Below are 278,057 nucleotides of genomic sequence, written 5' to 3'. Positions count from 1 at the left end.
ACCAGTTCTCTAGGCTGAGTGACCCTGGGGAGGATGCAGGGGAAGAAGCGTTGCCTGGGCAGGGTGGAGGGAGAGGGAGTTGTCCCAAACCACCATTGGTAGTGCATGGAGGCGGCATGGGAGGTGTGGGTAGATGGTCATGTGGCTTATGCCCTGGCAGAGCCTTTCAAAACCACTGGCTCCTGACCACGAGGCGTAGTGCATGCGTAAGACAGGTGCCTGGGTGCCTTCGTCATGTCCACGAGACATGGTGCAGACAGAACACAAGGGTCAGTCCCTGTCTCAAGTGCTCAGGACCTGAACCCAAGCTGGTTTTAAAGGCAAGCCGAGATGGTCTCCACTTCAGAGTCTGCCTGTCACGCGGATTGGGGCTGTGATGCACCACCATTAAGGCGTTTTGGCCTGCAGGATAAGTCGCTCTGGCTGAAGGTGAAGCAGCTGCCAGTCACCCCAAAGCGCCAGAGGCCAGACCAATATCCCCTCTCCGTCAGGCAAAGCAGCCTTCCACGTGTCCCCCGAGTGCTGCTGCGCAGACACTGAGCCGGCGCTCCTGAGCCGCACCTTTGGACGTGCCCTCTACAATGGCTTAGTATGGACAGCTCAGCTCCGGCTTGTAACAAAATTTCGTTTTATTAAAGATCATTCAAAAAAATGCCACAATAAATAGAGCTGACCAACCCTTGCGTTCCCATGGATAATATGGGCTATGCCTCCTGGCCGAAGGCATCCAGTAAAAACAGAACGGGAGGAACTCGGGGCTTAGGGAGCGTGGGAATTACAGTGCAATCTACTAACCCACCGTCGTCTTGGCTGGAAGTGGTTACACCAAAGGAGAAAGAGCAGCTCTCCAGTCCCCTGACTTGTGCAGGGAACACTGGTTTGCACCCGTCTGGAAAGACAGACTGCGTAGAGTAGCACCACCAGCAGAGCACCCCCTGGCGTTCGCTCAGGGCGACAGTCCCATGCAGAGAGGAAATCTCGTGCGAGACACGTGGTTCCTGCAGAACATTGTGGCCCTGTCTGGGACTCTGTCTCTAGCCACGCTGGGTAGCGAGGGGTTACGCAGGCCACCTTGACGGCTAATTCCGGCGAAACAAGAGATCTCGGGTGGCCATGTCCACCTTTTGTTGGTAGTCCTCCAGTTTGTCTTGCACCTTCTGGTACAGCTAGGAGAGACGAGAGCGAGCAGAAGAGATGCATCAGCTCTGAGGACAGACAGACACAGGCACTTCCCCCTACAAATCCTCATGGAGCCCAGCAGTGTCAAACGGGCCCTTCACAGGACCCAGCCCCACAGTTCCCTATAATTATTTATTTATTTATTTATTACTTCTACAGGCGGAATACATTTTGCGATGTGCACCAAGGCATGTGCGGATGTGCAGCATCACTAGAAACGCAGGCTCCCACTGTGGGTGCTCTGCTCATCAGCTGGGTGTCAAGTGAATCTCTCCAGGGCAGCTCCCCAAGTGCTCGGCTTACAGGAAACACTCCAGGCCTGCTCCCGGCTCTGCTTGAGCCACATCCACATATTTTTCCTCTGCTTCCCCTCCCTCGGCTGCCCAGGACACAGGTGACACGAGAGACACCACACAGGCTGGAATGACGGCACCTGCGGGCTGGCCAGCGCCCTGGGGAGCGAATGGGGCAGTTGTGAACTCCCCTTAGCCCTAGAGCAGGGGTCAGCGACCCCTGGCGGGGGTGCCAAGAGTAGCACGTGAGCCAATTTTCATTGGCACACGAGGCAGGCGCTCAGCCCCGCCCCTCCTCCCCCACACAGCCGGGAGCTTGCTCAAAGCCAGGTCACCTGTGGGTTAACAGGAAACCAGCGAATGCTCCCAGCCACCCCCTAACCGGTGAAGCTCTGCAGCTTCATCTATTTCTCAACAAAGCTGTTGTGAGGAGGACTCTGAGTGAATGTAAAAGTACCACCGGCGCTCGGGCCATATGTCGAGGGCAAAAGGTCATGTTTCGGCTCTCCTCCTTGGAAAGGTTGCTGACTCCCAGCCTAGAGGGTGTAAAGAGCCTGGTGCTGGGTATATCATGCCACACTGCGTCCACTCTGCCTGGGCATGGCCGCCTTGCTCCGGCAGCCCACCTCCTGGGGCGCCCTGACAGGCAATGAGATGTCCAGATGCCGCATGCAGGACCTTGACCGCCCTGCTCTGCACGCTGACTCTGCACACGCAGGATGGAACGGTGGGTCCTTTGGCAGCCACACTGCGCCCCGACGAGTCGCTGCTCTGCCGGCTGCCGTCGCCTGCTTTCACCGCACTGCTGGTTGCAATGGTCCTCCCCGCGCTGGGCGAGCCAGGCTTTGCTAAGTTACCTCTTGCATGTCCTGCCCAGCTCACCCTGCCTTTGCTGAGGAAAGCTACTCACCCATGACCCCTGTCCCCCACGTACTGCCCAGCTCTGCCAAGGAGAACTTTACCTAGGCGTGACCCCGGCCCCCTCCCCTGTACTGGTTAGCCCGATTTTTAAACTCGGGACAATTTCTGGTCACTCCATTCCCTGCACTAGCCCTCCAGCAACTGCTCTCAGCCTCGCCATTCATCATCCCTCTCCACAGCCCTCCCAGCCCAGGGGGTCTACAGACTAGACATTCACAAACGAAAGACGCTACAGCTCTGTACTGTCAAGCTGGGACTTTGCTCCACCCGCCGAGCTCACAGAAACAAGCCCCTTTCCTCCCCAGGCGCACCCTTGGCCAAGTCCCACTCTTCTGAGCTGCTCCTTGCACGGTTCCCCCTCCAGACCACAGGCACCTCCACGGAAGCACCCCCAAGCGAGGGATCGTTTCCCTGTCACAGTTCCGCTGGCTGCGGGGGCCGGAAGGGAGCTCATGGCACAGTGCAGCCCCTGGCTGGTGCAGACTGGCATTTTGCATACAGCTCAAGCGTCGCGGAAGAAAGGGCGGGTGGGGGTCCCCTGCTGCCAGTCTCAGTGGCTGGGGAGTGTCTGACTCCGTGCTCACAGGCACAGCTTACGCACCGAAACATTTCCAGCTGTTCATCCCCGGCTCTGCCAACGTTTTTCAGTGTCTTCTCATCCTCCTCCCGGCAGACCAGATGGAGCTTTGCAGCTGCCGGTCTCCGACCCTCCATTTCTAGGGGGCTCCTGCCTGCTCCCTTTCTCCCCGCTGCAGCTGTGACCACCCTTGGCACTGCTCCTGTCCCTGGGGCAGAGCCACCCGGCGGGCAGCACAGTGGAGACGTACTCACCGCAGCACTGTGACGGTTCGTGGTGTTCTCTCCCAAAGCCTGGAGCAGCCAGTCAATAGCCGAGTAGGGCAGCCACACCATGGGTGCTACTGCAGACAGCGGACGCTAAGGGGAAGAGCAGCTGTTAGTAAGGACAGCGCTCAGCACGTCTCTAGCACTTTTAAACCATGGACTTCAACCGGCCCCACTGTACAGCCAGGGAACCGGGCACAGCTGAGACGTGGCTCGCCTACAGTCGCCCCGCAGGGCAGCGGCGGAGCTGGGAGCAGACCCACGCCAGCAGAGCCAAGTCCAGTGCTCTGGCCGGCGGGGGACACGGCTGCTCCTTCACGCTGGTTTTGGGTCACCGCAGAGAGGCTCAGCGCTGTTACAGGCCAGGTGGGAGTCACGGAGGCCAGGCCTCGGGAACCTGCTTACATTCCCCAGCAGGCGCATTGCGTTACATTAAGCCAGCCAGGGAGGTGCCACGTGTTACTCTTTGTTGAGCCCCTCATCCTGCTGGGAGCATTGCACACCCGGAAGCAGTAACAGCTCTGGCCACAATCTGCCCTTACGCACCGCAGCAGCACCGTACGGTGGCCTGAGCAGGGCCCTGCCACGTGGGCCTCTGAAACACTTCAGCTGGCAGCTCTCCCTCCACCACGGGCACCTGCCTGGGGAGGCGTGAGGGTACCTGGGGCCACTGCTTGCCCTTCCTCCTCTCATCTGAGTGGGGTAGGGCAGGCGCTGCCCTAGAGCTGCTGCCTGAGGGGCTCTGCAGTGGGTAGATGGGTAGGCGGGGAGCTCTGGGGGAGCTGTGCTGAAGCTTGGTTCTGAGCTGACAGCCGCGAGCAGCTAAGGCAACTGGGAATGACTTCGGGAGCAGGGGAGGAGGGTGGCGGGTGTTTCAGCCCTCACCTACCTCAATCCCAAAGTGCTCATGGCCCTTCCCTAGTAAGGCGTCCACGTACTCCAACACCAGGTCCACAGCTTCCTCCAGGAGGGCGTAATTCAAGTAGAGGCGAAGGAGCTCAGCAGCATCCACCTTCTGCAAGTGAACAGGGTTAGCAACAGCCTGGGACTAGCTCTGCTCGGCTGGGAGCAGGGTGGGGTCACTCACAGCCCTAGCAGCTGCTGCCCAGAGCCTCCGGACCAGCCCCACAAACAGATCAAGTCCCTTTTGACTTGGATCTTAAGGGGCCCTTACCCCAGCACGGCTGCTCCAAGCTGGCAGTCCCTGGGGAGAGGCCAATGGCCGGGGTACCCAGCCTGGCCACACACCTGCCACCAGGGATCTGCTGCCTGAGCCACTGCCACACAGGCTGTGGATCTGCCCAGGTTTTGCCTAAACCAGAGAACCCCACTCAGGGTTCCACTCCCATGGCACCAGCCCCTCAAAGGTACGCACCCACCAGCCCCGGTCAGTGGCAGGCTGGGACTTGCTCTGGCCAGAGAACACAATAACCCTCCTTGCTGCTGTGGGTTCCTGCCCCTGCATTCTTTGCTCACGCTTGCCCCAAAGCCCGAGTCCCCTTTTAACAGGCGTTGGGACCCTGCACAAGCCTCTGCTGGTTCTCACCTCTCCTGGCTTCTGAATCGTCCTGCAACCACACCCCTCAACACCCTTCCTTCCAGCTCACTCAGCCCCTAGTATAACCTTCCTCTTCCGCTCACCCCATAAGCACCCTACCCTACTACAACCCTGCCCACTGCTGCCCCCTAGCCCTCAGAATATACCCACTTCACAAGCACGGAGGGGGGCCCATTTTGAGTTACACAGCTCGCCTTGCAATCTCCCTGGATGAGCCAGTCTAGAAAGGAGCGCCGTCTTTCTCCGTTATACTGGACAGCGCCAGGAACAACCACAAGCCCAGAACAGATCTCTTGATCTGCACATGGCACACTTGGGAACAAAGTTACAGCTGCCGTAGAAGCTTCCTTAGTTCCCAAGTGACATTTCAGTGGTGGGGTAGGCTCGTAGCATTTCCTTTTCAACAGGCCAAAGCTGTAGCTGAAGCTACCGTGGCTTCAGTGGAGGACCTATTGTAAGATTTCTGCAGTGAATACGGCTGCTGGTTTCAAATGGGGTTAGCCGCACTTCAGAGTAGAGCTGGAGAGATCCAGGTTTCAGACTGCCCCCTTTCAGATCGTGGCACTGGATCCGCTACAGAAGTTTAGCCAGTGAGTCCCTTTCTCTCTTTCCAATATCTTCCTCTTACATGGAAACTCAACACAAAGAAGCAAGCGCCTAAGTAGATGCTTCGAACGAAGAGTGTTTCCCCAGCAGCTGGACCAGTTTTGGGAGATCCATTCATCGAATCAGAATTAGAAGGGACCTCAAGAGGTGCAGCTCCAGTTCCCTGCCCTCGTGGCAGGACCAAGCACCATCTAGACCATCCCCGAAGGATGTCTGCCTAACCTGCTCTTAAGTATCTCCAACAATGGAGATTCCACAACCCCCGAGGAAATTTACTCCATTGCTTAACCACCCTCACAGTTAGGAAGTTCTCCCTCATATCCAACCTAAACCTCCCTTGCTGCAGTTTCACCCCATTGCTCCCATCATTAGAGGTTAAGGAGAATATTTTTTCCCTCTCTCCTCCTTGTAACAACTGTTCGGTACTTGAAAGCTGTTATATTCTCCCCCATCCACATCTCTGTTCCAGACTAAACAGTCCAAGTTTTCAGTCTTCCATCATAGGTCATGTTTTCTAGACCTTTCATCGATTTTGATGGATTTCCACTCCATACAGCTCAATGCAGTGCCTTTCATGGTGACAAGTGTCAGAGCGGGTCTTTGTCCACGAAAGCTGATGCTCCAAAATATCTGTTAGCCTATAAGGTGCCACAGGACTTCTTGTTGTTTTTGAAGGTACAGACTAACTCGGCTCCCTCTCCGATAGTCACCGATTTTGTTCTCTTCTTTGGATCCTCTCCGATTTGTCCGCATCATTCCCAAAATGTGGTGCCCAGAACTGGGCTCAATACTCCAGCTGAGGAGTAATCAGCGTGGAGTAGAGCAGAATTACTGCTCATGTCTTGCTTAAAAACACCCTGGAATGACGCTTGCTTTTTTGCAGTAGTGTCTCACTGTTGCCTCATATTTAGCTTGTGGTCCCTTGGGGCCCCTAGATCCCTTGCGGTACTCCTTCCTAGGCAGCCATTTCCCATTTTGTACGCACGCAGCTGATTATTCCTTCCTAAGTGGAGTACTTTGCAGCATTCGTCCTTGTTGAATTTCAACCTATTTGTCCAGACCGTTCTGAATTACAGTCCTACCCTCCAGAGCACTTGCCACCCCCCACGGCTTGGTATCATCCCCAAACTTTTTAAGTGGACAGTCTATACCGTTGTCTAAATCATCTTGGACACTGAACAGAACTAATCCTTATGGAACCCCACTTGTTATGCCCTTCCAGCACGAGTGTGAACCATTGATAACTACTTTCTGAGTATGGTTATCCAACCAGTTATGCACCCACCTTATAGTGGCCCCATCTAGGTTACATTTCCCTTGTTTGTTTATGAGAAGGTCATGTGAGACCGTATCAAATGCCTTACTAAAGTCCAGATAAGCCCCTTGTACTGCTTCCCCCTTTTCCACAAGTCTTGTTATCCTATCAAAGATAAATGGTTGGTTTGACATGATTTGTTCTTTACAAATCCAGGCTATTACATGTCACCTTATTATCTAACCAGGATGGGAATTTTCTGAGTCACTATAGGAGCTCGTTTGCATACTTGGCTTCATCTAATTCTTGACCCCCTCATCCCCCCACCTTCTACCTCTCTATTCTCTGATTTGCTCACCTGGATCATTTTTTTTTCTGATTTGTCCACCTTGCTTACTGTTTTTGGTTCTCTGTGCCTTAAATATTGAGTCTGTTCTGGTCTGGCTATGGGCTGAAGAGGTGGGTCTGTCCCACAAAAACTCACCTAATAAATTATATTGTTAGTCTTTAAAGTGCTACTTGACTGCTTTTTTGTTTTGATATTATCTTCTAGGGGTTTGCAAGTGGATTTCTCAATTGTTTGCTCCATTACCTTTCCTGGCACAGAAGTTAAACTGACTGATCAGTAGTCTCCTGGGCTGCCCTTACTAATTTCAATTGATCCAAACACATTTTGCCACCCATAGGGAAAGTTGCCCGACACTTCTCACTCCAAAGCTTCGCTTTCAGTTGCTCAGAATGACGGCAAACCATTTGTGCTGGAGCTTCCCCATGCCGAATGTTCCTGGTAAGTTTAATTTTCTGGAACAAGAGTAGAACTAACGCACTTTTTTGCCCATAAAAAATCCCTCCAGCTCTTTCACTGGGAAATCCTAGCACCTCTGTGCTTTGGAGCAGGGATTTGAAATCTGCCTGAGTAAGAGACCACCATGATGCCACGGATGTGCCTTTCACACTCGCACAAAAATCTGCCCAAATCCTCAAGATCTTCGTTTGCACATGGTTATGGGAGGGGGGTTGGAAGTTGGACAGCTAAGCTAGCCAAAGATTCCATTTGCATTGAGCCTGGGCTGTAGGCAGCCTGTGAATTTCTCTGCCATCGCTGGTCCAGGCAGCCAGGGGCAGTGGCACTGTCTGCCCTGTGCGGTCACTAGACTCCTGCTTCTCTGGTGGTGCAGCCCTCAGTGAAGGAGAAGAGAACTCATCCCTCTTTAGTACCTGGCCCACACAGAGGACAACCAACTACTTGCTGCCTGGTCCCTAAGAGGCCACATGATAGAACATCCCAACTTTCAGTTTGCTTTTACAAACTTTGAAAACGCCTTAAAAATACATCCACTTCCACCCCATGAGTCCTGACAGCCACACATCCTCCACCCCCTGCAACCACCTCTGGTCCTTTTCCAGCAGCCCCTTTGTCCCCCAGTCTCCTGACTTTCCCCAGCCCCCGTAACAAAGGAAGTTACTCCTCCCAGATCCTCCTTATCCCAACATCCCCCTACAGCTGCCTCCCCCAACCCTGTGCAGCCTGGCCCAACGCTGCCTCATTGGCCTGGCTTTGCAACAGCTACAAAAACTGCCTGTTTGCAGAGGAGGGAAAGGGGCCGTCTAGCTTGGAGCTCACACTGTCTGGCCCCGGGCACTGTTTTAGCTTTGGTGTGGCTTCCAGCAACAACAGGTGTGTGAAAAACAGCAGGAGCACAAAATTCTGGCCCAGCAGGCGTATCGGCAGCAACGACACAGCCACACAATCGGGGCCCCTTCGCCTTCATTTACCTTGTAACTGTTGATGAGCCAGTTGGGCAGTGGCACGCCATGGGAGAGGAGCTTACTGATCACACAGTGATGGTACAGGTGGTTCTGGGATTTGTATCTGTCCAGGTAGGAAGACAACAGCCGCCAGGCTTCGTCTGTTGCACTAGAAGACAGGAAAGAGTACGTTGTTTGATACTCCTGCGCTTGGATGGCAATGGGATAGCTTGTAGTGCACAAGCTGTGCTTTGGGAGGGCGCGGGGGGGAGCCACAGGGAAAAGGGTAATCACCAAGACCTGGTGCTGAGAGGGAGCAGCCAATGGGAGAGGAACTTGCAGCAAGATGCAGAAGTAGAGGAATGCAGAGCAGGTTGGACTCTAGTCCAGCACACTCATCCGGCAACATCCATAATCTGGCATGATTTTAATTAGCCGGACAACCACTGAACATGGGTGTGGCCAAGTTTTCCGTGGCCCCATAAAGCTTGTTTAGAGCCCCCAGTCTTGGCTCTGTGTTCTGGGCTGTTATTTAGCTCTAAATGTCTTCTGAGAGCCCAGTAAGCAGTGGAAACGTTGGTAAAGTGCTAGACAATAATGACCTCCTGTGGTTCAGAAAATAGGCTCGTCCGGCACCGCTCAGGTCCTGAAGGTGCCGGACTAGAGAGGTTCAACCTGTATTCACTTGAGGGGTGCCTGCCTTCAGACAGTGCATTGACAAGCACGTCTAAGCAAGGCAGAGATGAACACTCGTTGCTGTTGCTGTGTGGCTGGAACCCTGGGGGAAAACAGGGAGGCTGTGTTTGAGTTACATTGCCAGAGCACCATCCTCTTTCCCCAAAGCTCCGAGGCTCCAGGGTCACCCCCAAAGCACCTGGAATCCTGGGATTTTTAGGAACTCGAGAAACACGGTGAAAACCTCGTACAAAAACCCACCAGAAGCTGCAGCACTGCTTGCCTGAGCTGTCTTGTCCAGCAGGAAGCAAAGCCCCTACCTGGATTCTTTGGTGGTAATGACAGAGGAGAGCTGGTTTGCAGCCAGCCAATCCCAGGCCTCCGTCTGAGCTGCTTCGCCTCCCAACTGCAGATTGATGCATCTGAAAGAGACAACACCCAACACTGTACAGACCTCACTGTGCTGCCTCACTTCTCACAGCTCCATCACAGAACTGGTCAGTCAGGTGGGACCTCCCCAAAGCGGATGCACTCCCAGCAGCTCCTGGTTTAGCTGGTTTAACAGGGACACAGTGGTAACTATTTGGTTGAAGTCAAACTCTTTGTTTTTAAATTGACCGATCACTCCCATAACAGTTCTTCAGCGACAACAGCCCCTCAGCCATCTACCAGCCCAAAAGAACGTGACCAGCTCGGTGTGCGTTAGTGTCAGAAATGAATGCCTGTAAAGGGTTACACCTTTGGAGGGTTCTCTGTTGGGGGGGGAGCCAATGGGGAGAAAGGTGGAAATTTGAATGGAAGAGTGGCCTGCTGAGAGAGAGGGTCTTTTATTTTTGTTCTGGGCTGGAGCTGAGAGACACGGACAAGATGCTTAAACCTCAAGGATAAATGAATCCAGTAAATATCCCGGCTATCTTGTAATCAGTACATAGACGTGTAAGTAAAAGAAAAACTTTTGTTAGATGCAATTGGTTTATTTTTATTTTGGATTTGGTGTGGGACCTCTCAGGCTGGTTGATGATTCCTCCCGCCTCCCCCACGCAACTTCTAAGCTGTATCCCAGGGAAGTCACTCTCTGTGCTCTAATATTGATAATCTTTAGTTGCTTTAATTACTTCTATCAACCAAGTACAGTAATCCCTTGAGGTTCGTGAGGGTTGTGTTTCATGTACCTTGAATTTTGTGAAAGTTGGGGGAGGATTTGGGGGATGGGTTGGGGCCCTCGAAGGTGGTCGGAGCACCCGCGGCCACCATTTCCCTGGTGCTCCGGGCAGAGGGAAGGGGGTTTTAGCCCACCTGGCTGCCCACAGGGGCAGGCAACTAGGCGAGCTAAAAGCCTTCCCCCTACCTTCCCAGAGTGACACCTAGCGCCGCTCCGGGAAGGCAGGGGAAAGGGCTCTTAGCCTGGCTGGCTGTGAGAAGCTAGAAAGGCTGACAGCCCAGAAGCTTCACACTGTGCAAAACTCACGTTAATGCAAGTTTTGCGCAAGGTGTAGCCGTATAAAATGAGGGTTTACCTTATGCTTAGTTACTTCCTTGGTATTTTTTCGTCTTTGGTGTATAAAATTATTTTAAGGCCATGATTTGATTTCTGTGTCCTAGAGGAGTGTCTGAGTATATGCCCAGGCCAAAAGGGGCAGCTATCAGCTTGGAAACAAAGAGCTGTAATCTATCTCCCAAGGAAAGGGTGAAGCTTGGGGTTACCTCACAGGGCAATATCCAAGGGTGTCTGCCTGGGTTTTCAGGGGGGCTCTTCCAGTTGGCGGTGGTGGCGGCACTATCCCTCTCCCCCAGAGTCAGGGAACATTATGACCTCAGGGAGCTTTTTTAAGCAGTGCTTAGAGAGGCGAGGGATTTTTAAGGTTTTGCAGGCCCCCACTTTCTGCATTCGCAGTGTCAGAGTGGGGAACAGCCTTGACAACTAGGCAAAGCCAGGACACGCAACAGGGGAATCTGGTCTGCACATGCCAACAGGCAGGAAGGGCCTCTGAAGCACTCCCAGCATGGCCCCCTTGCGTTAGCAATACACTTCCGCGAAGCACAGCATTTGCTGGTGTGAAAAACACTGCAACAGGACTCCAGGTGTTCCTGCTGCCTCCGGAGAAGAGAAGCCAGCCCCACAAGTGCTCTAGCAGCCACAGTGCGAGGCCAGCAGAGCCCCACGCTGAGGAAGTCCTGTGTGTGCAGTTCAGAGAGCAAAGCGCTGCCAGGCCACGTCAAAGCCAACACGCCAGAAGGCTTTAAAAGCTCTGCTATTACAGTCAAGCTGGTTTACTGACTTCTAGATCTTAGGGAGAAGCCCCTCATGCCCTTGATGTGTCCCTGAAATCATTCTAGCGTGCAAACTGAAGCTCAGATGCACACACATCCCCACAGCAGCTTGAGAATGTGCTCTTTGCACTCCCCACCCCAGGACGGTGACCGGGTCTCACTAACCATCTCTGCCTCCTTTCCTGACCCCCGCCCTCCTCAGTAAAATCCAGCTGTTCCCAAGACTTTAACACCTTCACTTTGCAGGCCTGTGAGACAGTTGGGCATTGAGGGGCCAGGAATATTCCTAATGCCACAGAGCTCCAGAAATACAAGCTCTTCAGTCCTGTAGCACCTTAAGGACTTTAAATATATTTACTAGGGAATGCGCTTTCATGGGTAAGACCCACTTCTACTGATTCCTGAAGTCTTTTTCCTGGATCTTACCCACAAAAGCTCATTACCTAATAAATGCGTTAGTCTTTAAGATGCTAGAGGACTGCTTGTTTTTGGTGAAGCTACAGACTAACATGGCTACTCCTCTAGGTTCTTCAGAGCGTGTGTGTAAGAGACAGAGCAGCGTTTCTCGACCTTTTCTTCCCCCGCCGAAGTACCCCTTTTTCAAAAAAAGTATAAGTACCCCCAGACTTCTTTCATGTACCCCAATGGTACACGACCACCAGTTGAGAAACACAGTTCTAAAGTAATCTGAGGTCCTGAAACAAATGCCATTCAACCTTTCCAGATGACTGTACCCTTTGCAGAAGTCAGATTTGTTTTGCGTACTTGCAAGTTACACCTTGCTTAAAAACTGCTTACAAAAAAAGACTACTGCTGAAAACGTGTTGCCTTTCTACCATCTCATTAGCAAATATGTGAACTGGAATAGAAACGTTGTACTGGCATTTCAGCGTAGGGCATATGAAGCAATAGAAACAAGTCATTCTCTGAATGATGTGACTTGTGATTTTTATGTAGCCCGTTGTAAAACTAGGCAAAGATCTAGATGAGTTGATGCACCCCTGGACGACCTCGGTGTATGCCAAAGGGGACATGTATCCCTGGTTGAGAAACACTGTTATAGAAGGTGTCACATACTTGAAAGCCAGTCCCTCAAAGACAGGCGTCAGGGGGAGCCTGAAGGTCTGGCAGAGCGAGATGGCTGTGTCAAAGAGGCCAGCCTGAACCAAGAGAGCGACTATTTCCTCTGGAGAAGAGCTCCCTGCGCAAGGAAAACACAGTCAGTGCAAGCCACTGGCACAACATTCCCATACACATCCTCAAACGCAACACTACAGCCTGGAGTAACTCCTTACTGACCGTCACCACAAAAGCTATGCCAGGGCAAGGCGCTGAAAGTCAGGAAATTCTCCACAAGGCAATGCAAGACTCTGCCGAGCGGCCGAGTTATAAAGGGTTTAAAAAACAAAAAGTGTGTTGGGAGAACTACAGAAATCCACGCCTGACTTTTCAGAGCCAGGAAACCTGGCTGAAATAGCAGCTCCAGGACTAGAGAAATGTGATGACTCTAGCCTCATTCTCCAAAACTTCTGGACTTCAAAAAATTTAAAAAAATAATATAATACAAGTCTGACACAGAGTGCAGGATTGGAAAGCCTCAGCCCGCATGGTTCAAATTGAGAAAATTAAAACTCACCCAAACAGATTATAACCAGAAAGCATTGGGCTAACTTAGCCATAGGCACTGTTGATCTATAAATCAAACCCTGCTTGCCTCTTGGTAGCAGGGAAGGAGCTTGATGGGGAGATTTTCACTCATAGCAAAGTTTGTACTATGCTCCCAGCCACCAATGATAAAGGCGAAAGAGGGATTCTGCCTCTGGGATGGAACACAGTAGGGCTGAACAACACAGAGTGCATTGGTACTTTAGTCAATGAAAACTTCAGGGGACGTTAAAAAGGAAGAGGGGTAATTAGATGCTCATGAGCATATTCTAGACGAGACCCCCTATTCCTTCAAGATTTACATCTCTCATTCCACATTTGCCTAAACTTCTGAACAGCAGCAAAGAAAAAGCAGTCAAGTAGCACTTTAAAGACTAGCAAAATAGTTTATTAGGTGAGGTTTCATGGGACAGACCCACTTCTTCAGACCATAGCCAGGTCTGGCTATGGTCTGAAGAAGTGGGTCTGTCCTATGAAAGCTCACCTAATAAACTATTTTGCTAGTCTTTAAAGTGCTACTTGACTGCTTTTTGTTTTGATAGTGTATAGACTAGCACGGCTTCCTCTCTGTTACTACAGCAGCAAAGAAAGTGATTCTCAGCTGCCATGCCCCAGATATTTTGCTGGGGCGTTGGTTAAAGAATAGACTTAAGAAACCCTCATCATCCACACTCCTTGCAGCAGCTCAGGTTTCAAGACCAGAGGGATCCCCTAGTCCGACCTTCTGTGTAACACAGGCTAGAGAACTGCCCCCAAAGAACCCCCAGAGCAGAGCTAGAGAGAAACATCTAGTCTGAACTTAAAAATGGTCAGTGATGGAGAATCCGCCATGACCCTTGAAAATCCAGCTACCCACTGCAGTACTTAGACTGTCATCAAGTCACCCCCTTAACTCTCCCTTTGTTTAGCTAAATTGATGGAGCGCTTTGGCAACGTTTACCCTGTAATTAGACACCCGCCCATGTCAGCTGACTCAGGGCTGTTTAATTATGGTGTAGATGTTTGGGCATGTGCTGCAGGCCAGGTGCACACACCCTGCAAGGCGGGAGGGTCCCAGAACTGCAGTCTGAGCCTTAATAAAAACACTGCAATTCACCAGCCCAGTAAGTCGGCTCTAGGCTCTTCACTGCAGTACAGACATACCCTTTGAGTCTCTCGCTATAAAGCACATTTTCTAACACATTCTGATTCTTCTCTGAACCCTCTACAATTTCTAAGCCTCCCTGGTAAGGTTCCCATGCCAGTGTGGCCTGGTCCATCCCGGCTTGGCTTGTAAGGTCCGATGAGCTCGCAAGACAATCCAAACCACCACTCGGAGCATACGAACTAATCCCCGCTTCCCCGAAAGCAGCTCTGAGCTGTGGGCCGGTATCCCAATTCCCACCTGCCACAGCAGCTGTTGATGGGTCGTGCTGCGCCAGCGTTAGTCGGATGCGAGCCAACATGCACTCCTTCTCCAAATCCTTCAGCTCCAGGATGTCAATCTGGCGAGCTGCTGTACAGAATAGGGGCATGTGTTTAGGGTGTGCCCAGGGCAGGTCGGATGGTTCACAGACACAGGGGATGGGAAAGCCCCAGCTTTACAGAGCTTACGGTCTAAGAAGTCAAACAGAAGATGACGGAGACGCAACCTACGAGTGACTGAAGACAGCAAACGTGTCGTTATGTAGGATATACATCTACACCGTAATCAGGCAGTGTGACGACAGCACACGCAGGCAGCTTCAACCCAACACGAGACTTGATTATCTAGTTAGATTACAACTAGTGCAGGTGTATTTTTATGTGCTGCAATCACACCTCAGACTGCAGCACAGGGATTCGCTTAGCTGGACAATTCCGCAAGCGGATCATCGGGGGAATCCCACTTTTTAAGGAAGGTCCTGCAGGGGAGAGCGTGGGGAGGTCGCACACGAGGCCAGAAAGGGAGCTCTAAACACCAAGCCTCTCAGAGAAGCTGCAGAACCTGCATTTATGTATGAAACAAACCAAGGGTAGAACATGCTCGGCTGTGGTGAGTAAAGCAACTCTCCATCTCATCCGGAGGGGTACGTTAGGTACTTGTGTAGCCGCCCGACCTTTGACTGTTACCCCCTCTGCCTGCCTACCGTGTTCAGATCACAGCTGATGCAGACTGCAGGACAGGCAGGGCTGGGGGCAATTCTGTGTCAGGATGGCACCTTGCCCAGGCTGCAACACTCAATGAACGTGTAAGTTATAAACATCCTCCATCAGTGAAGCCAAACGTGGACAAGCCACGAGGACCACAAAGATCTTCTAGAGACGCAGTGGGCTGTGCTCTCCACTTAGGGATCTGGACTCGCCTGTGACTCTAGAATTTTGCTGGCAACAACCAGGATTTGCTCTTGATATTTTAAATAAGCGAAGGACTGTTAGAGGATCGGTTTTCAAAATGGCTCCTCTGGGCATCGTACAAATGAACTGCCATGTCCGGGTGTCCCTCTATCAATTTATGGAGTCCTAGGACAGCAGACAATTGAAGAACAGAATTCAATTTGACTGATGGCTCCTTGCTAGTTTTTTAACTTGTACGCAGCATTCAGACAGATGCAGCTAAGATCGTGCACTTCCGTGTGCTTGCTCTGCAGACGCAGTAATGCAACATGGAAAGACGTTGTTATCCTAACTGCTATTTCTGTATTTTTTAAAAATCACTTTGAGGGAATGTCAGGAATGTGAACAGCAAGACCCCAAGGGGGGGTGGAAAAAGGCAACGTACGTTTCTACTGCTACTTCATGCGGTTTGGAGGCTGTGAAAGGAGGGCGCCCTGTCCCAGGCTACCAGCACGCAGCACAACTTTCGAGTCAAAGGCAATGATCGCTGAAATTCAAGAAATATGGAATACATTAGTCACTTACCTGGGACAGCTGCGCACTCCCCATCATGGCTCCTCTTTGGAGATGCTCCTGGGCGCTCATACTGCCAGGAAGAGAAAGGTTTAGTTGAAGCTTGATTTCGAAGGGTAGGCCACTTCCCCTTTCGCACCAGAGCCCCGTTGGTCTGGAAGAGCTGTAGGGCTATTTAGTAACTGCAAAGCTACATCGGGATGGTTCTGGTTACAACAGTGCAGTGCGAGTCTCACGTACTCTCTTGCCACATGGAACCCAGCAGCTGCAGCGACAGCTCAGACACCAGGTGCAAAATGAAGCCTTTGCAGTTAAGAGAACGATCAAAGTTAAGGAGAACGAAGGAAACGAGGTTTAGAATGTATAGTTTTGGCCTTGATGTTAAGCTATCATTCCCCTGTGTGTGCAGGAGACATTCCATCAGTGTTAGAAATCAAAGAGCAAGCCAGCCCCCTTCCTTTGTGAAACGCTTTGGAGGACAATGCCCAGAAAGAACAGCGTGCAGCTAAAACCAGCACAGCACACCCTGAATGGGACTGGACGTGAGTTTCAAGGGAGTTCTTATGACTGCAAGGGTCTGAGGGAGTAACTGCAAGTTACCTGATGGCTTCCATTCTAAACCAGACTTCACATACTAAACTTGCTCCAAAAATTCTCCTTTGGGGGCTACAATGTTCCCTCTTTGCTGTCAAGCAGAAATCCTTTTCTTCCCCGACTCTGAGTGCAAAGAAAATCCATCTCCATGCATGTGTGATAAGGCTGGCAGGGAGGGAGGGAGGGCCCATAAATATTGTTTGCAATGCTTGATTCCTGGCCAGCTGACCAAACCCCACTAACCAGGATGTGTCTTGGTCTCAGCCAAGGTGCAGAAAACTGGGCAAGCTGAGGATTTTCAAGTTTTCTGCTGAACATGGTCAGCGAGCTTCTGACCCTTTCAATCACCGGGAAGTAGCTCTCCTTGCATCACATGGGCCTTGTCTAGGAAAACAAGGGTTTGCTGGTGTAGCTGTTTGCCAGAGCAGCACCAGCCCAAGAGCTTTCTGGGCAGCATAGCTTAGCCCAGCTCTCCCCCATGGTTCCCTCAAGACTGCTGTCTGGACACTCAGCCGCATAACCGTTCCCACTCTAAGGCATTGGCAGCTGTGCTGGCCAGGTTGCAGTTCTCTCTCACTCCACCCAGATGTAGCTGTGCCAATCAAACTGGCAGCACAGACCCCACTCTGCTGATGTTATGAAGCCCAGAAGTTGCCAAGTGGACCCCTGCTGAGTACGAGCAAGGGCTGAGCACGGCAGGCTCGACTCCCCTCAGGCGGAGCCCTGGCCCACTGGTAGGTGCAGCCTCCCTTCTCCAGGCTCCCAACACACAGAGTCAGTCCTGTGTGGGGAGAGCAGCAATAGGGGCGTTTGAGGAGGGCAGCCACCAGTCCCTAGAGTCAACTGCCACCACGTTCGCTGTCCATTTGATCTGTTTCACAGCCACAGGGTTTTTAAATTGGCCGGCCTCATGTTTCCATCCGAAACTCCATGGCATGTGGATTCCAACCCAAGGGAGGGCTGATCCCACCCCAAAGCAGCCAGGCAGGTGAAGAGGAAGTCAAGCCCACCTCCGCCGGCGGAAGGAACTTCTAGTGCTGCAGTCCCGCCCCAGGGCTTGCTGCAGCAGGGGGAGGCACTCAGACGTGCGTCTGAGCTCCCCCTTCTCCCTTGAGAGTGGCCGTGCAGGGGAAGAACAAGTCCTGTCCCCTTCCCAGCCTGGCTGAGAAATGGAGCTAAAACTGCCCCCGTCCACCCACTGGAGTGCTCCCAGCAGAACGAGGGAGATCAGATTGCATAGAGAAGGACTTATTTTACATCCGGGACACATTTTTTTACGGCTGTGAAATCGGCAGGGCCCTTCCTATACGGCCTCATATACTCTATGGTCGCCAGAGCAGCCGGTGAACGCCACCAGGGGCACGACTGCAAGCAGCTTTACAACAAGGAGGTCTGCTACGAAACCGCCAGGTCATAGTTTACACTCAGTTTTAAAACAAGCCAAAGGTTCCCGCTTTCCTACCACCGCTCCAGAAGCCGGCTGCACGATCCAGGCGTATTCCGGGCGGATCAGCCGCAAGCAGTTGATGGCGGCGAGATAGCAGTTCCCTTGTTTCTGAAGCCCCCGGAGCGTGCGTACCTCCCTGCCCAGGCGCATGCCGTACTCAAACATCACCGTCCCAGCTGGGGAAGAAGACATCAATGTTCCAGCCCTGTGGAATTCTCTTCTCATTGGACTCTTCCCCCCCAGGCCCAGGGATTTGCTAGGAGGCACTGGCTAAGCCAAAGAGAGCGGGGACGAGATCCCACAGCATCTGGGCAGATAAACAGCGCATGTGGAGACCACCACACAACTGACTGCGCGAGGTTACAAGATCTACTAGCAGAGCTGTACCAGGCAAAGAGAGCCATGAGGGCAGATACAAGGGACTAGGGACCAGCATTCCCTGTAAGCTGAGTGCTCAGGCGGCCACCCAGGAGATATTCAGGTGCACCCTCCGCCAGCAGCAGCATGTGTTTCTATTGGTGGTGCACCTCCGCGCATGGCTCAGTGCACATAAAATTTATTCTGCACATGGAAGTTAAAACGAGAGGGAACAGCGCGAGGGACATCCACTAGCCTCACCCTTGCGATAGTTGTGCCGGTAGATGTGGAAAGCATACAGCAGCTCGTAGTAATTGTGAGTCATCAGGTCCACGGCGCGAGCTCGGGACTCAATGATTCCCACCACCTAAGAGGAGAGACAGGAGCTTTTCAGCTGGCTTCCCCCTCCCCCAGTTCCTCCCACCCCACCCCACCCCGCAGCCCACGACTGACCTCGTTGTGAAGGTTCACGTAGGGGAACTCCACCAGGTCCTGCAGCTGGGAGCGCTCGCACAGAACCACCACCAGCTGGCGCAAACAGTCCAGCTGCCTAGGAAGAGACAAAGGCACCACTGCTCATGAACTGGGACCGGCAGGAGCTCACAGCTGCACAAGCCTCAGGAGGTTCAGACTGGCGATGAGGAGCGTGGACTTCCCATCCCTTTCGGGCTCCGGCAGAAGGCCCTGTGTTTGACCTCCAGCCAGGCCTTCTGTGGGCGGAAGGGGGTAGGAGTGGAGAAATTTGCAGGAGGCGCGGCTGCAAGCCAGGACCCTGGATGGGGAGTTAGATGCATCCTAGAGAACAGCACTCCCCCTTCCTTCCTTCCTTCCTGGCCAGAAGGTGAGGGATTCAGGCAGAATTCATGCTAGTGAGGCTTCCACGCAATCCTCCGTCCCCACAGGCTTAAGAGAGAACTTCCTAACTGTCAGGGTGGTTAAGCACGGGAATAAATTGCCTAGGAAGTTTTTGGAATCTCCATCACCAGAGAGATCTGAGAGCAGGTTAGACAGACATCAATCAGGGATGGCCTCGAAACTCCAGAGGGTGTTTGGTCCTGCTATGAGGGCAGGGGACTGCCCTTGATGACCTCTTGAGGTTCCTTCCAGCTCTGGTTTTCTATGATCGCGTGGGAAAGCCTCTCAGTGACAGACCGGGAAAGGCAAAGCGATCCCTACCCCTCTTGGGCCTGTGCTCGTCTCCTGCCAGGAACTGGCTTCCTGGACAACAGACAGTCTGCTCAGGCCTGTTGAGCACGGGTTGACAAGAGGGGATCGCAAACTATTTTTGCTGGGAACTCCTGTGAAAATATTGCAGACTGATGGTCATGAATGAGGGCAGGGAAGTGGTTAACCTCTCCTGAGATAACGTGAGTCAATGGAGCGAAATAACTTTGTTTAAACTGAGAACAATTGCAGCTTTTGGGGACTTTTGTCTGCGGACCAGCAGAGACAGTCTGGGGGAGAATGTGTCTCCCAGGCAAGTGAAATGAAAAAATCAGAAATACCTTAACTGTCGCAAAACCAGCCATCAAGGTGCAAGGAGAAGGGAAATAGGTTATGGTAATTTTGAATTTGGTTGGACTGGCTGCTCTGGTTCTCTCTTTTGTGGTGGTGTTTGACTTGAGATTTTTCCCCCGTAATTTTTAAGCTGAATCCCAGGGAATATACTCATCTGTGTGCAACCCATGATTTACTTTTCTCTTGTTTCAGGAATAAATCTGTTTGCAAGCAATGGATCTGATCCGGTGTATTAAGAACAGGCTGGAGTTTCCCCACAGGGAGCATTCCCCAGTGCGCCTGCCTGTGTTAAAGGGGTCCCCAAGGACTGGGGTGGTGGCAGCGATACCCTCCAGGGTGCAGGCGATCTCTGACTCTGGGAAGTTTTAAAGTAAAGCCTTTGTCTAGGCAAAGTGTTTTAAAGATTCTGCAGGAGCCCACTGTCCGCACTCAGAGTGCCAGAGTTGGGAAGGATACCTGGAACTGATGGACCCCACGCCCCCACGTGGCCTTCCACACAGCATGGCCAGCACCAGCAGCGCAGGGGGGGTGGCACGGTATGATATTACAGCTCTTACTTCTTTGCTGCTGCTGCTGCTGGTAATGTTGCCTTCAGAGAGGGGTGCTCAGCTAGCAGCTGCTGCTCTCCAGCCACCGCAAAAGTAAGGGCAGCAATACCACAACCTCCTTTCAATAGCCTTGTGACGTGACAAAACACTGGCTTACAGCAGACCCAGGAATAAACCGGGTTCTAGCTTTCAGGGTGAGGAGGTACGGCAGCCAGGCAGACCCTCAGTCAACCACAGCCAGGCGACACAGCCGTAAACACAGCCCTCTGTCTACACAGATAGGTTCAGTGTAACCCGTTCGGCCACACGTTCACAGGATTTAACCAACACCTTGCTCACCCAGGGCGGACAATGCCTTTGCTGGGCGACGAACCCCCAGCAGTGGCTCCCTTCCCACTGCAGGGCTGATAAGGGTTCTCCAGCTGCTAGCTGCTGAAAGCTAGTCACAGGGACAGCGCTTGCTCCACGACGCTGCTGCCAGCCTGGCAGTCGGCCTCCTGGGTACAAGCAGCACCTCAAAGCAGCAGGAAGGATGAGCTGGAGCCCTGGTTCACGTGCTGGTACAGAGTCCAGCCACCCAAAGCCTGTAGCTGAAACTCAGTCTTGTTCCCATCTCGCACAGTGCTGCGGCGAAAGGCCCCGCGTTGGAATCTGACCAGCCAGCAGCACCCCGAGCAGCTTCTGATGCTGCCCCAAGCTAAGCACCAACATCCCACCAGAGGGCTGTTGACGTCCTGCCCGGACAGACTTCTGAGCGAGCGAGACAGGTGTAAAGCACCGTTCAAACCACAGAGCTGTGGGATGCATGGCTGTTACCTGCCAGAATCTGGATTCTGGGTTAAGGCCTCATACGCTTGGCTATTGTGCCCTAAATCCAAGTGATGTTTGAAAATGCATGTCCTCAAGGTAGCCTAAAACATGAGAGAGCATAACTCAGGTCAGTCAACATTACCTATGCCAATTAAGATACATTCTTGTGCCAGCAATAGTGGCTGCGCGGAAAAATACCCAGTGCCTGAGCAGAAAAACTTTTAATGCCTACCTGGCTCCTCCAATCATCAGCTGCTTCTGTTATTGCTAGGGTAGCTAACTGGATGACCAGTTCAGGTAACCCAATAATATCCAGCAATCGCAGGACCTAGAGAGAAGATGGACACTGATATACCCCAAACCAGAATCTAAGAACAGGGAGAAGTTTGTTTTACCATGAAAAAATTATTTCCACAGTCACTGAACTCAGGAAGAGACACAAAAGAATTGGCCGACAGTTACAAAATAAATCATCTCATCTTTGTTTTCTGGCAGATGGCAAAAGAGGAAGATTTCAGCCCCAGAGAGGGCTAGGGTAAGTGATGGACTAGGATCAAATCACAGTTCTGTGAAACACACCAGTGCTGTGACCCACAGTCTAAACTTCTCTCTCCCATTTTGGTTATACGCCCTTGTGAGTGCAAAATTCCCAAAGAACAAACCGTTAAAGAAAGTGCGGGGAGACTTTTTTGGGTTGGAGGCCACGCAAGTGAGAAAAGAGAAACACTATCCTCACTGACATAGTCCCTGACTGAAAAACAAAAATAAAGGAGACACTCCCCTTCATACACCAGCCCCAGAGCCTAGGGGATCCGAGGCTGGTACATTCTGTGGGCACCATAGAGTATGGGGTAGGGCCAAAAATGGGAGGCTCAGTGTGGGAAGGGGCTGCCAGAAGAGGGGTTCGAGTTTGAGTGGGAGCTTGCCTGAGTGACACCCATGCGGGGCCCACGAGGTTCTGCACCCTTCCCCCACACTGCCCCCAGGCACCACCCTCCACTGCTCTGAGGGGCTGGAATTCCTGCCCATCAGAGCAGCAGCATAAAGCATCCAACCCTGCTTCTCCTCCCCTTTCTCCAGCTTCATACCCCACTCCACACCCTCCCAAACCCAGGCTTACATGGCTCCAGCACACGAGGCTCAGGGCTCCCCACCCGGCTGTGGGCCAGATACTGGGAAGGGGCACCCTAAGCCTCAGGCAAGCTGCAGACCAGATCCAGACTGCAGGCCAGCAGTTCCCCACCCCTGCCTTCGAGCAAGGGCAAGCCTCTCACTGCGGGTGTGCAGACTGGAACGGCAGCAGTGGAAGATGCAGACTGCTCCATTCACCTCAATGGGCATAGGACAAGGCACATGCCAGGGCACTTACTCGCCACTCCTGGGCTCCCTCTTACACTTCTCCAGGTGCCCTAAAGCACCCGCCGGCCCCTACTCAGCTGCCACAACCTCCACCCTCCCCACCACCTGGATAACTGGTTTGTACTGCGGTAAGTGCCCAGGAGCCCGAGTCATGGAAGAGTCCCCAAGGCGCTGTACAGGGGGAACAAAGACACAGCCCCTGAATCACAACCGCCATTGAAGTAGCTACCCCACTGCAGTTATGCAGACAGCAGAATTCACAGACTCAGGCCAGAGACTCTCACCTAGTGATTCCTGCCTGGAGCCCACAACGGTTCCTCTCTCAGGACGGTGCACGGAGTCTTGGTGAAAAGCATCAAGCGACACATTCCCCATCACATCCCCAGGTCAGTTACGCCAAAAGATAATCACCCTCACTGTGACACACTGAACCCAGGCAGTCCTGACTAGGGATAAGGGCCAGTTTCCAACCAGTGGCACTCGCTCTGCTTGTGTGTGACTGATGAAAACCCTCTGCCATCGCTTCTTCGTGCGGATTAGCCTCCAAGAACCAAGTCACCACTAAACCTTTTCCTGGATCATTTAAATAGACTGAGCTTCTGTAAGTCTCCATCTAAGGCCGTTTCTCCCAATCACTCTTGGAGTTTACTGAAAGCTACAGAGCAGATGACTCACGTGCATTTAATATCAGATGCACATTACAAAGGCGACTGCGCTGACCTGCTTCATTCCAGAACAATGCCGACGCTTAGAGGGGTAGCCGTGACAGTCTCTAAAGCACCACAGGTCTCCTTGTCAGAGTAGCAGAGGTATTGGGACATAGGCTTCTAGGGCCGGAGCCTGCTTTGTTGGATGCATCAGAGGAAGTTGCTCCCCCCACCAGATTACGCCCCAATAAATCTGTGAGTGTTTAAGGTGCCACAGGGAATTATTACCCCATTCGCAGCAGCAGTCAGAGATTTCCACTCTGCGAAAACTGGAGTCCTTGCTGCAGAACAGATCTCTTCCCTGTCGAGGGGCTAAACACGGCTCCTGTTCCAACGCAGATCATTTTGTGCCCCCCACCGCAGAAGCTGGATTTAAGTCTTTAACACAGCTAGAGAAAGGCCTGAAGCATGAAGACCGTCTGCATGGGACACAGAAAGTGCCACCTTGTGGCACTGTCACACCAGCCATACCTTGTCATAATACTGCAGGCGCGGGGTGGAAACCATCTCGCCATCCTCGGCTCGGATCAGCCTGTCCAAGAACTCTTCTTTGCCAACTTCTGATGCAGCCTGACAGAAACAGTCCAGAGCCTGGAAGAAAAATAAAGCTGCCAGGCACTCCCTGCCTCTGGCGACTGATTCAGTCCAGAACGAAACTTGGTTCTGTGCCAGGCTGAGCAGGGTCACCACAGGCCAGTCCCTTAACCCTGAGCACGTCCTTAGGCTTCCCAGGGGTTTAAAAACAACCTTCCCCTGCCCCTTCCCCGCCTGAAGGAGGAATAGTTTAACCCGGTTTATATATTTGCTTGCTCCTTTACACGCGCGTCGAGGAGCGAGCGGGTGTTAGAATCCAAGGCAAAGCTATGCTAAAGAAATGAGCTCTGCGTTTTTCTGAGCAATGCATCTCTGAGCCTGCGGAGCAGACAGTAGTCAGCGGCCCAGTAGGTATGACAGCATGGTTCTGCATAGCCACCACCGAACCCCGCAGACAGAGCACGCTCTACGCTCAGCAACGGTGAAGCTATTTTGTACCTTGTGTCCCTCGCCCATAACCAGGTAACACCTTCCCATCAAGAAGCGGCAGGAGCCCACGTTCACGTGACACCAGGGCTGCAGCAGGCGAATGTATTCCTAAGAGGCAAAGGCATCCTCAGATCAGACACACAAAAGCTTTGGCATTCCCTCAACACCAGGGTCATGAACCCACGTGCGCCTGTATTCCTCCAAGACAGTCCCTGCTGTCCCTGAGAAACAAACTGGGGATTTCAGCTTTGGATTCCCACAGTGCTACTTCGGTGGCAGGTGGTAACTACAGCGCCACAGATGGACGCAGAGCTACAGCGTGACTGTGTTCTGAACCCATTTCCAGACCTTAATGGAAAGTACAAAGGGTATTATCAATGGAGGGCCCAGCAATAACCCTAGCAAACTGCACCTATGTGCTTCCGTTCTGGAGGCCGTTGTGTTTGGAGAATGGGATGAAAAGCCATTTTGATCTGGCTGAGTGAAAAGGGGCCAACAGCAATATTCTCTAAGTTTTCCATCCATAGGTGGGATAAAATTTATGTGCCCTGAGGCATACGGGGATGTGCACCACCCATAGAAACACAGGCTGCTGGCTGTAGGCGCTCTGCTAATCAGCTGGGCAGCATTTGAATCTCTTCTGAGTGGCTGCCCCAGCGCTCAGCTCACAGGGAATGCTGGTCAACACACATTTGATCAAGCTCACACCTAATAAGGGGATAAATCTCCCCCTCTTCCCCAGCTGCAAGCACTGGACACAGGCATAGCCCGGCTCCCATCACATTCACTGTGGCAGGACGGCCCACAATGAGGATCTGGCAGACAGCATACAGGTGGGTCAGGAGTACTTCAGTGCATACAGACACACACCCAAGCAGCCTAGCACAGTGCTCCCAACGCTGTTCAGGGTGGCAAGCCGTTCACTCACCAACTCTCACGTCACATTTTTTTCTTTTATAATAAATGTGTCTGCGACAGCAGCAGGTCTGTGTATTGCTGCGCATGTTTCAAGAGCTTGGCAGTGGACGCGTGATCTTAGGAGGTCAGAGCATGCTGCGATGGAACAAGATCCTCTGCTTTAGATGGGTATACAAGGTCTCACAGCCCTCTCCCCACAACTTGCTTTGAGGAACCCCTGGTGTTAACAATCTATGTTCCCTGTAAGCTAAGCACTTGGGCGGCTGCCCAGGAGAAATTTCAGTTCCACCCCTCTGACAGAGCGCCGAGCCCTGGCAGCGTGTGTTTCTATGGGTGGTGTATGTGCGCACATAATATTTATTCCGCAAATGGATGGAAATGTTTCTCACAACCCCATGGACAAGAAATACTCGCTCAGCTGAGGTCCAGCTGCTCTCTGATCCTGCAACATCCATTGTCCTGCCAGATGAGGGACGGTGCCAGACGAGAGCTTGCAGGATAAGGGCGTTTCAACCTGTACATCCACTGAGGTTGCTCCAAATTTACATTCGTATAAACCAAGACTACAGGTAACATGTAAGACTTCAGGTAGAGGAGGTCAGGGACAGGGCTATTTTCGAACAGATATCAAACACATGTTGAATCTCTTCCTGCTGCCCTTCCTGAGACATGAATAAGGTAGCAGCCCTGCAGAAAAAGAATGTGTGATGGTGCAATTCAAGACCACAGCATCATACAAGCACAAGGAGGCAGAAATCAGCTGGCACAAACAACCCGGCCACTTCGCGAATGCTTTGCACCTCTGACTATCTTTTAGACCGTTTGGCTACCGGGCTTTTTACACACAAACTGCAGCAGACTGATGGCTGCCCCCAGGGGCAGTCCAGTTTATACACACACAGGTGCTGATCCATTCCCCAGACGTAAGCAGCATCAGGGACAAAGAGCCTATTGCAGCTATACTGAAATGTACACAAGAATAGGTGTGGCATGAATAATTCAGCAGCAACTGGCCTCCGCACTCACTACACATTCACCTTCCGCATCAGCGTGCAGTACAAGACAGCTGCCGTGTTTTAGTGTAGAAGAGTCAAAGAATTCAGAGTTGTGACACCAAGAGCAATGGCTATGGGGGAAAAAAAAACCTTTCGGCGCAAGAGCCTGACGTTACAGAGCCGAAGAAAATTCTGAGAACCGAGTACTGCACAGAAGAGCACCTGAAAATAGTAGCTCATGCTGAAGACAGTCTCTCATTTGCACTACTACAGGGTGAACCTCCCTCATCCGGCACCCTGGGGACTTGATTAGTGCAGGACAAAAGGAGGTCAATATTGTCTAGCAACATTACCAACCCTTCCACTGCTTACTGGGCTCTTAGATGACATTTAAGGGTAAGTTAGTGCTAAATAACAGCACAGAACACAGAGCCGGGCCTGGTGGCTGGAAACAAATTTGATGGGACTACAAGAAACTTGGCCACACCCAAGATAAGCGGTCACCTGGCTAACTAAAATCATGCCAGATGATGGAGTGTGCCGGACGAGAGTGTTCCGGATTAGAGAGGTTCCACGTGCACCAGCATGCTGAAAGCAGCAGGTGGTGAAAAGATTTGCTTATCTGACATATCCTGGGCACTGAGTTTGGCCCAGGGGTGTTTTCAGCATACTGCTCACTATCCAAAGTTACAGCTCTCGATTGGGCTCACAGAAGAAGGCAAAGATCGAATCTTGAATCATAGAGCACTAGGACTGGAAGGGACCTCGAGAGGCCATCAAGTCCAGCCCCCTGCCCCAATGGCAGGACCAAGTACTGTCTAAACCATCCCTGATAAACATCTGTCTAACCTGTTCTTAAATATCTCCAGCGATGGAGATTCTACCACCTCCCTTGGCAATTTATTCCACTGTTGGACCACCTTGACAGTTAGGAACTTTTTCCTAATGTCCAACCTAAACCTCCCTTGCTGCAGTTTAAGCCCATTGCCTCTTGTTCTATCCTCAGAGGCCAAGAAGAACAAGTTCGCTCCTTCCTCCTTATGACACCCTTTTAGACACCTGAAAACCGCGATCATGTCTCCCCTCAATCTTCTCTTTTCCAAACTAAACAAGCCCAATTCTTTCACCTTCTGTCATAGGTCATGTTCTCTAGACCTTTGATCATTCTTGTTGCTCTTTTCTGGACCCTTTCCAATTTCTCCACATCTTGAAATGCGGTGCCCAGAACTGGACACAATACTCCAGCTGAGGCCTAACCAGCACAGAGTAGAGTGGAAGAATGACTTCTTGTGTCTTGCTCACAACACACCTGTTAATGCATCCCAGAATCATGTTTGCTTTTTTTTGCAACAGCATCACACTGTTGACTCATATTTAGCTTGTGGTTCACTATAATCCCTAGATCTCTTTCTGCTGTAGTCGTTCCTAAACAGTCTCTCCCCATTCTGTATGTGTGAAACTGATTGTTCCCTCCCAAGTGGAGCACTTTGCATTTGTCCTTATTAAACTTCATCCTGTTTACCTCAGACCATTTCTCCAATTTATCCAGATCATTTTGAATTATGACCCTATCCTCCAAAGCAGTTGCAACCCCTCCCAACTTGGTCCCATCTGCAAACTTAATAAGCATACTTTCTGTGCCAATATCTAAATCGTTGATGAAGACATTGAACAGAACCCGTCCTAATACAGACCCCTGTGGAACCCCACTTGTTATACTTTTCCAGCAGGATTGAGAACCATTAAAACTACTCTCTGGGTATGGTTATCCAGCCATTTATGCACGCACCTTACAGCAGCCTCATCTAAATTGTATTTGCCTAGTTGTTTGATAAGAATACCTGGAGAGACCGTATCAAATGCTTTACTAAAGTCCAGGTATACCACATCTACCGCTTCTCCCCTATCCACAAGGCTCGTTATGCTATCAAAGAAAGCTATCAGATTAGTTTGACAAGATTTATTCTTTACAAACCCATGCTGGCTGTTTCCTATCACCTTACCACCCTCCAAGTGCTTGCAGATGATTTCTTCAATTACCTGCTCCATTATCTTTCCTGGCACTGACGTTAAGCTGACTGGCCTGTAGTTTCCTGGGTTATTTTTATTCCCCTTTTCACAGATGGGCACTATATTTGCCCTTTTCCAGTCTTCTGGAATCTCTCCTGTCTCCCATGATTTTCCAAAGATGATAGATGAAGGCTCAGATACCTCCTCTATCAGCTCCTTGAGCATTCTAGGATACATTTCATCAGGCCCTGGTGACTTGCAGACGTCTAATTTTCCTAAGTGATTTTTAACTTGTTCTTTTTTTTATTTCAACTTCTAACCCTACCCCTTTCTCACTAGCATTCACTATGTTGGGCATTCCTTCATCAGACTTCTCAGTGAAGACCGAAAGAAAGAAGTCACTGAGCATCTCTGCCATTTCCAAGTTCCCTGTTACTGTTTCTCCCTCCTCACCGGGCAATGGCCCTACCCTGTCCCTGGTCTTCCTCTTGTTTCTAATATATCTAGAAAAAGCCTTCCTCTTTCCCTTTATGCCTGTAGCTAGTTTGAGCTCATTTTGTGCCTTAGCCTTTCTAATCTTTCTCCTGCATTCTTGTGTTGTTTGCCTATATTCATCCTTTGTAATTTTTCCTTGTTTCCATTTTTTATGCAATTCCTTTTTTATTTTGAGATCATGCAAGATCTCCTGGTTAAGCCAAGGCAGTCTTTTTCCATATTTTCTATCTTTCCCACACAGCGGGATAGCTTGCTTTTGGGCCCTTAATAATGTCCCTTTGAACAACTGCCAACTCTCCTCAGCTGTTTTTCCCCTCAGTTTTGCTTCCCATGGGACCTTACCTACCAGCTCTCTGAGCTTACCAAAATCTTCCTTCCTGAAATCCATTATCTCTATTTTGCTGTTTTCTGTTCTACCCTTCCTTAGGATTGTGAACTCTACGATTTCATGATCACTTTCACCCAAGATGCCTTCCACCTTCAAGTTCTCTACCAATTCCTCCCTATTTGTTAAAATCAAATCTAAAACAGCTTCCCCCCGGTAGCTTTTTCAACCTTTTGGAATAAAAAATTGTCTCCAATACAATCCAAGAACTTACTGGATAGTCTGTGCCCTGCTGTATTAGCTTCCCAACATATATCTGGATAGCTGAAGTCCCCCATCACCACCAAATCTGGGGCCCTGCTTGACTTTGTTAGTTGTTTAAAAAAAGCCTCATCCACCTCTTCCATCTGGCTAGGTGGCCTGTAGTAGATGCCTAGCAGGACATCACCCTTGTTTTTACCCCTCTTAGTCTAACCCAGACTCTCAACACGTCCATCTCCTACATCCATCTCCACCTCAGTCCAAGTGTGTACATTTAATACACAAGGCAACACCTCCCCCCTTTCTTCCCTGTCTATCCTTCCTAAGCAGGCTGTACCCTTCAATACTAACAATCCAATCATGTGTATTATCCCACCAAGTTTCTGTGATGCCAATGATGTCATAGTTATATTTCATTTATTAGCATTTCCAGTTCTTCCTGCTTATTACCCATACTTCTTCCACTTGCATACAGGCATCTAAGGTATCGATTTGATCTTGCCTCCCTGTTTTGCCCTGACCCTCTTTTTACTCTGACATTGTTGCCCATGCTGCCTCCCATTTCTGACCCATCACCCAGGTTTCCATGTTCTCCAACTTACCTGTGGGCTTTGCTCCCCTCCTCCCATCGAACCTAGTTTAAAGTAAGATTTATAATAAACCACACACAGGTCCCACTGAGATTTGAACTCAGATCACAGGATTCAGAGTCCTGAGTGCTGACCCTTACACCATGGGACCTGAGAAGTTCACTTGTTTACACTGTTGCATTAGAGTGAACAGGGAGCACCAGGATGAACTAGGTATCAGGTGCCTGTGGGTTCAGATGACTGAGTTCTAGTTACATGACTACACTGTAATGTTATCAAACTCCAAACAAGGGAGAATGCCACATGCCTACAGAGTTCTGCTTTAGAACAAGACCTGAGACGCAGAACTCCTACCCAACAAACCACACAGAGCCAGTGCAAGGCCTCCTTTCCGGCTGTACTGAAAACAACTAAAGATCTACAGTGCTTTATCAGGGATTTACAACCCATCCTGGACAATGATCCCCCACTTTCACAGGACTTGGGAGGCAGACCAGTCCTTGCCCACAGACAACCTGCCAACCTGGAGCAAATCCTAACCAGCAACTATACACCGCACCACAGTCACTCTAACTCAGGGACCCATCCATGCAACAAACCTCGTTGCCAGCTCTGCCCACATATCTACACCAGCAACACCATTACAGGACCTAACCAGATCAGGCACACCATCGTGGGTTCATTCAGCTGCACATCTCCAATATAATTTATGCCCTCATGTGCCAGCAATGCCCCTCAGCTATACACATCGGACAAACTGGACAGTCTCTACGTAAAAGAATAAACGCACACAAATCAGATATCAGAAATGGCAATATACAAAAACCCGTAGGACAGCACTTCAATCTCCCAGGCCACACAGTAGCAGACTTAAAAGTAGCTATCCTACAGCAAAGAAATTTCAGGACCAGACTCCAAAGAGAAATTTCTGAGCTACAATTCATCTACAAATTTGACGCCCTCAGCTCAGGCTTAAACAAAGACTGGGAATGGCTGGTTAAATACAGAAGCAGCTTCCCCTCCCTTGGTGTTCACACCTCCAGATCAACTGCTGGTCGTAAGCCTCACCCTTCCTGACTGAGCTAACCTTGTTATCCCCAGCCTTGCTCTGGCTTATTTATACCTGGCCCTGCAGATTTCCAAGACCAGCATCTGATGAAGTGAGTCTGTGCTCATGAAAGCTCATGCTCAAAACTTTTCTGTTAGTCTATAAGGTGCCACAGGACCCTTCGTTGCTGCAACTAAAGATCTAAACTTCTGCAGAGACCATCTTCCACTACTTGCTTCACAGAATCTGTACCATGTTGTAATTCCGTTTACTGATGTTATCAAAGAGCAACTGCCAAATGACTATCTTCTTAACCTCTGGCTGTCTTGGGATCAGCATTTATGAGCGACAGAAGAATGAGGAAGAGGTTTAATATGTATTAACTTTTTATGTTCCACCCCTTTGATAGCCACTATTTCCTCCATGCTCATCCGTTGTTAATTCCAGCAGGAGTGGATAAACAGTGTTCAGAGCCCTTCCATTACTTATACTTAAAAGAGCAATGGAGGTATCAGTCGGTCTGTGGCTGGTCCTAGGGGGGGACATCTCAACCAGGATTTCATCCCAGGGCCGGTGAAGGCAAGAGGGGTCAGCGGTGTAGCTAGCCCTGAATTGTAATGGAAAGACCTTCTCACGCAAGAGGGGCTGAGAGAACACGGCTGTGAAACCCTCTTTAACATACTTTCCTATCAGGTTGTCCCTCCACCTCCACTAAGACTGTCTGGCTTTCTGACTCTAGCTGGTTAGAGAGAGACTCGGTCACACCTAAGCTAGTTTCTGGTCACCAGCTGTTCCTCCCTCCACCCACCCCCGCCCCCCACAGGATCTTTCCTGGTTGCAAGAGTAAGAGCACCAGACAAGTTCTTCATGTGGCAAGCACTGCTGCTAAAGAGGGAAAAATCAATCACCGTGTGTTCAGGGTGCTCACCTGCAGCTGGGTGTACTGACAGCTGCCCATCAGGCATTCCGGGAAGAGGAACCCAGGGTTACTGGGCCATCTGAACATTAGATAAGGAACAGAGCAATTCGTCCATGGTCAGGGAAGAGCTTTGAGAACAGGCTTGAAAGGTATAAGCCTCTGGTGCTTGGCATTTGTACGTGTTCTTTCCTGTCCTAAGCCAAAGGGTAGCCCATCACCTCAGATACCACCACCAGACCCCATCCTGCCTCTATGCCACACGTTTCAAACCCAACGGCCTAAATGCCACTTGTGAGCATCTAGCAGGCGGCCTGATCTTGAGATGTTCTGAACACCCACAAATTATACTGGAGAGAACTGGAATCAGGTCACGCTTACTCAGGGGGATAAACACAGATACTAAAGCCCACGATCAATAGCTTTGGCCTCATTCATCGGGGAAGACTCCACACAGTCTCCAAGGAGACGGTACAATGCAACAGTGGGCGAGAGCTGCCCCTTCTCTCTGGGGTAATCACTCAAGGATACAAGAGAGGCAGGAGCTCGGCGGTAACCGCAGTGATCAGGTGAGGCCAATTCAATCTTGTGTCGCTCAGCGCGGTGCCAGACTGGGAGAAGAGGTGAGAGATGATGTGTTTTCGAGCCACTTCCTGGAAAAAGAGCTCCACGATGGTCTGAGGGCTGGACACTACAGAGAAAGGAAAGAAGAGCTCGCGCGCTCCAGAGACACAGCACAGACAACACCGCACCCTGTGCTCATCACAAAGGGTCCAGGCTACTCGTACACCCAACGTTTAACGCTAACGTACACCCCTGGGGTGGCGGCGTTCTGCCGGGGGTACATCAGCTCATCTTGATATTTGCCTGGTTCTGCCACAGGCTACATAAAAAGCACTAGTGAAGACAGTACCAGGGACGTTAACAGGGAACCAGTAATCCTAATGGGTGAGGCTTACCAGCTGCGGGTAACCGGCAAGGGCTGCAGCAGTCCCCCACCTGCCAGGGGCTGCTCCAGGGCTCTCTACAGGCAGCGAGGTGCTCCAGCCCAGCCAAAGTGCACCCCCATCCACAGCCGGGGGCCCCACTCTAGCTCACCCGCCCCTCCCCTGACTGAATCAGTTAAAAAGCTTTAACCAGTTGACTGAACAGGATGTTACATTCCTAGTCAGTACAAACTAAAATCTCCCCACGGACAATGACTTGTTCATATTGCTGCGTCCACCCTAATGGTTTACAAGGACCTAAAAGAATATTATGAGGAGGAGGAGAAGGAAGAATTGTTCTCCTGGGCCTCTGAGGAGAGCACAAGGAGCAATGGGCTTAAACTGCAGCAGGGGAGGTTTAGGCTGGCAATGAGGAAAGACTGTCCGGGAGTGGGGGGTTCGAAACGGGAATAAGTTGCCTGGGGAGGCTGTGGAATCTCCATCCCTGGAGATATTTAAGAGCAGCTTAGACAGACACCTCTCAGGGATGGTCTAGAGGACTCGGTCCTGCCAGGAGGGCAGGGAACTGGACTCGATGACCTCTCCAGGCCCCTTCCGGTTCTAGTGTTTTAGGAGTCTACGTACAGACATGCAAGTAGGGTACTGACAGTTGATTTTTCCAAACAGGCGGTAAAATAGGAAATTAGCCACACTAGTCCTGAGACGTTGCCTGTGATGCTTGTGTATTGGTAAGTCCAACTTTGTAAGCAAGTCATTTTTAAGGGAGGTGATACTTAGGGGAACACAAGATGGCTCAGACTCCTCTCAGGGCTTCAGCAGTCTGGGAAGTCTGAGAGCCACGGCTCCAACACACTGAGCCAATGGTTTTGGATTACTCTTAACACCTCATAGACTCAGATTAAGGTCAGAAGGGGCCAGCGTGATCCTCTACTCTGACCCACTGCATGTCACTGGTCACAGACCCTCCCCAGTCCTCTCCCAGAATAGGCCTCTAATCTTTGGTTGCGCTACTGAAGTCCTCAAATCACGATTTCAAGACCTCACGTTATGGACTACCCCCCATTTATTCTAGTTCAAACCAAATGAGATGGCTTCCCTCCCCTCCCGTTGCTGGCATCCAGGAGTCCATGAGCCAAGTTTTACTCCTACTCTCTGGCAAGCCAGCGGCCGCCAAATGAGTGAGGCTTCCCATCCGACTGTCCCCCAGGGGTCTGTCCTGGGACCCACCCTATCTAACACATTCATAGAATCATAGAAGAGTAGGACTGGAAGGGACCTCGAGAGGCCATCGAGTCCAGCCCCCTGCCCTCATGGCAGGACCAAGCACTTTCTAGACCATCCCTGAAAGCCATCTATCTAACCTCTTCTTAAATATCTCCAGTGATGGAGATTCTACCACCTCCCTTGGCAATTCGTTCCAGTGTTTGATCACCCTGACAGTTAGGAACTTTTTCCTAATGTCCAACCTGAACCTCCCCTGCTGCAATTTCAGTCCATTGCCTCTTGTTCTATCCTCAGAGGCAAAGAAGAACAAGTTCCCTCCCTCTGCCTTATGACACCCTTTTAGATACCTGAAAACTGCTATCATGTCCCCCCTCAATCTTCTCTTTTCCAAACTAAACGAGCCCAATTCTTTCAGCCTTTCTTCATAGGTCATGTTCTCTAGACCTCTGATCATTCTCATTGCTCTCCTCTGGACCCTCTCCAATTTCTCCACATCCTTCCTGAACCGTGGTGCCCAGAACTGGACACAATACTCCAGCTGAGGCCTAACCAGCACAGAGTAGAGCGGGAGAATGACTTCTCCTGTCTTGTTCACAACACACCTGTTAATGCATCCTAGAATCATGTTTGCCTTTTTCGCAACAGCATCACACTGTTGACTCATATTTAGCTTGTGGTCCACTATAACCCCTAGATCCCTTTCTGCTGTACTCGTTCCTAGGCAGTCCTTTCCCATTCTGTATGTGTGACGCTGATTGTTCCTTCCTAAGTGGAGCACTTTGCATTTGTCCTTATTAAACTTCATCCTGTTTACCTCAGACCATGTCTCTAATTTGTCCAGAACATTTTGAATTATGACCCTATCCTCCAAAGAAGTTGCAACCCCTCCCAGCTTGGTATCATCTGCAAACTTAATAAGTGTACTTTCTATGTCAATATCTAAATCGTTAATGAAGATATTGAACAGAACCGGTCCTAAAACAGACCCCTGCGGAACCCCACTAGTTATACTTTTCCAGCAGGATTGAAAACCATTAATAACTACTCTTTGGGTACGGTTATCCAGCCAGTTGTTCACCCACCTTATAGTAGCCCCATCTAAGTTGTATTTGCGTAGTTTATTGATAAGTATATTATGTGAGACCGTAAGCAATCTAGAGAAAGAGGTCAACAGCAAGGTGAGAAAACTTGCAGGCAATACAAAATTATTCCAGTGTGGGCAACAAAATGGCAGATGAAAATCAATGGTGACAAATGCAAAGCAACACATATTGGAAAACGAGCTCTGCTACACATATAAAACAATGGGGTCTAAATTAGCTTGTCCCACTCATGAGAGATCTTGGAGTTCTTGTGGATAGTTCTCTGAAAACATACATTTAATGTACAGTGAATATCAAAAAAGCTAACAAATGTTGGGAATCATTAAGAAAGGGATGCACAGAAAACATCTTATTGCCTCTTTGTAGAGTCAGGGTGTGCCCACATTTTGAACAGTGTGTTCAGATGTGGTCGCTCCATCTCAAAAAAAGATATACTGGAATTGGAAAAATATCAGAAAGGGCAACAAAAATGATTAGGGGGCATGAAATGACTGCCACTTGAGAAGAGAGAGATAAGACTGGGACTTTTCTGCTTGGAAAAGAGATATTCCCCCTTCAGTCATGACTGATGTCTATAAAATCATGACTGGTGTGGAGGACGTCAATCAGGAAAAAAGTTATTTGCTCCTTCCCATAACACAAGAACTGAGGGCGAGGGATAGCTCAGCGGTTAGAACTTGGCCTTATAAACCCAGCACTGTGAGTTCAATCCTTGAAGGGGAAACTTTTCAAGGGTTAGCAGCCGGTGATAGGCCCTGCCATGAGTGCAGGAGACTGGACTGTTCCGATATGATGAAGAACTAGGGGTCACCAAGTGAAATAAATAAGCAGCAAGTTTAAATCAAGCTAAAGAAAGTAGTTCTTCACACAGCTCAGTCAACCTGTGGAACTCCTTGCCAGAGGATGTTGTGAAGGGCAGGAATTTAACAGGCTTAAAAAAAAAAAAAAAAAGCTAGATGAGCCCATGGAGGGTAGGTACATCAGTGGCTCTTGGCCAGCCTAGGCAGGGATGATGTCCCTATCCTCTGTCAGTCAGTGAGGAACAGGGGATGATCCACTGGGTGATTCCCTGTTCTGTTCATCCCTCTGGAGCACCTGGCACTGGCCACTGTCAGAAGACAGGACACTGGCATAAATGCACCTTTGGTCTGACCCAGCATGGCCATTGTTACATTCTTACTAGCCAGTGGAAGTGAAGCCCATGGACTGCTAGATCCCACCAAAAGGGGGAGAAGTTGGACACAGAATCCAGATTTCCAACACACCAGAGCTGAAGCGTAACCCTTTAGATGCAACAGGCTCCTTCTGACAGGCAGTGTGGCTAAAACAGAGCTATGCTGTCAGCACAAAGGGGGTAATTCAAAAACAGTGTTTAGCATGTTGTACATCTTCCTCTAGAGGCTGGATAACAGAAAGGGTAACAGCCTGTTCCTGCTGCTAGTTACTGTAGTTAACTGTCACCTGAGTGGCAGAGGTCACTGCTATCGGGCTCAATGTTTGAACCCTGCTGATAAGAGGAAGGGGCTTCGGGGATTACATTTAAAAACTATACTCAAAGAACCTTAGTTAAGTTACAAATTCACACGTGAAAGTTGGATAACACTTGAATAGTGGCTTGGCCCCATGCAATTTTTGCGATCCATCATAACAACTTCAAGAGAATGGGGGATGAATATACTGAGACAGGTCCCTTGAAACTGGGCACCCAAGAACCTCACAAAATCATTAGTCACATCTGACAGCACAGGCCTGATGTTAGAAGTAAGAGCTGAAAACGTGGTAGCTCATCTCTTACCTAGTTTATGTGGCGTTAAGGCAGAGGTGTCTGTTAACTCCAGTACCGATAAGTGCTGCAGGTTGGATTCCCTAGAGGAGAAAAATGTAGCTATAAAAGAGAGACAAATGCATCTTGCGACAGTCCTGAAACAAAAAAATTTCAAAAATCAAATGGAGAGAGAAATCGCCGAGCTGAAATTTATTTGCAAATTTGACTCCATGAACCAAGGCTTAAACAGAGACTGGGAGTGGCCCGCAGCTTACAAAGGCGGCTTCTCTGCCCTGGGTGTTAATAGCTCCCCATTAGACTCTGACAATGGGTCATATCCCCCTGTCTGATCTTACTTGTTTTTTCCTATTTTGATATGTACTATTGCTAATGGGCCATTTCCATCTTGCTGAATAGACCCTGTCAGCTCTGGCCCTCCCTTTTACTGGGACCCCACTCTTTAAACACCCCTCTGAAACCCCCCTCCCCCGACTCATGCATCTGATGAAGTGGGTCTTTGCCCACGAAAGCTGATGCTCCAAAATATCTGTTAGATTGTAAGATGCCACAAGACTTCTTGTTCTTGAAATGCATCTAGTGTTACATGTTCTAACGCTGTCCACTGAACGGGCAGAGGTATGACACTCTGACACTGCACAGCAAAGAGACTCAGTACCCAGGGAGCGTTAGAAATGTTCAGGTACTTTCAGCTGCCACCAGCAATACAGCTGGAAACAGAAATGACAATGTGCAGCTGTCACAGGTACTCGGCTTCAGCTCAGATTCTCAAATGACTGCTCCCAGAGCAACTCACTGTTCAGTCAAATTTTATTAAAGAACTAGAGGCCTGGTCGCAGCCCCACGTGCAAATGGAAGATGGGCTGGAAGAAAGTACGAGACAGAAACTTCTTGTAATACACGTCCCAAGTGAATGAGCCAGGCCATGAGCTGGCCCGGGGAGCGGGGAGGCGGGCGGTGAGAAGCTGGGCTGGGCTCTAAGCTGGCCCTTCATCTGCAGGGCATGAATCTTCCTGGGAGAAGCAGCAGAATGAACAATGAACTTACTCCACCCCTCACCCAGTAAGGAGAAAGTGCGACCCAGGAGCTGTGTTAACAGCCTCTTCAACTTACATTTAAGACTCACTTCACACTCGCAGAGAAGTAATTTCTTTGAGATTCTTAAAATAAGACCCCAGGCTGATTTCCCATCTGTCTAAAGGATACTTCATACATCTCAAAGGATTTCTATAAAGCCTGGCAACACACATTGACCAGAGAGAGAGAGAGAAACACCAGCACTTACAGTGTGTCAACTGGAACGTCCGACGCCAAGCGCTGACTCGCCCACCTGATCAGGTAATAAGACAACAGCAAGGGAGAAGTGCGATGAAGCAGGTCCTGCTGAGACTGGAACAGCTGGCCCCCTCCCAGGATCATCTGTGAAGAAACCAAAGCCTCTGTCACAGAACGTCAGCTAGACGGGAAAGAGAGACACTTTCATTCTGCAGCGTTAACACAGACCTGCACCAAACACTGCAAATTCCTTTCATCATATTGGTGCAAGCCTGCATGCGGTCAGTCCTCAACCCCAGCCTGGGTCACTGTGAAAGTTTAACACAGAGGCAAGTCTGGCAAGATTTGAAGGGCATGACACACAAGGAGGGGAGAGGAGGTGATCTGAGTTCCCCAGGGGATGAATAATTTTCTTTCTTCCTTGTTAATTATGAGCAAGACATTTGAGGCTGAAATTGGTCTTAAAACAGCAACACCTCTTCAGCCTGGCCCTTGTGTAAAGTTTTGTTGGTAAAACAATTTCAGTACGGGGTGGGGGGGGGGGTGGGAGTAATTTAAAAAACAGTTACAATGGTAAGAGCTCTCGAGCAGACAGTGAAAAAAGCGCCTTGCTTGGATGTGGCTATTCCCCTTTGTGCGCGAGCACAGCTTACCGGTACAGGTATCCTCTGCACTGACGTGGAACCAAACCAACTGGAGGTTTGGTTTTGATAAGTCTGGTAAACTGGCCACAGGAATTAACCTTGGACCATGTGGCCACATTAAATGAAATTACAACAGAATGATAACCAAATCCAGGTCACCAACTCTCCCATTTAATTCACCGGTTAAACATTCGTGGAGGATAGGTCCACCAATGGATTTCACAGTCCAAGGCGCATTTGTCACAGCTGTGACTTTGGCAGTGCCCGAACGGCGCCACCAACACGAAGAGACTAAGAAAAAGGCAGAGGCAATCGTAGGATGGATTAGGTGAGGCACTTCCTGGAGAGCAAGAGATACATTAATGCCAAGGCACTCTAAGAGCTCCTGTGGAACACAGGGCAGAATTCTGGTCACCTCTTGCAAGACCTATGAATTTCAACTGACCCAGGTGCAGAGAAGAACTACTAGAACAATGAGGAGAATGGATGGGGAGAATTGACGGGCTCAGCTTGTTTGGCCTCCCAAAGGGAAGGCTGATGAGGCATACGACTCTCTCCAACATTTACTGCCTACCAAGGAAGGTGAAGAGTTATTGAAGCTAAAGAAAAACACTGCCACAAGAATAAAAGGATACGAGTTGGCCATCAACAAGCTCAAGCTGGAAATGAGAAGGTTCTGGACCAGCACAGGGGTGAGGTTCTGGGACAGCCTCCCAACAGGTGTCACGGGGGGCAAACAAGTAAGTTTGAAGAGAGCTGGATAAACATATGAATGGGGAGGTATGATGGGGTTGCTGGCGATGGGAGGATCAGGGCATGGCAGCCCTGGGGTCTTTCCTTGTCTGCGTCCCCCCAAAGCTCAGGCAGCAGGGATCTTCCCCAGAATGTGTGGAGGTGTTGGCGTCCTTCCTCTGCAACACGAGATGATGGTGATGGTTGGAAACGGGACAATGCTCTGAGGACACTGGGCATTCTGGCACAGGTGCTGGTCTGAGGAAGAGACAGACCCCGCCTCTACCACCAGCCTGACCTGCAGGATGTTGAGGGCTGCTCACCACGCTCTGTAATATGCGGCTGTCACCTGCCAGGATTCTCTGGGTGCATCAATTGTTTCCCTGGCATTAGAAGCCACTGGGCACACCTCAGTCCCTCTGATTCAACGCTGGAACAAACAGACTAGCCTCCTGCGGGCTGTAATAGTGATGTCGGCCATGGGGTTTCGTGTGCTGCCGCTTGGGAAGGGGCAGGGAGGGGCACTGATTTGTGATACACAGGAGGCCAGAATACATGAGTGGAGCTCCCTTCTGACCTTAAATATCATGACACTACTAAATCCACTCTGAACTGCCTGGGGTGTCCTGGCCTGGCTGAAGCGGTACAGCTCTCCAGAAGAGACCAAGCCTTCGTCTTCAGCCTGTTAACACTACCATAGCAGGCTGGGGAACAACTGCAGAGGGTGCTGCTCGGGAACAAAGCACTGAAAATGCTGCTCACGCCCCTGTAGAACAAGGGAGAAAGCAATTTGCTTGTTGCTGTCCTAGCGCTCAGCACGCCAGCGGAAAGAGGAGCGCAAGGTTGCTGCTTGGTTTGTACCAATGAAGGCAAAGAATCTGGGGGGAGGGCAGGAAATGCCAGGCCATGGCTGAACAGCACTGAGGATCTGCAGGACAAGAGTTACAGCTCCAGTGTAAGGCACGGGCCAGGGGGGATCAAGATTTCAAATTGTTCCCTATAAGCCGAGCACTTGTGCAGCTGCTCAGCAGGAATTCAGGTGCTGTTCAGCAGATTAGCAGAACGCCCACAGCTACCCAGAGCTGGCAGCATGTGTCTCTACTGGTGGTGCATGTCCTCACGTGCCTTGGTGCGCATAACAAAATTTATTCCACCCCGAATGGAAAAAATTAGAAGGACCCCTGATCCTCAGAGTAGGTTTGTGGGCCATACTCACAGCATCGCTGAGCCTCAGCAACAGCTGCTGTAAAATCAACAGGTCCCGACAGATGAGAAAGCGGATGGTGGCGATCTTACACACTCCCCGGCACACTACGTTCACTGCCGTGCCACTGCCGTAGAGCTGAGAGAGGTTCATTCGCACGTTGAGGGGCTGGGCTGTAAGACAGGGCAAGAATGGAAGGTTGGCAAATTGCAACCCTTAAGCCACTCCCACCTTACTAGGTGACCAGCAAAGGTGGCGCCCTATCACCTCTTTCCACTTCCAGCTCTGTCTCATAGTCCATTTCCCGGATCAGCACCCCGATGGCATGGACAGGGTTTCTGATCTCTTGCAGCTTACTGTGAATCTCTTCCATCACGTTCTCTCTGCAAGGGCAAACAAAATTCATCAGCACCAATGGATGTAGTGTCAACAGACATCCTCCACCAGTAACCCCCATTTAAAGGAGACCCAGAAGTGAAACTGTCCTGACCACTGGGGAGGGGGGAAGTCAACTCTCCTTCCACTGTAGTAAGGAACACCTTTTTGACCCAAGAAGGCACCATATTCAGGATGAATTCACTTGCTCCTCTCCTACCCCCCCGCCCAGGAGTGAGGTCCTTGGCTGAGGATATGGACTCTCCATGAGATAAAATGCTAGGATCTTTCTGGAGCCAGCTATCCAGCAAGGTTAAGCCACACTTGCTTTGACAGTTTGCAGAGGATTAGCCAATTCAGAGAAACTTCTGCTTCTGGGCATCACAGCTCAGAATTCCTTGCCACTTTTTAAATCATCCTGAGGAGAGCTTCCAGGCATTAAACAGCAACGACCCTCAAACTCAAGGTCTCAAGGTTATTAAATTGGGGCGTGGGGGGGTCACGAGTTGTCAGCCGCCAGCCCAAACCCTGCTTCACCTTCAGCATTTAGAATAGGGTTAAATATAAAAACCAGCACAGGTGGAACCTCACTAGACCGGCAGCCTCTGGAGCTGCCCGTTGTAGAACCAGAGAATTTGCTGGACTGCTGGAGGTCAATATTATCTAACAGCATTACCAACCCTTCCACTGCTTTCTGAGCTCTTAGAAGACAGCTGGGTAAGTGAGAGCTAAGTAACAGCACGGAACACTGACAGCCAGGACTGGTGGCTGTAAACAAACTTTATGGGACCAAGGGAAATTTGGCCACCCCCATGGTAAGTGGGCATTCGGCTAACTAAAATCATGCTGGACCAGGGATGTTGCTGAACCAGAGAATGCCGGACTAGAGAGGTTCAACTTGCATTTTAATTTACAGGAATGTTTCCTGAGTGAAATGGGTCACCAGTCCAAAAATCTACAGGATTTAGGAGCACAAACCCACCAAAAGCCAACTGTGACATGAGCTCCTAAGTCCTTTAGGAAAATCTCCCACAGTGGAGCTTGAATTCACACATCCTGAATCACACTTAGCACAGACAATTCCTGCCTTAATCTCTTCACAAAGGATGCACATTGCACAAAGAGGCCTCTTACATGTCATTAGCAATCAAGTCTTCCAGGATCTGCTCTGCAGCCTTCTCTGGAGGCTGAAGGCAGGAGCAAGCCAACTCCATTTCTAAGGCCATTTCCACGGAAATAGATTCTCCAATCAGCCGAAGGCACTGGACTAGGCACACGACATCACGCGACATCTCCAGATCTGCAGTGGAAGAACCGGACCATACTTTCATGCAAACTGTATCAAGTTTCCAGGCAAAACCAAGTTAGTTCAGCTCACTCCTTTTCAGCCAACTTGTCCCAGCAACACAAGACTGATCTCCAACCTCTTTATTTAGTTCATTACAGGCTGACCTTACATGGGGAGCTGATGGTGGTGAGATTTCAGTGCAGCTGGCTTTAAAAAAATAGGCCACAAGAAGTTTTCCTTCAAACTTGCCCAGTTACAAGAGCTGGATGAAAATAAACTCAATGGGTGGGGAAACCAGGCCTAGAAAATAAAACTCACGGCCAGTCGTGCCAGGTTATGCCTTGGCTCCATCCATTCAGAACAAGGATTCCACGACACGCTGCACCCTTAAGCAGCCATTTCCATCATACTGTCGACATCCCCTGGCCCCCATGCTCACCCACCAATGCAATGCATCCAACTTCCCCGTAGCTGGTAAGGACTAGGAATAGTCCATCAAGGGGTCTGTTGTGTCTAGAACAACAAGCACAGCCCTGAAGTGCTGTATTTTTTAAAAATTTAAAATCTAAAGAAACAAGCATCTCTAATCCAGGCTCAGAACACCTCCACTGGCCCTGCTGTCTGCACTTGGAAGAGTTTTACTGTATCTTCCAACAGGAAACACTTAAGCTATGTCTACACTAGAAGCCTCTGTCAACAGAAGTTACTGTCAACAGGGAAATGTTGACAGAATACCTGTCAACAGATTGTATCTACACACAGCTTGCTCTGTCGAGAACAACAAGAAGTCTATAAGGTGCCATGGGACTAACAGACATTTTGGAGCATCAGCTTTCGCGGGCAAAGACCCGCTTCGTCAGATGTTTGGGGGGCGGGGGGGGTTCAGCGGGGTATATAAAGAGTGGGCTCGCTCTGCCAACAGAGAACTGCCAGACTGCACTGCCCTCTGGTGCCAGAAAGCGGAATGGCAGCTCTGCAAAGAGGGCTGCCCGGCAAACTGAATTCCTCTCTGTTGACAGAAGCGCTTCTGTCCATTAGACGCTGACAAAGGCTCACATCCCCGTCTGATCTGACTTGTTTTTTCCTCGTTTTTTCCTCTTTTGATAAGTGTTGTTGATACTGGGCCATTTCCACCTTGCTGAATAGACCTTGTCAGTTCTGGCTCTCCCTCTTACGGGGACCCCACTCTTTAAATACCCCTCTGAAACCACCCCGCCCCCGGCATCTGACGAAGCAGGTCTTTGCTCACGAAAGCTGATGCTCCAAAATATCTGTTAGTCTGTAAGGTGCCACAAGACTTATTGTTGTTCCCGAAGCTACAGACTGACACCGCTCCCTCTCTGACACTGCTGAGATTGTTATGCCTCAAATTTTTGAGGGATAATACTGTTGAGGCAAATGCAGAGTTCTGTCAAGACTCTCTCGATAGAAGGCTTTAAGTGCGTAGATGCTCCCTGAGTTATGTCAACAGAATGCCCCTTCTGCTGACAAAACTCTCTAGTGTAGACCCAGCCTTGAGGTATAGCAATAGCTCGTTAACAGCTACACCCCTAAAGACAGGACAGCACGTACTCGTCTTTGGGGGATACCTTATGCTCTGAGTGAAGGTTAGAATTCATTCTTATTTCCTTGAACTAAGTCACAACAACATTCTTAGCATGCACACATGTGCTTTTCAAGTCTCCAGGCTTCCCACGAGGGAATCTACCCCTAGACCGAGGCAAAGCCAGAGAAGTTTCGACCCAAACAGCTTCAGAAAGTTCAAAGCACGTGCAAAGAAGGTTAATACAGAAGCTGATAGTTCCTTAACTATAGCGCTTGTGGCATGCATGCTGTCATTTCCTCTACAGGGGAAGGAGTGACCGGACTCCCCTCCCTTTTACCATCAAAAATGGTGCTGTCGTCCTCCGTCAACAGGTGTTTGTCAGGCAAGAGGTACAGATGATCCACCAGGGAACAGGGCACAAGGAAAGACAGGAACCCCTGGGAAAGTGAAAAGTACACCCACCATTTACATCTCAGTGGGGAAAGTGCCCTACAATCACATATGGAACTCCAACAGTAACTCACTACACTGACTACACCAGTGACGAGTGTTTACAGCCTAAAGCAGCTTCTCCTTTTGGTCTCTCACCTTTTTGAGCAGGCACGCCATGTTCGTGTACGGATTCAGGTGCAGGGCAAGAGGGCGTGAAAGGGCTTCTTGGTACTGAAGGCAGCAGGCATAGAACTTGGACCAGAACTCAACCTGTAACTGTCGGAACTCTTCCTGGGAGAATTCGTACTCCGTCACGCTGCCCTGGAGCTGGTGGGAGGACAGCAGAATTCCAGGTCAGCGTTTGACTCCCCAGAGATGGCAATTCAGCACTAAAACATTTGATGGTTTTGCCTCCAACTGAAGGAGGGTTTACATCTGTTTCCGTGGCTTATACATTTGCATCACCTAAGTCGTAGGAAGGTCGGCGCTGCAGAGTTAAGAACACCAACCTCAGGAAATGAAATTATAGCTAGATGGGTAGCTCTGAACCTGTCCCCTTGAAAGTACACGTTACCTACGCCAGCTCATTACATGACTGCATATTCTGGAAACATCATGCACGTTTTTTTCTACGCTTTTAGGTACAGGTATGTTTGCATCCTCTACTACTGAATATCCCACAGCCTCAGCCAGACGAAAGTCCATGAGCACTCAGGGTAAACACCAGTTACTTCAGGGTAAAAATCACTACAAGTTCATGGTGAGTTCCTTGATCAGACTAAGACCCAGGGACACTCAGTTACAAGGACAGAGTCTACTTGATTTTTCCCTTTCGCTAGACTAAAGAAGAAATTTTCCAACAAGCACCTTTGCAACCAGATGCACTTTCTATAAAAAGCAGAGCAGTTTCATACAGGTTTTGCTGTTTCCCTGATGATGTGTAAGGGTGTTTCCCAAAGGGAGAGATGACAAGCCTGGAAGAGCAGCAAACAGACTTGTCTGCCAACACTCCTGCATGCCAGCTGTCCTCCCCTTCACAGCAGCACTCTGCATAGGCCTCCCAACATCTGCACACCTCTCGGGTGCACAGAAGAATCATGGTCAGTGCTCCCTGTGAGCTGAGCACTTGGGCACACGGGTGCCCAGGAGATATTCAGGTGCCGCCCAGTTCATCAGCAGAGCCCATCCGCATGTGCCTCAGGGCACGTAACATTTATTCTCCACATGGATAACAAAAATTAGAGGGAATAATGGTCATGGTGGGTGAAGTCACATGCCCGGTCCAGCTGCACCCGCACCCCTTTGGCTCTCGTTCCTGCAGCTTGGAAAAAAACTAGCGTATCAATGATGAGGGCAAGACAGGAGTTGAAACGAACCAAAACCAGCACCACCGGCTTTCAGCAGAGTGAGTTGCAACATAAACAGACTCCAGTGAAAAGGGAAGGGTGCCGCACTTTGGCACTGCTACATCTGAAAGAGCAGAGGACAGTAGTGGGAGGTGGTAAACCCCTGGAGAAAGAGGAATAATTAGAGATGGGGAAGTAATTAGAAGAATAATTAGAATTTCTTTTAAAACATACAACAGCCTTGTGGGAAGTAGGGGGAGAGGAAAGCCAGGCCCTGGTTTACCTGTGGATTTAGTTTTTAGCTTCTACCTGAGGCACTAAGACACCACAGTGATGGTTATCGTGATAAAAAGACCCAAGAGGGAAAATTCACCTCATTTTCCACAGCTAAGGTCACCTCTTTTTTCAGCTCGTCCCAGGTCAGATCCATGATTCTCTCTCCTCCTCGGGAAAAGATCTAGAAAAACATGGCACAAAACTTTTGTTCCGAAGCACCAGACCTGCCACAAATCTGGCTCAGCGATAGCACGACGTGATGATGTGCGACAGGTGAGTAACGTCGCTTACCCCAGAGAATCACAGCTAGCCACAGGCAGTCAAGTTACATCGACGCCAAAGTGATGGCTGGCAGCGCTAGAGGGTTACGCAAAAGGTTCCCTCCAACTTTTCCAGCCCTGGAGTGGAATCATTTTGCTATGTGAACCAATGTGAAGATGTGCAACATGTCACCTTTATATTAATGTGATGGAGGTGGGCTGAAAGGTTTTGAGTGTGGGATGGGGCTCAGGCCCTGGGGGGGAAGACATTGGTGTTAAGGAGGTGGTACTGGCTCTGGGTGAGTCACTGCTAGGAATGGCAAGGAAGGGTCCCTTTTCCCTTGTATGGGGCCAACGGGGAAGGACGCTGCCCCACACCCCAAAAAGCCTTCAGGCCGTGGTGAGAAACCTCTCCCTCCTGCAGCCCTGACCTCCGGCACAGGGCTTAATTTGAAGCTACGCAGCCATGCAGCTTAAGGAAAGCTTAGCTCCTGCCTGCTCTCATTTCCACTCCTCCATCGGTCCCCTGGCCCTACTGAGCCCTCCCTTGTCTTCTCCTCTGGCTCCTTCCTTCTTAAACACCTCCACGCTCTTGCAGGCCCCCATCTGTGATCAAACAGCTGGTCCAGATGCATCCAGTCACTATGTAAACATCCTAATCTCAGACTGCTTCTGTCATCACGCCCAGCCATCACCTTTCCCATCCAAAGCAACTGCTCTCCCTGTTCTTCCCAGCTCAGCACCCTCGGGGCCTTTCACTGCTGGAACCTTTTTCTTCCCGTCACTCCCTGTACTTTGCAGTGTTACATTTGCGGAAAACTGAGCACCTGAGGGCAGAGAGCTTTCATTTTCCTCCAGCATATCAAATCACAGAACACTAGAACTGGAAGGACCCTCAAGAGGTCAAGCTCAGCCCCCTGTCCTCACAGCAGAACCAAGCACCATCTATATCATCCCTGTTAGATATTTATCTAACTTGCTCTTAAAGGTCCCCAGTGATGGCGATTCCACCACCTCCCTAGGCAATTTATTCCAGTGTTTAGCCAGCCTGACAGTGAGGAAGTTTTCCCTAATGTTCAACCCAAACCTCCCTGGTTGCAATTTAAGCCCATCTGCTTCTCGTCTTATGAGAGGTCTCGGAGATCAAGCTCACCTCTGACACGGAACATACACAGAAATGTGGCTTCTGCAGCCCCAGATATTCCCCTGCACGGAGACCTTGGCCGTTCAGGTGAAGCGGGGCCATCACGGAGAGGGTTGTGCCTCCCTTCCCAGCCCATCAGCACAAGTTAGACATGTTTCAGGGCTGCTCCAATTTATGGAGGGTGGTTTCTGTGGGGGGCCTTATCCTAATGGATGGCGCACAGGCCAGCAGAGAGCCCAGCTCGTGTGGCCAAGGTCCACTTCGCGCACAAGGTGGCTGGAGCCAAGGGAGCACAAACCGATTGCTTGCTAACCTGGAGGGCTTTGAGTAAAGCAGCGTTTGTGAACTGGCCAGGCATGAAGAGAGACTCCAAATAAGTTTCCTGTGAAAGAACAAGGGTCACTCAGAGAAGCACATTTACGCAAAACGATGCAGGCAGGCAATTACAGTTTGTTATTCAAGGCTCCTGAAACCCTGCGTCTCTAACAGGGGGCCTTTCAATGGTTTAGTCTGCAAAAGGGCTCTGAGCAGTGGACACACAGCAAACACTCCCCTCCATCCCCCAATATGAGCTCAACCACCTTGGAACTCAAAGCCACCAGACAGGTGCTGCAGGGCAGAACTCTGCAGCTGACGGCCTGGACACTGCATGCACAGAAGAGGCTCTTCGCAGTTCGGGTGGGCACAAGGCGGGCACAGCTCCCTAGTGCTAGTAAAACTGAGGGCTCGGTTTTGTGGCAGCCACTAGAATTCAGCAGCCCCTCTCTCCATCCCACCTTAGCCATAAGCAGTCAGGAGCAGCACCTTCACCTGCCATGTCTAATGCCTACTCCACTTCCCATGGCATGGCAGCTCCAATACCTCCAGCAGCCCCAGTAATGCCTCTCCTCCCAGCTCACCGTCCCAGGTCTGAGGAATTCACATCCTTCTTTTCAACCTCCAAAGATCCCCCTGTGCCAAGTTCCCACGCCCTGTCCCCGCTTCAGAGTTCTACACAGCCCCGCCCTTGCCTACACCTCAGTTCTGGTTTCCAGCTATCCTCCTCGGGCCTTTTCACAGCCCCTCTGGCGCCTCATGCTTCTGGCCCCGTCATTCCACCATCCACCCAGAGCCTCATTCCTGCTCCAGCCTCTCAATCTGCTCTCTTCACTGCACCTGCCAACAGAGGCAGCCACCCCATATCACCCTGCTCTCTGATGTCAGGCCATTTACAAACCTCCTCTCAAGAGACTTTCTCCCTCACTTATCATACTTCCTGTTCCTTCTCGCCTAGTGGCCTTATGGCCATTTCAAATGTTTTACACCCCTGTCATGTAAAGTAGGCGTCTCTTGTCTCATTTAGTTCTGAGATGCTTTAAAAATACTGTTTGTACAAACGACACTTACAAAAAGTTACATTGCTTGCATGGATCTACCCCAGTGGTCTATTTCTATCCCCTACAGCAAAAAGAGAGGAAGGCAACTAGGGACATAGCCAAAGTTTCTTCTGGTTGGTGTATTGTCCACTCACCCGAGGGTCTTCGCCATCTCTGATAGTCACTTCTTCCGGCAGAGACTGCACAAAAACTTGGTTCCACTGGCCTGCGATATTTCTGGGAGGGAAAAAGGATTTGTTAGCCATGTAAGGTCAATTACAATGAACACTAAACTCTTGAGATGAGGTGGGCCCTGTAAGCCGAGTGCTTGTGCGCCCGCTCAAGAGAGGCTCAAATGCCGCCCAGCTGATAGGCAGAGTTCTCAAAGCTAGGTTTCTGTTTCCACTGGTGGTTCACATTTGCACATGCTGAGGTAAACAGAAAAAATTTAGTCCACACAGAGAAAAAGTTGGAGTGAACATTGCTGGTAATCCTAGACACAAGTTTAATGCTGGTATCTTCAGCAGTAATCACACATTTTAATTCAGTGCTGGTCCAGATGGGGCACATGCTCGGGTAATCTTAACCAAGATGATTTAAGCACAAGTGCAATATCCTTCTTTCTGCTTATTTTCCAGTCCAGTTAACTCATGGACCTAGCCAACATCTGTCCAGATTCTTCTCCCACGCCCACCATTGGGACATCATATGGCATTATCCCCTTGCCTTGCTATACATACAGATGGGTTGAATCTCAACTGTCCACTTAGAATAATGGCAGATTTAGCACCTAAGGGGAAGCAGCCACTTCAAACTCCTTTTACCCAAGTATTTCAGTCAGTCTAAGGACCCAGATATAGCGTATACGTGCCCAAGGCTAATGAACAAACTAATCCCTTTACTCACTGATCCTCCAAACAGCTCCTACATACCCCAGATAAATACGTTAAAAGTTTGCAAAGGCATGAAGGGGAAGCTGACAGTAGCACAGCCATTGCCCACAATGTTCAGGCCATGCCAGTCCTCTGAATTCTTAGCCCTGCCGGCTTCCTATCTCAACTCTAGCTGCCACAGTAAAGCAAGGTTTTAGAAGATCTAGATTCCCCTTGCAGCACAGGCTCAGGAGCGGACAAACACCACACGCCCTGGGATATTATGGAAATTAGCGAACAAACAGCGAACTATTTCTGAAAAACGGAGCACAAGCGGCTAGAAGCAGAGAGAAGCAAACGTAAGAATTATTTTAAACAGTGGTGAGCGCCACCTTTGCAATTACTATCCCACAAGGTTTGACAGGAAGACGGGGAGAGACTCACTGCTCAAAGTTGATGTATTTCACGAGCGTCTGATTCTCATCATCATACCAAAGCGCCCAGATCTCAGCTGGTGTTAAGGCAAAATCAACAAGCGTCTCCTAGGAGAAAAAGGCAGCATGGAGATTTAATTAACACACATAAATACAAGCAGTGTTTTAACATTGGCTCTCAGTGGGTACAAGTGTAGAAGCCAGAGTAACACAGTGTTATTTTGTCACTTTCACAACAACAAATTCAGGCCTTCTTTATTCTTACTAAAAAACCCCACGCAGGTGTCTGACTCATGATCTATACTCTTCTTCCGGTGAGACTCTGCTAATGGCTTTGCACCCCCCCTCAGCCCAGCACTGGCATTCACTCACCTGAGAGGTGAACAGGGAGGATATGTGATCAAGACTATAGCGGTTACTCTCCGTGCTCACCAGCTGGAAGACACAGAACTGCACACGCACAAGGTAAGTCAGTGGCTGGGAAAGAGCCAGCCTCATTCAAACAACAATGCTACTGAAGTGGCACAGCAAAATCACTCTACCCCGGTTCCCACCTCAGGCCCATCACGACGCTGTCCCAGCACCTGGTACCGAAGCGCTCGGTTCCGAATCTTATGATGGAAAGAACTAGGTAAGTGCCAAGTAGCGCAAGGCAGCGCACGCTATGCTAAAATGCAACTGCTTTGCCCAGAGAAGCGACACACACATGTATATGGACAACTGTGCCACACCATTCCAATACCGTAAGAAAGCCAAATCCACACTGACTTATTTCTAAACTATGCAGGGACAGGTGTAAGCTCTCTGAGGCAGGAACCACTGGTTTCTTCCATGCCCATACAGCCCCTAGCACAACAGGGTCCCGGGGCCAGAAGGCTGACTCCTTAATGCCAGCACATTGGAAACTAATGCAAAATACAGCACTCAAGTCAGGAGCTGCCAGTGTTAAGGCAACACATACAACAAAAGGCATTTGGTGCAGGCGTTCAGGGACCTGCTAATTCCTGCTCACCGAGGGCCGCATGCTGCCTGCAATTACAACAGTGGATGAGTCTGCGATGTAAACAGCGAGCACAGAAATAACGTAACATACTTGTGCTTAGTTTAAAACACAGCATGTAACTAGCGTTTCCAGAGCATTCACGAAAGGAAACCGGTAGAGACTGCGAGCGCCTTTGGCATATATCTGCCCTCTTCATTCCTGCTCTAGGCAAGATTTTCAAAAGCAAATGTCGCATCCCTGTCTCATTTATCGTGCACTGAATGAGGCAGGGCTTCTACAGGGATCAAGGTAAAGATTATCAACATATGTACTTCCCCAGGGTCCAAAAGCTAATGCTGTTGGATCACTTACAGACTTTTGATCGCTTCACTTGATAACCTTAGGGTTTGTCACCTGGGTGTCTGGTTGCTGAGAATTTTCTAAATGACTTTTTGTTACAAAGCCGCCACAACACGAAACCAGTGTGCGCATCAACATCTTGTGCACGTCAGCCAGGCCGTTTGCAATGGTGCTCTAAGCATTTCATATGCAAAATCCAGCAGCCTTTCAGTTGTTAAACACGGAGGCTGCATCACTACATGCCACTTCCTCCAGAAACAGCATGCCAATGAGCTAACCAGAAGATGCTAATGAGGTGCTGATGCAAATTTTCCATGCCTCATTAGCATATCAGCACGTGGTTCGGAAGAAGCTCTTCCAGACTCTGGAAGTACATGTGGAGACGTGCGGCCCATGGGGATGTTCCGGAAGGAAACCCTCCTTCTGGAAGCCCCTTCACCAAAATTTTGGTGCTCTCTGTACTATTACATGCCATCTCATATGTGAGCTCAGCAAACTGGGAGCATCCCATTCGTTTACCACCCTTGCCTACGATGGCAGGCCTTAAGGCCTCCAGTCACGGCATACCTGTCCTCGTTTGGGGGCATGCATATAAACACCAAGGTAGAGCCCCAGTGACTGCGAATAGGCCAGCCGCAACCGGTGTCCAGTTCCAGCAGCGAGCCTCATGTCCTTATTCACAGGCACGAACTCCAGCAGATCGGCAACCATCAGGCACATCTGGTCCTGCCCAGAATGAAGACAACAGATGAAGCATGCCGGAAGGTCAGGAGTGGAGCTTTTCTACCTCCTGCGCTTTAATACCCAAGTCCTGCAGGGATTTCCAGCCCTCTGTCGGCCCGTACCATATGGGGGACTAGTGACAGGGCCATTGTTCTCTTTCTATTCCCTTCCCACCGCACCTGATTTTCGTATCATTGCTTCCCCATTTGCGTCATTTCTGCTCCCTTAGTTGTTCCTCCTGCCTTCTTCTGTTCACCTACACGACGGCTACAGGCTGCCCAACAGGGGGGCCGCCACATCACGCTCTGGGAGGGATGCACATGATCTGAAAGCTGAGCTGACCGTTACAAGGGCAAACACAGAAAGCTCGTACTGCTTGTGGGGCCTGCAGCCCTACGTCCAAGCGCCTCCCAAAGGCAGGGCCTGCCACGAGGGAAAGGGGTTTTAAGAAGCTACTCATTGCTGAGCTTACAGAAGCATATCTGCTGTGGAGAACCAGAGCTGACCCAGGGTCACACTGCCGTTCCCTACCTGGTTGCCCCCTGCTCCAGACTATATCAAGATCTCAAATTGAGGAATCTGCCTTAACATCCAGGGTACATCTCTGGTGTTTCTCTAATGCTATTAAGAGATGACTAATCTTTCAGACTCATCTCCCTTGCAGCCTTCTGAACAGCAGTGAATTCAAATACAAGTCACTCCAGACACGCCTGCTCTCCAGGCAGCCTGAAGCAACACACACAGCCTGCGCAACTCTCTGAACCAGGGTTCACTCACTTTGCTCTCCTGATCCTGCTCGTACCGAGCCTGTGCTCTGAAAGAGCCGGGGCAGCAAAACCACACCGCCAGTTTACTCAGCCATCCAAACAAGCCAAGTTTGGGCTCAGGGAGCTGGCACTTGGGTATGGGGCTCACAGCACGTTCTCCTGTGGACAGGCAGCCCCGTCACATGACACACTCCTTTTAGTCCATCTCAGGAAAGGGGAAGGACTGCATCAAAGCGTCTTCTCACCCCTAGGAGTGGTCTTAGGCACCTTGGTAAAGCAATGCAGCCAGCTCGCTAACTGGCTGCGCACAGTTACCTCCTCTCGGACATCATTATATCTACAAATCATTAAATTTTTCAGTAAAGTATCAATAGGAGTCAGATGTGACCATTTCTTTGTCCTCTCTGAAACCTGGCCAATTCATGGCCTATCAGCTTGGCTAAGTCTCACAATCGCTGCTTCATCAACAGCCCCTCCTGCCTCACAGCATCCTGGTGTCATCCACATAGCGTGAACAATGCCGAATCTAAACCATGGGCAAAGCAAGCCAGGGCTCCCGATACTCACTTTATAAGACCACATCCGGAGTTTGTGATCCTGGCAGAGTGCGAACAGGAAGGCATCGTGTTCAAGGCAGTGAACAGAGAGGCTGACAGGAAGGTCTGAAGGGCCGTGGTCACCTCTGAAAACACAAGCAATCGTTCAGAATGATTTCGTTCCGTATTCGTGTTGAATCTCCACACACAAGACAGAGTTAGCTGCCTGCCACAAGGGGTTTACAGCAGAACAGGTGAATAATACCTCAGATTCCAAGGTCAGACAGGACTGTTGTGACCATCCACTCTGATCTCCTGAACAACAGAGACCAGAGAACTGCCCAGAAATAACACCTGCGGCAGAGCTTTCAGCAACACATCCAATCTTCATTTTAAAAAGTGTCAGTAACAGAGAACCCACCACAAGCCTTGGTAGTTTGTTCCCATGGCTAATTATTCATAATTTATACCTTATTTCCCATCTGAATTCATCTAGCTTCACTGTCCAGTCACTGGATGGGGTTAGGCCTTTCTCTGCCACACTGAATAACCCATTACTAAATAGTTGTTTCCCACATAGGTACTTTTAGCCTGCGATCAGCTCACCCATTAACATTCTCTTTATTAAGCCACATTGAGCTCCTTGGATCTGTAACTCTGAGGCACGTTTTCTAACCACGTATACTTTCAGCTCTTCTCCGACTCCTCTCCAATTTAGCAATATGCTTCTTGAAGTGAGGGCACCAGAACTGGACACAGGATTCTATCCGCAGCCACACCAGGGCCAAACACAGACGTAAAATACCCTCTCTGCTCCTACTCAAGATTTCCCCTGGTCATGCACCCCAAGGGTCACATTAGGCCATTTGGCCACAGATGTACCGAGCACTCCTGATCAACTAATCATCAATCCCACTAAGAAGAGTGACTCTTTTTCGGAGGCATTGCTGGCCAGGATACAGTCACCCATCCTAGAAGTCTGGCATATGTTCTTTGCCCAGAGACATCGAACCATATTAAAACACTTGCGAACAGTTTACCCGAAGACCCAGTTTGCTCTGTATCCGTGGCCTGTTCTCTTCAACTGCGTGTGCCACCTGAAAATCGTCAGGGATGAATTTATATTTTATTCCTGGCTTATACGGCAAAGCCCAGAAGTGATCCCTGCACAGCCCCATTAGAAACACAGCTGTTAGTCGTTCTCTGTTTACAAAGACATTTTAAGACCTGTTAGCTAGCTTTTAATCCATACAATTGTGCCATATTCATTCTGCATCACTCTAGGGGTTGTTTGTTTGTTTTTTAAATCAAAATCTGATGTAATTCTGTCAAGACCACAGGGAGAGAAGGCAAACAGAGGATAGTAATAAGTTACTTTAAACATTTGACACCTCCCTCCTCAAAAAATCCCCTGAACCATCTGAGCTTGCCCATTACCACTCCATCTCTAACCATCCCCCTCTGGTGAAGGTCACAAGGATGCATGGAGTCTAACTAGGCAGCATTTTAATGCACTAAACATTTCAGGAATCCTTGAAACGAGAAGCGTTTTACCAGGGTACTGACTAACCTTCTCAGGGGTTATACCAACAGACGACCAGCTTACAAGTTTAGCTTAAGTTCCTTCCTCCAAGCAACAAGCTAACCGGAAAAGGTCAGAGTGACAATACCCTCGTAGCGGGTTATGCCAGCATAACGATCTTGTTAAACTCACACCCTGTGTCTCCTGTAAACTACACTCCAGGAGAGATTCAGGTGCCGCCCGGCTGATGAGCGGAGAGCCCACAGCCAGCAGATAAAATTTATTCTGCACAAGGATGACCAAAATTAGAGGGAATATTACCTTATCTTACACCACTCAAGAACCTTCCCTTACAGGACATATCTTGGATCCACTTAATTACACTCCATAGCGCACAGACAGAGCTGATGGCAACAGACAGGTCATAAGTTCTTGCTAGCGTTTTCAGATCTATGCCTTGACTCTGTTTAACAAAAGGAGCTGTGGACTGAACCAAGAGAGCTAGCGGGGAGGGGTGTAGCCGTGGCCACAAACCGGAGCCTTTGTGAAAGGCTCCAAAGGGCTGGCAGATGCCATCTCTGCTCCGGCATGAGAACTCTCACTCGAGAGATCCCACAGAGCAGAGATCTTTAAGCTGTTGGGGGTGCTCCCCCCCAGGGAGCATGTGTGGAGCAACACTGGGGGGAGAGGAGGAACTGTGGAAGCCAGCAACACACCCCCAGGCCTCAGATCCCAGGGAGGAGAGGAAATTCCTGATTTAGTCCCAAGTGAAGCACAGGAGCTGGTCAGAAGAGCTGAACTGCTCACTAAGAGCAACCATTCTATAATTAAATTTAACAGTTCTTGGGATGAGTGGAGGGAAGAGGGGACAAACACCAAAGAAATCACTCACCACGGCGCCATTTAACCGCAGAAAGGTAAGCGACACAAAAATGAAGTTAAACAGAAATCAAAAGAACAGCCGCAGGAGTGAAATGTCTGCAAGTTTCACGGAAATGTTTTAAAGATGCCATATTAAATGTATAGCCCAAATTAAAAAAAAAAAAAAGTAGTAAGGCCACCAAATAACACCCCCAGAGAAAGAAAGAGGCAGTCAGAGACAAAAGGGCATCTTTAAAAATTGGAATTCAAATCCAACTCAGGAAAACAGAAACAAACTATGGTAAGTTAAGTATAAGAGCCTAATTATGCAGGCACAAAAAAAAACCAAACAAACTGAAGAGCAGCTAGCAGAACGAACACACACACACACACACACACACACACACGGTTTTTATGTACATCACAGGCAGGAAGCCTGCCAAACAGACATGGAATATGGTGCAAAAGGAGCGCTCAAGACAGATAAGCCCATTGCAGAGAAGCTAAATGAATTCGGACATGAGGAAGAGTGCCACCTCTGCCATTCTCTTTTAATGACGCGTCCAAGGAACTGCCACACATTAAGGCATCGAAAGAGGAAGTTGTAGAACAAACTGATAAATTAAAACAGTCGTAAGTCAGCAGGACCAGATACTATTCACCCAACAGTTCTGAAGGAACTCAAACGAGACCGCAGAACTACTGAACTGTGATAGGTCATCTATCACTTAAATCAGTTTCTGTGCCAGATGACTGGGAGATTGCTAATATAATCCCTACTTTTTAAAAAGACTCAGAGGTGATCTCAACAATTACAGGCAAGTCAGCCTAAATTCAATACCAGGCAAACTGGTTGGAATTTACAGAATTATCAGACACCTAGAGGAACACCATTTGTTGGGGGAAGTGTCAATACAATTTTTGTAAAGGGAAACTAAGCCTCACCAATCCATTAGAATTTTTTCAGGTCAACAAACGTGCACAATGGTGTTCCAGTACATAGTGTTACTTGGACTTTCAGGGAGACTTTGACAAGGTCCCTCCCCAAAGGCTCTTAAGCAAAGTAAGCTGACATGCGATAGAAGGGAAGGTCCTCTCATGGGTCACTAACTGGATAAAAAACAGGAAACAAAAGGGAGGAATAAATGGTCAGTTTTCAGAATGCAGAGAAGTAAACAGGGCTAACTCCCACAAGTCTGTACAGGGACCAGTGTGGTTCAATATGTACATAAATGGAAAAGGAAGCAAACAGTGAGGTGGCAAGGTTTACAGATGATACAGTTACTTGAGATCTTACTCCCAAAGCAGACTGAATTGTTACAAAGGGATCTCACAAAACTGGTTGTCTAGACAATAAAATGGCAGCTGAAATTCAATGATAAATGTAAAGTAATATATATTAGAAATGTTACAAATTCACAAATGTAAAGTAATATATATTAGAAAATATAACCCCAACTATACATACAAAATGACATGGTATATATGAGTTGATACCACAAGAAAACTTTGAATTATTGTGGATAGTTCTTTCAAAATATCTGCTCTTTGTGCAGCAAGAGTCAAAAAAGCTAACCATGTTAGGAACCCTTAAGGAAGGGATTGAGATAAAATGACAGTAAATATAACACCACTATATAGATCCACCCCTTGAATGCTGCATGCAATCATCCCATCTTGGAGAAGGATAGTACAAATGACAGAGTACGGAACAACCTCCATATGAGAAGAGATTAAAAAGACTAGAAAAGAGTTGAATATGGGGGAGCGGAATATAATAAAGATCTATAAAATGGCGAATAATGTGGAGGAAGTAAATAGGGAAGCATTATTTACCCCTTGCCATAATGCAAGAACTTGGGGTCACCAATTATATTAATAGGCAGCAGATTTTAAACAAACAAGAGTACTTCTTACAAATTACAGTCAACCTGGGGAACTCCTTGCCAGGGGACGTTGTGAAGAGTAAACATCTATCAGGCTCAAAAAGAATGAGAGAAGTTCACGAAGAATAGATCCACCAATGGCTACTGGACAGAACGGTCAAGGATGCAACCCTGTGTTCTGAATGTCCCTAAACCTCTGACAGCCAGAAACTGGGCCCAGAAAGACAGCTCACTTGATAATTGCCCTGATCTGTTCATTCCCTTTGACGCATCTGGCATTGGCCATTGCCAGGGTACTGGACCAGACAGACCACTGATCTGACCTATTATGGACAATCTCAGGTTCTGATGAAAGCCAAGGTAGAAGACAGCACACTGAAGTGGTGACATGTATGATGTCTCCCTGAATTATGAGAAACTTCCCAGTGACGGTCCAAGCAATTTGCAGTCTTACTGGACTTGTCTCCATTTTCAGCTGTCAATGGAGCAGCAGTGGCTTAGAAAACCTTATATTGTCTCCAGTTATCCAAGAGATACGGACTATGAAAATCCAGGCATTGGTCACTATTAGATATCGTAATGTGTTTTACCTGAGCTGACTAAGGAAAAGAGCACAACCATCCTTAATCTGCACTGGCTGCCAAACCCACTCCTGGTTGAGAGTCCTCGTGCAAATTACTAAACTTAACATAGATCTCAGCAGCAGTAAACCAGACTAAGCCAGCTCCTTGCTCCTAAACCCAGTTCTGTCACTATGACTCTCTGTGACCTACACCAAACTCCTCTTTCTAAAAGTGCTATTTATTTACATGCTGACCAATACCCATAGAGAGCGCTTTTTCCCCCTCGAACTTCTCTGACTATACTCCAGGCGCTTCCTCACAGAAGGTTAAAAAGGACAGTCCAATTTGCCACATGACACCACTAACCTGATAGCAGTTGGCATCCAACCGGTAAGCAAACGTTGCATCACAGAGCTCTGCTTCAGCTCCACAACTGAAACGACCCCTGGAAAAAAGTAAAGAAAGGAAACTGCTGAGCAACATACAGAAAAGCATTGGTTGCTTCGACCGGCCTGAATTACCATCCCATATGGTAACAATCAATACCCAAGACAGTCTAGATCAACTGAAGCCCAAATCTGAAACAGGAAGGGTTACCACTGGTCAGAACTGAGATGCACTGTAAAGTGGGACACTCATACACGACAGTGGATTCAGACCAGTATTAATCTAATCATGGCCACCATTCTATACCAGCATGAAAGGACCATCTTTTTGTGGGCCGAGCAATTGTGAGGAAACACTAGGACCTGCTTCATAATGACACAGATTTGATGACACACACTACCCCCAACTCTTACCGTGCGCATCATGAGGAGGCAACTTGAGGACAAAAATTCCTCCCGAAGCAGAGGGCAGAGCAAAGAGAGCCTCCCCGTCGCTGCTAAGCCAAGCTGCTGAAGCCGTAGAGTTAGAGGCCAGTCCAGGAATGGAGGGGATCAGGTGGTAGTTTGAAGGGTCCCTAAAATTAACTTTTCCAATATCTGTAAATACAGACTGCATCTGTCCCTCTGTTATCAGCTCCTGTGAGAGAGAGAGAGAGAGAGAGAGAGAGAGAGAGAGAGAGAGAAAAGAACTGACTCCGGGTCCCAAGAACACAGGGACTATTATATAAAAAAAGCACCTGCCAAAGGAATGACAAATATATAGTCTCTACCACTGTGGTGTTTTACTTCCTGAGAGAAGATTTTTGGTGCTGGTTCTTTGGTCAGCTACACACACTGGCTCATTCCCTTATTTCTAACAGGCAAAGGTTGAAATCTTCTCTTAAATGATCAAAGTGTAAATGGATTAGAAAACTGATTCAATAGCAGACCCACTCTCCCTCCCAGATATACACCAGGATCCTAAGAATACTACCACATTCCTGCACAACTGTTTTGCATCCCACAGAAGAACAGGTGGGTCGCACACTTCACAACTTACGTAAGCCAAGCTATCCAACCAGTGGGGCCCCTCAGCTCCACTCTGGCCAAGCCCAGCTGCGAGGGCCTGTCCAAGGCCACAGCGGGGAGGTAAAGGACTCACTAGCCCTACCCCAAAAAACATCCTTCACTCTGAAGTCACTGCCTCATGCCCTGAATCCAGAAGGGCTCTGCTCCACTGCCACAGGCCTCCATGAAGTCCCTGCCTCACCTTTGTATCACCAGTGATTAAACTGGAATTTCAATAAACTTGGAAAACTGGAAAAGCCCATTTTCACCAACATTAATGGGTTTCTGGGCATCTAGAACATGCCCAAAAATGTCAGCATTGATCTGATAGACTGAAAAAAGCAGATTTTGTTTTTTTACACATAAACAGTGAGAATAACCAATCACTGGAACAGTTTACCAAGCTCATGATGGATTCTCCAGCACAAAGATGCAAGACTGTCACAGAGATCCTGGAAGTGATGAATTACATGCTTTCCATGACTGCTGGGACTTCTGCAGCTGTGTGACTGACCCCAGGACCACCTGAGCAGCTCAGGTGGCCTCAGGACCAGCGCTGTACCAGCTTCCCTAACCTTCCCTCATCCCTTCCAGAGCACCAGAAGGCAACCCACCAGCCCTTCTCACTCTCCAAACACCACTGGAAGTTCCCAAAGCCGCCTCCTCTGCTGGAGTACCAATGGGCTCTCTGAAGGCCCCCTTCCAGGGCAGCAGCTGCACCCGCCAAACCTCCTACCTCTCCATCACCCAAGATTTAGTCTGGGGTTTCTAGAACAAGTCACGAACAGGTCACAGTGCTGCAAATTTTTGCTTAGTGCCCATGAAGTGTCCGTGACCTTTAATCATGGGTAATTTTAATAAAACTTCGTCTTACACATCACTTACAAATTTTAAATCCAGATTGGCTGCTTCACTCAAAGCTCAGCTCTAGGAATTATGTTGAAATATATTATTTTAATTCTCTGGCTTGCGTTACCTAGGTCAGAAGAGATGACCACAATGGCCCCTTCCGGTTTTAGGATCTGAATCTACAGCACTTCCATCTCTGAGTGTAGCACAAGGCCTCACTTCACTTGGCCAGTGATTTGGGAACAAAAATTGTGCATCATACCTCTACAAGAGTCTCAACCAGAAAAAACTGGGAATCACAGTTCCAAACAAGTGCATATATATGAAGCCTTTGTGATTTAAACAGAGATCCTCTGAGTTTGCACTTCTCTTCTACATGTCTGAAAATGGTAATGGCCAAAGACTTCACGTAATTTAGGACCAAATGTTTAAGTTCCCCTGGATCTAATTCCATAACTCCCTTCGGATCCTTTGAAAATCCTAACTTCTGTATTCAAAAAAAGCAAATCAGCAGGGATGTGTACTTCAAATTCCCATGCAATATCCAGCACGGTATCAGCACTACTATTTCAGCAGGCTGGCACACTAAAAATGCTCTAAGATTTTTACAAACACAGGAAAATGCTCGTTAGAGAAACTTGAGGTTTCAGATCACTTTCCATCTAAATTTATTCCAATGATCCAGGCCAGCGCAATGTTCATGCCAAGACCAATCTTTGATTGTGAATGTTCTCAGTTTGTTAGGATTACTTTCTTGAACCAGTCTCAAAGCACAAAGTTCTTTGCACTTAGACTACTTACGCTCCTGTACATGCGAGCAGGGTGCGGCAAAACCAGACGGTGAACAGTCTGATTGGTCACGATCAAGAGGACAACAAGATTCTGCGTCTCACACACATGCACCCCTCCAGGTAAGAGGCTACAGTTCTGGATTTTGAGGCGCACAGCATTATTCAGGAGGTTTATATCCAGAGATTCCTCCACCAACTCCAAAGTGTCTCCAGAAGTGATCCTGGAAAGCAAAAAAAAAAAAAAAAAGTTTTTTATGCTGATGATTGTGAAGCCTTTCAGGTGGGCATCGACGGATGTAACTCAGGTTTAGACTCACAAGGCAGGTCTACCCTTAAAACACTGAAGTGACATGACTGTAGCAACTCAGTGAAGATTCCTCCTACCCAGGCTGTCAGGAGGTGGCGGGTGATGTGGGAGGGGCTGCCACAGGGGTTAGGTCAGTTTAACTGTGTTGCTCAGAGGTATGAATTTGTCATACCAGTGAATGATAGTTACAATGATCTAATTTCCTAGTGTCGACCTGGCCATAAACTGCCGCAAGCAGATGAAAGTACTCTGCTACAGGCAGTCGTGGGCTTGTTCCCACCAACTAGAATTCAGGATGGTCTGCCATGCAGTAAAAAAGTCTCAGAGGGGTTAGTCTGCAACTTTAAAAATAACAAGCAGTCCTGTGGCACTTTAGAGACTAATATACTTACTAGGTCATGAGTTTTGCTGGGTAAAACCATCTTCCTCAGATGAGCTGCAGTGGAAATTACAGCAGCCAGGGTATATATAGCAACAAAAGAACTTACCTGTCAATTGCAGGACTAGCGTTAATAAGCAAATTAAGTGAGGTTGGGGAAATCTCATTCCTAGCATGTGATGTAGAAATGTGCATATCAGTGGAGAAATTGCTTTGTAATGCGTTAACCGGTAAAGATCATTATTCAAACCTACGTGGATGTTGTTAAATTTGTAAATGAACTCCACTTCAGATGTCTCCCTCCATAATCAGGTGGCAAAATTCTTTACTAGAAGAATGGCTATTTTTAAGTCCCTTACTGAATGTCCAGGAAAGTTGAAATGTTCCTCTACAAGTTTATGTATGTTATTCACCCCATTCTGCAAGGAGTTGGGCATGTGCTTACACTGATACACTGACTTTAAAAACAAGAAGTCCTGTGTCAGCTATTTTGAAGCATAAGTTTTCGTGGGCAAAGAAAGCTTTACCCACGAAAACTTATGCTCCAAAATAGCTGCTCGGCTATAAGGTGACACAGGACTTCTTTTTGTTTCTGAAGATACAGACTAACTCTGCTATCCCCCTGATACTGACTTTAAAGGGACTCCTTCTGCCAAAGGGGCCCTGCTGTTCCCTGGGGAAAGAACAGCCTCAGGTATCTGCCTCCTGCTAACCCAGGGGACGATATCTGCCTGGAGAATACACACCCGGGGGGCAGGGCCCTTGATACCCACAGCCTCCCTGCCATTTACCAATGGATGAAGCGGTTCCGGGTGACCGACACCAGCTGGGCGCTCTCCTGGTAGCAGAATCCACCAGCGCTGTCCGCGTAGCGCCCGGCTCCGGGGCCTGCACTGGCACCTGTGGGGAAGGGCAGGGAAGGGGTCAGGAGGCAGTGGGAGGGGGCAGCACTCCAGGGCAGGCACAGTGGGAGGTGTCAGGAGCTGGGGTGAGAAGTAGGCAGAGCGAGGGTGCGGCAGGAGCTCAGCGGGGTGGGAATGTGGGGCGGGGAGGGGGTCCCCGGAGGAGCAGGTTGGGGGGTGGGAAAGGGGGCTGCGGGCAGGAGATGCCTCGGGCCGGGCCAGCAGGGGGTGCACCAGCGCGGGGGGGGGGGCAGAACTGGGGGTGACCTGGGTGCAGGGCCAGGCAGAAGCTGGGGGGGATGAGGGTGGCCGGGAAGATCAGGCGAAAGTGTGGGGGGCGGGGCCCCAGGGTGTGTCCCAGGGGCGGGGCCAGGCGGAAACGAGCGGGGGGCACCGAGGTACCCCCGGGGCGGGGCGGGGCGGGGCGGGGCAGTGGGGTGCACGTGGAGGCGGGGCTGGGGAAAGGTCCCGCTCCGGCCCCGGCCGCGGCCGCGGCCCCGGTACCTGGCGGGCTCAGCGCGAGCTCCCGGACGCGGCGGCGCGGGCCGCGCTCGGCCCCGCTCAGCTCCAAGCAGCTCCGCTCGGCCAGCGCCGCCGCCATCTTCCCTTCCCGCGCGCCGCGCGGCCCCACGGGAAGCCGGGGACGGGAACGAGGCGGGCGGGGGCGGGGCTCCGAGGAGGCCCCGCCCCTCCCTCTCTCCCGCCCGTCCGCAGCGGCGCTCGGAGGGCGTCAGCCGCGAGCACGTGGGCCGGGCTCGGGCCCCAAGGCCCCGGGCGGGACAGGGCGCCGCTGTGTGGACGCGGCCCCGCGCCGCAGCAGCCTCGGCCCTTCCCAAGCGGGGTGGCGGCCGGGCTTCCCCGCTGGGGCCATGCGGGGCTCTGCCCGCTCCGGGCACGGTGGGGCTGAGCCCCTTGGCTTCCCCGGTCTAACCCGCTGCTCCAGCCCTGCGCGGACACGGGGCTTGGATCAAAACAGGACCCGCTGATCTGCGCCGACGGCCGCGGGCGCGGAGACCCCCACGGACCTGTGCCCATGGGCCCGGAGACCCCCACGGACCTGTGCCCATGGGCCCAGAGACCTCCACGGGCCCGGACACCCCCCCCAGACCTGTGCCCCTGGGCCCGGACACCCCCACGGACCCGGGCCACGGGCTCGGAGACCCCCACGGACCTGTGCCCATGGGCCCAGAGACCTCCACGGGCCCGGACACCCCCCCCAGACCTGTGCCCACGGGCCCGGACACCCCCACGGACCTGGACACCCCCCCCAGACCTGTGCCCACGGGCCCGGAGACCCCCACGGACCTGTGCCCCTGGGCCCGGAGACCCCCCTGGACCTGTGCCCACAGGCCCGGAGACCCCCACGGACCTGTGCCCACGGGCCCGGAGACCCCCACGGACCTGTGCCCCGGGCCCGGACAGCCCCACGGACCTGTGCCCCTGGGCCCGGACACCCCCACGGACCTGTGCCCCTGGGCATGGACACCCGCAGAGACCTATGCCCAGGGACGCAGAGACCCACACGGACCTGTGCCCCAGGCGTGGAGACCTACATGGACCTGTGCCCCTGGGCCCAGACGCCCACACGGACCTGTGCTGACACCCATGGGTGCGGAGACCCACGCAGATATGTGCCAATAGCCCCGGGCACGGAGACCCACACGGATCTGCGCCAACAGCCAGGGGCACAGAGACCCCACACAGATCACATTTACAGGGTTGTAGATAAAAAATGTCCCCCCTCTGCATCCATAGCTGCAAAAATGAGCTGCCCTTCTCAGCATCCGCAGGTGTTGATGTCCATGAATTTTCAGGTCTTTGTTGAGTCTTACAAAAAAACAAATGAAGAAAAAAGTGAAATCCTGGGTTTTACAAAAAGTATTATGCAGGGTTAGGATGGGAGGTTCGATTTTCTCCCTGTTTTTATACCACTTCATGAGATCTATGTATTACAATAATATATTGGTCTCTCTATGGAAAGCTGCCTGTGAAACAAAGCTTTGTTTTCATCTAATAGAAGACAATAAACTAAAGAGACACACACAAGTGTGCTTGCATCTGAATGTACAGCTGCATTCACGTCCATCACGTCCACATCTCAAGCTGCTGGCTGATACTGGACCACAATTGAAAGATTTGTTTGTCAACAGGAACGACTTTGTCACACAATGCACAGTTAACCTGTGGAACTCCTTCCCGGAGGATGTTGTGAAGACGGAGAGGATAGCAGCGTTTAAAAAAGAACTAGAGAAATTCATGGGGGATAGGTCCATCGATGGCTGTTAGCCAGGATGGGCCTGGACGGTGTGCCTGGCCTCTGTTTGCAAGAGGCTGGAAATGGGCAACAGGGACTTATTCGCTTGATGATTACCTGTTCTGTTCACTCCCTTTGGAGCATCTGTCCTTGGCCACCGTCGGAAGACGGGATACTGGGCTTGATGGACCTATGGTCTGACCCAGTATGGCTGTTCTTATGTTCTCATATGGCAATCTGAATCAGAAAATGTTTTGGAAGACGAGGAAAGGTTAGAAAGTTAAATAAAAAAACAGGAGAAAGGGATTAAGTTGAGTATATGCACTGCAAATAGTGTGGCCCAACTGTTAAATGTAAATATGGGTTCATAACAGTTCTAAGTCAACAACAGCTAACTGTCCATTCAAAAGAAAACTTTTATTTGGAGAGTAGAGTGCTATTGTTTGGTTAAACTCAGAGGTGTCATTGTGTTTTGAGTTCTGCAGCAAACCACACTGGGGAACTGAATTCAAAGCCTTAATTACTAAATGCTTCCCCTCAGCTGTCTTTCCAGCCACCAAACGAAACCCCAATATTTACCCAGAAAAACAATAAAGAGTTTCTGCACTGATTTCCGCCTTCTTTTTATTACTGTACAGTAGACACCCCCCCACACACAACTTATGCAGAGGTTGCATTCCTGCACAACCCCACATAAGTCAAATTGTGCATTACTCAGGGGAGCCAGGAAACTGACCAACACAGCAGGACTGGACAGTTTCCTGAGTCTCCTGTGAGCAGCCGGGAGCTGGCAGCTAGGCTTCAGCACCCCACCACTCACAGGAGCTGGGAAACTGTAGCGTGCTGATACACTGGTCAGTTGCCAAGCTCCTGCCAGGGACCAGGAGAGTCAGGCTGCCGCTCCTGACAGGAGCAGTTTTCCTACTCCTGTCAATGGTGGCAGCCAAGAGCCAGGCTCTGGGTGGCTGCCACTGACAGGAGTAGGGAAACTGACCAGCACAGTAGCACTGGTCAGTTTCCCCACTCCTGTCAGTGGCAGGGAGCTGGGGCCTGGCTTGGCTGCCCCCCACTCACAGGAGTGGGGAAACTGACCAATATTGTTGCACTGGTCAGTTTCCTGGCTTCCCTGAGTGGTGGCCAGCCCAGAGGCAGGCACCAGCTCCCTGCCACTCAGAGCCGCATTAACCAGAGATTCGCACAATTTGAGTGCATGTATCCCAGGCTTCTATGGTAATTATAAACCCTGATAAATTCCTGGGGGCCACTAAAATAAACAGTGAAAGCAAAGAGCCCTATAGGCAGTCTACAGAGATGGAACAGCTGCAGCTGCTGCCTCACATGGGTCTGCCACACCTGGCAGTGCCTGTCTCCCTGCTCCAGTTCTGAGAGCCTCTCTTCTCTGTAACACTGACGTTTCAGTTCCACCTCCAGGTTGTGGCACTTGCGTAGCTGGAATCAACTTATCTACAGTTGACTTATCTGGCCATCCGCACAGAGGGACTTCAATGGGAGAACTCATGACGTGTACTAGGGTCAACCGTCGACCCCTGATCGTAGGATTTTGCGCAAAAATTGAGGGGCTGGGATGGTAGTTCAGCTCATGGGGATACAAAACAAAAAATCAGTCATGTAGCCCTTTAAAGATGAACAAAATAATTTATTAGGTGATGAGCTTTCATGGGGCAGACCCATGTCTTCAGATCAGAGCCATAGCAGAACAGACTCCACATATAAAGCACGGAGGTCCAAAAATTGTTGTCAGGGTTGGCAAATCAGAAGAGCAGAGGGGTAGCAGGAGGGGGGTGTGGGGTGGGAAAGTTGAGTTAAATAGAACAAACTATGTAATAGCGTCCTTATAATGGGCCTGGTAATGGCTGTCCCAGTTCAAACCCTGTGTTAATGTGTCACATTTGAATATAAACGACAGTTCTGAGCATTCCCTCTGCAGACAGTTGGTAAAGTTCCTTTTCAGTAAAACACAGACTTTCAGGTCATTAACAGAATGGCCCACTCCATTAAAGTGCTGGCTGACAGGTTTGTGTGTTTGGAGTTTTTTGATGTCTGTTTTGTGTCCATTGATTCTTTGTTGAAGAGTGTTTGCAGTTTATCCAATATACATGGTGTGTGGGCATTGTTGGCACATGATGGCATATATGATGTTAGTTGAGGAACAGGAGAATGTGCCCCTGATTCTGTAATTAACGTGGTTAGATCCAGTGATAGTATCTCCAGCATAGATATGTGGACAAAGCTGGTAACGGGGCTTGTTGCAAGGAAAAGTTCCAGGCTTAGTATTATTGTGTATAACCTGTGATTGCTAGTGAGAATCCTCATAAGGTTGGCAGGTTGTCTGTAGGAGAGAACAGGCCTGTCACCTAGGGCCTTCTAGAGTGTGGCATCCTGATTTAGGATGGGTTGTAGGTCTTTAATGATGCGTTGCAGTGGTTTGAGTTGGGGGCTGTAGGTAATGACCCACTGGTGTTCTGTTTTTTGGGCCTACCTTGGAGTAGCTGGTTTCTGGGTTTTCCTCTGGCCCTGTCGATTTGTTTTTTTATTTCTCCTGGTAGGTAATTCAGGTTCATGACTATTTGGTACAAACCAACGCTGGTCTGATCAATACCACACTCTACCAGAAACCCACTGACCACTATACTTACCTAGCTTCTAGCTTCCATCCTGCACACGTGACATGATCCATTGTTTACAGTCAAGCCCTTAGGTACAATTGCATCTGCTCTGATCCTACTGACAGAGACCAAAAACTACAAGATCTCTGCCAAACATTCATGGGATACTGACTAACACGGCTATCTCTCTGTCACTATTCGTCATGGGGATACAGTGAGACAAGTCGCAGTGAATGGGCTGGAGGGGGAAGGAAAGCTTATAGATTTGAACTGGGTTTAAACCCACAGTATAGCACTTACTGGCTATGTCTACACTAGCCAAAAACTTCGAAATGGCCATGCAAATGGCCATTTCGAAGTTTACTAATGAAGCACTGAAATACCTATTCAGCGCCTCATTAGCATGCGGGCGGCTGTGGCACTTCGAAATTGATGCGGCTCGCCACCGCGCGGCTCATCTAGTCAGAGCTCCTTTTCGAAAGGACCCCGGCTACTTCGAAGTCCCCTTATTCCTATGAGCAGATGGGAATAAGGGGACTTCGAAGTTGCTGGGGTCCTTTCGAAAAGGAGCCCCGTCTGGATGAGCCGCGCGGCGGCGAGCCGCGTCAATTTCGAAGTGCCGCGGCCACCCACATACTAATGAGCTGCTGAATCTGTATTTCAGCGCTTCATTAGTAAACTTCGAAATGGCCATTTGCATGGCCATTTCGAAGTTTTTGGCTAGTGTAGACACGGCCGCTGTGGAGCATTAATACTAAAACTCCACCATGAAGCCTCTCCAAGCTCCATGCCAGTGCCAAGCCTGGGTGAAGGAGGAGGGTTGGTCAGATGAGTGTCTATGTACTGACCGTGAAACAACAATACGACTGAAATCTGATGCCAGTATGACTAAACGAAAAAAGATCTGGGCTCAGATGTCGCCCGGATAAACAAGGTCCGCGACACCAGTCGAACAATCGGGGTTGGGTCGATAAGTTGGCTACCGAAAGAAAATGACAACTAATGCATATGCTCAGAATGAACAACGAATGAAAAATCAAGACGCTGGTGTTCGGCATAATGACGGTTTGAACAGGAGAGGCAGACGCCACAGAGAATGCAGAGATGATGTACTAGATGGGTGCGGAGCTGGTCTACAGAAAATAAGTCACTCTGCACTGGACAGGGACAGACGGAAGGAAATAGTGAGAGAGGCATCAGACACCAATGGGTGCTGGGTCCACGGTTATTGATGATGATTAATACTAAACAGCCAGAGGGAACTTAGTAAAATAAAACAACAATGGCCATAGTCAGAAGCTTATTTCCATGAGCTGGTGGAAGTGGCAAACCCTATTCGGTGTCAGGAAACTCAGCCAATGCATGAGAAAAAAGAGGAACCTGCTCTTATCAGATTGAGGCTGGTAATCAGTCTTACCAAGGGGGAGGTGATTACTTGTGTGACTTCCTGAAACCTCTGGGCCTTCTGCAGCACCAGGGGTGGCTCACGCTGGGGGCCATCTGCTCCCCTACCCCTGGGGACTGGCTCACCAGCCCCTGCTGAAGCAGCAGCGGCTCCCCTGAATTTCCCCCACCCTCCCCAGAGGAGCAGCTGGCATGGCAGCAGCACCCCGAATGTTCTCCCCTGCCAGGAGATGGTACAATGGCTCTGGGGCTCCTGCCCCACAGTGTACCCTACACCTCTAAGATTCGATGGAGGGTATTTGTGGTATAAGTCATGGACAGGTCACAGGGGCTACGTCTACACTAGCCCAACAGCAGATAGGAATAAGGGGATTTCGAAGTGGTCAGGGTCCTTTTGAAAAGGAGCCCCGTCTGGACGAGCTGCAGCTATTTTGAAGTGCCGCGGCCGCCCGCATGCTAATGAGGCGCCGAGTATGTATTTCAGCGCTTCATTAGTCAACTTCGAAATGGCCATTTGCATGGCCATTGCAAAGTTTTGGGCTCGCGTAGACACGGCCAGGATGTGATTTTTTTTTTCCTTGCCCATGACCTGATGGTGACAATTACAAAAAAATTTCCGCAGTTCAGTCAGAGCCTAACCTATTAGCTGCCTCTGAGACTGCATGGTGGATTCCCCTGTGCTCCAGCCCAGGGTTGGCAACCAAAATAGCAAGAAGAGCCCTTTTTTTCAGGTTCGATCAAAAAACTCAATAATTCAGGAGCCGCGATGCAGGCAAACTTGAAACAGTCCTTCTTGTAACCCCTGTCTCAAGGGCAGCACACACCTATCGCACAGTGCGCTGCCCATTTTACAGGGAGAGCTAGCCAAGTTTTGAGATCGCACATGGTTTGCAATTTAGATGGGAGCTGTTCATTGTCGGGCTTCTGGATGTTCGTGGAAATATCGACAATAATCACGTGGTTATTTGGGCTTTTTTTGTTTTTTTGACTTTGCAGTTATACCATCGGGAGCCACAAAGAAGTCCTTAGAAAGCTGCATGCGGCTCTGGAGCTGCAGGTTGCAGACCCCGCTCTTCCTCAGCAAAGAAAAGTAGTATTGTGAAATACCGCCCCACCCATTTTTCCTGCACACTTTTAACCTCTTGTCATATTTAGACCTTGCTTACTTTTTAGGCCTAAAATCAGGCACAGAGCCCTGTATAAAATCTCCTGCTGTCCTTGTTTGGTTCTGATTCAATAGTACTTGCATCATTGTAACCATTGGCCTAGGCTGTAATTTCCCAGGCAAACGCAGTCCTGTCGGACTAATCCGGAGAAGCCTTCAGTTGTGTTGTGCAAATCGCTGGTATCTGGCTGGCGATGGACACATCCTGAACTATGTGCGGTACCGAGGGTTCTCGAGAAAAGTCACTCTGATGTAAATTGCTTTGCACTTACACCATTGAAACTTTAAGGAACACGACGTAAAAGTTCCTCGCGTTTAAGTCATGACGTCATTTAGAAACCGGAAAATTAGCGTTACCCTCCCAGCATCCTCTGCGACTTTCCTCTGTCTCATAATCCACATGGGATAAACATGGTTTAAAAGTGGACTTTGGGTTAGGATCATTTCTTTAAGTGTTGCTTAAAAAGCTTTAAGTGAGTGGTACATTGGGGTTTAAATGTCAAATTGGCAAAATGTATGCTCTTAAAGTCCCTATCTTCCTCTATTTACCTTAGTTCTTATGGCGGACAAATTCCTCATTATGGCTGTGTCTACACTTGCATTCCTCTTTCTAAAGAGGTATGCAAATGAGGGAAATTGAAAAATGCAAATGAGATGCAGATTTGCATACTGGCACCTCATTTGCATATTCTGATTTCAAAAGAGCTTCTTTCAAAAGAAGAAAAGCAGTGTAGACACTGCTCTTTCAAAAGTACACCCATCTTCGAAAGATTCCTTCCCATGAAAAAAAGGGAAGAAGGGTTCTTTCGAAGATGGGGTTTACTTTCGAACGAGCAATGTCTACACTGTTTTTTTCTTTCGAAAGAAGCTCTTTTGAAATAAGAATATGTAAATGAGGTACCATATATGCAAATATGTGCCTCATTTGCATTTTATTTCCCTCATTTGCATGCCCCTTTCAAAAGAGGAATGCAAGTGTAGACACAGCCTATACATTGTGTCAGTCACAATTTTATGGTCCCACTCCCCAACATATATCAGGGACCCCTCTACTAAATCAAAAAATGCCCCACCCTGTTTTGTCCCATCTGACTCTGTGCGCTTAACCCAGAAAGCCAGGGGGCAGCGGGAACTATGGGATAGGTTTCGTCTCTTTCAAAAAGCTCAGCCTGGCTGGCATTGAATCTGTGAAGCTGAAAGCCCCAGCTGTGTTACCTCCTGAGGGAGCAGAGTCTTTAGAGCACAATTGCTAGAACAGGCATAATGGGGCATTGTACCAAACAGGATAGGTGCATCTCAGGGTTCCCTCAATTTTTTTTCTATCCACAAGAGGAATAAATTTTGTTCTGTGCACTGAGGCATGTGCAGATGTGCACCACCCAAAGAAACACAGGCTGGTGGCTGCAGGTGCTCTGCTAATGAGCTGGGCAGCTCCCATATCTCTCCTGGGTGGCTGCCCACGCGCTCAGCCTACAGGGAACACTGGTGCATATTCCCACTCACCGACTTTGACACTGTCAAAGGGCCATGCCAGTGTTCCCTGCAAGCTGAGCTCAGGAGATCCAAATGCTGCCCAGCGGGTTAGCAGAGCTCCCACTGTTAGGCTTTCTTTCTCCTGGTGGTACACATTGGCACCTGCCTTGGTGCACACAGAAAAACGCATCCCGCACATGGATGGAAAAGATTAGCTGGAATATTGACCAGGGACCAGCTTCTCAGCTGGCAAAAATCAACAGAGCTTCCAGATCCTCTGCTCCATAATTATATCTGGTCGCCACTAGACAGCCTCCATGCCCAGAGTTTAAAATTTTAACTCCAGCTGTGTGGTCAGTTATCAACATATATCTTCACCCATACAAGTGGTTGTGAAAAGATAATGACCCAGAAGGTCAAGCCAAAACTGGGCAGAATTCCTCTGTGTCTTGGTCAGGGCAAGGGAAACAGCGTCTTTACATGGAGGCATCTGATCCACAACAGCCCAGCAGTGGGTGTTGGAGCCTAAATCTCTATCTGGGGCTGAAACAGGGATGGGTAGCAATATAAAACCATGGACAGAGTGGACTTCTCCCTGCTTCCTGGAGTCCATGTGGGTTCCAGCTGCAGGCCTGGTGTCACCAGCCAAAATTAGAAATCCAGCAGGGTCAAAATGCATCTCCCGTTTTTTTGTTAGCGGCAGCCAATTTATGTGTGTGTGTTTCTGTTGCTATTAGCATTTTATGGCGGTTCACTCAGGGGTTAGAGCAGACAAGCGTGACATGAATTTTCCATTGTAGTTTACAGCAGCCAAGGAAGGTCACAGATGGGTGACTGAAGGTATGGAGTGTGCTTGTTTTACCTGTTCGGCTGGGTAAAATCCTCCAGCAATAATGTTGCGACCATCATGGAAAATAAATGAACCTTCCTACTTGTGCTTGGTTTTGAAGGGAAGGAATAGGCCCTGATTCAGAAAAGCATTTGTATAACTTTGCAGGAGGTCCTGAAGAGAGCAGCTTTCCTGAATTAGGGCCTTACCCACCCGCTGAACCCCTGGGGGAGTCTATTCAACACAACACACCCATCTCATAGAGATGGAAGGGACCTTGAGAGGTTATTGAGTCTAGCCCCTGGGTTAGGCCAAGCACTATCTGCTGGTGTTTTTAAGACCTATTTGCCCCAGATCCTTAAACAGCCCCTTGGAAGATTGAACTCACAACCTGGGGTTTAAGCAGGCCAACCCACAAAGCACTAAGCTATTTCTTCCCCTGCTGCTGAGCCTTGTTCCTGGCTTGGTGACCCCAGAGGCATTGCCTTGCACAGGAGACACAATGCCAAAAGGGCCCTTAAACAGGAGTCCCTCTCATTTTTTCCCACCCATGTGTGGAATAAATTTTGTTCTGTGCGCCAAGCGTGTGTCAATATGCACCACCCATAGATTCACAAGCTGCCGGCTGTGGGCGCTCTGCTAACCAGCTGGGAGGCACCTGGGTGGGCATCCAAGCGCTCCGCTTACAGGGAGCACCTGCCTGAAGTCTTAAAGATCCCGCCACATGCCAAACGTCGGCAGGTCGTGTTTTTAATCTACAGGTGGATCCTTTCCATTCTGTCTCCCTCAGTGCCCTCCAGTGTGAGAACGTTCACTTCCCGTCCCACGCTGCCACACCTTTGGCTCTGCACCCGAGACGGCTGCATGCTTGGGCAGGTCCCTTCCTCTCTGTGTGCCCTGCCCCGTTTTGTCCCATCCAACTCTGGGCTCTTCACCCAGAATGCCAGGGGGCAGCAGGAACGGTGGGATAGGTACCCACGGTGCATGGCTGACATAGTCAAAGCAGCCCGTCTTGATGGAGACACGCTCCGTCGACTTCATGTGCCAGTGGGGACACGCGCTCTCGACTTTACAAAACTGTGTATTAAAAAAATCGACCTTACTAAATTCACCCTAATCTCCGAGGGCTTGTCTCTACTTACCAGGAGATCGACCCCGTCGGTGTTTGTCTTCTGGGGTTCAATTTCACAGGTCTCATGGGGATGTGTGAAATCAAACTATCAGGGCTTGACAGTTCAGCCCTGTACTCCTCATTAGTGTGAGGAGTAAACAAAGTCAATGGGAGAGTTTCTTCCCTTCAACCTTTCTCTGTGAGGACAGCCTGATAAGTCGATTGTAGCTACCTTGATTCCAGCTGTCCATTTAAAACTGGAAATGTGTATCTAGGATCGACTTGCAAGCCTAGTGTAGCCCAGGCCCTAGTGTAGACACACCCTGTGTCTGCGCAGCGCCTTGCACGTGGGAGGCAACTGAGGCCTCAGGGAGCAATGAAGGGGTTCAGAGATGGCTTTGCCGTTCTAGACCCCTTCTCAGTCACTGATCGCTCTCTGATTATTTTCTTCTTTGAAACCAGCCAGGTCTGTTCTCCTCCCAGGAGCACTTTCCTTCTGAAGAGCTGCAGCCACCAGGGTAAACAGACTGTGCTGGTAACTGTTATGGGCCCTGTAACCAGGAACGTCTTTTCCCCTGCCCCTTGGGCTGTTTGATCACCCAACCTTCAGCAGGGATTTTTTTCCCACTTTACCTCTCTGGCTCTCACTTCCGCTCTTCCCAGAGGACTCTGGGAATCCTGCAGCTCCCTGTACTCACCTTAGCTGTTTCCTTGTTAAGCTTAATTGGAGTCAGCTCAGCTGACTCTCTCTTAAAGGGCCACCCCTCTCCCCTCGTAAGAGACAGATCTGCACTTTTGACGGTAACTCCAAGGAAGGTGCTTATTGAAGAGCCTGAAATGGAGTGCTGGGGAGGGGAAAGCGAGGCAGGATTGCTCGTCATGTCCCAGCCTGTGGCAGGAAGACTCTCCATTGGGGCAGCCTTATGACACACCGCTTATGACCGTCTGGCCCCGGCAGGCCTAGGTTTGGCAGTTGCTGGCTTTGTAGTGAGGAGATCCTGCCCTGTGCCGAGGGGACCCCGAGTCTCGGCTACAAAGGGGAGGGAGTAACGCCGGGCCGAAATGGGCCAGGGCGCGTCACCCTCGTTCCCTGCCCTTGGATCCTCCCCAGCCGCAAAAGGGGCTTAGATCCACCCTGCCAGCCCTTGGGCAGAGCCGCTGGGTGCCTCTGGGCTCCTGCCCAGAGAAGACGCAGTGTAACCCCCACACCTGGGGATGCCCATTTAGTGGCACCTCAGCCACATTCAGAGAGGCAGAACGACTGTCCTCTGCAGCCCTAGGTGAGACCTGCCAGCTTTTAGCTCCAGCTGTAGAGGCTCCTGCACTGAGCTCCAGAGATACCAAGTTGAAGCCCACGCGTGGGAGGTTACTCCAGCTCGGAGCTTGAGCCGTGCCCTGCAGGCGGAGGAGCAAGTGCCTGGCGGCTCAGCTGGTGCCAGAGCTGCAGAGCAGGAGCGAGCGGGGGCCTCCTGGTGCCTAGTTTTCACCAGCTTTTGACAAGGGAGGGCCCTTTCTACGGGATGGGCCCTGACGTGAGAAGAGAGGGCACCACTGCAGGGCCGGGACCAGGGCCTGTCTGCGAGGCAGGGACTCTGCAACCCTCCTGGCTGCACTGGCCTGAGTTCCTCTGGCCATGAGTAAAGCGGAGGGAGACCTGCTGGCTGCCCCTCTAGAGGGCAGCAGGGCCCTGGGCATCCACCGTCCCTGTCTGGGCCCAGAGCTGATGCTGGGAGCTGGTGCAGGTCGCGCCAACCCTCCCTATGCCCACGCTGGCCTCAGACAGCCAGGAGCACAGGCAGCACTGACCAAGCAGCCAGCGCCCCTCTGCCGCCGGGCGCCCACTGTGCCTCCTCAGGGCACAGCGCCCATGTCTGTGAGGACACAGGGTGGCCCATGGTGTGACGGCAAACACCCCCTCGGGTGCGGGGAGAGGCCCTGGGAACACGTCACTGCAGCTTCACAGAGCTCACAGCCCCCTGCAGCCAAACCCTTACGCACAGCGCAGCCAGAGCCCCCCAACCCGCCCCGCCCCTCTTATCCCAGCGCTGCCCCCAGCGCAGCCAGAGCCCCCCAACCCACCCCTGCCCCACTTATCCCAGCGCTGCCCCCAGCGCAGCCAGAGCCCCCCAACCCGCCCCGCCCCTCTTATCCCAGCGCTGCCCCCAGCACAGCCAGAGCCCCCCAACCCGCCCCCGCCCCACTTATCCCAGCGCTGCCCCCAGCGCAGCCAGAGCCCCCCAACCCGCCCCCGCCCCACTTATCCCAGCGCTGCCAGAGCCCCCCAACCCGCCCCCGCCCCACTTATCCCAGCGCTTCCCCCAGCACAGCCAGAGCCCCCCAACCCGCCCCGCCCCTCTTATCCCAGCGCTGCCCCCAGCACAGCCAGAGCCCCCCAACCCGCCCCCGCCCCACTTATCCCAGCGCTGCCCCCAGCGCAGCCAGAGCCCCCCAACCCGCCCCGCCCCTCTTATCCCAGCGCTGCCCCCAGCACAGCCAGAGCCCCCCAACCCGCCCCCGCCCCACTTATCCCAGCGCTGCCCCCAGCGCAGCCAGAGCCCCCCAACCCGCCCCCGCCCCACTTATCCCAGCGCTGCCCCCAGCACAGCCAGAGCCCCCCAACCCGCCCCTGCCCCACTTAGCCCAGCGCTGCCAGAGCCCCCCAACCCGCCCCTGCCCCACTTATCCCAGCGCTGCCAGAGCCCCCCAACCCGCCCCTGCCCCACTTATCCCAGCGCTGCCCCCAGCGCAGCCAGAGCCCCCCAACCCGCCCCGCCCCTCTTATCCCAGCGCTGCCCCCAGCGCAGCCAGAGCCCCCCAACCCGCCCCGCCCCTCTTATCCCAGCGCTGCCCCCAGCGCAGCCAGAGCCCCCCAACCCGCCCCTGCCCCACTTATCCCAGCGCTGCCCCCAGCACAGCCAGAGCCCCCCAACCCGCCCCTGCCCCACTTAGCCCAGCGCTGCCAGAGCCCCCCAACCCGCCCCGCCCCACTTATCCCAGCGCTGCCCCCAGCGCAGCCAGAGCCCCCCAACCCGCCCCTGCCCCACTTATCCCAGCGCTGCCAGAGCCCCCCAACCCGCCCCTGCCCCACTTATCCCAGCGCTGCCCCCAGCGCAGCCAGAGCCCCCCAACCCGCCCCTGCCCCACTTATCCCAGCGCTGCCCCCAGCACAGCCAGAGCCCCCCAACCTGCCCCGCCCCTCTTATCCCAGCGCTGCCTCCAGCGCAGCCAGAGCCCCCCAACCCGCCCCTGCCCCACTTAGCCCAGCGCTGCCCCCAGCACAGCCAGAGCCCCCCAACCCACCCCTGCCCCACTTATCCCAGCGCTGCCCCCAGCCCTGCCAGAGCCCCCCAACCCGCCCCTGCCCCACTTATCCCAGCGCTGCCCCCAGCACAGCCAGAGCCCCCCAACCCACCCCTGCCCCACTTATCCCAGCGCTGCCCCCAGCACAGCCAGAGCCCCCCAACCCGCCCCTGCCCCACTTATCCCAGCACTGCCAGAGCCCCCCAACCCGCCCCTGCCCCACTTATCCCAGCGCTGCCCCCAGCACAGCCAGAGCCCCCCAACCCGCCCCCGCCCCACTTATCCCAGCCCTGCCAGAGCCCCCCAACCCGCCCCTGCCCCACTTATCCCAGCGCTGCCCCCAGCACAGCCAGAGCCCCCCAACCCGCCCCTGCCCCACTTATCCCAGCGCTGCCAGAGCCCCCCAACCCGCCCCTGCCCCACTTATCCCAGCGCTGCCCCCAGCACAGCCAGAGCCCCCCAACCCGCCCCTGCCCCACTTATCCCAGCGCTGCCAGAGCCCCCCGACCCGCCCCCGCCCCACTTATCCCAGCCCTGCCCCCAGCCCTGCCAGAGCCCCCCAACCCGCCCCCGCCCCACTTATCCCAGCGCTGCCAGAGCCCCCCAACCCGCCCCTGCCCCACTTATCCCAGCGCTGCCAGAGCCCCCCAACCCGCCCCTGCCCCACTTATCCCAGTGCTGCCCCCAGCCCTGCCAGAGCCCCCCAACCCGCCCCTGCCCCACTTATCCCAGTGCTGCCCCCAGCCCTGCCAGAGCCCCCCAACCCGCCCCTGCCCCACTTATCCCAGCGCTGCCCCCAGCCCTGCCAGAGCCCCCCAACCCGCCCCTGCCCCACTTATCCCAGCGCTGCCCCCAGCCCTGCCAGAGCCCCTCAACCCGCCCCTGTCCCACTTATCCCAGCGCTGCCCCCAGCCCTGCCAGAGCCCCCCAACCCGCCCCTGCCCCACTTATCCCAGCGCTGCCCCCAGCCCTGCCAGAGCCCCCCAACCCGCCCCTGCCCCACTTATCCCAGCGCTGCCCCCAGCCCTGCCAGAGCCCCCCAACCCGCCCCTGCCCCACTTATCCCAGTGCTGCCCCCAGCCCTGCCAGAGCCCCCCAACCCGCCCCTGCCCCACTTATCCCAGCCCTGCCAGAGCCCCTCAACCCGCCCCTGCCCCACTTATCCCAGTGCTGCCCCCAGCTCTCTGCTCCCCTGCACCAGCCCTGGCTGTGCATCGATGAGGAGCCCTGTGCCAGCGCCAGCCAAGTCTCTGCCAGTGGCCCTTCCCCCCCACCAAGGCTTTGCTCACCAGCTCCCTGACCCCCTGGGCTGCTCCAGGGCTGTCAGCCTGGCACTGCTCGTAGGGCAGAGCCCCTCCTGGGGTGGCGCCTGGCTGTCAGGTGGGGGAGTCCAGTCTGCAGCTCACCTCCTGCCATGACCAGGCCACAGAGGTTGGGGTCAGTCATCCGCACAGGAGCAGGGGGTGGCGAGGGCAGGGTTCATGTCCATGGGGCAGGGGGACTTCACAGCATCCCGCAGGACATGGGGGAGACAAACTGGGAGGGCCACTCGCCTGCAGGGATCAGGGACTGTGGCTGCTCTCCCCACCCCCGGGAGCTGGGAAGTGCCGTTTGGACCCACAGGCACAAGCTGCATGAAGCACTGGGGGGGGAGGCGTTAATTGGAGCTAAGTTGCATCCTTCAGCAGAAGGGGGCAGGTGTCGTAATATAGAGAGATACACATCTCGTAGAGCGGGAAGGGACCTGTGGAGGTCATCAAATCCAGTCCCCTGCCCTCTTGGCAGGACCAACCAGCACCCTCCCTTTGACTAATCTATTTGCCCCAGGTCCCTACATGCTGCCCCCCCCGACTGAACTCCCAACTCTGGATTAAACAGGCCTGTGCTCAAACCCCTGAGCTATCCCCCCAAGCAGCCTGGCTGGGCACTCAGCTACAATTTGTAAATGCACTCAGGTTAGGGCTTAACTCTCCTGAGTAATGTTGCATCCAGGGTTCCTGCTCATTTTCTCCACCCAGGGTGGAATAAATTTTGTTCTATGCACCAAGGTGTGCGACGATGTGCACCACCCAATCTCAAACATCCTGCCAGCTGGGGGCATTCTGCCAACCAGCCAGGAGGCACCTAAATCTGTCCCTGGCAGCTGTCCCAGCACTCTGCTTCCAGGGAACACTGGTTGTACCCTCTGCAAAGTTCACCCCTTTTTCCAGCCTCCGTACTCAGGTCCTAGATCAGACCCCTGGGGACACCACTAGTTTCCTATTGAGCCCCACCCTTTGTTTCCTGCCTTTTCACTGGAGTGCCTGGGGATGCCTTCAAGTCCTCTAAGGATCCTTAAATGAAGGACAAACCTTTCATTATTTAAATCCTTTCCTCTTCATAACAAACTCCCTCCCCCAGCACGGAGCTCATCACAGGTCCGGCTCCAGCTGCCGGGCAAATCAGAGTGGTGTGGGGCCAGGGTGTGCCCTGTGAGTGGATCTCAGCTATGACACAGGGGCCAGAGGCCGCCTCGCAGCTGCCAAATGGTCCCCCTGCCACCAGGGAGTCTATCAGAATGGCCCTGGCCCTGGCCCGGGCGCCCACAGCCACTGGGCATGTGCTGGAATCCACCATCCGCGGGTGGGTGGCAGGCGGCAGGCTGGAACAATCAGGCCTCTGAGCTGGAGCCGGAGGGCAACACAAAGGGCTCTGTGCCTGCAGAAAGGGCCATTCTAGCGTGCCCAGGTGCCAGGCGGCCGGCCAGCGAGCGCAAGGCTCAGCGGCCCAGCCCTGAGTGCAGGCGGGCTGTGAATACCGACCTTAATCTCATCTCCCTGCCCCACGCCTGGACCCTCCATTCCCACCTCTCCTGCACGCCCTATCCCATGGGCCCGTACCCCTTTCCTTCTGCCCCCTCTCTGCACCCCCTGGAGCGCCCCTCATCCTTCTCCCGCCTCACTGGCAGCTCACGTCCAGGTGGGTTTGGGGAGCTCTCCGACACCTGGGGCGTGGGAACAATTAGTACAGTGGGGGGCTGCTGAGAGCCATCGAACCAAACGGGAAGGAAGTGCTCTGTTTTGGGAGGGCGCGTCCACTTCCCACTCTCGGCTGTCGGGGAGCGAGGGCAAGGTACGTACCTCGCATGCAGGCCTCTCGTGCCTGCCTGGTGCAGGGAGGCAGCGGGGGAGTCATTCATGCAATCAGTGCACTTTCCCCTCGCTCCCTGACAGTCAAGGGAGTGAGAAGAAGACCGAGCAGCACCCCGGTAAGCACAGCGGCTGCCTTCCGTGCCCTCCTGAAATGGGGCCTTTGACTGTAACACCCCGCCACCTGTCTATGATGGAAATCACTTCACCCCCGGGGTGCAGCAGCCCCCGGATCTATGCCGTCACTATGCTGAGCGCGCCCAAGGAATGCCAAGAATGCATCGGCAGTTCTGCACCGGGCAGGGGGTGTGGGTGGCACAGCTGGAGCAAGGGCCCGGTGTAGATACAGCTTTGTTTTAGTTATTTTCTCATCGGAGTTTTTCAGTATTGCGTCGCGTCATTTTAGGTATCCTTGTATTCAGCCCTGTTATATAGAAATTTAGTTCTACTTTGTAGAACAGTTCCTGGAAGTCAGTAAGGTGAAGAAAAACCTCTCCACACCCTTTGGTTTTGGGTTGCTCCATTGATTGCCCTGTGGAGGGGATGAGGTGTGAATGGAAAGGCTTGGGAGACAAGCACCTCCAGGCACTTGCAAGGGTTGGAGAAGGTAGATCCCAGGCCAATGGGAAGAACAAAGGGACCTGTGAAGTGGGCCCGTTGAAGGAAGATTGGACACATGGATGCCTTGGGAGTCACCAGCCAGTGCCTGCCTTTGGAAGCACCACCCAGCAGAAGGTGCTAAATGCATATTCATAAGATTGCTCCTCCAGTTTATGCATATGCATGAGCCGGCTAACTGGTGCCAACATGCATGGGAGAGAGGACACTGTCAATGGAAACATCTTGCCCAGGGACCCCAGGTTTGTCTTGTCAGCACTGGAACACTGATCCGGATTGGCAGAAGCCCGGCTCCGCCCCTCCCCATCTAACTCACCTGGCCGGGGCAGTTAGGGGGAGCAACAAGCCAGGAGTGTGTTTGTGTGTGAGTGTAATACGTGCACACAATAAGTGTTGATTGCTACATGTGTGTTACCAATCAATGTGTTTTGCCTCTTCCCCCTGGAAAGATCCCATGCAGTACTGTTCAGTACAACACCGGCACTTAATGAACATGATAAAAAGAAATACGGAACAGCTGTTCATCCCTGGAATGAAGCTGGGTCCTGCAGAAACAACAGCCTATGAGCCACATCCTTCAAGACAGTCACATAATGGCTAGGTCCCCTAGGAAGGCTGGTCACTGAGGGCTGCAAGAAAGCAAAGGCTCGGCTGTATTTCAGCTGATCCAGGTAATTGTAGCCTGACACTGGGCCTGGGGAAAATAGCGGAGTGGCTGATATGGGACTCGGTCAATACAGAGTTAAAGGGGCGGGTGAGGGAATGAATGGCAAGCCCCATGGCTTTATGGAAAATAGATCCAACGATGACACATTTGGTCAGTAAAGGTAAGAGAGTTCATGTGGTCTGCTTAGACGCCCATATGGCGTACGATTTGGTATCTCGTCGCAGTTTGGTTCAAGAACTACAACGATATAAACCGACCGTTGCCCATGTTACACGGTATTTAACCTTTTCGATTAATGACCCGGAAGAAAGCGGAAAACCGTCCTGGATAAAGGTTGTGCACAACACGCCAATTGGTGGAGGGGTCAATGACGGAGAGGACAGGTCACCGACAAACATGCAGCCGCCTGGAGCCTGCGGTGAAGGAGACATAAGCAAACCAATGTAAATGACATGCAAATGTGCACACCTAAGGAGGAAGAACAGTTAGCCCCATGGGCAGGGTGAGGAACTCTGAAAAGGAGGTGTGGGGTGTGGTGTCCAGTCAGCTGGCTGGGAGCTCCCAGCATGACTCTGTGGCCCCAAGGGCTAATGCTACCCTGGGGTGCAGAAAGAGAGGATCCTCAAGTAGGAGTAGGGAGCTAAAGGTACCTCTGTACTTGACACTGGGGCATGGTGTTCCCGCTAATGTTTTCTAGCCACATAACGAATAAATTTTGTTCTGTGCACGGACACATGGGGGATGTGCACCACCCATAGAAACACAGGCCGCCAGCTGTAGGTGCTCTGCTCGTCAGCTGGCCAATGCCTGAATCTCTCCTGGGAGGTGGTCCAAGTGCTCCGCTTACAGGGAACGCTGGCTGGAGGTGGCTGCTCCGGCGCGGAGACAACCAGCCCATGGGTGGGGGAGGGCAGCTCACAATGCAGAAAGGCAGCAGGGCCTAGTGGCTGGAACACCAACCTTCAAAGCCAAAATTCCAGGGCTTGTCTCGTGTGCCCCCTCGCGGTGAGCAAGTAGGGTGCTCCCAGAGCCCCTGAGTCAGGCTTGCAGTTGTGTTCCCCAGGGCAGGGCAGGTTTCTCCACTGGACTCAGTGGTAGGTAAGGGGGCAGACCCTGTCTGCACGTGGGTCTAGTAATGGCACATTCGCTGGGTGACCTCGGGCAACTTGCAAAGGGAAGGCGTCGGTTTGCTTTGCCCTGTATTGCATACCCAAGCCTTTGTGTGTGCAACAGAAGGGTGTTTCTGCCTTTTTTCACGCTAGAAATTCAGGTCTTGGTGACCGCGATTTTCTGGGCTGACTGGAGCCCTGGGCAGGCTGGGGCAGCACAGAAACCAGGCGAGCGAGAGCTGGCGAAGGGGAACATGCCTTGCCTCAAGCTGCATGTGTGGTGAGGGGCCACCCGTTATACAACTCAAATGCCCAAGACACACTTGGGAGAAAATGGTTCTTGTGGAATATTCAGCTGCCTTCTCCCAAAGCCCAGCCACCCGGGGTCTGGCTCATAGCACTGAGTCCTCGGAGGAGGCCAGGTTACAAGAGCATTGCGGCTGACTCACTGGCCGTCTCCTCTGCCAGGCATGTCTCCTGGGCAGCATGGCTCTTCGCCTCCTCCTCAGCAGGACCGAGGGGGCACCCCCAGGGACAGGAGGCCCTGGTAGTGCTGCGGGCTGCATGGGTGAGGTAGATATTCCAGCTCAGGCTGGGACCGTAGCTGCTAATTTTTTCCACCCCCCTGCATTGGCCAGGCTCTGGGGGTGGCCTCAGCCTCACCCAGCCCTCAGCTAGGAGCTGAGAACAGGGTGCCAGGCAGGGACTCAGAGCTGGGAGGTCTCTAGCCGGATAACTGTCCTGATGGGTAACTGCACCCCCCACCACTCAGCCTCAGTTTCCCCACTCGGGGCCGGGGGGTCTCTAGCTGCTGTCCTGCTGGGTCACTGCACCCCCCACCCTGCCTCAGTTTCCCCACGTGGGTCCGAGGGTCTCTCTCTCTCTTTCCCTGGCAGGGCGGGGCTGTGCCTGAGCCCCATTGCCCCGCCCGGCCGAGGGGCGAGCCCCGGCCCGGGGGGCGGTTGCCGCCCTGCGCGCTAATCGCTGGCCTCGGGCGGGCTGGGGTGGGGCCGGGGTTGCGCTCCGCCTCCGCCGCACGCCGAGCCCGCTCGCCCGCCCCTCGGCCGCGGGAGTCCAGGGGCGCTTCCTGCGAGCGAGGACCGCCGTGGCGCCGGCTTCCAGCGGGGAGCGGTGAGTGGCGGGGCTGGGCCGCGGTCCGGCACAGGGGCAGGATCGTGGGGGAATCGGTGGGGCACAGGGGCAGGCTGCGGGGGGCGGGGGGTGTAGGTAGGGCTCAGGAGTAGGCACTTGGGAGATCGGGAGTGCTCAGTGGGGCGCAGGGACAGGCTCGGGGGGGCACGGGGGGATCAGTGGGGCGCAGGGGAAGGCTCGAGGGGCTCAGTGGGGCGCAGGGACAGGCTCGAAGGGATCAGTGGGGCACAGGAGCAGGCTCTTGGGAGATCAGTGGGGTGCAGGGACAGGCACAGGGGGGCTCAGTGGGGCGCAGGGGAAGGCTCGAGGGGATCAGTGGGGCGCAGGAGCAGGCTCTTGGGAGATCAGTGGGGCGCAGGGACAGGCTCGGGGGGGCACGGGGGGCTCAGTGGGGTGCAGGGACAGGCACAGGGGGGCTCAGTGGGGCGCAGGGGCAGGCTCGAGGGGATCAGTGGGGCACAGGAGCAGGCTCTTGGGAGATCAGTGGGGTGCAGGGACAGGCTTCGTCAGGGAGGGGGTTGTGTTGCTGTGGGGCACCCGGGCAGGCTGGTTGGGGCAGCCCTTGGCAAGGGACTGTGACCCGGCCAAGAGAAGGCCCCTGTGGAATGAGCTTGTGGGTCTCCGCCGTGCCCAGCAGGGTCTCGCTGCCTTGGGAGGGTGGCACAGAGTGGGGGCAGGTGGTCCCGGGTGCAGCGGGGTCATATCCTGCCACCTGCCCTTTGAGCCAGTGGCTCCATTGCATAGGAGACAGGGCCGGCCTACGGGCAGGTGCTGGGCACCAGCCAGCCTGCGCTGCTGCCCAGGCCATGTGGAATGCCGCCCGCCCGCCTTCTCCTGGGCACTGTAAGAGGCTTTCTCAGCCCACACGGGATTGGTTTCTGCACTCGTGTTCTGTTATCTTCCTGCATGGCGCAGCTGGCTCCCCGCCCCCCCCCGCCGCCGGGGAGCAGGGGAAGCGCCCGTCTCTTGGGCTGCCTCCACCTGACGCCCGCCAGCGGGTAGGGTACAGGCCTGTCTCGTGGGCTGGCTTCCCCCATCGCCCACCCGGGAGCAGGGTAAGGCCCGTCTCTGGGGCTGGCGTTCCCTGCGCGCCCGCTCGGGAGCAGGCCCGATCTCCACGTCCCTCTACCTGCCCACCCTCAGCTCTGTGCCGTGCTGCAGGGGTGGCAGGGCCTGGAGCGGTGGGGAGAAGCCCTGGGTCTCTAGGAAGAGCCGGCTCTGTCCCATGGGTAATGCAGAGGTGGGGCTGGCCAGCAGCTCTCCGGGCTAGGCTGAGACAGCTGCTGCCCTGTGCACGAGGGGCGCCGGTTGTGTCTGGCAGGGAGGGAGGGATAATGCAGTGCCAGGGGAGTGTAGTCGTACCAGGGGAGAGGTGACCCCCCTTTGTGACGGGCAGGGGGTTCTGGGAAAACCAGAGGGTGCGCGTCAGAAACAGACCCGGCTTAGGACGGCACGTCTCCGCCACCAGCACTGGCGCACGTCCGGTTCCAGCCTGTGGGTTGGCTGGGGGCTGGCAGCTCCGGCGGGCGGCTGTGAGGGGTTGGCGGTCAGTGCCCCGGCGCTGCCCATGGGTGCTGGGTGTGTAGGAAGGGGGCTCACTAGGACTGTGTTCTCAGGACCGATCCTGGGAGGAGAGATGCTCTCCCCTTCCTTTGCCCGAGGCCTGTGGGAGTTGGAGACGGAAGGAGCAGCCAGCCAGCTCTCTCGGTCTGGCACCCAGCGCTGAGGGGCCGCTTCCCGCCAGCCACTCCCCCACCCTGGCCTGTGTGGTGCTGCAAGGGGGCTCCATAGCCAGCCTTAGAGTCAGGGCCTTGCTGCCAGGTGGGCATAGGGCAGGCTGGGTGCATGGTGCGGGGGCAGAGACAGCCGTGGTGTGGTCGGCCCACGCTTGTCTATCGCACTTGTCTGTGGGTTCGGGGCCTCGCTGAGCTGGAGTGGCCGGGGCTCAGCTCCCAGGCGGTGTTCCCTGTGAGCTGGGGGCTGGGGCAGCCGCCCAGGATAGGTTCAGGTGCCGCCCAGCTGGTTAGCAGAGCCTACAGCCAGCAGTGTGGTGCACATCCACACGTCTCGGCACACAGAAGACAATTATTCCGCACTGCGTGGGAAAGATTAGCGGCAACATTGCTCTCGATGCTGGGTGTTCAGGAGAGGGTGCAGAGCTTGCTGGGGAGACTGAGCAACACCTGTCCCTGCTGTGCCGGCCAGGGCTGGGGCACTCCTAGCGTAGGCTGGGCCAGGCCGGCTCGGGGCTTGGCTGCACCTGTGGTTTGACTGCATTTCCGTAAGGTTGGGAAATGGGACGGACTTCTGTCTCCACTGGCTGCACTTGTGCACTCTGCTGGCCTCAGGGGCTGAACACCCCCCCTCCCGCCCCGTTCCCCACCTCTGACTTGCCCTCTTAACCCCACGCAGCAGCCAGGCCTGTAGGAGAGGGAGTCAGACCGGATGGCCCATCCCTGCTAGCGGTACCTGCTGGCAGAGTGTGGGCACAGAGGTGTCATGGGGTAGCTGGTGCAGCTGGCGTTTCCGGAAGGCTTCAGCCAGCTCGGCAGCTGGCTTTGGTGCCCAGGCTCTGAGCCTGCCTGGGATCCTGCTGGCAGTGTGCCGGGGCTGCTGGAGCAGGGCAGGTGTGTGACTCTGGCTCAGGGGGGTGTAGACAGACGCCCTTTACCGTCCTCCTGACCCGTCCTGCCCTGGGGCTGGACCCCTCCGGCACCTCTGAGCAGCACGGGATGATGGAGGACGGTCCCTTGTATGGATTCCAGCTCTTGCATTTTCCTCTCCCGGTGCTGGGCTGGCCCCCACGGGCTCTGCTCACTCGCTGGGGGCTGGCAGGAGGCGGCACTGGGGTGCCCGGGACAGGGAGCGACTTCCCCTCGGGTGGCAGCTCCCCTGCTCCCTGGCTGGGCTGCTGGAGTTGGCTGCTTTCCCCAGTGCCGGCCTCCCCTCCCACTTGGCAGGCTGGCCATGGGAAAGCACCTTGGGCGGGCAGGGCTTGCTCAGTTTCCTGTGCAAGAATGTGTGATGGGTCGGCGGGAGAGGCTCCTTCCTGCAGGCCAGAGAGCTAAGGGCTGGGCCAGACTTGGCTCTGGTCCCCGCCTGCCTGGGGCCCCTTCTCCTCCCAACGCCCCTGTCCGGCTACTCCTGCCTGCGCCCCTGGCCTGGGAAAGGAGCCCTGGGCCCATTCTGCTGCCCCCTGCAATGCGCCTCCCCAGGGGCTTGAAGTCCCGCTCCTGGCGAAGGCCAGACTGGAGCCTGGCTGTCCATGGGGCAGCCGAGTCCCAGCAGCAGTCGGGTTGCCAGGGGCTGTTGGGCCCCACAGTGCTTGGGTGCATCGTCCCATTCCCCAGCTGTGGCCTCTCCTCTGCCTCTGGCTGAGCACAGCCCCAGCCCGCTCTGCAGCTGGGAGACGCTCGCCCTGCTCCTTGGCTGCCGGAGCCGGCCCCTCAGAGCTGCCCATGAGCTCATCCTGCTGCAGGAAAATACCAGCTGGGGCCTCTGCGGGAGTAACCGCCCTCCGCTCACCGCAGCACCAGTGCTGGGGGTTTACCCACTGCCACACGCTCCCCCGCAGGGCCTGGCGAGCCCCAGAGGTGTGAGCTGCCCCCTCCCCTGCCAGCCACCGTGCCCGGCCCCTAGAGCTCTTCCCCATTAGCTTTGCCGGCTCGGTGCCTGGTGCTGAGTGGCCCCGGGCAGGCTGGGCTGGGCTGTCTCGTCTCCTGCTGTAGTGTGGCTGGGTTGCTCTCCAAGGTTAGCCCTGCTCTGTGTTCAAGGTGCCTGTGGCTGGGTAGCTCAGGGGTCCTGGGGACAGCAGCAGCCCATCCCAGTCAGCCCCGTGTAGGGTGTATTTATTAGACCGTTGTGTTGGAGGCTTCAGGGCTTTGTAGGGAGGGCTCCCAGCTGGGTTGTGTTCCCGGCCCTGCCCCTGCTCTGTTGGGTGACCTCGGCCAGCCAGTTCTCCTCCTGCCCTGTCTGCCTGTCCAGATCAGGGTCTGTCTCCCGTTGTGTCTCCGTGCAGCGGCCGTCTCTGCAGGGCCCTGATCTCAGCCAGGGCCCTGCCTGTCGGTGTGTGTCTGTGCCGTGCCCAGGCCCACAGGGCCCTGATCTTAGTGTCTAGCACTATGGGGTGTTGATCCCCGCAGGGGAAGGGCCTGGCTGACTGTGTGTCTGTGCAGCGCCCGGCCCGACAGAGCCCTGTCTCTGTGTGTGTGTGTGTGTGCAATGCCTTGCACCGGGGGCCCTGATCGCCGCTGCGGTTTCTAGGCATTAACATGTGTATCTGCTGTTGCTTATAACTGTAAGATTATTGGCTGAAATTTGACAGGGCTGCGAGCAATCGTCCCTCAAATGTTTTCTGTCCGTGGGGAGGAATAAATTTTGTTCTGTGCACGAGGCCTGTGTCGATGTGCACCACCTATAGACACACACGCAGCTGGCTGGGGGCGCTCTGCTAACCCGCTGGGCAGCTGCCCTAGCACTCAGCTTCCCGGGGACCCTGGCTGGGGGGAGGCGGGTGCCCAGCTCACGGGCGATGAACTGGAGCTGGGTGTATGACTCCCAGAGGCCCCTGTGACCAAGCCCTGCACCCCCCCCGCCCCATCCTGCAGGTGCCAGAAGACGGGAGCCACATGCTGTGGTGCTCCAGTGAAGGCGCTCGTGTTGCTGAGCTGGCAGCAGGTGTCGTGGGAAAGTCCGATGCCACCTGTAACCCGGCTCAGCTCAAGGGCAGGGAGGTTTCCTGGGGGGCTGCATAATAGCCGCCTGTCCCTTTAAGTCCTCCGGCAGGTGCCAGGTTTCTCGGTCATGTTTTCCCATGGCGTGCGCGGGAAGTGGGAGCGGCCAGAGGGAGGCCTGCAGGCCCGGGGCTGCTTCCGGCGGCCTGGCTGTGCTGTGCCTGGCACTGGGGCTTTGTTTCCCTTCGCTGGCCTTTGGCCTCCAGCCTGGGGCCCTGCGCCAAGGCGCATGTGTCCCAGCAGGACTCTCGACGTGGGTCTTTCCCGGGGCAGGTGCTGCCCGCTGCGTTCCACCTTCTGCTCTGCCGCTGTGGCCTGGGTCTCCACCTGGTCTCCCAGCTGCCGCGCACACTGCTGGGGCAATTCAGAGGTAGAAGAGTCACCCCCACCTTCCCCCAAAGTTACTTGAGTAAAATACAGCTGCTTGAGGGGAGGGATGTAATTAAGTAAAAGTCAAGGCGGCCCTCTTGGAAACTACTTGAGTAAAAATCTAAGAGTTGTGCATCTTGATTGTACTCAAGTATCCAGGGCTTTCTGTGGGGTGGCTGCTTTTCACTTCTGGGTACTTGAGTGCAATCCAGACGTGGCACTTGTATACATCTACTCAGTGGTTTTCCGGAAGGCTGCCTTGACTTCGACTTCATTACGTACCCCCTCCCAAAAGCAGCGGTACTTTTACTCAAGTAACTTGGGGGGGAGGATTACTTTTCCCACTTGTGGGGCAAAAACACACCCCAGGGTTCACGTGAGCCCCACACAGGGCCTGGTGGTGGCAGGAGCCCATGTGAGCAGCAGGGCACTGCTGGGGTGGCCTGGGCAGCTGAGTCCCTCTGCCCAGCTGCCAGCAACGGCTGCCCCCTTTTGCAGCAAGGCCCTGCCTCCCAGGAGCGACTCAGCAGCAACAGGCCTGCCAGGCTGCTCCCAGGGGGACTGGGGGCATTGCTGTAGAGAGCAGACAGAGCCTTTTAGGGGGTCCCCCTGGCCCTGCTGTCTCTGAGCACCTCACCACAAGGGGACTTCCCCCAGACCACTGGCCTGACTGGGCAGGGAACCCAGGAATCCTGCATGTCAGTCTGCCACTTCCCCACTGACACAGTCCCACTGGGCTGCCAGGGCAGCTCTCCCCCATCCCCAGCCCGAAGGAGGCTCGTAGGCGGGCGGCTGTGTTTGCTGACAGGCTGGGGTGGGCCAGGCCTTGCTGGGGTGTGCACTGCTGCATGCTGTCTGCCGCCAGCTGCGTAGCGGGGAGGAGGGTAGCTTGGTGGCTTGAGCATTGGCCTGCTCACCTTAGGGTTGCAAGTTCAATCCCTGAGGGATAGGGGCCAAAAACAAACAACAACAACAACAACACCCCTGTTTAGAGTGGTGATCACTCCTGCTGTGGGCACCAGGGACTAGACCCAATGACCTCAGAAGGTCCCTTCCAGCTCTATGGGATGGCTGCATCTCCACAGTACTTTAAGAAAACTCCCAGCTGTCTGGGGGTGTGACTCAGTCAAATCTCATTCCCTGGGCGCCGCTGCTGCTGGAGAGGGGAGGGACAGGTCAAGCGATGCCTGAATAGCTACTGAACCATCAGTTGCATGTGGTCACCTTCTGGGTGACCACTCGCTATCTATTCCCCCCCTGCTGCTTTTGGCTCCCCTCTCCAGGTCCCACGGTCAGTGAAAAGCCTGGTGATGGAATGTTGCTGGAAATGGGTTGAGCAGGGGGTAGCTCCGAAGGCCTTTCTACCCTGGGCAGCTGGTAGCCAACCTTGAGGAGTTTCATGGCCCTACGGTAGAGAGAGTGTTTCTGTGATGGAGTGGGGGGAGTGCATGTGTGAGTCAGGCTGGATGTCTGAGGCAAGCAGCAGCTCCCAGTGGCTAAGGATGACCCTGGGGCTACAACTGGCAGGTGACACCTCTGCCTGAACAAAGAGCAGGGAGGAGCTGAGCTGGGTTTTGAATCGGGGGCGGCAGTTAGAGGCTAGGAAAAGGGAGAGCTGGAAGGCAGCCAGCCTGAGGAGGGGGAAGCTACACCCCAGAGGGGCACCCCTTGGGGTCTTCTCCCCAGGACAGGTTGGAAGGACTGTCTCTGGCTGCTGTACTGTCGCTTCTGTGAGAAACTGGGCATCTGTTGCCTAATAAACCTTCTGTTGTACCTGCTGAGTGAGAGTCACTCCTGCCAGCGGACGGGGTGCAGTGCAGGGGGACCCCTGAACCCCATCACAGTTTCACAGTCCACGTTGGTTTTAATCATACTGGCGCTCAGGGGATGGTACGTAAAAAGGCATCGCTTGGTCAGCCTGGGGGAGTTAGCCATCATGCAGAAGCCTGGACTTGAAAGATCCTCAGCAGCTTATCTAGGCCACTCCCTGGTCTCCTGGCAGGACCGCGTACACACCAGTAGAGCTGCAGACCATCCAAATCCTCCTCAAGAGTCATCTCCTTCCAGGGCACCACATGTCCTGCTGGGCCTCGTCCAAGCTGCTCTCGCATGTCCCTGTACGAGGCAGGCTGCTGGCCAAACATCTGCCGGGTCTTGGCCTCCCGGCGTTTGACTGATTAACGGGCTGATCTGGTACCAGGCTGGGGTGATCAGTTCTTTCTCCCAAACCTGCCCGTGCCCAATAGGGGAGGGTAGTTTTAGACGTCCTTGGCCATCCTGCAGTCATTCCATTGCTTGAAAAATTTGTCCTCTGGGTAGCTGGTATAAATACACCCCCTGCAGGTGGTGTTTTTTTCTGCTTCTTGGTCGACAACCACCAGTAGCTCTGCAAGCATCATCGTAATGGTGTTCAAATGGTAAATCTGGCCTCCAGACCCTTCCTGTGGCTTTATGGTTTCCCCCATGCGTCTCTGCTGTCCCGACCACCTCCAGAGGTTGAATCCAATGCCATCTGCCAAGATCGTTTGGTCTTTCCAGACACTGCCAGCAGTGTCACCTCCCAAACAGGTGTGGAGACTGAGTCGTGGCAGCATTGAACAGCCTGAGTGATAGGTGCCCATCTCGGAGGGATGGATGGGTGGTGATTCTGTCCCCCGGCAGCAGGCATGAAACCAGCATCTTGCGGAAGTCTTGAGTGGCGCCCCCGGGACAGCGCTAGAATGTCTGTGTCTATGCAGTAACCTGGAGTTGGGTAGGACCTCCCTCCGCGGCGTGGATGGCAGGTGAGATCATCTGGGCGTCAGCCACAGCATGAGAGCGATGGAGTTCAAGCCGAGATGGAAGACGCGGGAGAAACTCTGCCGTGCCGAGTCGGGCAGCCGTTCCTCGGCGCCATGCGGTGGCCGATTTCCGCCAGCCATTTCTGTGTTTGCTGGAGCATCTTCCCTGCCAGGTGTGCGGCTGACTGACCCGCGGGGCCACTGCGACCCGGCCATCTCCGCATTGTGACATTTGCAGGCTTCCTGGAGTCGTCGGCTCTCAGGCTGGACAGGTGCCGCACCGTGTGAGTTCTTCCCACGAACGTCTGATCCTTCTGCAGACGTGTCCAGCGGGGTGGGGGGACTTTATCGTGGGCCCCTCCGCTGTGCCATCCGGGATGGGAGGTCCTCTGCTGGCCCCCGGGAACGCAGTTGTTATCAGTCGGGGCTGGCTTAGGCGGAGCAGACGAGGGGGGCCTTGGTTTGCTTTTTTGCTTGGTGCCTCTGTGTTGTTCTGTCGCAGCCAAATGTTGATCACGGTACTGTGGAGAACTTGTACTTTCCGCAGCCTCATGTGGAGGAGCATCATGCAGAGGTCTGGATGCACCCAGCAGCCAGGCAAGCAGCCGGTAGTTTATAGTTCTTGCCGCCTTCACTTTGACTTTGTTTTCACATTCAAACACAGCTTGAGGCTGTTCTTGGTTGGCCTCATGGATTCATGGCCCGGCCCTCACAGCAGGACCAATCACCGCCTCTCGATCATCCTTGTCTGATATTTATCCAACCTGTTCTTAAATATCGCCAGTGGTGGAGATCCTACGACCACCCTCGGCAATTTGTTCCAGAGCCCTGGGGGAGTGGGAGGTGCATTGGGTTAGAGCCGGGGGCTGGGAGTCCCTGGCCCTGGGGAGTGGGAGGCACATTGGGTTAGAGCTGGGGGCTGGGGGTCCCTGGCCCTGGGGGAGGGGGAGGTGCATTGGGTTAGAGCTGGGGGCTGGGGGTCCCTGGCCCTGGGGGAGGGGGAGGCGCATTGGGTTAGAGCTGGGGGCTGGGGGTCCCTGGCCCTGGGGGAGGGGGAGGCGCATTGGGTTAGAGCTGGGGGCTGGGGGTCCCTGGCCCTGGGGGAGGGGGAGGTGCATTGGGTTAGAGCCGGGGGCTGGGAGTCCCTGGCCCTGGGGGAGGGGGAGGTGCATTGGGTTAGAGCTGGGGGCTGGGGGTGCCTGTCTCTGGGGGAAGGGGAGGGTATTAAGCCGTGTATTATATATTTACTTTTATCTGTCACTCTATCGATTGATATAATACAGCTGCAGATAGATGAAACCATAATACATGACTCCTTGCACTCTGTCTACATGGTTCTTTGCCCCTAACTGGTTGGCCACCCAGTGGTAAGGCGAACCAAGCGCCCAAGATCTGGTGACCTTCTGACAGCCCAGGTTCCCTGGTTGCAATCCCTCCCTTACGTCAGGCTCCACCTTTTCCGGACCCCTCGTTGCCACAAGGAACCTGGCAATCAGCACAAACGAGCCGGTTACTTACCGCTGCAGAGCTCGCGATGTCGTCCGGGGTGTCGCGGTGCACCTTGCCGTTAGCCGGTCGTCGGACGGGTGGAATAAAGAGCAGCGAAGACTCGGGGGGCTCTGTGTGTCGCCCGCTGTCCTCAAACCTCAGTTCCGCCTCTGGGAATTGTCGGAGCTGGTCTGAGCTGCTGCAGCTCTTCGGTGCGGTCGTGGAGAGCAGACCACACACTGGATGTGGAGCTGGTCTGGCAGGTCCCTATAAGCTGAGGTTGTGGGCGGCTGCCCAGCAGAGAGTCAGACACCACTAGACTGATTACCAGAGCGCCCACAGCTGGCAGCCTGTGTTTCCATGGTGGTGCACATCCACACATGCCTTGGTGCACAGAACAAAATTTATTCTGCCCTGGGGTGACAAAAGTGAAAGGGAGTCCTGGTTCCTGGTACTGTCACTGTACAAAACCGCCAGATTTTAGGACTACCAGTGCCAGCAACAAAGGAGCCAGATACATGCGCTGCTCTGATGAGTCTGTGCAGTTCCCCAGGACAGAGACTCCACTGTCAGCGAGGATCACTAGGGGCTTTAATAGCTCTTGGACAGGCCTATACAGACTCCTGCCTACTGCCATCCTGCCTGGGGATTTAATTCCACACATGTGCTGGTTCACGGACTCCAGCTGCAGAGGAAGCGTGCTTCTTCCAGCGTGTACGGTGTCACTGGGCCTTGTGCGGGACAAGGGCCTTCCACCAAGGTATTCCCGGTGGGTTCAGTGACTCATTGTGATGGAGAGGTGGGGTGGGGGTGGGGGGGCATGTGCGAGAGAGAGAGAGAGAGAGAGAGAGAGAGAGTCGGGCTGGATGTGTGTGTGACAGGCAGAGCAGCTCCCAGCGGCAAAGGACGACCCCCTGGGTCTGTAACCTAAGCTGCTGTGAGCTGCTCTGCCTGTCACACACACACACACACAGCCTGACTCTCTCTCTCTCTCTCTCTCACACACACCCGACTCCCTCACACTAGTTGGTGCTCTTTGTCCCCCTCTGGGTAAGCAGGAGCGATCCACACTGAAGTGAAGGGTTTTGTATGAGGTCGCTTTGGGATTGTAATTAATTGCATGTTAGTTAGCCTGCCCAGAGTTCCAACGTGTGCATTTGTTTGTGGATGGAGTCCAGTCATTTCTACCCGAGGCTAACGTTCCGAACCAGCTCCTCGTCTCCTTGGGTGCAAAAACCGAGGCCGACAATCTGCCTCGCCGCTTTGCCATCAGTTCCGTTCGGAGCAGCTTGTGTAGCGGTAATGCTCTGAAACGTTACATGTGTTCACCACCGGCGCTGCTACTCTGAGCATTGACTGATCTCTCCGGGCCGCCAGTCCAGAGCCCCTCTTCACCCTGCAGCGGGGCGTGGGTTTGGCGTGCCTTGATTTCGTAGCCTGTCCTTGATTGCAGAGCTGCGTAATTGTTCTAGGTTTGTCTGACTCGGTGCCATTGGGCTCGTGGGCGAAAGAGCTTTCGCACGATCTCCGGCGCCAGTGTTCCCTTCATGTGCGGAATAATTTTTTAGGTGCGCCGAGGCACTGTGGAATGTGCACTGCTCATAGAGACAAAGAACCTAGCGGTGGGCTCTGTGCCCATCCGCGGGGTGGCATTTGAATCTCTCCTGGGCAGCTCAGCTTACCGGGAACGTTGCTCAACTCACCCCATTTCCGACAATGTGGTCATCAAAATGTCCACCAGCTGGGTGACCCGAAGCTGCAGGAGGGTTTCCGAAATTGCAGTTGTATAGAAGGGTGTTTTTATGAATCAGCTGCCTGTGGAATTCTACCTGCTCTTGGGTGTGGTGGGGGAAAGTGCAGATCTCTGTGGAATCTGGTTTTGACCCTCTGGGCCTGGGCTGGGGAGAGACGCTCCGGACTGGGGCAGGGGAGGATCTGGGGGCATGTTCCCCTGGCTCTCTGGGGTGGGGAGAGAGGCCAGCCTGTGTCAGTTTCTGCCGCTTGTTCTCAGCTGGGCTGCGTGTGTGTGGAAGTGGTGCCTCCTGGGTGCAAAGTCAGATCTAATCTGGTGGCTGCAGAGGTTGCAGGGTGAAATCTGCAGGCTCTGACCTGCCGCATGCCTGCCAGGGAGTGTCGGTGTGGGCGGGGGTTAGCATAAGAGGATAAAGGCTCTCCCTGCCCCGCTGACAGGGAGGGACGTTCAGAGGTGGCTGCCGGGAGAGCGGAAGTTGGGCCCTACGTAGCCGGAGAGGTACGTCTCCTCCGGTGAGTCGCCGTTGGCTGCAGCCACGTCCCCCCGGCAGTGCCATAATCCCAGGCCGGCACACGGAGCAGATTAGTGGATTTTGAGCGGACAGCAGGAGCGGGGTGGGGTGGGTCTATCCCATCATATGTGGCCCTGAGAGGTGAGCTGCAAACACCTGAAGCCCAAATGGCCAGGGCAGGGGCCGTAATGGTAATCCCGCCTGCTTCTCAGCCACTGATCTCAAAGCCCTTCTGTATCTTTATCCCCATTTTACAGGTGGGGGGAACCGAGGAGGGCAGGGACCTGCCCAAGGCTGCCTGGCAGGCTGTGGCAGAGCCAGGAAGGGAGACCAAGGCTTGCGAGGCCCAGTGCAGGGTTCTAGGCCTGGAGCTTCAGAGAGATGCTTTGAATTCCAGGCTCAGCTCCGGTCCCCCCAGCCCCCTGCTGCGTCTGTTCTGCAAAGCCAGAAGCTGGTGCCTGCCATTTGCCGCAGGCTGTGATGGCAGGCGGAGGGGGAGAGGCGCTTGGCCATGGCTTTGTTTGGGGAGAGGTGGCGTCCCTCAGCTGCAGGACTTTTCCCAAGCGAGGGATCCAGGTCTGAATCCAGGCTGCGAGGTGCTACTCCCTTGAGGAGCATGTCCCAGCCCTCCCGCCTGGGTGCAGGGGGGCTCGACCTGCTCCCCTGCGTCCCTGTATGTGATTCAGCCCGGTTCAAAGGTGCAGCCAAGCAGGGAGTGGAGCCCAGGGCCAGCTGGGGCTGGTCTGGGCTCTGTCTGGGGGGAAGTGGAATTAGCAGGCTGCTGGTGTGAGCTCGGAGGCTCCTGGGGTTGGGGGAGGGTGTGTGAGCTGCAAGAGCAGAAGCTGCAAAAATTGGGCAGAAGTGCTCCAGTCTAGAGCCAACCAGGGGTCCTGCTACCCGTCTCCGTCCGTGGGTGGAATACATTTTGTTCTGTGCACCGAGGACTGCGGGACGTGCACCACCCATAGACCCGCCCAACCCGGCTGGGGGTGCTGTGTGAATTAGCTGGACAGAGCCTGAATCTCTCTGGGCGGCGGCCCCAGTGCTCCGTGTGAGGGAACGTGGGAGCCAAGCTTTGCTCCGTGGTTTTGGGTCTCTTGTTCCTGCCCTGCCGATGGGCTGCGCACCCGCGCTTGCGCCTCCTGGGGCGCCTCCGGCCAGCGCGCTCTGCCAGGCGTGGCCCTGGGGGGGTAACGATGGTGAGGACGCTGGTGTTGCCCTGGTACTGAAGTACCCCGTGCATCCTCCTTGCTCAGAGCTCGGGGCTGTCCCGTACAAGCTCCCCCCGCCCAGCTGGTTAGCAGAGCACCCCTAGCCGGCAGTGCGTGTTTCTACGGCCGGTGCACATCACACAGGCTGTGGTGCACTGAAAAAAATTTATTCCACACCCGCACGGAAAACGTAAGCGGGAATGCTGCGCCTAGCCCAGATTCAGAGGCCAGGGGTCCCTCTACCCCTGACTTGGCTGGGAAGAGTGGCACAGCCCCAGGCTGCCGCCAGCAGGCCTGCCCCCTTCCAGAGAGGGCCTCTCAGAGCTGCCCTCCCTGTGAGAAGTCATCAGGCGGTCTAATGCCCCTGGCCCCCGGCGCATCCCGTCCCCGACAGAGGCCCTGACTCTGGCAGAGGGAGGGGTCTGGGTGCTTGGGAGGAGAAATCCCCTCGGAGTGACTGAAATAGCCTGAGGGCAGAAGGGGTAGCACAGAGCTCAGGAGGTATTTGGAGAACTCCTGGGGAGGGGATCTCGGACCCCCTGCTTGGGGGCTTTAGCTGGTCACTGGCTGCAGAACCAGCCTCAAAGCCAGGACAAGGGGAGCGGTTATCCTGTAATGATACCCAGCTGGTCCTCCGCCTCCCGGCTGCCGCCAGGGCGCTGGGCTGAACGGCCCTTCCCCGCTGTCTCCATGGCGGGGTGTCCAAAGCTGCCGGGAATGGACCTGAGTTTTTGAGAGCTCAGCACCGCCTGAGAGTCAGGCCCCCGAAATCCCCCGGCCTCAGGCTGTGCCAGTCAGTGAGCAATGCGGAGAATGTGAGCTGCCAGCAGAACTTGCTGCTGAATAAGAGTTTTATCAGCCTCCTCTGCAGGAGGCGGCTGGCGGCTCTTTAGCTTCAAAGCCGCCTCCCGCCCTGGCTGCCTTAACCGCTTGCTTGCTGCAGGGCACCGGGCAGCTGCCGCCTCCGGGCTGGGACCCAGGATCGGGTTGGCATGTGGCATGGGCAGGTGGCCTGCCAGTGTCCTGCCGGCGTTGTCCTTCCCGCTGGGCCGGTGGCTTAGCCTGATGGGAGGCAGTGGAGTGGGATGGATGGGTGGGAAGCCAGAACCTGGCTCTGCCAGAGACCTGGGGCATGTCTGTCGAGCTCTTGTGCCTCAGTTTCCCCTCCCACCCCTTTGCCTGTTTAGCCCTTCCCCCAGCTCTAGGCTGAGGTGGAAGCGACATCCAGAGGCGCTGTGCTGCAGGTGAGCTGGAAATATGCTCGTTAAGGATCCCACGTGGCTTCTCACCAACACAGGCCTGAGTTCTGAGCCAGGCTGGCGGATTTACACCTGGTTGCTGTGCCTGGAGGCGCTAAACTCATCTCCCTGCCATTCCATGGGAGCATCCTCCCCTCCTTTACCGGCGCGTTGCTCTGTGTTAAACAGCTGCCACGTTCCACCCCAGAAGTGGCTGCATAACTGAGACTGTTCCCCCCCGCAGCAGGCAGCTGCTCTGGCTGGAGGCTCTGTTTGCAAAGCGCTCTGGGATGAGACAGCCGTGCCCCTCGGGCCACATCCACGGTGCAGGCTGTGTCCTTAGGGGCACAGCTATGCTGCAGAGGTTGTTTGCGGTCACCTGGCTGGAGAGAGAGAGGCCTCGCCGTGCTGTGACGGTGGGGCTGCTGTCAGCACACCACCACTCGAGTTGGCCGCTAGGCCTCCTGCGGGGTGTTTGTGGCTCTTTGACTGCAGAAAGCTGAGCTGCTCCGGGCGGCTTTTCCCAGGGAATTGCAGGACAACTTGTCTGTCCTTTCTGGGCACGTGGGGTGGGATTATGGGAAGGCTTTGGAGGACTAGCCTGCGTGTGTTTTCTCCTCTCTGGGAGGGGCCAGCCTTAGGCAGCGGAAGGAAGGGGCTGCGGGTACAGATGGGACTCAAATTAGGTTGCACAGCGGTTCCCAACCTTTTACAGCCAGCAACCCAGTGTGACAAGTCAGTGAGGCTGCGGGACCCAAAGCAATTCAAACCCGGGGGGCAGGTTCTGTTCTGGGAATTTTTTTTATAAATCTTGATTCCCGCCCCTCCCCCGGCCTAAATCCTGGCAGCCCCAACCCTCCCCCCCCAGCCTTACATGAGCACTGGTGCTGCCCCCCGCTGCGCCTTTGCTGGGCCGCCACTGCCACCTCCTCCGCGTGGCTCCCCCCAGCCCTCCTGCTCTCTTCCCCCACCTGCAGCACGGGCACGTCCCTTCCCTGCCCTGCGGCACTGAAATGTGACTCATTTGAATTGGTTTAATGGCCTGATCCCTCCTGCTGGGTGTTAAACTGAGTTCCATTTCAGCGGGGCAGGGCGGGGGCTGGGAGCCGGAGGAGTGAGCGACGGAAGGAGCTGCAAATGGCTCCTTAAAGAGCCTCGTGCGGCTCGGAGCTGCCCAGCCGACGACCCTTAGCAAATCCAATGGTGACCCATGTTTGGGTCCTGACCCATAGGTTGGGAATCCCTGCTAGTAGGCTGCAGAGCAAGAAGCCTCAAGAGGTACTGCTATGGGCCTGGGCTGCTTTGATTCCAGCCATGTGGCTGAAGTTGCCGTATTTTCTTCTCGTACCTTCCCATCCTGTAATCTCTCCAGCCTGCACCAGGGTTCAGCTCTCTCCTGTCTGCGTTACCGCTCTGCTGGGGGGCCCCACCGGCAGAGGCAAGTGGGACTGAGCTTTGGCCCCAGAGCAGAGGGGCGGTGTCCTGGCACAGGCACTGCCAAGCGGGGGAGGTGGACCTGATGGAGAACAGTCCAGCCAGTCACCGGCACTGAAGGTTTCTGGGCCTGGCTGCGTGCCCAGTGGAGCCCTGCACCCTGGGAATGACGGTACCAACCAGGGTTCCCTGTCAGCTGAGTGCTTGGGCGGCCGCCCAGGAGGGATTCAGGTGCTGCCCAGCTGATTAGCCCAGCGCCCCCAGCTGGTAGCCTGTGTGTCTATGGGTGGTGCACACCCAACAGGCCTCCGTGCACAGAACAAAATTTATTCCACCCACAGATGAAAAAATAAAAGGGGGGTGGGGACCCTGGTACCAACCATTGTTCCACCCCAGCACTGTGGGATGGTGGCTAAGCGTGGATGTTGTGCTGCTCCTGGTGGTCATGCCTGGGCCCAGGACTGCTCCCTGCCCCTTGCGGTTGGCATAGCCATGAAGGGCAGAGCCTGGAGAGGCTCAGCTTGTGTCCTGGGGGCTCCTTGCTGCCATCCAGGGGCTGGCTGCCATGGAGAGCAGGCCGGGGTCCCTGGCGGGAATCCCTGGGGAGAGGCAGTAAGCCTGGCAACGAAAGAGCTGCTGCGCTCCTCCCCAGAAGTGGCTGCCTTCCCCTGCCGGGTGCGGAGCCCTGTGGGGGTGCTGGGGCAGATTTCCTCTTCCTCTGTTGTCACATCAGCAGGACGGTGGTGGACTCCCTGACCACTGGGGAAATCGGGGGGGCTTGCTGGCAGTCCCCGGCTGGCGTGCTGGGCCTGGGGCTGGGGCGAGATCCACGCAGCTGGTCCCCAGGCAGGTGAGCCCGTCCTACTGGACAGGGCAACACACGCCAGCCGTTTGGTTCCTGCGCAGCCCCTGCCCAGGGCTTGTCTAGCACCCATCACCCAGGGCTTCCGGGGGAGCCGAGTCCGAGCTGGGGCAGGGCGGAGCTGGGTCTGGACGCGCAGCTGGCTTTGGACAGGGCAGACTGTGAACTTGCTGCAGAGGTGTGGCGCAGCTGTTAGAGGGGGAGGGTGGCTGGCCACTTGCTGTGCTCCACCCAGGAGGTGGCTTATCCTAGCCAGAGATCTCCCCAAATCCCTGCTTCCTTTTCTGTGGCTGTGTCATGGGGTGCAAGGGTCCCCAGGCTCTGCACCCCGTCCGCAGGCAGGAGGGACTCTCACTCAGCGGGTAGGACAGGTTTATTAGCTGACAGGGCACAGCATCGTACAGGGGTGTCAGGACAGAAGCCATCAGTCCAATCCATGGTGGGGAAAGGAGGCCCGAGGGGCCCCCCTGAGCTGGGGCCTGGCCCCCTCCTTTGTTTCTGTCTCTCTCTCCCAGCCCCGACTAATTGCTTCCCAACCCCTAGTTCCAGTTCAAACCCCTCAGGCTCCACCTCCTCCTTTGTCGGCAGTCCAGAGGTGTCACCTGGCTGCCTAGGTTACCCTCCGCAGGAGCCCCACACCCTCTGTGAGCCCCACACTGTAATGGAGTGGGGGGAGTGCCTGTGTGAGTCAGGCTGGATGTCTGAGGCAAGCAGCAGCTCCCAGTGGCTAAGGATGACCCTGGGGCTACAACTGGCAGGTGACACCTCTGCCTGAACAAAGAGCAGGGAGGAGCTGAGCTGGGTTTTTGAATCGGGGGCGGCAGTTAGAGGCTAGGAAAAGGGAGAGCTGGAAGGCAACCAGCCTGAGGAGGGGGAAGCTACACCCCAGAGGGGCACCCCTCGGGGTCTTCTCCCCAGGACAGGTTGGAAGGACTGTCTCTGGCTGCTGTACTGTCGCTTCTGTGAGAAACTGGGCATCTGTTGCCTAATAAACCTCCTGTTGTACCTGCTGAGTGAGAGTCTCTCCTGCCAGCGGACGGGGTGCAGTGCAGGGGGACCCCTGAACCCCATCACACACACATACACAGCATCTCCCACTGCATCACAGGCTGTTTGACACCCTGGCTGCACGGCCCCTCCCAAGAGCTCCCACTCCCAGTGGAACAAGAAATGGGGGAAACTGAGGCACGGAAAGGTGGGGGGGGGGCAGGAGGGACTCGTCTAAGGCCACCGGGCAACAGGTCAGGAATGGAGCCCAGGAGGCCGGGTGCCGGGTGTGAACTGCTGGGCCAGGCTGCCCCGACCTCACCAAGCACGACCGCCCGCTGGGGGCCTTTGCTTCCGGGTGGGGGGACCTGCTGCTCCTTCTGGCACTGGGGGGGTTAAACAGGCTGTGTCCAGCCAGGCTCCCTGGAGTGGAGTTCGCCCCTCCCAGCCTGGCAAAGCAGCTTAGGACTCTCCGCGGGTGATGGGTGCCAGGTCTGACCCGTCCCCGCTGCTGGAGAGCTGGGCCTGCTCCGATGCCCAAGAGAGGGCCTGTGTCTCACCCCAGGCTCTATCTGCCCTGGCTGGGCACTTCCGGTCCTCCCTGCGCTCCCTGGCGATGTTACAGCCAGTCCCTAGTAGGGTCCGTCTGGTGTTTTCCACCCTGGTGGGGAAGGAATTTTGTCTCATGCGCCGGTGTGGTGGCCTCGTGCGACGCCTCGTGCGACACCTCGCTTTCAGAGTCATGCACGGAACAGAATTCCTTGGGCGGCAGTGGGGCTGAGGGATTAGAAGTGCGGGAGGGGGCTCAGGCTCGGGACAGGGGTGACATGCAATGGTGTGAGGGGTTGGGGTGGGGCCAGGGCTGAGGGTTGGGGTGCAAAGGCTCTGTCTGGGGGTGCAGACTCCGGGGAGAGGTGGGGGCAGAGGGTGGGTGTAAGGGTGAGGGGTCTGGGGTGGGGCCGGGGCAGAGGGGCTCAGGGCTGTGAGGTGTGAGTTCTGGGGAGCGGATGGGGCAGAGAGGGGTGCAGAGGGGTGGGGGCTCCAGCCCAGATTATGGCCGAGGGGCTCCAGAGTCAGGGTGCTTGGGTGCTGTGCTGCCTGGCTGCAGCCAGGGGGTGGGCTGGGCTGGTGGGTGGGGGTCCAGGCTGCCCTGGCTGCAGCTGGGGGGCAGAGCTGGGCTGGCGGGTGGGGGCCCTGGCTGCTCAGACCTGGCAGGGGTGTGTGTGTGTCCAGGATCTGGCTGCAGTGAGCAGGAGAGCCCTGGGGCTGGGCTGCTGTGGGTGGGGGTCCAGGGCTGGCCAAATTGCCTTCCAGCTGTGGGGAGGGGCACCTGGTTCAGGGTGTCCCTCCCCCGACCTCCAGGCTGGTGGCTAGGAGGGTGGGCCCGGTGGCTCGAAGGCTGCATGGCCCTTGCTAGGCAGGCAGAGAGCTGGGGTCCCCGGGGCAGACGATTTCCACTGCTGGGGGCTCTTACTGCCACCAGCCAGGGCTGGGAGCTGATGGGAGATAAAGGGCCTGTTTAACGGGACAGGAAACAGACCGTGGGAACAGCTGACCCTGGGACCGGATGGGTCTCCGGCATTTGGCACCTGTAAATCCAGCCTGGATCATCCCTCTCCAGCTCAGCCCGGCGTGCTGGGCGGGCACAGCGGCGGGGGACTCTTGGCTTGTTTGGTTTCAACGGTCCAGATTCTGCTCCCGGCCCCAGGGCTGCTGAAAAATGTAGCTGATTGTTTTCCTGCCCTGTTTGAGAGCAGCCCCCTCGCCCCATAGATGGCCCAGCCTGGCTTCAGACTCAGGAGATCTGAGAGAGAGAGAGTGTGTGTGTCTGTGTTTCTTTCTGCTGAGTGGAGCCTCTGTGTGTGTGTGTGTGTGTGTGTGTGTGTGTGTGTGTGTGTGTGTGTGTGTGTGTGTGTGTTTCGCCTGACTGGAGGGAGGGGGAGAGAGAGAGAGAGTGTGTGTGTGTGTGTTTTTCTGCTGAGAGGAGCCTGTGTGTGTGTGAGTGAGTGAGTGTGTTTCTGTTGAGAGGAGCCAGAGTGTGTGTGTATGTGTGTGTGTTTCTGCTGAGAGGAGCTAGAGAGAGTCAGGTTTTCAAGCTTCTCGCCCCAGCCACAGGGACTGATGTATTTTTTGAAACCAGAACCCCAGGGCTCTCGCTGCCTCCCCTGACTCTGGGAGCTGGGGATTTAAGGCACGCCCCCCGGAGGCGCAGCCGCGTGGCGGGAGACTTGGGATACAATCATGGGCGCTGGCAGACCCACCAGCGTTGCCCTTGCTCAGTGTGGCTCTTTTGTGCCAAATGGCTGTGGCTGTGGCACCCCCTTTCCCGGGGCGAGGATCCCCTCAGCGTCAGGAGGACCTCCAGATACCTGGGAAGATCTTTCCCCGACGTCACCTGTGCCTGGCAGCGCGCTCGGGGCCCGTGGGCAGCTCTGTTCTGTGGCGGCTCACCCTGTTCTAGCTGCAGCCGGCCGCTGGCCTGGCCTGGCCTGGCTCGGCTCACCCTGAAGAGCCCTCCCTAGCCAGCTGCTCCTGGCCCGTGGTCCATTTGAGGGCGGCGGGGCTGCGTGCCGGGGATGGGCTCTCTGGGCGCAGCTCACCGTGCAGGACAGGCGTGGTGTGCAGTGGGTCCCGGGGGGCCGGGCAGTCTGCGGGCTGCTTTGCTTTGCACTGGGGGGCAGCTTGGCTGGTGTGTGCCGCATCCCTGGGCCGGGGCAGAAACGGCCCCCCTCTGCTCCCCTTCAGCCCTTCCCTCTCCGAGGGCCCAAGGGCACCAGACGCCCCTCTCCCTGCAGGGTCCTGAATGAGCCCTCCAGATGCCCTGGGGCCCTTCCCACGCGCCGTGCCCCACGGCCAAGTCTGGAATCGCCCTCCCCCACCCCTCCTGGATCCCGCGGCGGCTGGCCTCCGCCCCAGAGCTGGCTGCATTTCAGGGCTGCGGGGGGTGCTCCGTGGGCAGAGTGCAGACGGGCAAGGCTGGCGGGCGTGGGCTCAGGCCCAGCCGTGCCGCGCAGAGGGCAAGTTCCCCATGGGCGTGGCGGTGATACGCTGCTCCTTCCTGCCGAGCGGCTGTGCCCAGGTGAGAGCTGACGCCACCAGCCTCCGCGCCCTGCCCCGCTGGCTCCCGGGAAGGCAACGGGGACTCCCCCCGCCCGCTCCCCGGCCCAGCCTCGCGTGCTGGGCCCCAGCATGTTCCTCTGGGAGGAGATGATTAGCCTGCCCTGGCGGCCTACCCGCATCTCCAAGCTCTGGGGTAAGTGGGGAGGGCCTGGCTGAGCCCTGGGGGCGGCCCCCGGCGAGAGGGGGTGTGCGGGGGCTAGCAGGGGGGCTGCAGCTGGCTTCCCAAGGTGGCCTGGCTCTTGCAGGCCTGCAGCCGCATGTCTGCCTGCTCTGCCCCGGGGGTGTGGGGAGAGGGTGTGAGCCGCTGACGCAGGTTGCAAAGAATGCAGAGCCTTGCTGGGGGGAGGGGGGATAACTAGGGGGGAGGGGGCTGGGCAGAGCCCCACACCTGGGACCTGGGGGCAGATCCCCTCCAGCCAGGCTGCTGGCTGAGAGCCGCTCCGTGGGTTTGTCTCCCTGACCTTTGGATGGGGGGGTGCCATGGGGGGGTGTCTCTCCTCCTGCCCCCCACCTCAGGATGTGGGTCTGGGCCGGTCTGTTCTGCCAGCCTGGGGCTGTGGTGATGGGCTGGGAGGCGTTTCCCTGTGCCGAGCACTTGGGCTGAGCTTTCTCAGCCTGCCGCCGGCTCCTGGGGCAGCTGGGGACTCTCCGGGCAGCTGGCAGGCGGGGCTGAGTCAGACGGATGCAGGCACCTGGCGGGCACCGTCCCACTGCAGGTGGGGTGGGGTGCGGCTCTGTGTGACTGTCTCTGCGTCGGTGACTGTACGGCTCCAGCCGGGGAACGGCCTTCGCGTGCTGTCAAATCGCCGGGGCCCTTCGCGTTGGAAATGGCTCTTTGCTCCCAGGCCGGCCATGCGGCTGGGGTGCCTCGGCCTGGCCTACGTGACCCAGGCTGGGGCATTGGGCCCCCCAGGGGCCGACCTGCCCACCGCTGGGAATGGCTCCTCGCTCCCTGGGCACTGCCTGCGAGCAGCCCCAGGCGGAGAACAGCTGTGCTCACCTGGGGGCGGGCGCACACTCGGGGGGGGCTGGGGGCCCCGCTTTCCAGGAGCACGGCTCGAGCCCCTGGGTGTGGCAGGTGCCCCGACAGTCCTGCCCCACCCCTGCCGGGTGGCACCCCAAATAGTGACTGGTCAGCCTGAAGGTCTGTGTGCCACAGCTCCCTGGGTTGAAAGTGGGGCTCGCTCCTCTCGGATGCCTGGCACAGCTGAGAGGGAGGTGGATTCCAGTCCTGCTAGGGCCCCGCCAGCAGAGTTCCCAGCCCAGGTTCCCTGGGCACCTCTCTGCAGCCTGTGAGGTCCCCAGGGCAGATCTGACCTGCAGCCCCTGCCCTGGAGCTGTTCACAACCCTTGAGCAGGGGCACAGATCCACTGCCATTTTCCATGCCCTAAAGCCAGGCAGAGCAGCCCGGTCATTCACAGGGAGCTGAGCCTCCCTTGGCCATGCCCAGGCCAGGGCTGCCCAGCCTGGTCCACCCCCTTATCCCTCAACTGCGAGCAATAACCCAGCCAGGCTGGGAGCCCTGGTGCCTGGCAAAGTGCCTCTGAGCCTTGCCACCCGTGTGCGGAATAATATTGGTGCACGAGGCAGGAGTTGCCGTGCACCACCCACAGTAACGCACAGCCCAGCTGTGGGCGCTCTGCCAACCAGCTGGGCGGCATGTGAATCTCCGGAGCAGCCGCCTGAGCACCCAGCTTCTGGCACTGGCATCTCCGTCAGCCCCCAGCGACCTGGGCAGAGCAGGCCACAGCTCAGCGAAACCGGGGCCCACCACTCATGTGCAGGAGCAGTTCCCCGGCCCTCTGAATCCTCAGGCAGCGTCACTGGGGCCCCTTCTGGAGGGCGGTTTGACAGCCCCAGCAGCTGGAGAAGGGGTTCGTTTGCCTTCCAGGAAACCAGGGAGCCTGGAGAGCCGGGGGTGTGACTGGAGCTGGGGAGGCCAGTGGGAGTGGCTGGCCAGGGTGCTGGGCCAGTGTCTGCCAGCCGCAAGCGTGTTTAGAGCAAAGGACCTGTGTCCCTATGCAAATACACCTGGGCAGGTCCGGCCTCAGGAGGGGGCATCCCTGCCCCCACTGGCCCAGCCCTTCCCCAGCCCTGCCCGTGGGGCTCTGCTGGCGCTGGGCTGTCTGATGCACACCACGCATAGCCCGGCGCTGTGCACCCTGCCCCAGCCTGGCACAGGAGCCCTGGGCGTGACCTGTGGGTGCCTAGAGCCGGCCCAGGGCTTGTGCTGTTGGGCTGCCTGGTGGCTGTGTCCCCCAGCCCGATCGAGGGGCGCGTTGGTCAGGCCGGCTCCCTGAGTTGCCTGGCCCTGGCACTGCCTGTCAGGGGGCTGGCGCCAGGCGGGCATGGGGCCACGGCATGGCTCTGAGGGTTTGCCCCGCCCTGCAGTCCCTCCTGGGCTGGTCTTGCGCCGTGGGGCTGCCCCCGCTCTAACCCCCCCACCTCTCCCCCTGCAGAATCCCCCCGGCTGCCGGCAGCGCCCTGCCCTGGCTGCAATGACAGGATGCCCGTCTGTGCCGCGGTGGGTGCGTCTCCCCCAGAGCGCCCCATGAGCCGCGTGCCCATGGAGGGGCGGGACAAGGCCCCCGGCCAGGTGCCCGCCTGGGAAGGGGACGTCCCCCGGGCCCGCCAGCTGCACGACAGCAACAACAATGCCTCGCCAGGCGGCTGGCTGGGCCGCAAGGGGTCCCGCCCCCTCTCGCCCTTCGGGGCCCGGACCCCCGCCGGCGCCAGCCACAAGCTGAGCTACCTGGAGCGGGTGGTACTGGAGCTGGTGGAGTCGGAGCGCACCTACGTGCGGGACCTGCGCAGCATCGTGGAGGTGAGTCCTGGGCACCCCTGAGCCGCTGCCCCCCAGGACAGCAGCACCCCCAGCTGGCCCCATGCAGCGCCGCCGGGCTCCCCGGAGTTCCAGGCTCGGGCATGGCCTGTCCTCTTGGGGGCAGCTGGCGTCTCCGGTTCCTCCGCCCCAGTGGGTCTGTGCCCCCCAAACGCCCTGTGAGTGGGGGGCAGGGGGCTTCCTGCAGCCCCGTATGGCTGGTCTGGCTTCCCCGGGGAGGGCTTGCTAGGGGGCTGAGTCCCATGGGGCTGTGGGGTGGAGCTGGCCAGGCTCGGTGGGAATGAAGCTACCCACGCGGCCCTCGGCCTGTGGGCTGGGCTGGCGCAGAGACATCGGGGGGCAGGAGGGGAGCTCCCCGGGTGCCTGAATGGGAGGGGGCAGGGGGCTCCTGGCCGCATGGGCTGACCAGCCGCGTGGGGCGCTGGCAGGACTACCTGGGCAGGGTCATCGACGTGGAGGAGCTGCTGCGGCCGGAGGAGGTCAGCGCGCTCTTCGGGAACATAGAGGACGTCTACGAGCTCAGCAGGTGAGCAGGGACCGGGACTGCCCGGCCCCCAGAACCCTCATAGCCCCGATCTGCTCCAGCCCCCCGCAGCCCTGCCCCCCACACTGTGCCCTCCCCCAGCCCTGCCCCCCAAGCCCAGCCCCTGCGCTGTGCCCTCCCCTGAACCCTTGTAGCCCAGCTCCCCCCAGCCTGGCCCCCCCCCGCCCTGCCCCCGCGCTGTGCCCTCCTCCAGCCTGGTCCCCCCAGCCCTGGACCCCCCCAGTGCAGCCCCCCTGCAGCCCAGCCCCTGCTGCGTGCCGTCCTCCAGACTTCAGCTCCTGGCCCCCTCTGGCGCGGCCCCTGCTTACTCCATTACCATCCCCTTTCCAAAGGGGCTGAGGCGTAACTGCCCGAGAACAGAGAAGTTGGTGTTCGTGCTCAGCAGAAAGGGGTTGTAGCTCCCCACAGCTCTGCCAGGCCCTCCCCAGTGCTGCCCCACAGCCCCTGCTAGCCCAGCCCTGGGCTACCCACAGCTCTGCCAGTGCCTGTCATCCTGCCCTGCAGCCCCCAGTATCCCAGCTGGGGCTGCCCCTCGTCCTGCCCCACAGGTTCTGACTGACGAGCCGGGGTGCTCGTTGCCGGTCTCCAGCGGCTGGTGCCCATCCGTAACCCTCCCCACCTGCCTCGGCTCGGCTGTGGGCGGGTGGGCTGGGAGGTGCCCCGTCCCAGGAGCTCTGGAGGGCGTCTCTGAGCTGGGCGCGCATGGCGGGGCTGGAGGGCCGGTGGTGGGGCTGAGTGCCAGCCCAGGTCTCTCCCTCTCCTAACGCTCGCTCTGTTTTCAAACCCTGCCAGTCCTGGGAGGGGCCCAGCCCTGCAGGTGGGTACTGCTCCGAGTCTGCTGCATGCTGTGCTGCCTGCCTTCCAGGGGGGCTATGCCGGGGGTGGGGGGCCTCACATGCAGCTCGGGCCTGGCCCGTGTGCACCTGGGGCATGCGTGTTTGCAGTGGGCCCTGTGCGGGGCACCACACGTGACAGCCGGTCTCTCTCTGCCCAGTGAGCTGCTGCAGGACCTGGACAGCTGTGACAAGGACCCTGTGGCCGTGGCCCGGTGCTTTGTGGACAGGGTAAGGGGGCTCCGGAGGGTCTGCCTGGGGTGAGCGGCTGGGAGGAGGGCCCTGGCATTGCCTGGCGTGGGCCGGAGGGGTTTCTCGGGGCAGCCCCATCTGGGACGTGCGGGGCTGGGGGCATTTGTGGTGGGGGGAGGGGGAGGGGCCGGGGCCGGGGCACTGCTGGGGAAGCTTGCAGCGCTGGGTGCGGTCGCAGGATGCTGATGCCCAGCTGCGGGGAGAAGCGGGAGGGCAGTTCCCCAGGTAAGCGCTCACTGGCGGCTGGGGCTGGGGCTGGGCATGGGGGGGGTGCGGCTGCAGGGGGGCAGAGCCGGGCGGGGCAGGGGGTCCCCCAGCAGACCTCACTCATGGACTCCCTCTCTCCCTCCCCCTCAGAGCCAGGATTTTGATATCTACACCCAGTACTGCAACAACTACCCCAAGTGAGTGTGCGGGGAGCAGACCCCAGCCGCTGCAGGAGGGGGGCTGGCGCGGCTCAGCTGCCTGGTGCAGCGCCTGGGCTGGAGGGGTTTCACGGGGCAGCCCCAGCTGGGACGTGTGGGGCCGGGGCCGTTTGCGGTGGGGGGAGGGGGGAGGGCCGAGGCACTGCTGGGGAAGCTCGCAGCACTGCAGGGCGCTGACTCTCAGGTGGGGGGGAACCAGGAGGGCAGTTCCCCGGGTAAACACCTGTGCCCGGGGGAGGCTCCCTGGGGCGGGGGTTGCACCCCACGGGGGTGTGGCTTGGCTCTGACCTCCCACACAGGGGTCTGAGCAGTGGCTCCAGCAGCCCCTCTGGGTCCCGGTTGCCAGCTGTTTTTGGGGGGGTTGCCCCTCCCTTTGCCAGAGCGGGGTGCATCCCCTCCCCCAGCATCCCAGTTGCTGGCCCTGGGAGGAGAAAGGGTGGTCTGCCGGCAACCCCCCTGCCCCAGGCACGTGTGGGAGCAGGAGGGGCAGGTGTCTGCCCGTAGCCTGTGTGTGCCTCGTCTTTGCGCCTTGCACACCACGCCGGGGTGTCTGGGCACCGTGCCAGGCCCCGCCCCCACCGGCCTCTCCCCTCACCGCCGGGGCGGGCGGGTCCCTGCAGCTCGGTGGCGGCTCTGACCGAGTGCATGAGGAACAAGCGCCAGGCGAAGTTCTTCCGCGAGCGCCAGGAGCAGATTGGTCACGCGCTGCCCCTGGGCTCCTACCTGCTCAAGCCAGTCCAGAGGATCCTCAAGTACCACCTGCTGCTCCAGGTAACTGAGAGAGTACCTGCCCTCTCCACGCCCCCCCACTGCGCGGGCACTGCAGCGCTTCCCGCGGCCACTGCATGGTACCCCATTGCGTGGGCTCTGCAGTGCTTCTCCCAGCCACTGCACAGTCACTGCAGTGATTCCCTCAGCCACTACATGGCACCCCCCCATTGCATGGGCTCTGCAGTGCCTTCTCCACTATTCAATGGGCACTGCAGTGCTTCCCTCATCTCCTGCATGCCACTCCCCCACTGCATGGCACTCCCCACTGCATGGGCACTGCAGTGCTTCCCTCATCTCCTGCATGACACTCCCCCACTGCATGGGCACTGCAGTGCTTCCCTCATCTCCTGCATGACACTCCCCCACTGCACGGGCACCACACAGGCATCGCAGTGTTTCCCTCATCCACTGCATGCACCCCCCACCCACTGCATGACAATTGCAGTGCCTCCCTCCCCCCACGGCCCCGGCATTGCTGCGCGTTGCCCCCGCCTGCAAACTGACACCTCTGCGAAGCTGCTTGGGCGTCGCAGAGACCACAGCCTCCGGGCACCAGCATGGCAGGCCCGGCCCCTCTGCTTGGGCACTGCGGTCCCCATCCTTCCCGCCAGCCCGGGCGCCGCGTCCCTTCCAGCTGCAGTGCCGGGCAGGCTCTGAGCCCCGTGCGTCGTGCTCGCCACCCCGCCCCGCCCTGCCCCGCTCCTGCTGGGCCGAGCTCGTCTGGGGGTCGGCGCCTGGGAAAGACACAGCAGCAGGGGCTGGGCACAGCTGGGAGCGGGGCCCCGAGTCCTCACGCCGGCCGGTGCCCCCAGGAGGTCGCCAAGCACTTCGACCTGGAGCAGGCTGGCTACGAGGTGGTGGAGGAGGCCATCGACACCATGACCGGCGTGGCCTGGTACATCAACGACATGAAACGCAGGCACGAGCACGCCGTGCGGCTGCAGGTGAGCCGGGGGGGCTGTGGCAACGCCCGGTTCCGGGTCCAGGCAGCGGCTCCATGGGGCCGGCTGGTTGCTGGGGGCCTCGGGGAGGCGGTGGCTCCTCTGGCTCGGCGACGTCTGGGGACCACTGCTGTGCCCCCCCCGGGGGGCCTGGGTGGGAGGGCACCTCCGTGCAGCCAGGGGATCCCAGTCCCGGGGCCCTGTGCTTGGAGGGAAGGCCCTGGGGTAGCCTGAGCTGGGATGGGGCTGTGCCCTGGGGTGGGGGTGGGCGGTGGGGGTGAGACCCCCCCCTTGGATCTGAGGGGAAGTGGGGCTGAGGTATCCCTGGATCTGGGAGGCAGTGGGGCTCGGACACCCCTGGATCTGGGAGATGGGGGGCTCAGACCCCCCCCCCGGATCTGTGGGGCAGGGACACCCCCTGGATCTGGGGAACAGTGGGGCCAAGACACTGCCCTGGATCTGGGGGGCGGTGGGTCTGGGACCCCCCTGGATCTGGGGGTGGTGGGGCTGGGACCCCCCTGGATCTGGGGAACAATGGGGCTGGGACCCCCCTGGATCTTGGGGGCGGTGGGGCTGGGACACCCCTGGATCTGGGGAACAATGGGGCTGGGACACCCCTGGATCTGGGGAACAATGGGGCTGGGACCCCCCTGGATCTGGGGGGCGGTGGGGCTGGGACCCCCCTGGATCTGGGGGGCGGTGGGGCTGGGACCCCCCTGGATCTGGGGGCGGTGGGGCTGAGACCCCCTGGATCTGGGCAGTGTGTGTGGCTGGCTGGAGAGAAGCCTGAGCCCCTGCGCCTGCCCCCCAGGAAATCCAATCCCTGCTGCTGCACTGGAAGGGGCCGGACCTGACGACCTTTGGGGAGCTGGTGCTGGAGGGGAGCTTCCGGGTGCAGAGGGCGCGAAACCAGCGCGTCGTCTTCCTCTTCGACCGCGCCCTGCTCGTCACCAAGAGACGCGGCGACCACTTCGTCTGCCAGAGCCACATCCCGGTACCCGCACGGCCCGGCGCTGGGGGGCTGGGCCTGCCCCCCGTACGACCCCCCCCCCCGGCGCTGTGGGGCTGGGCCTGCCCCCTGTGCGACCCCCCCCGCCCCGGCTCTGTGGGGCTGGACCCGACACCCGCTCCCACAATCCACTCCCCAGGGTTTTGTGGTGCCCTGTGCTGGGGGCACGGCCTGGCCTCCGGCCCCCTTCCCGGGCTGGGAGCAGCAGGGAGGGAGCTGCCGGCCTGAGGAGGGCAGTGCCCCGGGGGGCCTAGGGGCAGTGTGGGGAGGGGAGGGGAGCCCCTGGGGTGGGCTGCTGGGACAGGGCAAGGGAGGGGGGCAACGGCCTTGGGGGGAGCTGCTGGGGGGGAGCCCCAGGGGGACCCGTGTCTGGTTTGCTGAAGCCCCTCTCCCCCCAGTGCTCCTCCCTGATGCTGATCGAGGGCACCAGGGACTCGCTGTGTTTCAGCGTCGCCCACTACCAGCACAACAAGCAGCAGTGCAGCATCCAGGTGAGGGGCTGGCAGGGAGCGGGCCGGGGGGGCTGGGGCTGGGGCTGGGGCTGGTCTCGTCTCCCCGGCTCATGGCGTGTGCTGTGCCTCAGGCCAAGAGCGCGGAGGAGAAGCGGGTCTGGACCCACCACCTGAAGAGGCTCATCCTGGAGAACCATCATGCCGTCATCCCCCAGAAGGTGAAGGGCCCCCCTCCCCGCCGGGGCGCAGGGACCTGGCCGCGGCGCCTGGCGTCTGGCCCCGAGGGCAGGAGCTCTGGGCTGGGACCCAGCTTGGCCAGGCCAGACCTGGGCCTGGCAGCTGCCCGGTGTGGGACAGAGGGACGGGGGCTCTGCCCCCTGCCTGTCTGGCAGCCGTGTCTCGTGGATTCCCCAGGCCCGGCGCTGTCCGTGGTCGGGAGAAGCCCACAGCCCTGGAGAGGCCATTGTCTCCTGGGGCTCTCCGGGGCACTGGGGGAGGGCAGGGGGGGCAGCCCCTCCTCAGTCACACCCGGAGTGCTGCAAAAAGCAATTCCCCTCCCCACCCCAGCCAGCTAACTAGGCAGCACTTGGGGAAACTGAGGCAGGGCCCACGTCGGAAACCCGACAGATTCCCACCTCGTCCCCCCCTGGCACCGCCAGGCTCCCTCCCCCTTCGCTAACCACCTGCTCTCTGCCCCCAGGCTAAGGAAGCCATCCTGGAAATGGACTCCTCCCGTAAGTCTCACACCGACAGAAGCCGGAGGGTCTGGGGCGGGTCGCCGGGCTGGAGGGGTCTCTCCTGCACGGCTGGGGCTCTTGGGGGCCGGGCGGTGCCCGTGGGGTTGGCTCTGAGCAGGGAGGCTGCAGGCGAGGTTGGACTGTGCCCGTGTGGGGGTCCACATGCCAGGGCAGGCTTTGCCCCAGGGGCTCATGACAGCCTGTGCTTCCCCCACTCTTCCCCCTGCGCCTCGCAGGCCCCGCTCGCTACCGGTACAGCCCGGAGCGGCTGAAGAAGGCGAAGTCGTGCCAGGCTGCGGACGAGGAGCCGGCGCAGGGCCGGCAGGGGCGCCGGCAGTCAGGTGAGAGGGGAGAGGCGGGCGTGGGTGCTGGAGGGCACAGCCGGGCTTAGCGAGCTCAGGGACTAACTCGCGTGCCCGTCTCTCCTGGCACAGCCCCAGCATGGCTGGTGGTGCCGCCCACGGGGGCAGGGCCGCTCCCCGGCTGAGCCCGGCGCTCCCCCTGGACAGGGCGCTTGGCTGGGCTCTGGAGGCTGCTGGAAGCAGCGGTCCCCCAGGCCAGAGGGCTTGGCGGGAGTTCTCCTCCTCGGTCAGTCTGGCTGGTGGGTGCCCAGGCTGCCTTCCCTGCCAAGGGGCGCACGTGGCACCCTAGGGTGCGAGTTACTTGGGGAGCACAAGCTGCTGCTGGATTCTGTCCAGCCCCTGCCAACCCTGGGCCCTGAATCTTTCCCTACCGTGAAAGCCGATGGCGCAGGGGCACCAGGTCCCCGGGGCTGGCCGGGGGGCTGGCCTGCAAGGGGGGCGAATGACTGTGGCTTGGGGGTGGACAGGGGTGGCACAGGATTGTCGGGCGAGTGCTGGGCGGCCGGTCTGCTCCAGCCGCCACCGGAGACACAAGAATCCTTCCGTCCACGCTCCTGCCCCCCTTCCCCTGGGTCGCCGTGGGGCAGGCTGTCCCCACCGGCTGTGCCGGGGGCGGTACGTGGCCGTGCTAAGCAACGTTTGCTCCCTGAGAGTCCGGCCCTGGCGTCTGCCCCGTACCGGCCTGTCTGTCTCTGGATCAGATCACCAGGGGAGCTGCCCTGCTCCAGCCTTGGCGTCCTCCGGGCGTGGAGGCTGCCTGGGCGGTCGGGAGACACTCGCCTGTGCAGACGCTGGAGCCGGGTGGGGGCGGTGCCGCTTTGACGCGGCTTCCATGGAGGCTGATGCATTGTGGCTCAGTGGCGGCCTGTGGCCCTGCCCTGGGGAGGAGCTGTTCCCTCTGTCGCTGCTGGCTGGCTCGAAGGGAACCCAGGAGTCCTGAGCCCCAGGGTTCCGCAGCTCTCAGCGCAGAGCTGCGACAGCCCTCCCCCAGCACAGCATCGGTCCGTGCTCCCCCGGGGTTCGCTCCCCTGGGGCTGCGACCTCCTGGATCTCCCTCTGCATGGGCTGCAGCCGGCTGGCCCAGGCTCTGGAGGGAGGCCGTGGGCTGGGACTGTCGCCCTCAGTGGCAACCCGTGGGAACCGCAGCTCCGATGCCGCTGCCACCGGTGGGTGGATCAGTGGGAGCTGCGGGCGTGTGGAGCAGGTTGCAGTAGTGAGTCACAGGCTGCAGCGCTGGGGGGTTAGGCCAGGCAGGGGTGCAGGCGTCCAGCCAGCTGTAACTTCACCCCGGCAGTCTCTCGTGATCTGCTCGGGTGGGGTTTCTCCAGGCCCCCTGCCCTGGTGGTCGCACAGGTGGGCGTGGGGCCTGGGCACTCAGCTGCCATTCGGTTTGGCTCCTTCTTGTTCGGTGTTGGCCTCGCTCTGGGGCTGAGGCGGGATCTTGTGGAGAAGCACCGTCCCCTCAGCCTGCCTTATGGTGCCCTGTGCCGGCACAAGGGGCAGAGTTAAGGGGATATGGGCAGCCTTAATGCTGACCTTTCCTAAGACGAGCGTTCGCTTGTGCAGCTGTAACGCAGCAGTGCCATCCTTGCAGCCCTCTGCGGCTTGACCCCGCCGGGTAACTGGTAGCAGTAGAAGGTTGTCATCTTCTCTGTGGACCAGAGCGAGAGCAAGGCCCCCAGCCTGTGGGTCTCAGAGCCATTTGCTGCCAGCGGTAGGGCGAGGCTCAGGGCTCTCTCCCAGTGGGCAGAGTCTTGGGCAAAAAAAAACCTCCCCCGCCCCAAGCTGCCACCCGCCAGGGCAGCAGACTGGATCCTGCCCCCGTTCTGCATCTCCCTGCCCCAGCGCGGCCCAGCAGGGCTCTACCCGGCCGCAAGCAGCGGAGTCTCTGCCCGGCAGCTCAGAGCTGGGCTCCCAGGCCCTGCTCCCGCTGCTGGGTGGCCACTGCCCCAGCCAGCCCGTGTGTCTGGAGCCTTGGAGTGTGGGGTGCCAGGACCATTGCCTGGCAGGCTGTTGGGGTTAGCCACAGGGCAGCCGGAGCAGGGGGGCAGCGATGCAGTGTGGTGAGGCACCGTGGACGGTGTGCTGTGCCCAGTGCCTTGCCAGATGCACAGGTGCTGGGGGTCGTGCGGCTGTAGGTGTCCCGGCCGTGTCGTGGGCGGTGCCACAGGAGACAGGCGCTGGCAGTCGTGCGGCTGTAGGTGTCCCGGCCGTGCTGTGGGCGGTGCCACAGGAGACAGGCGCTGGGGGTAGCGCGGCTGTAGGTGTCCCTGCCGTGCCGTGGGCGGTGCCACAGGAGACAGGCGCTGGGGGTCATGCGGCTGTAGGTGGCCCGGCTGTGCTGTGGGCGGTGCCACAGGAGACAGGCGCTGGGGGTAGTGCGGCTGTAGGTGTCCCTGCCGTGCCGTGGGCGGTGCCACAGGAGACAGGCGCTGGGGGTCATGCGGCTGTAGGTGGCCCGGCTGTGCTGTGGGCGGTGCCACAGGAGACAGGCGCTGGGGGTAGTGCGGCTGTAGGTGGCCCGGCTGTGCTGTGGGCGGTGCCACAGGAGACAGGCGCTGGCGGTAGTGCGGCTGTAGGTGGCCCGGCCGTGTGGCAGGGCCGTGGGCAGTGCCAGGCCAGCGGGTACAGGATGTGCAGCTGGTAGCAGAGCTGCCTTGTTCCTCATGGCTGCGTCCAACCCTGTCCTCAGCGCTGTGGGCAGCAGCCCCGGCCGGTGCACAAGACGTCTGGGGCCAGCTCCCCTCTTCAGCCCAGCGCTGGCCCCAGCACTCGGGGCAGACGGGCTGGGGCTGCAGGGCCGGGGCTTGGCAACTTCTGGCCTGGGGTGCCCTGGGGCCAGTCACAGGCTGCAGCGAGGGGCTGGGTGAATGCGTCTCTCCAGCCCCCGCAGCTGGCGCGAGGGGCCGTTGGCTGCCGGGGGGCGCGAGGCAGAGGGGCCGTGGCCTGGGAGGGGGCCATCCCCAGTGAGCTCGGGCGATGCTGGGGCAGGGTGGCGCCTTTGGGTGGGCAGGAAGCGGCTGTCTCCTGCCTGCAGCCCCGGGGAGCCGGGGCCGAGCCTCACACGCTGCTGTCCCCACAGAGCCCACCAAGCAGCTGGGCCAGCAGCTGGCTGAGCCGGGTGAGTGAGCCCCGAATGGCCGTCGTGGTCGGGCCGAGGTCAGAGCCCTGCCCGCTCAGCTGGCTGGCGACACGCCCCACTGCAGGAGCCACCCGCGTACGCCCATTACAATGGAGCGCCTGCCCCAGCCCTCTGCCGCTGCCAGGCCACTGCCGTGACACCGGCTACTCACCCAGGACGCTGCCCAGGGCAGCGGGACCGGGGGCCTCCTGCCCAGCTGCAGGAGAGAGTCCCTGGTACCCAGGGGCACCAAGAGACCAGGCTTGCCCAGTGCGTTAGAATCACCCCAGTCCCTCTCCCCGGAGACCTGCTGCCCCCCGCCCCAAGGTCTCAGCACCCCAACCTCGCCTGCCCCCCCCCCCAAGGTCACAGCACCCCAACCTCGCCTGCCCCCCCCACCCCAAGGTCTCAGCACCCCAACCTCGCCTGCCCCCCCAAGGTCTCAGCACCCCAACCTCGCCTGCCCCCCCCACCCCAAGGTCTCAGCACCCCAACCTCGCCTGCCCCCCCAAGGTCTCAGTACCCCAACCTCGCCTGCCCCCCCCACCCCAAGGTCACAGCACCCCAACCTTGCCTGCCCCGGCCCCTGCCAGCTCAAGGGGCTTCTGCCAGGGCTGGGGGGTGGACACCGTCAGAGCGCCTGCCCCCCTCCTGGTGCACAGTGACCCCTTTGCTAATTGCCTCTCTGCTCTCTTCCATGTGCTGGGGACGCTGCAGCAGGACTGAAGGTAAGAACATGGAGCCTTTGGTGGGGCTGGGCCCACACGCCGGCCAGCCTGGCCCCCTGCCATGGGGCGGGGCTTGTCTCCCCACCCAGAGCTGGGGCTCCCTGGGAGGTTTTGTGAAGGAGGCGGGACAGGGGCACCTCCCCGGGCGTCCAGTACGTGGTCCTGCTGTTCTCCCCACCAGGGAGTTCGTTGTTCCTGAGGTTTAATGTGACTCTGCTGTACTTTGACCGCCCTGCCTCCCGTCCTGCCCTCTGGGGCCCCAGAGAACGGCTTTCCGCCGGCTGTGCCGGGGGTAATCTTTAGAGGGGCTTCTGGGCACGTCTGGGAGAACCAGTCCTGGGCCAATTGCTTAAAAGCACACTGCTGTGGCAGAGCCAGTCTCATTCCTGGGCCCCAGGTCCTCTGGCCCCACCATGGGACCCCCGGTACCCTTGCTTGGGACAGGGGCCGGTCTGGGGGAACCCGGCCCCCACCCACTCCGGCCCAGGGACCCTGGATGGCCGCTCCCAGCGAGGGCTGACTCCCTTCGCCCTGCAGCTCCTCTCCCCGGGCCACTTCCCCAGACTATTCCCCCGGTACCTCCTTCTGCTAATGGCAGGTGTGGCAGCAAGTCCCCTCCTTGTTTGGCTCCTCCGGCTGAGCAGTTCCTCACAGTCGCTGGTGGAGCTCCGGGCCCCCCTGGATTGGGGCAGTCCAGTCCCCCCGGGTCACTGAGGCTTCTCTCCTCTTTGTGGTCTCTGGTGTTCCTCTATGTCTGCTGCCCTCTCCTCACTCACCTCCCAAACTCTCCTGAATCCCCCTCCCCTTGCCCTGCATGGAGAAGGGCTTAGAAAGGGAGTCCCGAGTGGGATCAGCTGGTCCTAATTGAGTTAGCACCACCTGCTCCTCGTCCGCTCCCACTTCCATTGTCAGCTCCCTCTCCGCTCTGGTTTTACTCCTGTCTTTGCCTCTCCTGGCCCCACCCTGCCACACCACTTACAGCCCCAGCTGGAGTCTCCTTCTCAGTAAGGTGAACCAAGCCAGCCCCAAAGGTCTTCTGCTGCCTGACTGGCCAGCCAGAAGCTACACAAGCAAACCCGCAGATTCTCCAGCCATTACAAATGCCCAAACCAGCCCCCCTCCTGCGCAGGTGAGAGGTTATGAAAACCTGTTTCACCAAATCCCCCCAGATTCTTCCAGCCCCCAAAGGGACCAGCCACATTCCCAGGTCAATTGATAACTTAGATCCCACCGACACCACCACGCTGGGCCAATCCTGTTGAATCTAGAATCTAAAGGTGTAATAACCAAGAAAGAAAGAAGAAGACGAGAGCGAGAACTTGTTAACGTGGTAAGTCAGATCCATCAGTCAAAGCTGCGGACGCAGGCCACAGCCGGTGGTACAAGCGGAGTCTCAGGAGATACGTCCCCCGTGGGACAGGACCCTGGCCCGTACTGGGTTAGTTCACGAGGACTGAAAGACAAATTTGGCCACCGCCGGGGATACCTTTACAGTCTCGCCATGTGGAGGGAAAGACCCTTTCTTCTTCCTGTAGGCAATGGTGGGCCTCCAGATCAGGTCACCTGTTGGGCCGTCCTGCCGCTGGGTGCGGGGGTAGAGAGCACGTCTCAGTCAGGACAGATTCGAAGTCTCAGTCTCTGGCATAGAATCACAGAATCGGAGGGCTAGAAGGGACCTCAGGAGGTCATCTGGTCCAGCCCCTTGTCTAAAGCAGGATCAAGCCCAACTAAATCATCCCGGCCAGGCCCTTGTCAAGCCGGGACTTAAAAACCTCTAGGGATGGAGATTCCACCAGCTCTCTAGGTTACACATTCCAGTGCTTCACCACCTGCCTGGGGAAGTAGTTTTTCCTCATATCCAACCTACACCTCCCCCTCTGTAACTTCAGCCCATTGCTCCTTGTTCTGCTGTCTGTCACCACTGAGAACAATCTCCCTCCATCCTCTTTAGAGCCCCCTGCAGGAAGTTGAAGGCTGTTATGAAATCACCCCTCAGTCTTCTCTTCTGTGAACTAAACAAGCCCAGATCCCTCAGCTTCTCCTCATAGGTCTTGTGCTCCAGCCCCTTAATCGTTTTCGTTGCCCTCTGCTGAACCTGCTCCAGCACATCCACGTCCTTTTCATACCGAGGGGCCCAAAACTGGACACAATATTCCAGATGTGGACTCACCAGTGCTGCATAGAGGGGAAGAACCTCTTCTCTTGATCTGCTCACAATGTTCCTCCTAATGCACCCTAATATGTCGTTAGCCTTCTTGGCTACAAGGGCACGCTGTTGACTCATATCCAGCCTTTCATCCCCCATAACCCCTAGGTCCCTTTCCGCTGTTATCTCTTCCTGTGTTCAGCCCATGTGGCATGACTGGGAGGTGACCCACCTTCCATTCCCATCCTGAGCTCCAAACGTTTCTAAAACAGGTACCGAGCCCGTATCTCTAACTTCACACATGCCCGTGGCCCAGAGACACCAGCAGCGTAGACAGCTTCCCTGAGTCACCCGCTTTCATTAGGCACATCGCTTGGCAGAAGATTTGGTGCAAACCTAATACCATGGTGACAGGAATGGCTTCACATTTATTGTAAAAAATCCGGCAATGCCGCACCGGGGCAGCCAGGCTGCTAGCACCTCCCCGCTCCGGCTCTTTTCCGGACCACACCTGCCCCGTTCTTGCAGCCTGCGCCCCTGGGCTGCCCGTCCGGCCCTTTGATCACCTTCATGGCTTCTCTCCGGGTTCTTTTCTGTTTCTCTCGCCTTTCTTTGTGTATTGTGGTGAGGCAGCAGAACATAGACTCATAGAACACTAGGACTGGAAGGGACCTCGAGAGGCCATCAAGTCCAGGCCCCTGCCCCAATGGCAGGACCAAGTACTGTCTAAACCATCCCTGATAGACTTTTATCTAACCTGTTCTTAAATATCTCCAGCGATGGAGATTCCACAACCTCCCTTGGCAATTTATTCCACTGCTTGACCACCCTGACAGTTAGGAACTTTTTCTTCACGTCCAACCTAAACCTCCCTTGCTGCAGTTTAAGTCCATTGCCTCTTGTTCTATCCTCAGAGGCCAAGAAGAACAAGTTTTCTCCCTCCTCCTCATGACACCCTTTTAGATACCTGAAAACCGCTATCATGTCTACCCTCAATCTTCTCTCTTCCGGACTAAACAAGCCCGATTCTTTCAGCCTTTCTTCATAGGTCACATTCTCTAGAGCTTTGATCATTCTTGCAGCTCCCGCTCCGAGTCGAGCGATGGGACTTCTGCCACCTGCACACTGGGCCGGTGAACGTGCCTGAAAACGGCCTTGGCGTTTGTCTTTTTGCAGCAGCATCATGTGGCTGGCTCAGGTGTGGGGTGGGTTCCCCCACAACGCCCAGCTCCTTCCCGGCCCGGCGGCTCTCTGCCACTTCTCCCCTGTTTGGTACTTGGGCCTTTGGTTTCCACCGTGTGCTGGTCTTTGGTGACTTTCACTGCGTTGATTCTAGCCCAGTGCTCCAGTTTGTCCCCATCCTCCCAAGAAAGGACAACTCCCCTGCAACCCCGGGGACCAGTCTGTCTGCCAGTCTACATCCAGGCCGTTACTAAACAACCTGGGACCCAGAGGAGCTCCCTGTGGAGACCTCCCTCCGCTCTGACCCCATCCCATTGCTAGTTGCTGTGTGCAACGGGCTAACCCGCTTTGTGCCTGTTTCATGGCGGTCCTGCCTGGCCTGCGTTGCTCCAGCGGCCCTAGTCGAATGTTCCCTGGGGCTGTGTCCGAGAGTGGGAAGCTGCCCCAGCTGGGGGGCAGCAGAAGGGCGCAGCAGCATGCTTTGGGGGTCTGGCTGCAAGGCTCCCACGCCACCCACGGCCCCTTGAACACTGTGGCTACGTCTACACGTGCACCCAACTTCGAAATAGCTTATTTCGATGTTGCGACATCGAAATAGGCTATTTCGATGAATAACGTCTACACGTCCTCCAGGGCCGGCAACGTCGATGTTCAACTTCGACGTTGCTCAGCCCAACATCGAAATAGGCACAGCGAGGGAACGTCTACACGGCAAAGTAGCACACATCGAAATAAGGGAGCCAGGCACAGCTGCAGACAGGGTCACGGGGCGGACTCAACAGCAAGTCGCTCCCTTAAAGGGCCCCTCCCAGACACACTTTCATTAAACAGTGCAAGATACACAGAGCCAACAACTAGTTGCAGACCCTGTATATGCAGCACGGACCCCCAGCTGCAGCAGCAGCAGCCAGAAGCCCTGGGCTAAGGGCTGCTGCCCACGGTGACCACAGAGCCCCGCAAGGGCTGGAGAGAGAGTATCTCTCAACCCCCCAGCTGATGGCCGCCATGGAGGACCCCGCTATTTCGATGTTGCGGGACGCGGATCGTCTACACGTCCCTACTTCGATGTTGAACGTCGAAGTAGGGCGCTATTCCCATCCGCTCATGGGGTTAGCGACTTCGACGTCTCGCCGCCTAACGTCGATTTCAACTTCGAAATAGCGCCCAACACGTGTAGACGTGACGGGCGCTATTTCGAAGTTACTGCCGCTACTTCGAAGTAGCGTGCACGTGTAGACGCAGCCTGTGTGTGCATCGCACAGACGTCCCCTCCTGGCCTGTTGCACGCACGTTCACACCCATGTACTTGTGCTCCAGCACGCACGGCCCCCCGCTTCTTGCAGATGCATGCAGGCGGGACGGGGCTTGGCAGGGGGACACCTCGCAGCTGGTCCATTCGGGGGCTCCACCAGCAGCTCCGGCGCCCGAGGCCGAGGTGACGCTCCAGGGAGCCCTTGTTTGTCCCCCGAACAGCACTCGGGCAGTGCCGGAGCCCTCCTAGAGGCTGGGGCCAGCGCGTGGCAGCCAGCAGCGAGCCAGGGGGGTACCGATGAGGAAAAGGAGGCAGCGGCGGAGGGGAAGGAGGCGGAGCAGGAGCAGGCCCCAGGGAAGAGCTGGCTGGAGGAGCTGGCTGTGGAGGCAGCGGGGCCCGAGGAGGAGGAGGGCCGGGTGGCCGAAGAGCAGGTAGCAGCGTTCAGGAGCTCCCTGCTGGCGGCGCTGCATGGCTGGTGCTGCCGGGCCGGCGCTTTGCGTTGCACCGGGAGGTGTCTGTCCAGCCCCCTCTCGCATGCTGCCTGGTGCATGGCTCTGGGCCGCCCGCCCCTCTGCTTACTGCTGTTAACCCTTCGCAGGCTGGGCCGGGGCGGCCGCGGTGACTCCCAGCATGCTTTGCACCCTCCTGCTCCGTCTAACCCTGCTCACGGTGGGCCGAGACCCAAAGAGGTCGCTGAGGGCCTGGGTGCCTGGGCGCAGCAGACGACTGCCACTGACCTGCACAGCGCTGGGCTCCGGCTCTGCAGCTCGGCTACCACGACCGAGAGCTCTAGGATGTCGCGCTGGAGGCTGTGGGAGCGAGACGGGGTCGGAACTGGGGAGCTCGTGGGGCTGCGACGTCCTCATCCCTTGGGCTGGCGTGCTGCCGCCCGGGCTGGCTGAGACGTCCCCTCGGCTGTGTTTCAGGACAAGGGGCCCAAGGGCAGCCAGGAGCCAGAGAGCCAGGAAAGCCGCTCCAGCCTAGAGGTGTCCTCGGCCATCCCAGAGGTGAGTTTGAGCTGGCCAGGGTCCCCTGTCAGCTGAGTGCAGGGCCGGCCGCCCAGGAGAGTCAGGTGCTGCCGAATTCATCAGCAGGCTGCCCTCACCCGGCAGCATGTGTTTAGTGGTGGTGCGCAGCCGTGTGCACCTTGGTGCATGGAACAAAATTTATTCCACCCACAGATGGAAAAAATCAGCAGGAACCCTGGATCTGGCTGCATGGGTGTGAATGGCCAGCACCTCCCCGATGCATAACCGAGACCGGGGCACCCCACTGGGCCAGGTGTCATTCTGACCACCCCGCCTGCGTAGCCATGAGGGAGCGCGCAGTTTCCGCCCCCAGAGCTGACAGCCAAAGGCAGACCACGTGGGGAGAAGGGTGTCCGAGTATTGGCTGGCTGAACGCCCTGCCTGCTGGCCCATCTGCCTTTACGTGGTCGGAGCAGCGACCTCCTGCCCCCTGCCTGTGAATTTCTGCAGGGGTCCAGTCTCCCAAGAGTGCCCTGGGAAGCCGGGAAAATGGACAGGGAAACTGAGGCACGGCGGGGTGGGGTGGTGCAGCGAGAGTGCGAAGGCCCCCCCAGCCCGTTGTTACCTTGTCCCCTGTTTCCACCACGGCTCATGGTGGCACCGTAAAGGAGTCCTGGCTCCCAGTCCTAATCACCAGAGCCCGGGGTAGAACCCAAGTGGCCTGGCTCCCAGCTCCCTGCTCCAGTCGCCAGGCTGGAATCTGACTCCTAGCTCATCTCCTGCCACTCGCCAATATCCCCTTCCTTTTCCCTGGCTGATGGGTGGGAGCAGCCGAGGGAGCGACCCCCTTCTGGGCTCCCGGCAGGGGGGCATGGCGGGGTCTCACAACCGGGTAATGTGAGAACCAAAGGCATTTCCTGCCAGTGGTAAACAGCCTGGGGAACTCCCCGCCACAGGCCGGTGGCGGGAGGGTGCCAAGCGGAGTCAGAAGAGACCAAACGCCTGCATGTTTCTAGGCTGAGCGCTGTCCAGGAGCTGCTCTGAACGCTGGGGCTTGAGACGTGTGGGAGGGCAGATTATGCCCCCGCTGCTGCTGTGGGGTCCTACATCCAGCCCAGGTGGGGCACAGGCCAGGCTGACAATTCCCCTGCACCCCGAGTTATTGAGGAATCCTGGGTCCCAGCAGGCCGGGAGAAGGGCTCCCACGTCCCAGGCCTCTACGCAAGAATTTCAGGGGTGGGGCGGGGTCTTTTTTATAAACGTGGACCACAGTTTTTTCCCAACATAAAGCAGCTCGAGAGCGCTGTGCAGTGAGCCTGCGTGAGAGAGGCGAAGGACAAATCTGAGTGGAAACAGCCATTGGCAAAATTGATTTCCTCATCCCCTATGAACATTAATGCAGCAACAAAGGCTGTGTAGAAATTACCACCCAAGCTCTAGCTGTAAGACCCCTCAGAGGGGTCACCGGGCGGGTCTGTATCTGCAACAACAAGAAGTCCTGTGGCACCTTCCAGGCTAATGAAGCTTTCGTGGGCAACGACCCGCTTCGTCAGATGCATTGCAAAGCTGTCTTTGCCCATGAAAGCTTCTGCTCCAAAATACCTGTTGGTCTGTACGGTGCCACAGGCCTTCTCGTTTTTGCTGTCGTATGGGAAGGGGAAAACAATATGCCCTCATCCCCCTCCCTTTCCTGTTGCTAGCGGCCAAGGGCATGCTGGGAAATGTAGTCTTTTAACCGCTCCAAGAGCAGGTCTCGAGGCAGGGAGCTGGCCGAGGGACTATATCTCCCAGGGTGCCTTGGGTTCCCCCATCATGCCCTGCAGGTGGCCCTGCACAGTGCAGCAGGGAGGAAGGGAGAGAAACCGGCCATTGGGGGAGCGCACACCCGCACCCTATGCACAGGCCTGCCACACCTGTGCCGGAAGAAGCGCCCTGGGGCGTGCACACTCCACCGCTCACTCTCCCCACTGCCCCGCAGGCTGCCCCGGAGCCTGACGAGCTCTCGGAGGAGGAGCACCAGGAGGAGACGGTGCGCAGCCCTGAGCCGGGCCTGCTGACCCAGCAGAGGGAGGAGGAGCTGAAGCAGAGGCCGGACGCGGCCACAGCAGAGAGCCCGGAGGAGCCCAAAGCCCTGAGCAGTGAGGAGGAGGAGGAGGAAGAGGAGGAGGAGCTGGCGAAGAGCATCCTGCCCCCGTCCGTGCTGGACCACGCCAGCCTCATCACCGAGATGTTCGCCAACGGCTTCTCCCGGCGCAGCAGCCTGGCGCTGGAGGACAGCCGGCCGGCGGGGTTCCTGACGCCCAGGCTGGCCAGTCGCAGCAGCAGCGTGCTGAGCCTGGAAGGCAGCGAGAAGGGGCAGCGGCACGGCAGCGCCTCCGAGCCCCAGGGCGAGGCCGGGAGCCCGGAGCGCCGCGGGGCCGCCTCTCCCGGCCCGGCGGAGCCCGAGCGCAGCCCCTGCCGCAGGAAGGAATCCATGCTGTCCCCGCGGGACCGGGTGCTGCTGGACAAGATCAAGAGCTACTACGAGGGGGCGGAGCGCCGGGACGCCGGCTTCAGCCTCCGGCGCCGGGAGAGCCTCTCCTACATCCCCAAGGGGCTGGTGAGGAACTCGGTGTGCCGCCTCAACAGCCTCCCACCCCCACAGCACGCCGAGGCCGGGCGCGGAGCAGGCGCCAGGGCCGGTGGTGCGCGGACAGCCGCTTGGGTGCTGACGGGAGTGCGGGAGGCGGGACCCGGCTGTGCCCTGGCGGGCGAGGAGGAGTTCCGCCCGGCCGCTGAGATGCTCCCGGTGTGGGCGGGCATGGAGAAGCTGAGCGGGGAGCGTGCCGGTGCCGAGCAGCCCCGGGGCGGGAGCCACAACGGCCTGGACCCGCCCGAGCCGCTGCTCATCCTGGAGGCGGACGAGCTGAGCGCCATCGCGGAGGAGTCGCCTGAGAGCCGGTCCCCCACGGAGCGGGCGGTGACCCCCCGGCTGGCACGCGAACCCGGCCCCGCTCGGCTGGGCCGCCCGGCCAGGCCACCCCCCCGGCTCTCGGAGGCCGAGCTGAGAGAGCGGCTGAAGAACAAGGTGTACCAGCTGGCGCGCCGGTACAGCCTGCGCATCAAGAGCCGCCAGCCCCCCGGGCACAGGCAGCTGGCCGTGCTGGAGCAGCCGGGGGCTTGTGCGCTTCACGATGGGCAGCGGGAGGTGAACGGAGGCACAGGTGGGTGCTCCCCTAGGCTGTGGGGCGGGCAGTGGGGCTGGCACAGTGCATGGAGAGCTCACCCAGGCTGTGGGGCAGGCAGTGGGGCTGGCACAGTGCATGGAGAGCTCACCCAGGCTGTGGGGCCAGGGGGGCTGGCACAGTGCATGGAGAGCTCGCCCAGGCTGTGGGGCGGGGGGCTGGCACAGTGCATGGAGAGCTCGCCCAGGCTGTGGGGCAGGGGGGCTGGCACAGTGCATGGAGAGCTCGCCCAGGCTGTGGGGCGGGCAGGGGGGCTGGCACAGTGCATGGAGAGCTCGCCCAGGCTGTGGGGCAGGCCGTGGGGCTGGTGTGCTATAGAGACAGCTCCCCCTTGCCGTGGGGTGGTCGGAGGGCTGGCCCAGAGCAGGGATGCTCCCCTGGGCCCTTCAGGCGCACTGGGCTGTGGGGTGGGCAGGGGCTGGCACAGGACCGGGCAGTCAGGTGCCCCCCACTCTGTCCCCTCCGCTCACCGGCACGTTGGGTCCCCGCAGGGCCGGAGCCGGCACGGAGCTCCGCAGCCTACGAGCAGCTGGTGCTCCAGGAGTACAGCCCCCACCCGCCGCCCGCAGCCACCGCCTCCTCGAGGGACAAGTCGCTGAAACGCTTTTCCTTCAGCCCCTGCGGCCCCCTCTCACCCGGCCCCGGCGCCTGCAGCCCGCTCAGCCCCCTGGCAGCGGAGACCTTCAGCTGGCCCGACGTACAGCAGCTGCGCTCCCGGTACTCCCTGGGCTCGGCTGCCCCCCGCCCGCACCGGCCCCTCCCGGTCAACAGGAGCCGTTCGGCGCCGGAGAAGATGGCAGAGGAACCGCCGGGGCGAGGGGGCTGGAGCGGGTGGGAGCAGAGCAGCGGGCCGGCCTGGGGCCCAGAGGAGAGCCCGGCCCCCTGCTGCCAGCGGCCCCCCAGCGCTGGGGCTCTGCACGTCACGGCGCAGGCCATGCTGGGCGACCAGCGGGTCATCATCTTGGAGAAGGTGCCGTGTGCCGGGGAGCCGCCCGCCCCCGAGGAGCCGCCCGCCGATGCCACCAGCTACGTTCACATCCGCTCGCCCACCTCGCGGGAGAGGATCTCGCTCAAGGCCGTGGCGGAGCGCTGCAAGGCCTACCAGGAGTCGGACGAATACCGGCGCCGGGAGGAGCCCGGCTGGGAGCAGGGGGCTGCTGGTCCCCAGGGCCGGGTGAGGAATCTGCGGGCGAGGTTCCAGAGCCTGAACTCGGCCAGCTGAGCGGGTGCCGGGCCGGCGGGCGAGCTCAGGGCTGGGCGCCGTGAGCGTCTCCTCCCGCCGCCGCCACCGGACGAGGCCTGCTCCCCTCGGGGGCTCTGCGCTGAGGGGCACCTGCAGACCCTGGGCTGGCGGGAGCCGTGGGCCGTCCCCTCCAGTGGGACGCCGGACGCCGAGGCCGGGCTGTCACCCTGGGGCCAACCTGCAGAGCCCTGTGCCGCCGGCTGGCAGGAGGGGCCGCCCCCGGCCTGCGTGGAAGGGGCACATGGCACACGCAGCATGGCCGTGGCGCGGGTCGGCTCTGTACACCACCTTCTTATAGTGCAATAATCACCCCTGGCCTCCGGCCGGCCTGGCCCTGTCTTCTGCAGCCTCTGCCCCGCCGCTCTGCAGGGAGGCAGGCCGCCCAGCCTCGGGCGCAGGCTCCATCTCCCCGCGTGTGCAGCACCTGGCGCGAGGGGCCCCCACTCAGGGGGTGCCGTACGCGTCGCTGCCTGTCTGCGCCAGGATGGGCACATGGAAGGGCCGGGTCAGTGCCCAGAGTCGCTCCTGGCGGCTGGGGGCCAGCGGGAGGGAGGGGCGGCGGGGCCCTGCCCTGGGAGCTCCAGCCGCTGCCCTCCTGCCTGCGGGGTGGCCGGGCTCCCCTAGCCCAGGCAGTGAGTACTGGCCGCCCCCAGTAGGGGGTGCTGCTCTGCCGCCCCTCCAGCAGTGCCAAGGCAGCACCTGCAGGGGGCGCTTGGCCTGTGCTGTGGGGCCAGGCTGCTGCTCCATCCCCTCCTCCGCCAGCACCGCATGGGTCCCGGTCCTGAGCTCACCTCTAATGCGCGGTTGCCTGCGGGGGCTGGCTCCAGCAGTGGGGGGCGGCAGCAATGGAGGGGGGACCTTGGGGTGCCAGAGACGCCCCCAGCCCTGCCCGGGGGGTGGCCAAGGACCTGCCCGACGGCAGCGCGGTTTTGGGGGGCACTAGATTCCCGGGGGGGAGGGTTGAATGCACCGAACGGCGATTGGCAGAGGCAGCTGCAGCAGGTCGGGAGGGGATCAGGGCTGCAGCCCCACCATAGGCTACTCCCGCAGCCCCCAGCAGCAGGGCATTGGGCTGAGCTTGCAGTTCATGGGGTCCCCTCGCGGGAGAACTGCAGCCTGGTTTGGTCTGAACTGCAGCCTGGCCTTCAGCCCCTTTGTTCTCTGGCTTGTGCGCCCCCCCCACCTGCCCCAAAAGCACTGGGAAGAGCCGGATCCTGTCAGGCAGCCCCTGATACTGGGGGGGCGCTGGGAGGTGGGGCATTACCCAGCCCGGCCCCTAAACCCCTCCCTGCCCCTTACTCCTCCCGCCAACACATCGCTAGCTGTCCCTCCCCCTACAGCCATGAGCCACTGCCCCACACCTCCCTGCTGCAGCTCTGCCCTCCCTGCCCCATACATCCCCCATACATCCCAGCCACCCCCGGCTCCTCCGCATACAGCCCTAACCCACCACTGTGACATGGCACTGCAAGGGAGCCACCATGACCTCCCGGTGCAAATGCCCCACTCTCATGATACAGCACCATGCAAAGGCCACATGCTCGGGTGCAAATGCCCCAGCCTTTCCTGTGCAAATGCCCCACGTTCCCGCTACAGCACTGTGCAAAAGCCACGTGCCCTGGTGCAAATGCCCCAACCTTCCCAGTGCAAATGCCCCACGTTCCCGCTACAGCACTGTGCAAAAGCCACGTGCCCTAGGGCAAATGCCCCAGCCCTCCCATGTGCCCTGGTGCAAATCCTCCCCCCAGTGGTGTACAAAACCTGCAGGAGAGTACTGTGCCACACACCCCCTGCAGACCATTGCCCACCTGCCTCCTGCCCCTGCTTTCACTGACGCGCCTCTGTACAGCCCCAGCCTCACCCTGATCTATCGCAGTGTGGTTGCTGCATGACTCCAGACCTGCTTTCTCACTGCGCTGACACCCCAGACCTCGACGGGTCCCTGGGCAACATCCCGCCGCCCCCAGCTCTGTGGCAAGGCCCCTCCCAGCAGGTTTGGCTGGAGCCTCCAGTACGCAGCAGGGAAGTGACTCCTCGGTCCTCGAAGGCTGGCTGGGCCCTTAAGAGCGCTTCTCCCAGGCCGAGGTGAACCCCAGCCCAGCCCTGCCGGGGCCCTGGCCAGCTGGGGGAGGCTCAGTGGCCTCAACGAGCTCAAACGAGCGTGGGCCTGCTTAACCCAGGGGTGTGAGCTCAACCCTTGAGGGGGCCGTTCAGGGATTTGGGGTAAATCTGTCAGGGATGGTGCCTGGCCCTGCCAAGAGGGCAGAGGACTGGACGCGATGACCTCCCAAGGTCCCCTCCAGCTCTGTGAGATGTGTCTGCATATGTAACACCTCCAGGGAGAGGGATCCCTGGGTCTCCCTTGGCTGCCCACAGCTGGGCCAAGCGGCTGGTCTCCAGGGTGGGCACTTGGCCCTGGTCTCTCTCCTGATGTGACGGTGCTGCAAAGCCACCAGATTTGGTCTTCTCCTACCCCAGCTGGTCATGGAAGCCAACTGGCCTCTCTAGCACCACTGGTGCCACCAGGTTCCCCACTCCCAACCTCCTCTGCAGACTGCAACCCCCCAGCTGTGACAAACCTCCCCCCCAGAAGCCCGGTTTGCCAAGGCTCAGGCCGTGGCGCTGGTCTCGTCCGGCCTTGCCTATGTTTCTCTTCACGCATGGTGCTCCCTGACGGGCCACAGGACTCCAGCCAGTGGCCCTGGCCCTGGTCCTTTGTCTGTGTGCAGCCAGCTGGGGGAAATCAAAACCAGCTGCCTCAGCCAGAGAGGGGTTTGGCTCATTTATTTCATTAGTAGAAAAAGGTTATTAAAATGCTGCCGGAGCACGTCCAGGAGGTTCAGCTCTTTCTAGGCCTAGAGGACGTGGGGGGACCGAGTGGGTCGGCCACAGTGTCTAGCCAGTGGGAATTGATGCACCAGCCGGAGCAAAGCCATCCACGCCCCGGGAGAGCTGCTTTGGTCGTGCACCCTCTTCTGCAATCAGCGGGGGCTGCAGAGCCTCCCCCCTCCATTTACCCCAGTGTGCTGGGAGAGCTGCCAGCCCCCAGGCTGAATTCAGCCGGCGGAGGGATGGGGCTGGCATGACCCAGCTGGCTCTGGAAGATGCCAGAAGGCAAAGGGCCTCACGCTGGGCTAAAGAGAGGCTTTCTGGACAAAGCCAGTACTCCTGGGTGTGATTGGGGTGGGGGTGGGGGACAAGTGGGCAGAGCCCTTCCGTGGGCGGTGGGGGTGGGGGGCGGCACTGGGTACGGCTCAGCAAGGGGCAGCTGGCAGTAAGACCATTGGGACCGGTAGAAAAACTGCTTGGGAAACAGCACACCCCAGGGCACCGGCTCCCTGCCCTGCCCGCCTGCCCCAGGGCTCCGGGCGCTTTCCAACGCGGCGGGGGTCAGCTGTGGGCATGACAAGCGCTGGCTGGGTGACCTGCTTGTGCACACATCTGGGCCACTGCCCCCCCCCCCCCAGCACCAGGCGCAAGCACTGCCCTGGTGCTGGGGCCACGTTTCACTGGTGGGCGTGAGTGTGCAAGGGGTGCGAGGCCAGTGAATGTAGCCCAGCACTTAGAGTGTGTGTGTGTGTGTGTGTGTGAGAGAGAGAGATCTAGCACGCTTCCCCTCCCACGATGGAAACCCTTCCATTTGCTGGCCCTCCACTACCCTGCTGTGGGGCTGGCTGGGCTCTTTGGTTTGTGTGTGTGTGGTTGGGGGGGGGGGGTCCCCTGAGACCACCCCAGTCCCTGACCCTCATGGCCTCTGTGCAGCACAGGGGGCTCGTGGCTCAGAAGGGGACAGCCATGCTTCTGGCCCATGCATACGTGGCTCCCTTTGCTGCTTGACTTTACCCCCATAGAGGCAATGCTGGGCTTGGGGAGGCGCTAGGCCTGCTGCTGGGGCGCACAAGCCCCAGAGATGGGTGGGCAGCCTCGTGGGGGAGCCCAGACCAGGGCTCCCTGTAAGCCGAACGCTGGGGTGGCTGCCCAGGAGAGCTTCTGGTGCTGCCCAGCCAATTAGCAGAGCACCCCCAGTCGGCAGCGTGTGTGTGTCTGTGAGTGGTGCACGGCTGTGCAAGTCTGGTGCGCTGCACAAAATTTATTCCACCCCAGCAGGAAAGAATTAGCAGGAACCCTACTTCAGGCCCAATAAACTTGGGCTTAATTTGGTGTGGGAGGGGGTGGCCTTTCCTGTGCCAGGCTGTGCCCCGGTTGCTGCCAGCTAGAGCCCAAGTGAAGCCCCCCTCATGGCAGCTGCTTTGCTAAGCCAGGCTTGGGGGGGTGCAGGGGATTGGCTGGGAGTGTGCCAGGCTCTGATCATGGGGGAGACCCTTTCCTCAGCCTGTGGTCCCAGATGTCAGCCTGGCCTGGCTGGCTCAAGCACTGTGCACCCAGTCTTGCAGGCAAAGTGCTTTCAGGGCAGGGCCATGCCAAGGGAGCAGCCTGAAGCACACTAGTGCTGGCAGCCCCCCACACACAGGGGCTGTGCCCTGGAGCAGGGCCTGGCAGCACCGGTGTGATGCCACCCAGGGGAATTGAACCCAGGCCAGCTGGAGCAGACGCAGCCTTGCCCTGTATTGGGTCCGTGTGCTGCTAGCGGGGACTGTCTGCCCCACCCTGCAGGCGTGGGGGGGTGGGTGTTACACCCGGGCTGGTGTTTCCCTCCCAGCTGGGCCTTAGGCAACAGCGCTGCTCCCCTGGAGGGACCCTGCTGGGAGCTCAGCTGCACTGGGGCAAGCGTCAGCTCCCACCCAGCGGCGTGGGACACCTGCCTCACCCCACAGGCACCTGCTGTGTGGGACCTGGGGAGAACGCCCCCCCCACCCACCCCACAAACACACACAGCTGCCACACTGCCGGGGGGGGGGCTCTCCAGCGGGATTCAGCCCCCACAGCACTGCAATGAAGGCCCCCCCCCGCCACACCCCACTGGGGGATCCCCAGGAACACTGAGGGAGGGCCTTGGGGGTCTGGCCCAGCCCACAGGGGACAGAATGGGCACCTCAGCCCAAGCTGGAAGCAGGACCCAGGCCAAGAACGGGGAGGCCAGGCAAGGCCTGAGCCAGGGTGAGTTACACGCCTAGAGGTTTGGCTCTGGGCCCCACAGAGAGGCACTTAACCACTTACAGCAGGGCCAGGTGAAATACAGCCCATGGGCTGGATTCGCCCCCCCCGCCCCCAACTGTACTCCAGCCCCAGGAGCCTCTGCCCGGTTTCCCCCCCCTCCCCACCCATGTGTGGCTCTAGGCGTGCTGGTAGGGAGGGCCATCTCATGCTGTCCCCCACCCCAGCAGCTCCCATTGGCCGGTGTCTGGCCAATAGGAGCTGCCCGTTTGCAGGAGAGGCAGCATGTGATCTACCCTGCCCTGGGCTCCTGCTGTAGGGGTCGTAGCAGCCACCTGGCCTCTGCAGCTGCTCTGAGCGTGTTGGGACAGGGCCCAGGCTAAGGGCCTGCTGGCCTGGAGCCTCTCAGTTACGTGTCTCCCGGCTAGACCCTGCTTCCAGTGCCGCCCTCCTGGCCGAACCACCGCCTCCTCCCAGGTCACAACCCCCCCACCCCCTCCAAATTTGCCCCCCCCCCCCCACCAACTTCACCCAAACTTCCAGACCCTGCCCCCCCCCCCTTGCGCCCCCAGACCGCCACTCCCTTGCGCCAAGCTCCCTTCTGCACCCCAGCTGCATCCCAGGTCCCCATCCCTCCATTGTTACCATGGGACGGTGTAGCCCTGGACCACTGACCGTAATTCTTGGTGTGCTCCCACCCCATCAAAAATGACTGCCCGCTCCTGCTGGAGAGGCTCTGCACTGAGTTCCGGAGGTCCCCAGTTTGGTTCCACCAGTCGGCGTAACACCCGTTGAACCCTGTCTGCAGCTCGGACTTGTGATGGCTCTCACACACACAAATGCAGGCGTGTGCACAGGCTTGTGTGTGTGTGTGTGTGTGTGTGCGCGCGCGCGCGTGCCCCCCCATGCACATGCAAAAGTATAAAAATTCTTTTCCTCCCTAATTTAGGGCACACCTTTGTTCTGGGCTGCAGGTGTCTCATCTGCCAGGCACGGACGGGCCCAAGGGTGTGCTGAGCAGTGGCTTGGGGGTGGGGGTGTGTGTAAGGGCGGTGTGCACGTGCATGTGCGAGGGAGTGTGCCCCACACCCTAGTGGCTGCAGGCAGTCCTGCCACAACCGTGGTACCCAGAGCTGCATCTGTGTTGTGACTGCCTCCAGCCTGCCCTGGGCAGCACGTCCCCCACCCCCCCACCGCACGCTCCTGCTGCGCTGGCACCTCCTCTGCCAGCCCCCCCGGGGGGATTTCCCCAGCCATCAAGGCACCCATGCATCCCGCTGGGGAAGGCCCCACGCCAGCACACCCAGTGCTGGCCTCTGTGGAGGCATCGCAGGTGTGGGGTGGTGCAGGGGGCAGGGCCACTGGAGGTGCATTGCGGGGGGCGGTGCTGGCTGGGCCCTGTGCGTCCCCTCAGCCCGTTCTCAGGCCATGGAGCAGGCTGCCCTCGGCCCCCCCCGCAGCGGGTTATTTCTTTCTGGGGAAGAAGCTGAATCTTTTCTCTTTGTCTTTCTTGGTCAGACTGACGTCCGGGGCGGCGCTGGAGGGCAGAGGCAGGGTCAGAGTCTTGGCTTTAATGCTTTGGGCTTCTGCTATTGCGGTGCTGAGGCCCTGCAGCCAGGTCTGCAGCTCCTCCTGTCAGAGAGAGAGAGAGAAAGAGAGAGTGTCCCTCGCTCAGCACCAAGGGACAGCAGCCCAGGAGCCTCCAGCCTCCCTTCCCCCGCCTTAGGGGGGCAGGCGCCACCCTGGATCTAGCCCTGCTCCCCAGCGTTCCCTCCTCCCAGCAGTGAGTGAGGCAGCAGCCGTCACTGGACCCCCAGCAGAGGCTGGAGTTTCCTAGGGCACCCACGGGCGCAGCAGCCCAGCTGCCGTTCTGTTTTATAGGGATCGGGCCCGCTCCTGCCCAGGGGCTGCTTTGAACCTCTCATTCGAAAGCAGTGGGAGTCGGGCGCCTCACAACCTTTGGGGCTCTCACGCAGGGCTGGTGATGTCCCAAACTCCAGCACCGCCCAACGGGGCCAGGAGGAAACGAGGACGTGGTTTTTCTCCTGCGGCTGCGGCCCATGTTCCTGCAGCTTTTTCCCATCCATGTGTGGAATACATTTTATTCTGTGCACTGAAGCCTATGCGGGTGTGCACCATGCTGCCGGCCGGGGGCGCTCTGCTAATCAGCTGGGCAGCTCCTGAATCCTTCCCGGGCAGCCGCCCACGTGCTCAGCTTGCAGGGAATGCTGCAGCCCTATAGGGCTGTGGGACAGGGATGCTGGTGGGCAGAGGGCAGCTGCCACAGGGGGCCAGAATCGCAAGGCTAGCCACTGGCGAAGCGGAGAGAGGGGCTGATGGGCAGATCTGATGCTCCGGGACAGGGGCAGGGCAGCGATCAGACTGGATGCCTGTCCCGGGGCAGAGCCCCAGGCAGGGCAATGCCAGGCACACAGCTGAGCCCTTCCGTGGGCTGGCGCTGCTGTGGTGCACCATGGGAGTTGTAGTTCAGCTGGCTCGTGCCCAAGTTCTTCCCTATTGGCTGGGCTCCCAAGACAGGGGATAGGTCCCAGGATGCACTCTGGTCTTCCGTCGTGCTGCATCGTGGGAGGTGCCGGCTGCCCATCCCGCAGGGGAGAACCAGGGCGCAGGGCAGCTCAGCTCCAGCTCCCGCGATGCACTGTGGTGGCGCAGCCCGACTCGGACGCAGGGCCGAATTAACCCGCGCTCCGCAGAGAATGGCCGCAGCGCGGCAGCCTCATTGGCTGGCTGAAAACGGGGGGGACTGGGTGATGGGCACGGTGGTGCCTGAGCTACCACTGGCTGGGCTGGGCTGGGCTGGCAGCTGCACGGGGAGGTGGTGGAGAGCGACGCAGGAGCCAGGCTGCCGACGGCCCTGCAGTTGTGTGGCCAGGGGCCGGGGGAGCCGGCTGCTACCGGGTGGGCGGGGGCGGGCAAGCCCCTGACTTGGCAAAGCCACAGCCAGGTCTGGAAATGCGATGGTGACACAGGGGGGGCTCTGCTGCGCCCACTCAGACACACAGCCGCTGGCTCTCTGGAGAGCCCCGTCCTCGGCCCGGCTAGGGCCCTGACAGGCTTATCTCCCAGCATGCTTTGCTCCAGCCTGGACCTCCAGCGTGGCTGCCCCGGGGGACTTTGTCTCCAGAACTTGCCCTCAGCTAGTGGCTTTGGCTTTCTTTGTAGCCTGGGGCACCTCAGCCCCCCCAGCCAGTGTCCCCCCTCCCCAGGTCATGGAGCTCCCATGACGGCCTCCGCCCCCATGGAAATGGCCAGGGGTGGACCCCAGCTCAGAGAGGTTCCAGCCCCTCAGGGCCCCCGCCGGCACCTACCTCGTCCTTGCCATGAAAGAGCCACTCGCTGCCGTTGCTGAGGCTGGAAAGCAGAGGGGACATTCCCGGTGATTCAGATGCCCCCTTAATAAGCTGATTGCAAGTCAGAACCCAGTGGGCTCTGCCTCCCCAGGGCTCCTGAGCATCCACCCCCCAGCAGCAGCCCCCCAGCCTGCAGCAGGCCCCCGGCCACGGGCGCTTGGAAGCCAACGTTCACTGTAAAGGGCGGGAGCCCCAGGGGTGCTCCTCAGTGGCCTGTGGGCCAGGGGGACGCACTGCGCCAGAGGCCGGGGGTGCACCAGAGGAGCCCAGAGCAGGAGTCTGTACCCAGAGCCGTAATCCGGAGGGCAGCCATGGGCTGGGCAGGAAGGGGTTAATGCGGGGGTGGGGAGCTGGGCTCGGGGCGTGGCCCCTTCCCCATCTTCGCAGCGTGTCTCCCCCGGCACCGCTCGGCAGCTCCTGCCCGCAGAGGGAGGCCTGGAGCCCCCCCTCGCTGTGAGCCAAAACAGCAGCATCCTCCGGGCCCCCGGCCAGGGCCCTGGGGTTCTGCTCAGCCATGTGATCCCTGCGCACCCCACGGCCTTGGGCGAGGGTGCCGGTCGCCGGCAAGCTCAGCCTGCGCGGCTCCGGGGGCCCCCCCCCCAGTGGGACAAGGCTGTTGTGCCCCTGAGGCCATCCCTGGGAAGTGGATGTGCTATGGGGTGCCCAGGGCCGGGCTTGTGTAGCTGGTGGGGGGTGGCCCGGAATGGGTCCAAGCAGAGCCATTGTGTTCCTAGGATGGCCTGGGGCAGCCGCCCTGAGCTCTGCACTTTGGGGGGACCTGGGGGGTTGGTGGAGCACCCGGTGATGGCAGCAGCCGGCCCCAGCCTGCCCGCCCCAGTTCTGCCCCTTCCACTCCTCCCCCCTTCGTCCCTGCCCTGCCCCTACCCACAGCTGCCCCTCCATGGCCCCTTCCCCCACGCCTCTGCCCCACCCCAGCTCTTTCTGGCATCCCTCCACCCCCACAAGAGAGGCCGGCAACTGCCAGAGTTGGGGGGGAGGGTCTGGATCACTCACTGCTGACAGTGCCAGGACCCCCACTAGCCTCCCCAGGACACCCCTGGCTATCCCGCCCCCCAAGCATGGGGCAGGGAGCTTGCCATGGTGCATTCCACAGCAGGGAGGTTCTGGACATATAACCCCAAGCACGGAGGGAGCCAGGCCCACGTTCTTGAAGGAGAGACCCCAAGGGCCCCCAGACCTCCCGCTGGCTGGCGGGGGGGGGGCTGCCTGGGCAAGCCGGCTGCCGGGTTTGGCCGCGGGACTCCACCCTCAGCTCACCTCAGCTTGAAGACGTGCTTCTTCTTCTTGTAGCCGGCGGCGAGCTCGCAGCGGGCGTTGCTCAGCTGAAAGGGCTCCTCGCCGTGGTAGGGCAAACCCAAGGCTAAACTCTTGGCATCCTTGTAGAAGGCCAGCTCGCTGGGCCGGAGCACGCAATACAGGGTGTTCCAGGACCTGCCGGAGGACACGCGTTACTCCAGCGTCACAACCCCCCACCCCGCGCCGCCCAGGCCAACAGAGCCAGCCACCTGCACGTCTCCTAGGGGCTGGCTTGGGTGACTTCCCCAGCACCCACAGGTGCCTGGACGGCGAGCTGCCGGGACCTATGGGGCAGGCGATTTTGAGGTGGACTGGGGAGCCTCAAGGAGGGCCAGTGACTGGAAGCGGATGCCTGTCAAATCCAAAGCCACGGGCCGGGCAGGAAGGGGTTAACGTGGGCGGGGGAAGTGGGCTCGGGCCATGGCCCTGTCCCCATCTTCTCTGTGTGTCTCCCCCCCGGCAGCAACCGCCTGCAGAGGGAGGGCTGGAGCCCCCACCCCTGCTGTGAGCCGAAACTGCAGCATCCTCCGGGCCCCCGGCCAGGGCCCTGGGGTTCTGCTCAGCCACATGGTCCCTGCGCACCCCACAGCCTCGGGCGAGGGTGCCGGTCGCCGGCAAGCTCACCCCGCACGGCTCCGGGGGCCCCCCCAGCTGACCTGCCATCACCGGGTGCTCCACCAACCCCCCAGTCCCCAGCCCCAGGCCATCCTAGGAACACAATGGGCCCTGTTTTTTCGCAGGGAGCCTGACACACAGGCCTTATACGGGCTCTACTTTACAGCTTTGCTTGCAGTGTGTTCTAGAGCTTGTGTTTCTCAAGCGTGGCCTTGTAGCAGCTGCTAGGCATTAAATATATTCGGCGGTAAGCAGTGGAGATGAGTAAGACGTTGCTTTACATTGTCCCTGAGAAATCCTGGCCTGTCCTTCACAGGAGAAACGGCTGTCTCTGACACGAGCCGTCCTTTCTGTGAGCCGCGTCAGAGAGGTCGCCGAGTTAGTCCCTAGCTTCGAGAACAACGAGACATCCCGGGGCACCTTAGAGACTAACAGATTTTGGAGCATGAGCGTTCGGGGGCAGAGACCCCCGAACCGGGTGGCGATTTTGCCCCCGAGAGCTTCTGCTGCAAAGTATCTGTGAGTCTACAAGGTGCCAGAGGCCGTCTCGTTCCTGCTGTGCGCGAGGAGTGTGGGAAGACAAGAGCCAGAGCTGTTCCCCAGGGGCCACCTGCCAGGCGAGCGCCCCCCTGCCCCTGGCACCTGTTGGACGCCTTCTTGTTGGGAGCCTCCAGGTTGTGTTTGCGGCTGAGGTAGCCCTCCATCTGGAGGCTGTGCGAGCGGGCCAGCTGCGTGGGCAGGGTGGCGGTCTCCGCCTCGCTCCCAGGCGTCCGCAGGACTGGGAACAGCGGGTCCGTGCCGGGGCACTCCTCGGAGTCCTTCTTCGTCTCTGCCTCGGGCTCGGTCAGTTCTGCTGGGGCACGGGCTGAGTCCGTGTTCTCCTCCGGCACCTGCTGGGTGAGTGTGGAGCACAGCGTGTTACCTGAGTGCAGGGATGCGGCCGGTCCCCCTGCCCCCCAGCCCGGTCTCGGAGAACGGACACCCCAGCACAGCGGGGAGGCAGTTCGGGGTTGGTTTGCCGGGGGCTGGAATTCCTGGGCTGGGCAAGAAAGCTGGTGTTTGGATGGGCTCTCGGCCGCATCTGGGGCACCTCCATGATGTGAGGCCGGCTGAGAAAGCATCACAGTGTGTTTAAGGGCCCCCGGCTCTCACTACCACGCCGCAGCCAGGCCTCCCCTCTGCGACCTTGGCCTCTCCACCGACACCTGGCTGGGGAAGGTGTCGGACTAGGGTGACCATGTTGCCCTATGGCAAATATGGGACACCAGCCTCCAGGGAGGGGGGGGCTACTCTTCCGTGTCTGGGCTCCTCAGTGAGGGGAGAGCTCACCGGCAGTGGGGGCTGCCTCCATGGGGTGTCAGGGAATGGGGCAGCTGCCCAGCGGAGGAGGTCTCTGGTGGGGGGGGGGCACCTCAAGACACTGTGTGGAGGAACCAAGAGCCCCACAAAATACAGGACAAGTAGTCCATTTTCTTAAAAAAGTCAGGAGGCCTGTGAGGCAGGGTAAATAAGGGACCGTCCCAGGAAAACCAGGAGGGTCACCCTGCGTTGGACAGGACTGTCTGGGCGGGAGCATGTGGGTGAGAAACAGCAGCAGGAAAAGTACCCCAAAAATGACTTGAGTAAACGTGCAGCTGCTTTTGCTTGTGGGTACTTGTGTACACTCAAGATGGGACACACATGTGTACTGTTACTCAAGTAGTTTTCCAGCACAGCACTGATGACTTGTACTTAAGTACATCCCCCCTTCCCAAAAGTGGCTGTACTTTCACTCAAGTAGTTTTCCAGTGCAGCAACTTGTACTTAAGTACACCCCCCAAAGCAACCATACTTTTACTCAAGTAGTTTTCCAGCACAGCACCGACAACTTGTACTTAAGTACATCCCCCTCCCCTCCAAAGCAGCTGTGCTTTTACGCAAGTAGTTTTCCAGTGCAGCACCTTCGACTTGTACTTAAGTTCACCCCCCCTTCCCCCCCAAAGCAGCCGTGCTTTTACTCAAGTAACTCTGGGGGCATTTCCCCCACGTCTGGTGAAAAAGAACAGAGACCAGATGGAAGAGTCACTGCCACCTCCCAAGGGGTCGAGCCAGACACTGACACAGCAACCGGCCGGGCTCAGCTCCGGCAGAGCTCTCCAGCTCTGGTGCTTGTTCAGAACCAAGGGCCCGGTTCAGCAACCCCTCAGTTTGCCTGTGTCCCTCGCGGGCTTGCCGGCCCGACCCTGAAGGGGCTAGTGCAGGGGTGCAGCGCACCGACAGCCAGCTGGGGACCAGAACGTGAGTCTAACTGGCTGAGGGGCTGGTTTTGGAGCCTGGCTGGCTGGGCTCTGCTTCCTGTGCGTCCCAGAAGGGTGGCAGAGATGGGGCCAGCCCTCGGAGACTGACCTGGCTTTGCCCAGCCCTGGGGTCAGCTGCAGTCAGGTCGCAGCGCACAGCCTGGGGTCTGGCGGGAGATCAGGGCTGGGCCAGGCTGGGGGCACCAGGGCTGCCAGGAGCTGTGGCAGTGTGTACCCCTGAGAAGGGGTGTGACCTTTGACCCAGCACACAGAGCCAGGCCATCCAGCGTCCTGCCTGAACCGCCCCCCCGGGAGCCACGCGGAGCCGCAGCGCGAGGGGAGCGGTGGGGCTGGGGATGGACTGCTAGGAACTGGGCCTGGAGACCTGCAGCCACAGCCCAGGGCGTGGGAACCCCCCGCCCACGCTCCTACCCCGGGACGGAGCCAAGGGGTGTTACTTTACCCAGGGCTCCTCCGCACCAAACAGATGGGTTGTACCATCTCGGCACGACCCTGGCAAAGCGGCGTCGTGTTCCCAGAGTCAGATGCAGCGAAGCCCCGTACCCTCCTTCCCAAGCCCAGCCACAGGCTGCCGCCCTCTGAGCAGGCACCAAGCCCCCAAGCAGCTCCGACAGCACAGCCCAGCCCCGGGGAACCACGTAACGGCGGCGGGAATAAATTCCAGCTCTGCCCATCAGCTACGCCTGGAGCTGGACGCGGACCTCCTCCACTGCTGGCCATGAAGAGGTGGTAGCTGGGTGTGCCCTCCCCCACCACGCTCCTCAGGGGGGTTGTTAATCTGCTGCCCCCCACAGGCAGCCTCTCGCACACGATCCTCCCAGCTTGCTCAGGCACTTCAGTCTCCACCTTCCTTCAGCCACCCCCAGTCCGTTTGCAACAGCGATGGGTGCGACGGAAACAGCAGCGATGGGAACCCCAGGCCGGCGATGCAGAGCCCAGCAAGACCCTGCTTGGACTCAGCCCCTGGTTTTCCATACTGCTACATGTAGCAGAGTATCACAGGGACCAAGACAGTGAAGGAAATGGGGCTAAAACAGGACCGGTGAGGCTCTACTGCAGTGCAAAAAACACGAACGAACTCTTATTTAAGAATCAACAAGTCCCGTGGCACCTTCAGCGGATGCATGTGGTCTTTGCCCAGGAAAGCTGATGCTCCAAAATATATGTTAGCCTACAAGGTGCCACAGGACTTCTTGTTGTTTTTGAAGATACAGACTAACTCGGCTCCCTCGCTGACCCTTATTTAAGAACAATATCTTTGGTTTGCTGAATGAATTTCCTGAAAAAGATCACATGGTTTCCATGTTAACCGACGGAGTTCTCGAATCAGTGAAGAACTCCAGCCATATACCCGTGACAGAAGAATATCTGGAAAAGAGCTAGAAAAACATGTCTAACTCTACTTGATGGTACATCTGTGGTCCTCTTCCAACGGCAGAATCTATATCCAAGCTACTAGAAACCTTTGCTGTCCCTACAGATGGTGGTTACTTTCAACAGTGGGGGTAGCAATAGCGACTAGGAAGAAATAAAAAATGAAAACAACGTTTTTTTGCTAAATGCATCCAAAGGTATTCAGGGAATTGGGAGACCTCATTGCAGAGCCTTAGGCCATTAGCTTTGAAAACTCGCGAAGAGCAGGAGACATCCCTGGAGGACTGGAAAAAGGCAAACATGGCGCCTGGCTTTAAAAAAGGAAAGAAGGCCAATCCAGGGAACGCTAGACCGGCCAGCCTGACCCCAGTCCCTGGAAAAATCATGGAGGAATCCATGTTGGAGCACTTGGAAAGTGATCAAGAGTAGTCAAGAAGGATTCGCCCAGGGCAAGTCATGCCTGACCAACCTGATTAGCTACTACGATGAGGTAACAGGCTCCGTGGATGTGGGGAAGTCAATGGATGTGATATACCTTGACTTTAGCGAAGCCACAACTTGCCAGGTGAGAGAGCCGCTGGTTCTGGGTCACACGTGGGCGGCAGTCAGGCGCTGCCTGCTTTTATTTGGGCCCCTATCAGGCAAGAACCCGGTAGCACCTGTTTTCGCTGCCCAAAGGAGCGCCGGGCCCAGAGAAGTCGGAGGCGCTCGGTGCTGCATGACAGACTGTACAGTGTTCCGTTCTGTGGGGGGGAGCGTGAAAGAGTTTCACCACCCCCCTGTCCACTCCCCTCGGCCTCTCTCCAGGCAGTTCCCTTTGCCAACAGCAGGGGGTTGGTTAGAGGTTTTTCCTTCTGGCTGGGGGCGGTGTTCCCTGTAAGCTGAGTGCCTGGGCAGCCACCCAAGAGCAACCCACGTGTCATCCAGCTGATTAGCAGAGGGCCAACAGCCGGCACTGTGTTCTTCTAGGGGTGGTGCACATCCACACCCACCTTGGTGCATGTAACAAAATTAATTCCGCCCTGAATTGAAAAAGTTAGCGGGAACATTGGCCGCGGCAGTGAGCTGATCTGTTTCTACAGCAGGGGTGGGGAACCTACAGCCCCACATGTTCAACTTGCCCGAGGGGGTGCGGCTGCAGCGGCGGGGATGCCAGAGCCAAGGATCATCAGACCTATGCCGCGGGCTCGTGAAAACTAGACTGGACATATCCATGGCCTGGGGAATCATCAGGTTGAAAGCAGCTTCAGAGGCCCTCTTTGAAGAGCAGCAGCGTTCAGACACCATGCAGAAGACAACACCCAACATCCCATCAAACAGCAAGACTTGGGCGCAAAAGAGGAGCTGTGGAACAGAGCAGGACAAGAACCACCTGACGCTCAAACCAAGAGAAGAAGGAGGGGATGGCTGGGCCAAACCCTCAGCAAACCACCCTCCCGCACAGTCCGTCAAGCTCTCCCATGAAATCCACAAGGAAGACACAACAGAGGGAGACCTCAGACCACATGGAGAGGATTTTGAAGGACAACAACCAGGCTACTCCTAGGTCAGCCAGAAGGTTTGTCCCGAGACAGAGCGAAGTGAGGAAACTTGTCCATCACCTCTGCTCCACACGGCTACAAGAATTTAAGTCAGTAAGTCAGAAGAAGGCACTGCAGATTCTGCATATGCACGAACTAACGTATGACTAATGACTGGCGATTGGCCGGAGAGGCCACTATCAATCTAAGGTGTCTTACAGAGGTACCCTGGGGCTCGTCAACATCGGAGCACAGATCTGGACTGGCAGAAGCCCAGCTCCATTGAATTCACTGGATCAGTGACGTTGTGGGGGGGGAACCACTAGCTGGTAACGACAGGGTGAGCTTGTGTGTGTGTGTGTGTGTGTGTGTGTGAGAGAGAGAGAGAGAGGTATCATATGTATATGACAAAGTAGTGATTGATAGATGTGGATAGATGTGGTACCAGTAAATGTGCAAAAGATCCTGCCTAGTTGTGGCCTGGTCTGGCCCCCGCACTATAGAAAGGATGAGGATGCATTGAAGAGGGTTGAGCAGCGGGCACTGAAAATGCTTGGGGGGCTGGAGCAGATGACCTCTGAGGAGAGGCTGAAGGATCTGGGCTTGTTTAGTTTACAGAAGAGAATACTGAGGGGTGATTTAATAGCAGCCTTCAGCTTCCTGCAGGGGGCTCTAAAGAGGATGGAGAGAGACTGTTCTCAGTGGTGTCAGATGGCAGAACAAGGAGCAATGGGCTGAAGTTACAGAGGGAGAGATGTAGGTTGGATATTAGGAAAAACTACGTCCCCAGGAGGGGGGTGAAGCACTGGGATGCGTTGCCTAGAGAGCTGGTAGATTCTCCATCCTGAGTGGTTTTTAAGTCCTGGCTTGACAAAGCCCTGGCCGGGATGATTTAGTTGGGGTTGATCCTGCTTTAGGCAGGGGGCAGGACTCAATGACCTCCTGAGCTCCCCTCGAGCCCTCGGATTCTATGATTCTCACTCTTTGAAGTACAACAGCAGCAGGGGGAAGTCCCGAGCCTCTGCCCCGGCGGCTGAGCTGAACATGTGTGACCGCCAATGTTCCCTGCAAGCTGGGAACTTATGCAACCCCTCAGGGGTATTAAAATACCGCCAGGCTGCTTAGCCGCCCAGTGCCACAGCTAGGGGGGGTTTGCTTGTTTGCTTCTCTGGGGGGCACACATTCGCCCAGGCCTGGGTGCACGTAAAATTTATTCCGCACAAGCATGGGGAAAAGCTGCAAATGGGTGGAAAACATTAGCAGGAACATTAATGACCTCTCACTGATTCTTTTTTCTGGGGGGTCAATGGCCCTGGAACCAAAAAGCCCCACCCTGCACCTGGCTTTATGGCTATTGGCCAGGGGGGGTGTGTTCCCCAGGGCAGCCCACCCTCGCCGACGTGCTCCATGCCCCATGAGAGACTGCAAGAGGGCTTCGGGGTTCTGCCAGCACCTGCGCCTCCCGCCAGGAGGGCGGAGAGCCCCGTGTGCAGTTTGGCTGGTATCCCCCAAGGACATCACAGCCCCTTTGCAATCAACCTGGGGCCCTGCTGAGCCGATGGGTGAGTCGAACTCGCTGCCCCGTCTGGAAGGAGCTCCCTTTGGGGCGCACGGCCACATCTCCCCCACCCTGGCTCACAGGCACAGAGCCTGGGGCGGGGGGGTGAAAAAGGAGGCATTCAATGCCCAGAAAAGAGGCTTTGGGGGGCCCAGGTTAAACTGCCAGAGAGAGTTTGGGCAGCAGGGCGGAAAGGAGGAGCTGCGGGCGACCTCACAGGAAGCAGCTGTGGGAGAGAGAGATGGTGGCTTTTTGGGCACAGGGCTGGCGCGGCTGGCTGGGGATTTTAACACCAGCAGGTGCTGTATGTTCCCTCTGCTGTCCAGGGACCCAGCAACCTCTGCATAGCTCTGTCATTGAACACCTCAGGCCCTGACGCCAGGCTGCCTATTTCTCCTCCTAATGGCCCCCACCAGGCCCCCAGGCTGCGCTGAAGAGCTGGCCCATGGAGCAAGAGGCTCCCCCCACAGCTTTGCACGGCCCGTGGCAATTTGCTGGGAATAGCAAAGCACGCCAAGCTGGAGGGGCCCATGTGCAAACCCGCCCCAGTGATTTGGAGCTCAAGTCCCATGTCAAACCTGCCACCGGCCGTTTGGGGCAGGCTGCCAAAGGGATTTAAGTGCCTAGCGCCACAGCTGGGGCTTCAGAGCTCGCTATGTGACGCCCATCGACTGTCCCACGACTCAGGAGCCTGACTGCCTTAGGTGCCGTTGTGAGGCCACTCAGCGCCCATCTGCAATGGGCGCTGCAATCCTAAATCCCTTTGAAAAGCCAGCCCTTGGCAGTGGGTGTTTGAGTTTGGAAGGGGGAATCGTGCCCCGGCTGCTGAGCAGATGTGGTGGGGGGGGCCTGGAGGGCGCCGGGAGCGGCACCGGCCCCAGGCAAACCACCCCGGCCCCTCCCAGGAACAGAGTTTGCTGATCCTGCCCCCAAGGCCAGCCCAGACCTGCCCCTTTAACGAAGGGAGAACCCCCCCATCCAAGGACGCCCCTTGGCCATCCCTCTCCCACAATGCACCTGGCCAAGCAGTGATGCATCCCTTCCGACCTGCACACCCCTGCAAAGCAGGCGGTCTCTCGGGCAGGGCTGGGACCACGGCGTCTCCCATCAGCCGACGCCCTGGGTGCCCGGCGGGGCGCGCGTGCACTGGGTTAAAGGAGCCAGCCCTGCATTTCACACCGTGGCCCTGGTGGTAAAGGCAGGGGACCGGCTAAGGGCCTGTCTGCTCTGGTGTGTTGTGTTGGGGGGGGGGCAGGGGGGATGTGGCCAGGAGCCTCTTTGTGCCCAGGGGCGGCTCTGGCACTGGATGGGGGGGCACAGGTGGGGTGCCAGGGAGCAGCGGGGGTCTCCAAGTAGCCAGGGAGAGGCATGGGGCATTGGCGGGCAGGGGGCGGGAGAGATGCCCCTGGCTGCTGAAAAGCAGGTCCCATTCCCTTGCCTGTGCCATGTTGGGCTGTGCCTCCCTGCCTGGAGAGGCTGCCTCGGCGGAGGCAGCCCAGGGGTCAGGACTGGCTGGGGCGCCCTCCATGTGGGGCTGGTGCCCACCAGAAGTCTCCACCGACCAGGGTTCCTGCTAGTTTTTTTTTGGCTCCATCCATGCGCGGAATAAAGTTTGTTCTGTGCGCCAAGGCATGGGTGGGTGTGCACCACCCATAGCAACACAGGCTCACCCGGATACTCCTGAGCCACCGCCAAGCGCCCAGCTGACAGCGAACGCTGATCCCGATTAGAGGCTCCTTGCAGCCAGCAAGAAAGGGGGGGCTGGCTCTGCTCTGGTTGGCCAGGTCTTAGGATGACCGGGGGGGGGGGGGGGAAAAGCCCCCCGCCCCCCCGGGGAAGGGGCCCACTTTGGGGGCGGGGGATTCTTGCCTACTGCCTGTGGATTTCCTGCCACTGCTTGGCTGGAGCCTGGCAGGCTACGTGGGGTCGGGGGGGGGCTGCAAGTGGGGGGGCACTGGAGAGCAGAGAGCCACTGCAAAGGGCAGGATGGGGGGCGGGGCCCAGTCCGGGCTGCTTTGCAAAGACACAGCAGGCGTGAGAACGCCGGCTGGGGACCCAAAGCGCCCCCCCCCTTCGAGGAGTGTGGGAGACCGGAGCACCCACCCCCCAAGTGACTTAGGTGCCTGCCTCCCAGTTCCCCCAAAGCGTATCAAGCGGTAGGGAGCGCACTGAATGCCAGTGGGGTGAAGGGGGGGGGGGCAACTGTGCCCAAGGACTTAGGCACCTAAGGCCGCGGCATTTAAGGGAGGTGCCTAATGCCCTTTAACAAGCTGAGCCCAAGTGCCTAAGTCACTTTGCAAAATGGGTTTAAGGGGCTTTGAAACAACCTTTCCTGCCCCCCCCCCCAGCTCGCGGGCAAGTCACATGCTGGGGCATTTGCCATTGACCCCCCCCCGCCCCAAGTCCAGCGTGCCCGGGTAGGCGCTGGGCCCAGGAAGCGTCGGGCGAACAGAGGTGTCCGTTCACCCCACGAGCCCCTGTATAGCCGGGTCTGAGCCCTGCCTGCCTGGACGCCCCCGCGACGGGGCGCTTAGCAAGGGAGGGGCTGGTTTGCTCCTGTATTAGCTGTGTCCCCTGTAACTGGGAGCTGCTCAGGCCCAAAGGGGGCTCTGCCTGCGCTCTGTGCGGGGTGGGGTGGGGTGGGCCAGACCGCTGGCGGTGCGGCTCCCCCCACCTGGCAGGGAAATGGCCAAGCGGTGTATGGAACAGGCCCAGGTGATGTCCAGCTGCCCCCCCCGCCCCGCGCCGCATCCCAGCCAGCCAGGGCACTTGGGGGGGCGGGGGGCGCTGTCCCCCGTGGCGTAGCACAGCTGGGCAGGAGGCCAGTCAGCTGCCAAGCTCTGCCCCACCTGCAGCTCGGAACGTGCCCAGGCTGGGGAACCGCGGGGCGGGGGGGTGCTGCGCCAAGGGGCCCGAGGGCTGGGGCGAGGTTGGCTTCACACCCACAGGCGGCTGGCAGATCGCACAGCACAGCCCAGGCCTTGGGGGCTCCCAGCCGGGGGGTGCCTGGGAATGTGGGCGCCCCCGCCTGAGCGGGGAAACTGAGGCACGGGCCCATGGCGGGGTCATCGTTGTCCTCTCCAGCCGGGCGTTCCTAAGCGGTGCGCGTCAAGCCGCTCCAGCAGCTGTGTGAGGGGGCCTGGGGGGGTGGCTGGGCGTGCCTGGCCTGTGACTCCAGCAACAGTCGGTAGGAGCATGTTCACAGGGGGTGTCTGGCTCTGGCTCTGGCCCCCCAGGACCGAGAGGGGACCCAGTTGGCCTCCCCCCCACCCCCAGCTCTGGAAGGCACCTCCTGGGCGCAGCCAGGCGCCGGGGCTGCAGCCGGGCTGCCCGGGAGCTGGCTGCTGTGGGCTGAGCGGGTTTTTGCAGGGATGCCCCTCCAGGGCCGGCTGGCTTGCCAAGGGCTGGGCCTGCAGCGCCCGGGCATCGCCACGCGGGACTCCTGGCTCTCATGCCACAGGGAAAAGGCCCCGCGCCGCGAGGAACAATTCCAGAGGAGGTGACGGACGCAGCGTGACCCTGCCTGAGTCTGCAGAGAGCCTGAACCCGTCGCCGCGCGTGGGGGCTGCCCTGGGCGCGGCGGACGCAGCATTAGCGCAAAGGAGCCGTGATGCCGGCGGTGCCCTGCTCCAGGGTGGGGAGCAGGAGCAACATTCCTTGGGGGGGCCTTGCTGTGGGGTGGGGGAGCAGCTTTTTCTCCGGGGGTCTCTCTCCCCCAAAGCAGACTCGGGCTCAGTGATCCAGGAGGGGTCCCTGCTTTGGCCTGGGGAGGGGCAGCGTCTCTCAAGGCTCCTCATTTTTTTTCCCACCCACATTCAGAATAAATTTTGCTCTGTGCGCGGAGGCCGATGCGGAGGTGCACCACCCACAAACACCACACTGCCGGCTGGGCGGCCCCTGACTCCTGGGTGGCCGCCCCGGCGCTCAGCTGACAGGGGACCCTGCCTGCTCCAGGGCCTGAGGACTCCGCCGGGACGTAGCCTCTCTCACTAGGTGGGACAAGGGCTTCCCGGGGACGCGGCAGCCAGGCACTGTGTGAGGCCGGTTCTTTGTACACCCTGCAGCCCAGCTGCGGGGCAGCGTTCACTCGCCCTGGCCTGGGGCCAGCTCCGGGTCGGGGATGGAGCGGAGGCTGCGTGGAAGAACACAGCAGGCGAGGTGCTCGCTCAGCCGGGCCGCACGCAGCGGGAGGCGGAGGACAGCCTGCAAGTCCCAGGGGAGCGAGCGTGCCCGGGATCCAGAGGAGGACGTTCGGCCAGGCCAGCAGGGAAGAAGCGGGCCGGAGACGGGGGGACGGAGGAAGCTGCAGCTGGTTGGAGCCTGTGGCCCGAGCTCTGCAACCGCAGCCAGGCAGCCCCTGGGCAGAGGCCGGGGAGAAGCCGCCCCGGGAGGAGAAGGCGGGGCGCTGGGAGCAGCCTGCGGAGGAGGAGGAGGCAGAGAGGAAGGGCAGGAGCAGAGAGCTGGAGGCGGCCCCCAGGCCGAGGGCGCAAAGAGCCTGTGGCAGCTGCTGGGAACGCTGATGAGCGTACGACGGTGTCCGTGTGTCCCCCCGACGCTGGCTCACAACGGCGTCCGTGTGCGTCTCACCGATGCGGGGACGTGCAGCAGTTGGGGGTCCCCACACTTCCTGCCTCGGACGGGCGTCGGTCGGTCTCCCGATGGAAGGAGCCGGAGGCCGAGCCCCTCGCGGAGGGCGGCAGGTGACAAACCAGCCCACCAGCCCTCCTCCGTCAGGCCGTCTGCGGAGCGGGGCCGGGGAGGCGGCAAACAGGCGGGGGGGGTGACCCCTTGCGCAGGGGGGCTCTGGCCCCTGCGTGACTCAGCAGGCCAGCGGCTCAGAGCTCGTCCGGAGGGGCTGGGAAGAGTGAGCCGCGTGGGACGGACCCTCCCAGCCCCTGCCTGCAGAACAGAGGGGAGCAGCGAAGCTCCCCTTGGCCTCCTCCCGGCCCCGGGGGGGCCCTAGACACACGGGCCAGGCCCTCCGCTGGCGCAGCTGGGCGGGGGCCCTCAGCACAGGCTGCCCAGCCACCCACGCACAAGGACGGGGCAGGACCTCACCAGGATGTCCGGGGAAGCAGTGCCGGCTGCTCAGACCAGGGTCTATGGAGGCGGCTCGTGCGCCATCACCCCCTCCCCGGGGCGGCTGGTTTAGCCGCTTACGCTGTGCGAGGCGGAGAACACAGCGCCCCCCCCCGGACGGCTGGGCACTGAGACCGCAGCGGGGTTGCCTTGACCAAGTCCCTCCACAAGTCAGTAGCAGAGCCAGGACGAGGCGTCAGTTCTCCTGAGCCCCCTCGGCCAACCCTGCTCCCTCAGCCGCCCCTCCTGGCCTGGTGCCCCCCCGCAGAGCTCCTGAGGCTTCGGGGCGGGGGGGGGCCCAGCAGGCCAACGCCCTGGCGGGAAGTCTGGCCTGGCCCAGTGCTGAAGCCTGCTGGGAAAATGCCCAAGGCGGAGCAGGCTGGGAAGGGAGCGGGGGGGGGCTTTTCCCTTGGGTGTGGGGAGCCTGAAACACCCCTGCTGAGAGCAAGACCCCACGTGCAGCTGAGGAGGACACGCGCTGCTTGGGGGAGGCCCAGGGTCTGGAGCAAGGGGTCGCGGCAGCAGAGCAACGGCGGGTAAATGCTTCTCCCTGCTGGAACCAGCCGGCTTCCCGCGGGAGGGCCCCTCAGGCGCACCGGTGGGTGCAGGGCTCCTCCAAGGCGCACGTGCAACAAGGGAGCGCGGCGGGGGGGGGGCAGCTGCTGTGGGGTGGGCCCCCGGGCTCCCCGGTTAGAGGCCCGAAGCCCATCTCTGCACGCGCCCTGGGAACCAGCGGCCGGGTGACGCTGCCCCCCCCGCTTCACCGGCCCAGCCCCGCTGGCGTTCCCGTCCCGCTGGTGCACCACGCAGCCCCCGAGCGACCCTGGGCTGCCCAGCGCCTGCTGCGGCCGACGGCACTGGTGGGGGGCGGGGAGGCGGGGCGGGTTTCCAGGCTGCTCATTCCTCTGGTCGCTTCTCTTGTCCGCCGGAGCCAAACCCACCCCCCGGGGTAACTCTCCGGCAGCGACTCCTTCCCGCCCCGCTGGGACGCACAGGTCAGGTCCCCCGGGGAGGTGCCGGCCTGGCAAACCCCCCGCCCCGAGGGCTGGAGCCAGGAGGGACCCAGCCCCAGCACATCGCTGCTGGCAGCAGACATCCCTATGGCCGGGTCCTGCACTGAGCCCTCGGGAGCCGGCAGCTCCCCCGATCCGCCCTCACGCCCCCAGCGCGGCCAGCACCGGGCGGAAGACAGAACCCTGCCGGGACAGTGCGGGGGCAGCGCCTCCTGGCTCCGGAGCAAGCGTCCACACTGAACCATGGCGGTGCCGCCGGGGCGACGCTCGCGGGGCCCGAGACAGAACGCCGGCTTCAACGAACCCAGCGCTGCAGCCCGGCCTGGGGCTCCTAACGGGCGGCCCGCCACCCCACAGCCGCCAGGAGATGGGCGCTGCAGGCAGGGAGCGCTTTCACTTTTTCCATCCAGAGCGGAATAAATTTTGCTCTGTGCACCAGGCCTGGGTGGATGTGCACCACCCACAGACACACAGCTTGCCGGCTGGGGCAGCTCTGCTGATCAGCTGGGCAGCACCTCAGCCTTCCCTGGGCGGCCGCCCCAGGCCTCAGCTTCCAGGGAACGCTGGTCGTAGGTCCCTCCACTCTCCTCTACGTTCCTGTGGCTTTACCCTCCTCACCTCTCCCGGCCGGTCTCCCTGCAGGCCCCGTCCCCACCCATTTGCAGATGCCCCTCCTCAGCCACACCTACGCCAGGGATCCTCCCTCGGGGAGGCGGGCGATGTGGAGCCATCAGCAGGACCACGCAAGCCCCCCCGGAACTTCCGAACGCAACCTGGGACTCCTCCTTTCGTGCCAGTGTGACCCACTCACCTGGGGGGGCAGCGGCCCATGGAGAGGTACCTAAGATCACCTACAGAGCCACAGAACAAGCCTCCCCTACAGCCCCTGCTGGGAGCCCCCTGGCTTGTCGCTTGGACTGGAGAGGTTCCTGGACTGAGGTCCCAGGTTCAAGCCCACCAGTGGGTGATTGCACTAATGCATGTGACCGGGGGGAGGTGGTGGTGAGTGTGGGACAATGGCCCTGAGGCAGGCAGATGGATCAGACAACCAACCCACCCACCCACCTGCAAAGAGACATCCCCCAAGGGCTGCTCCCCCAGGGAGGGGGCTTTCAAACCCCCCCATGTGCACCCAGGCAGGAAAGGGAACTGGCGCTGTTCTTGTGGAACATGGCCAAGCCTGCACCTGTCTGGGTGCAGCCCTGTGACAAGGGTGCTGGGCTGGCTGAAGGCTGCTGCTGGAAAGCTGGCGTTCAGGATGGGACCTCCAGGGCCCCCTCGTTTATGTGTGGGTCCCATGAACAGCCGCTGAGCATGAGCATGCAGGGGCGGTGTCCTCCCTCCCTCAGTGGATCTGCTGAGAGCAAACTCTGGTCAGCCTGAGTCTGGATGCAACAGTGCAGGCTGTACCCACAGAACGCTAGGACTGGAGGGGTCCTCGAGTCCAGCCCCCTGCCCTCACGGCAGGACCAAGTACTGTCTAGACCTCCCTGATAGACATCTGTCTAACCTGCGCTTAAATATCTCCAGAGATGGAGATTCCACTGACCACCCTGACAGTTAGGAGCTTTTTCCTAATGTCCAACCCGAACCTCCCTTGCTGCAGTTTAAGCCCATTGCTCCATGTTCTATCCTCAGAGGCTGAGTTTTCTCCCTCCTCCTTATGACACCCCTTTAGATACCTGAAAACCACTATCATGTGCCCCTCAATCATCTTTTTTTCCAAACTAAACAAGCCCAATTCTTTCAGCCTCTGCTCCTAGGTCATGTTCACTAGACCTTCAATCATTCTTGTTGCTCTTTTCTGCACCCTCTCCAATTTCTCCACATCTTTCTTGAACGGCGGTGCCCAGAACTGGACGCAATACTCCAGCTGAGGCCTGACGAGCGCAGAGCAGAGCGGGAGAATGACTTCTCGTGTCTTGTGTCACAACACACCTGTTACTGCATCCTAGAATCATGTTTGCTTCTTTTGCAACAGCATCACACTGTTGACTCATATTTAGCCTGTGGTCCACTATAATCCCTAGATCCCTTTCCGCCATACTCCTTCCTAAGCAGTCGCTTCCCATTCTGCACGTGTGAAACTGATTGTTCCTTCCCAAGTGGAGCACTTTGCATTTGTCCTTATTAAACTTTGTCCCGTTTACCTCCGACCATTTCTCCAAAGTATCCAGATCATTTTGACGCCCCTACGAGCCACTGCCGCCCCTCCCCCCACTCTACAGCCCCCGTTTGTCTGCCCTGGGGGCACCCAGATGAGACGGAACTGAGCAGACAAGGCGTTATCTGAGGGGGAGCTGCTTTGCGCCCCCAGCCGGCAGTTAGGGGGTTCCCAGGGCACAATGCTCCCCAACCAGCTTCCACATCCGGCCTTTCCTGGGTGCTCAGAGGGCAGAGAAAGGCAGGACAAGGCCCCGTGGCCGGCAGCAGAAGCCAGGGGCCTGCCACGAGGTGTAACCCATGGGGATTAACCCTTAGCAGAGCCACCAGGGAAAGGGTGACTGAAAACACCAAATGGAGATCCCCGCTGGCCAGACACAAGCAGTGGAGTCAGGTTAGGGGGTGCGAGTGGAGTTCTCTGGTCAGGGCTATACGGGGGTCAGCCAGGATGAGCACTTAATGTCTCCGGAGCTGGGGTCAGCTGCTTCAGGCTCACAGACCACAACAAGACGGGACCTCGTGAGGTCGTCGAGTCCAGTCTCCTGCCCGCATGGCTGGACCAGGCCCCGTCTAGCCCCGGGTTTCACCATGTCCCCCAGAACATGGGCGTTCTGGGAACCGGTGTTTGGAAAAATCACCTGAAGTCCCACAGTACCACTCCGTTTTCTGTTACCAAGCCCAGACCCCGTGCGACTTCCTCATGGCCACACCCGATTCAACAACTTCCTTTCGGTTGTGCTCCCTGTGCTGCTGTTCGATTTGAGGGGTTTATTTTATTTTTTGGGTCTGACAACAATCTCTTTGGGAGAGCATTTTCCGAGGAGCTCCGCATACCGCTTGGCATTCTGTCCTCTTAAAAGGTTTAAGAGGCACCGACTCAGACCATCCCTGCTAGATGTCTGTCTAACCTCCTCTTAAAGACCTCCAGTGACGGACAGTCCACAACCTCCCTGGGCAGTTTATTCCAGTGCTTGCTACTGGACTAACAGGATTACCTTTGCTTGGGCTGGAGCCCCCTGGCGAGGTGGGAAGGGCTCAGACCCCCAGCCCGAGCCTGAATGTTTATGCTGCTCTCTGTAGCCCCCCAGAGCGAGCCCAGGAGCCTGAAATTTTCAGCCACGAGCCTCCCCTTGCAACACACACAGATCCCGAGCATGCAGCCTCCACTCAAACAAGGCAAAGGTAGACATGCAAACCCCTTCCCCAGCCCCGAGGAACAGATCAGAGGGGACAGATCCACCCCGAGAGGAGTGAACAGGGCGAACTAGATCCTTTGTTCATGAAGGAATTCCTGCTGGGTTACAACCCAGCGTTCTCCAGGGGCCGGAAAACAGACCTTGTGTGCGTGTGGTTGTTTTTCCCCTGGGGGGAACAGGAGATGACTTGTAATGTGACCATTTATTAAATGAATTAAAGGCACAGCGGCTGAAGGGGTGGTACAAAACCCTTCCCACCTGCGCCACAGAGCGCAGTGGTGGGAAGAACTGGGGACGAGCAAACACAAAGCCAACGAGGACACAGGAGGCTTTTGTCGGAGGGCAGCGTCGGCAGGTTGTTCTCAGGCTTTGTCTGAGAGGCAGGGATCCGCAGAGAGCTTTGTAAAAAATCCTGGGGAATTAGGCTGCTGGGGAATGGGTCCCAGGAAGGGAAAAACTAAAATTGGAAACTGACCGGTGATGTGTCTTCTGTAACAGGTGCAGAGAGGTCCTGGGAAATTATCCCTGTTCTCATCTCTTCTTCCTGAGACCTAGGGCAAAGGACGTTCCCTTTAAAATGAGGTAACCCGGGTGTCTTCTTGCATATGCTGCCTACACAGTTTGCCCAGAATGACCACCTTTGTTCTGAATCTCAAACTGAGTCCTAAAGGGCTGATTTCAGAGCTGGGCTCTCCAGGGCAGATAGATTTACAAACGACAGAACCAAGGAGCATCACCAGCATCCTTAAACGGCTGGTCCTCTGCCGCATGCTTTGGGCTATGGATGCCGGGCGAAATTCTGTATCCTCTAAACACTCCGGCCCTGCAGCCTCCGGGCTGGCAAGATCGTCCCACTCAGCTCGCAGACTCTGGAGGAGGCGCTTGCCCCACTGCTGAAATGCAGCTACTTCTGGGGTGGAACACGGCAGCTGTTCAATGGGCCACAGCACAAAGCAGGCACCATTTCTGTAGTTCTTTAGAGCAGGGAATCTCTCCTGTCACTGACCCCGACTCCCACTCTCTGGACCCCCACAGCAACCCCTCTTCTGCTACCTGTGCCTCAGCATTGACCTCCCCCCCACACACTCCCACTGACTAGTGGTCCCTGGAAGCTGAGCACTGGGGCAGCCGCCCAGGAAAGATTCAGGTGTCGTCAGCTGCTTAGCAGAGCACCCACAGCTGGCAACCTGTGTTTCCATGGGTGGTGCACATGCTTCAGTGCACACAATAAAATTCATTCCACACATGGATGGAAAAATATAGAAGGACCCCTGGCACTGACCCTTCTACCCTAAATTCCAACACAGACGCTTCCTGCCCACACACCCCAACACTGCCAGCCAGGGACAGACGCCCCCTGGGACGCGGAGCCGCTCAGAAACGCTCATCAGAACCAGGCGTCTGCCGCTGGGGGGCAAATACAAGATACAAGACAGAGTGGGGCCCCCCGGCTTGGCGGGGGCCCGCTCCAAGGGCTCCCCCCAATGCCAACACAGGTGCCCCCTCTGTGCCCATCCCCACACCACCCCCTCTTCCAACCTGTCCCCAAGGAAGCAGCTCACACACCCGCCAGCGCACAGCAAGCCCAGCCCAGGCACCGGAGAATATCACCGCACCTCCCCCGCTGGCCCGGAGCTGCGTTCTGACCCCAGGAAGGGAGGAGCAGCAGCATCACCCAGAGTCACTAGGCGCCTCCCAAACGACGTGCGGGGAGCCTGGATGCCAGGGGCCAGACAAGGCTGGCATCCGCAGAGGGGCCTGAGGCAGGCTGGCGGCCAGGACCCACCTGGTGTCTGACTTGGGCCCAGAAAAAGGTGCTGGCGCATGACTGGCCCTGCCTGCTCAGGCCCAGATCCAGCCAAAATTCTGGAGCACGTGCTGGACAGACCCACTGCCGGCTGGGGCCAGACGCCCCCGGCGCGGAGCCACTCGGAAAGGCTCATCGGAGCCGGGCGTTTGCCGCTGGAGGCAAATACAAGACACAGGATGGAGCGGGGCCCCCCGGCTTGGCAGCGGCCAGGACCACTGCTGTAAGGGTACCAGGCCCAGCTGTTGCTCTGCAACTTGCAATCTGCTGCCAGGGCAGCTGGCCTGCCCTCCTGGAGCCATGTACCAGCCAGGCGCTCCGCTCCCTGGGCTGGCGCTCCAAGTGCACCAGGAAATGCGGGGTGCCTGCCTCTGGGTGGTGTAACAACCCTAAATGGCTGGGTGTATTTTAACAGACCTTTGCATTCCTATGTCTCTTGGTCTCACCCTGTATCTTTTTCATAGGCCACAGACTTCTTTATTACTCTTTAGATTTGTTATTTTATATCCTGCTTTCTGCCTCCGTCTTATCCTTTATATATCGGTCATCGTATATTCAAAAGTCACTTTGCACCGGATTCCGTATTGTAGCAAAAACTCCATTTTGCTCTTGTACGAGCCTGTAACCTTGTGCTTGTCTGTGAGAACGGGCGCGTGCGAAAGCCACCTGGCAGTGTGACTGTGGATCATAGAATCACAGAGCGCTAGGACTGGAAGGGACCTTGAGAGGTCATCCAGTCCAGCCCCCTGCCCCAATGGCAGGACCAAGTACTGTCTAGACCAGGTGTGTCCAACCCGCGGCCCGCATGCGGCCCTGGACAGCTAGTAATGCGGCCCCACAAGATCGTAAACTTTTAACATTATTATGTGATTTATATACATTAACTATATTATATATTTTATATGCGGCCCAAGACAATTCCTCTTCACTCAGTGCGGCCCAGGCAAGCCAACAGGTTGGACGCCCATGGTCTAGCCCACCCCGATAGACATTTATCCAACCTGTTCTTAAATATCTCCAGCGATGGAGATTCCTTAAAGAGTTACCAGATGCTCACAGGGTTCCCCTCTGGAGCCGCCTGTCTCGACAACAAAGACTTGGAGGCTGAAGAACAATAAAAACTGGACTCTACAGCAGTGACCCACCCAGAGAGGAAGATTGAGTCCCATCTGTAGGGGATGAGTCGCACAGAAACCTAGGGCAGTGGGAAAGGATCAAACCCGTCTGCCATTGACTGGTGACTCGTGGTGCCTGGGGCAGTGGGACAGAACCAGAACTGGGGGCTAAGAGCTATAAAAGACGTGTGCAGCCCTACAGGGCTGGGTTCCTCTTCTCCTCTTGTCGACATCGGAGCCTTGATTCGCATCAGCAGAACCTGGCTCCACGCTCACCTCTCGTCCATCTGGCCAACGGGTTAGAGTGAGCAACCTTTGACAACTATAAGCAACCACAATACAGGTGTATGCGCGCGTGCGTTTGTGTGTGTGTGCATCTCTGCATAAACTATACATATTATTTGCATATAATACAATGGTGCCGTATTCTCAACAAACACGGCATTCTTGCCTTGTCCCTCTAAAAAGATCCCATGTGCTTCTTATAAGCATAACAACGGGGCCTCTTCCCATCAACCAGCCCCCGGCTTTGCTTCCATGGCGAGAAACACTAGCACATGGGGCTGGCCGTTTAAGGGTGCTCAGCCCTTCCTCCTCTGTCTGCCACACCTCCAGGGGCCAGGAGTCCCCCACTGCTGGCTGGGGGGCACAGCCACGCCCCCCTGGCAGGGCAGTGAGACGTATGAGCTTGCTACTTACCCTGGCTCTTGCACGGCCCCCAGGTCGAAGTCGTACAGGGCATCGGTGCTCGGGGGGGCTCGGTGCTGCGGGGACGCCTTTTGGGTTTTCCGCCTCCCCAGCACCTCCAGCTGCAAAAAGGCGGGAGGCGGTTTAAGGGCTGTGGCTTTGCAAAGGGCAAGCAGTCCTGGGGCTCGGCAAAGGGAGGCCAGGCTGGGGAAGGAGAGGCCGGATGCAGCTACCAAAGGGCGCCCGGGGAGATTCACCTCTGGGAGACCCACCAGGCCAAAGGGAGGTCTCTGGAGGGAAGTGAGGATTCCCTGGTCTGTGGAACATTTCTAACCAGAGCAGCTAACGCTCTAGGGAACGTTCCCCGCTAGCACCAAGGTAAGGGCTCCACCCTGCGCTCTCCGTGCAGATCCCCCCTCGGGCCCGGTCCCACGAGCCTTCTCCCCAGTTCGATCCCCGGTGCCGGCGCTCACCGTCGTCAGCCGCTGCAGTGCGGCGATGCGTTCCTCCCACGCGGCGGTGGATTTCTCGAAGGCGGCGTGCCTTTTCAAAAGCTTCTCCACGCCGTCCGCCGTGTGCCCATAGTCGCTGCTGGCCAGGTATGGCTCCTGGGCGATCAGCCAGGCCTCAGCCACCGAGGCATCCCGGGAGAACTGGCACACTTCCAGCACTGGCGTGGAGAGAGCAGAGGGGAGCGTCATATACCTGCAGCCAGGCAGCGTGGTATTTCAATGGGTGGTGCACATCTACACCTTCCTTGGTGCACAGAACAAAACTTATTCTGCCCCAGACGGAGGCAGACAGGCCGGTCCCCGCACTGAGACTGGTTGGTTCCCCCAAGGAGGGCGCTAGTATCCTGCTTATTACTCACCCAGAGTACCCAGCACTCTGCGGAGATCTGGGCATGAGCGTCACCCCCTGCAGGGGCTGGGGAGCAGGGGGTGACAGAGTGGTTCAGGCCAGCTTGCTTGCAGCCCAAGGCAGGTTTTCAGGAGCTGGGAGCCCAGAACAAAAGAGCCTCTCCCTCACTCTCCACGCAGGCAGCTCGGCCCCTGCCAACGGCCCCTAAAAAGCGGACGTCCCTGTGCCACACCCCGATGCTGGGGCTGACGCAGGCTCCCTGTGCCCAGTCCTGGTACACGCTAATGTCACACTAGGCAGAGAACAACTGGTTTCGGGGGGCAGATCTGCTGGTGAAGGGGGCAGGGCTGCGTCCTGGGCTCTGCCCTGCCCCAGTGCCTGCAGGAGGGACTTGCTGGAGCATCCCAGGGCGGTGGCAGTTCTGGCTGGCCCAGCGATGGAGAGCACCCACATAAAGCCAGGAAGGGCCGGTAGAGCCTGTTGTGACCCCAAGGCATGAGTGGTCTATCCCCCAGCCCTGGGGAGGGACCGGGGAGCTCCCCAGAACCACGGAAAGCTGTTGGTTTTGGGAGGCTGGGAGCTGCTCGCAGGGCGGTGAGGAGAGGTGCTGGCCAGCCGGGGACAGCGCTGGAGCACAGTCTGTGCCAAGAGTGCCAGTCCCAGAATCGCCCTCACCCAGAGCTCACCCTCACCCAGAGTTCCCTGCCAGCTGAGCGCCGGGGCGGCCACCCAGGAGAGATTCAGGTGCCGCCCGGCTGGTGAACAGAGCGCCCCCAGCCGGCAGTGTGTGTTTTTCTGTGGGTGGTGCACATCGGCACGAGCCTCGGTGCACGGCACACAATTTATTCCACCCACGGATGGAAAAAATTAGCAGAAAAGCCGCCCCCCCCAAAAAAAAAGAATCCCCCCCGTGAGCGATTAGCTGCTGCAGGCACAGGGTTGGGTTTTCAGAGCTGACATTTCGCAGAGCTCAGGGTGGTCTTGCCGGTGCCCCCTCCCCGGCCCCCGTGGGGCACTCACGCAGACAGAGCCAGTCCCAGCGCCTGTCCCACGAATCCATCATCTCCTGCCTCTTCTCCGTCAGCTGCTCCAGCTTCTCTCTGATCTGGAAGGGGAGAGGGGAGAGGAATGGGCGCCCTCCCGCCGAACCGGCTCTGGGGTGACAATCGCCCAGCTCAGATCTGCCGCGAGCTGCTCCGGAGGGCAGGACGTGGTTGTCGGTTCCTGATTTGCACAGCACACCTGGGGGTAGCACCGTCTCCAGGGCAACAAGGGGGTCAGGAGATGGGGAGGGGGGCGGGCCGGGGCTCACCATGGAAGTTTCGCCAGAAAGCAAAAGCTGATTTTTAATCTACATTTTCTTTTAACAGAAAATGTGATTTTGGTGAGGAAAAAAAATAGCTGGAAACCAAAAAATTTCAGTTCAGCAATGTCGCCGCAGTGCCTCATGGGAGTCGTAGTTTGGGTGGCTGGACTAGATGACCTCCTGAGGTCCCTTCCAGCCCTACGATTCTGTGATTCCGTGGGTGCATCAGGTTCCCATTGCCCTGGCTGGGCTGGGCTCCATGCCTGACTACCTCTCCCATGAGCGACTGCAGTGGGCAGCTGGGCTGCAGTGCCCCCTGGGAGATGCAGTCAGGCTAAGCTGCAGTGCCCCCTGGGAGATGTAGTCAGGCTGGGCTGCAGTGCCCCCTGGGAGATGCAGTCAGGCTAAGCTGCAGTGCCCCCTGGGAGATGTAGTCAGGCTGGGCTGCAGTGCCCCCTGGGAGATGCAGTCAGGCTAAGCTGCAGTGCCCCCTGGGAGATGTAGTCAGGCTGGGCTGCAGTGCTGCCTGGGAGACGTAGTCAGGCTGGCAGCAGGTATTTCTACTGGTGGTGCACATCCAAACATGCCTCGGTGCACAGAAAAAAGTTCATGACGCACATGCACAGAAGATATACAGTGGGGCAAATGCGAGCGTAAACCGCCGCGCTGCTCACCTCAGCTGCCGCGTGGTGTCTGCGCTGCAGCAGCTTCTTCCCCAGGTCGAGGCAGCTGGCGAAGCTTTTCTGCCTGGTTTCGATCTCGAACTTGATCCCCTGGTGGTATTTCATGAGCAGCTCCACGGAGGAGACGTCTCTGCGGAAGAGGGGGTTTGAAGGGTACGGGCCTGCTTCTCGGCCACTGCTGAGTGTCAGGTGAGGGCTCTGGAATGGCGGGGGGGGTTGTGGGCCCTTCACTTGGTGCTGGTTATAAGGATGAGCAACTGGGAGGAGGTTGGAGAGGAACAAGTGGGGGCAGGGTCCTGGGGGTAAGAGGCGGAGTGGGGGTAGTGACACAGGGAAGTGGTGGCTGGAGGTGGGGCTTCTAGGAAAGGGGCGGGGCAAGGGCGGAGCTTCAGGGGAGAGGTGGGGCGTCACGGAAAGTGGCAGGGCAAGGGCGGGGCTTCAGGGGAGATGTTGAAAGAGGCGGGGCTTCAGGGAGAGGTGGCAGGATGCAGGGCTTCAGGGAAAGGGTTGGGGCAAGGGTGGAGCTTAAGGGGAGAGGTGACAGGAGGTGGAGCTCCAGGGAAAGGGGTGGGGCAAGGGCGGAGCTTAAGGGGAGAGGTGACAGGAGGCGGGGCTTCAGGGAAAGAGGTGGACCATGGGCAGAGCTTCAGGGAGAGGTGGAAGGAGGTGGGGCGTCAGGGAAAGTGGCGGGGCAAGGGTGGAGCTTCAGGCAGGTGGCAGGAGGCGGGTCTTTGGGGAAAAGGGGTGGGGTAAGGGCAGAGCTTCAGGGGAGATGTTGAAGGAGGCGGGGCTTCAGGGGAAGGGGCGGGGCAAAGGCAGGAGCTTGGGGGAAGGGTGGTCATTCCCCCTCCACGGGCACATACCTCGGCTTGTCCTGGGTTTCGATTTGCCGGCTGGTGCTCTCCATCCAGGACAGGAGGTCCCGGACCATGCTGAAGAAGCGGAATTTCTCGGCCGTGTCCACCAGCTGTGCCCGCCGCCCGCTGCAGGCACCCAGCAGGGCCTGCCAGGCCTGCACCACCTCCTGCTCTTGCCGCTGGATGGCGGTGACCTTTTCCCCCGCATAGGCCGTCTGCAGGCGCGCCGCCACTTCCCGGAACTGCTGGACCTGCCACGGGAAACGTGGGTCCCGGTCCAGCACCCGCCTTTCCTCTAGGCTGGGCTGTCCCCGCCTGCCGGCGCCTCATGCGTCCCAGGATGCCAAGTGCCGGGCGCCACAGAGCCAGGGCTGCAGTGCCACGACACGGCAGCGACACCGAGCCACTCAGGGGCTGGCCACACGCCAACCACGCGCCTCTCAGCCAGGCCAAACGCAAGGTCCTGGATCTAGGAGGAGGGTTGCAGCCCCTCCCTACTGCCCAGGGGCTGGATCTGGGCACGCCAGGCATCTGGGAGCCACCTGGGACCAGCCAGTGCCACCAGGGCCATGCCGCAGCGAGGAGGACAGGCGTGGCCCTATGGAGCAGGGCAGCCGGGTGGCGTGGTGTCCCAAGGTGTGACTGGCGCCTTCCTGGAGTCTGGCCCAGCCCGAGGGGGTTGGAAAAGGGGGAGGGCTCAAAACGGCACTGGGGGGCCAGGAACGTGAGGGCGGGGGGCAGAAGGGGCTCTGGCAGGGGGGTTGCTCACGCAGGGGCAACTAGTGGGGGGATTCCAGGGGGGGAGAGAGTCACGTGACCCTGTCCTGCCCATGTCCCACCCTGCCCGCCCCTGCCCTGCCCTGTCCCACACCCCTGCCCTGCCCCATCCCACCCCCCTGCCCTGCCCCATCTCTCCCCGCCGTCCTGCCCTAGCCCCACCCCTGCTCCGTTCCCGCCCACCTCGTCCTGCAGCAGCAGTGCACCCTGCTGGAGCATGCGGGGCTGGTGAAGGGGTGTGAGTGACCCCCTGCACACCCCACAGCTTGCCCCTGTGTCCTGGGGAAGGCGGTGAGGTGCCTGGGCTCTGCTCTCTGGCTGGGCAGGAGACAGCTGCCTGCAGAGCTCCAGCATCTAGCCCGGCAGCCTCTCAAACCTCCCTGAGTGTGACCCCCGTCTGACAATGCCCATTACCGCCCGGCCCCAGGAGAGGGGACAGGAGCCTGAGCCCCCTGGGCCCTGCTGCCAAAGCCCCAGAGCTGCAGCGCCACATCCCAGTCTCAGGCCAAACACGGTGGCCCCACTCAAGGAGGGCGAGACCCCATCGGCGTGGGAGCAGGCGGCTGGGACCTCCCCCCACTGACAGGGAACGAGACAGGAGGTGCAGGGACTGTCTTGCCCAGGCAGGGTGGCGTCACTGACGGGATAGGGCTCCTGCCCAGCCGGGCTGGCACATCCCCAAAGCTCTGCTCCAGCACAGAGGGGCTGGCGGCTGGGATCGCTGAGGGGAGGCCGTAGGGCTGGCCTGCTTATCCACGTACCAGCTCTGAGCCCCGGTCCACAGTGTGCAGGGTACATCCTGGCAAAAGCCCGGGAGAAACAGGCCCCACCGAGCCCCGGTGCTGCAGGGAAGGGGCGCCCAGGCCCACTTTGCAGTGGGTCCCAGCTCCCGGGGTGCAGCCAGCCAGGGAGTGCTGCAGCAGGGGACCCGTACCTGCCCCTCCAGCAGGCGGATGTCGTGCTCGAAGGCCATGTGAAGGCGGTGGAAGGACTCGGCTGTGTGGGCGTCCTGGCCCAGCTCAGCCGGCAGCTCCCGCTGCTTGTCCTGGATGAGGGCCAGGACCTCGGCGCCATCGCAGAAGTACTTGTGCAGCTCATGGGAGGCGGCCAGCAGCTGCCCGCGCGTGTCGATCAGCTCCAGCAGGTCAGCCCAGCTCTCGTTCAGCCCATCTTTCCACTCCGCCACGGTGGCCGCCTCCGAGTGGCCGGCCTCGATCAGCTGGTCGATCAGCTGGTTCACGCCGTCCACACGCTCCTGGCCCACGCCACCCGTCTCCCGCGCGAACTCCCGGAACTTCTCCCGCAGCAGCTGGTGGAGACCCAGGCCTCACCGTGAGCACGGCCCTCCGCCCCTCCTGCGCTCCTCAGTGTGAGCTCATCCCCTCGCACCCCCGGCTCACCCATCTCCCCTTGAGCACAACCCTCTGCGCCCCCACCCTGCCCTCCTCACCATGGGCACATCCCTCCGCACCCCCGCCCTGCCCTCCTCACCATGGGCACGTCCCTCCACACCCCCGCCCTGCCCTCCGCACCATGGGCACATCCCTCCGCACCCCCATCCTGCCCTCCTCACCATGGGCACGTCCCTCCTCACCCCCGCCCTGCCCTCCTCACCCCCGTCCTGCCCTCCTCACCATGGGTGTATCCCTCCATACCGCCGTCCTGCCCTCCTCACCGTGGGCACATTCCTCCGCACCCGTGTCCTGCCCTCCTCACCCCCGTCCTGTCCTCCTCACCATGGGCACGTTCCTCCGCACCCCTGTCCTGCCCTCCTCACCCCCGTCCTGTCCTCCTCACCATGGGCACATTCCTCCACACCCCCGTCCTGCCCTCCTCACCATGGGGGTATCCCTCTGTACCCCCATCCTGCCCTCCTCACTGTGGGCGTATCCCTCCATACCCCCATCCTGCCCTCCTCACCGTGGGGGTATCCCTCCGTACCCCCGTCCTGCCCTCCTCACCGTGGGCACATTCCTCCGCACCCGTGTCCTGCCCTCCTCACCCCCGTCCTGTCCTCCTCACCATGGGCACGTTCCTCCGCACCCCTGTCCTGCCCTCCTCACCCCCGTCCTGTCCTCCTCACCATGGGCACATTCCTCCACACCCCCGTCCTGCCCTCCTCACCATGGGGGTATCCCTCTGTACCCCCATCCTGCCCTCCTCACTGTGGGCGTATCCCTCCGTACCCCCATCCTGCCCTCCTCACCGTGGGCACATCCCTCCTCACCCCCGTCCTGCCCTCCTCACCGTGGGCACATCCCTCCTCACCCCCGTCCTGCCCTCCTCACCATGGGCACGTTCCTCCGCACCCCCGTCCTGCCCTCTCACCATGGGCACGTCCCTCCGTGCCCCCGTCCTTTCCTCCTCACCATGGGCACGTTCCTCCGCACCCCCGTCCGGCCCTCCTCACCATAGGCATATCCCTCTGTACCCCTGTCCTGCCTGTGACCGGCTCCCCCCATGCTTTATGGAAAATGGGTAATGAGTAGAAATAATATCAAATACATATACAGGGAGAGATCCATGTCTCACAGAGCATCAGAGAGGGAGCCGTGTTAGTCTGTATCTTCAAGAACAACAAGAAGTCCTGTGGCACCTTAGAGACTAACAGATATCTGGACTTCTTGTTGTTTTTGAAGATACAGAGTAACTTGGCTACCCCTCTGTTCCGAACGACTGGGTTAGCTCCCCTTGCGACTGAGCAATCAGCTTATCGAGGCCTGTATTTGCCCTGTAGCTCTGAGAGGTGGTTGGAGAGAGAGACCCATGGCCATATCCCCGGTACAGGCCTCCGGTTTGGAATTTGCTTTTTCCAATGGGGAGAAACAGTAAAAGAAAGGATTCCCGCCCAGGGAAAAGGTCTGGTTAAGCAATGGGACGTTTTCTGCTCCTTTGTCTTCAGCCCGTCTTGGAAATGGCCTGACACACGCGAAGGAGAAACAGAAGAGCTTTGGAGAGTACTGACTCTGTCCCCCAGCTCGCCCCACACGCTGACTTACAGTGACGTGGTCATAGTCCTGCCCCATCTCCTGCGAGGAGGCGGCCACATCGCGCTCCGCAATCCACTGCTCCAGCTCCTCCACCTCCCGCTTCAGCTGGAACAGGTGGTACATGTTCTCCAGCCCATGCCGGCGCTCCTCCGCCAGGTCCTTCAGCCCCGCGTACTGCTTATCCACCCGCCCCTGCAGCCGGATGATCTGCTCGCTGCATGGAACAGAGAGCAGGCGGGTCAAGGGACGTGGCAGCCAGGAACCCTGTGGTTCCGACGAGGCTGGAGTTCCCCGTCGAAACCACAACGGGGACCCACGACTCCCAGGACACACAACGGTTTTATTCCTTCCAAGTGCTGGCAGGGGGGCAGGGGACAGAACCGTCCCAGTTTTGACTTTTCGAAACACCAGCTCTTGGACAGTGATTTACCGTATAACCCCAAGTACACCCAGCACTCAAGGGGTCCTGTTGCCACCAGGTCAAAACAGGAAGTTTCCGTTCTTTTACGCCAACGACTTGCCAGCCGAGTTTCAGCACTGCCTGCACCACAGGCCCTCCGCCTTTCCCGACTGCCACAGCCCTCTCTGAGGGCCTATTGGCTGGTGAACGGCCACGTTTCCCCTCACTTCAACACTCCTTGTTTTGCAAAATCAGACCTAAAAATATGACTGAGCCCAGCTCACCCCTTAACCGACCAGCCTGGGTGTGGATATGTAAATTGGGGTTCTTAAGGGTTACATTCCTGACTGATAGGCGACTTTGGGCACGTCCTGCCCCCCAGGCCAGGTGTTGCTGCAGGGAGACCTGAGGGGAGTCCTCTCTCTCTGCTGTAGCCTCCCAGGGAGATTTACCCCAAACCCCCATCCCTAATCCCACCCCAGAACCCACACCGGCAGTCCTCAACCCCTGACGTTGCAACCTCCACCCCAGCCTGGAGCTCCTCAGCCCCACCTCCCGTCCAGAGCCCTCCTGTCTGCACCCCAACCCTCAGCACCTCATCACCAGCCCCACCTTGTGCCTGCACCCCAACCCTCTGCCCCAGCCCTGAGCAAATCCCTCGGCCTCACCCTGCCACATGTATTTTGTTCTGGGCACCAGTCTGGAGGTGCGGGGTGACACGGGGGTGCCAGGTGTGTGATGGAGTGGGGTGTGTGTGTGTGGGAGAGAGTCAGGCTGGATGTGTGTGTGACAGGAGGAGCTGCTCAGAGCAGCTGAAGAGGACCGCCTGGGGCTGTAACCTTAGCTGGCAGGTAACACCCCTGTCCAAGCAAATAGCAGGGAGGAGCTGAGCTGAGTTTTGAATGGGAGATGGCAGTTGGAAGCAGGGGGGAGAGAGGGAAGGCAGCCAGGCTGGGCTGAGGTGGGGCTAGACCCCAGATGGGGCACCTCTTGGGCTCCTCTCCCCAAGATGGGTTGGAATGACTGTCTCTGCCTGCTGTACTGACACCTCTGTGCCATGCTGTGCCCTGTCGGCTAATAAACTTCTCATTCTACCTGCTGAGAGAGTCACTCCTGCCTGCGGATGGGGTGCAGAGCTTGGGGACCCCAGAACCCCAAGAAAAGGTGAAACATCAGATTGTGTGGGTAGAGGGTTGGGGTGCAGGAGGAGGGCCCTGGCAGGGGGTTCAGGCTCTGGGTAGGGCCTAGGGATGAGGGATTTGGGGGTACAAAAGGAGGTTGGGGTGCAGGAGTGGGCCCGGCTCTGAGGACAGCCAGGGGATGAGGGGTTTGGGAGTGTGGAAGGGGGCTGAAGGGTGCAGATTCCAGGAGGGAGTTTGGGTGTGGATGGAAGGTTGGGGTGCAGGAGGGGACCGGGGTGCAGGATTTCAGCAGCGCTTACTGCAGTTCTCCAAAAGCAGCCACCAGCTGCCTGTGGCTCCCGGATGCATGAGCAGCCAGGGAGGCTCCACACCCTGCCCTCGTGCCTGCGGGCGCCACTCCCATGAGTCCTGGTTCCCAGCCAATGGGCGCTGCAGAGCTGTGACTGGAGACGGGAGCAGTGTGGAGATTCACTGCACCGAGGGGCCAGCAATCAGGCAGGTGTTCCCTGAAGGTGTCCAGAGCCTGCCTTAGCTTCAGCTCCCCCATGCGTTGCCGACCAGACTTTCAATGCCCTTTCCGACTGGGTGTTCAGGTTAGAATATGGACGCCTGGCACGCCAACTAACTCCTCCTGGCGCTGCCCTGTCCAAGACCACAGCCACGCACAGGGGTGCCTTGCTCCACACACTGCCCTGCTGCCTGGGCCACACTACTCTCCTGAGGGTGCTAACTCCAACAGGGTCAGGCACGTACGTCTGGGCTGGCTGGAAGTTACCCTTCCTGCAGCAGCGTAGCAGTGCCTTGAACCTCCACCATAGCGCTGGCAGGGCTTGCCCCTGCACACGGATGAGCTGGAATCAAAGCAGCTACAGAGAGCAAAGAAGCAGCATGCGCACCCCCGCACGCCCACCATTGCTCCGTATTCAGAAAACGTCCAGAAAAGGGAAACAAAAAAGGTAAGGGGTTTGCAACGGCTGCCGTACAAGGAGAGAGAAAAAAGAAGGGGACTTTCCATCTTAGGAAAAAACAGACTAAGGGGGATAGGAGAGAGGTCTATAGAATCATGAGTGGCGTGGAGAAAGTGACTAAGGAAAGAAGTTACTGACTTGTCCCATGACATAAGAACTAGGGGTCACCAAATGTAATGAAAAGAGAGTAGGTTTAAAGTGAACAAAAGGAAGTTATTCTTCATGCAGAGCACTGTCAACCTGTGGAACTCCTTGCCAGAGGATGTTGTGAAGGCCAAGACTTTAAGGCTAGGTCTACATGGCAGAGCTATTTTGGGATACCTCAGTAACCCGCAATATCTACTCCGTGTCTGGGAAACACGCCTGTGCCCTCGAAATATTTTTCTAAATCACAGGCGCATTCTTTTGGCATCAGAAGGAGTAAGAGAGGCCTCGAAATAGCGCCGTATTTTGACAGGTGGTGCCGTTTAGACAGCGCCAAATCCCGAAACAGCCTGTTTCAAAATAAACTCACAATTAGATATGCAATTTGTGTTGCACAAATTGCGTGTCTTATTTTGAGTTTAGGGTGTTGTGTAGACATAGCCCAAGAGGGTTCAGAGAAGAACTAGATGAATTCATGGAGCGTAGGTCCATCAATGGGTATTAGCCGGGATGGGTAGGGATGGTGGTCCTAGACTCTGTCCGAGGCTGGAAATGGATGACCAGGAATGGATCTGTGATGATCTGGTCTGTTCTCTCTCTCTCTGGGGCATCGGGCATTGGCCAATGTTGGAAGAGAGGACACTGGGGCTAGAGGGACCTTTGGTCTGACGCAGTCTGGCCGTCCCCATGTATAAAGGGCCGCCCCCTCTGCCCGGTTCATACGCACCCCTCCCGATGGCCGGCAGAGAGCAGCGCCTGTGCCCGGCCAGCCAGCTGCTTGATGGTTTTGCCATAGTCCTCCACGGCGCGCTGCTGGCGGAGATGTCTCTTCAGCATCACGATGCTGCTTTCTTCATCCTGCAATCGGACGGTGTTAGCAGCCGGGGCCCCAAGCAAACAGGCCAATTATGATGCTCCCCGCTGGCCCAACCAGGGGCAAAATGCAGGCGACGAAGCCAGGAACCAGGCTCTCGCCTGGCCAGAGGGGCCTCCAGGCAAACCAGCGCTGAACGCACGACTCCTGCCATGCCACCTTGTCCCAGCCACTCCTGATAACGGGGCTGCCACCCGCCCTTTGGGCAGGCTCATTAAGAGTCCCATGCGTCTAGCTGCAGCAGGAAGACACACTTCACAATGCCACGGCAATGGGTGCCTCCAAACTGTACAACGGTGACGGGGTTTTCCCTTAAATCCCCAGATCTGGGAGTCACGTGATTTCTCAGCTTTCAGAAGGCCATTTCCTAGTCTTTGTGGTTATGGAGAAATACAGGAAACCGGGAGCCAAGTGTGACCCGGACAGCTCTGAAACCAGGAGGTGACTAAAATAATAACCATAATGCCGAGCTTCTATCATCAGTAGACCTCAAAGTGCGGTATAGAGGACGGTATCATCATCTCCTCTCCACAGAAGGGAAACTGAGGCACAGAAAGGGGCAGTCGCCCTGCAGCAGAGCAAAGAATGGAACCCAGCTCTGCTGAGTCCCCACACAACCTGCTGGTCACAGGGCCACACTTCCTCCCCTGGCCACTCCTTAGTAGTTACTTTAAATCTCACAATGTGGCAGGGCCTGATTCATGACTGGCGTTGGCTGAGGCTGAAGAGTTCTTACTGGGCCATGAACAAAGGTGGGAACTGAGTAACTTCTCAGGGGGTTGAGCAGTAGCCTGCTAAACCCAGGGGTGTGAGCTCAGTCTTTGAGGTGGACATTTAGGGATCTGGGGCAAATAGATTTGGGAAAAAAAAAAAAAAAAAGGGAGGGGTGGTTGGTCCTGCCAAGAGGGCAGGAGACTGGACGTGACGACCTCCTGAGGCTACTTCCAGCTCTAAGAGATGTGTATCTCCATAGGCCCCATGGGGCTAAATTACGCCAGAGCCTCTGTGGATTCCAAGGTCAGGAATGGGGCTTAACGCCACCTTCGGGCAGCCTTTTCCTGGGGCACATGGTCCTTGCTGAAGGTTAGCTCTGGGGATATAAGGAGGGGGATTCCCCCCACCTCTGAAAGCCAGCTGGAGACCCTGAAAGATACCTGGAGCTAACCCCAGGTGGCCCTCACCCAGACCCCGCTTGGCTGCCTGTGGCTGTTCTACTGCCAAGCCTCAGTGGTTCTCACCTGCGGCTTCTCGTCAGCTGCCACATAGAGCTCCTGCTCGCTGATCCAGGCCTCTGCCTCGCCGGCATCCAGGTAATACTGCTGGGCCTTGTTTGCCTGCTCCAGCCGCCACTGCCTCCTCCCCGTCTCCTCCTGCAACGTGCTCCAGGCCTCCTTCAGCAGCTGCCGCTGCTCCTCCAGGGCACGGCAGTCCCCGTCAGCCGCCGCCACCGTGCGCTCCGCCCTGCGCAGGACGTCCTCCACCCGCGGGGCACGGCCCGTGAGCTCGTTCTGGAGCGTCTGGCCAGGGGAAAGCCCATGTTAGTGCCCAGAAACACACCTGCTGCCCTGGTGGGCATCGCAACAGCCCAGCGGAGGGGGTGGCAGGCGTTCTGCGTTCTCAGCTAACCAGCCCAGCACAAGGGCAGACGCGGCTCCTCCCCGCTCGCCTGGCGCACAGGCACTGAGCGCGTCTGAGCGCCGGGAAACCGGGACACAAATGCGGGTTTCAATCTCACTTTTTCATGCTGCGTTTGTACAGCACCCGGCACAAGCAGGGGCTGTTCCTAGGCACCACGGCACAGCAGCTAATCCACCGTCAGACCAACATTCCCAGGGAGACAGAGGCTGTGCAGGGCAGGAGGGCATGATACCAGCCCCCCAGCACGTAGGGCTGTGACATGCATGGAATCATAGAACGCTAGACCTGGGAGGGACCTCACGATCAGTGAGCAGCAGGACGAAGCACCTGCTAGAGTTTCCAGACGATCCCTGAGAGAGGGCCCTGAGCCGGGAGGGACAGCTCAGGGGTTTGAGCACTGGCCTCCTAAACTTCAGGCTGTGAGGGCGGCCCTCCAGAGGGCCATTGAGGGACCTGGAAAGGGAGCGTGGTTGGCCCTGCCAAGAGGGCAGGGGACTGGACTAGCTGACCTGCTAAGGTCCCTTCCAGCTCCATGAGATGTGTTACCTGCTGTTAAATGTCTCCACTGATGGAGATTCCACAACCTCCCCCAGGCAATTTATTCCAGTGTTTAATCACCCGGCCAGTTAGGAACTTCTTCCTAACACCCAACCTAAACCTCCCTGGCTGCAGTTTCACCCCATTCCTCCTAGTCCTGCCCTCAGAGGCTCAGGAGAACAAGTTGTCAAGCCCCCTCTCAGTCCTCTTTCTTCTAAACGAAACTAGCCCAGTTCTTTCAGTCTTCCATGGCTACCCACAGCCGGAGAGTAGCCAGGGGACGAGCCGAGGTGCCTGGTCATACTGTAACTGCCCCACGGGTTTGGCACCACGCCGGGACGGGGGGCGGCGCAAGAGCACGTCAGGTCACGTGACTGCTCTACGATCACTTTGTGGCCCTCCACAGCCACGCTGTGGCCGAGATCCAGCTGTGTTGCCCAGGGGGTTTGGGCGCCCAGCTGCCATTCGTTTTAATGGAAAACAGGCATCCAAATCCCTTAGGCCCCAAAGTCTCTGTTCACGTTTCTCTTCAAGGTGAGTTTTCCTGGACTCCCAGGGATGCCTCTGGGGCCAGCTCCTGCCCCTGCAGTGCCTTGATTCCCCCTGCCGAGAGACCAGGCTGCTGGTGCCATATATCCCCTGTCCGCTGAGCCTTCTGCTGCCCAGCTGTGATTCCAGTGCTCTGCAGGCGACGGACGGACTCACCTGGTTCTTCTTCATCAGGAGCTGCACAGTCTGGAGGTTGGTGCCATGGTCGGTGGATTTGGCCAGCGGCAGCCTCTCCTGCACCCAGAGCTGCAAGACAGAGCAGAGAATGGGGAGGCTGCAGCCTAGGGGCAGGTGGGGCGGCAGGAGGGCCAGCAATCTGGCGCCAGCCCCTGGCACCCTGATCCTGCCCTGGCGGAGCTCACACGAGCTGGGAGTCCCGGGCATCTGATCCCCCTGCCAGCGTGACATGACGGCTACACCCGGGTGTCAGAGCGGTGACCCCGTCCGCAGGAGCTGGCCTGGGACCGCGCTGCTCAAAGCCAAGCAGCAGCCAAAGGAGACAGGTGGAAGCTGTGTATGGCAGGAACTGCCCCTTTGCTGTGTCTCTGTGCAATGCCTAGCACCCTGGGGTCTGCCCCATGGCTGGCGCACCGACAGGCTACCGTAATACACCCAATAACCTGCAGTGCCTAGCATACCAGGGGTCTGCCCCACGACTGCAGGGCCTAGGAGCTACCGTGATACATCGAATAACATACCGTGCCTAGCACCCTGGGGTCTGCTCAATGGCTAAAGCACCTAGGAGCTACCATAATACAGCTAATAACCTACAGCACAAAGCATACCGGGGTCTGCTCCGTGACTGGACTGCTTAGCTGTGTCTACACGTGCACGCTACTTCGAAGTAGCGGCACTAACTTCGAAATAGCGCCCGTCGCGGCTACACGCGTCGGGCGCTATTTCGAAGTTAACTTCGACGTTAGGCGGCGAGACGTCGAAGTCGCTAACCTCATGAGGGGATCGGAATAGCGCCCTACTTCGACGTTCAACGTCGAAGTAGGGACCGTGTAGACGATCCGCGTCCCGCAACGTCGAAATTGCTGGGTCCTCCATGGCGGCCATCAGCTGGGGGGTTGAGAGATGCTCTCTCTCCAGCCCCTGCGGGGCTCTATGGTCACCGTGGGCAGCAGCCCTTAGCCCAGGGCTTCTGGCTGCTTCTGCGGCAGCTGGGGATCTATGCTGCAGGCACAGGGTCTGCAACCAGTTGTCAGCTCTGTGTATCTTGTGTTGTTTAGTGCAACTGTGTCTGGGAGGGGCCCTTTAAGGGAGCGGCTTGCTGTTGAGTCCGCCCTGTGACCTTGTCTGCAGCTGTGCCTGGCACCCTTATTTCGATGTGTGCTACTTTGGCGTGTAGACGTTCCCTCGCAGCGCCTATTTCGATGTGGTGCCGCGCAACGTCGAAGTTGAACATCGACGTTGCCAGCCCTGGAGGACGTGTAGACGTTATTCATCGAAATAGCCTATTTCGATGTTGGCTTCACGTGTAGACGTAGCCCTTAGGAGCTACCATAATACACCTAATAACCTACAGTGCCAAGTATACCAGGGGCCTGCCCCATGGCTGAAGCGCATAGGAGCTACCATAATACACCTCATAACATACCACTGGGTAGCACACCAGGGGTCTGCTCCATGACTGGAGTGCCTAGGAGCTACCGTAATACACCTAACAACGTATAGTGCCCAGCTGCTCGGGGGTCAGGTCCACAGCTGGAGTTACCATAATACACCTAATAACACATAGTACCTAACATTCTGAGGTCTTAGTCCATGGCTGGAGTTCCTAGAGCTACCATAATTCTCCTAATAATGTACACCACGTAGCATACTGGGGCCTGGTCTATGGTTGCAGCACCCAAGCACCCCCCCCCCCCGCCCCCCCCACGACACACCTAATAACTTACGTGCAGCACCTTGCTGTATCACCCAGGGCCTTGGAGCCACTCACAAGGAGCTGGGAGGCACCTGGGCAAAATGCCCATTGGGAAGGCCAGACGCATCGGCCGTCACAGATGGCGTGTGTGCGGCCTTTCAGGGAGCTTACCATTTCATCTGCCAGATCGCGGTCAAGCTGGTACTCGGCTCTGGACGACTCCAGCTCCTTCCTCCTCTTCTCCAAGGGCTCCAGAAGATCCAGGAACCGCCTCTCAATGCTCTGTTGCTTGCTGCCTGCCTCGCGTGGGTCCCCTCTGAGCGGAGGGCCCTGGGACAGGAGCCCCTCCATCTCCCTCTTCCGCACGCTCACTTGCTCACCGAGTCTCTGCAAGCGAAGGTTGGCAGCTCAGCACGGCCAGCCAAACGCTGACACGAGCCCCCAGCAACAGCCACCGGCTGATCAGCAGACTTGGACGGAGCAGGTGGATGCTACTCAAAGAATGCCAGGCCCTCAAGCCCCTCTTCTGTTCTCCCTCCCTGCCCTTGAGGCCTCCTTTTCCTGCTTCTGCGTCTTTTCTGATTTTGCTACCGTAACCCCTACCACTGCAGACATTCATAAACAGATGCCTGAGGTCCATCCTTCACATCAGACATCAAGACTTGGTCTTTGGAACAGAGCTGGACAAGAACCACTTGACGTTCAAATCAAGAAAAGAAAGAGGGGTTGGCCAGGCCACACTCTCAGAAAACCATCATCCAGCAGAGTCCACCAAGCTTTCCCATGGCACCCTCAAGGAAAATGCAAAAAAGGAAGACCTCGGACAACGTGGGGAAGTATCAGAGAGGTACCTGTGTCAGTCTGTATCTTCAAAAACAACAAGAAGCCCCGTGGCACCTTACAGACTAACAGATGGAGCATAAGCTTTCATGGGCAAAGGCCCACTTCATCAGACAGAAGCGGGTCTTTGCCCAAGAAAGCTTATACTCCAAAATATGTTAGTCTATCAGGTGCCACAGGACTTCTCGTTGTTAATGTGGAAAAGATCTACTGAATGATTAAAGGTCTAGAGAATGTGACCTATGAGGAGAGGCTGAAAGAACTGGGCTTGTTTAGTTTGGAAAAGAGAAGATTGAGGGGGGACATGATAGCGGTTTTCAGGTATCTAAAAGGGTGTCATAAGGAGGAGGGAGAAAACTTGTTCTTCTCGGCCTCTGAGGATAGAACAAGAGGCAATGGACTTAAAACTGCAGCAAGGGAGGTTTAGGTTGGACGTTAGGAAAATGCCTAACTGTCAGCGTGGTCAAACACCAGAATAAATTGCCAAGAGAGGTTGTGGAATCTCCATCGCTGGAGATATTTAAGAACAGGTTAGATAGATGTCTATCAGGGATGATTTAGACAGTACTTGGTCCTGCCATGAGGGTAGGGGCTGGACTTGATAGCCTCTCGAGGTCCCTTCCAGTCCTAGCATTCTATAATTCTATGATTCTACTGAGACTGAAGGACAACAACTGGGGTTAGCTAGAAGCTTTGTCCTGAGACACAGTGAACTGGAAGAGATTTGTAGATGACCTACGTGCCACTGGGAGCACAAGGGTTTAAAGCAGTCGTAGCAGTAACCCCCACACAATGTGTTGCTGGGTTCTTTGACAAGGGCCGTGTCTACACTAGCCAAAAACTTGGCCATTTCGAAGTTTACTAATGAAGCGCTGAAATACATATTCAGCACCTCATTAGAATGCGGGTGGCTGCGGCACTTTGAAATTGACACGGCCCGCTGCTGCGCAGCTTAGGAATAAGGAGACTTCGAAATAGCCGGGGTCCTTTTGAAAAGGAGCCGCATCTGGATGAGCCGCAAGGCGGCGAGCCGCGTCAATTTCAAAGTGCTGCAGCTGCCCGCATGCGAATGAGGCACTGAATAAGTATTTCAGCACTTCATTAGTAAACTTTGAAATGGCCATTTGCATGGCCATTTCGAAGTTTTTGGCTAGCACAGACGTAGCCAAGATGTGAAACTGCACCGTTGCCTTATTCTGGTGAGAATGCCACGAAGTGTGCAGGGTTTGGAAACACAGGCAAACTGTAAATTATTTACTTCTTTGTGCTTCATGTGGTTTCATTGTAAAAAACAAACAAAATGTGGTGGTTACCGGGGGGTATTTTGTGGTTTTGGGAGTTTTGTTTTTTTTACGCAAAGTTGGGTTTTTGTCAACTCAGTTTTTTGCGAAAAATGTTTGCCCCCTACAGAAAAACCTGCCTTTTGACTGAAAATTGGAATGCCTTGAAAACCGAAATATATCCAAAGAGCCTGCTGCTGTGTCTTATGGACACTGAAGCTGATTTTCCCCTTCTTCATTTTCTTCTATGGACCAAGCTATCTGAGCAGACTACATCTCCCATAATGCACCACAGCCAGGAACACCCATGATGCACTCTGAGGGGACACCATGACCCTACATGGGAGATGTAGTCCCACCAGGCAGCCCAGCTGATAAAAGATAGGGGAGCATGAGGCAGCTGGACTACAGCTCCCATGAGGCATGGGGAAATACATTTCCCAACTGCCCATTTCAAGGCTTCAATTCTTCAGCACAAAGTTGAACTTTAGAGTGGGAAAGTTTCTGACAAAACCTTCCTCCCTTTCAAACAATTGGCTGGGAAATGAAATGCTCATTTTCCAGCCAGTTCTCCCACCACTGCTCTTCACGGCTCCTAATTCCAAACAGAAGTCAGGCTAGCCCAGGGCGATCCATCCTGTCCCCGCTAGTGGCTAGACACCATGGCTGGGTCGGTCTACACATGCCCCTTCCTTTCGAACGGGGCATGTTAATGAGCAGGTTCGAAAGATGCTAATGAGGCGCTGCAATGAATATGCAGCACCTCATTAGCATAATGGTGGCCACGGCAATTCGAAAGTGCAGCTTTTCGAATTGCATGCCACCCGTGGAGACGGGACCTTCCGAAAGGACCCCCCTCAGTTTTCGTAAGCCCTTCTTCCAATCACCAGATAGGGAGAAGGGCTTTCGAAAACTGGGGAGGGGGTGTCCTTTCGGAAGGTCCCATCTCCACAGGTGGTGCGCGATTCGAAAAGCTGCACTTTCGAGTTGTTGCGGCTGCTATTATGCTAATGAGGTGCTGCATATTCACTGCAGAGCCTCATTAGCATCATTCAAACCCGCTCATTAACATGCCCCTTTCGAAAGGAAGGGGCACGTGTAGACCCAGCCCATGAGTGCGTCTACCATTGTATTCTTCTTTTGAAAGAGGTATGCAAATGAGGGATATTGAAAATGCAAATAAGGCATACATTCGCATATCTGGGGCCTCATTTGCATATTCTTATTTCGGTTGCTCCTTCAAAAATAAACCCATGTTCGCAAGAACACTTTTTCCCTTTATTTAATGGGAAATCGAAAATGCAAATGCCTCATGGGAACTGCAGCCCAGCTGCCTCATGCTCCCCTATCTTTTTTTCATGGGAAGAAGGGCTCTTGCGAAGATGGGTTTACTTTCGAAACAGCAGCGTCTACACTTCTTTCGAAATAAGAATTTGCAAGTGGGTGCCAAATATGCAACTCTGTGCCTCATTTGCATTTTCAATGTACCTCACTTGCATACCTCTTTCGAAAGAGAAACGCAAGTGTAGACGCACCCCATGCGTCTGTGATTCCCTCTCCGCTGGCCAAACCTGGCCTGACGACACCAGCTCCTGCTTCTAGGTCCCTAAGTTCAATCCCAGGGAAGACCTTGCTATGTAGCTAAGCTAGGCTAAGGCCATGTGGCTGGTGTCTCTTGCTAGCAGCTGGACAGATCTGGAGGTTAGAAATACTTCTCCCCATACCAGGACAAGGGTGTCCTCTGCCAGCTCAGAAGAGAGCAGCTGGAGCAAAGCCCTTTCACTTTGTTTCTGCAGCCCCAGCTCCTGCCACAGGGGCGAGAGACAGAAGGGGGTGTGCCCGGGCGTCTGCCCTGCACTGGCCGGCCAAGGGCTAACCTCAGCTCTGGGAGAGGAAGCAGCTGCCACTATAGCAGATAATTAGGGCTGTATAAATGAGGGCTCTGGGAGGGCAGGAGGGAGAAGACTCCAGCTGGGGTGCAGGAGAGGCCTGGTTGCCAGGGGAACTACAGTGACTTCCTAATGCAAAGCTGGGAGAGCTCTGGCCAGGCAAGCCACAGGCTGCAGAAGGCAGCAGATCCTCAACCCTTGCTGATGTTGAGTGGTATTTCAGACTGCAGTCTACCCCGAGGTAAGGGGCTAGAGGACAACCGGAAGGGGATCACTGAGGCAAGGTGGGTGTTGGGGTTCAGGGTTCCCTGGGAGGGGAGGACCCCAGACAGCGTGGCAGCAGGCCCTTTGGGGACAGCCCTGTGGTCGGGGAGGGCCGCGGATGCTGACGTGAGTGGCGGAGAACAAGAAGGTAATGGGGGTGAGACAGCGGCCAGAAGAGGGCGCTGCAGGGCCTGCACAGCTAAATCCTGCGCCACCAGCAGGAGGCGCCACAACAGCGAGTCGCACCCGGTTGTACGTTGACTTTAGCGCCAACCCGCCTCTGCAGCTAATCCCTCCACCCCTGCAGGGCCAGCGGTCACGGGAGTTCACCCCTTACCGTCAGCTTCTTCAGCAGCCTGTTGGTGCTCGTCAGGTCAGTGCCCCGCTCGGCTGACTGCAGCTGCGTCTCCATCTCCCCTATCCACCCGTCCAGTTCGGAAAAGCTCTGCGCGTACAGCTCCGAGCGGTTGGCATCAAAGAGGTGCTGGGCCTTCTCCTCTGTCGTCGCCTGGAGCTTGTCCCAGAGCCGGTGCAGCTCTGTCAGACGGTGGGAGACCACCGTGCTGAACTGGGGCTTCTCCTGGGCCAGCTGCCTCCCCTCCTGCAGAGAGGCGAAGGGAAAAGAACCACAGCCATGTGGGGTGGGAGGGGACCTCCGATGGGCACCTCCTCCAGCCCCGCACGGAGGCAGGTCCAAGCCAGCCTGGACCACCCTTGGCAGGCATCTGCCCAGCTGCGCTTTTGAAACTCCATGATGGAGACTCCACGCCCTCCCCGGGGATCCTGTCCCAGGGTTGAACTACCATGAGAGTGAGGCAGCTTCTCCCTGACAGCCAACCTCCATCCACCTTGCTGAAAGCTACGGCGGTTCCTCCTTGTCCTGCCATTGGCGAGCATGGCGAACCACGCATCGCCATCCTGCCTAGAACATTTACTGTGCGTATTTGGTGACTGTTATCGGGCCCTCCCCCTCAGCCTCCTTTTCTCTAGCCTCCCCCTGCCCAGTCCCCAAAGGCATCCCTCAGATGGGCCAGCTACGCCAAACCCCGGGGGGATTTTGGTTGCTCTCCTCTGGACCCTTCCCCGCCCTCGCCCAGTGGAACGCTGTGTCCAGCTGACGCTCCCCATCATGGAACGCTCCCCTCCCATGCGGGATGACTCCCAGGTTAAAGGGGGACACCGGCGGCCGGCGGAGCGTATGACGGCAGTGGGTGGAGAGCGGCTGCGGGGAGGTAGTAACGGCCTCCCATGAAGGCAAGGACCCAGCGGGAGGGCAGGACACGGCCTGCTCCCTCTCTCCTGCCAGAAGCGCCATTCTGGAGTGCAGGGGGCAGGGCAGCAGCTGGGCACCCCAGGAGGTTGTTTGCATTCCCTCCCATTTCCTCGACTGTCAGGGACTGAGGGGAAAGCACCCACTGCGTGAATGATTCCTCTGCTCCCTCCCTTCCCTGGCCAGGAGTCAGAGGCCTGCACACAGGCCGGGTACTTTCCCCTCCTGCCCTGACCGTCAGGGGAACGGCAAGAAGAACAAGCAGCGTCCTGGTGCTCACAGTAGCTCCCCTCCCGCCTTCCTGTATTGGCGTCCTTGTCTCCTGCTCCACTGCTGTTTCAGTCCTGCTGCCTCCTACAGGAACCCCTGGTCCTCAGGCAGCTCCTTAGCATCCCCTTACAGTCCAGGGGAGGTGGGGGTCCTCCCTCAGCCCACAAGATGCCCGGCTGGCGCTCACCTTCGGGCAATCACTGAGCATCAGCTGCCCAAGGCATAGGCGACTGCTCCCCCAGGCCCCGTGGGAGGGCGCCTACCTCGTCCACCTTCTCCAGCCAGCCCTGGTGAGAGGCCAGCTCAGCCATGAAGGCCTGGTGCTTCAGCCACTTGCTGTGCAGGTTGCGGGCTTCGTCGTAAGTTGTGTCCTGAGCCGTCAGCATCTTCTCGTCAATCCAGAGGGTGAGCTGCAAAGGCAGGGAGGGAGCACAGGTCATATGGCCAGACTCAGCTCTGTGCTTCTCCGCAGGGCCTCCGGGATTCAGGTGCCCAAGCGCCGGGGTTCTGAGGAAATCCCAGCCTGAAATCGGCCTTTCCCTGCTCCTGCACGCCACAGAGCAAGGAGGGATTACAAGAGACAAATTTTGCCCGGAGCAAGGGCAACACACACATTAGTGGAGTCTTTTATTGATAAGCCCCATTCAAACACATTGGAATAATCTGCAGGCCTGGGAGCAACACCAAATAGCCCTGGACTCTCTCCTGTGGTTCCCTGCGTAATCGCTGTCCCGGCTACGCCCGTCAGCACAGAAAAGGCATTTTTGGGGCTCAGAGTCATTTGGTCTCCCACCGGTCGAATCCGCCGGACTGAATTCTGGAGGACGTTGTGTAAGCGTGTGCAAGTCACTTATTGAAAAAAGATACCATTCTGCTCGTGCATGGTTCCCAAACTGGGGTGTGTGAAGAAACTCGGGGGGGGGGGCACAAGGTGGCCCAGCCCCCCGCCATCATCCCCCCCACCTGAAGAAAGAGCTGGCCTTTGCTTCCGGCTCTCAGCCCCTGCCCTTTTAGGTGGGTGACCTCATGCAGCTGCTATAAAAAGCTGGAAGCTGGACAAGAACTACCTGGAGTGGCTGACTCCTGGAAATGACTGTGAGTGTGGGTTGGAGGGGGAGAAAAAGGAAGCTGGGGTTAGACGGGGACTGGGGATGCCTGGCTTTGTAGGAGGGCAGGGGAGGGGCTTGGGTGGGTAGCTCACAGGGCTTGTGGGGCTTGTGCAGCCAGCTAGTTTGTGGGGCTCAGGCAGCTAGCCCCGGCAGCATGGGGCTCGGGCGGGTGGCTCCGGTGGCTGGCTTGCGGCTGAGGTGGGTGGCTGGTGGGAGGGCGGGAAGCTGGTGCCAGAAGCATGGGGCTCAGGCGGTTGGTGGGCAGGTGGATGGGCGGCCCCGGCAGGTGGTGGGCGAGTGGATGGCTGGCCAGGCAGCTCTAGCAGCACAGGTCTCGGGTGGGTGACTGGCACGGGGCTCAGGCAGCTGACCAGCTGGGGCTGCACCAGGCAACCACGAGGGGCCAAGACAAACGATTTGTGCTTCTTTTTAGTTTTCAATAACACTTTTTATATCAAGTTTTTGTGTTTGTTGTAAATTACAATTGAAGTTTTTGTTAAAGGGGGTTGGATGACGGTGAAGAAGAGCCGGGGAGGGGGCATGAGGGTTTCTCAAAAATCAAAAGCGGGGTGTGCTGCCGAAAAGTCTGGGCGCCACTGCTCTAGTGCAAGAAATCATTTGCGCCAGAGGCAACATGTGGGGGGTGCACGGGGGTCTCATGCACCCCTCAGCGTCACCCCCCAACTCTGCTGAGGGCAGGAGCGGTCCTGCCTCTCTCCGGAGCTGTGCCGCCCGAGCTACCTAGCGCCCGCCGCTCTAGGAGCGCAGCTGTCCAAGGCAGGGCACTGCCCCTTACCCACTGGAAGTGGTGCAGCGCTTTCGCTGGAAGAGGCAGGTGGGAGTGCAGCAGGGAGGGGACAAGGTGGGGCGTGGGCGGAGCATGGACAGGCAGGGGGCGGAGCACGGACAGGCGGGGCCAGAGGCGTGTGGCCAGTGCCCCCTCCCGCCCCCTGGAATCCCTGCCTAAGTTGCCCCGGTTGCCGTTGAAGTCTTTTGCAGGGGATCCAAGCCAACCAGCACCCCAGGTGACTCAGGAAATGAATCTGAACGGGCTCCGACAGACTCAAAGCAGCTGAACGGGTTATGGGACCATCCTAAGTTAGCGCCTGAGCCGGGTCTGCACCAGAGAGTTAGGAAACGTGGATGCCCCCGAACTGCAACGGGTCCCACACTTTGCATGGGACGGCTTCCTGGCAGAGACTGCGGCCCACCACCCTGATCGGTTGGTCTCGCTGTCTTTCCCCCGCTCCCACCTGTCCGTCTGCAGCCCAGCTGCTGCCCCTTGCCTCACACTTCGATTGCAAGCCCCTTGGGCGAAGAGCTGTCTAGTGGTTCTGGGTTTGTACAGCCCCTAGCACAATCGGGCCCTGCTCCATGACGTGCGCTCGGAGTACAAATAAAAATAAATAACGTGGTGTGATAGGCGCAGAGCCGCCAGCGGCCGCATGCTCACAGAGGGCAGACATGCTGGGCTCTGGGTGAACGGTTTCCTCTTCCCTGACTACGACTAGGATGCTGGGAGGGAAGCAGGCGAGCCTAATCCCGCCCACTGCTAAGGCCCCTCCCCCAGTGGGAGGGGCTACTGAACCTAGGAACCAACTGATCGCTTGGGACAACCAATGAGAAAACGGGCAGGGGTGCAGGTGACAGGTGTAAAACGAGGGAACCGGAGGGGGACACCAAGCAAAGAACCCCAGACAGCGCTCACTCCCCCTCCAAGCTGTCCAGGGAGCCAGTGGACGCCGCCCAGAGGAACTCTGCCTGGATGCACGACGCAAGGGAGGAGCAGAAACAGGCCCTGCAGTGGCAGAGCATCCCCTCGCCCAGCATCCTCCTCCCTGGGGTAGAATCATAGAACACTAGGACAGGAAGGGACCTCGAAAGGTCATCGAGTCCAGCCCCCTGCCCCAATGACAGGACCAAGTACTGTCTAGACCAGATGTAATAGGTGGCCACTCTGATGAGGGCCAGAGGGACGCTGATGATGAGGTCCCACGACTTCATGGGACGCCGGAGGAGGTGTGCGTCAATTACCAGGGCCAAGCAGGCACCTGGGGCCATTTAAGAGCTTGCCAGCAGCAGCAGGCTAAGCAGCACTGCTGCAGACCCCTGAGGCCTGCTGGCAGGTGGTTTAAAAGGTCTCCCTGCGGGGAGGGCAGCAGCCCAAGGCCTGAGAGGGAAGAGTGCACGGGGGGAGCCGAGGACTGTGAGTAAGCCAGAGTGCTGGGGAGCAGCTAGATGGGTTTGCCAGGTACCAGAGGAAAGGTTCTGGGAGGGAGTGTCTGAGGCAGTGGCCCAGGGAAGAAGTAGGGGAAACGCCATCCGTGGCCACTATCTTTGGGTCCCTGGGCTGGAACCCTGGAGTAGAGGACAGGCCCGTGGTTCCTCCCACGCTCTGCAGGCCCCTGCGGGTCAACGGAGGGGTTTCCACCCCACAGTGTGGGCTAGCCTTGGACCAGGAGAGCTCCGTAGGCTGTAACCCTGGCCCAAATAAACCTGTTGGCCTCTAAGGTGCCACAGGGCTCCTCGCTGGATTCGAGGGCTCGGACTAACACGGCGACCCCGCTGAGACTCCCAGAACGTAGACGACAGGGCACCACAAACATTCGCAACACCAAGTCCCTCGGAGAAATGGAACCGATTCGTGGTGACCTCATCCCGTTGGACATTTGAGACCTCCGCGCTGCCCCCGCCACACGCAGAGTGGACAACGGAATTTCGGTCACAAACCCTTTCGACTTGGGCCGAAACGGGGGGAAAAGGCTCCCTGGAGTTTTTCCCACCCAGAGCTGGTTCTGATGGTGAAGCCCAGGTGAAGCAGGGCACGGCCCAGCCAGGAGGCCTCTCCCCTGGCCAGCTGCAAGGGCTCGCCCAGCCGCCTACCTCCTGGCACTTCTGCAAGAAGCTCTGCAGGTCGTGATTGTCCTTCAGCAGAATCAGGGCATCCTTCGATTTAGCCACATTCACCCTGGACCTGGAAAGGAGAGAGGACCATAAGCAGCAGTAGCTTATCTTTTCTGATATCAGCCCAAAGTGCAGGGGAGAGACCTGTCGGCCTACGGTGGGAGCAGACAGCCCGTTGTGACAAAACGGGGATCATGGGGATTTTATTCGCCTTCTTATGTCGCATGTGAGGTCAAGTGTCTTATAGCAACCCCGTGTGTGTGCCTCAGTTTGCACGGCACTGCATCAATAACCTAAATCGGTGGTTTCCCAACCTGGGGTCTGTGGACCCCTGAGGGTCCCGGAGCATATTGCAAGGGGCCCGTGAAAAAATAGAAGATAAAAAGGGTCATAGAAAATAAGTTTTAAAGCAATTGCAAAGTTACAATCAGATAATTTTTAAGTGAAGTATCTTCCTATTCCAAAGACAACTGCAACTAACACAGACACTGTCAATCGGAATGTGGAACGTCCGAACACTGTGGGCGACTGGAGAGTTAGAGCTGCTTCGAAAGGAGATGGAGAGATACTGATGAGATACACTTGGACTGGAGGAGACACCTTGGATGGCACCAGGAGGGATGTGTGGTTGCAAAGGGAGCAAAACAAAGCATGAGGCAGGTGTCGGATTCCTTCTTAGCCAAAGAGCTGGAGGAGCATTGTTAGGATACAAATCGATGCCTGTGAGAATGATGATAGCGAGATCTGAAGTGAAACTGTTCAACATCTTGGTTGTTCAGAGGTCTGCACCCACGTCGGACAGTCTGGAGGAAGAGATCAAGCTATTCTATAAAGACTTGACAAAGACGCTGAAGGACGTACCGAAGAGAGATGTGTTGATTGTGGAAGGTGAAGCTTGGAACAGATAACGGAAGTTGGGAGAGTGTCATGGGAAGGTTTGAATACAGAGAAAGAAACAAAGGAAGTGAAAAATTACTAGAGTTTGCTATGAAGCAACGAGATGGGGACCTGGAACATCAGATTCCCACAAAAGGACTGTAGGAAGTGAACATGGCGATTGAACGACCAGAAGTCCAACAACATGATAGATATGATCTTGATAAGAAAAAGACGGGTAACATCAGGACATCAATGACAAACTTTCCCAGGAGTGGATATGGACTCGGACCACATTCTAGTGATTGTGAACATGAAGATGAACCTCAAGAGAAAGTATAAGACAGTTCAAGATACAAAGAGACATGGCGAGGCAAGGTGAGGAAGAAAAAGGGAATGCGTACAGAGCAGTGCTCGAAGAGAAGACCAAGAAAGCAGGCACAGAGGAAGACCTAGATAAGAGAGTCGAAGGGATAGTCACAGTGATAGAAGAGGCAATTGACCAGATGGTTCCAGAAGAAGAGACGATCACTAAGAAGTGGATTACGCAGGAGACACTGAAGCTGGTCCAAGAGAAGAGAGTGTTGAAGATCAGAAGGGATGTTTCTGAGAGGGCGGAACATCAATATAGGGTGAAATGCAGTTGAGTAAGGAACGCAGCCAGAAAGGATATGGCGAAATGGTTAGAGGAGCAGTGTGAAGATATCGAGAGGTATTACGGTGAATGTAAGACCAGGGAGGTGTATAAGATGATTAGGAATATTAATAGGAAGTGGCAGCTGAAGCAGATGGCGATCAAAGACGAGAATGATGCAGTGCTCATGAACAGGGAGGAGGTTGCACAGTGATGGACGAGATATTGCACCGATCTGTACAGAGCACAGTTGGACCTGAGTGTCTCAGAGAGACTGATCGAAGAACTGAAAGAGATATCTCCCCTGAGCATCGAGAGCAAGACTGGTATTCTGAAGGAGGAAGTAGAAAGAGCAGTGAAACGACTAAAGAACAAGAGCCCTGGAAATGATAAGATCACGGGAGAGATGATCAAAGATGGCCGAGAAAGCATGATCCAGGAAATACACCGACTAGTTAATATAGCATGGAAAGAAGGGAAGGCACCTAAGGAATGGACAAGATCTGTGTTTGTGACAATACCCAAGAAAGGAAGTGCAATGGAGTGCAAGAACTACAGAACAATTGCCCTAACAACTCATCTAGGCAAGGTGCTGATGATGATATTGACGGAGAGACGGAAATCGCAGATAGAAGAACATCTAGTGGATGAGCAAGGGGGAGTCAGGAACGAAAGAAGTACCATACAGCAGATATTGGCACTAAGATTGATAGTGGTAGTGGAGAAAGCTTGATCAAAGAACACAAACATTTACACTTGCTTCGTTGATATTCAGAAGGCATTTGACAGTGTAGAGCAGAAAGTAACTCGGGCAGTACTGGAGTCATATGGAGTAAATAGGAGACTCATACAGTTGTTGAAAGGTATCAACGACAATGCAGAGGCAGCTGTGAGAACGGGTGGAGAGTTGGGAAGTTGATTTAGAACGAGTAGAGGCATGAGATGAGGAGAGCCGATATCGCCAGGTATCTTCATCATGCACCTAGAGAGCACGATGGACAAGATCAAGGAAGAGGTAGAAGGGATATCTGTGCATGGGATGAGAATTAACAACTTGAGGTTCATGGATGATATAATTATCATCGAAGAAGACGAAGGGAAGCTCACAAGAATGGCGCAGGCGCTAAATGAGGAAAGGAAGTGATTGGTTGGACTGATTATGAACATTGGACTGATTATGAACATTGATTAAATGAAGACAAGGGTATTTGGAGATAAGGAAATGAGAAGATCAGCATAGACAGGATCAAACTAGAGAACACAGAGAAATTCACCTAATTGAAGAGCAACATGACATATGATGTAGACCGTAAGAAGGAAATAGCAACTAGAATAGCGAAAGCAAGAGCGAGTTTGAAGGCGATGGTTAAGATCTGGAAAAGAAAAGCGATTAGCTTAGGAATTAAGCTGAGCGTCTTGAAAACGTGTGTATTCAGTGGCATGTTGTACAGATGTGAGACATGGGTGATAACTGAAGATTCGAAAAGAAGGATATTGGCATTCGTAAGGAGTCAGAAAGATTCTGAGAATAGGATGGATGCAGAAGGTCACCAGTGAGGAATTATATAGGAGGATACAGCTGAAAGAGAACCTGCTGCAGAAGGTTATACAGAGAAGTTACAGCTATTCAGAATGAATGATGAACGAAAAATCAAGACCTTGGTATTCGGCATAATGCACGGTTCAAACAGGAGAGGCAGACCCCATTGAGAATGGGTAGATGATGTAGTAGATTGGTGCAGAGCTGGTCTACAGAAACTAAGCCACTCCGCACTGGATAGGGAAAGATGGAAGGAAATAGTGAGAGAGGCATCGGACACTAACGGGCGCTGAGCCCAGGGTTGTTGATGAAGATGAATATTGTTACGAACGGCTGTCTAAAAATCTACGTTGCTGTTTCCTTTTTCATGTAACGATGTGACGTTGGCGTTTCCTTTTCCACGTAACGACACGTACGCAGCGGCTAGACCTGACTTTGATGGGGGTCCCCCACCGGTTTTGGGGGTGAGTGGGGGTCTGTGAAGGGTTTGGCCGGGTGAAGTGGTGTCTGTACCAGTGAAAAGGTTGGGAACCACTGACCTAGCTGGCCAAGAGAGTTTGGGTGTGATCACTTCCGGCATGTACACAATGGCCAATGCCCTTCATAACCTGAGCTGGGGAGGGGCGCAGCCAAGCCACGCCTTTGTCTGGGAAGCACGACAAGCACTGGAGGAGCCCGTGGGGTGGCTGGGACCAGGAGCTGCGGTGGGGCTGGCTAAGGAGGTAGGAGGTGGGCAAGACACTGGCTGTGCCCCCTTCTTCCAGAGGTGGATTGTACTGACTGCTGCTGGTTCCTGGACTGACAGATCCGTTCTACACTGCGTCCCCGTCGACTAACAAACCTTCTGTTCTAGCTGCTGGCTGAGTCACCGCTGCCTGTGAATGCGGGTGCAGGGCCTGGTGACCTCCTCTAGGGGGCGAGTGCCTCCACTACTGCAAGGAAAGGGTTACGGCTTGCTGGGGGGAGCCTGCACAGCTCCAACAGCCAATGAGTGAAGGGCTCCTGGGGGGAGCCAATCAGAGGGCAGCTGGCTGGGGCAATCTTGCATAAAAGGAGCTGCTCCAGCAGAAGGAGGAGAGTTGGGTGGTGGCCGGGGAAGGGGCAGGACCAGGACCAGGACCAGGACCAGCTCCCGGAGAGAGCCAGCACCCACACTAGGGCAGGCTAAGGGGAGCTTGGGCGAGGTTCCAGCCTGACTCCCTCCAGACTGCAGGCCCTGAGGTAGAGGCCCCAAAGGTGCAGAGGGTCATGGGGGGCAGTGGCCCAGGGAGTAAGGCAAATGAATGGGAGTGACTAGGCTAGCGAGGCCTGGGCTGGGGCCATGACTACCGTGGCTGGCGTTCCTGGCGGGCGGGATGCAGGTGAATTTACCTCTCCTGGATGAGCTGGGCCTTCTCGTGAATTTTGTTGGCGTACATATTCCGGTCGGCCACCAGCTTCGCCCCACTTTCCACCGGCCCCGTGATTTTCTCCTGGTTGGCCTCCAGCGTGGCCAGGAAGTCCTCGTACTTCCGCAGGGCAGCTTCCGATGCTCCCAGGCTGTCCGGGGGCTCCACGTGCGCCAGGGTGTACTCCTGGAAGGGGCAGGGGTAGGGGGTTAGCTGGGCCAGTTGCCCTGCCCGCCCCCCCACCACCTTGCTCCAGCTGTGCCTGGGCCAAGCTGCATCCCCTCTTTCTACTCCCGGGCAGAATAAATTTTGTGGCGTGCACGAAGGGACGTGCAGCTGTGCACCACCCACAAACACACAAGCTGCCAGCTGGGGGCACTCTGCTATTCAGCTGTGCTGCACCTGACTCTCTCCTGGGCGGCCGCCCCAGTGCTCGGCTTACAGGGAACACTGCCACGCATCTCCTAGTGATTTCAGTGGACGTCCTCACCTCTGTGCCCTAGGGCTCCTATCCCCATCGTACAGCTGGGAATGCGGCACAGGGAGCCTCAGGCCCAGATGGTGAAAGGCACTGAGGAGCACTTATGTTAGATCCTAAGTGACTAAGACCCTTTCGAAGGGCTCCGAAGTCACCTGGGCACAATCCCTTTAAGGATCTCGACCAGCGGCTCCCAGCCTTTTCCAGACGGGAACCCATCTGGACAATTCAGGAAGACTAGGTGACCCAAGGCAATTCAAAAACGGTGGTGTGGGGGAAGCAGTCCTGTATGTAGCTGATTGTGCACAAGAGGCAAGAATATAAAATTGTGCCCTCACATGTTTATATAGTCAGAGTAATTATTTCATAGAAAAAGGGGAAATACATTAATAATATAACAACACTGTTTATTATAGTTTATTATTATTTTATTATAGTTGATCTGAGTTGTGGTGGGGGAAAGACCCTCATCCCCAAACTGCTCCCTCCCCCGCTCCCCCAGCTTAAGCCCCACACTCAGAAGCTGGAGGGACTGGGGGAGGCACACTCAGGGGCTGGGGGTCGCACGCAGGGGCTGGGAGGGGTCACACTCAGGCTGTGGGAAGATACAAACAAAACATGAAAACTGACTAATCAGCTGCATGGTACAGGAGGGGGACAAAAGCAGGGAAGGGAAGAGGGGGTGTAAATTACTTACTGGAAGCGTCTATGAAGTGGCTTGCCTGGGACGGCTACGAATAGCAAAGGTGGAGAAGCTGTCTTTGTACTGCGTAACTGCTGCTCTATTGCCAGAGAGCTGCTGGATGTGGCAGCGTGAAGGAGCTGCAAATGGCTCCTTGGACAGCCAGACGCAGCTCCGAGCTGCTGGGGACCCTTAACAAATCTAATCGCGACCCATGTTTGGGTCCCAACCCATAGGTTGGGAATCCCTGGTTTAGACCTAAGAGATGCTCTCCTGGCCACATAGGCGTGGATGTCATCTTGTATAAGAAGCCATTTCACATCCCTTACTTCTGCACGCACACAAGAGCCTGTCCTTTCTTTGCCCTGTTTGGGAATGGCTGGGAGGATGAGCTCTGTGGAATGCGTTAATGAACCGTCTGGAGCTGGGGATCCAGCCCCTTTGTACCTGTTTTTCCTGGCTGATAACGGTTTCTCTTGGAGAGGTGATTTACGATTCTCTAATTCATGGGTGTCCAACCTTTTGGCTTGCCTGGCCCACGCTGAGTGAAGAGGAATTGTCTTGGGCCGCATATAAAATATGTAATATAGTTAATGTATATACATCACATAATAATGTTAAAAGTTTACGATCTTGTGGGGCCGCATTGCTAGCTGTCCAGGGCCGCATGCAGCCCGTGGGCTGCGGGTTGGACACACCTGTTCTAACTAATTGCCTCTGACACTGGGCTTTGTTTGTGGAAGGGTATAAAATACCAGAGTGAGCTGCATCAAGCAGCCTTGCTGGACCTGGTTTTACCGGTGTCCAGTTTAGCTCTTCTGTTGCCTTACTGAATTCAATAAAGCTGAATGTTAGCCGCCTAAACACAGAGAAGTCTTGTGCTTCAACATAGGGAAGCTGGGAGACAACAAGGAACCGAATCCTGGTCTTCTCCTGGTTCCCAGATCCGTGTCCTTATCATTAGGTCATCCCACCTCGCTGGAGCTGACCTGTCTCAGAATCCCCCTGCTCAGCGATGAGTAAGTTATCGGGCGCCACACGGGGCGGGACAGAATGGTCCAGGCGAGGCAGCTGGTCTGGCTAGGTGGGCTGACTTGCTCTTCGAACTCCGCCAGCCAGCTGGCACAGACACCGTGGCCCCCCCTCGGGGCTCCGTGTCATGCACACAGGCAGTGGGCCGAACTGAAGTGGGTAACTCTGCAGCTCCATGCCTGAGTCCCTCCTGCGGAGGCTGAAAGCCACCCAGTTGCAGCAGACTGGTCGGTGTCCAGGTGCTGCCAGCGTGCAGCCCAGCCCCACGCCCCAGGGGCTTGGGTTACAGCAGCAGAGAAGACCCGGGGGGGGTGTTCCCCACAAATACAAGGGGGCAATTATAAACCACACCTCACTGGTGCAAGGGGAACCCACGCACCTGGGTGTGGCCCACTAGCCCACAGGGTGGCACCTAGACTGCTCACAGTGAGAAGGAACAAGTCTCCCCTACCGCCTTAGCTGAGGGCAGCTGGCTTGGAGCTCAGACTGGGGACGCTCCTGCTCCGAGCTCCACAGCTCCCAAGTTTGAGTCCACCGAGTGGCAGTACCCAAGGATGGGGCGATTCGGATGCCACAGGGCCTCGGGCGGCGGTTCCCAACCTTTCCCGTCGCCCCTCAAAGAGAGAGGCAATTCCCGGCGCGCGCTTTCTTTCAGCTGAGTCACAGCTCGTCAATGTCACGGGTATGTGGTTAGGGTCTCACTGCAGAGGTTTGCAACAGAGCCGTGAAGGCAACAAGCTGAACGAGGATCAAAAACGTTAATGTTACAGAGCCAACCCGGGTGGGGGCGGGAGGGAATTGGTGGGGACTGATTACCACATACCAGCTGAGGCTCAAGCTTTGCTGCTTAAGCCTCAGCTGGTGCAAGGTGGTCGACGCCCCTAGGGTGGCTCTGCAAAGAGCCCCCGGGAGGGGCAATTTATGAAATTTCACAGCACAGTTGGACAGTGCTCACGGCACACTAGGGGCTCGGGACCTGGGAGACAAGGCTTCCACTCCCAGCTCTGCCATCGGCCCTTGGGCAAGTCCCATTGAAATTGTAGAATCCCAGGGCAGGAAGGGACCTCGGGAGGTCATTGGGTCCAGCCCCCTGCCCAAAGCAGGACCAACCCCAACTAAGTCATCCCAGCCAGGACCTTGTCAAGCTGGGACGTAAAGACCTCTAGGGATGGAGATTCCACCAGCTCTCTAGGTAACGCATTCCAGTGCTTCACCACCCGCCCGGGGAAACAGTTTCTCCTAATATCCAACCTACTCCTCTCCCTCTGTAACTTCAGCCCATTGCTCCTTGTTCTGCCATCTGACACCACTGAGAACAGTTTCTCTCCATCCTCTTTGGAGGCCCCGTTCAGGAAGTTGAAGGCTGCTATCAAATCACCCCTCACTCTTCTCTTCTACAGACTAAATAAGCTCAGATCTCTCAGTCTCTCTTCTTAGGTCATCTGCTCCAGACCCCTAATCATTTTTGTTGCCCTCCGCTGAACCCTCTCCAACGCATCCACATCCTTTCTATACCGCGGGGCCCAGAACTGGACGCAATCCTCCAGATGTGGCCTCACCAGTGCCAGGTAGAGGGGAAAAACAATTTCTCTAGATCCGCTGGAAATGCTTCTCCTAATGCACCTCAATCTGCCATTAGCCTGCTCGGCTACAAGGGCCCACTGCTGACTCATATCCAGCCTCTTGTCCACTCTGACCCCCAGCTCCTTTTCTGCTGCACCACTTCCTGTGCCTCATTTCCCCCTCTGGCTCGGCAGTGAGGCCTGCACAGGTCAGAGATGCTCACGGCAGCTTGACAGATGCCGCTGCTTCCTTACCTGACTGCTCAGGATGGCTTCCGCTTGCTTGGCGTCCTTGAGGAACTCCTGGAAGCCCAGGCACTGGGCCAGGAATTTCCCCCGGCTCTCCCACATCTTGCAGAGGGCCTGCCAGCCCGTCTCCACGCCCTCCAGCCGTTGCTGCAGCTGCAGGTACTCAGGGTCGGTCTGCCCGCGCGTCACCCGTTCCCCCGTCTCCCTGACGCGGCAGTAGTCGTCCTCATGCTGGTCAATCTCTTCCTTGACGGCGGCATGCTCCTGCTGGAACTGCTCCGCCTCGGCCAGGGAGCCGGGCACCTCTTCCGAAGCCACGGCCTGCTGTGCTTTGAACAGCCAGGCCTGGAAGTCATCCAGATCCTGCAGGAACTTCTGCAGCTTGCTGGCCTCCCCCAGCGAGGCCTCCTGGCTCTGCAGCGCGTTCTGCAGATCCTGCCACGGGCCGGTGACGGTGCTCAGACGACTGTAGATGTCAGAGGCCAGGTCCGGGAGCTCCTCGGCCAGCCGGCGGGCCTCCTCCCGCAGTGCCCCCAGCTGGGTTTGGATGGCAGCCAAGTCACGCTCGATGCCGAAGAGGCGCCGCTGGATGGCGATCACGCCCGCCAGGTCTCGGCTCATCTCCTGAGTGGAGTGGATCACGGCAGTTTTGGCCAGGATCCATCTGCGGGTCTCCTCGCAGTCCGCGCAGTAGTTGTGCAGGCTGACCGCCACGTCGACCGCTTTCCGCCGCTGCCCCACCTTCTCCTGGAAGACGCACCACCTGTGGAGGACACAGCAGAAGGAGCAACTTGGAGCTATCTTAGAGGCCCTGCCTCATGGTTCCCTGGCCCAGGGAGTGGCCATCCGCAGCACTTACAGAGAGAAAGATTGAGTCAGCTCTGCAGCCTTAGCTGAGCACCCATTGCCTGCAAGCGCAAACTGTAGTAGCCCTTCCACTAAGCTCCAGAGGTCCCCAGGGTGAGCCCACCTCTAGGTGGTTACTAAGTGGGGGTTTGTTTGGGATTTCCACTGGGTCTCTGAAGCTCGGGGCATTCTTCCTTAGTGAGGGGAACTATGTAACCCACACGCCTATTGGGTGTGGCTCACTGTCCTGTGTAGTGGCACCTAATTCCGGGCTGAGCAAACTGGGGGGTGGACCCCCCCTCTGGGGGCATGAAATTTCCTTAGGGGGGTGCAGCAGAATCAGCTGCTGGGCCTCAGGCTCCTCCCACTCATTAAAAATGTGCAACTGTGCTAGTGTTCTTATGCCTGGGTGTTCCCGTTTATAGACCGATGAATAACGTTTTTACGTGCTACAGACTTCTTTTCTTTCACATGCCAAAAGGGTTTTTTTTCCCCACATGAACATCACTGAAATTTCTGTTGGTTTAGAACATAAGAACAGCCATACAGGGTCAGACCATAGGCCCATCAAGCCCAGTATCCTGTCTTCTGACAGTGGCCAATGCCAGGCGCCCCAGAGGGAAAGAACAGAACAGGGAATCACCAAGCGAACAAGTCCCTGTCGCCCATTTCCAGCCTCCGGAAAACAGAGGCTAAGGACGCCTTCCACGCCCATCCTGGCTAACAGCCATTGATGGATCTATCCCCCATGAATTTATCTTGTTCTTTTTTAAACTCTACTATAGCCTTGGCCTTCACAACATCCCCCGGCAAGGAGTTCCACAGGTTAACTGTGCATTGTGTGAAAAAATATTTCCTATTCAAAGAATCATAGAACAATAGAGCTGGAAGAGACCTAAAAAAGCCATTGAGCCCAGCCCCCTGCTCTAAGCAGGACCAAACCCATCAGATCAGCCCTGCCAGGGCTTTGTCAAGGAGAGACTTAAACACCTCCAGGGATGGAGGCTCCACTACTTCCCTGGGTGGACCATTCCAATGCTTCACCACCCTCCTAGTGAAAAAGTTTTTCCTAATGTTCAACCTGGACCTTCCCAACCGCAACTTGAGACCATTGTTCCGTGTTCTGCCACCCGTGACCAGTGTGAACAGCCTCTCTCCAGCCTCTTTGCAGTCTCCCTTCAGTAAGCTGAAGGCTGTTATCAAGTCCCCCCTCAGTCTTCTCTTCTGCAGACTAAACAGTCCCAATTCCCTCAACCTTTCTTCATAGGTCATATGCTCCAGCCCCCTGATTATTTTGGTCGCCCTCTGCTGGATCCTCCCCAGTGTATCTGCATCCTTCCTATAACTGGGGGCCCAGAACTGGACACAGGACTCCAGATGCGCCTCACCAAAGCCGAATAAAGAGGAACAATCACTTCTTTGGATCTACTGGCAACGCTCCTCTTGATGCAACCCTAATATGCCATTAGCCTTCTTGGCTACAATGTCCCAGTGTTGACTCACGTCCAGCTCCTCGTCCACTACAACTCTCAGGTCCTTTTCTGCAGAACTACTACCGAGCCAGTCGGACCCCAGCCTGTAACAATGCTTGGGATTTTTCCGGCCCAAGTGCAGGACTCTGCACTTGTCCTTATTGAACCTCATCGGATTTCTTGCAGCCCAGTCTTCCAATTTGTCTAAGTCACTCTGGACCCTGTCCCTACCCTCCAGCATATCTACCTCTCCCCCTAGCTTAGTGTCATCCACAAACTTGCTGAGGGTGCAATCCAGCCCTTTATCCAGGTCATTGATAAGTAGGTTGAACAGAACAGGACCCAGAACCGAACCTTGGGGCACTCCACTAGAAACCGACCACCATCCCGACATCGAGCCCTTGATCACTACCCGCTGGGCCCGCCTCCTAGCCAGCTTTCTATCCACCTTACTGTCCACTTATCCAATCCACATTCCTTTAACTTGCTGACAAGAATGTTGTGGGAGACCGTATCAAAAGCTTTGCTACAGTCAACATAAATCACATCCATTGATTTTCCCCTATCCACAGAGCCAGTTATCTCATCGTAGAAACTAAAATTCGTCAGGCCTGACTTGCCCTTCATGAATCCATGCTGACTATTCCTGATCACTCTCCCCTCCTCCAAGTGCCTCAAAATGACTTCCTAGAGGAGCCCCTCCATGATTTTTCCAGGGACTGATGTCAGACTGACTTTGTTTGTTTTAAACCTGCTGCCTATTAATTTCGTTTGGTGACCCCCAGTTCCTGTGTTGTGAGAAGGAGTAAATAACAACTCCTTGTTTATTTTCTCCACACCAGTCGCACTTTCATAGACCTCTGTCTTATCCCCCCTTAATCGTCTTTTTTCCAGGCTAAAAAGTCCCGGTCTCTTCAATCTCTCCTCATATGGCAGACGCTCGACACCCCTAATCATTTTTGTGGCCCTTTTCTGAACCTTTTCCAATTCCGATACATCTTTTTCGAGATGGGGCGACCACATCTGTCCACAGTATTCCAGATGTGGACGTACCATGGATTTATATAGAGGCAATATGACATTTTCTGCCTTATTATCTATTCCTTTCTTCATCATTCCCAACATTTTGTTAGCTTTTTTGACTGCCGCTGCACACCGAGTGGATGTCTTCAGCCAACGATCCACAATGACTCCAAGATCTCTTTCTTGAGCGCTACCAGCTCAGTCAGACCCCATCAGTTTATATGTGTCGTTTGGGATTATGTTTTCCGAAGTGCAGTACTTTGCATTTCTCAACATTGAATTTCATCTGCCATTTTGTTGCCCAATCACCCAATTTATTCAGAGCCTCTTGTAGCACCTCACAGTCTGCTTGGGACTTAACTATCTGGAGTAGTTTTGTGTCATCTGCAAATTTTTGCCCCCTCCCTGTTTACCCCTTTTTCCAGACCATATATAAATATAGAAAGGATGACATCAGACAGGTTGGGCGGGGGCCAGGGAGGGGATGAAAACCCGGGTGCGACGTAAAAAGTTTGTTCACGTCTGACCTAGACCACTGAACCAGCGAAAGACCGAGCCTCCTCTACCACTTTAGCTGAGAGCCCGCTGGCTTTTAGCTCAGACTGCATAGCCTCATGCACTGAGCTCCAGAGGCCTCAGGTTTGAGTGCACCTGTGGGTGGTTACATGCGGACCAGAGACGGAGAGAAGGGCTTCAGATGCTCTCTGGCTGAAGCAGTGAGTGTCTGAAATCCTGCACGCTGTCAGAGCACTGTTTGTGCTGGGCCAGAGCAGCCCCCAGTGTAGGGCAGCGTTGGCTGGGAAGGTTCACTGAACTGGTTTATGCTGCTTGTGTTTCTGTGCCATGTTGGTATGTGTAGTTAAAGAAGTTAATTCTGGAAGAACACAATGGGAGGTGAAACAACCCTCCGTAAAAGGATGCCCGGGCAGGCAAAGCCGAAGGGACTCCAAGCCACGTCCCAGGAATGTCGTTGAGGCGTCTTGTCTGACCACGCGGCCAATGGCAGAATACCCCAGTGTGCGAAGGACAGGTGACCTGATCATGTGATTCTCCATTCCACATGGAGCTCCTCTCCACATGGCACAGGTCCATAAAAGGAACCCTGGCAGTGGCATTTTAACAAGTTCTCTCTCTCACTCCGTTCTTTTTCTTTATCAATAAACCTTTAGATTTTAGATTCGACAGGATTGGGCCAGTGTGGTGCTTTGGGTAGAATCTAAGTATCTATTGACCTGGGAACGTGGCTGGTCCCTTTGCGGGCTGGAAGAATCCGGGGGGGATTTGGTGAAATAGGTTTGTACCACCGGCTGTGGCCTGCGTCAGTAGCTTTGACTGATAGATGTGATTTACCACTTTAACAAGGTCTCGCTCTCATCCTCTTCTTTCTTTCTTTATTAATAAACCTTTTGATTTTAGATGCGACAGGATTGGCCAAGCGTGGTGGTTTGGGTGAGAGCTAAGTATCTACTGACCTGGGAATGTGGCTGGTCCCTTTGGGGGCTGGAAGACTCCGTGGGGATTTGGTGAAACAGGTTTTCATAACCTCTCACCTGCCCAGGAGCGGGGGGGGGTGGATTTGCTGAGACTGGTTTTCACAACCTCTCATCTGTATACGGAGGGATACAGGTGGGGGCACCAGGAATGGTAGAGAGCTTGCAGGATTTGCTTGTGTAACTTCTGGCTGGCCAGAGAGGCGGCAGAGGTGCTCTTTGTAACTGTTTAGGTTTGCCTTTTGCAAGGGAACCTCAGTCTGTAAGTGGCCCAGCTTTGGCTCTCTTAGCAACACCCTGGAAACCTCCCGCGTATTACAGGTGATACCTGTTGTTCAGCTGCTCCTGGCACTGCCGGATGCGGCCGCTGCGTGGGTGCCCGCTCTCGACGAGGCTGGCAGCCGCTCGGTTGACCCCGTCGATCTGGGAGGCTGCTGTGCTCATCTCCTGCTCCAGGATGTCAAACCTGCAAGCACACAGGCAGCGCTCCGCAGGCGGGCCCTGGGACTGTGCGACGACTCAGCCCTGGGGCTGAACGCCGCCTCCCTGGCCGAGCCGGGCAGGGGCCTGGGGCGTGAGGCGCGGCGGCTGGTGCGAAGCGCCCAGAGCCAGCACTGACGGATGCAGCAGCAGCACCAATGCGGATGATGGCTTGCGGTGTTTGCAAGCAGAGCTGGGAAGGGCTAGGAAGAGGGCTGGGGCTGCAGCACATACAGCAAGGCCCCGTGCCCGACATTGAGCACGGACAGAAGGGAGCCAAGCGGGTTAGGAGATACACACGCTCCCTCGCATCCGACCCTGGCTCGCCGGCATTCAGGGGGTTCTGTGGGAAGGGGGCAAAGGCAGGGGTGTGGGAAGAAGTGGCTCCCCTTTGCTGCATTAGCCCCAGGCCCTATCGGTGTCGAGTTAACTCAAGGTCGAGGCTGGGAGGCAGGGGGAGGTGGGTGTCTGGCTGACCCCGAGGGCGGGAGCTCGAGTACCTGTGCTGCACTACATCCAGGTCCTCCAGTGTGTCTGGGATCTCCATCCCCTCCAGCCACTTCTCCTTCTCGCTCATCCAGAGCTCGCAGGCGTCTGTCTCGTTGAAGATGGTGTAGAGGTCCAGGGCATCCTGCAGCGTCTGCCTGCGCAGCTCTGCCAGGGCCACCACCTCGGCGTAGAGGGCCTGGATGGCCTGCAGCCGGTTCTGGAACTCGGGAGCTCCCCGCAGCTCGGCCGGGAAGCTCTGGGCCTGCCGGCTCAGGCCGTCCATCACGGCCTTGTTGGCCGCCACCTCATCCAGCAGGTCTCCGTGCTTCCTGACCAAGGCCTGCGTGGAGGAGTGGTCATGGCCCACCTCGTCGCTGGACACCAGGCGGTGGACATCTTGCAGCCAGGCCTTCAGGTCGTCCGCCTCCACCTGGAACTGGAAGAAGCGCTCGGCGTCCTGCAAGTTCTTCTGGCGGAAGGCAGCCAGCTCCTGGAGCTGCGCCCACAGCGCCTTCACCGCCTCCATCCTGGCGCGGATCCTGGGGGAGCCCAAGTGCTGCCGGGCCACCATGTCTTCTCCCTCCTGGATGGTCTGGCCCAGACGGATGCCCAGGCCCCGCAGCTCGTCCTCAAAGGCCTTGTGCTTCCGCTGCAGGGTGAGGACGCTGGTCAGGTCCTTCCCGTAATCCAAGGAGGAGTAGACCTGCTCCTTCTCCTTGATCCAGCTCTCCGCCTCATCCAGCTCCCAGAAGAACTTCCACAGGCGTGTGGACTGCTCCAGACGGGCCTTCCTCTCGGCAGCCAGGGCCTGCAGCTCCTGGTGGCAGAGTTCCAGGTGGCCAACGCGGTTCCGGATGATGGTGGGGTCGCAGGGCCGATACCCTACGCACGGGGCGGGGAGGGGAGAGAACACAGGCAGCTTTAAAGCCGGAAACACCAGGCAGGGAATCAGAGGGGAAATGTCTTCCATAAGCGCTCAACAGCCATCCTGCCCCTCACGCCCACCAGGCTGGGGTTCAGTCCGTGTGTTCAGGTAGGAAGGGCCACATGTCCCCTCCAAGCGGTATCCTCATGGCAGAGCCGGCCCCTGGAGAAACTAAGGCTGTGCCTGCCCCGCAGCGGGCAGGGGTCATCCCACCTCTGATCGACGTCCATGCACTGAGAACGGCCCAAGCCCCCAAAGGCTGCTGCGAGGGAGTAGCTTGAGAAGAGGGAGAGCCCCAGCAGCCGGTTTCGCAGCGGGCCAGTGCTCTGACAGCCGCCCCAGCTGTGAATCACCTCCCAGCTACGGCGCAGGCCATGCCCGTAGCGCCGGGCCCAAAGTCATGCAGCTGGCGGCAAAGCCCAGGACAGAACCACATCGCCCCAGCTCTAGACCCTCTGCCACTTGGTGTGCTTGGTTTCAGTGCCCGGCCCTGCCCTGCCCTGCCCTGGGGAAGTACGAATAGAGCCAGCTTCACAGGATCATAGAATCCGAGGGCTGGAAGGAACCTCAGGAGGTCATCTAGTCCAGCCCCCTGCTTCAAGCAGGATCAACCCCAACTAAATCAGCTCGGCCAGGGCTTTGTCAAGCTGGGATTGAAAAACCTCTAGGGATGGAGATTCCACCACCTCCCTCGGTGACGCATTCCAGTGCTTCTCCACCCGCCTGGGGAAACAGTTTTTCCTAATATTCAACCTACACCTCTCCCTCTGGAACTTCAGCCCATTGCTCCTTGTTCTGCCGTCTGTCACCACTGAGAACGGTCTCTCTCTGTCCTCCTTAGAACCTCCTCTTCAGGAAGTTGAAGGCTGCTATCAAATCACCCCTCACTCTTCTCTTCTGCAAACTAAATAAGCTCAAATCCCTCAGCCTCTATTTGTAGGTCATCTGCTTCAGCCCCCTAATCATTTTCATTGCCCTCTGCTGAACCCTCTCCAATGAGTCTACATCCTTCCTATACTGGGGGGCCCAGAACTGGACGCAATACTCCAGATGTGGCTTCACCAGTGCTGAGTAGAGGGAAATAATCACTTCTCTAGATCTGCTGGAAATGCTCCTCCTAATGCACCCAATATACCATCAGCCTTCTTAGCTGCAAGGACTTCCAGCCCTGAGACCTGCAGCTTCTCCCTGGAAAGACGTAGGTAAAAGCTGAGCCACCCTGGGGAAGGCAGAAAGAGCAGGGGATGGTGCAGGGCAGGGGCTGGGAGAGTCCAGAGCACGACCCTGTGGTCCCTATGGGAGGCTCTTTCCCAGCCTCATCCCCGCAGCGAGGACGAGCCACTCGCCGTTTCCACCTACCGTCGCCGTTGGCGAAGGCCAGGGCTGCCGTGCTCACAGCCTGCACCTTCTCCGCCTGGAAGGCCATGTCAGCTTCCAGCAGCTTGTGCTTCTGCAGCAGGTCCTCCGCCTCCAGCAGGTGCTTGCCGAGCTCGGGCGAGGAGAGCCGCGCCTGCAGGGGGCAAGAGAGAGTCGCACTGTGGGGGCGTCTCATTCACCCCGGGGTGGGCACCACCAAAGAAAAGCTAAGTTTCCTTTCCCGCAGCCCTGGCCTGCAGCGTGGGACCTGCGTGGCTGCTGTGGTCCCAGATCCCTGCTCTAGACTCTTAGGTTCTTGCACTGACTTACCATGAGCCCTGGGGCATGGAACCCCGGGTGCCTCAGTTTCCCCCAAGGGACGGGGCAACAGTCCCACGCTTGGCTCACATAGAGAGGGGTTGGAAGCGTCATTAATTAAACATCTGTACCAAACAAGTGTAGGGGCAGACAACCGGCTGGACCCCAAACGTGTCCTGGGGCGCCTGGCACCAGAAGGCAGGTGCCAGGTGATGTTGCTATCATAGGAGCAGGCGGGGGGGAGTTGTTCTGGGCTGTCCGAGAAGTTCTCTACTCGGAACGTGCGCGACGCAGGGTCTACAGTGCCACGCTGCACTGGTGCCAGTCCAGTGGGGGAGCTCCTGCCAAGAGCTCCCGCTTGGACCTCCCCCTCAAGAAGCAGTTCTTGGGGGCTGCCTGGGAACCAGGCACAGGGTGCAGGGCTGAGATCTTGGACCGGGAGGTGCGGGGGAGGGGACCTGCATGCTGTTTAGGACCATGTCTGTTCCAGGACTGGGGTACGAATCGGGCAAATAAGCAACACGCCCCCACATCAGTGGCGCCCACAGCTGCTGCCACTCGGCAGAGAGGCAATATTAGGGGCTAATAGACAAACAAAAGAATACACGCTAGAGGCCTGCCCTGTGCTATAGGCCCTGAGATTATTTTTCCCCAGAAGACTCCGCCCCTGAAGCCCCACCCCTCCTGTCCTTTCCCCCTGTGACTCCACCCTCCCGCCACCTCTTCCCACCCCTCCTCCAAGGCCCCACCCCCACTGTCCTTCCCCCCCTGTGGCCCCGCCCTCCCACCACCTCTTCCCACCCCTCCTCCGAGGCCCCACCCCCACTGTCCTTCCCCCTGTGGCCACGTCCTCCCACCACCTCTTCGCACCCCTCCTCCGAGGCCCCGCCCCCAGTGTCCTCTCCCCCGTGGCCCCGCCCTCACTGTCCTTTCCCACTGTGGCCTCGCCCTCTCACCACCTCTTCCCACCCCTTCTCTGAGGCCCCGCCCCCCTGCCACCTTTTCCCACACCTCCTGCAAGGCCCCACCCCCACTGCCCTTCCCTCCCCCATGGCCCCACCCTCCAGTCTCCTCTTCCCACCCCTCCTCTGAAGCCCCCTCCCCACTGCCCTTTCCCCCGTGGCCCTGCCCTCCCGCCACCTCTTCCCACCCCCTCTCCCACAGCCCCGTCTACACACTGCCCTGCCAGCCACCAAAGAGCTGTGGCGGGTGGGGTGCTGAGCACAGAGTCAGCGCCAGCGTGTCTGAGCAGCACGCCCCACAGCGAGCTCCGGTCCAGCCCCCGGAGCAGCCCAGACACCCACGGCCTCACCTTCATCTCGTCCATCCAGCCGATGCTGCGCAGCATGTCCTGGAAGAGCTGCTGTAGTGTGAGGTTCATGTCCAGCCGCTGGCGCCGGGCGCGGAGCAGCTCCTGCAGGAAATCCCACAGCCGCAAGATGTTGTCCTGCCGGGCCTTGATGCGCTTGATGTCGTGGTAGTTCTCCGCCTCCAGCTCCCGGGCCACCTCCGCGATGGCTTGCACCCGCTCCTGGTAGGCTGCCGTGTCCGTCTCGATGGCCTCGTGCTTCTTCTCGGCAGCCTCCACCGCTGGCAGGTCGCAGCCGAAATTATCCTGCCCAGAGACGGCCCGGGTCAGTCACAGTCCCCGCGGCGGCCGCGCAGCTGAGAGCAGGACAGGGGCTTCCCGACCCTGTTAATGGGAGTGGGGTCCCTCCCATTTTTTCAACCATGTGCAGAATAAATTTTGTTCTGCGCACCAAGTCACATGTGGACGTGCACCACCAAGGGAAACACAGGCTGTGGGTGGTCGGCTGATCAGCTGGGCAGGATATGACTCCCTCCTGGGCGGCCACCCAACCACTCAGCTTACAGGGAACCCAGGTGGAGGCTTCAAACTCTTTTGGTCGACAGCTCGGGTGTCTATGCCTCTGCAGGCGGGAGAGCAAACAGGCACCAAACACGCCCCAGCCTTGCCCCTCCATGCCTGTGGTTAGCACAGAGAGCAAAGGGGCCATGCTCCAAGGGGAAGGCGGCTCTCAGGGGGAACCCACCGGGAAAGGGGGATCACGCACACAGCTGGGCAGATGGTGGGTTTTTCGCTTTGCTGGAAAACCTGAATATTTGGGAAGTGGGAGAGCACTGTTTTTGGCTGCACCGAAAACGAGTTTTATTTTTCCTATTTCATTTCAATCCCAGTCCAACATTTGCTCCTTTTCTCCCCGCTGCCACAAAAAGGAACCATGAAGCCCAAATGTCAGTGGGAACCGGACAAATCAAACCAACTTTCCTTCCATTCCCTTATTTTTTTTATTAAAGAAATGCTGCCAGTTTGGCAAAGCTGCTGCAAAGTGGGGAAACGTTCCTGCCTCGCTGAATCGGCGTTTTTCTCTCCAAAAAGGCTTCGGAGAAAATAACTAGGCCTGGCTCTAGTTGCAGGGGCCAGGCCGGATTCATCACAGAGATGAGTTCTTCCCGCCCGGTTGCCGAGCTTTAGCTCGTACTGCAGTGGCACCGGCTGTTTGCTTCGGTGGGCCCGCGGTCAGGCCTGGAGGTGATACAAGCTGGGCACACGCAGCAGGGACCCCAAAGCAAAGTCTGGGGCATGGGGGATCTTTTGTCCCGGAAAGGGGCGTGGCCTGGGGCAGAAGGGGCGGAGCCAAGGACAGTCAGCCCTTCGTGCTGCCCAGGCTGCGTGGCAGCCCCAGCATTCCTGTGGCACCATCGGTGGGCTCGGGCACAAGCGGTGCAGCCGGCTGCCGCTCTCTGGGCGCAGGCAGAAGCCGGGAACAGCAACGCCCGGCTTGGAAGAGCAGCTTTGGGCTCGCCTCGCACGCTGCCCTCCACGAACCAGCAACCCCCCAGCTCCCCGGCCGGCTGCGTCCCCCTACCTGGGCCAGCAGGCGCTGGTTCTCGCTTAGCCATGTCTCCCGCATGGCCGCCTTGCGGTCGAAGCGCCGGGCCAGCTGCTCCAGCTTCTCCTGCCGGACGAGCTCGTTCCTCAGGGCCAGCTCCCGCTCGTACTCCGCCTTCTCCAGCCATTCCCAGGCCTGCTCAGAGGCACCGCAGGCTCGAGTGAGGCTCCACCCGGACACAACCAGGCGGCTACGGACGGTCCTTGGCATTCTGCTCCCAGGCTGACCACCAGGCCACCCCCACTGGCCCTCAGCCCCACGGGCATCTTGTCCCATTGGCAGAGCCAGCAGGCCCGTCCGTGGATGTCCACACTACAGAGTTATTCCGGAAGAGCTTAATCCGGAGTTATTATTCCAAAAGAAGCTATTCCGGAATAATGTGTCCACACTACAGGGAGGCCCCTGCATAAGCAAAACTTACTGTGAAATAGCATCTAAACACACAACAGAGCCTATTTCGCATTAGACCTCTGCTTCCCGGGGCTCTAATCCGAAATGCTACGTCTACACAGCAGCTTATTTCGAACTCGCCCCATTCCCTGTCTAATAGCCACTGCCAAAGAGGCGCAATTCCTTGGCCAACGAGGCATGCCAGATTCGGGATAAGCTGACTGTGACGTTACTGGATTTTTAAATTAAATGGGAGAACCAAGCGCTTGGCTGCCTCCCCCGCTGGCTGGCCGTTCCTCCACCCCTTCCCCTGTGTATCCAGTGACAATGGGGGCGGGGGCAATGAGCCAGCTGAAAACAAGCCTCCAACGTGGAGCACAGCTCCAGGGCCAAAGAACGCAGCCAGGTGGGGGCAGCCTGGGGGAGCCCCTCCCGCTTGCTCTGTGTCTCAGGGCTCGTCTATGCTGGAGTCAGAGCTGCGGCTTCAGCGCATGAGGCTTGGATCCAGCCAGCTTGGGTGCAGGCATCAGTGAAGCTGCACCGCATGGGCCATGTAACAACCGACCCCTCTTTTTTTTTTTCCCATGCAGGGGAAGAATAAATTTTACGTGCACCCAGGCAGGTGGGGATGCGCACCACCCCCAGCCACACCCAGTGCCGGCAGTGGGTGTTCTGCTAATCAGCTGGGCAGCACCGGACTCTCCCCGGGAGGCCGCCCAAGTGCTCAGCAGACTGGGAGCACTGCTTGTTACCCCAGTAGGGCTCTCAGGTTGGAACAGGAGGCGCTAGATCAAAGCTGGCTGGGGGTGTCTTCACGTGCTGCGGTCAGCCCCTGGCTGCCGTGCAGCCCTCCCCGAAGCGACCCCCCCAACGCAGGGGGAAAGAGCAGGCTCAGGTACCCGGTTGATGTCGGACACGAGTCTGCCTTCGTGCGGGGTGTACACTTTCTGGTTGTTGGCTCGCATCCGGGACTGGATGGTGAAGAGCAGAACCTCGAGATTCCCCTTCTCCTGGAACCTGCACAGCGGAAGGGAGGGATTATGGACAACGGCCAGAGAGAGCCGGCCCCTTCTGCACTATCGCCGAGGGACCGCGTGCTCCAAGCCTGCATCCACCATAGCTCAACCCTGAAGGCGTCAGGGGCAGGGCGCAGGGCTGGGCACGCCAGCTGGCAGAACATCTGGGTGACTGTGGGGTGAACTTCGGCATGTTCTCACTGGGGGGCAGTTCTCATGTGCCACTCTGCAAGGCGTGGGCAGGGCCTCCTCTGGAATAGCGCGACCAGCTCTGGGCAGCCAGGCTCAGGAGAGATGAATGTGAACTGGACCGGGGCCAGAGAAGAGGTTGGAATGCCTGGAGCAAAGGTCAACAGTCCCTCCTTTTTCTTTTCTCCATCCGGGGTGGAATAAATTTTGTGACATGCACTGAGGCTGGTGTTCATGTGCACCACTGATAGAAACACAGGCGGCTGGGGGCAGGCGGGAACACTGGGGGAGACCCGAGCCCAGCCAGCTCCAGGGCATAGGAGCTGCAGGATGCACCACTGTGGGGTTAGCAGAGGGCAGGATCCAACCCCCAGCCGTAGGGTCTGACCAAGACTGTTCCCCAGCTACAGACAGGTCCCAGGCCCATACAGGTTGAGAACTGAGCTCCCTGCGAGCTGCACAACCTCACAGCAACCTTGTCAGTGCCGCACAGAAAACCCGGCAACCCACCTGGCCTGGACTCGCCATGATGCTACTGCAGGGAGAGAGAGCGAGGAGGGGGAGTCCTCTTCCCCCACCGTAGCCCTGGGGCCCTCTGCACCCCAAGCCCCTCATCCCCAGCTCCACTCCAGAGCCTGCACCCCCTGCCAGATCCCCCACTGCACCCCAACCCTGTGCCCCGGCCCTGAGCCCTCCTCCTGCACCGCAAACCCCTTCCTCCCGCCCCCGCCGTGTCAATTTCACGATGGGCACTAGCGCAGTGACGACGGGTCGCATGGCACCCTCCGAATCGGCGCCCATCACAAAATTCATTCCGCACACGGGCCTGGGAACACTGGCCGAGACGCCCTGCTTCGGGCCTTGCTTTCCGTCCAGGGGCTAACGCGAGAGGCAGCGCGGCCTAGCGGGCAGGGCACCGGCGCAGGCATCCGCTGGAGGCGGGCTCGATTCCCGTCTGGGCTGTGACCGTGGCCGAGCCGAGGCTGCCCCGTGCCTCAGTTTCCCCCCTCCTTTGCGACGCCCGTTGAGCTGGGTGGATGTAAGGCCGGTGGTGACGGGGAGCATAGCACAGCGGGGGCCCGGGGCGGGGGTGGGGGGACCTTACTTGGGGGGCTTTTCCACGGTGCGGTAGGTGCTGAAGTGCTGCAGTTGCTGCTGCGTCCCGCTCAGGGAGTTGGCGAAGGTGCGGCTGTTGAGCACGATGATGGTTTGCTCGATCCAGGTGAGCAGGTCAGAGGCCAGGCCGCCGTACTTCTCGATCATCCCCTCCGTCTCCATCAAGTGGTCCATCACCTGCCAGCGAGAGGGAACAATCGGCACCGGCAGCGTCTGAGCCGCCAGGGACCTGCTCCCGGGGTGTGCACGGAGGGAGGCGCACGGCGAGAGCCCCAGGTCCTGTGCCATGCCTGAGGGCTGGGCTGGGGCTGCCCCCATCCTGTCCCCTGCCAGAGCCCTGAGCCCCTATCCTGTCCCGCACCAGAGCCTTGACCGCTGGGCTGGGCTGGGGCTGCCCCTGTCCTGTCCCATGCCACAGCCTTGACCACTGGGCCACGCTGAGCTGGGCTGGGGCTGCCCCATCCCATTCCAGCCAGATCTGTGACAACCAGGCCATGGGCGGATGTGTTAGGATGGGCCCCTCACATCCCACACCAGAGCTCTGACAGCGGGTGGTGCTAGGCTGGCGTGTTCTCTCTCTCACTCCCTTTTGTTCTCTCTTGGGCCTGGAGAAAGGGACGAGCTGTTGAGCTGCTGCAGAATGAAAACGACCTCCAAAACATGGACCTTGTTGCTTTCCAGCCAGGCCGTGCCCTGACGCCTGGCCAAAGGGACTGAGCCGGGGCCCTAGGGCTTGCAGATGGGTGGGGCGGAAAACGCTGTTGCTGGGGGTGGCTGAGCCTTGCAGAACAACGTGCTGATTTCACAGATGCATAGGACTTAAAGGTCATCCTGGGCAGCCAGTCACAGCTTCTGCAGAGCCTCGGCCAGCGATTCCCGGGCCAGCCCGGACGTGGGACAGGGGCTGTCTCACAAAACAGGGGGATTGGGCAACAAAACGGCAAACGAACGCTAACTCCGATGAATGCAAAGCGACACGCATCGGGAAAAAGAATCCCAGCAGTATGTACAAAATGCTGGGGACTGACTGAGCTATAACCACTCGTGAGAGAGATCTCCGAGTTATGGGGGAGAGTTCTCTGCAGCATCCACGCAGCATGCAGCAGCCGTCGGAAAAGCAAACGGAAGCTTAGCACTCATTAGAAACGGATAGCACATAAGACACAGAATATCTCATTGCCTCTGTGCAAATCCATGGGAGGCCCACGTCTGGAATCCTGTGTACATATGTGGTCGCCTTGTCTCAAATAAAGATACCTTGGCATTGGAAAGGGCTCCGAAAAAGGCAATAAAAATGATGAGGGGTTTGGAACGGTGCCACATAAAGAGAAACTAAAAAGATGGGGACTTTTCAGCTTGGAAAGGAGGATACACCTCTTGGAGAGTTGGAAGGCATCTCAGGAGGTCATCAAGTCCAGTCCCCTGCCCTCTTGGCAGGACCAAGCGCCCTCTTCCCACCCTTTTTTTTTTAAAAAGAAAAAAAAAAAAGAACTTATTTGCCCCCTCAAGGATTGAGCTCACCACCCTGGATTTAGCAGGCCCATGCTCAAGCCACTGAGATATCCCTCAAGGTGGAGATGATTGAGGCCTACAAAGCCATGACTGGTGTGGAGAAAGCAAATGAGGAAAAGTGATTTATTTGCCCCATAACACGAGAACTGGGGTCACCAAACGGAATTAATAGATGGCCGGTTTAAAGGGAGTATTTTTTCATGGGCTGCACAGTTAATCTGTGGAACTCCTTGCTAGAGGATGTTGTGAAAGCGTTAACCCTGATTTTAACAGGGTTCAAAATCAACTAGCCTGGGGTCAGCAACCCTTCCCAGGCGGAGAGCCGAAACGTGGCCTTTTGACCTCTAGGTACGGTCTGAGCTCCGGTGACACCTTTTAAAGTCATTAACAGTCCTACTTACAACGGCTTCATTAAGAAATAAATGATGCTCCGGAGCTTTGCCGGTTAGGGGTGGTAGTAGCATTAGCTGGTCTTTTATTAACCCACGGGCTTTGAGCAAGTTCCCGACTGGATGTGGGAGGAGGGACGGGGCTGAGCTTCCACCTTGCCTGCTCATGAAAGTCAGCTGGCATGCTGCTCTGGGCAGCTGTGCTGGGCGCTGCTGACCGCTGAACTGGATAAATTCATGGAGGACAGGCCCATCGATACTTACTAGCTCGCATGGGCAGGGATGGTGCCCCTAGCCTCTCTTGGTCAGAAGCTGGGAATGGGGAACGGGATGGATCACTTAATGATTCCCTGTCCTGTTCGTTCCCTCTGGGGCACCTGGCATTGGCCACTTGCGGAAGACAGGACACTGGGCTGGATGGGCCTTTGCTCTGACCCAGCGTGACCGTTCTTGTGTTCTCACTTACAACCCCACCTGGATTTTACAGGCAGTAAGCCATGGAGATCCCTCCCCACCCCACTCCTGCGTCTGTTCTCCCATTGCTTCGCTCCGCTTCCTGTTGAGAAGTTGCCCTCTCTTTCTAGCCTGGATGTATTTAGATTCCCCGTCCCGCCAGGGTCTTGCCTTCTGTCCATGCTCCCCACGGCCCGGGGCACTGGGCTGGCCTCCCCACGCACCGGCTGAGCAGTTTATGCCCTGCAAACGCCAATGCGTACAAACCTTGGAAGACACAAGAGCTCGTGTGTGCTGCATTTTCACATACGCTGCTTTGTATGAACTTCTTGGGCTAGACCTGTAGCTGGTTTACGCCCACTGACTCCAGTTCACACCAGCTGGGGATGTGGCCCTTTCAGATGATGGCTTACGCAGCAAATGTGTGTCTGATCTAAGGCAGAGCAGGCCCAGGAGAAGCCTGCAGAGCCGGTCCCCTGGGTACAGCTCTCGAGGGCTATGTTTTGGTAGCATCCACTGGGTTTCTATCCCTTGTACCTGTGTTATACAATTCCTGTCAACTTGCACAATGGCTTTGGGCTCCGTGAAGCCTGACAAGAAGAACTGGAAGCTCTTGGCACAAGAGAAGGCCCTGGCGTCCTGCACTCACCTTGCCAACCCGTTTCCCTTCCACCGCCAGCACCTTCATCTTGGAGAAGTAGTGGTAAAAGGCCACCACATAGGTGATGATGGACTTCTCATCGGGATTCTCCGTGAAGACATCTGCAGGGCGGGGTGGCAGAGAAGGGAGTTAAGGAGGTTGGGACGAAAGGCCTGGCTTGACACGGTAAGCAGGAGGCTTGTGAGGCACCAGTATCAAACCCCCAGTGCCCTCCCCAGTTACGTGCACCGGTGCATCCCATTTACCCCACCGCCTTCCCGCTAGGATAGAACCAGAGAACACTAGAGTTGGAAGGGACCTTGAGAGGTCTTCAAGTCCAGCCCCCTGCCCTCATGGCAGGGCCAAGCACCACTGAGACCATCCCTGATAGATGTCTATCTAACCTGCTCTTAAACATCTCCAGGGATGGAGATTCCACCACCTCCCCAAGCAATTTATTCCAGTTTTTAACCACCTGACAGTTAGGAACTTTTTCCTAATGTCCAGCCTGAACCTCCCTTGCTGCAGTTTAAGCCCAATGCTCCTTGTCCTGTCCTCAGAGGCCCAGGGGAATAATTTTGCTCCCTCCTCCTTCTAACTCTCTTCTAGATATCTGAAAACCACTACAAAATCCCCTCTCAGTCTTCTCTTTTCTAAACTAAACAAGCCCAGCTCCCTCAGTCTTCCCTCCGAGCTTCTGTTCTCTAGACCTTTAATCATTCTTATTGTTCTTCTCTGGATTTTCTCCAGTTTCTCCACCTCTTTCTTGAACTGTGATGCCCAGAACTGGACACAATACTCCAGCTGAGGCCTAACCAGTGCAGAGCAGAGCAGAGCAGAGCAGAGCAGAACCATTTCTCATGTCTTGCTCACAACTCTCCTGTTAATGCATCCCAGAATCATGTTTGCTTTTTTTTTGCAACAGCATCACACTGTTCACTCATATTCAGCTTGTCACCCACTATGACCCCTAGATCCTTATCTGCCATACTCCCTCCCAGACAGTCGCTTGCCATTCTGTCTGTGTGAAAGTGATTGCTCCTCCCTAAGTGAAGCACTTTGCATTTTGTCTTTATTCAACTTCAGCCTGTTTACCCCAGACCATTTCTCCAGTTTGTCCCCTTCATTTGGAATTCTGACCCCCTCCTCCAAAGCAGTTGCAACCCCTCCCGGCTTGGAAGCATCTGCAAGGATGACGGGGCCAGGCACATACAACAGCAGCCGCTGAGCGAGTGAAAAACCCTTCAACAGGCCGTTCATGAGAGCAAAGCCTCTCTCCAAACCCCACTGTGATGTCTCCTTTCCCGGGTACCCAGGATCGTGGGAATCGTGACATTCCTGGAGGGAAACTGCCCCCCCCGAAGGCAGTCATTCTGGGGAAGCTAACTGACTCCTTGGGTTTACACTCATGTTCCAAAAAGGCCAAATGTCCCTCCCCAGCAGCAGCCGCCTTACAGGGCACAGGAGGCTACAGCTGGCCAAAGCAGTCCCCTCACGCCCAACGCAAAATGCTCCTTATGACGATTACAAAGGAAAAAGGACGCCCGTCCTCCGTAGAGCCCACAGGCAGGCAGGGGCATTATCTCCAATTAACAAATGGGGAAACCGAGGCTTGGAGAGGCAGTGACTTGTCCCGAGTCATCTGCCAAAGCCAGGAACAGAACCCGATGGGCTGGTGCTCCACCCAGCAGGCCACACTTCCTCCCTCCCCACACTGGGGCTTGCAGCCGGGGGGTGGCACTCGTGGCAGTTGCCTTGAGGGGGGGTCTACATAGGAGATGGGGCGGGGGGAGGTCCTTACCTTCGGGGTCAAGGAGCTGGGTGATGCCCAGCTGCCGCTCTGCCACGCTGAACGCGTGCTCCAAGTTGTGCCGGGCGTTGGAATGCTCCAGGTTCTTAAAGTCGATCAAGTCGGGCCTGGCGACGCAGAGGAGCTCTCAGAGATGCGCGAGGCCGGTGGAAAGAAACACCGCGCGATGAGGCCCTTTCCGCCCTCCTCCCTGCAGCCCCCAGGTGCCTCGCGGTCCCCAAGGCCTCCCGCCAGCTCCCCAGTGGGCACAAGGGAAACTGAGGCACAGAGGCTAAGGGACTAGCTCGAGGCCACCCAGCAAAGCAGGGAGGTGCCTCAAGTCCCCGGGCTGCATACAAACCATGGGGCTTTTCCAGCCCCAGAGCCGGGCCTCAGTGAGGGGAGCGATGCACTGGTCCTGCCCCTGGGCCGTGGGGCTCTTACCTGTGCTTGTGAATCAGGGCATTGAAGGCCAGGCCGTCCTTCCAGCTGGAGGTGAAGTTGGTCACGTTCACGTGGGGGTAGCTGCCGAACAAAGAGGAAACGAGACGTCACCGGCTGGTCCAAGAGCCCGGGAAAGCAGAGGAACCTACCGAAACCAAAGGGGAGCCGGGAGCCTGAATCCCCGAGGAAGCCCCTTGGGAGAGCCCAGCCTTCCCAGGCCCGCCTGCGTTTCTCAGCCCCAAGGACAGACCCTGGGGAGGTTGGATGCGCCCAGCAGGCCAGAGGGACACTAGTCTTAGGGATCTGTGTGCGCGTGAGAAGGTGGCAACCCCAGGTGCTGTTCTTCAGCTGCTGGGCCAGGAAAACGCTGGATCCCACAAGTCAGGCCCGGGGCTGGTGTGCTTCTCTGCGGGCATTGGAAGGGGGACAGTGATGAGTTCCCAGCTAGTTGGCTCATACCCCACTGTCTTCATCTGACACCAGAGCAGCAGCGCCTCTTTGGCAGAGCGTGTCTCGCGGCCTTCCGGGGTCTGGACGATGATGTCTTCGATCTGAGAGAAGGGAAAGAGCAGTCCAGGAGAAACCCGAGTCTCCGGCCGGGGCCTCTAGCCGGCTCAGGGATGGGTGTGCTAGAGAGCTCCTGGGACCCGACCCAGTCAGGAAAGGCCGGCGCTTCCCCCGGCTTTTCCTCCCGCTCGGAACAACGAGGGGAGAGGTAGAAATTTCCCACGGGATGGGAAGGCAGAAAAATGGGCATTTTGGCAAAAGCGGAAGGAAGCAGGTGCCAAGCAGGCAGAGGCCCTAAGGGACTTTTGTGTCCTCACTGCCCCAGGGCGGGGAAGGCAGCTCTCTCCCCTGCCCACCCCCTGCCACAGACAGCAGCTTCTGCCAGCCCCCAGCCGGGCTCCTTAAGGTCTCTACCACAGCTCAGCTCAGGATGCAGAGGGTAACCTACCTCCTGCTGTCCTCCTGTGCCAGCCCCAGCCCCAGGGGCAGAGCGTGTCCCTGTTGTGCCAGCCTGGGGCAGAGATTTTCATAGAATCATAGAATACTAGGACTGGAAGGGACCTCGAGAGGCCATCGAGTCCAGCCCCTGCCCCAATGGCAAGACCAAGTACTGTCTAAACCATCCCTGATAGACATCTATCTAACCTGTTCTTAAATATCTCCAGCGATGGAGATTCCACAACCTCCCTTGGAAATTTAGTCCACTGCTTGACCACTCTGACAGTTAGAGGAACTTTTTCCTAATGTCCAACCTAAACCTCCCTTGCTGCAGTTTAAGCCTGTTGCCTCTTGTTCTACCCTCAGAGGCCAAGAAGAACAAGTTCCCTCCCTCCTCCTCATGACACCCTTTTAGATACCTGAAAACCACTATCACGTCCCCCCTCAATCTTCTCTTTTCCAAAGTAAACGAGCCCAATTCTTTCAGCCTTTCTTCGTAGGTCACATTCTCTAGACCTTTAATCATTCATGTCGCTCTTTTCTGGACCCTCTCTAATTCCTCCACCTCCTTCTTGAACAAAAGATGTTTCTTCTCACAAAAGAACTTGGGAGTGTGTGGAGAAGGCTGGGTTTAGTCCAACTGACGTGGGATGCAGGGAAGGGCCGGAGGCGAGGAATTTCTCAACTCAAAGACAGCTTTAAATGGACGAAAAGGAGCCAGGGAAAAGCTGACCCCCCCCCCCCATACACACACACACACACACACACACACACACACAAGGCGTTTCGGATTCCGCCTCGTTTGGGAACAGAAGCTGGTTGGCACCGGCACAATCGGCCCAGTTAATTGAAAAGGGTCAAAACGGAAACAAAAACGTGGTGTCGGTTTCGGTTCGGGTCCGTTGTTTGGCTCTTCGGCTCGGGAAACCGGTCTAAAGTTTGACTGGGCTCTCAGACTGGGAGGGAGTCTCCCCCCTGCAGCGGTGCAGGAACGGGGGGGGGAGGCCCCTTCTTTTTATCAGCTGTGAGGGCAAATGAGGGGACTCAGAGGGTGGAGATGAGGAAACAGGAGCAGGGCCTTGGGGAGAAGGGCAGCATGGGGGCGGGGCTTGAGGGGGAAGGGAAGGTGCAGGGGTGGGGCCTTGGGGACAAGGGGAAGTATGGGGGCAGGGCTTCAGGGGGTGGGGTGGTGCAGGGGCAGGGCCTCCAGGAGTAGGAGGCATGCAAGGGCGGGGCCTCTGGGGGTAGGAGTCATTCAGGGGTGGAGCCTCAGGAGGTAGGAGTCATGCAGGGGCGGGGCCTCAGGGGGAGGAGTTATGCAGGGGCGGGGCCTCAGGGGGTAGAGGTGGTGCAGGGGCGGGGCCTCAGGAGTAGGAGTCGGGGGGGCGGGCAGGTCCTCTGTAGGAAGAGGAACATGGGGCTGGAGCCTCGAGGGAGAGGTATGTGGGGGGTGGGGCCATGGGGGGAAGGGCATGTCCCAGGCCCCAGTGTCCTCACCCTGCTTCCCAGCTCACCTGCCCTCCAGCCCCTGCCCAGCCAGCCACCCCCGCACCCGGGACAGGCAGGGAGCGGCACCTCTGCGGAGGCCACTTCCCTGCTGCTCCTCCTTCCGCACCCCCGGCCCCCCGCACGCAGCACAGCCTGGGCGCCGGAGACCAGCGTCCTGCGGCCCCCGGCCCTCCCCGGCCGGGCGCGGAGCCGGACCTACCTGAAAGCGGAGGATGATGGTCCAGATGAGGCCCAGCACCAGCCGGTGGTTGCCGTCCACGATGTCGTGGGAGCCCACGTTCTCCAGGTGCACGTGCTTCTCCTTGAGGAACTGCAGGGCCTTGTCCACATTCTCCAGGCAGTGGATCCGCATTCGCCCCTTGGTGGGCTTGGGCTGGGGGAGGACACACGAGGCGCCAGTCACGGCCTGGTGCCACAGTGCCCTCCTCCCGGCCGCCGGCGCGATACAGTGCCAACACGCCAACCCTCGCTGCCCCCTTCCCACCGAATTCACCCGCCCCAGGGTGATGTACTGGGCAGGGCGGGTCTCCATGCTCCACCGCCCTCTGGCTAATTCCCACGCGCCAGCAGAGGCCAGTGCTGGCAGGTGGCTCAAGCAGCCTCCGGAGCAGCGTGGGGGTCCCTCCGTCACCTGCCTCTGCAGCTGCAGCAGGGACTCGTACCCAGTGGGTTTAAGCTGTAAGCCCAGAGCTGGGAGCTGCAGCCAGGCTGGCTCCTAGTGCGGGGGAAAGCACGGCCCTGGGACCGAGTGTTATCTAGGGTCCTTTGTTTTCATGCCTGGTAGTTTGGGGTGGGAGCAACTGGTGTCCCCGTGCGAGAATGCCCAGCATTCACCCGCAGGCTCGCACGCCCAGCCCCTCTGCATGTCTGCTCGCTCAGTCCTTCGCCGCTGTGCTCAGGCTGCCAGCAAGGGGCCGGCTGGAGGGCGGCTTCTGTGGGGTGGACATTTGTCCACGGATCCCACACCAGCTTCTCTCTAAGTTTTTTCCATCTCGGGTGGAATAAATTTTGTTCTGTGCGCAAGGCTGGGGGCGCTCTGCTAACCAGCTGGGCGGCTCCTGAATCTCTCCTGGGTGGCTGCCCCAGCGCTCAGCTGACAGTAACCCTGATCCTGGGTGCAGAACCCTCTCCTGCAAGCCCTGCAGGCCGTGGACTGCTCCTCCACTGATGGACGGTGCTTCCGGTCCCTCGCCGCGTGGGTACGTTCCCACGGGCAGACATTCCCATGAGGCATTGTCTCCCCGCCCCAGAGGTGTGCCATGAGGGATGAAGTCCCACCAGGAGCCTGGGCCATAGGGGAGAAGGGCAGGCAGCCTGAGGCTCCAATTCCCACGTGGCCGGCACCCACCAGGAGCTCCCCCGAGAGCACTTCCAGGAGCTTCATCAGCATGCGCCCGTCGCGGAGGTCCATGTACAGGTCGGAAATGCGGCAGGTGACGCGAGCGAGGTGGGAGTTCACCCACTTGGTGAAGGTTTTCTTCTGCACGGCTTCCCGCTCATCTGCAAGGGGAGACAAGCCCAGCGCCCCGCTGCAGACCAGAACAGAGCAACCACCCTGCCCAGCACCGCCAACCAGGGCAGACCCACGGTCCCATGTGTGCAGGGGAGCTCGTTGGCCCAGACTTTGCTCAAAACCCATGCAGGGCGCTCAGGCGTCAATGGATCCCGGCACCGCAGCCGGGGGCAGGGCCGCCATGTGGATTCAAGGGGCCGCAGGCAGTGCCAGTCCCCTTCGGCCCCGCAGAAGCCGGTGGCTGAGCAGGAGGGAGGTTTTTGAGCATCATTTCATAAACTTCAGCAACACACCGATGAAATATTTTTCAAGCTGCGGGGTGGGGTGGGGGGCAATCCCCGGCGCTTAGAGCCATTAAATGCGACGCCTCCTCAGAGCCATGAGCCAGGAGGGCTGTCCACTGCCCTGCGCACGCCCACCATTGCTTGGTGGGAGAAGCATGTGGCGTTTGGGGCTCTGGTGAGTGAGTTAGGGCAGGGGGTGCTTGGCTCTGCGGGAGCGGGAGGGCACGGAGTTAGAGCGAGGAGTGGGAGTGGTTCCTGGTCCCGGAGGATTGAGTGACCGTGGGGAGCTGGGGTGCCTGGTTCTGGGGGAGGGGGTTGGCACTGAGCCTCGCATTGTATATTTATTTGTATCTATCTATATAGAGAGATCTATTATATCTAGATCGACTGGATTTCTGTATGGAGGTAGACAGATAGATAGATCGATAGAAGGGATGGGTGGGGATAAACAGACAGACAGACAGATAGATAGACATGTATGGGAATGGATAGATAGTAGAAAGCATGTATGGCGATGGATGGATAGATAGCTAAGTCAATATGCAGGTAGACAAAATGTGTGTATGGGGATAGACAGATAGAAGGTGTGTATGGGAAAGAGAGAGAAGGTATGTATGGAGATAGATTGATAGCTAGATAGATGGGGTGGGTGGGGATAAACAGACAGATTTGTATGGAAAGGGACAGATAGTAGAAAGCATGTATGGCGATGCATGGATAGATAGCTAAGTCAATATGTAGGTAGGTAGGTAGACAGAATGTGTGTATGGGCATAGATAGATAGATGGGGTGGGTGGGGACAGATAGATAGATAGATATGTGGCTCTTTGCACTCTAGCTGTGGCTCTTCATCCCTAACTGCATGACCACCCCTGGTTTAAAGCAAATTTTAAACGAAGATCCTACAAATGCAGTAATTACAGAAACTGGCTGTATGTATCTGTTAAATGGCCTCATTCCCACTTGAGTGATATTTCATAGGTTCAATGTCCTGCTAACAGGTCTAGGAGGCTTCTTCCCTTTTCAAGCAAAGCAGCAGAAACTTAACACTTTGAAGACTAACAACATGATTGATTCGGTGGTGAGCTTTCGTGGGACAGACCCACAGGACAGGGAGAGGAAGAGACGGGTCGCTGGGCAGTGAGACAGTAGCGGTGCCCCAGATTTTCAGGTCCCCTATGCAGCTGCATGTTCTGCATATGGGTAAGGACAGCCCTGGCCATCGTACACTGCATGTCCTAGGTCCCTAGACTCCAAGGCCACAGGGGACCAGCGTGATTATATACCTCTGCGGTGTCCATCATACTCTCCGCTGGCCACACACGGCAAACGAGACTCCACGGCGTGGGGAAATGCAGCTCGTCAGAGCCACACGTGTGGACCGCCCTCCGCCCGCTCCGCGCACACACCCCCCCACTTGGCGGGACAAGCGCGTGGTACCAATGGTGGAGATAGCTCTTCCTGCAGCTCCTTCCCGGACACAGCCCCTCTGTCCTCGGTGGCTGCAGGCCGGTGCAGCTCCTGCTGCCCCAGCCCGGAGCAGTGTGTCTCCTGTGACCCCAGCGGCCCTGGTGAGTCGCTGGAAGCAGGGGGAGGGGGGAGCCGGGGCTGCGGTGAATGCGGAAGGAGGACAACCACAAGCGTAGGCAGCCTTCGGTTACCGCTGGACACCACCGAGCTACTCGACCATCCTACGACGAGCAGGCCGGGGAACCGCCCCCCACTAATTCTGAGCGCAGAGATTTCAGCCAAACATCCCACCTGGATTTTCAGGTTGCAGGTGATGGAGGATCCGCCGTGACCACTGGGAAAGTGGCCCAGTGTTTGATTATCCCTGGTGTTAAACCTGGACACCCTGTTTCCTCTTGGAACAGGCCCAGCTGTGGGCGCTTGGCAGATCGTTGGTTGGCAGACTGTAGGCGCCCTTCCTGCATTTCAGTTTGTCATTTCAACCCTTCGAGGCAGTGAGCCAGCCCTGCCTTCCTCTTACCCAGGGGAGCCTGATTTTTCTCTAGGAATTCAGTTACCAAGTACCAAAAAAGCTGGCTGAAAACTGAAACAGTTCCCTTTGGGAATGCAGCCCATTCCCTTCCGCAGGCCAGGCTACCTGCTTAGACTACAAAAAAGCAGTCCTGTTGCATTTTAAAGACTAACAATATAATAACAGAGAGGGAGCCGCGTTAGCCTATATACTCCCAACGATACTATCAAATTCTTTTAACAATATAATGTATTTGTTCGTCTTTAAAGTGCTCCAGAACTGCGTTTTTGTTTTTGAAGGTACAGACTAACATGGCTACATCTCTGGGGATGGCTCAGACTACATCTCCCAAGATGCACCATGGTTCCACCTCTTGGAGAAGGAGGAAGGTGGTGCATTGTGGGAGCCCCTGGCCGGGGTGCATCATGGGGAACGCAGTCCAGCTGAGTGCCCGGCGCACAGAGGAGGATGGTGACATGAGGCACCTGAACTACAATTCCTATGAGGCACTGTGGCACCATTTCTGAATTGCAACAGCTGGAGTTTAGGGGCAATTGTTTTCTGATGGAAAAAAATCCAATATTTTCCTTAGAAAGCAGAACTTATTGCAAAAAACCAAACCCATATTGGCCGTGTCTACACTTACGAAAAACTTCGAAAGGGCCATGCTAATGGCCAAATCGAAGAATACTAATGAGGCGCTGAAATGACTATTCAACACCTCATTAGCATGCTGCCGGCCACGACAGTTTCACTCCCCTGCAGCTCATCTACACAAGGATCAGCTGATGGGAAGAAGGGGATTCTGACATTTGCAGGGTCCTTTCAAAAAGGACCCCTGTGTAGACGAGCCGGGGGCGAGTGAAATGTGGCATTTTCGAAGTGCAGCGGCTGGCGACACGCTAATGAGGCGCTGAACATTCATTTCACTCCAGCGCTTCATTCGTATTCTTCGAGTTGCCCGTTAGCCTGGCCCTTTCGAAGGTTTTCTAAGTGTAGGTGTAGCCGTTTGGTCAAAAACACAGCGTTCCATCCAAAAAAAAAAGTTTCTCATTCAAAACAAATTTCCAGTCTATTTCCGGTCCCATGCTGTCTCCGGCGCTGAAGACGTGGGTCTGCCCCACGAAAGCTCATCACACAATCAGTTATTCTGTTAGTCTTTAAAGTGCTACAGGACATAAGATACAGTCTAAGACAGCCACCTCTCTGCTACCAGCACCCTGACCACCTGAGGCCACCGGGCTGTAATGCCGCCTGGAGCCTGTGAGAGGCAATATAATGCAATTACATGAGACTCTCCCCATTAGGCTCTGACAAAGGCTCACATCCCCCGTCTGATCTGACTTGTTTTTTCCTCTTTTGATAAGTGCTGTTGATACTGGGCCATTTCCACCTTGCTGAATAGACCTCGTCAGCTCTGGCCCTCCCTCTTACTGGGACCCCACTCTTTAAATACCCCTCTGAAAACACCCCCCCATAGGATAAAAATTTGAAGTAGGCCACGATATTTGCTAAGAACCACTGTTCCAAAATGGAGTAAAAGCCCCCCTCCAACCCCAGCCATGTGGGGAGGGCCTCCCAGTTGATGTACAAGTCCCTAAGCAGCCACATTCCCGGAAGGGACCCTGTGGGGAGGGTAACTGGACTATAGTCAAAGAGTGACTGACATAATTCTTTCACTAACTGCTGCTTTGATCCTGCTTTGCCCACTTGCTTTGATTCTGTAGAGATACCACGAATGGTCATGTCCCTATGGAGATTACATCAGGACGCCAGACGAGACATCCCTGCTCTACACATCAGTGTAATACAGACGAGACATCACTTTATACGTCCATGGTGGGTCTGCACTCTTCAAAGGACTTACAAATTGTTCTGTGAACTGTGCACAGAAGCTCTTTGTAACTCCCAGATTGTTTGCTAATTCACATGGGTTGCTCATTGATTATGCTCATTTCCTTACTGTCTGCTCCTGTCCTTCCCTCTGTCTATCAGCTCTCTACATAACCAATCACAACTTGGTGCCTGTCAGCGCATGCTGAAACTCAGCCAAGTTCAGAATCACTCCGCCAGCTGGTTGTAATAAACCTTTGTTGCTTTACATACAGCATCCAGGCTTTATTCCAACACCCCCACTCACGCATCTGACGAAGCGGGTCTTTACCCACGAAAGCTGATGCTCCAAAATATTTGTTTGTCTATAAGGTGCCACAGGACTTCTTGTTGTTCTCGAAGCTACAGACTGACACAGCTCCCTCTCTGATAAATGCAACGCAAGTTACTATGACCAGTGTTAGGAAGACCACCTTGTTCCTCTTACAGTGCCTGTCTCTTTCTAGCACTGGAAATGGTTTCCTCTGACGCTTTGCAGAGCTAGAAGGGACTTCAGAAGGTCATGGAGTCCAGTCCCCTGCCCTCTTAGCAGGGCTAAGAACCATTTCACCCCCTTTTTTCCACCCCCCATCAAGGATTGAACTCCTAAACCCAGGTCTAGCAGGCCAATGCTCAAACCACTGAGGCTGCAACTTACCCAGCTACAACACATGGCTAGAGTGCACCTCCGTCTCTCTTTCTCTCTCCCTTTCCCTGCCATGGTTGCACTGAGCCCAGCTCTGGGGTGTGCCACGCACAGGGAGCGCTTTCTGGCTGCGGGGCATGGGGAAGGTGTTTCGCATTTGCAGCTGGCAGCTGCCTTTCCCTCTTCACTAGCCTCCTGTGTCCTCTGGACAAAGTGCCAGCGAGGGGCTGCAGCACAGGGCGGCCGCCTGCTTTACTCTTGTGTTCAGCGTGGGGCTGGCACCAAGCCCCTCTCCCCGGCATTGGCGCTGCGTGCACACAAGGCATCTCCCCCGTGGGAAACGGACGCAGAGTCTCCTAGGGAAACTCTACATGCAGGTGGCTGGTCCCTTTAAGGGCCCTGAGCATAGGCACCCAGTCGGCGGGTGATCAGGGGCCAAAGCACCCAGGGAGCAAACCCACAGGGCTGGCTGCCTTTTAGCTATTTTCCTACCTCACTTGAAGCTCTTCAGCAGCTCCCCCCACCAGTGGTTAAGTGGGGCTCTGCTGCCCCTGGGTCCTCTCTGCCCCCCTCCCCCCACGGGTCTTAGGGCAGGGGCGGGGGGCACATGGGGAGAGGATCTCACTGCAAGGGGGTGTACAGTCAGCAAGCCAAGGCACAGTGGGCGCAGGGCCTGGGGGTGGAGCCTGTGTGGGGCTCCCACTGGCAAATGAAAATCCAGTGCCTATGGGAAGGGGTCTAATCCTGCCTCTCCGCACCTGCCCTGAAGGTGGAACCCTATGGTGGAACCACCAGCTGGGAATGCCAGGCTGCACAGCTGCAGCTGGGCTGGGCTAACCCCTGCAGGCCAGAAAGAGCATCAGTGGGACCTGGACTGGGACTAGAACTTCTGACTCCAAGGGAGAGACACTGAGTTGGAAAGAGGGAGGCCTAACAAGAACACTCCCCACTCCCAGGTCTAGTTTGCTCTGCCTGAAGCAAAAGGGGAAACCGAGGCAGGGTGCCACAAGGCCGCCCCAAGGAGGTGGCCGCCCCATTGCGGTCGGCTCCTCCTGAGCCGCAGCAGCAGCTGGGAGCCTGGTAAGTTGGAAGAAACACTAATAATTCATCTGTTTCAAGAGTGTCCATCATGGCTGGGTGCAAAGGGCGGGCGGAACACCAAGCTGGGAAAAGGGGATTCTCATGCTCCCGCCAGAGTGTCTGGCTCCCTCTGGGCCGGGCAAGGGAACCAGCCTGTTGGTCATCACCGTGGGTGGACTGTAGGTGCCAGGCGGCTCCTGACGCACTTACACAAGCAACGCGGCGGCTCGTGGTCACGTCTTTCCCACGACACGAGGGCTGGATCCTCCCCCATATGCTCCGTGCCACTCGTGACTGGCGCTGCGCCACAGCAATTCCCCATGGGCACAGGGCCCCCTACAGACATCCTGCCTGGACGTGTAGCTTAGAGCGACCCCTTAGCAACTCTAAACAACACCAGGGCTGGGCAGTGCAGCGCCAAGGGTTATGTTTGGCTGCCCGGTAGCTCTCTTGCCTGTCTGAATTCCTTGCACAGAACTGAGGCCTTAGAAATCGAGACACGGCTCATCATCCGGGCTCGACTCAGCTCCCAGAGGTGGCGACTACAGGGTGCAAAGGGACCCTGGGAAACAGGCGCTCAACCCTTGCTTCTAGTAGCTTGTGGAGGGGAGCAAATCTGTTCCAAGAGTCTGTTTAGAAGCAGACAGACATTCTCGGCTCTGTCGCCAGCCTGCTGAGCGCCTCGGAGTCTGCTCCGTGCCTCAGTTTCCCCACCTGCAAAGCACAAATAATGATCCGAGCCTCCTTTGTCGGGTGCTTTGAGATCTACTGATGAAAGGTGCTTGATGAGGGCTAGGTTCCTTACCAACGAGGCCGCCTGCAAATCACTGCATTGTTCTCAGCCAGGGCAGGAGCTCTGGAAATGCAGAGAACGCCCCGGCATGCAGAGAAAGCCAACCGCCACAGCAAACGGGACTTGGCGTTTTCCCACCCGGCTGGGTTTTCAGCAGCCACCTGGAGTTGTGACTGAATATTTGCCAAACAGCGTCTGTCCCCGCCCTGCGGAAGACAGCCGGCGTTCGGCCAGAAAACAGAAGCACTAAAATCAGAGTGACCTTTCCGGCTGGGGCACCGGGCAGGAGGGTTACAGAGCTGGATGGCAGAAGGGGTTTGGAGGAAGAGGCAGAGAGCGGCTGAGGGGTGGGGGAGATACGGGGGAGGGGCGCTGGCTGACCGGGGGCGGGAGGCCGGGGCCATGCGTGCATCTGGGTGAGAGGAAGGACGCCCCAGCATGGGCAGAGAAGCCGTGTAGGATTTTGGCTTGTTTGGTGCTCAGCCTGTCCCGACCAGGCACTGTAACTCGGAGCAGTTCTGTGCCCGTCTTCCCAGGGCTCCGATATCTCAGGCCCAGACTTTTATTTTTCCTGGTGAATGCTCCACCCCTACTCTGCCCCTGAGGCTCCACCCCCACACACCGCCTCTTTCTCTGAGGCCCCGCCCCCACACCGCTTCATCCCACCCCTGCTCTGCCCCCTCCCCAAGGCCCCACCCCAAACACCTCCTCTTCCCACCCCTTCTCCGCCCCCTCTCCTAGGCCCCGCCCTCACACCACCTCTTCCCACCCCTTCTCCGCCCCCTCTCCTAGGCCCCGCCCTCACACCGCCTCTTCCCACCCCTGCTCCGCCCCTCCCCAAGGCTCCGCCCCTCACTCCGCGTCTTCCCACCCGCTCTGCCTCTTCCCCTCCAACGGCCTCCCCCACCCCCCAAACAGGCAATCAGTGCAGCTGCTCAGCACCCCCTCTTCCGGAGCACCCACAGAGCTGGCGCCTACGTCTGGGTTACTCCTCAGTCCCAGACACCCAGGGGACTCCAGACCACTCTAGTGAGTTTCCAGCCCCCCCAGGGCAGAGTTTAGTCCAACCAGCCAGCGACTGTCCACTCATGAGAGGATTCCCCACTCCATCCCCCCAAAGCTCTTCAACCCAAGGGGACCCTGATTCCCCCCGTGTCCCCCGCGCTGGGGCTGGCCGCCTGCACCCCGCCCCATCTGGCTGCGGTCACCGGGCCCCTGACTCGGCAAATCTCCCTCTCGCCGAGCCTGTGCTCAGTTTCTAGCAGCACAGCTCCGTCCAAGCACACGGGTGAAGCCAGGCCCCGAAGGTTCAGCGGGAACGAGGCCCAGACAGGCTCTGCCCAGGAGATCCGGCACCCCCAAGAGGTGGGGCCGTTAGCAGTGCCCCAGAGTACCTGCCAGAGCTTTGATCCGGGACCTCTCGAAGAGCCTGACCGAGCTGTTGTCGTTGTCCAGCTCATCGTCGGAGGCCTCCCAGCGGGCGTTAATCCGGCTGTACTGCTGTTGGATCTCCAAGTGATCATAGTCGGGGGTGGAGGTCATGTCCTGGGCCTGCCACGGCTGCGCTGCCTTCGGTTACGGGGAAAGGGGCCCTGTGGGAAAACCACATGGGGACGTCGGCGTCGCCCAGGGACACGCCAGGGAACTGACACGCCACTAGGTCGTTCCGGGGAGCCACGCGCCGGGAGAGCCCCCGGGATGCATTTCTGACGGCCGCTCACGTCGATTTCTCCCCCAAGCTCTGGCCTGTAGAGCCGTGTCTACACGTGCACGCGACTTTGAAGTAGCGGCACTAACTTCGAAATAGCGCCCGTCACGGCTACACTTGTTGGGCGCTATTTCGATGTTAACATCGACGTTAGGCGGCGAGACGTCGAAGCCGCTAACCCCATGAGGGGATGGGAATAGCGCCCTACTTCGACGTTCAACATCAAAGTAAGGACTGTGTAGTCATTGCGCGTCCCGCAACTTCGAAATAGCGGGGTCCGCCATGGCGGCCATCAGCTGAGGGGTTGAGAGACGCTCTCTCTCCAGCCCCTGCAGGGCTCTATGGTCACCGTGTGCAGCAGCCCTTAGCCCAGGGCTTCTGGCTGCTGCTGCTGCAGCGGGGGATCCATGCTGCATGCACAGGGTCTGCAACCAGTTGTCGGCTCTGTGGATCTTGTGTTGTTTAGTGCAACTGTGTCTGGGAGGGGCCCTTTAAGGGAGCGGCCTGCTGTTGAGTCCGCCCTGTGACCTTGTCTGCAGCTGTGCCTGGCACCCTTATTTCGATGTGTGCTACTTTGGCGTGTAGACGTTCCCTCGCGGCGCCTATTTCGATGTGGTGCTGCGCAACGTCGATGTTGAACGTCGACGTTGCCAGCCCTGGAGGACGTGTAGACGTTATTCATCGAAATAGCCTATTTCGATGTTGCAACATCGAGATAGGCTACTTCGATGTAGGCTTCACGTGTAGACGTAGCCTAGGAAATAGTGCAACAGAACTGAAGGCGCTCAAGCAAGTGGGCCCAGAAGCCGGAGCTGTAACCCTCAAGAAACAGTCTGCAGGGCTGTGGGCCTCTGCTCTCTTGCTGGGGGAACCCTTGTATGACTTCAACAACAACAAGTCGTCCTGGAGCACCTTACAGACTAACAGATATTTTGGAGCATCAGCTCTCGTGGGCAAAGGCTCGTGAATCTGACGAAGCGGGTCTCTGCTCACGAAAGCTCATGCCCCGAAATCTCTGTTAGTCTGTAAGGTGCCACGGGACTTCTTGTCGTTCTCGAAGCTACAGACTAACACGGCTGCCTCTCTGATCCTCGTATAACTTGTCATTCCCATAACCTAGCACCGAAATGAGTGGAAGTGACACAGCAGTCACAGAATCATAGACTGCTAGGGCTGGAAGGGACCTCAGGGGGTCATCGAGTCCAGCCTTCGATCAGTGCCTGTCCGGCGGGGGAGGTGAGACCGGGAAAATTATCCGGAAGCTGCTTCAGAAAAGCACCTGAACTCACGTGTATTCAGGCCCCAGCTTCAGGAGTCCTGTGATAAGGCAGGTTTTCTGACGGGAGACTGCTTAGAGTTAGCATATATGACCTTTCAAACCAGAGGACCCACCGGAGAGGGCGTGTATCTGTACCAGTATCTACCAACTCACCTGGTATGAATGTGTCATACGCACGACAGAGCAGGGTTTCCCAATCTACGGGTCGAGACCCAAACATGGGTCACAATTAGTTCTTAAGAGTCCCCGGCAGCTCGGAGCTGCGCTTGGCTGTCCAAGGAGCCATTTGCAGCTCCTTCACGCTGCCACATCCAGCAGCTCTCTCTGACAATAGAGCAGCAGTTACGCAGTACAAAGACAGCTTCTCCACCTTTGCTATTCGTAGCCGTCCCAGGCAGTAAGTCATTTTTGCCCCCTCTCCCCTTCCCCACTTTTGTCCCCCCTCCTGTACCATGCAGCTGATTTGTCGGTTTTCATGTTTGGCTTGTATCTCCCCCAGCCTGAGTGTGACCCCTTCCCAGCCCCTGCGTGCGACCCCCATCCCGAGTGTGCCTCCCCTAGTCCCTCCAGCTTCTGAGTGTGGGGCTTAAGCTGGGGGAGGGAGCAGTTTGGGGATGAGGGTCTTTCCCCCACCACAACTCAGATCAACTATAATAAAATAATAGCTAACTATAATAAACAGTGTTGCTATATCATTAACGTATTTCCCCTTTCTCTATGAAATAATTACTCTGAACATATAAACATGAGGGGGTGTGATTTTATATTCTTGTCTCAGGTGTGAAATGAGCTAGTTACAGCTCTGGCCCTCTGACCCCTGGTTTTGAATGGTCTTGGGTCACCAGACTGTCCTGCATTGTCAAAACAGGTCCCCGTCTGGAAAAGGCTGAGAACTGCTGCCGTAGATGGTATGTACTGTCATCTCAGAGGGGTGGCTGTGTTGGTCTGTATCTTTGCAAACTGAACAAGCAGTTCCTATAGCATCTTCAAGACTAACCGTTTTATTTCTTAGCTTTGGTGGGTACGACCCATTACCTGGGATTTGTGCAGATTCGGGGAATAAATTTTGTTCTGTGCACCAAGGCCTGTGAGGATGTGCACCACCCATAGACACATAGGCTGCCGGCTGCAACCTCTGGGAATCAGCTGGGTGGTACCTGAATCTCTCCTGGGCAGCCGCCCCAGCGCTGAGCTTGTAGGGAACCCTGGTCTTGAGCTATGTCTCCCCAGCAGCACAGGAGCAGCAGTAAACACCGGGCCAAGCATCAAAACACCACCGGCGCATGCACATCGCTGCTTTATTCCAGCTGGCCAGAGAGCTGGCCCAAGGGAAAGCCCACTGGTGCTTTGTGCTGAATCAGGATGAAAAGTCGCCCCACGAAAACATTCTGAGAGTTCCCAACAAAGTTCAGTAAGAAATAGTTTGTGCCTGTTCCACCCCCTGCAACCCAGCCCCCAGGCCAGAGCTTGTACCCACTCCTGTAGCCCAACCTCTGTCCCAGGGCCTGTTCCACTCCTGCAACCCAGCCCCCAGGTCAGAGCTGGTACCCCCTCCTGCAACCCTACCCCTATCCCAGGGCCTGTTCCACCCCTGCAACCCAACCCCCAGGTCAGAGCTTGTACCCCCTCCTGTAGCCCTACCCCTATCCCAGGGCCTGTTCCCCCTCCTGCACCCCAGCCCCCAGGCCAGAGCTGGTACCCCCTCCTGTAGCCCAACCCCTGTCCCAGGGCCTGTTCCACCCCTGCAACCCAACCCCCAGGTCAGAGCTTGTACGCCCTCCTGCACCCCAACTCCCACCCCACAGCATGTACCTGCTTCTGCACCTCAACCCCCAGCCCAGGGCCTGTACCACCACCTGCACCCCAAACACTCATCCCCAGCCAGGTCCCTTGTACCCCAAATGTCTGCTCCAGACCTGAGCCCCCAGCCACCCTCAGATCCACATGGCTTCATTCCCATCCTATGAATTTTATGTCACCTTCGTGTCACACGCCACACCCATGTTGCATGCCCCTTCCACATCGGTGCACATAAGAAAATTCATTCCGCTCAGGGGTGGGAAATATTAGAGAGATCACTGCCACCCGCCCACGCCTGCACAGAACAAAGGTCTGAGGCCCCCAGCCGCTCAGGCAGATGCAGATTAACAGCAAATCCACTCCCGCTGAGACAACCCCTTTCGATTTACCCCAGTGGGGAAAAAAAAAAAAATCAAAAGTGCTGGTAAAACTCGGTACAATTCCATAACCATTGTGCAGGAAGCGCGTTTTCTGTGGGGGGACCCATTTTCATGGAAGCTTCCCAACCAGACCAGCAGCCCCCTCGAAAAGCCTCTTGAACAGAGAGCAGGCTACAGGAATTAGCTTTCATTTCTTACGGAAGCCAGGACCTGTTGGTGTGATGGGTCCAGGCCTGGCCCTTCCCCAAAACCCGGCTACATACCCCGAGAGCGAATAGTTTTCCTACACCAAAAAGTCACTCGAGCACTTGTTACCTTCCTTAACACGCCAACGGCATTTTATTTGCACCCATGAAGACTAATCTCTTCCTCTCGATGGTCGCCCAAAGGGGGAAGCAGCCAGGGACAGAGGTCACCCCGTACTACATCTGATGAAGTGGGTCTGGCCCACGAAAGCCCATCACCGAATAAATCATTTTGTTAGTCTTTAAAGTGCTACGTTTCTGCTGCTTTGTTTTGTTGGAGTTCAGACTAACATGGCCGCCTCTCTGTTACTGCTCTACAATGGCTGTGTCTACCCTTGCATTCTTCTTTCAAAAGAGGTATGCAAATTAGGGGTTTGAAAATGCAAATGGGGGCAGATTTGCATATCTGGTGCCTCATTTGCATATTCATATTTCAAAACAGCTTCTTTCGAAAGAAGAAAACCAGTGTAGACACTGCTCTTTCAAAAGCAGACCCCATCTTCGAAAGACTCCTTCTTCCCATATAAAAAGGGAAGAAGGATACTTTCAAAGATGGGCTTTACTTTCAAAAGAGCAGCGCCTACACTGGTTTTCTTCTTTCAAAAGAAGCTGTTTTGAAATATGAATATGCAAATGAGGTGCCAGATATGTAAATCTGCCCCTCATTTGCATTTTCAATTTCCCTCATTTTCATGCCTCTGTCGAAAGAAGAATGCAAGTGCAGACTCAGCCAATGTGTGCTAGGAGCCAGCTGGCTCTCTGCTAAGGCCTGGTCTACACTAGGGTTCAAAGTCGATCCCAGACATGTAATTTGAGCCCCGCTATTAGCGTAGCTCGAATCGACGTATCAGGATCGACTTCGTTGCCTGGTGTAGATCCAGGATCTTCAGGCTCGCGCCAACGTCCCTTATTCCGCATCTCAGCCTGGAGTGCCAGGGTGGACGGCCGAGCCCAGAGGGATCGATTTTACCATGTCGCGACACACGGGACAAAAATCGATCTCTCTCACACACACACACGCGCGCGCGCGCGCGCACAAGTCTAGACACACCCCAGGGCTGCAGAGGGGACTCATTCTTTCTCTCTGTAAGCAGACGAGGTGCCCCTCTGCAGGACAGTGAGCCGCACCCAGCGGACGCGTGGGCTTCAGAGCATTGCCAAGACCCCACCCCACGTCCTGTCCCTGCAGTTCTCCGCCCAACGGCTCTCCCCTAAAGCCAGGCTACGGGAGTGTTTGCTAAGCTACGGAAGCACCGGGGTGAAGGGGAGCAGAAGGATCTCGCAGGCAGGCCTGGACTTCGGCGGCTCAGCCTATCACTAGCGACCAGGTCAAACCCCAGGGTGGCCTGGGCAGCTGTTCTCAATGCTGGGCCAGTTCCGTGGCCCCACCCGCCTGCCCCAGCTGCTGCTCTCGACAGCCACCCGGCTCGAGTGGCTGCCTCAGAGCAGACGTTTAGCTTGTGCAACTCACACCGCGCACAAGGCAGCGCTAATAATCAGCCTTAAAATGGCAGCGAGGGACCCCAACGCAGAACAAGCCCTGGTTGTGCTCGGCATTGCACAGACGCACAGGGAGAAATTGGCTGAGATCGGGGCCCCGTGGGGCTGGGCACTGCACAGACCCACCCAGACAATCCCTGCCCCAGCTGAGATCAGGGCCCCATGGCTCAGGTACTGCAGAGACCCCCAGCAAGAGACAGGCGCTGCCCCAGCTGAGATCAGGACCCTGTGGGGCTACGTGCGACACAGGCACAGACAAGTTGTGCTCCAAAAGTTTGCAGTCCAAATACCCAGGGAAAGGAAACCCCCAAGAGCCGCAGCAGCTCGGTGGCGCAGCCAGGAACCCAGCCCCAGCTCCCCATGAGAGCACCGCACTGCCCTCTGCCTGCACTGGGCGGGGCAGGCCAGCCCCCTTGCACTGAGGAGCTGGGCTCCCCCATGGGCCCAGAGCTGCACTGCCTCAGGCATGGCTGGACACGCAGCACAGCTGCAGCGGCTGCGTCTCCATAGGGGGCTTTTCTTCGGGAAGGAAGCGCACCCGATGGTTCCCCTCCTTGCTAGGACGCGCCTCCCTCTCCCAGGCTGGCCTGGCTGCAGCTGACGGAATGCGGCCTGGAGGTCCTCAAACGGAGATGGCCTTGAAGGGTTTATCTTGCCAATGGGCAGCGGGTTGGAGCAGGTGACCCTGGAGGTCCCTTCTAACCCTCGTTTGCTGCTGAGGGGGCCGTTTAGGGATCTGGGGGCAAAGAGATTTTTAAAAAAAAAGATGGTGCTTGGCCCTGCCAAGCAGGCAGGGGACTGGACTCAATGACCTCCCAAGGTCCCTTCCAGCTCTCTGAGATGTGACGGGTAAGGGGAAAGCAGAGGCTGGCCCTAACCGCTCTGCTCTGCCAGCTAACAGAGCAAGAGCGGCAGAACCTTCTCGCTGCCGTTGAGTAGCCAGGCTGGAAACACCAGCACGTCTCCCTCTGCCTGTTGAAAGTTACACGGTGCGGCAAAGGGCCCTCGGGTGGGCGTTGGAGGCTGCCTGAGCGCACAGCTCCCAGGGTGGGGCTTGGTGGTATTATCAACCCTCTTCCTGAACAGCACAGGCGGCGGTATCACCCGCAACAGCTGGAGCCAACCTGCTGCTATTCCAGGCCCATGGGCTCTCCCCACAGGCCGCCTGAGAGAAGGAATAGCTCTTTCCAGCTTGCCTGGCATCCAATTTCCCCTCTAAAAGTAGCACAGCTCCAAATAGCCCAGACGGGGAGACAGCAGCGCCAGCTGTCCCATGCCTGCACGGGTGCTCTGAAAGCTTTCAGTAGGAAAGGTTACTATCTATAACCCCCAGGGAAGCAACTGTCCATGGAGAAAGGGTCAGGTGTCTCAGGGTTCCCTCTTGGTTTTTCCATCCCTGGGTGGAATAAATTTTGTTCTATGCACTGAGGTATGTGCAGACGTGCACCACCCACACACACGCTGCCGGCTGGGGGCACTCTGCTAACCAGCTGGGCAGCACCTGAATTCACCTGGGCAGCTGCCCCAGCACTCAGCTTTCAGGGAACACACGTGTCTCTAGCAGCACAGAGCTCCTGGCAGCCCAGCGAGGAGACGCAGGAAGGTGGAAGCTTTTCTGGCTGGAAGGAAAAGCAACTCCCGGGGGAGAGAATTCTGGGGACCCAGCGGATGCCAAAGGACAGCCAGACTCCTAGCAGTGCTCCTGCAAGCTGAGCGCATGCGTTTCTGCTGGTCTTGCCCATTTGCACACGCCTCCCTGCACAGAACAAAGTTTATTCCACACATGGAGAAAAGGAGCGAGAACTTTGCACAGCAGCCCTGGGAGAAACAGAGCCCAGCCTTGGCATGTCCACTCGGCAAAGCCCTGTTTGCCAGCTTTGGCCACCCTGTATTTTCTAGTGGGGAAGGGTGGCGGGAGCAGGACATGCGAGGGCTCGGGGCTGAAAGGACTTCTAAGCCACACCGGAGCGGCAGCTGACTTTTAGCTCACAGTACAGAGGCTCATGCACCGAGCTCCAATGGTCCCAGGTTCGAATCTGCCCGTGGGCGGTTACACGTCCACCCACACTTCTGGCCCACTGCTGGCGACTGTGGGCTCAGCAGTCCGGCCTTGCCCGGGGATGCAAAGCACAGACACCCCCGGAGGGGGACCGCTGCTCTGTGCTGCCCCAGCCAGAGCCCTCAGCCGCTCAGCTCGCTGGGCTGGAGACAGAGGGGTGCAGCAGCAGCAGAAAATGCTGGCGTACGTTGCAGCGGTCAGACAGGAGAAGCACAGCTCAGAGCTGCCGCCCTGCCATGCGCTGATGTGAGACAGAAATGCTGCCTGATTAAACTTCTCCTGCAGCTAAGATGTCCCAGCCAGGTTCTCCCCAGCCACTGCACATCAGTGAGAGAGGCCCCTGGAGCAACATTAACTCCCCCCAGGTGGTCCCCACGTCTCCAGTGTAGCTGCACTGACTTATGCCACCTGGGGTGCAACAGGGCTAACTCGTGTCAGTGGGAGAGCTGCCTAATTAACCCCAAGGGAACAAGCGAGGGCTGAGACACAGCTGCTGGGGGGGCGGCACTGGTCCACGGAGCTCCAGTGGTGCTGTAATCGACTGCCCACCAGCTGGGGACACGTCCCTGCACTCAGATCCTTTGTGCCAGTCTGCGAGTGCTGCCTGGAGAATGGCAGAGAACCTCAGGCCCTTTTCTAAAGGAGGCAGGGACGGCCCCATCATCCTGGTCGTGCCCAGTCGCTCTTCTGCAGCAGCCGGGAGCCCTTTTTTAAAAAGGAGGAGAGCGAAAGCCAGTCCCAGTGCCAAAGGACAAAGCCAACAGCCTATCTAGTCCTTTATCTGGGGTAGGCAGGGCTGTGTGGCACCCCTGGGTTATCACAGCTCGGTCCAGCCGCCCCAGGGGAATGCCCTAATCAGAAACAGCACGGCTGGCGCTTGGCTCAGCACTGCTGTGGAGCAGCAGCTGGCCTGTGCGGGCAGAGTCCCGGCACATGCATGCCCAGTGCTGCTGTTGGGAGCAGAGCCAGGGAGAAGGGCCACTTGGGAGCTACGCAGTAGTCCTTAGCAGGGGCCTAGTGACAGCGCCTCCTGGAGGATGTAAGCACTTTGGCGCTGCCTGGGAGCCAACCAGGGCACAGAGCCCAGCAAGAGCCACAAGTTCATTTCCTGCATGGGGAAGTCAGACAGTCCCTGGCCACACAGCACCCAGGGAGAAGTGGGGTGCTTCCCAGTGGTCCCTCTAATTCTTTCCATCTGTAACCCCAGAGGGGCTGAGACCACTGACAAGGGAGAGGGAAGTCTCTGCTTGGTGGACAGCCAGTTGGGGTTAGCTTATGAAATAGAGCACGTGGCTTTAGCCCCCAGGGTTGCAGGTTCCCTCCCTCAGGCTGGTGTCCCAGGTTTGTCAGCCTTATGAGTGGGGAGGTTGTCCAGGACCAACTGTTGGGAGGCTTCAGAAGCTCTGGACATGCTTTCTCAGGAAGCCATAGAGCAGAAACTTTACTCCCACCTGTCAGGGGTCTCGGTGCCTCTGGAGTTACACATCCCTGGGCAGAATAAATTCTGAGGCATATGCAGATGCGCACCACCTATAGAAACATGCTGCCGGCTGTGGGTGCTCTGCTACTCATCTGGGCAGCACCTGAATCTCTCCCGGGAGACCATCCAAGCGCTCAGCCTACAGGGGACACTAACGCATCCATCCCCTAACCGGGGCAGAGAGCTGGATCCAGGCCCATCTCCACCCCCTGAGCTGCAGCTGTGTGGTCCACCATCACTTATCCCTGCTCTCACCCCCCAGGAGTTTCTGCAGGCCAGACAGGGCATCAGACCATCCCACTTCATCCGCACCACTCAGCTAGTCTGCGAACGAAGCAGTTCAGCTTATCTAAGCTGTTGTGAGCAGGGCCAGGAGAGACAGGTCCCGTCCAGGCAAGGAGGGGAACATGATCAGGTGAGAGAAGCCCAGCTGACCCCAGCAGGCCAGCCGCTCCCCATGCTGCAGAAGGACGAGAAACGTCCTGAAGAGCCCAGCTGATCTGAGCCCCTGACCTGAGGAGCAGCAGGACCCTGCGAAGGGAGCAAGACCCACCAGCCAGGCCGCGAGAAAGTGGAACCTCTCCTCTCACGAACTTAATGCTGGCAGAGCACAAGGAGTCACGAGGCACCCGGTGGTGGCACAGAGCTTCCGTGAGTGCCCACTCCTGCAGCAGGTGAGCCCAAGAGTGGGCAGCGTGTATGCAGCAGTACAGGCGAGGCGTGAACGGTCTGAAAGCACAAACCGTACAATACTGGGACTGGCCACGCAAGGTTAGTGACTAGCACGGCAAGGCTAAATGCCTGTGTCATGGACACACTACTACAGCAGGCGGGTGATTGCCCAACTGCATACGTGGCACTCACAGCACAATTGTGTTACCAACACGCCTCCTGTCCTGTGTCGGGGCACCCAGGCCATTCATAGAGAGGAAGAACAAATCTTCTCTACAGCCTTAGCTGAGTAGCAGCTGGCTTTTAGGTCAGCCTGTAGAGGCTCCTGCACAGAGGTCTGCCGTTTGAGTCTACCTGTTGGAGGTAACACATGCAAGAAAGCTACAGACCAGTAACTCTCAACCTTTCCAGACTTCTGCACCTCTTTCAGGAGACGCATGTATTCCCCAATTTGTGCTCACTTAGCCATGTCTGCGCCACAGAGTTATTTCAAAATAACACAGCTACACACAAAATGCATTTTGAAATAGCATTTCCCGACACAGCGCTGTTCCGAAGTCGCGCTATTGGACGCCGTTACGGCTGATTTCGAAATAGTGCTGTTCCACGTCTTAACAGCGCCTATTTCAAAAACAGCCATTTCGAAACAGGCGTTATTCCTCCTGCAATGAGGTTTACTGATTTCAAAATAACACGCCCACTATTTTGAATTTGTTTCAAAACAGCGTGTGCGCACTGCTGACGCTAGCAAAGTTATTTTGAAATAACTCTGCAGTGCGGACAGAGACTTAGAAACCACTTGCTTGTAAAACTGGACATACCCCTACAAAAGTCTCCCAGCACACTGGTACTGAAAAATTGCTGCCAATTCTCTCACTTTTACTATATTGCAAAAGAAACCATCGCCGTGTATCTTCATCATGCATCTAAAGAGAGCAAGGGACAAGATCAAGGAAGAGGTAGGGGGATCTGTGCATGGGATAAGAATTAACAGCTAGAGGTTCATGGATGAGATACTTATCGAGGAAGGTGATACCTAGCGAAAACGGTGCAGGTGCTTCACTAGGAAGGGAAGTGGTATGGACGGATTATGAACATCGATAAAACGAAAACAATGGTATTTGGAGATAAGGAAATCGGAAGGAAGATCAGCGCAGATGGGATTGATCTAGAGAACGCAGAGAAGGTCACATATCTGGGAAGCAAAATGACAATGATCGAGACTGTGAGAAGGAAATGGAGACTAGAATAGCGAAAGCGAGAGCGAGTTTGCAGGTGACGGACAGATCTGGAAAAGCAAAGTGATTAACTTAGGAACGAAGCTGAATGTCTCTAAAACATGGGTATTCGGCAGCATGTTGTACGGATGTGAGACACGGGTGATAATGAAAGAGTTGAAGAGAAGGATATTGGTGTTCAAGAGAAGTTGTTATAGAAAGGTCCTGAGAATAGGATGGATGCAGAAGGTCACCAAGGAGGAATTCTATAGGAAGATGCAGCCGAAAGAGAACCTGCTGCAGAAGGTTATAAAATGGAAGCTACAGCTATTTGGACATATTTGCAGAATGAACGATGAGTGAAAAATCAAGACCTTGGTATTCAGCATAATGGACAGTTCGAATAGGAGAGACAAACCCCACCGAAAATGGATAGATGGTATAGCAGACTGGTGCTGAGCTAGTCTACAGAAACTAAGCCACTCCGCACTGGACAGGGAGAGAGGGAAGAAAATAGTGAGGGAGGCATCGGACACCAACGGGCGCTGAGCCCACGGTTGTCATTGATGATGATGATGAAAATAAACCAATGTTAATATAACTATTGCACTTACTTGTCTGTGTATAGTACATAGAGCAGTACGAGCACGTCACCGTATGGAAGTTTAATCTGGGCTGACTTCACGAGTGCGTTTTATGTAACCAGCTCTAAAACCAGGCAAATACCTTCCTGAGTTGCTGTTCCCTTGGAAAACCCCCTGTGTAATGCCCGGGATACGTGTGTACCCCTGATTGGAGAATCTCTGCTCTAAGGCTCGGGCTGTAAGGCCAGCAGCATTCAGGGCATGACAAAGGCAGATCACGTCATGCCTAGGAGGCTAGCAAGGGCAGTTTGCTATGACAGCAAATAACAGACGTGCACTAACAGCTGATAGCTGCCAGGCATGGAGAGAGAGAACAGCGTGTGTGAGCTTCTGGCTTGACAACAAGCACGCCCTGCCAGACCAGCTCCGATCCAACTGTACGCGCTTAAGTGAAGCCAGCCCTGATGGGTATTTAGGAGGAGGAATTCTGGGGAAAGCCAATGACTCACGGTGGGGTTGGGGCTGCTGTCTGTTGGGTCAGCTGGAAAGCGAGGCCCTCACCACTTGTCTATGATAATCCCGAGGCCCTGGCCCTGTTTCAGCCCTGGCAAATACCTGCTGTCAACCACAAGTTCACCTGCACCCCAGATGGAATCTGGCTGGCAGCTGATAAGGGCCACCGTGAAGGTCAAATCTAGTCAGTTACCATGTCAGAGCTGAATCAGGAACAGGATGGGGGTGTGTGTTTCCAATCACAGACTCCTGGTTTCCTTGCTTGCTGCTGTGGGAAAGACCTGCACAAACAAGAGGGGAAACAACCCCACAAAGCACGGCCAAGGGGGCAGAGCAAACCAACGACCCGAGCCCTACCCCTTTCTGCCAATCTCTCGTAGGTCTTAGGAACACTTGGCCCAGCACCAGGGGGAAACATTCTCAGACTGAAGTGTGGGCTATAAATGGGAGGTGGTGTAATAAACAGCTGCCACGTTCCACCCCAGAGGTGGCTGCCTTTCAATGGGACAGCCAACGAATGGATCCTGGTCTTGGCTGTCTCCCCAGCTCCCGCACTGGGCCTGCCAGGTGTGGGAAGGAGGCAGGTCTCCTTGTCCTTACCCCCACTGAAGTAAGATGGAGGGGACTTTTACTGAGGGCAGAAGGGCCGGAGTCCTTCACCATTACCCCAGCAACTAGCTCCTTGACCTCTCATCAACAATGCTGCCGCTGCCGCTGGATATCGCTCCTCAAACAGTTGGCACTGAAAGAGTTAATGGCATTCACCCTGGAACCTAATGATGGCGGCAAAGCAGCAACACCCCAGAGGGTGGCTCACAAGCCGGTGTGCAAGGCCACCTGCAGCCGCAGGCCTACGTCACTGCCTCACCGCACCAGCCGCACACTCTCTCTTGGTCATCGTCACCCCAGCTCGGCGCTGCTCGAACTGTGGCGGAGCTGGTCCCCTGGCGCTGGCTCCTCCTCCTCCCTTCCAACAGCCACGCTGCTTTGAAAGGCAACTGATGCTCAATGAAACACCCGCCCCCAGGTCTTACTCTCCCCGACGGGTGCTCTGAGCTCAGGGATCAGAGGCGATGCCACAACTCACAGGGAGAGAGGTGCTGTACTGGAGACACGTTTTTTGCTAGCGGGTTTGCTTGGCAATCGCACAGATTCCAAGGTCAGAAGCAGGGCAACCTCCAGCCCTGGGGCTGCCGGGTAGGAAACCATTTAATGCACTTCTTCACACAGCGTGCAGCCAACGGAACTCATTGCCAGAGGACGTGATGAAGGCCGAAGCCCTAAATGGTTCAAAAAAAGGCTTGGAAAGGTCATGGGGGATAGGTCCATCGGTGGCTTTTAGCCGAGATACTCACGGGCCCAACCTCAGGCTCCAAGCATCCCTAAACATCTGACTGCTAGACGACAGGCAACAGATCAGATCACTTCCCTCTTCTGCTCATTCCTTCTGAAGCAGCTGGCAAAGCGTCACAGAGGAATCTGGTCGGAAGAGACCTCAGGAGGTCACCTAGTTGCACCCGCTGCTCAAAGCTGGACTGACCCTCCTCACCACTAGTCTCTGCTTGTGGCCTTGGAATCGAAGAGGCTGCAAAACACACCCGCTAGTGAAAAAAAAGCGACTGGACTTTTGTGCCTCTGGACAGCACCTCTCTCCTGGTCCCCTCCCTGGCCAGGCCATTGCAAGGTGGGTGTCTGGAAAAAATGAGGTCCCACTAGCACAGTGACCCACCCCCCAGCACAGTCAGGACTGTGGGTGTAACTGAAATAAATCAGAGAATACTAGCCCTGGAAGGAACCTCGAGAAGTCATTGAGTGCAGGGGACTGGACTCATGGCAGCACCGAGCACCATCTAGATCAGCCTGATAGGTGTCTAACCTGCTCTTAAATATCCACCACCTCCCTTGGCAATTTAGTCCAGGATTTAACCACCCCAACAGGTAAGAAGTTTCTCCTAATGGCCAACCTAAGCCTCCCTTGCTGCAGTTTAAACCCGTGGCTCCTTGTCCTGTCCTCAGAGGCCCAGGAGAACGGTTTTTCTCCCTCCTCTTTGTAACACCTTTCTAGGTACTTGAAAACTGTCACGTTCCCTCTCTGCCTTCTCTTTTCCAAACTAAACAAACCCAGTTCTTTCAGTCTTCCCTCCTCGCTCATGTTCTCTGGATCCTTAATCACTTCTGCTGCTTTTCTCGGGACTTGCTCCAATCTCTCCAGGTAGCTTTGAAAATGTGGCGCCCAGAACTGGACTCAGCACTCCAGTTCCCCAGCGCAGCACAGAGCGGAAGAGCGACTTCTCGTGCCTTGCTCACACGCTCGTGTGAATGCACCCCAGAATCACGCTGGCTTTTCTTGCAGTGGTGTCACACTGCCGACTCCTGTTTAGCTGTGTCTCCTAGATCCCTCCCTGCACTTCTCCTTCTTAGGGAGTCACTTCTCATTCTGTACATGTGCAACTGATCGTTCCTTCCCAGGTGGAGCACTTTGCATTTGTCCTTATTGAACTTTGTCCCATTTGCCTCAAATCATGTCTCCAATTTGTCCGGATCTTTCTGAATGCTGAGCCTCTCCTCCAAAGCACGTGCAACCCCTCCCGGCTTGGTAGCCTCTGCGGAAGTCAGTGGATCCCCACAGTGGCCATGTGGAAGGGCCTGGAATTAATCCCCCCATACCGGCCCGCCCAGCCTGGGCTTTGTCTGCGCTCTGCCCTGGGCTGGGGAACCATCAGCGTCTCTCGGCCCCTGAGCAGCTGCGTATCTTATTTTGGACGGGAGGGAGAGAGTTGGCAGCCAGAGCGCGCGGCCTGGTCTCAACTCAAGCCTGCGCCAGCGGAGCCGCTCTGACTAGAAGGAGAAAGGAAGGTTAACGTCGCTGGCTGCCTGGCTGCCCCCCCACCCCCGTAAGAACGCTCTGAGTGGCTGGAGGCCCGAGGGACGGAGAGATGCAGTGGTGCTGGGGCCTGGGGGCGGCACAAGGGCAGACAGAGAGATGCCCCCAACAGCTCTCAGCGGCCACAGTCTTTGCACCCACCTCTCTGCCAGCCAAAGACAGGAGCGGCTGCATTGAGCTCTCCACAAAGCCAGCCGGGGCTCCCAGTGCCAGCACCTGGCCCAGCACCCTGACCTGCCCAGCACAGTCAGGATGGATGGCCTGGAGCTTCCTGGAGTCCAGGGAGTTAGAGGAGAGGAGCCCCCCCCCCCATGTCAGAGCTCCTGGAGGGCTTGGGCTGAGTCCCATCCTCACAGAGACAGCCCGAAACGGGGGAGTGCCCAGGTGGGAAAGGGAAGAGGGAAACGTTAAGTAGCAGGTAGGCCCCATGGGAAACCAGCTCCCCGCGGACAATGGATCTCCCCCCCCCCGACACACACACGCACACACGCAGAGTTTCATCAATACACACAGGAGTCTCACACAAGCAAAGATTCTCTCTCACACACACGCACTCACATCCATCACACGCACACACCTCTCGCACACACAGTTTCTTCCATAAACACACACAGGAGTCTCACAAACAGAGATTCTCTCTCTCATACACACACACACGTCTGTCTGTCTGTACACAGGTGTCTCATGCACAAGCCTCTCAATCACACCCACACCGAGTTTCTCTCATAAACACACCCAGGAGTCTCTCACACAAGCAGAGATTCCCTCTCACACACACTCACGCACAGCTCTCGCTCTCTCTCACATGCACGCGCACCCACACCCACACCCACACCCACACCCACACGTAACTAGGACCCTGCCAGAACCAGGCTGAAGTGGCAGGAGGTGGGCGGGAAGGGCCATGCAGCCCATGTGGCAGGGGCTGGCCTCTGGCAACATTTATTCCACCCACAGATTCAGTCAAGGGCTCCCCCCACTGCAGGTGTGCCTCCCACGGCTAGGGCGGGTGCGGCAGGGGGAGCCCCGCACGGTCCCCCCGCTCCCTCAGACGCCTCATTGTCCCCCCAGACTCACTCCCACCTCTGCTGCAAATGTCCAGGCTGTAGCACGCCCCAGCTCCCACAGGGACACCTGAATTAACAGGCTTCTCAAGCCCCGGTTACCAGGGTGTGGTGTGCGCCCCCCCCCCACCACACACACACCCCAGCATGCTGGGAGGTGAGCCAAGCAGAGGCTGTTTGTAACTGACGCGCACCCGTCACTTTCCTCCTACACCTGCATGGCTACCGAGAGCGTGCGGGGAGAGGGCTGGATCTGCTCTCAGGGCAGAAGCAGAAGCTAGAGAGGGGGATGTCCCCTCCCTGCCTGGGCCATGAAGGAGACAAACGAGCCGCCTGCCCAAGACACCCCCAGGCCTGGGCAACTCACACCTGGCAGCAGGAAACCCCTGGGGCAGGGGGAGGTGGGACCCAACTGCAAGACAAGGAGGAAAGCAGTCCGGTGATGGGGAAGGGACTTACCGAGGGCGGGCTGTCTCCGGGGTGGACACAGGGACGAGATGGAATCCTTTACAGTACGGCTGGGCCCCTTGGCTATGGCCAAACGTCAGCCTCTCTGGGCTCTCCCAAGGACCCTGCAGCCGGCCCTTGGGATGCACCTGACTCGGGGCAAGGAAGGACAGAGAGAGTCAGGGATGGCTGGTGCTATTGCACCGGGGGGAAAGGGAAGACCACAGGCCTGCCCCTGAGCAGCTGTGCAGGGACCTGGGGCCTGGTAACTAAAGGCAGGAAGCCTACAGCTTCCCTGGGGGGAAATCCAGCTCTGTGCCCCCAGAAGGGGCAGAGCCCGGAGCATCCGGCCCTCAGAGCTGCAGGCAGCATGGCTTTCTGGTGGGACTGTAATTGGCCTGGGACTCCAGCCACCGCAGGAGCAGTGGCAGTGGGTGGGAACCCCAGGCCCCTTCGATTTGCTGAGCCCTGGGGCATTTCCCACCCCTTCCCCCGCCAGCAGGCCTGATTAAAGGGGTTCCTGCCCATGGACTGGTGACCGGCTACAGCACAGACCAGGTCCTATGACCCTTTTACACACATCCTCCAGCAACAGGGCCAGAAAGCCACCTCAGCCAGGCAGAGCAGCCGGCCCACAGAAACCGGTCCAACAAGAACCAGCAGTCAGCCTGTGAGATGGCGCTAAAGCCACACTTTAACTCTGGGGACCCACACAAAGCACCAGAGCGTCTGGGGAACCCCAGCCCTTTTCCAACCCAGCTGTGAAACTGCGGTGCCCAGAAATCGCAACCTTCACGAAAAGCCTGGACAGGGGCTGGGAGACGGGGTCTCGGAGGGGCAGGTCCCGCCGCGTGACTGCCACTTCCGTTCAGAGCGCTGGGTCCGTGTCCTAATGCAGCGCGTGAGGTGTGCAGATAGGCATCCTCTCCCTGGTTATCAACACTCAGCACGACTGGCTCAACAGCAAGGGCTCCGGGCTCGTAATCAGAGCGCCAGCTGGCACTTCTGGGCAGCTCTGCCTTTTGGCAGCTGTAGGTCTCTCCTCTCCCCGCCCCACCTCCGTCGCTAAGCCAGCTGGGGGACGTTCACCAAGCTGAGCGTGGGTTATTGCAGAAGGAAGCCAAATTTCCTGGTGACCCAATTTACTTCGGGATGATCAACATCTTACCCCCGCCCCCTGCCCAGGTAGGTTGTATTTGATCAGTAATGAATTTCTGAGATCCCCAGAGGGCCTGGGGCAGCATTCCCTGTAAGCTGAGCACCTGGGTGGCCACTCAGGAGAGGTTCAGGATAGCGGCGTGCACACAGCTCGCAGAGTGCGTTTCTTTGGGTGGTGCACATTCGTACACACCTCGGTGCACATAAATTTTATCCCGCCCATGGATGGAAAAAGTTAGGGGGAACTCTGGTCTGGGGGAATCTGCCAGGACACGTAAGCTGCGGGAGAAGGTCTTTTAATTAACTGCTGCTGCTGGCTGACATGAGAAGCCAACCCATGAAAACAACATGATAGGGATCAAGAAGCTAATCGGGCACCATGCGCTCAGGGGCTCCCTGGGATCAGGGAATGCCTGGAAGCCTCTTTGAAGATCAAATGTCCGGGAGACCTCCTAAGTGTTGTTAATAGAGCTTTGGCTACCCTACGCGGCTTTTAGTTGTAGATCGAGATTTCGGTTCCCCATGTGAGGGGATAAACCGGCAGTAACGAGGGAAAAGGCGGGTTCCTTCGGGCAAAATCCGGAGGGAAAAGGAAAGCCCTGCATGTTTGCTTTAGCCTCTGATCTCTAACGCCGCGGTGCCCAGCCAGTTCTAATGGCTGGAGGAAATTAGCCACATTATTCTGCACAAGGTCCACTAGCCACGCTCAACCAGCCAAATAGCTACATGTGGCTACTGGCTAGCACAGGGGTTGGCGACCCCCGGCACGGGTGCCAAGAGCGGCACGAGCCGATTTACTCTCAGCCCTGCCCCTCCGCCCCCATGCAGCCAGGAGCACGCTCAAAGCCAGGCCGCCAGTGGGTTAGCAAAAGACCAGCTAATGCTACCAATCACCACCTGACGGGCAAAACTCTGCATCTGGAAGGCCACATCTGGAATATTGTGCCCAGTTTTGGGCCCCTCGGTAAGAAAAGGACGTGGATGTGCTAGAGCAGGTTCAGCAGAGGGCAACGAAAATGATGAAGGGGCTGGAGCACAAGACCTGTGAGGAGAAGCTGAGGGATTTGGGCTTCTTTAGCTTACGGAAGAGAAGACTGAGGGGTGATTTAATAGCAGCCTTCAACTTCCTGCAGAGGGCTCTAAAGAGGAGGGAGAGAGACTGTTCTCAGTGGTGACAGATGGCAGAACAAGGAGCAATGGCCTGAAGTTACAGAAGGAGAGGAGGAGGTTGGACATTAGGAAAAACTACGTCCCCAGGCGGGTGGTGAAGCACTGGGATGCGTTGCCTAGGGAGGTGCTGGATTCTCCATCCCTCGAGGTTTTTAAGTCCCAGCTTGAGAAGGTCCTGGCTGGATGACTTAGTTGGGGTTGATCCTGCTTGAAGCAGGGGGCTGGACTCGATGACCTCCTGAGGTCCCTTCCAGCCCTCGGATTCTGTGATCTTCATTTATTGATTAATGAAACTGTTGTAGTAGGACTATTGTGACATGGGAGCTATTTTGGCATATAGAAGTACTTAAGCCCACTGCTTCTTGTCCTGACCTCAGAGTAGGAGAATTTAACAACCGATTAGAGCGTGAGATTTCCAAGTTAGAGTTCACATTCAAATTCGACACATTAACACATGGTAGGAACACAGACATCAACTACCTCACGCATTACAAAGGCTGCTTCCCTTCCTTTGATGCTCGTGATCTTCACAGACAAGACACTTAACATCCCCCACTGCTCACTCCCCTTCTTCAGTCCTATTTGATTTGTCAGTTTTTATTGCAATTTTTTTTTTTTTTGGTCCTCTGTACTTATAAATGTCAGCCTGTGCTGGAAATGAGATTGAGCTGAAGAAGTGGGTCTGTCCCACGAAAGCTCATCCCCAAATCAATCATTTGGCTAGTCGTTGAAGTGCTACATTTCTCTGCTCTCCTCAGAAGTGAAGGAAAAAAATTTCCCCCCTCCTTGTAAGCCCCTTTTAGTTACTTGAAAGCTGCTATCATGTCCTCACCCAGCCGCCTCTTTTCCAAACTAAACAAGCCTGGTTCTTTCAGGCGTCCCTCATTGCCCACGTTCTCTAGAGCTTTAGTTTTTCCTGTTGCTCTTCTCCAGACCTTCTCCAGTTTCTCCAGCTCTTTCTTGAAATGTGGTGCCCGGAACTGGACGCAGTCCTCCAGCTCAAGCCTAATGAGCGCAGAATAGAGCGGCAGAAGGATTTCAGGTGTCTCCCGGGCATGCATTTCAGAACAAGGTTTGCTTTTTTCTGCAGCAAGGTCACCCTCTTGGCTCCAGTTGAGCTTGTGATCCACTATGACCCCCTGGTCCCTTTCTGCAGTTCTCCTTACTAGACAGTCCCAGCAAAGGGCGCAACCATCAAACCAAGAACTGGGAGCCAGGGTGGGTGTTTGGCCTTTCTGGGACACTTGCTGAAAACAGCTCATAACAGCACCACCCAGGTTACCACCACAGGTGGAGCACTACCTCTTCCAGCTCTTTCCCTCTCGCTAAATCCAGGGCTGTGAGCTCAAGCCTGGAGGGGGCCACTTAGGGGTCTGGAGCAAATTGAAGGCAGGAGGGAAGGATGGTGCCTGGTCCTGCCAAGAGGGCAGGGGACTGGACTCAAGGACCTCCCAAGGTCCCTTCCAGCTCTACAAGAGGTGTATCACCATATATTAAATGAAGCATGTACATGTTAGAACATAAGACCAGCCATAGTGGGTCAGACCAAAGGTCCATCCAGCCCAGTAGCCTGTCTGCCAACAGTGGCCAGTGCCAGGTGCCCCAGAGGGGGCAGACCAAAGACACAATCAAGCAATTTGTCTCCTGCCATCCATCTCCTGCCTCTGACAATCAGAGGCCAGGGACACCATTCCCACCCCTCTGGCTAATAGTCTTTTATGGACCTAACCTCCAAGAATTTATCTAGCTCTTTCTTAAATTCTGCTATAGTCCTGGCCTTCACAGTCTCCTCTGCCGAGGAGTTCCACAGGTTAACTAGGCGCTGAGTGAAGAATTTTCTTTTATTAGTTTTAATCCTGCTACCCATTAATTTAATTTGGTGTCCTCTAGTTCTTGTATTATGGGCACAAGTAAATAACTTCTCCTTAGTAACCCTCTGCACAACTGTCATAATTTTATATACCTCTGTCATGCCCTCTCAGCCTCCTCTTTTCTAAACTGAAAAGTCCCAATCTTTTTAGCCTCTCCTCATAGCGGACCTGTTCCAAGTACCTGTTCCTTTTACTTTGCAGGGAGGGAAAAAAACCCTCCTTGAGTTAAGGACCCAAGCAATATCAGGAAAATGCATTAGTAGCTCTGGACCTTGGTGACCTTGTCAGGCACAGGGCAGCATTAAAACACACAGGGACTGCATGGGTGCAGTTAGACAGCATCCAAATGAATGAAAGAGCCCACCCCACTTGGGTCACACACACAGGGTGCCGGCAGGATGATCCCCTTCACACTCAGCATCAGCACTGCTGTCCAAAGCCAAGCCACAATCTCCAGCCTTCCGCCTGAGGGGCTGCACCTCACCTTTAGCCATTAACAGGGGGAGAACGTTAACGTCAGGGCGGGGACTGGAGGGACACTCGGGGGTTGAGGGGCATCGCCGTGTGCAAGGCAGCCCATTTAGTACTGCTTCAGGAAGCAGAATTTTTTTACAGCCCTGTCTCGATGGCTCTGGCATGACAACGGTTGTGCTCAATGAACTGGCTGGAGGGTGGTGAGGGGGGCTCTCTGGGTCCCAGCCAGGGCTCCCTGGCAGCTGAGCGCTGGGGCGGCCACCCAGAAGTAGATTCAGGTGCCACACAACTGATTAGCAGAGCACCCCCAGCCAGCAGCCTGTGTTCTTATGGGTGGTGCACAGCTGTGTGTGCGTGGTGCGCATGACAAAATTTATTCCGCCCCATAGATGGAAGAAATTGGAGGGCACATTGGTCACAGCCGGGCACTGGGGAAGAAACAAGAGGCGCCAGCCCATCACGCCCTCCTGGCTCCTGTCAGTGGCAGCGTGCGTAGCTGGAGAGACCCAGCCCCAGAGATGTGAGTCAAATGGAGCCAGTGTAGAAGAGAACTTGGGCTGGTGGGAGGACGAGATGGTGGGCTAATGTACAGGATGGGCAGGGCCGGTCCAGAGCTCCCACTACTTTTTTTTCATCTATGGGCAGAATAAATTTTGTTCTGTGCACTGAGAAGTGAGGATGCGCACCGCCCACAGACAGACAAGCTGCTGGCTGCAGGTGCTCTGCTAATCAGCTGAGCAGCCCCTGAAGGTCTCCTGGGCAGATCCCTCCCAGCCCTCAGCTTCCAGGGAACACTGATGAGATCTCACTGGACCAGTGGCGAAACTGATCCCAGCCGGGTGAAGGCAGCTCTCCCAGCTCAGGGTTCTGACCAGATGCTACACATGCAACACAGGAAGTTTCAGTAGCTTTCAGCATGCAAGGAGCAGGCTTCGGAGCCCCTGACACCAATGCCAAGCAGCCCACGCCTCTGCCACACCACAGCCCCCTGGGGGGAAAAAACACATCAAAGCCCAGGAGGAAGCTTCCTCTCGGCATCCTACCGATCACAGGCCCTCCCCAGGGAAACACAGAAGCTCCCATCACTCAAGCCTCCTAAATGACAGGAGCAAGCACCAAGATAAACTCCATGAGGAACCAATGCAGGGGGTGCCGGCAGCAGGGGCTGGCTTAGCTTCTGGGCACCCGCCTCAACAACACCCGACCCGCTCGTGTCACGTCGGACATCACCCGGATGGCAGCGGCTCCTCAACAACTAACAGTCTGGATTCAAGCCTGAGACCCCGAGGAAAGGCTCCCTACCCCGCCCTGCAGCCCCTCCTACCTTGCTTGGCATTCAGCTGCACCTGCCAACCCACGATGAAAGGGAGGGCGCCTTTGAGACACCGCTCGCTCTCCTACCCCTACCCCCTGCCTGTCAGGGAGCAAGGGGAAAGTGCACGGCTGGTGTGAATGACCCCTCCACCCTCTCCTCTCACTAGGGCGGAGGCAGAGGCCTGCACACGAGCCGTGTTTGTTCCCCTCGCTCCTTGACAGCCCGGGGACTGGGTTGTGGAGCCAGCAACACCCTCCTGCCCTGCCCAAATGGCGCCCTGGCCACGGATGTGGGATCTGGGCCCACCGGCTGTTTACAAGGCTGGCCATTTCCCTGGAACCCGGATGCCTGCCTCCACCTGCCTCGTCTCAGTTGCACCGGAGTAGGGCTTACGAGCCCTGCTCCCAGCCAGGCCCCGTGGGGCTGGGTGCAGAACCCACCCGGCATGAAGTGGTCAGTCCCGGCCTCTGAGAACTTGTCATCGAAGTTGTGAAACAACTCGGCTCAGAGGCCGGAGAATGCACTCGGAGCCCAGCTCTGCACCTTCTGTACCAGATCCTTCCAGGGACCCTGCTGCCTGGGGCCCTGCGGGGAGAGGAGCTCTGAGGCCAGGACACAGGGAACGCCCCAGACCTGGCTCTTATCCCTCTGCAGAGAGGCAAGGAGAGGGGGCAGCCGAGAGGGGCCATAGACTGAAACACGCCCCCCCCCCCGCACCACACACCTTCCAGATGCCTGCCAAGAAACTGTCTCCAACTCCAGGCTATAAATAGGCTTCTCCATGCGGCCCAGCAGCCCCCTTCCCCGCACCCACCGGCGCAGAGGGCTGGGGTCTCTGCCAGCTCTGCCGCCTCTCTATGCGCCCCTGCAGCCTCCTACCTTGCGCCTGGGTCCCCCTCCCTGCGCCCCGGATCAGGACCTCCACCTCCACCCCTCTGTGCGCCCTGGAGCTGGGGACTGTCCTCTCCTTCCGCCCCGGATCAGGACCTTCGTCCCACCGTGCGCCCCGGAGCCGGACCTCCACCCCGCCGTGCGCCTCGGAGCCGGACCCCGCCACACCGCGCGCCCCGGCCCCGTCCCCCTCCGTGCGCCCCAGAGCCGGACCCTCCCCCACCGTGCGCCCTGGCTCCGGCTCCTCTCCGTGCGCCCCAGAGCCGAACCGTCTCCTCTCCGTGCGCCCCGGAGCCGGACACTTTCTCCCCCTTCGCGCCCCGGCTCCGGCCCGCCTTCCCCTCCTTGCGCCCGGCCCCAGCCCCGCGGACTCACCTGAGCCGGGCAGCGGCGGCAGCAGCTCGGAGTCCCGGGCGGCGGCTGGGCGGCGGCGGCGGCGCAGCGGGGCCGGGGGAGCGCGGAGCGGCCCCGCCCTGCCCTGCGATATAAATAACATTATCTGGGCGAGCAGGGACATTCCTGCCCGGGACCAGCGCTGCTGCCCGGCCCAGATAGCCCCGCTGCCTCCAGGGGCGGGCGGGGGAGACGCCCGCCCTGCAATGCAGCACGGCGGGCCCCCAAGCCAGCGCCAGCAGCGGGCCCCGGTCGCTACCCAGCCAGGTCCGCCCCAAGGCTCAGCCACACCCGGCGCGGCGCGCTCCGCGGCGGAGACGCAGGTGCCGCCGCTGCTGCTTGCAGGCTGGCTGGCCCCAGGGCCTGCCTCCGCGCCCTGCGGTGCTGGGGGGTCCCCCCGGCCCAGTGCCTGCTCGAGGGTGCTGCAGGACCCAGCTCCTGGTCTTAGGCGGGAGGTTCATCTACCAGCACGTGGCCACTGCGATCCTGAGGGGTGGGCGCCAGGCTGCCAGCAGGCGGCTGCCATGAGACGGTGGCTTTGACCCCAGCCTACCTCGCTGAGCAGAGCCCTCCCCGCCATAGGACCAGCTGCTCCTGGTCCCCTGCCCTGGGGCGCCCTGCAGCGGCTGCCCCAAGGGGAGGGAGCGGGGGATTACAGGGGGCCTGGTGTGGTTGTGGCTACAGGGTCACCTCCAGGCACAGCGGGCTGGGGGGTGCAGCAGGCTGCTCCGGCTCCTGCTTCCCATGTGATGAGTGCAGGTGGGGGGCAAACCCCACTGCCACCACCAGGCAAGGCCCCCTAGTTGGGTGGTGCTCTCTCTCTGCATCCCATGACGGCAGGGGTATGGTTCGGTTAGCACACCCCACTAGTTCCGGGTACTCAAGGGCGGTTAGCAAAACTACCCCATCCCAGGAGACCCTGGTGGTTAGGACAGTCTTGAGACCTGCTGAGATACAGGAGAGCCACTCACTAGCCTTGGTCACCCACTGCTGGTCTAAAGAGACCCTCTTTAATGCAGCCTGACCCAGACTGCAGCATCCCAGCATTGACTGTACAGCTGCTAGAAAAGATCTGGGCCCTGTGCTTCTGACCCTGCCTGCCACAGGCACATGGGGAGGAACCGAGGCAAAGCCCATCTCACCCCGTTATGGAAGTGAGAGCAGGATCCCAGGACTAAAAACTTCTCAAGCCCTTTACTTCCAAGACGGGCCAGGCATCTGGAACAGCTGCAAGTCTATAAACATTTTGGGGCAGGGGCCCCAGATAACTCTGACCAGGTGTTCCAAAAGGCACCCAGCTCTGCAGGCTCAGAAAAGCCCAGCATGGCAGGTGATCCGCAATCCCCTTCCCCACTCTCCAACAGTGAGTGCTGGGCAATGTTCCCGCTAACTGTTTCCCATGCATGCGTCGAATAAATTTTATTAGGTGCACAGAGCCTTGTGTGGATGTGCACCTCCAGTAGGAACAAAATCCTAGCTCTGGTTATGCTGCTAAACAACTGGGGAGCCTCAGAGTCTCTCCCAAGTGGCCTCAAAAGCATACAGCTTCCAGGGAATGCAGGAGCTGAGTCCTTGGAAATCTGGCCCTAGGAGTCTGTGCCATGTCTAGCACCTGGGGGCAGTAGGCATGGGTTGTAGGGGTGCAGGAGCTGCTGCAGTACCCTCAGATTTGTAACCAGCTTCCACACACCTGGGGGCTGGCCCCCCCGTCCTGCTTCAACAGCCCCAGGTTCCACCCTCTGGGCAGCCCCTGCTGGAGTCCTGGCTGTGGACTCCACTGGCCACCCCTGGGGTCTTGCCAGCCCTGGTGCAAGCTCCCCGCAGGGTCCCACCACCATCAGCCCTGCGGCAGGCTCTGCAGCCCACTGGCCCCACCAGCCCTGAGGGGTCCTGGAGCTGGTCCAGGGCTCTGCTCTGCCCCCAGCTATGGCTCCAGCCTAGGGTTGGGGATCGGGGTTGCCAACGTTCCCAGACTAGACAGGCCTTTCCAGCAGGGAGCCCAGGCTGGGAGAATTGACTCCCTGATCTCAACAGATCTAAAGCTGGCGGGGGGGACACCTCAGCAACCCTGCCCGCCCCCCCCCGCAGAAAAAAACCCTAGTTCCAGGGCTGCTGCTGCTGGGAGCTGGAGCATGGCTAAGGCCTGTCGGTGCTCCAGCCTGAACAGCTGCCCATTCGAGTTCGCGCCCCCGGCGGTAAGGCACGGGGGCCGTTCACTGCCTGCCAGGCGCGCAGGGGAACAATACAAAGTAACATTGCCAAACAATGGGCAAACTGGAGCACAAATGATAAAGTGCTGCGAGACGGAGACGGGGGCGGCGCAGAAAACAGCCTGTCTCTGCAAAGCCGGTGGGGGCCAAGCTGGCCAAGGGCTGAGGCAGTTCCCCGAGCCCTGCCTGCATAGGCTCAGGATGGGAGGATCCCCTTCAGTCTCTGGTATCTCAGACGGCAGCGACTTCACAACCGCCCTGGGCAGCTGGCTGCCCGATAAAGCCGCCTTGGGGGCAGCTTCTTGGCTGGAGTGATTGTCTCTTCCCCTTAGGGTCTGGGCTTCAGCTGGTGTAAACCAGCCTCCATCCACCCACTGGCTTCAATGGCTGCTTTGCTGAGTGACGCCCACTCCAGGGACCTGCAGGGCTAGGACCCAGGGCCCACGCCCCCCAGCATCGCCCCTCCCCCCCCCAGCACTCACTGTCTGTCCTGTGCCAGTTCTGGGGAGTGCAGGGGTGGTTCCCCCACCACCCCAGAGTGGCACAGCCCATCTGCCGCACAGGCTTCCTAGCTCATGTTCTCAGGCTGTGCCACTCCTGGGTGGGAGGGGTGAGCCGTGGCAGCGCACTGAGCTCCTGGAAGAGGTACAAGGCTTCTGTAGGAAGAGATGGATGGGGGCGGAGCAGAGGAGGGGGGTGGACCTTGGGCAGGAGGGGGAGGGGCATGGCTGGAGCAGTGGTGGGGAGGGGCAGGGGCACATGGTCAATGCCCCCCCGCCCTCCCAGTCCCTGCGCAGGTCACCTCTGCCCTGGGCAGCCCTCACACACCAGCCACCACCAGACAGTCCGCCCAGTACTATTAGAAGAGGCTCACAGAGCTCCGCCCCCTCCCACAGGCCCCACCCACAAGGGGGACCTCCTCCTATTTAAGCCAGAAGGAGAGTAGGGGAAGTTGTCTGAAAGAGTAGGTTACTTTTCGACTTGCTGCTGTCCTGAACCCCACTTGCACCTGAGTGCTCGGACCGCTAAGCCTGACCATATTGCTCCAGCCACCAGGACAGACAGCCCATGTCCCAGTTCAGACACCAGCTAAGGAACCCATTGATGAAGACTGTTTCCTACTGTAACCCTGGCGTTAACTAATATATCACAGCTGATGGGTCCCTGCAACTGGAATAACTCATTATTCTCAGCATAACTTTCCCCTCCCCTCCTGTTACGTATGCTAGAGACCTGCCTTCACGTCCCTCCCTCCGATTTGCACTCCCTTTCCGAGGGGCACTCGGCCAGCAGGCAATCAGGCCGATACATGACTGTTAGCACTATTATATTGCAACAGCTGAGTCATGCTGCCCCTAAGAAACAAGCACTGTGACTAACTGCCGCGATGGGAATTGAAAAAACTAGTGTTTTTATTTGCTTGGTTTTGTGTAATTACCATCTGGCAGCAGCTGTCTATTATCAGCGCTCTGTTGGCACCGAGAGGTGTTTGGCAGTGGGCCTGGCTTTGGGGCTGGCATTGCTCTGCGCGGACAGGGTTTTAGGGGGAAAAGGTAATTAAAATGAAACAGGTTCGCAGGAGGGGGCAGTCACTGTGAGAGCAACTGTCAGGTTGCTGCCGCCACAGAACCAACCAAGTGTGAGGCTCAAAGCCAGGAGGGCAACCTGTATTCAGGAGGAAAATGCCTGTCCGATAACATATGGAGACCCAAGTATATGCACAGCACCGCCTGGTTAGCAGTTTGCCCGGCCATGGCTTCTATGTCATGTCACCACTGACAGGCATGGAACATTTGCAGGGGAGAGGGAGGGGGCTTAGCTCTTTAACAGCGCCCAGACACCCTGGTGAGCAGGCCAATGCTCGTTAGCACAGCGGGGTTTGTCAACAATACCAACAATTGGGTGGGGGGAATGTTTCAGATTAAACCAAAACCAATTTTGTAAAACAGACAGGCCCCTAATTTGAATGTGATGAAGTGGGTCCGTCCCACGAAAGCTCATTACCTAATTCGTGCAATTGTTAGTTTTTAAGGAGCTACAGGACTGCTTGTTTGGGGGTTTTTTGTTGTATTTTTTTTCCTCTGTGAAGCTACAGACTAACCCAACTACTCCCCCCAGCTAATTTTGCTGTTACCACTCAAGAGAGAGACCCTGTAGTTATCAGGGATCATGCTCGGAAAATATCCACTCAATGTGCAGCAGCAGGAGTCAAAAGAGCTAATCATGTCGAGAACCATTAAAAAGGGCTAGCTAATAAGACAGAAAATGTAAGGCAGCTATATAAACCTGTGGTGTGTTCACACCGGGTCTCAGGGTCACCCCAGCTCCAAAAGATGTACTGAGATTGAAAAGGTACAAATGAATAAGGAGATGGAACAGCTTCTGTATAAAGAGAGATTAGTGAGACTGGGATTGTCCAACTTGGAAAAGACACAGCTAAGGGGAGATACGACAGAGGTCGGTCACGTCATGCCCGGTGTGCAGAAGATAAATACGAAAGTGTTATTTACCCTGTCACAGAATATGAGGACCATGGGTCACCCAATGAAATGAACAGGCAGCAGGTTTAAAACAAAAGGAAGTACAGGTTGAACCTCTTTCACCCAACCACATGCACAATCCAGCGTGATTTTAGTTAGCCAGATGATCACTTGTCATGGGTGTGCCCAAGTTCCCTGTGGTCCCGTAAAGTTTGTTTCCAGCCACCAGGCCTGGCTCTCAGTGTCCTGGGCTGTTGTTTAGCTGTAACTTACCCCAAATGTTGTGTAAGAGTGCCACATTTAGGCCCTTGGGGGCTGAGGGTGGGGGTAGAAGCACCCGCGGCCGCCTCTTCCCTGGGGCTCAGGCCTGGAAGCACCTATGGCCACCACTTCCCCAGGGCTCCGGGTGGGGAGTGCTCATGGCTGCTGCTTCCTTGGGGCTGGGCGGGGGGACGGGGCAGGGAGCACCGACTCCCCAGGGCTTGGTGCAGCCAGGAGGAGCAGCACCCCCACCCCATACCTCCCTGTCCTGTATTTGGGACAGAGAGACATGGTCGCCCTGTCTAAGAGCCCAGTAAGCAGTGGAAGTGTGGGCAATGCTGCTAGACAATACTGACCTCCCGGGGTCTGCCAAATTCTCTTGTTTGGTACCAGTCAGGTCCCGAGCGTGCTGGACAAGAGAGGTTCAACCTGTATTTCTTCACCCAATGCATAATCAACCTGAGGAACTCTTTGCCGTGGGAGGTTGTGAAGGCCAATACCCTAGCAAGGTTCAAAACCGAATTGCATAAGTTCATGGAGGATAGCCAAGAAAGATAATCAGGGATGCAACAGCACGCTGCAGATGTCTCTCACCTCTGCCTGCCAGAAGCCGGCAGTGAGTGCCAGGCAATGGGTCACTCAAAGAATACCGGTTCTGTTCATTCTCTCTGTGACATCTGGCATTGGCCACTCTCAGAAGATAAGATACTGGGCTAGGTACATTATTGGTCTGATCTACTACGACCAGACTTATGTTCCTATGTTCTTACGCAGCTAAGCAAAAATCCTCTTAAGTCAAACAAAACATTAATTTCCACATGACCATTTTTACACATTTTTTAAGATTTCATATAAAATTAAGGGGAGGTTTGAAATTTCAGGCTTGGAAAGTTTCCTTTTGAAAAGGTCAAAACAACACATTTTGGCTTTTCAGGCTTTTTTTCTAAAGACTTTTTGCAACAGAAACATTTGGATGAAATGGGTGTGAATTCCCAGGGTGCCTCAGCATCACCAATCTGCCTGTTTCGCAGGAGGAAAAATTTAGATGAAACGTTTTGCCCAGCACTTGCCAGTAGAGCAGCTGGCCCTCTTCATCTGAGCCCTCAATGGAGTAGCTCCCTTTTGGAAGCACTAGGGAACATGAAATGTCTTTAGCTGAAGCACTCTCATTCTGTCACCTCTGAGCAGCCCTCTCTCGCCTGGACATTTGGAAAAATACACAGCCCGAATCTCAATATACATAAGCCCCTGCGTGAACGCTTGAATGGAGTGGGCCTTTCTGTTGAAGACCCAAGAAACTGTGTCTTAAAACAAAGAGACTTTAAAAACAGATTATATAGAGAAAGTTGTGAGTTGGAGTTCACATTCAAATTCAACACATAAACACTTGGTATGAACAAAGACAACAATTACCTCACTCATTAGAAGGACTGCTTCCCCTTCCTTTGATGCTTGAAATTACCTCAGGCAAGACACTTAACATCCCCCACCCTACATCCCCCTCCTTCAGGCCTATGTACTTCATTTGTCAGTTTTTATTGCAATTTTTTGGTTTTTTGTACTATATAGGTGTCAGTCTGTATTGGAAATAAGATTGATCTGATTAAGTGGGTGTGTCCCATGAAAGCTCATCACCGAATAAATCATTTTGTTAAAGCTGGGCATCTTGAAAACGTGTGTATTCAGCAGCATGTTGTAGGGACATGAGACATGGGTGATAATGAAAGATTCGAAAAGAAGAATATTGGTGTTCAAGAGGAGTTGTTATAGGAAGATTCTGAGAATAGGATGGATGCAGAAGGTTACCAAGGAGGAATTCTATAGGAAGATACAGTCGAAAGAGAACCTGCTGCAGAAGGTTATAAAACGGAAGCTACAACTATTTGGACATATTTGCAGAATGAACGACGAACGAAAAATCAAGACTGTAGTATTCAGCATAATGTATGGTTCGAATAGGAGAGGCAGACCCCACAGAGAATGGATAGATGATATAGTAGAGTAGTGTGGAGCTAGTCTACAGAAACTAAGCCACTCCGCACTGGATAGGGAAAGATGGAAGGAAATAGTGAGAGAGGCATCAGACACCAACGGGCGCTGAGCCCACGGTTATTGATGATGAAAGTGCTACATTTCTTCTCCTTTGTTCTGTAGTGACAGGACAGAGAGCTCACTGACTTCACCAGTCGACTCGATGTTCCTAGACACCCTAGCAAACAGCAACTCTGCCTGAGCATGCTCTAGTCATCACTTCTTGCTACAGCCAAGACTTGGTACATACACACAAACTCTGGCTCACACCCTTAACTCTGCCTGCTCAGGCTGGCAAGAGTGATTTAGCCAGGGCTGCCCTAGAATGAGGGTTCTGGTTTTGGAGGGATTGTTCATATCATTTGCAGGAGGTTATTTTTAGCAAGTTCTGAGTTCTCTGTAGATGTCTACAATCAGGGCTGGTGCTGGATGGGGGCCTTCTCTTTGATTTCATAACAAGATGATTATCAGGTGCTTCCCAAAAGTCTTGCCTAAACGGAATCTACTTCAATGTATATGCCACTTACCAAATAACTTGTATGTTGGTTGAAGCTTTGCATCCTTGCTACCTAATGCCTGGTTTAGCATTCAGTGCCTTTTTCCTCTGCAGGTTGAACCTCACTGGTCAGGCACTCTCTCGTCCAGCAACATCCATAGTCCGGCATGATTTCACTTAACCGGAGATCTATTTATCCTGGGTGTGGCCAAGTTTCCTGTGGTTCCCTAAAGTTTGTTTCCATCCACCAGCCTGGGCTCTTACTGTTGTGTGCTGTTATTTAGCTCTAACTCACCCCTAAATGTTTTCCAAGAGTCCAGTAAGCTGTGGAAGTGTTGATAATGTGCTAGATAATATTGATCTCCCATGATCTGGGAAATTCTCTCATCCAGCACTGGTCAGGTCCTGAGGGTGCCAGACTAGAGACGTTCGACCTGTAGTGTATTTTCACATAGTGCTGCTTCAAACAGCACGATATTAAAGAGCACTAGGGGACAATTAGGGCACTCTAGCAGGGTCAGCACGCACCCATACACAGCACTTTGTGTTTTTCATGGCCATGAATTTGGTAGGTCCCTATCTATATCACATGGCACTACAGGGCAGACTGTGCCCGTCTCTCTGGACAGATTTCCTCTGGGTCATGTCCACTGGTTCCTTTCCTGCCTTTGAGGGGCACAGGGCGCTGCCAGGAGCTCTCTGCTCAGGGTCCCTCTCTTGCTTCCTCATCGTTAATTTTTGATCTCACTGCTGGCCCCGTTTGATGGCCACATACTCATTGCAAGCCAGGGCTTAGTGGTTCCTGCCCCTGAGCAGAAAAGCTGAGCCTTTGGGGGCATGTGATGCTATGGGGGCAGTGGCAGGAGGACGAGGGGAGCTTTTTGCTGCTGAGCCTACTGAGGGAAGAAGGGCTGGTGGGGCTGTTAAAAGTACAAAGTCGGAGGGGGCTAAGGGGCCCTGGTGGTGGGGTGACTGAGCCCCTCCTGGGGCAGCGCCCCACACAGGCTGTGTGTCTACACAGCCAAACACACACAGACACCCACCACACTCTCCCATCCCCCATGCGTGGCCACCTAGGCCACACCCCCTTCCCATAGGCCACTCCCCAAGCCACACCCCCAACAACAGACCCGCCCCTGAAGGCTGCGCCCCGCTCCCAATAAGCCACGCCCACCCCTCCAGGCCCTATCCTACCGCAAGAGCTCCTGACCTGCCCCCTCCCTTTCTGGCCACGCCCACGCCGAGCTGACTCCGCCCTCCCCCTGGCCTCTTCCCACCACCCTCCGCCAGGCGCGCCCGGTCCGGTCCGGCAGCTCTCGCGAGACTTTCGGAGGCTCCCGGAAGCCGGAAGAAGCGGCGGCAGAGGCGGTGGCGTCGGCATGTGCGGGGGCTGCGTGGAGACCGAGTACCCGGCCCGGGTAAGGGGGCGTGGCCTGCCATGCCCCGCCCCGCCCCGCCCCGCCCCTCTCCTCCCCGCGGCGCTGCCCCGCCCCGCCCCTCCCCGCCCCCTCACCAGGGAGTGGGGGCTGGGAGCCCGGACTCCTGGGTTCCTTCCCCAGCTGGGAGGTAGAGCGGGGAGGAGCGGGGAGGGGCTGGGAGCCCGGACTCCTGGGTTCCCGCCCCAGCTGGGAGGTAGAGCGGGGAGGGGCTGGGAGCCCGGACTCCTGGGTTCCCGCCCCAGCTGGGGGGTAGAGCGGGGAGGGGCTGGGAGCCCGGACTCCTGGGTTCCCGCCCCAGCTGGGGGGTAGAGCGGGGAGGGGCTGGGAGCCAGGACTCCTGGGTTCCCGCCCCAGCTGGGAGGTAGAGCGGGGAGGGGCTGGGAGCCAGGACTCCTGGGTTCCCGCCCCAGCTGGGGGGGAGGGGGCTGGGACTCCCGGGCTCTGTTTCTGACTTGAGACCAGGTGTGAGTCACTCCCCTGTCCCTCTGTGAAGCCGGGGTGTCCACTAGGAGGAATTGATGGTCACCCCACTTGTGGTTGTCGTCATCCCATGCTGGCCACGTCCGGTGATACCCAGCTTTATTCAATAATAGGAGAGTATTGGTCGGGATTTCATGCTAAATAATGCAAACAACATTTCAGAGGATCCATTTATTAATCCTGTTAGAAATCGGCGTGACACTTCGCAGTCTTTATCTTTTACTAATTATTCTTTATGTTTCCCAGAGCCATGTGCTCCCAGCTGCCCCCCTGCCCCGCCAGAGCCAGGTTCCCCCAGCCCCAGGCACCACCAGCCCCCTTGTTGTAATTCAGTGTTGACAATATGCTGGGGCTGCTGCTGGGCCAATCACCAGAGCCAGTGCTGGAGCCACCGCTGGGGTTGCTGCGTGTGATAGGGTTGAGAGGTCCCCAAGTTCTGCACCCCATCTGCAGGCAGGAGTGACCCTCACTCAGCAGGAGAACCGCGGGTTTCTTAGCCAACAGGGACACAGCATCGTACAGGGGTGTCAGTACAGCAGGCAGAGACAGCCAGTCCAATCCATGTTGGGGAGAGGAGGCCCCGAGGGGTCCCCGGAGCTGGGGCCTTGCCCCCTCCTTTGTCTCTCTCTCTCTCCCAGCTCAGACTAACTGCTTCACAACTCCCAGTTCCAATTCAAACCCCTCATGCTCCATCTCCTCCTTTGTCTGCAGTACAGAGGTGTCACCTAGTTGCCTTGGTTACCATCAGCAGGAGCTCCCCCCACACACACACTGTCACCATCAAAACAAAAAGCAGTCAAGTAGCACTTTGAAGACTAGCAAAATAATTTATTAGGTGAGCTTTTGTGGGACAGACCCACTTCTTCAGACCATGGCCAGACCAGAACAGACTGTCGCCATGCGCTTCTCCCACCAAGTGGTGGGGCACGTGCTTGGAGCAGGCAGAGGGCCCTCCCCACATGTGACTCTCAGGAAGAGCTGCATTTAAAGGCTCCAAGATCCACAGATTGGCCACCCCCGTATTTGCAGCACCGCCGTGTCCTGTTTGCCATGTGTACGAATGTATTGGACGCCATGGCTGTAAAGTGTGCTCTCCTCTCCCTTCTGTCCCAGTGACCAGCCTCTGGCCGGGGTGGACTAAAGGTACCCAGGGGATAGTCCTTCTCCCTGCTGTGCTAACAGCTCCTACCGAAGTCCCTGATAAAACACCTTGGCTGTATGTACGCTTGCATTCCTCTTTCAGAAGAAGTATGCCAATGTAGTAGTAGGAGTAGTAGTAGCAGGAGCATCTTTCAGTCTGCGTAGACTATGGGTCGCACCCTTCGTAGTTCCATTTGAAATCATCATTTGCAGCGTCGACTGTGACTGTGAAGGCCCACACGAGAGTGACAGTCCTTGCTGCATCTGTTGCATGTGTAATGGGTGTCTGGCAGGGCCTTGCTGTGCTTTCTGTGGGCTCGCTTCTCCTCTGCTAGCTGTCTGATCCTCATCTCACCCTTCTGAAGGCCCTTGTGTAGTTCCTGCCTCCATCTGCTGCAGTCGTCTGCCAGCTCCTCCCAGCTGTCCGGCTCAATGTCTACCTCCCTGAGGTCCCTCTTGCAAACTTCTTTGTAGCGCAGTTGGGGGCGTCCAGGAGGTCTTTTCCCAGAGACTAGCTCGCCCTGCAGGATGTCTTTTGGGATCCTTCCATCATTCATCCTGTGGACATGGCCAAGCCAACAGAGCTGCCGCTGCCTGAGGAGGGTGTGCGTGGTTGGGATTCCAGCTTGCCCAAGGACGGCGGTGTTGGATACTCTGTCCTTCCATGATATTCCAAGGATGCGCCTGAGGCAGCGCAAGTGGAAGATGTTCAGCCTCTTTTCCTGGTGGGCGTACAGGGTCCAAGAGTCACTGCCGTAAAGGAGGGTGCTGAGGATGTGAGGGAAATCAAAAATGCAGATAAGGTGCAGGTTTGCATATCTGGCACTTCGTTTGCATATTATTTCCAAATAGCTTCTTTCAGAAGAAGAAAACCAGTGTAGACTCTGCTCTTTCGAAAGTAAACCCCATCTTTGACAGAATCCTTCTTCCCATTAAAAAAAAAAGGAGGGGGGGATTCTTTCGTAGATGGGGCTTACTTTCGAAAGGGCAGCATCTACACTGGGTTTCTTCTTTTTTAAATAATATGCAAATCTACACCTCATTTGCATTTTCAGTTTCCCTCATTTGCATACCTCTTTCCAAAGAGGAATGCGAGCGTAGACACAACCTCTCAGTGATTTTTACTGGGAGCAAATCCCTCCCTTGTCTGGAACTGCCAAGGGAGGCTAATGCCCCTGCGCTGCCTGACTCGGACATCTGCCTGTGTCCTGGCAGGGGAGCAAAGGCGTCCCAGGGGGAAGCTGCCTAAGGGATAGGAAGTGTTCCTGCATATATTGCAGTGCCAGTACATGGCCCCGCCTGGGGGACAGCGTTACCTTGGAAAAGCTAGAGCAGAGCGCAGTTCTGAGATAGCAACAAAACCAGCGGGGGCAGGACAGGACTGTTCTGTGCAAAGAGCCTGCAAGAGCTGGGGCTGTTCAGGGAGGAGTGAAACCAGAGGGAACACGCCAGAGCAGGGGGTTCCCAACTTTTGGCAGCACTCCCCACTTTTGATTTTTCAGAAACCCTCATCCCCCCGCCCCGTCTCTTCTTTGCCATCATCCAACCTCCTTTTAACAAAAAATTCAATTCCTAATTTAAAATAAACACAAAACCTTGATATGAAAACGTGATTTAAAGTTAAAAATAAGCACAAATAAGTTTTCTTGGCCCCTTGTGGTTGCCTGGTGAAGCCCCAGCTGGCCGGGTGCCTGAACCCTGTGCCAGCCTCCAGAGATGTCTGTGCCAGCTGCTCGCCTGCCTGAGACCTGTGCTGACAGAGCCGCCTGCCTGAGCCCCACGCTGCTGGGGCCAGCCAGCTGCTCAACTGGCCGCCAGCCACAACCAGCTGCCTGCCCACCAGCCGCCCACCCAAGCCCCACACTGCCAGGGCCTGCTGCCCACCCATTATCCTGAGCCTCATGGTGCCAGGGGCAGCCACCAGCCCGAGCCCCCCAAGCCCCACGCTGCTGGGGTCAGCTGCCCAAGCCCTGCTCTGCCGGGGCCAGTGGCCTGAGCCCCACTAGTCCCACAAGATGGGCAGCCACCCAAGCCCCACAAGAACTGCAAGCCACCCACCCGAGCCCCTCCCCTGCCTTCCTACAAAGCCAAGCACCCCCAGTCCCTCCTCTAACCCCATCCTCCCCCACTCCCCCAACCCACACTCACTCTCATTTGCAGGAGGCAGCCAGCTCCGCATGGGTCTTCGCTGGGTGCCCGCTTTTTATAGCAGCTGCGCTAGGTCACCCACGTAAAATGATGGGGCTGAGAGCTGGAAGAAAAGGCCAGCTCTTTCTTCAGGCGGGGGGAATGGGGGGGGTCACCTCGCTCCACCCCTGGAATTTCTTCACGCCCCCCAGTTTGGGAAACCCTGCGCTAGAGAGAGGCCAAGCTATGAATGCTAAGAGACAGCAAGTCGCACCCCTTGTTGTGACGCAAGAAGAAAAGAACATTGAGCGGGGCTGAAATATAATACATTTACATTTACAATTACAAAGGAAAGACTTAATTATGCTCCACCAAACCCGTGGAACTCATTGCCCCAGGGGATTGCTGCGGCCAAGAGGTTAGTGTCATTCAAAGAATTAAACCCGTGGACAGCAGGCTCATGCACAGAGACGCTGGCTGCTTTTTGTAACAGCATGTTAACAAAGGTAATAATACCTGGCAGCTCCATGATGCTCTCCAGCCAGAGCTCTCCAAGCAGGTCAGGAGCAGCTACACAAGTAGGGCAGTGTGGTCTGGTGTTTTGTCCCAGCAAGATCGTTACAGCTGGTACATCGTACAAGGAGGGGGAGCAGCAGAACTCCCACAGCCGAACCAGCATGCGGGGTCTCATCCGGCTGTGTACAGCATCCAGCCCTGCTTACGGACAGGGGTTGGGGTTTTACAGCAGGGCTGGGGGACCTGTGGGCATGGGGCTGCCTGGAGGTCGCATGTCCTGCTGCTTTCCCTGCCATGGGTCTTGGGAGAGCTGCGTGGTGTGGGGCTCTCCTGGGAACCGCAGCAGGGAGAGGAGGGGAGTGTGGGGGGGGCAGACCCACACCGCCAGCCCCTCTGGCTTGGCTACTGAAGCACCCCAGCCCTGTCCTCCAGTGCGGCTCGCGGCTGTACAGACAGAGGAGCTCTGGTGTGGAAGGGCTGGGCTGGAGAAGCTGCAGGCTCTGAAGGTACAGTGGGCGAAGGACAGAGCACCCCGCTCTGCCCTAGGAAAGGGGGGTGGGCCAGTGGCGGGGGGAGAGGATGGGGAGTTGTGAGGGGCCCTGGGCTGGGTGGGGGCTGGGGAGGAATCCCGTAAGGGGTCTCATGAGAGAGGTCCTGAGCTCCCTGTGATAAGTAAGACACAAATTCCACTTGCACTGCTCATCAGTATCTCGCCCCAGTTTTGCAGCTAGGGAGCCAGTTTTGCCCTGCCCTGCCCTGCCCTGTTAGCCCGAGACAGATAGAATTACAAAAGTTACCACATTTGTCAGAAGATGGGCTGGTCTGCAAGGGTCTACCCCCGTCCACCTCTATCAGCGGCTAACGTGTAGTTATAACAAGGTAGTAGGGTAAAGATAATGGTGTTTTTTTAACTATGATACAATACAGTAACAGAAAATAGGACTCCCTAGAAAATACACAAATATACTGAATAACGGCTCAGTTGCGAGCTCAATTCACCCTTGAAAGCAAATTGCAAGGTAAGAATGGATCAGACAATACCATTTCCTCAGGCGACAGGATAGTTCAAGAATTAGCCTTGAGGGATGGTCAAGCGAGGACATGATCATCTTCTTTCTTCTTTCCCCTTTCTTCTGCTTGTGACTCGCTGGCCTGTGTGCAGAACTCCTACAGAAAATGACCTGCTGGGGTGCGTGTGGCTGTGTGTATAAATTGTCTCTAACTAAAAAATAAGATGCAGTCTTCCCCTGCCTTACGAGGGTGATTTGTTTCTGAAAAACCTCTCTTAGGGTGAATTCTTGTAAGTCCAAAACATAATTACCGTTTATTTCAATGGGAAAAAATTTTATGCATTCCTGAGCCCCAAAATTTACACCCATTTATGCTAAAACACCACCAAATCCCATTTAAATGAACACAGTTATTTCAATAGTTAACATTAGTTGTCATAACACAACCTAACACGGCGTTTTATAGAATCATAGAACAATAGAGCTGGAAGAGACCTAAAAAAGCCTTCAGGTCCAGCCCTCTGCCCCAAGCAGGGCCAAACCCATCAGATCAGCCCAGCCAGGGCTTTGTCTAGGCAAGACTTAAACACCCTTCATTCATTACAGTACACAAAATGGGGAGGGAGGTCTGCCAGGAAGCCAGTGCCGCCTTGTTGTACATCATCACCAAGACGCAGCGGCTGGGCTGCAGTAGGAACCAGGAGTTCAGGAGAGGTGCGGAGCTCAGAAAAGTCCTCCCAGTGGTACGGCCTGGGGAGCAGAGCCTGGGGCTGGGGGGGGCTGTCCCAGGTGCAGAGACAGGGCTGCGAGGGGAAAGTAGATCAAAGAGCGCCTGGGAGGGAACCGCGAAGCGGGGCTGGTGCAAGGGGGTGGGCAGGGCAGGGCAGGGCAGGGCACGGGGAGGCAGCCCGGCCTGAGCACAGCTTAGGTTAAGTGGGGAGGGGGCAGAGCCATGAGCTAGGCAGGCAGAGGGGGCCCCCGGCTGGCAAGGGGCGATGTCTCACTCATGCGGGGCCGTGCAGCAGAATGCTGCAGGCGGCGAGCGGCTCCCAAGGCGCAGCAGCGCAGGGCAGGCGGCAGCAGCCCCCTAGCCGCCCGCGGAGCAAGCGGCAGGGGCGGTCCGGGATGGGCTGTGCGCACAGCAGCCGCATCTCGCAGGAGCACCTGTGAGCCCGCAGCCACCGGCCAGGCCGAGGCGGAGACCCAGACCAGCCACAGCCGTGCAGCCTCGTAAATCGGAGGAAATGCCTCGTCAGGCGAAGCAGGGCTCTTAACGGACGCTCCTCGCAAATTCGAAGTCTCGTAACCCCAGTGGGCGTATCTCGGGGGATGACTGTGACGTAAATCCCAACGGAGATGGACCTCCGAGGCCTCGCGATCTTCAGACTGCTGCCCTAGCTGTCAGCCGGCCTCTGTCTAGCTCTCCCTGGCAGACTGGCTTACAAAGCCTAGCAGCCTGCAGCTGTCGCCCTAGCTGCCAGCCCTGATGGGGGCCCTAGAGAGTGTACCACAGGCAGCGACCACGCTGAGTGAAAAGGCCCTGAAGGGCAGGCTCTGCACCTTTATGTACACTTCTGTCTCCAGGCCGGTTAAAATCACTTCCTGCTCTAATTTTCACGCCTTAATCTTCCCGCCTTGCTATGGACAAGCTCCCGGCCATCTTTCAAAATGGAAACCGGGGAATCCATTTGGAAACAGAATGGAAAATGGATTTCTATGGAGAGAAATTACATAAAGCTGTAACATTCCAACTTAACCCTAACAGCCCGGGAGGGGATACAAACCCTCGGGGGCAGGGATAGCTCAGTGGTTTGAGTATTGGCCTCCTTAAACCCAGGTTTGCAAGTTCAATCCTTAAGGAGCCTCATTGGGGCACATAGAAGCCAGGGCTGGTGCTTTGTCCTGCCAAGAGGGTAGGGGGCTGGACTAGATGCTCTCCCAAGGTCCCTTCCAGTCCTAGAAGATGCATATTTCCATTCAGATTTATACTTCAATAGAAGCAGATCACTGGCTGGGGGCTCAGGAAACTCCCCTTGCAAAAGGTTAGTTCAAATTGGCTTCAGCTGGCTTCCTCGCCCTTCCCTCCAGTGTGCATCACTGGTCACGATGTCCCACTGGTCCAGGGGACATTTCCCACATTCTTATTACCTCTGCCACAAGGAATCCCAGTCTAGTACTGCACACAAACTCACAGCTGGATCAGATACTGCTGGGTGCCCTCCTTCCTCTGGGGCAGTCAGCTGAGGCCCCGTTCCCACCCAGTGGCGCCCTCTCTCCATCACGTGTTGCCAACATGGGCCGGTTGCTTCCTCATGCCGGCAGCTCCCTGTGCAGGACGAGGGAAGCAGCTGAACACAAGGCTCCTGTCAGGTTGCAGACGTGGCCAACGCATCAGGAAGCTTTAACGCAGTGGTACCCAAACTTCTTGGGGACGTTGGAGGGTAGAGAGAGGACCCAGAGTGACCTGGATAAATTGGAGGACTGGGCCAAAAGAAATCTGATGCAGTTCAACAAGGAGAAGTGTAGAGTCCTGCAGCTGGGATGGAAGAATCCCGAGTGTCGTTACAGGCCGGGGACCCACTGGCTCAGCAGCACTACGGCGGAAACGATGCAGGGGTTATGGTGGCTGAAAGTCTGGATATTGAGTAAACAGTGTGTCCTTGTAGCCAAAAAGGCTAACGGCATATTAGGGTGCATTAGGAGGAGCGCTGTGAGCAGATCAAGAGAAGTGGTTCTTCCCCTCTATTCAGCACGGGTGAGGCCACATCTGGAATCTTGTGTCTAGTTTTGGGGCCCCAGTATAAAAAGGATGTGGATTTGCAGGAGCAGGTTCAATGGAGGGCATCAAAAATGATGAAGGGTCTGGAGCACAAGACCTATGAGGAGAGGCTGAGAGATTTGGGCTTGTTTAGTTTACAGAAGAGAAGACTGAGGGGTGAATTAGTAGCAGCCTCCAACTTCCTGCAGGGAACCTCTAAAGGGGAGGGAGAGAAACTGTTCTCCAGGGTGACAGACGGCAGAACAAGGAGCAATGGGCTGAAGTTACAGAGGGAGAGGTGCAGGTTGGCTATTAGGAAAAACTCTTTCCCCAGGCGGGTGGTGAAGCACTGGGATGCGTTGCCTAGAGAGGTGCTGGATTCTCCATCCCCCGAGGTTTTTAAGTCCCGGCTTGACAAGGTCCTGGCTGGGATATTTAGTGGGGGTTGATCCTGCTTGAAGTGGGGCGCTGGGCTCGATGACCTCCTGAGCTCCCTTCCAGCCCTGGGATCTTATGATCCTATGATTGATTCTTTTCGCTGCGGCCCTCTCTGGGAACCATGGAGCGAACTGGGGCTGGGAGCTGGTGGCCACGGCTGGAGCTGGGAGTGAGAACTGCTGAGCCTCCTCTGAATTCCCCACCACGCCCCCCTGGATAGCAAGCCCCAACTTTGGGGGCTGCTGCCCTCCCCCTCGCCGCTCATTTCCAGCACATACTGTGTTGCAGCACTGGGTGTTTGACCCCAGCCCAGAGGCAGCTGCCGACGTTTCTCTTCTTCCTACCACAGGGCAGCACCTGCCTGGAGAATGGCTCTTTCCTGCTCAACTACCTGGGGTGTGTGGAGTGCAACAAGCGGGACTTCGTGCTGATCACCAACAGAGCCACGGAGGAGGAGGACGGAGAAGAAATCATCACGTACGACCGTAAGGCGCGCCCCCGTCTTGCCTGTCTGCGAGCGCGCACGCGTGGCCTGAGCTGTAGGTACCGGGAGCGAGGGGCCGTGTTCTGCTGTGAACCTGCTGCGGGTAGTACCTGGCTGGAGCAAGTTATTGGACATCTCTTACCCAGAGGGTGGTTCCGCCGCTGCCCTCTCAGGGTCGGTCATTGCTCCCAGGTAGCAGGTCCTCGCTCTCGGCTCAGCGCGGTTTGCGGTCGACGGGAGTGAGACTTCCCCTGCCCCCGGGGTGTGGGAAGCGAGGGCTCCTTCCAAGCGCTCCGGTTTCTGTTCCAGACGTCTGTAAGAACTGTCACCACCTGATCGCCAGACACGAGTACACGTTCAGCGTGGTGGACGACTACCAGGTACGTTGGGCTGCTCGTTCGCCCGGCTCCGTGGGCTCGGTGCTGTGCCCCTTCCCATGGAACGGTCTCTGGGGGGAGGGACCCTGCGGCGTGCTGGACCCCCTCTTCCTTCAGGACAGGCCGCCCAGCCTCCTCACCCCCTGGGAGGGAAGCTTTCCAGATCCACTCCTTCACACCTGAGCTCTGCCCTCTGAGACCAACAGTGCCAGAGCCCTGGGAGGGACAGGCCCGCTCTGCAGGGATGCCCGCACATCAGCTGGTTGTGCATTGGCGGGCAGCGTGGTCACAGAAACAGCCGGGTTTCTTACTCAGCGCACTGGAGGCCTTGGGTGAGCACCAAGCAATGAAGGGTGAAGCCGGGCCACGGTGAACCTCAGGCTCTGGCTGAGTCTGTTCTCTGTGGGCGGCTCTCCCATGAAAGTCCCATCTCCAGCCCCGAGCTGGCTCAAAGACTTTTTGATATGGGGTGAGTCTCAGCCAGTTTTTCTCAGTGCCCCATTCAGGCTCAACAGGAAGGGGACATTCTTCCCACATCTCCGAACCTGTCCAGAAAGCAGAGAGTCCTTGTCCCCCCACTGGGTTGCTGGGCAAAAAAATAGGGGAAACTGAGGCACGCATCGGGGCCATAAAAACGTGCCCGGAAATTCCCACTTTATCACACGTGCGCAGCTGGGAAGCACCGTGCTCCTTCGTTCCTGCAGCCGAATGCCCTGAGCTTTGGCAAGCCCTGGGCGGGGTGTCACGGAGCCCCAAGGTGCAGAGCAGCTGGGGTGGCAATTTCCATCTGGAGGGGCTCGTGCTTTGTGGGGTTCTGCAAGCTGCAGCTGCCGGGGTGCCTGGGGGATGGCGCCCAGCACCGCCCGTGTCCTGCTTCAGCTAGGAAGCTGCAGGGAAGGGCCCAGCCCGCTGTGGCTTGGCTTTCCAGCTGGCTTGGCACCTCCACCCGCTGGGCTTGGGCGTGGAGTTAGCTGACGGGCGCATCCCGTGGATTAGCGTCTCTCCGGCTCCCAGTGCCGTGAGCCAGCGTGGCACCGTCAGCTCGGCACGGGGCCGTCCATGCAGCATGAGGGCCGAGAGCCTGTGTTCTGCCCTGCACGGACATGGGTGCGGCGTGCTTGCCTCGGGCCCTAGCTTGAGGCTGCTGTTTTGAAAAGCTCCTCCGTGACTTAGATGCATGAGTCTCCTTGGGAGTCAGTGCAGGGGCAGGAAAGTCCGTTTCCTAAAGCAGTTGCGTGACTAGGCCCACAGTTTTAATAGGACTTGGGCTCCTAACTCCCTTAGATCTCCAGCCTGAGTGCTTTAGAACCTAATGCCGGGGGGGGGGGTGCAGGGCTGAGCGCTTTCCACCCCCATGAAGCCTTGCAGAGCTGAGGGCGTGCAGCACTCTGCTAAATCAGGCCTTAGAGCAGACACACGAGCCAGGCCAAGGCCCACCTGCTGGATGTACCACAGCTGTCCCTCCTGCACAGGAAAGTCCACAGGAATCTCCAGCCGGAGTCCAGCCTAGGAGGCAACCCAGGCCCACGAGCCTCTGGCCAGATGGATGTGGCCTGCCTCCCCTGGCGGGGACCTTGTTGGCCCTTCCCACGGAGCAGCAGGGGAGGTGGCAGGTGGGGGGAAGCGGATGGTGTGGACGGCCACCTGGCATTCGGCACAGCTGCACGCCCTCCTGAGGGGGCTGGTTCCCGAGTTTTGCAGTGGGTTGGTCGGCTGTGGGGACAGGGCTTGGGCCATTCCCGGGGGCTCTGAGGTGTGCTTCAGGCTGGCCGAGCCGGGCTGGGGCTGACACTGGAGCAGATGCGGAAATCCAGCTCTTTGCTGTTCTGCGCCTGCCGCTGCTGGGCTGTGCTGATTCGAGGTGTCCCCCCACGCCTGTAACCACCCAAGGCTGCTGGCGGGCTGGGCAGGCCCTAGCCATTCCACCTGTGCTGAGTTCCCACCTCCGCCCCTTCCTGCTCAGCGCAGCCCTGCGCTGCCAGGGCCTGACACCAGCTCCTCTAAAGCTGCCCCCTGCTCTGCGTGCCGAGGGGCTGGGCTGTGGGGCCATCTCAGGCATGGGGTCTGCTCTCAGCCCGGCGTTGAGCACGGCCAGGGTCTGGGCAGGGAGCTGGGACTCCCCATGAAACTGGCGTTGGCTGAGGGAAACCCAGACCAGCGGTTTGCCGTCTGCGCTGCTGAAAACTCCAGCAGCCTTGGCCTTCCCGCCTGGCAGGGGTGGGCCGGCGCTGCCCTGCCTTGCCCTGTCGGTGGCTCGGCAAGCCACAGGGAGCGTGAGACAGGCCTCCCGCAGCTCGCGGTGGGCGTCCGGGAGCACTTAGTGGGGAAATGCAGCCGTGGGCTGCGGCCACTGTGGGCCAAGGACAAATGCCTGGGGCAGAGGGCAACGCTCCCTCTCCTTTTCCCAGCCAGGAGCGGAACGAGTTTTGCTTGGGCGCACTGTGCTGGGACAGGCTGCGTCACCGAGTGCAGGGGGCGGCGTCCGAGCCCCCTTGTGGCCCACGGGGGCACCGCTCCTCCGGCCTCAGTTTCCCTCCAGGTGTCACCGCCCAGCACCGCAGCCGCGCCCGGCGTGGTCTGGTGCCATGGCGCCTTGACCCACCACCAGCAAGAGCAGCCCCACTCCCCTTTCCCCGCAGCCCCTTCCCCCTGCTGGGCTCCCCCCTTTTAGCTCCTCCCTCCTGGCCTGACAGCTGCGGCGGGGGGGGGGGGGGGGATCTGATTAACCCCTCCTTGGCCAGGGTGCAGGTGCGTAGCCGGCTCACGCAGCCCCCCGCCGGGTGCAGGAGCCCCGGATTCCTGCGTTGCCAGGCGAGCGCCCCCTTGCGCTCTCCCCCGCGTGAGCGGCCGCGTCTCGTTGCAGGAGTACACCATGCTGTGCCTGCTGTGCGGCAGGGCCGAGGACTCCATCAGCGTCCTGCCCGACGACCCTCGCCAGGCGGCCCCCATGTTCTGAAGCTCCAGCCGCTGCCCCGGGGCACGCCGGTCTCCCGCCTCACCGGCACGATGGCACGTCGATGGCATTAAACACCTGCCTGGGGCCGGGAACAGTCACCCCCGGCCTGGCGCGCCGAGCAGCAGCGGAATGGCTCAGCACCCCTGCCCGGAGAAGGGGGAGGGGGGAGCCAGCCGGCTACTGAGCTGAGTGGGAGGGAGCGGGACGGGCCACAGCTCATGACTGGGGGGTGCCCCCCTCCACCGCAAGGCTAATTTTACAGGCAGTGCCCAGGGGCGCCACTTGGGTCTGGATTTGACACACTGCTCATGACCTTAGACCTGCCTGCCAGCTGCGTTCCCTGCAGGTTCTGCCATCCATGGCCGCAATAAATTTTGTGCTGCGCACCAAGGCATTTGTGATGTGCACCACCCACAGACGCACGCTGCTCACCAGCTGAGTCCCACCTGAATCTTCTGGCCGGCTGACCGGCCAAGCACTCAGCTTACAGGGAACACCGGCTGCCGGGGCCGGGGCCCCGAGGTACACCCAGCCTGCCCCCGGACGAGTGGGGAGCCTGGAACAGGTCTCTTCTCCCAGCTGTCCCTGGCTGGGCTGCTCCGGGTCCCTGGGATTCTTCCCCCAAGCTGCAGGCAGGGCCACGCAGGCAGGGCCCAGGTGAGAACCGTAGCAGGACACTCCCCAGCAGCTGTGGCCGGGCTGCTCATGCTAACGGTGCCGGGTGGCTGCCATGGGCACGGCTCCCTTTCACCGGGTGGGGAAGACGAGCCGACTCTCCAGCCCTCTAGGGCTGTTACCCCATAAGCCTCATCCCAGATGGCCGAGGTGTAATGCTTCGGGTTAACCAAGTGGGGGAGGAGGAGCCCCCCTCACCACAGGCTGGAGCAGCCCTCGTCCACAGCAGGTGGGGGAGCGCTGCCGGGGGGGGGGTCTCCCTCCCTTCAATTGGTTAACTGATCAGACAACTTTTAACCGGTTAACCAAGTGGGACTTCACATCCCTCCTGGCCACGGGCCGCGCCCCAGGGCCTCCTGGGGGTGTTGGCTGCAGTGAAGTGGTCCCTGGGGGAAGAGCGTGGCTGAGCGGATGTCTGCGTGGGGAAGAAAGACTGGGGGGGGGGTCCTCCTAGGATCTGTCCTGTGTCTAGTGCTGCAGGGCCCTGATCCTGCCCTGGGCACTGCACTTGCAGCCAGCCCGGCCCCTGGGCTGTGGAGAGCTCGTGCCAGCAGAGGGCAGCTCTCCTTACCCCTCACCCTTGCCCCCCACACCCCTCAAGCCTCCAGCGGATCCCTTGTGAAGCCTGGTGTCCCTCTCGCTGGGTGCGGCTGTGCTGCCGGGGCGCCGAGCGGCCTGAGTCCCACGGAGCCCCTATGAACCGGAGGGCACCGGCCAGCTTGCAAAGAGCCGGCACCGCTGGTGAGGGTGCTCAGTACCAGCCTCAGCCCCATTGCTTGAGAAAGGGGCTGTGCCGGGTGGGTGCCAACTCTGGGGAAGCGGGAGGGGTGACCCTGAAGGGAGCCCGGTGGGTCAGCAGGATTGGAGCCGCCGTCCTGCACCCTACGGAGGATGGGGGGAGACAGCCCTGGGGGGGGCCAGGCCTGGGCAGTCCCCGCAGGACCCTGCCTGCTCTGCCAGGACGCCTGTGACTAGCCGGGGGCCTTCAGACTGAGCCCCTGGCTGCCTCCAGACCCTGTCTGCAGGGGCCCCTGGGGGCAGAGCCAGGACTTGGCTGGGGAGGGGGCAGGAGGGCAGCTGGGGCGGGTGGGGGTCTCCAGGAGGGAGGTTAAAGGGGCAGCCGGGGGGGAGGTTGCTGTTAGAGGGCTCCCTCATGCTCGGGCACCCGTGGAGCAAGGGCTGGTGGTGGGAGCTGGACCCATTCAGGGTGGAAATGAGCAGCATTTAACAGGTAGGGGAATTAGAGGAGCAACCGTTTCAAGGCCAACTTCTCCAGCCCGGGGCGTCCCTGCAGCCGGGCTGGGCCGTCTCACTGAGTGGCTGCTGGGCTGGGGCCTGGGCGCACCTGGAGTGGGTGAGGTGGGTCTGCAGCCTGGGCCCCTCACCACGAGGCTGTGCTTCCCAGGGTCCTGTGTCGGGAGGCAGGTAAGTACCCCCCCGGCCTCCTGGGAAAATGACCATCGCTGCTCTGGGTTTGGACAGCCAGGCAAAGCCTGGCCCCTGGGGAGCACCCCCTCCCGCTGGTGCCTCCCGTGGTGGGGAGTCCAAGCCCCCCTGTGCTCCCCCACTGCCAGCTCCTGTCCCAAAGCACAGGCCAGGGCATTGCACGGTTGTGCTGGGTGCTGCTCCCCAGAGGACTCCCACGGAAGGCAAAGAGGGGAAACTGAGGCAGGCTGTTCAGCAGGGCTGGGGCGGGGGGTCGCCCCACCTTCCCTGAGTCCTAGGCCGCTGCCCTGGCCCCGAGCCCAGCTCCTGGCGCAGACAGACCTCACCGCAGACACGGCCTGGCAAGGGCGAGCCTGGGGGCTGAGCAGCAGGAGGGGACATGGCAGTGGGGGCACAAGTGGGGCTCTCAGCTGTGCCAGGAGCTGTCCGGGCCCTGAACTGGGCGGGTGCACGATGCCAGCACCATGGGGGAATCTGCTCCCCCCCAGGTTCTTGGCACAGGGCTGGGATTCCCCGGTGAGCTTGGCAGTGGGGCAGGCGGGCGAAGGGGGCCCGGCAGTGACACACCGGCTGCAGCAGCCAACCCGGAGAGGCCAGACGGGCCCCACAGGCGGCGTGGGGGGGGGGGGGGTCTCCAGGGCTGATGCCACATGTCGGGGTTGGTGGGGCAGCAGCTGCCGCTCCTGGAAGGGGTGGAGGTGTTGCCAGGGAGGTGTCTGGGCTGGCAGAGGAGGAAGGAGCATGGGAGGGGGGATTGGGCCTTGGGCCCGTGCCCAGCCAGCTGGAGGTGGCAGGGAGGGTGGAAGCAGGTGGTCACATGGTGTCACCGCCAGGCACTGCACGTGATGCCTTGCAGAGGGGCTCGGTTTGCCGTGGGGCAGGGCTGCTCCTGGGGCAGAGCAGAGGGGCTTGGTTTGCCATGGGGCAGGGCTGCTCCTGCAGCAGAGCAGAGGGGCTGGGTTTGCCGTGGGGCAGGGCTGCTCCTGGGGCAGAGCAGAGGGGCTGGGTTTGCTGTGGGGCCGGGCTGCTCCTGGGCCAGTGCAGAGGGGCTGGGTTTGCTATGGGGCCGGGCTGCTCCTGGGCCAGTGCAGAGGGGCTGGGTTTGCTGTGGGGCCGGGCTGCTCCTGGGCCAGTGCAGAGGGGCTGGGTTTGCTGTGGGGCCGGGCTGCTCCTGGGCCAGTGCAGAGGGGCTGGGTTTGCCGTGGGGCTGGGCTGCTCCTGGGCCACTGCAGAGAGGCTGGGTTTGCCATGGGACTGTTGCCTTTGGCAGTCACCTGTGGCCTGTGCCATCTGCAGCCGCTGGTCCCAAACAGCTGAGCCCCCTCCCCCACCCTCTCAGCCATTTTACTGGGCAAGGCCCCTTTGCATAGGTGAAACCGTGACTTTCCCTCCCTGCCAGCCTTGGTGACAGGCATCCCCTGGCCCAGCTTGCTGCCCTGGGCACCCACCACCCTGCACCAGGCTCCCTGCAGCACAGCCCCTGTGGGTGCTCAGGGCCCTGCCCCCACAACTGTTAGCTGCCCTGTCAGCCGTACACACTCAGGCCCCTGCACCAAGCTGACGCCACAGCCAGGGTGAGCCCAGGGGCCGAGGGGCTTTGTGGGGTGCTCTGCTCTCCCCGGCACACTGGGCTCTCCCTGCTGTGCTTGGGGGGGGTTGGGGTTGGTGCTAGCCTCAACCTTTGTGATGGGGCTGGCGGGCAGTGGGGGGTAGGAAGACACTGGCCACAGGCTTAAGTTCGAGCTCATTTATTGCTGCGCCCAGCGGGCCGCCCTGCCAGCTCCTTTACGCCCTTCGGGCCCCCTCCCTGGGCAGTTTAGAAGGGGGCCGTCACCCGGTAAAGGAGGGAGCAGTGGCTGGGAGCCCAGCCCCAGGGGACGCTCTCCCCACTATTTGGCAAGCTTGAGGAGGCGCTGGATGTCGGGCTCGATGGCGCTGGTGGGGAACTTGGGGCTGTAGCGTTTGAAGGGCTCCCCCTCGGGCCCCACCAGGAACTTCTCGAAGTTCCAGGAGAGGTCATCGCGGCGCACCGGACTCCACACGATGAACCGGGGGTCGCTCATGAGGGCGGTGGGCTCGTCGGCCGGGGCGGGCAGGTGGGCCTTCAGGTAGGTGAAGACGGGGTGGACGTCCTGCCCGTTCACCTGGCACTTCTGGAAGAGGGTGAAGTTGGGCTCAAAGCCGCCCCCGGGCCGTACGTGCTTCAGGCTTGTCAGGATTTCCTCATTGGTGCAGTTCTCCTGCCGGGTAGAGCACAGGGCGTGTTGGGACGCGGCGCCAGAGCCGAGGGACGGACGGGAGCCCAGCCTGTCCCCCCCCTCCACCTCCTGCAGCTCCGCAGTGACTCATGGCGGTCCCAGCCCCGGCCACCGAAGCCAGGCCTGTACTGCCGGGCCTTTGTTTGCCTTCCCACGAGGAGGAATGCAGGGTGTGACCGAGATCCCCCCCCAGCTCAGCCAGCCGCCTGCTGTGCCTAAAGCCACCCAGACCCCAGCGCTGCTCAGACTACGCTGGGGCTCACCTCCCCTGCCACCGCCCGGCGCGCCCACGTGGTGAACGGACAAGACAGTTAACAGGGAAACGGAGGCACGGGGCAGTCCCTGCTAAAGGTCACCCAGGAGATCTGGGGGGCGGGGTTGGGAAGAGAACGCAGGTGCCCAGGGCCGTGTGGGAGCTGGGGAACCACCCCGAAACCAGCTCCAATCAAAGCAGCGCTGGCCCCCGGAGGGGAGCTGGCCGCCCTCGTTGTCACGCTGGCCTGGTGCCAGGGGCAGCCCAGCAAGACGTGTGCACGCTGGGGCCTGTCTCTGGCACCCCTCGGGCAGAGCTGCTGCAGTGGCCACCTCTGGGCAATGCACCGGCAGAGAGCACCGGGCCGAGACAGCTGGGCCGGTGGGAGGTGTGCGGGACGCCGGCTGGGAGCAGTGAGCCGGGGAGGGGCACATGAACCACACGGTCCGTGCAGCATGGACCCACCCAGGCCATTGGGCGCTGCTGAGGCTAGCACGGGCCAGTTAAATCATACCCACCTGTGCCAGGCAGGAGGGTACCAGCAGCAGCACCAGGGCGGGGATGCCCCCGCCCCAGGCCCCGGGGCAAGGCAGAGTGCCACCCGTCTGAGCAACAGAGCAGAAAGGAGCTGGTCTTGGCTGTGCAACCTGGCTCTGGGACTAATCTCTGGGGGGGCTGGGGGCACCATTCCCCTGCCGTTTCCACCCCCCCACTGCATAGCCATCCCAGCGGGTCCAGGCCCCTCCCTGCAAATCCTACCCGAGCTGGCCTGTCCCTGATGCCCAGGCGAGGCGCCAAGGGAGAGCTGGGGGCAGCACATGGCTCCTGTTCCCAGGCCCCGGCCCCTGAGCCAACACCCACTGCATGCCGCAGGGGGCTGATCCTGCAGCGCCTGCCCCCCCCGCTTCCACGGCTCTGAGCAGCAGGGACACGGAGCTGCAGGGCGGGGGGCAGCAGGTGCCACGTACCTGGTAGCCAAATTGGTTGCAAGGGAAGCCCAGCACGACCAGGCGCCGGGGGTAGCGGGCCTGCAGCTGGTTGAGCTGGGTGTAATCCCGCACCGTCGTGCCTCAGAGGGAGGCCACGTTCTCGATCAGCACCACCCGGCCCCGGAAGTTGTTGAAATCCACCTTCTCCCCGTGGAGGTTGGTGGCGCTGAGGTCGTAGAAGGACTTGGCGACGTGAGCCATGGCTGCGGCCGTGCACTGAGCCCAGCCCTCTGCCAGCCACTGGCTTAAGACTCCCTGCCCATGCCACGTGAGCCGGCAGCAGCTCTGAAGGTCGCTCCCTCCCTGCCTGGCACGCCTCGAAGGGAGGGAACCAGCCAGCCGCAGGTGGGGGCCGCCCAGGTGTCACTGCACAGCCGGCTAGCGCAGGGAGGAAATTCAGGCCAACCTGATACGCCGGCTGGCGCCCAGTAATTCGAGTCGGTCAGCTCCATTGCATGGGGCAAAACGGAGAGGAAAGAATCAGATCTTGATTGGGGGGGTGAGCCCTGCACCGGTCTGGTTCTAGGCAGCCCGAGATTGGGGCCCTGGGGCCAGGTGCTGCAAAAACACAGGTAGACACAAATGCTGTCCCAGCTGTGAACAGGTGCTGGTGGACCAGGCCAGGTGCTGCACAGACCCACAGAGAGACAGGCCCTGCCCCAGCTGAGATCAGGGACCCGTGGGGCCGGGTGCTGCACAGACCCACATAGGGACAGGCCCTGCCCCAGCTGAGATCAGGGCCCCGTGGGGCTGGGAGCTGCACAGACGCACAGAGAGACAGGCCCTGACCCAGCTGAGATCAGGGCCGCGTGGGGCCAGGTGCTGCACAGACCTGCACAGGGACAGGCCCTGGCACAGCTGAGATCAGGGCCCCGTGGGGCCGGGTGCTGCACAGACCCACAGAGAGACAGGCCCTGCCCCAGCTGTGATCAGGGCCCCATGGGGCCAGGCCTGCCCAGCCACCCAGTGTGAGACGGGCCCTGGCCCAAATGCCTTGTTCTGCCTCCCCAGCCACGTGTGTTCCACCTGCAGGCACTGGGTGTAAAACTCCACGTGATTTAGAGGTGGCCGGTTACATTTCTACCACAACTACAACCAGGAGCCCTGATTTTTTACCTGTGCAAACTTTGGACCATGCTTTGAAAAGCCGTCACAACAGAGGCCTGGCCTGGCCCGAGCCTGTGCCCTTAGGAGCCCATTCACCTGCTGGGCCCAGTTCTGCTGGGGACCCCAGAAATCTACCCCACCCCCAGGTCAAAGAGCTGGAGCTGATGTCTACATTCCCCTCTTCCAGGGGCCTGGCTTTGCTGATAGCGCCCGGCCCAGGGCACCACAGCTAAGCAGCCAGTGGGGGTGTTGTCCCTGGCACCTGAGTTCAGTGCCATTCCCACATGAACAGACCCGGGCAACAGAGAGAGAAAAGGCACTTTGGGTTTGGTTTGGCCCTTCCTGCACTCAGGCCAGGCCAGCCAGGGTAGGAAAGGTGACCTGCAAGTGGCCTCAGGTGGACTGGCCAGGGCCTCAGGAAAGCGGACGCTAGGTCTGACTCTGCCACTGCCTTAGTGGATGGCCTTGCCTAAGTCACTTAATCTACCCAGTGCATCTCCTGTGAAATGGGGTGGCTCTTTCTCCACCTCCCAAGGGCGCCTGAGGGTAGCAAGCTGTGGGGAGACAGGGCTTGGTGTGAGCGTGCATTGGTGAAGTATGCAGACGGAGGGCCGTAACTTACAGCGAGCAGCAGCTGCATGGCTGGGACGCTCAGCCGGTGGGGGTCGGGGGTGGGGTGTCTGGGCAGCGTGCTGCTGAAATCCTGGCAGGCAAGACAGGGGCCCCACAGCTCAGCCAGGGTCAAGGGCTTGGCTCTAATTCTCACCCAGGGCAAGTCACTTCCAGTTCCCCAAAGGCCTCGGGGTGGGGGAGGGGAAGGAAGGCTGCGCTCTTTTAACTGAGCAGGGCGCACGCTGGCTGGGGGAGGCAGCCCCCCGGGACAATGGGCTAACTCTTGGCATGGGGGTGATGAGCCAATAAAAATGAGCCTGTGGACCGCTTTTCATCAGCCGTGCTCAAAGCAGGGCCGGATTGTTAGCCCTGTGGGGAAACTGAGGCACGAGGTGGTGGGGGCGGGGGGGGGGGGGGCGCTTTCCTTGCCATAGCCTGCTTGTGTGGCTGTGTGTGTGTGCAGGCCAGCTGGGCTCAGGACCCACTGTTGGTTCTGAGGCGGGGGCAGGCAGTCAGGCTGGCACCGTGTCGTGCTGGGAACAGCACCCAGCAGGCACAGTGCTGGCCCCCGAGGGGTTTCCAAGGCAGTGGTGCTCAGAGGCGGCTGAGGCCCTGGGGGCTCAGTTCACCATAGGCAGCACCCATACACGGCAACTGGGCAGGGCAGGGCAGGGCAGGGCAATGCTAGCCACGGGGCCTGCCGCCTCTGTGCCTCAGTTTCCCCTCCCAACACTAGCTGTGAGCTTTTTGAGGCAGGGCTTGGTGACCACTGGCTGTGCAGGGCCCCAGTCGTGGGGTATTTATGCTGAAGGGGGACAGGGTGTCACTGTTGGGTCCTGGTTTATCACAAGCCCCCAGCTCCTGGCTTCTGGGCCCCCCCGCCCAGCTGTGTGGAATGAATGCAGAGCTCCCGGCCCTCCCCAGGCAGGGCCCTGGCTGGGACCATTCCTGGGCACTCGGCTTCATGGCAGTAGGCAGCAAGATGGACTTAGTCTCTGCTCAGCCGATGGCTTTGGGTCCAGGCACTGATGGGCGGGGAGACCCAGAGGCCGCCACCCCCCACGCCCAGGGATTTCAGCTTTGGGGAGCGCTGCACAGAAACATCACCTGTCCCTGGACTCACCAGAGAGGAGCAGGGCACAGGGCCATGTGTGCACTTCAGGCGAACACCTGGTGCAGGCTATGGGGGTGCTGGGAAGAGATTCAGGATTGGGTCAGAGCCTGGGCCCACAAAGCAGCAAGACCTCCAGCCACTATCAGCGTTTCCTGGAAGCAGAGCGCTTGGGGAGGCCATGCAGGAAAGTTTCAGGTGCCGCCCGGCTGGTTAGCAGAGCGCCCATGGCCGGCAGCCTGTGTCTATGGGTGGTGCACAGCGGCACGTGACTTGGTGCATGGAACAAAACGTATTTCACCCACGGAGGGAAAAAAATAGCAGGAACTCCGGCCACCACCTCAACGAGTCAGTTAAAAAGCCAGGCGGGGCCTTTCACAGCCCTGCAGACGCACCCAGAAACTGAAACCCACCAACACCAGGCCCAGACATTCCCCCCTCCGGCAGAATAAATTTTATTATATGCCCCACAGCCCATGACGAGGTGCACCACCAGGCAAGCACACGCTGGCCGCTATAGGGGCTCTGCCAATCAGCTCACCAACCCCCCCCACATCCGCGCGCATGAAAAGACGCCTAACGCACACCCACCTGTCCACGGCATCCCTACTTCTGGCTCAGTGAACGAGATTGTAGTTAGGGTGACCGCCCCAACTCTGGTCACACTGAGCACAGCTCTGCTGCCCTTCGCTCAGCCACTAAGACCAGCCCAGGTTGGCCACCGCTGCCCTCAACAGAGCCATTTGTCCCCCCCCAAAGCCGCCAGCACCGGCCACTGCCCAGCGACACGGAGTGGGCGTGCCTATGCAAATACACGCAAGGGACGCTGGGAGCCAGAGCCGCCCGCTCTCCCTCCCCGGGTCGCGCGTGACGCTCGCCGCGCCGGGGGCAGCTCCCGCCTCCCAGGCCTGCCGCGGCGGGTGGGTTGTTTTTTTGCAGCCGGAGCCCGGCTGGAAACCAGCCGCTGAGAGCAGCTTGTGAGCGGAGCTGGGCCCGGGCCTGAGCCGGGCCCCGCTCCCTGTCACGCGGCGGATCCCCGGCACCAGCGCGAACCCCCCCCCCGCCGCCGTGGGGAGCAGCCCCTGCGGGCGGCTCTGTCGCTTCCAGCTGCCGGGGCCGACGGGCCACCCAAAGGGGCATCCGGAGGGGCGAGGCCGGACGGGCCTGGGGCCCAGCAGGCCGCCCTGGGGCGGGGCGGGGGGTGCCCGGGGCTCTGCCCACGCGGGGGGTCCGAGGCGCTGCGCTCCGCTCGGGTGGGTGCCCCAGTGCCGGGAGCGACGCGCCTCGGGGCCGAGAACCGCAGCCCGGCTGCCACGCGGGCTCGGGCCGGCTCAGCGCCCGGGCTGCAGCGAGACTGGTTCAGGGCGCAGGGCTGGGGGGGCTGCTTTGGCCAGGCCCCCCCCCCGCCCCCGTGTGCTGCCCGCTGGGCCCGGGCGTGGGCTCACTCGGCTCCTCCTTGCTCACCCCCCCACCCCCGCTGCTGTCAGCGGCCGGCTGGCGTCGGACATGGGGGGCGCAGGAGGCTGCCCCCGGGGGGATCCTGCCCCTCTCAGCAGTGGGGCTGTAGAGTTCAAGACACCTGCCCGACAGCCCCCCCCCGCACCCCCGGCGCTGGCACTCAGCCCCCAAGGGAAGGGAGCCTCCGCCCCCCCCCCGGGGTGCTCAGCCCAGCCGACCCCCTCCCGGAGGGAAAGCCCCGGGGTGCTCCCCCGGCCCCGCTGGGAGGAGAGGCGGATGCTCACCCCCCACCTCCCTGCCCCGCCCCCCCCGCCCCGGGCAGAAGCGGCTGGAATTACCGAGAGCAGGATCCGATTGCTGGGCCCGGGGGCCCTCAGGCGCGGCCGGGAACCAGAGCCGCCCCAGGGGCAGCGGTGACACCCGAGCCACGCCGGGGGAGGGGGGGTGAGGCGCGGCTTCGCCTTTCCCTGCCTGCCGCTGCTGTCCAGGAGTAGCCACGGCTGCCCGGGAGGCACAGCCACGCAGCCTATGGGGATACAACCGCAACTGCACCCGGGGGCAGAGCCAACCCCTGGGGATGCAGCAACACCCGCCTGCAGAAACACAGCCTTGCCCAGCCGTGGGGGGCAGAGCTGGGCCTGGGGCAGGCTTAGCCTGTGCTTGCAGATGGTC

General features: G+C 57.3%; 5 protein-coding genes and 1 non-coding gene across 11 annotated transcripts; 2 read left to right on the top strand and 4 right to left on the bottom strand.

The window, feature by feature from the left end:
* Positions 1 to 611: 611 nt before the first annotated feature.
* Positions 612 to 63,525, bottom strand: NUP160 (nucleoporin 160). 2 transcript variants are annotated; one of them, XM_074998147.1, is made up of 36 exons: positions 63,410 to 63,525; positions 62,795 to 62,903; positions 61,328 to 61,538; positions 59,045 to 59,267; positions 58,611 to 58,689; positions 53,444 to 53,558; positions 51,954 to 52,112; positions 50,417 to 50,494; positions 50,055 to 50,152; positions 48,894 to 48,975; positions 47,697 to 47,765; positions 46,077 to 46,160; positions 44,514 to 44,684; positions 44,263 to 44,362; positions 42,226 to 42,391; positions 40,984 to 41,099; positions 40,729 to 40,889; positions 38,147 to 38,280; positions 36,874 to 36,944; positions 32,336 to 32,495; positions 31,817 to 31,886; positions 24,256 to 24,354; positions 23,695 to 23,814; positions 21,390 to 21,485; positions 21,164 to 21,258; positions 18,735 to 18,831; positions 18,543 to 18,648; positions 17,940 to 18,100; positions 15,896 to 15,956; positions 14,400 to 14,510; positions 12,428 to 12,551; positions 9,400 to 9,501; positions 8,432 to 8,573; positions 4,126 to 4,251; positions 3,225 to 3,329; positions 612 to 1,166 (listed from the first exon to the last, which is right to left on the bottom strand). In XM_074998147.1, the coding sequence occupies exons 1-36, from the start codon at positions 63,504 to 63,506 to the stop codon at positions 1,080 to 1,082; spliced, it is 4,185 nt and encodes a 1,394-aa protein (XP_074854248.1). In that variant the 5' UTR covers positions 63,507 to 63,525; the 3' UTR covers positions 612 to 1,079. The 2 variants fall into 2 exon arrangements, with proteins under 2 accessions (XP_074854248.1, XP_074854250.1); XM_074998149.1 differs by having other exon boundaries at positions 14,400 to 14,507.
* TRNAQ-CUG (transfer RNA glutamine (anticodon CUG)) lies at positions 29,920 to 29,991 on the bottom strand. The gene has a single exon. It is a non-coding gene; the product is annotated as a tRNA-Gln (tRNA).
* A 39,946-nt stretch (positions 63,526 to 103,471) lies between the features above and the next one.
* Positions 103,472 to 128,096, top strand: PLEKHG3 (pleckstrin homology and RhoGEF domain containing G3). Its single transcript, XM_074998590.1, has 19 exons — positions 103,472 to 104,361; positions 106,689 to 107,053; positions 107,500 to 107,597; positions 108,610 to 108,679; positions 109,058 to 109,104; positions 109,746 to 109,896; positions 110,709 to 110,840; positions 111,649 to 111,831; positions 112,245 to 112,337; positions 112,430 to 112,516; positions 112,999 to 113,032; positions 113,272 to 113,376; positions 116,480 to 116,518; positions 117,236 to 117,246; positions 120,475 to 120,590; positions 121,918 to 122,257; positions 122,753 to 122,833; positions 124,773 to 125,997; positions 126,510 to 128,096. The coding sequence occupies exons 1-19, from the start codon at positions 104,298 to 104,300 to the stop codon at positions 127,238 to 127,240; spliced, it is 3,972 nt and encodes a 1,323-aa protein (XP_074854691.1). The 5' UTR covers positions 103,472 to 104,297; the 3' UTR covers positions 127,241 to 128,096.
* Positions 128,097 to 132,891: 4,795 nt separating this feature from the next.
* Positions 132,892 to 246,463, bottom strand: SPTB (spectrin beta, erythrocytic). Of its 5 annotated transcripts, none has more exons than XM_074998142.1 (36): positions 246,256 to 246,391; positions 222,564 to 222,761; positions 214,349 to 214,500; positions 213,200 to 213,373; positions 211,006 to 211,097; positions 210,547 to 210,627; positions 210,115 to 210,230; positions 208,323 to 208,435; positions 205,309 to 205,496; positions 203,898 to 204,015; positions 202,585 to 202,743; positions 201,006 to 201,308; positions 199,379 to 199,529; positions 197,106 to 197,976; positions 196,454 to 196,591; positions 191,301 to 192,057; positions 187,275 to 187,477; positions 182,833 to 182,923; positions 179,104 to 179,250; positions 177,638 to 177,901; positions 173,199 to 173,414; positions 171,311 to 171,400; positions 169,669 to 169,947; positions 168,284 to 168,414; positions 164,912 to 165,116; positions 162,847 to 163,221; positions 161,142 to 161,386; positions 160,270 to 160,408; positions 159,310 to 159,394; positions 157,902 to 158,098; positions 157,441 to 157,550; positions 154,295 to 154,370; positions 138,262 to 138,512; positions 136,966 to 137,139; positions 135,646 to 135,688; positions 132,892 to 133,948 (listed from the first exon to the last, which is right to left on the bottom strand). In XM_074998142.1, exons 2-36 carry the CDS (start codon positions 222,709 to 222,711, stop codon positions 133,781 to 133,783), a joined length of 7,050 nt encoding a protein of 2,349 aa, XP_074854243.1. In that variant the 5' UTR covers positions 222,712 to 222,761; positions 246,256 to 246,391; the 3' UTR covers positions 132,892 to 133,780. The 5 variants fall into 5 exon arrangements, with proteins under 5 accessions (XP_074854243.1, XP_074854246.1, XP_074854245.1 ...); XM_074998145.1 differs by having other exon boundaries at positions 138,262 to 138,509; XM_074998144.1 differs by lacking the exon at positions 246,256 to 246,391 and adding an exon at positions 245,430 to 245,574.
* Positions 246,464 to 255,014: 8,551 nt separating this feature from the next.
* Positions 255,015 to 267,862, top strand: CHURC1 (churchill domain containing 1). Its single transcript, XM_074998141.1, has 4 exons — positions 255,015 to 255,169; positions 264,009 to 264,144; positions 264,453 to 264,523; positions 267,384 to 267,862. Exons 1-4 carry the CDS (start codon positions 255,131 to 255,133, stop codon positions 267,474 to 267,476), a joined length of 339 nt encoding a protein of 112 aa, XP_074854242.1. The 5' UTR covers positions 255,015 to 255,130; the 3' UTR covers positions 267,477 to 267,862.
* A 3,467-nt stretch (positions 267,863 to 271,329) lies between these two features.
* GPX2 (glutathione peroxidase 2) lies at positions 271,330 to 273,353 on the bottom strand. Its single transcript, XM_074996085.1, has 2 exons — positions 273,077 to 273,353; positions 271,330 to 271,837 (listed from the first exon to the last, which is right to left on the bottom strand). The coding sequence occupies exons 1-2, from the start codon at positions 273,296 to 273,298 to the stop codon at positions 271,487 to 271,489; spliced, it is 573 nt and encodes a 190-aa protein (XP_074852186.1). The 5' UTR covers positions 273,299 to 273,353; the 3' UTR covers positions 271,330 to 271,486.
* Positions 273,354 to 278,057: the final 4,704 nt, after the last annotated feature.

Source organism: Carettochelys insculpta, chromosome 6 (genome assembly GCF_033958435.1).
Source record: "Carettochelys insculpta isolate YL-2023 chromosome 6, ASM3395843v1, whole genome shotgun sequence".
NCBI classification, from domain to species: domain Eukaryota; kingdom Metazoa; phylum Chordata; order Testudines; family Carettochelyidae; genus Carettochelys; species Carettochelys insculpta.
Note: the sequence above shows the minus strand (reverse complement) of the source record. Positions and strands in the feature narration are given on the sequence as shown.

Bases quoted from the DNA above. Each gene is read 5' to 3' on its own strand.
- NUP160 (XM_074998147.1), bottom strand. From the start codon at position 63,506: ATGGCGGCGGCGCTGGCCGAGCGGAGCTGCTTGGAGCTGAGCGGGGCC. The intron at 38,281-40,728 runs GTGAGTATGGCC...GTTTCTTCACAG, and splicing joins TGCTGAGGCTCAGCGATGCT to ATGATCCTGGGAGGGGGCCA. The intron at 3,330-4,125 runs GTAGGTGAGGGC...TCTTCCCCTTAG, and splicing joins ATGAGCACTTTGGGATTGAG to CGTCCGCTGTCTGCAGTAGC.
- PLEKHG3 (XM_074998590.1), top strand. From the start codon at position 104,298: ATGTTCCTCTGGGAGGAGATGATTAGCCTGCCCTGGCGGCCTACCCGC. The intron at 113,377-116,479 runs GTGAGAGGGGAG...CTGTCCCCACAG, and splicing joins GCAGGGGCGCCGGCAGTCAG to AGCCCACCAAGCAGCTGGGC. The intron at 122,258-122,752 runs GTAGCAGCGTTC...GCTGTGTTTCAG, and splicing joins GCCGGGTGGCCGAAGAGCAG to GACAAGGGGCCCAAGGGCAG.
- SPTB (XM_074998142.1), bottom strand. From the start codon at position 222,711: ATGACCTCCACCCCCGACTATGATCACTTGGAGATCCAACAGCAGTAC. The intron at 202,744-203,897 runs GTACCTGAGCCT...GCCTCTGAGCAG, and splicing joins TCGTGTCCGACATCAACCGG to GCCTGGGAATGGCTGGAGAA. The intron at 163,222-164,911 runs GTAAGTCAGCGT...GGTCTCCACCAG, and splicing joins AGGACTATGACCACGTCACT to CTGCTGCGGGAGAAGTTCCG.
- CHURC1 (XM_074998141.1), top strand. From the start codon at position 255,131: ATGTGCGGGGGCTGCGTGGAGACCGAGTACCCGGCCCGG. The intron at 255,170-264,008 runs GTAAGGGGGCGT...TTCCTACCACAG, and splicing joins AGACCGAGTACCCGGCCCGG to GGCAGCACCTGCCTGGAGAA. The intron at 264,524-267,383 runs GTACGTTGGGCT...GTCTCGTTGCAG, and splicing joins GCGTGGTGGACGACTACCAG to GAGTACACCATGCTGTGCCT.